This window comes from Neolamprologus brichardi, chromosome 17, assembly GCF_056152115.1.
Source record: "Neolamprologus brichardi isolate AB-2024 chromosome 17, ASM5615211v1, whole genome shotgun sequence".
Taxonomy (NCBI): Eukaryota; Metazoa; Chordata; class Actinopteri; order Cichliformes; family Cichlidae; genus Neolamprologus; species Neolamprologus brichardi.
In genome coordinates this window covers 3330508-3618865 of record NC_142120.1, presented here as the reverse complement: position 1 = coordinate 3618865, position 288358 = coordinate 3330508, and the positions used below count along the sequence as shown (strand labels likewise).

The window sequence follows — 288358 nt, the reverse complement described above, 5'->3', positions numbered from 1 at the left end:
CCGGCTCTTTTAATCTAACCATGAATACATTCATTCTCTGCTAAATGCAGAAATCCATGCCTTTATATCAACAAATCTATTTTATATTCCCACGCTTCCTCAGTCCAAAGCCCCAGGTCATGTTGACTGAGATGAAAATTTGTTTGCAGCAAGTGTAACAGTGCCCTGATGAACTCTGCTGAAATGTGTTCTGAAGACGATATTAATACTTGTGAGATGGAGAGAAAGCCCCTCCACTCCATCAGTTATTTAGATTTAGGCCTCCCCTGCTGTTTCTCTCTGCATGGCTAACCCAGGCGTCAGCAAAAAGGCACATTTTATCAGTAGCAGGGCTTTGCCAGGAAATCATTCACCTGTATAATTACAAATCGACAAAAGACAATTTGTACAGTATCTGATTGCAGGTAAAAGACGCGTATGAATCAATATGCCTTATCCATATTTTCTTGTTGAATTAAGGTCTTAGGAGTGTTCTTTGTCCTCACGCCTCGCTCAGACACCCATATGCTCCTATCTCTTCACTCGCACCTTTTTTCCACTCTGTGTTTGGGTAGATTGTTTGTCCCGTTTCCAGTTTATTCAGCTTGTTCCTCTGATTCCAACTCTGTTCATCACCCTGTATTTCATTCCTTCAACCCAGCCAATCAGAATGTTAGTCACAGATTTTGAGATTGTGGTTTCGCTACCTGTGCTGGTGAATCAATAATGGGGAGTTTTCTTTTCTTTTCCTATTGTACAAATTGCGGTACTGTCAGGGTCAATTACATAAACGTACTTGGGGTAAGGAGCTTTCAGCCCTGAGCTGCCATGTTGGTGATTCGAGAAAATCCATGTTCACTGAACATAAAAACATAATTTTATCATCAACCAAGTTCAACAAAGTAGTGATCACATGGGCGACCGAGGTAGCCATCGGTCTAAATATGGATGTCACTCTCAGGCAGATGTTGTAGAGCTCCTGAAAGTATAGGAAAGAAAAAATAATTGAAATATTTGAATGTTAAGACATCCTCCTTGTTGATCTTATCGTCTTTATTGATGAAGAACACTGTTTTGCTATTTTATCTTCTCTTACAGGATAGCTTGTTTACAGTAACGGTCTCAATAGCTGCACCATACATTTGCATGTAGGAGATTTAGCCAACATGACATCAACTTTTAGTTTGAAGCCTTGAGTTTATTATGATGATCATCAATATTGTGCTTATTGGAGCCAAAAGAGAACATATTTGGACAGAAGAGGGAAAGTTTGCATAAGTCAGAAACAGAAGCTTGGTAACATCTGTAAGTAACATCTGTACTGTGATCATCCACAAACTCCTCCTACAGGAAATATCGGGCACACAGGTACGTTTTGGGACTCTTGAAGGTTTTTATCTATAGCTGCTGCTTTGATTTCATCATGTTGCTTCTACATGCCTAGCTACCACCTAGCAACAGGCTAAAATTACACCTATTTAATATACAGTATAAACAACAAATATCAACCACCCTCTTTTACCCAACAGCATGAACATACCAGCCAGTACTGTAGCAGGTACTAGTGATGATAAAAAACTATTTGTTCATTATACAATTAATAGTATTATTAATCAACACCATGTCATATTTTATCTGATAATTGCATTAATAATGTGCAGACACAGGCTAGATCAGTGACACTAATTAGCTGAGGATTAACAGTCTTAACAAAAGCGAAACGGGTAACATCAAACTTACCATTGTACAGTTTTTGCTGTAAACACACCTGGCTTTAAATATTTAAATTAAACGTCATTCTGGGAGAACCAACTTGCTTTTGAAGCAGACCTTAAAGTCATCACTTGAACTATTTTTGTCACTTCTGTGTTGACTTGATTTTTCAAATTGTATCAACAATAAAAGTCACGCAATAGAGGGTTAAAGGTCATTAAGATAAGATAAGACTTTATTGATCCCACAACGGGGAAATTTTTGCGTCACCTCAGCTCAGGTACAGATATCAGAAGGAAATACAAAAATACAATAAGTACAATCAATGGGAAAAAAGTAAGATAATACACTATATACAATGGTAGCATACACAGTATGTGATTATGGATATAGTTGGAAATATGGAAGACATAAACTATATAGCTTGATATAGCTATTGTACCACTACTATTCCTATTTATAGACATGAACACACTAAATATACATATGTATACATATACAGACATATATACCAGCACATGTCCATTATGCATGAAGTTAAATTAAAAGCCTAATTTTGTAATAATTTCTTTTTAGTAGATTATTTGGTCTAAAATAGACAACACCTATTAGATGTCTTATTTTAAATCAAACCTGTGTGACTTGATCGAAACATGGCCGGCATTTTGATGCAGGTCTCAAAATGCTGTTTTGAGTGACCTTGTGTGTGTGTGTGTGTGTGTGTGTGTGTGTGTTTAATTCCACCGGGTATAAGAGAATATTGCTCCTACTCAGCTTTGGCACTCTCGCACAAAGTGAGATTACGTGTTTATGTTGTACTTGGCGTAGAGGCATTTTCTTGTTCTGGGAGAACATAATGGCTTTTTAAAACAACAAACGTGATGCAAATTTCTCTGCAAAGACACCAAAATTGCAGTTTGATCTTTTATTAGAGAAGAAAACCGTGTCTTCTGAGCCTGCAGCTACACCCCATTTATAATAATAACTTCTCATTACTGTATGCAAGACTTCTTAAAACACAGAAAGAGAACTAGGATACTTTAAGTAAACAGATTAGAAGGAATAAACCAATATCGCCTATGTAGAGTATATTTCCCCCCAAGGTGTTTAAAGCATATAAAATTAGATTTTAAACTTTGCTTGAAAATATCTGCTTTGTGTGGGTGTCAGGTGATTGATACTGTAATATACACAGCAAATATAGCGAGTGCTTCTGTTTAACAGCATTACTCGTGCATATGACGAGATGACTGTTTCTACTGGACGTCGGATGTTTTGTGGTCGGTCAGCTGTGCTCTCACTTCTGCGTATACCTAGTGTCCAGAACGGAAAAGTCAAAGTGTGCTTACTTATTTTTGTACATGAGAGTGCCATTACACAACACTGACATGAAAACACAAACCCAGCTCAAAGCATTACAGACAAATCATTTTTATTTTTTGGTTTACTGTGAAGAATCTGCTTTTTCTGCTGAAGACTTTCTCATGTTGAATGAGAATATGAAAAGCAGGAAAAGCAGGAAATCAGCGTTCACACAGAAGTGGCACAAATACTGAAGAAACTTAGAGAAAGCTAGCACTAACGAGTTTCCTTTAAAACTCCCCTCTTGGCTGATTAGTTTTGCTTTATTTATCTGATCTGATTTTCTAATCCGTGGACTGTAGTCAAGTGTTGCAGCCAGATATTATCCTCAACACAAAAGTGTGCAAACACTCTGGATAATTAATTTCGTTCTTATGTTCTCACTTGTTCGAGTTCGCACTTTTATGAAGTCAAACGCCGTTGAGCTAATTTACTGACAAACTGCAGCTGCTGCTAATCACTCATTTATCCCGAAGAAGCAGAGCAACTAAAGCAACAGCAGCAGTTTTTTTCTTACTGCTGTCTTATGCAAGCCGACTGCAAGTTCAATAACGTGGGCATATACGCTCCAAATTTATGTATTTACATGCACATGTTGAGCAGAAATTGACCCTAATCTCAGTGAAGACTAGTATCGTAACTCATTTAAATTCTTCCTCTCATCTGATTATGAATCTTATCTAACCAAAGCTGATTATCATGGCTACACAGTAAAAATACAGCACAACACATACTGTATGAAGCTGCAGACAAAAAATACTGTCAAGGAGAACCACTTACAGTTTAGTCTGCCATCAATCTGTCTCTTGACCTTGGCCAAATGCGCAACCTCCAGGGCTGTAAAACAAAGCCGCTGTGGAAGTGCAGTAAACTGTAGTTCCTCTAATGGTTTCTTGAGGCTTGCTTCAGGGGAGAATCAGTCACCGTAGACTCCTCTGTTAATACACCCAACTTTATAAAAATAAACATGTTTACAACGTGGTACAAAAATGGTTTTAGTCTCTACAGCTAATTTTCTTGATCATGACAACTCTACAGAATTTTTGTCTCAATCATGCTTCGATTTAAGCAGGATCAAGGGTGTGGCCTGTTAGACTGATAACTGAGCGCTGACACAGGTGCCTTTAGCCACTACTGAGCAGCAAGGCGTCAGCCTGTAATTGGATTCATTGAATCTATGTCACGTTGACATTTTTAAAAGGGTTTTGAGTAATTATGATTAACTGTTCTGATAGAGCTTCCATGGTGACAGTGCTGTTTTTTCAGCAAGTGAAATTGTTCTGGAAAATGTCCCGTAGAAAAGAGTGTTTTCATGGGAAAGTACACCCCGTGATTCAATAGCTTGTAACAGCAACAACAACTTGAAGTAACCGTTTTCTGTACGGCTTTATAATGTTGCTATGATTCTGAGGTTGGAAGGTGTTTTTTTTTTTTTTCCACAGCTCTCTGAAGATCCTGCCAGAGCATTTGAGTCACATCGAAGTCTAGACTTTGACTGGGTCATCGAAACACATCGATTCTTTTCTTTTTCAGCCATTCTGTTGTAGATTTGCTGCTGTGTTTGGGATCATTGTCCTGTTCTATGAGCCAGACTTTCTGTCAGACAGATGGCCTAACATTTGACTCTAAAATACTTCGGTGTACAGAGGAGTTTATGGTTGACTCAATAAATGGAAGGTGCCCAGGTCCTGTGGCTGCAAAACAAGCCCAAATCATCCGCCGTGATGCAGCTTAAGTGTGAGATCTGTAATGACTCATCTGCTTGCTTTCCTGGGTGTTCGGCTGCTTTTCTCTTTGTCTACCACTTTCCCACACTGTCAATCTCAATACTAACATCATTACTCTAGTCCAATCATCTTGTCGCCCACCTTCTTTGAGCCAGACACCTCAGCCAGAGCTCCATTCAAGCCTCAGTCGTCATCGTCACCACCTTCAGCCTCCAGACTCCGGGGGGTCCTGTACTAAATCCTATCACCACTGGGATTGTGTTCTGCCGTGATGGGTCATCAGCAGAGATGGGCAGTAACGCGTTACTGTAATCCGATTACTCATTACTTGAAAAAAAGTAAAGTAAGGGATTACTATTGCAAAAACTGTAATAAGATTACCGTTACTTTCCCGTAGGAACGCTGCGTTACTGCGTTACTAAAACCGTGATTTTTTTTTTGCGAGAATGTCTCATGACAGTGACGTAAGCGAGTGCGACGTTCGTGACAACAGCTGTGTGCAGATCAACAATGGATCATATATCGAGTGCAGAGAGAGTATGAGCGTGCAGCGTTTAAAGCGTGGAAGTACTGACCTTACTTTGAGTTTGATTCCATAAAAAGTGACAAAAACATTAGTGTCCGTTGTGCGTGGGAAGAAAACTTCTTTTTACAGCGAAAAAAACCCCTAAACTTCCAAGCAAACACTGAGTAGCTACGACGTAATGGGAAACTCACAGAGAAACTCGCGGATTCTTCCACTGACCGCTGCGGCACACCTGCACCAGGGTAAACCTCCGCCTACCCCACTCCTGCTTTACAGGTGAAAATAGAGCAACAGGACCGCTAGTCTTTGATTTTATTTATTTTCTGCTGTGTTTTACTTGCATCTATTTGAAAGACTGAGTGTAAACACACACAAAAATAATATATATTTTATGTGCTGGAATGTGCAGAAAATAGGTTTAAATGTTAAACAAATTTCTTCCAGTCAGAGAATGTTGCATATAATTAAATTTTTGCTTGATGCATAAAGTTAAAAGAAAACTAATAAAACAAGTTTTAAAAAAAGAGACTTTTCCATTTGATTACATTTTGTATGATGGATTATGTAGAAAAAGTAGAATTGGGCTGAAAGATCTATCGCTTTATCACCTATTCAGGTTGTAAATCGTGTTTTTAAAAAGTAACTAAGTAACTAAGTAATTACTTTTGAAAATAAGTAATCAGTAAAGTAATGGGATTACTTTTTTGGTTAAGTAATCAGTAATTAGTTACTGATTACTTTTTTCAGTAACTTGATCAACACTGTTCATCAGAGTCTAATCGCCAAATATGTTAATTTCTCAATAAATATGTTCAGTTTTTCCAAGTAAACTCCTTATTAAACTAACAGTTGGTATGAGGGTTTTGTGCGGAACTGCTGTTTGGTTCTCACCAATCATGATGCTGGGCTTTACAGCCAAACATCACCACTTCTGCCTCATCTGTCCAAAGGACATTTGTTCCAGAAGTCTTGGAAAAATGCAACTGAAGCCTGCAAAGTTTCTGATGCAACTTTGCAAGCTTAAGCTCTGGTGCAATGTTTATCTTCTACTGGCAACCCTTCCAAACAAGCCGTACTTATTCAGTCATTTTCTAATTGTGCTGTCACCAACTTTAATATTTAACATCCTAAATGAGGCCTGTAGAGACTGAGATGTAGCTCTTGGGGTTTTTTGCAGAGTCTCTCAGAACCTGACAACCTAAACTTAGGTGGACATGCTGTGACATCAGCTTCTGGGAAGATTGGCAGCTTTCTTGAATGAGTTCTACTCATGAATGACCTTTCTCAATGTCGAATTATGGACTTCATATTGTTTAGAAATGGCCGTATAACCCTTCCTAGATTGACGCACAGCGTAAGTTGCGTCTCCTCGATCACGGTGTTAACCTATAAGTGAAAGCTTTTTCATGTGACTGTATGTACTTGTCTGTGGACATGTAAAGGGGAATAAAGAGGGTACAAAACAACACTAATTCTTCTTTATCAGATGGAGATCAGTTAGGAGAGGACAGGAATAATTTTAATTTTAATTTTTTTTTATGTTTATTTATAAGATTTTAAGTTCGACGTTACATAAAATCACACCAGACAAAGGACATAAGATTCAAAAACAATAACATTCAAGCACAGAAAAAAAAGAAAACCAGAAACAAAAAACAAACAAACAGGAAAGAAAAGAAAAAATACACCGGTACAAATCAAAAGCTGAAAAGAAATACCAGTGTCCAAAGAAGATGATCTTCTGCGTGAGGTTAGACAGGACAACAGAGAGTTCACCAAGTCCAGAAGGTGTGAGGAACAAGTCCAGGAAGGAATCAGGGTCCGGCAGAAGTGCAGTTTCACACAAACACAAAGTGCAGTCAAATGGATTAAAGTTTATGTTGAATCCCCGTTAATATGATTGAGAAAAGGGCCCCAGATTTCGACAAACTTAAAATGAGTGTCAGCCAGATGATAACTAACATCTTCAATATACAAACATGCAATCGTCTCACTAGCCAAACCCTAAACAATGGAGGAGATGGTGCTTTCCAAGCTCTAAGAATAAGTCTTTTAGCTACAATCATGCCAAACATTAAGGCTTTCTGAAGAGGACGTCTGAGTGCCAGTGAGGTTAGGGAGCAGCCTAGCACTGCAAGTACACCATACGGCTTTAATTTTAGGTCATAAATCCTGTTATATATATTAAATATCTCTGCCCAGGAACTCCTGAGTGTAGGCAAGACCAGAAAAGGTGACCAAGGGTTCCTTCCATTGCTTTGCTTCTGTCACACAAAGACGAAATAGACGGAAAAATGCTGCCTAGCTTTGTTTTAGAGAAATGCAAACGACGAAGGACCTGAACTGTAGAAGTTGTAGTCTGGCATTAACAGAGCATACTTTAATCTTCTTCAACCCATTGGCCAACAAAGCATCCGATATGTCTACTTCCAAGTCCTTAACCCAAGCATCCTTGATGTGGTTTGTTAATTTGAATAATTAAGTTAAATAAAACCTTGGGGATTTACATTAAGAAAAATAAAATATCATAGAAAGTTCACACCTTTGCTAAAACCCTTTCAAAGTCTTTCAAATAGGCTCTGCCTACAGCAGCGGCCCCCAACCCCCGGGCCACGAACTGGTACTGGTCTGTGAGTCGTCTGGTACCGGGCTGCGAGAGTTGAGGCTCGGGTGTGAAAATTATGGTTTTCAGGGTTTTTAAAATCATTTTATTTTAAATCGTTTTTATCATTAACTTGGTTTCCCTGGGTCTTTTCCTGTGTTTTCTGAATAAATCTTCTTTTTTCTTTTTTTTTTTGTGCCGGTACTGGTTTTACTTTGTTGTATTTATCCACGACACCTTGAAGGCAGGTCGGTGAAAATATTGTCGGACATAAACCCGTCTGTGGCGCAAAAAGAAGGCTGGGGACCGCTGGCCTACAGCACTGGAATAAACTGTCCAATTTGTCTTTGTTTTGTTTGTTCTTTTGTTTTTTGGGGGGTGGGGCTTGTAAAGCTTGTATAGAGCAGGAGACAGGCAAGCAGCAAATGTCTCACGGACGGTTCGTATCTCGGCATCTGCATGAACTTTTCAGCATATGGACTGCTTGATTGACCTGCTGAGGTAAACCGGCACTCCAACATAGATAAACAGTTAATTTAGTAAACGAGAGACCAGAGCTGTCAGTGGTTCTCTACAATCAGCTGCAGTTACTGAGAGCATGTTGTGACTTTGTGTTAGAACTTAGATTGTAAGCTATTTATTTGTCCATAACTATTGTTGCAATTCATTACTGCCTTCTTACTGCTCTTGCAGTAAACAGTAAACTGTATTGCTTATTGCACTGAAGAAGTTTACTGTTATTTTGTATTGTGTTACCCAACCTGAAACAAAATACTGTTTCTCACCAGCCTCTAAAGTCTTGAGTCTTAAATACAAACAGGGATCTTGACTGGGCTCGTTTTTCCTCCCCTGAACTTGTATTTACTCACATTAGACGGTAGGATATAACAGCGATGGAAAAAACAATGTTTAATAAAGTGAATACTTAAGCTTAATGACTCTGAAATGAGCTTTGTGGTCAGTGGCATGTTCCTGCCTCAATTGTTCAGCTGTTGCTGGGTTTGGACAGAGCCAGGCTTTTCTTTATGCTGACAGCCTCCTGACTGCAGCTCCATACTTACACATATTTTAAAGTTATTACACCATCTTCTAGGGTAACAAGCGTGACCATAGTGATTGTGTATTGGATTCTTCTTGCTGTCAAAACACTTGTGACTTACACTGTACTCTTCCTAAATGCAACTCTACTCATATTATGGGCTTTATGCCATCTTAATGTGATTGTGGTATCAGTTATTAGTTCTTTAAAGAGTTACTGTAAAGAATCCAGCTAAATGTGTGATTTGGTTTGGATCATGTGTGCCTGATGTTCTCTGTTGTCTTGCAAGTTTTATTTGTTTATTTTAACTGTGGACTAAACAGAGTTCACCAAACGATGAAGGTGAGCTGTATAGTCTTAGTTTTAGAAATTCAATAACAATGTCATATTTCAGGAAACCCACTGAACAGTTTGCTGTGACAGAACATACTGTACAGTAATTGCAATGCAAACGGTTACCAGCTGTGAGTAAGAAAATATGCTTGCTCTTTAAATAAATGTGAAACGTACGTAACTACAGGATCACTGCAGTTTGAGCCTCCTCCATGCACAGTCAGAGACACTATTCATCTTTTTTTGCTCCCCCTCATATTAGTGGTTATGCTACAAAGATGCAATTTACACCGTGTGTAGGTTAATGTGTATAGTTTCACAAATATACAAGTATATCTATAAGCATGGTTTCTATGTACTGCCTGCACACCTGGCATGAGTCGACCACCCACCAGGGCTGACGAGCGCATTTTTTGTTAATAAACAAAAGCTGAAACTGTTAAGTTAGCTAATGTATTTGTAGCATACAGTTATAGTGTCCATTCGTGTCCAGTTGTTATAGATTATAACAGGCTACATTGTTTTTCTCTGATGTAGGCAGGACCACAGTAAGAGACTCACTAGCAGAGGTGGGAAGTAACAAAATACAAATACTTTGTTACTGCAATTAAATAGAATTTTTAGATATCTGTATTTTACTTATTTTTTCTGACAGCTTTTTACCTTTACTGCCTATATTTTAACCAAATATCTCAACTTTTGCTCCTTTCATTTTCAAGTAGGCTTGTTACTTTATGTTTAACACATTTGGTGGGAGTTATTTAACATCAAACCTCAGTAAAGGGAACAATAGCAAAGATGATCCTATTTGTGTATCCATCACTAATGCACATGACAAGATGACATTGGGGGAAGAGAAAAATAAAAAATATGCTTCATTTTATAGCGGTACACTCAGGGGTTAAAGTGGTTGCGCTGCTTCAGCCTCTAGCTACCGCTGCAGAAGACAAGCACGCATAGAGCAAGTCATTTTTACTTGAATGGTAAGTAATTTCAAATTTGGCTTTGAGTCAGCTCAACAAACAGACTTTCTGTACAGAAACAGTTGACCTGTTGCTTGTCTGCTTTAGCTAGCAGACCTTTAGCTAGTGTCTGCTAGCTAAAGGTCTGCTAGCTAAAGCAGACCTTTAGCTAGTGTCTGCTAGCTAAAGGTCCAGCTGTTGGATTTCCAGGAGTCTACAGGTGGGAAATCAGGCATAATAGCTTGTGTGCTGGCATCACTTGTGTAAGTTCACAAAGAGCATAAGTCAGCTGATCACAGCCTGCACACAAAATCTGCTTGTGCTCATAATAGAAATTTTGTAACTTGTGATCCTTTTGACGTTGCGCCACTACAACCGATCTTAGATGTGGTTGCAAAGTCAGACATATACAATTAGTCAACATAAAAAATGTTGTTGTTGTTTTAGAATTCCCTTTATTTTTTCTGGTCTTCTATATAACAGATATGCAAGCTATATGAATTCACTAGAATTAAAAATGGAATTAGAAGTTTAAGCTTGTGTCCCTTGTACTTTCTCTCTTTTACTTGAGTCAAGAAGTCGAAACAGTACTTTATCTTTTACCAGAGTATTTAATAACCAACTATTTTTTATTTTGAAGTGTCTGTAGTTCTACTTTTTTTTTTCTTTCTTTTGACATGTTTACTCTCCAGTCTATGGCCAACACAGCTGCCGTTCGGCATCTTTGCCTCACAACTGGCGCTGTAGCAGTTTGATACCAGTAGATTAATGGAAGCAGTGAGGGTTAGCAACTGTTCTGGAAAAAAAACTCTGCATGAGAGAAATGGAGATTAAAGGAAAAAGCGATATACAGATATTGGGCAACTATGTACCAGAACAGCATCAGTTAAGCCCTGGTATTGATCCTCCATATCTCTCAAACTATACTGGATGGATGAACACCATTCTTCCAAAAAGTGTTCATTCCTTTAGTGGTTTGATGATTACAGAATAACACTGTGTAGCAGTGCTTCCACACAGGATATGGCATCCACTGTGTTGTGCTCAGAAACATTACTTTTAGTGGTTTGTGCTGAGCAGTGGAAGTCATTGCTTGACACAGTGCACAGCTTGGGAGCTCCTGAGGACACTTTAGTCAAAGCTCAACAATATGATGAATGTACAGCCAGTCGACTGGAAGCAGCCAGGTGGCAACAGGTACACAAGGCAAAATTAAGCAAAAGTTGATATAACGTGTCTGAAAGGATGACATTATTCATTTGTCTGAAAACCACAGGTGCAAAATCCTGTATTGGACACAGGTTTCCAATCAAACTGACATGTCAGGTGTGTTTTTATTTTATTTTTTTACATGTAGTTAAGGTCTACCTGTTTTCCTCCTTCGGAAACTGGAAAATGGGTGTTGGAGACATTGATATCCCACTGGAAAACCTATTTTTGCTCCATCCTCAGTGGTACTGCTGAATGGTGCAGTGAAGCCAACAGTTGTTTTGCTTGTGAAAGCACCATAATGTGTCAAATCTCCAATAGGTATCATTTCCTCACATACGAATCCTTCACTGATCACTTTTCAACCATGCACGATGACCTTGTAATCCTTAAAGAGACATTTTCTATCACAGGACAAATGTGATCAGTCCAAGCGCCTGTGTATTGGTTTGCAGTAACCCTTCCCTTAAAGAGGACTAAAACCAATGCAGCAAAATGCAAAGCAGAGCCAAGAGCTCCCCTGACTACAAGGGTCAAGGAATTCTGTTTTTCTCTTTATTTGTTGTCTGCATGTTGATTAAACTTGATTTTTAATTCGAGGTGGGGTTCTCCAATCGAAGGAGCTGCAGCTCGGCGTGTTCTCCTGTCACCACTCTGCATCTCGATCTGCAGGAATGAATGTGACTCAGGATGACAGGTAGCCAAATGCCTTTTCACCTGCAGCTCGGCTTAGACAAATGGGAACAGGGCACGGCAATTACGGCAAAGTTGACCTTCAGGTTGTGCTCTTTGATAGAGCTGTCGCACACTTTATGCTTGGCCTCTTTTTATCATAGTCACACTGTTTCCACCTTTATAACTAATGACTCTTTTAGCAGAATATTTGGCTTTTTTTGTGGTAGATTTAGAGTTTTTTGTGCTATTTCACGACCCTCATGATTTTTCTGTTGCGTACATCTGTTATGGGGGGACAGACTCTTTATCCCTCTCTGCTTACAGGGAATATTAGTGGGAAATTTTCTAGACAGTGGAGGGAAAATACAGCTAATAAATTCTGCATGTAATGATTAAATTTAAATACAGAGGTCAAGAGCCCTCATTATTTGCACTAAAATATTCAGATACTGTTAATATTTCATTGAACCAAAAATGCAGCTGTGAATTCATTTCAAAAGAAAAATGTTTGCGCAGACTAAAGTGCTTCTGGGGCCAAAGAGTGTAAGTGTGAAGCTAAATTTTTCATTTGTCCGTGCAGAGCTTTGTTGCACCATAGGTTGCTCCCAAATCCCAAGTATTCGTTTGACTCGCTGAATCATTGGGAAAATGAGTAATTGGTACAAACGATAACCTCTATGATTAGGACCAGAGATGGGCAGTAACGCGTAATCTGATTACTTTCAAGTAACGAGTAAAGTAAGGGATTACTATTGCAAAAACGGTAATTAGATTACCGTTACTTTCCTGTAGGAACGCTGCGTTACTAAAACCGTGATTTTTTTGCGAGAATGTCTCATGACAGTGACGTAAGCGAGTGCGACGTTCGTGACAACAGCTGTGTGCAGATCAACAATGGATCATATGTCGAGTGCAGAGAGAGTATGAGCGTGCAGCGTTTAAAGCGTGGAAGTACTGACCTTACTTTGAGTTTGATTCCATAAAAAGTGACAAAAACATTAGTGTCCGTTGTTCGTGGGAAGAAAACTTCTTTTTACAGCGAAAAAAACCCTAAACTTCCAAACAAGCACCGAGTAGCTACGACATAATGGGAAACTCACAGAGAAACTCGCGGATTCTTCCACTGACCGCGGCACACCTGCACCAGGGTAAACCTCCGCCTACCCCACTCCTGCTTTACAGGTGAAAATAGAGCAACAGGACCGCTAGTCTTTGACTTTATTTATTTTCTGCTGTGTTTTACTTGCATCTATTTGAAAGACTGAGTGTAAACACACAAAAAAAATATTTTATTTTATGTGCTGGAATGTGCAGAAAATAGGTTTAAATGTTAAACTAATTTCTTCCAGTCAGAGAATGTTGCATATAATTAAATTTTTGCTTGATGCATAAAGTTAAAAGATTAAAACTAATAAAACAAGTTTTAAAAAGAGACTTTTCCATTTGATTACATTTTGTATGATGGATTATGTAGAAAAAGTAGAATTGGGCTGAAAGATCTATCGCTTTATCACCTATTCAGGTTGTAAATCGTGTTTTTAAAAAGTAACTAAGTAACTAAGTAATTACTTTTGAAAATAAGTAATCAGTAATTAGTTACTGATTACTTTTTTCAAGTAACTTGACCAACACCGATTAGGACACATTACCATTACTCAACCAGAAGAGGAAAGTCCGAGCTTATCTCCTTCTGCACCTCTGAACTGCTTTCAATGTGATGCTATTTATAGAAAATTTTTGAAAGTCTTCCTCTTCAGTTCTGACTGAACAATTTTTAACAGATTTCACACCGGCCACAGTTTCCAAGTCTTAAGCAGTGCATCAAATCAGAAGACCGCTAATATGCTTAAAGTTATTTTTCCAACAATCACAGGGTTGTTTATCTTTAATTTGTCACCAGGTTTAGACTAAATGTTTTATGGTCTCTGTGTCTCTAGAAGAGCATTCAGAAAAAGCATCCTCTACACCCTATAGTGTCAGCACACAGTTCAAGTGTTTATATAGCACCAAATCACAACAACAGTCACCTCAAGGCACTTTATTTTGTAAGGTAAAGACCCTACAATAATACAGAGAAAACCCCAACAGTTAAATAACCCCCTATGAACAAACACTTAGTGACAGTGGGAAGGAAAAACTCCCTTTTGACAGGAAGACCCATGCTCGGGGAGATGCGGTCATCTTTCCAATGTCTTAGGCTGGTTGACTGAAGTTGGATGCTGGAAATAAAGTGGATCTAGGATCTAAATGACGCTGATGAGGCTGGACCACAGGTTACCCACAGGAGGAGAAACAGTTGTTTCCAAATACATAATTAAACACATATATTTGCTTACAACTGCAAAATAGTGTCTTGTAAATCATATATTAAATTTTGATGTGCCACTTATACAAGCGACATTTCAAATAGAGAAATTAAAAATTTTACTCATGAATAAAACATGAGATTTATTCAGAGATGCGTTTTCATTTTGCTGGACCGCTCAGCACCTTGCATTGTGGGCGTTGCCAACATTGAAGTCCAGACTGTTTTGCTGTGTCTCTGTCCACTTTCTACCACAGACCAGATGATGTGACTGGCTTACAGTCAGTCTCTAATGGACTAATATATCAGTCTGAAGCTGTTAATTACAATATAATTACCTCTCAATACAGCAAATCACTCTTGCTCATCAGTCACACAGGAGGCAGATGAAGTCCACGTGCCTCTCGCAGCACAGCAGATTGGCTTTCCTATCAGCACACCGGGGAGATTCTAGAAATAAAATCCAATTCTGCTTCGCTTCTGTTCGCCTCTTGCATACATTGGTAAGACAAGTCACGCATGAGTAGCAGTGGGGCAAGTCTCTTCTCCAGCCTGATTAGTTCTGCTCCAGAAATGTGGAGAGTGACGAGCTAATCGCTAGGCATGGCGGTGGCGAACGGGAGGCCTCTGAGGGGCTCGGTGGGAGCGGGAGGGGGATGCAGATCGATGATCAGCGGGCCCGGCAACAGCAGGCGATGCACGGCTTCATCTGGTACAAAAACAACATGAAAGCATGCGCTGTGAGAAGGATGAGCAACTATTTTGGACGTCCCAGCCCTGCGTATAGAGATTGAAAATGTGACGTCATTCAAGGGTAAAACCGCAAAGAATTCTGGGAACTCGTGGCAAGAGGTACTAGCGCACGCAGGCTTTCAATTGAAATCAGTTACACAGCGATAAAAAGAAACACAAAAAACTGTCAAGAAGCGGTTGTATTATTAACTGCAATAGCCGGTCGCATGACAGCCACGGGAAGCCGACGGGTAAAGAGATCATTTTTTTATCGGATTACATCGTTGAAGAGAAATTATTCGAGCCATGTTTCTGAAGTAACAAAGAGGCGACAGATGGCCTGGATTACAGCCATTCAAAGACCAAATATAACGTCCCAGAACATCCAGCTCACAGGTTAGTCTGCTCCAAACATTTCCACAAAGGTCAGTGTTTTGTAGTAGTTAATACGTCATTTTTTATAACATAATTGGTGATATAGGTTACAAGCAAGTCTGGCGCTGAACAGAAATTGTCGCGCTATGCTCCTTTGTTTATTGTGCATATATATTGTGCAATAGTGAATTGTCCTGACACAATATTGTGTTTCGCTTCATTTATTACCATGGTACATTGACAAAAACATATACTTTTATTCACAGGATAAAACAGTTTTTTTGTATCACTAATTGCCCAGTACGATTACAGCATACAGTATTATTGTCACTGCTACATTTCTTTAATGCGAACCAGAAATTATTTCCACTACTAATTAATTACCGTTGAGCTCAAAGGTCCTATTAATAAACGGTTAACGAATGTGTATTTATGAAGACGATTTGTGAGACTGGTAAACTTATGATACGTACGATGGTCTTTCGTTCTACACGGTGCATTTCATGGTCCTGTACCCATCCGTCGGTAAAGTGTACCTGGGCTTGTTGCTGTGACCTGAAGTTACTAAACTTCATGAGTGTATGCACTCACTCCAAGAAGCGTATAATTATAAATATGAGCGTGGTGAAAGTTGGGCAGCACGCTAACATATTTTGTCCACTCTGTGTGCTCGTAAGGGTATAAACCTTTCACCCCTTTGATTTTTTCCTCGTATCTTTTCTTTGACTTTTCATCAAGTCTGTCTTTGTACGGTCCGGCATTGTTCTCCTTCGTTTTGTACATAACTTTTTTGGGGGGCAAAGAAAAAGCAAGAAGGTATTGGAACCAGAGAATGAACGTTTTGCGGTGCTGCAAATGCTTGCATTTGATGCGGTACTTGGATTGTTTTGCCACGAGTTACCGGCATGCAACGCGCGAAAGTCACGTGGTCTGTCAATCTCTATATTCAGCGTCATAATCATGATGAACTTTTCTATTCATTAACACAAAGAAAGGTCAAAACTGCACCTCCAGCCGGTGCCCAATTTTTTTCCGCCCCATAGTCCCCACATACTGAGAAAATGTTCCAAAGATGGAAGCATGTGGAAAATAGCAACATCTGTGTTAAGTCAACCGTGCCCCCTGGGGTGCTCTGCCACCAGGAAACACTTTCACACCTCAAGCATTTGCATTTTACACCTTAATGGTTTGGCTGCACTTGAACTTGAACTTCAAGCTGTGAAACTCATTTGCTTACTGGGTCATTTGCGTCCTGTATTTCTTCCTGCCGGTGATTAAGGGTGGGAGGAGGTTTAAATTCTACTATTATTTCCTATTATGTTTTCCATAATGAATAAAATATGGTTCGCAGTCCTGAGCACACATTAAGGGTTCGATGAGGATTGTGACTTTGCCATTTCTGTCAAATTATATTTTAACAAAAAGCTTCACTGTTGACATCTGAATGCACATTTTCATTTGGAAATGGTTCCAGTCATGATTCCTGCTTCTGTCTCGACTCCATCCCTGCCTGCAGGCTCATTCTCACGTCTCCCTGTGCTGCTGCTGTCTGTGGAACTTTCTGGTTCTTGCGGTTCCCCTCCTGACAGCAGATGCCTTTACACCTTTTCTCCAAACACCCACACCAATCACATGCTCACCTGTTCCTCATTCTCTCTGCTCAGTAATTTGATTACTTACTTCCACCTGCTCCCAGTCAGTTTAACACGAACCTTATCCCATTACCCGTTAACATAATCGTGTTTGTGGCCTGTCTACCAGCTGTGCTTATTTGAACCTGTTGACTGGACTGTCTGTAATCGCTTGGTCACAGTAGAGGAAAAATAGGACGGCGACCTCCTTAAAGCTAGGGAAAAAAATTGTGGTTGCCAAGGTTGCATTGAAGTTCTTTCTTTTTTCCTTTTTTTTAAAAAATACTTTGAGCCAGTTGCAGTTGCAGCAACCTGTCTTTTCAAACCCAAAGTGATTGAAAGCACCTGGTGGGTGAAACTGTCTCCAAACAGCACCAATGCTGGTATTGGATCAATACTAGCACAATAGCATCCATACTTTGTTTCTATCCGCCTAGTTCAGTATTTATCCCACTGGAATTGTTTTAAATAAGTCATTTTTTATGGTAGTAAAAAATATACATCAAAGACTCACTATTAAAAATTATATGAATTATTAATGTTAATCCTATTAAACATATTAAAATTGCACATATTAATAGCCTATAACACATTTAAACAACAGAAGCTTACCAAAAGTCTACTTTCAAAATGAATGAAATTAAATTATTTATTATTGAGGAAATTACAGTAATTAACTGTCATTAAAATGCGTTGTGAACTGACAATGATTCAACATGACACACTGCTCTCCCCCACAGTAACATAGAAAGTGGTGAGTTAGGCTGCATTTTTAGCCACATGCTAAACAAGAATCGTTTCAGAAACTCAAAGATGTCATCTTACAAAACAAGTCTCTTATATGAATCCAACATTATTTATTATAACGATGCATATCTTAGTCATGCATCAGAAGAATGAATGTCCAAGAACATTAAAAGTCCCCCAATTCACATTTAGCAGCAGTGAGTGTGAAACAAAGTAGCCAAGAGACGACGCCATGCCTAGCCATAGGACATACATGCTCTTGGAATTCTTTCCTTGAAATTGAATGTCCTCTGTAGGAGGAAAGTAGATTAATGTGATCCTGGAAGACTCTTAAAAAACTGAACTTCTGTCAGGCCACTTCTGAAGCATGTTACAGTGCAATATGTTACACCGCTGAAATGATGGGCCAACTCATCTCCCGTGCAACATATTTATTTTTACAGAAAACTGTAAAAACAGAAAAATATGACAATCAGTTCTCTTTGGCGCGCAGGCCGTACGCTGCCTCTTCACCACTGACACTACTTCTTCTAGTGTAGCTGACATTACTTTATACAAGTAACTTATACAGTTTCATATTCACATGCACCACTCTTATAAACTGCTTAAATCACAAAAATACATTTTACTATACGCATGAATAACATAGTGAACTCTCATTAGTTTTATCTTGTTTTTACTACTGTTTTAATCTATTTATGAACCTGTCTTCTTAACTGTATTTATCAAACTGATCTCTTTCAAATAAATGTTTTTCTTAACATATTTTTACAGCATTCACTCTTCATGAACTAAACATAAAGCAATTCACATTTTATCTTATTGTGCAAAACATATATATTTTGTGGCTTTAACCCAAAAATACCTGCACCGAGCTCAGAGTTTCGGTACAGTCTAACACTTGGATCGGCACAGGCTAACAACTGGACCAACTTGGAAATTAGCTCTTTAGCTTAACATTCGCCACACACAAGACATTTATCATTAATCGCCACTGCTGTCTGTCACGTTTAGAACCTGTTTTACATTCTCAACCACCCAGCTTACCTGTAAAAACAGAAAAATATGACAATCAGTTCTCTTTGGCGCGTAGGCCGTACGTTGCCTCTTCATCACTGACACTACTTCTTCTAGTGTAGCGTCAGCTACCGATGGGTACAGGACCGAGCGCCCTCTGCTGGCGGAACTTGTATAACAGTAAAACTAACATTGCAGTGGCCTTACTAAAAGAAAGTGTCTCTGAGCATAAAATAAAATGGGGGGCTACTATTTTCATGTCTCTGTCTTTAACATAGTGCCACAAATATGTATACATAACACTCAGTTAAGGATTTGTGATTGTACAGAGAGGGAGCAGAAGATGGCCACAGTGTGTCAAAACCTATTAGATTTGCGCTTTCCCTTAATGTAGGAGACGGCGTTTACTGGAGCCACAAATCAGTTAAACGTAAGGCTCGTTTTTCCGCAGTTTTCTTCAACTGGATGTTGCAACTATAGGAGACGCCTCCTGCTGGCCATTAGAGAAAATGCAGCTTATGGGCGAGACTGCTTCACTGCCAAAACATGTACTTAGTTTTGAACCCCTAAAATGGTCCTGGTGTGGCTCCTTAACTGAAAAGAAATATGGTTAAAGACACAGTGGCAATGGCTCTGACACCTTAAAGGTATTCTAAGTTATATATTGAGTAATAAAACAACTTAAATATTTTTTGAGACACCATAGGTCAGCTAGTTCTGTTTTACATCCTTGGAGATTCTTAGATTTACAAGCGTGTGGTTGCAGTGTGGCTATAAATATTGCAGCCATGCCCTTAACCTTCGGGGTTTTTTAAATATGCACGGTGCACCTTCACCTCAAAGTGGGCAAAAATGTCACCTGATAACAGGTACAGATACTGTCTTGAAATAACTCCATTCTGCTTCATTATCTACCTATTTTTTTCTATTTAATTTGTTCCAGTGGAAACCTTTGAAATCAAAGTGGGATTTACCTTCCTCGCCCTCATAATTAGTTGTGTTTTGTAGCAGGAAATACTGAGACATGTTAATAAGCTGCTTCGCTTTCTTGCTAGGGTTAGTTTAACTTAGCATAAAGACTTGCAGTAATTATCCTGAAGCACCTTTAGAGCTCACTAAAAAAAACACATCATATCCTGTTTGTTTAATCTATGCAAAAACCAAAACCGCCAAAGAGCAGGTGTGCGTGTCTGCGTGTGTGTCTGCGTGTGTGCATGTGCGTGTTTGATGGGCGGGGGGTTGTAACAACTGTTTACTCCTCTCAGACACATAATTCCTGATATAAAGCAGAGACATGCTGCATGTAAGGTGTTAGTTTGTCCTTCGCTGCCCGTCCTGCTTCAGATAAATGTACACGCTCACACTGATTTCTACACTAAACACTTTCTCGTCTCTTGTCAGGACAGATTTAGACAATGTTCCACAACCAAACTCATTTCTTTCTAATCGTCTTTCCTCACCTCTCCTTGTGTTACCTGTCCCCGTCCACCTCCTTCCCTTTTCTCTCTCTCTCTCTCTCTCTCCCCCTCTCGGCTGAGTGACTCGCTGAGATGGACATAATGAGACAGGTCCATGCAGGGAGGGAGATGGAGGCAGTGCCATGAAGGAGTGCAGCCGTAAACAAGGTGAAAAATAATCAGGTGACGGTGGACTGCAGCTCTCGAGGGCCCACTGCAGCCACGGGCACGGCAGCCATGCAACAATACATCACTTTCGCCTTAGAAATGACTTTTTTTTATATATATGCACCTTCAGTCAACTCTTGTTAGCTGCAGCACAGTTCAGCTTACGTTATTTTTTTGTTTATTTGCTTTCATGCCCGTCTTGATTTAGCACCGACTCGCCTTGTTACTTGTTTACTCTCAGCCAATTTCATTATTCTTATAAATCTTTTCTTACATTTCAGTCTGTGACCTTTGTGAGTGTGAATTTGAGGTTTGTTCTAGCATGTCATGGTTTTCTTTTCAGACTTTTTTGGTCCTGCTGGAAAAGGAATTTGAATTAAATAGGCTGTTTACATGGATTAAATTGTGCAAACTAAAAGTGTTTGAACATTCAAGGTGGATTATTTTTTTTCACTCACATTTGCATGGAAAAATAGTGAGTTAATCAAAACATGCCCAAAGCTTGCCTAGATTATAAGCCTTTATATTTAATCCTGCCACACAAAGTGATTTGCAAGCAAAGCCATTTACAATAAAACGGGGATGACGCATAATTCATTAGGATACAATTCAAATAATTCTTAGGTCAAAATAAACTGTTTGTGGTGACCATCCTTGATTATTATGACATACTAGAAAAGAACAGAAAGCCCTGAAACTCCTTTGGCACTCTTTCTTCCCAAACACACACATACACACACCCAGAGACACTAAAGTATTGATGGTAAACTTCAAACTGATAACAGATGCTGGTCCTCATGCTTGGCAAGCTTGCAGAGACTGTATATAAAGGATGAACAAAACCACTTTGATGTTTGAGGTCAAACTTTCAGGCTAAATGACAGTAACTCTTGAACCACTGGCGCAATTGAAAAATTTCAACAGTTCCTGAAAGGATCAACTCTGTGCTTTTTCAGTGATATTAGGATCATTACGGTAATCCAAGGCAGGGTGCCACATCAAAATCTCAGTGAATAACGGAGCAAACAGCAACCCCAAAACAAACAAACAAATAAAACCTCACACTAAAATGTCTGTTTTCTGCAGAGCTCCATCACATTCACTCGCTCGCGCTCTTTTCCCTCAGCCAACCTGGCGGAGATTACCATAATGACCCTAATAAAACTGAAAAGCGGAGTCGCTGCTTTCAGGAACCATTGAGATTTTTTTCAATTGAGCAAATTGTTCAGGAGTTACAAATGTTTAAAAAAAAGTCATTGCAAAACACCTGTCTGACCTCAGCGACGGGTTAGACTTTAGATGTTTAATTACAATATATGGACAAAAGGTTAGTGTGTATTATCAGCAAACGTGGTTAGCAAGTTGAATCCGTAAATTCTACATGTGTAACATGGATAAGCTGAAATGGAAATGATTATAGTGTTACTTACCACTAATGTACAAGTAATTTTACTCACTAAAACTGAAGCACAATCTTCTTGGATAGTCTGTACTAGTAATAATAGGGCCACTATTGCCAATACTAAAGATTCAGTCATTGTTCATAATGGAGGTTTGAGGTATATTTCTCATATATTTCACAAAAAGACAATTCTTTCACAGAATTCAGCGAGCTACATGCTAAACTTGGAGGATAGAAACAAAGTATCGATCTTCTCGCAATACTGTTGTTTCAATACCAATACCAGCGTTTTTAACGATACTATCCATATTTGGATCGATCTGCCCACCTCTAGTCTGTACCTCACAGCAGGCCATGTTTTGATCCAGAAAAAGAAACATCACCACTGTCACAATGAAGAAGTTCAGTAGAGATGTGCCTACAAGATAGCAATTAACTACAGCTCAAAAAACAAAATCTAAATAGATTTCTAATTATCACTGGGAAAAATAAACTACAGAGAGCACATCAGTGTTTTGTACCAGGCTATAAACATGCTTTTTACTAGGGATGGGTACCGGTATCCGGTGCCATGATGGCACCGGTTCTGACATAAACGGTAGTAACCAGACCGAAAAGCAGCGCACATTTCAGTGCTTTATTTTGGTGCTTTTTTTTTTCCTGAGCTGTGATACACTTTAGATTCTAGCCAATCATTTTACGTTTCCGAGGATAGTGGGCGGGTCCAGGTACGTACGTTCTTTTAGAGCAGAGCTACAGAGTAAAAATGCCCAAGGCGAAGCGGTCAAAGTCTGGCTGTACTTCACAGCAAAATATGCAAACTCAGCAGCTGCAACAAGTGCTTTAAGCTGATACTGTGATACTGTCAAAGGAGGTAACACCTCAAATCTGATGAAACACCTGGCGACGCAGAGCGTTTTTTTTAAAAGCCGAGAAATGCGCCGTATTTGATAGCTTGCTGCGAGACCTCACACCGAGCACATCTACTGCGGGTGTGGTGCCTGTTATCGACCCGGAGTTAGCAACATCCCCCAAAAACCCGAAGAGGAGAGTCCTGGCCCCTAGCCCTGCCAGTGTAGCAGAAATGATGAGGATGATGATGCAGCAGCAGCCGTTCTTCTCTGCGTGAGTAGCTTAATGTTGTTCGTGTGTAATTTACGTTGAGTAGGCTAACCACGTTATTACATTAATGCATGTAAGGTGAACTAGCAAACATCACCATTGCTACATGCGGCTGTCTTCTTGTTTGATGGCAGATACTCCCTTCACCCTGGCCAAAAAGGCTAAAATGACCAAAGAAAAAGTGGAAAACAGTTAAACATGAGAGGTTTTTGGACAAAGTTTGTGTTTTTTCCATTGTTTAAGCACTGCTTCCAGCCAAGAGTGATACCATATGTGCCCCATAGCTGCAGAAAAGGCTAACATTGTTATCTTTTTACTAAAAAAACCGCTAAACATGAGGTTTTTGGACCAATTTTGTGTTCTCCATTCTTTAAGCACCGGTTCGAGCACCGTTTAAGCACCGGCACCGTTTCAAAAGTACTGGTTTGGCACCGGCATCGGATAAAACCTAAACGATACCCATCCCTACTTTTTACTGCTGTTTAGTTGGGCAGTTTAACATGAGAGCCTAAGGAATGGTTCACTTTTGGAATCAGCCTCAAGTGGTGACTCTAGGAACTGCAGATTTTGGCACTTCCACATTAGCTTCAAACGCATGAGTTTGCTGCTTGGACTCTTATATAGACGAAACAGAATGTGCTCATCTAGTTCAAATGTCCAACCTACGGCCTAAGCACTAAACCTTCTCACACGTCAGTTACATTATCGGTGTGTATAGCAGCAATACTTGTGTGTGTGCTCGTAACTGCTCAAAATGAAATGAAAAAGAGTGTGTGTGACATATTATGTGAAAACCTTTTTAAGCCACTACAGATTCGGGACTTTATAATATTCACTTCATAATTTGACCTTGGGACCATAAGCCCTCTAGAACTTTGTGGGAAAGCCAAGTCCTCAGTCCCAGAGCTTTCAGTCTTCTCATGCTGCAAAGCTGTGGTGGTCTACCTGTGTTGTCTTCATGCAGAGGATTTTAACCTGCCCTAATGGCCCCAAAGGACAAATAAGTCTTTTCAAAGACAAAATCCACCGAAATGTTAAACTCAATAAATGTCTCCCAAAGGCAGTGTTTCCAGCTGCACTGTGGCACGCTGTGGAGGTGGGGAATGGTGTAAAAACAGGCAGAAACCTCTGGAGCATTTGTACTTATATACATTACCACGGTTTTAACTCGAGTTAGCTGTGGATAAAAGGGGGGGAAAGAGTCAGATTTTCATCAAAAACTAATGGGAATAAAGCTTAAATGCAAACTTAGGAGGAACCAAATGTCTTTAATGAAAGCAGGCATATGTTGTAGAAACGCCTTGTAGAGGTTGGACCCATGCAGTCTGAGCTAAGACAGGCTTTAGAGTTGGACTGCATCACTTTATTGCCTTATTGTCGTCATCATCATGTTGCAATCAATGTTACAGCCTTTTTCCTAAATGGACTGAATTATTTTTTCTTCTCCATATTCTACACACTACACCGCACAAAAAAGTGAAAAAAGGTTTTCTTGAAAAACTGAATTCTTGTGAATACTTAACAGTATTGTGAGTACTTCAGGAGTCCTCCTTATAAACAAACAAACAATGTGACTTTCTTTTGCAGTCGTAGGTGAAGATAAACTGCTCAATTTGTAGTTTGATCGCACTTTATCCATAATATATGTTTAAGGAAACCATTAGAGCATTTTGCAGCATGCAATTTCTTTAATACTTTTCAGTACTCTAATAGTTCTGCTAGCAGCCATCAGATCAGCATACCTTTGAATGTTTCCATAACTGATCAACAATAAATTGAAACGATGTAGCTGCATTCATCTCAGCTGAATGGCATCATCTGTCTCTGAAGTTCAATATTTTATTCATCCTAAACACATTTTTTAGTTTTCTGAGATAGCCACTGTGTGTTGAATAGCAATAACGCTTTATATGTGTAGAGGGTGACATCGCAACCTCAAGTTTTGAGGATCGTTTTGTGCCACAATAAAGATGTACCTTCGGGGCTGAAAGACGAAGCCAGGAGAGAAGTGCTGCAGTTAATTGAATGGCCACTTGAGCAGGTTTCTGCCAGGAAAGTTGTTGACCCTGGTGGGATGGGGCAAATTAATGTTGCACTCAATTATGGTAGCACTGTCAGTCCACTAGAACACTAATTGTGGGGCACAGATGGAACAGCACAGCTGTGTTGGCCTGAATTAATGATTTAGCCTAGCCTAATCTGTTGTTATTGGACATAACTGATGAATATTAGCTGAACAAGTAAAACAGTATTATGTTATGTTTACCTGTATTTCCTTTTGGTGCAGATATTTAACTATTTTAAAAACTGTAAAGTAGCTAAGAGCAATGATAGGCTAAGAGCATTAGCTAATATAGGGCTGTGGATGGTTATTTCTATAATGATGTTAGCTTGGTGTTTTATATCATGCTCCAAGTCTATGAATGAATCGTGCTAAATTAGTAGCACCACTAAGCTGCTAAGTTAGCTACAACCACGATGGTAAAATCACAACTTATAAATGGAAGTCTTAAAAGGTGATAACCATCTTCAGTTGCAATTCAGCTATTTGAGCAATATCAGTATTACCTGAAATGAATGATCCTAACTATTTCTATTAGTGCTGTCAGCGTTAATCTCGTTAAAATGACGTTAACTCCATAACTGCATTAACGCGGCAAATCTTCTTTAATAGTTAGCGTGGATCGCCCCGGCATGGGGCTGCACAGCATCAACGCATTAACGCGGTTAGCTCATTAACGTGTTAGCGTTACTTTTGAAGCGTTAATGCAGTTATGGCATTAATGTCATTTTAACGAGATTAACAGCACCAATTTCTATTGGTCCAAGAGCTGTTTTGTAGACATTTGACCATGTGATATTAACTTGACCCTCGCTATATAGTGACTTATTTAGCGCTTTTCTACTCATCTGAGCACTCAAAGCACTTTACACAACTTGTGCATTCACCCATTCACACCAGCACATCTTTCTAAGTGCTTTTTATAGCTAACATTCACACACATTCATACTCCGATGGATGCATCGGGTTGGTATTCTTGCCCAAGGATATTTGGCATGCACCAAGGGGAAGCCAGGAATCGAACCACCAACCTTCCGATCAGTAGATGACCTGCTCTACCACCTGAGCTACAGCCACCCCGGTCAAGTGAATAAGGCTGCAGGCACTAATCCACAATCACTTGCCAACCAATGGCCTTCATGAATAAATGTGTATTCCCCAACTGGTTGGCAAGTGGTTTCTGGTTGATGGCAGTTGCTGAAAAATCAATCGCTAAAGCCCCATTCACGCAGGCCTAGAGTGACCTAAATGGTGTCCATCTTTGGCACTTTTCACAGTTTCACAACTGCTTGGAGAGTAGCTAGCAAGTTGGTGTGTTTTATGGAAATTATGGGTGACTGCAGCAATCTGCTAATGACCAAAATTGCAAAAGGTGCAACTTTTACTTCAAAGCAAAATGGTATCCATCTCTGGTCTGTGTCAGACCTTCTCAAGTTTGACCTCTGGTTAGCTACTAAGCGTTTGTAGTCAGGTCAGTATTTTCCATGCAGGCAACTGTGGTAATCTGCTGGTGACAAAAGTAGTCAATGGGTCAGAGAAAGACCTTTTCCCCTGGCCGCCAGCATATCACATCCAATATGCACTGCGGCATTACATCACGTGAGAAACCAGAAGTCTTTTTGGGACCACAAGCCTGGTGGCTGTTCAACAGGATGCAGGTTAAAGGCTTTTTTTAGGAATTATGATGAACTTTGAAATTGTCGATATAGAGATGCTATAAAAACGTGTTCCACTGGGGTTAGTCTGCCATTATGCAGCTTTGCAAGTTTAGTGCTGCTGATTGATGACTAGGTTTGGTGACTCCCTTCCTAATTCTGAATCTTTTATGATTAACTTCAAAGTAACAAGGTAAAGGACTCAATTCAAACAATTCTCCGCACGACTGGAATTAACAGCGTGAAGGTTTTTGGAGGTGGAAGAAAATGAAATGGAAATTGCTGCTGCAATGCAGTGACTCAGCAAGTGTCAGGGAATGTCAGCTGCATTTGAGATGCAACAGTGTGAGAAATTTCAGCAAAGAAATGTTTGATGCAGCCTCTCCCTCATAGCAAATGTCAGGTGTAGGTGACTCTTAAAGCTCTGATACCGATTTCGATTTATTTTTACATTTTACAGCATTTTCAGCAGTGTTACAAGATCTACAGTAAGCGTCGGGTCTCAGTTTCCTTCCCATCAGAGGAAATTGAGAAATGTGGTCGGCTTTGATCTTTACCACGCTGCTGTACAACACTCCCGTGTAAACAATAAAGGTAAGCCCAACCAATCGCATCGTTTGGCATGTCCCACTGCTACACTGCTGTTTTTCCCCAACTTGAGCTATAATCAAGGCTTGCAGAGGCGAAATCGATTCAGTCACCCAGTTCTGCTGTAAAACCATTTATTAAAACATCAAATACTCCGCCCTGGTGGATGTGTGCCCGGTGATTACCTTTGCAAATCAATTAAGCTACTGAGTAATTGATTGGATGCGAGTCCGTGGTTCCTGGATCCGTGTGTTTTTGGAGCAAGTGAAGGTCAGCACGTTCGTACCAGCTTTGCTTCAGAGTCGCCTCTTTCTGTCGAATGAGGCTGAGTTAACATGAACAGAGGGATCAATAGAGAAGGGGTTCGGTTTATGTTTCGGGATCTCTCCAGGGGGTAAAGAAATAGATTGTGTGGTTGTGTTCAGCGGTCACACTTTAACTTAAATGGAACATTTCTGCACAGAAACAAAAGAAAAAAAATCTTTTTGTTTCAAAGAGTATAATTTACACAAAGATTGATGAACTGGTTTTAAAAAAAACTATATTAAAGAAAGAAACTAAGCTTTAAAATCACAATTTTGCAATGTAATATGTGACAGACATCAATGTTTCAGGTGGTAGGGTTGTAGTTCTGACTATTACAGACACAAATTCTGCCTTTTAAGCTTTGGTAACTCACAAAGGATTTATCTTACAAATACTGATGGGATTTTGCGGTTAATAACTCTGGAAAGCCGGGAAATAAAAGAAAATAGACAATTAATGAGCCTCCTGGCATGTGAATTGGTAAATGAAAGATTTGTTTTATTTTTTGCAATAGTTAAATTTCTTGCAGTGTCACAATGTGACAGTCACTAAAACTAAAGTTAGATAAACATCACGGAGCCCTCAGTTTCGTCTGAGACGGGTAGCAAGCAGAGTGCCGGCTGGACATGTGAACTGGGATTAACATCAGCAGCAGTATTCTTTGAGGCTGTTGCCACGGCTCTAGAAAAGGCAAGTTTTCCCAGAAGGCAATTATTCATTAGATTAGTGTGGAAACAAGGTTCTGGTGGTTGTGTACTGATGAATTACAGTGGCCAGTAATTTGCACGGTAATTAAAGATTTGAGCTCCTCGCTGTGCTGGAAGCATAAATCACATTTGCAAAGATGTCTGTGAAGCACTCCACCTCATTACAGCCAAACTCTTTGTGTTTGAACTCGAACCTTTATCACGGAGACTTTTCCATAACCCAACATGGTTTACAACATGTTTTGTCTTCACGTCAGAAGGGTTAAAGTCAAAATCTCCCTGAATATGGTTCCATACACTGAACATTGACTGAATAAAAATACAGTTAACTTCAGGAATGGCTAACTAGAACTAGCCCTAAGTTGGTAGTTTCTGATAAGTCAGAACAAGCTCCTGGGCAGTCAGATACATTCTTTTATTTGTGTAGCTTCCTGCTAATGATAATATGCTGAAGGTTGCTGTCTGTACAAAGGAGGAAATAATGGGGAAAAAAGTTAACACTAAATGTGTTTTCATTTAGGGCTGGGTATTTTTACTGATTTCTAGAATCGATTCGATTGGAATCGGGGAAATTTTGCCTCAGACAGTCAGAAATATTATAATTCTGATCACTTATCTGTACAGATCTATATTTTTATATCTATAAAAAGAAACCTGACACTTGTGAGTAGGGATGGGTATCGTTTAGGTTAGTACCGGTGCCAAAACCGGTACTTTTGAAACTGTGCCGGTGCTTAAAGAATGGAGAACACAAACTTTGTCCAAAAACCTCTCATGTTTAACTGTTTTCCATTTTTTCTTTGGTCATTTTAGCCTTTTTGTCCAGGGTGAAGGGAGTATCTGCCATCAAACAAGAAGACAGCTGCATGTAGCTATGATGATGTTTGCTAGTTCACCTTACATGCATTAATGTAATAACGTGGTTAGCCTACTCAACTTAAATTACACACGAACAACATTAAGCTACTCACGCAGAGAAGAACGGCTGCTGCTGCATCATCATCCTCATCATTTCTGCTACACTGGCAGGGCTAGGGGCCAGGACTCTCCTCTTCGGGTTTTTGGGGGATGTTGCTAACTCCGGGTCGATAACAGGCAACCCACGCGCTGTAGATGTGCTCGGTGTGAGGTCTCGCAGCAAGCTATCAAATACGGCGCATTTTTTGGCTTTTAAAAAAAACGCTATGCGTCGCCAGGTGTTTCATCAGATTTGAGGTGTTGCCTCCTTTGACAGTATCACAGTATCAGCTTAAAGCACTTGTTGCAGCTGCTGAGTTTGCATATTTTGTATGCCATGATGGCACCGGATACCGGTACCCATCCCTACTTGTGAGACTTTATCAAAGGTGTGAGCATCACAGCAGATGCCTTTGTGTCAAAGTAGCTGAGGATAAAACACAGAAAAACATGAAGGCGGTTTTCCTGGTCTGGGTTTTTATAGCAGATGACCTTAAAAATATTGTGCAGTCAAAAACGAAGTGAAGCAGAGCAAAGTTACAGAGGTTTGATTAGAGACACAGCTAAGCAAAGAGGGTGCTGCACCACAAACCTCCTTGTGGTTGTTTTGAGTGCTGCAGGTGCCCAAAGTTTGCATCGAAGACACTGATTTTTCTGCAAACACTCACCATTTACTCTCCAAAAAACAAATTGTCCTGATATTAATGAGAATTCTTACTTTTTATGGAGGACTTTTTGGATTGTTTGAAGGATGATGTATTTAAACATGAAGAAGTACAGACAGGATCCTGGATGGCACAAAAAAAGTCTAATGAAATGACACCTGGGGTTTAAAATGTGGTCCAAGCAATACCTAAAGCAACTTTTTTTGCTTAATGAACTCCATCCTCTAAGATAAAAGTGGACTTTTTTTATCTTCCCCAGACAAAGTTAATTTCCACAGTTTCTGTCAAACAACATTTTCACTGCTTGCCATTGTTTAATTAAGAGGAGGTGTGTGCTACATAGGAACACGCACACTTTGGCTGGATTAAGGAACTCCTCCGCTGGGACTTCATTCGGTTTGAGAGACTTGCGTAGGTGGAAGACAGGAGATACGCTTGCCAGAGAAACATACAGCACTCCACCAACACACTGAACGCCCCAAGGGAGGAAAGGCAAAGAATTCCTCCTGGATTTTCCCTTTCAGTCTCTCTTGCTCTTTAACTTCCTTCCGCCCTCTCTCCCTCCCTCTTTCTCATTTGGTTGTGGTAATTCATTCTGGTCTATCAGAACCATTCAAAGCTCCAGCACAGAAATGAAGGCTATAATTGGTTTTTGTGAGGTCAGACAGTCCTCATTGAACCTTCTCGACTTTCTGTCCCTGCACGTATGATAAAGAAGAAAAAGCTCCTAAAGACATGAAGATCATGATGCATGCGAAAGGGCAGAGATGTACTCGCGTGTCCAGAACATTCTGAAATTTAAAGCTTTTGATTTGCTTTCATCCTTTGATGTCTCTTTAACAGTTGCAATTTATGTGGCATCCTTTGGAGTGCACACTAGAGGAGACAGCAGTGTGACACGAGAACATGCCTAAATACAACTGGAGGATAGAGAAAGGAGAAGAGAGGATGCATGATGTATGATTTCCAGAGGTGTTTTTACCCCTGACGTATTGAAGACGTGTGGCACAAGGTTGGTTTAAACAAAGTGGGTGGGAGAAGTAATGTACAGATAACTTAACATGATCAAATCATTGAATGCGGACGCAAATGTATAAGTTGCCACAATGTTACGCCCATATGGTCATCTGAGATCATAAGATTCAGCAGGAGGCTGTAACAACATATAGACAATGCGCACATTATATTTAACACACTCGTGCTTTTAAACTAAAGGCAAACACTCCTCTCACCTTGGGTCTCTTCCTTCCCTCCTCCACTCACTTCTCCTATGGCAGGTACTAAAACACGAGCAGTGAAATTTATGATTAGCATGACATAACAATTTGAGAAATGAGAATTGGTGAGAGGCTGTACAATGCTTTGAAAAACTCTTGAGCTTCTATTTTGCTTCCAGGAAGTCGGACTTTCTTGTAATTTTTAAAGTGCCCTTGAGCAATAGTTCCCCAGGCTTTCTGAAGGTCTTTCAAATGCTTTTTTTGGGGGGATTGGCTGCTTTTTCAGCGGAACTTCAGTTTTTTAAGGCACTTAAACACTGAGCTATGAATCAATCAAGAAAATAAAAAGGAAACTAAATTTAGGGAGGTTGCGTCTACACATCAATCAAAATTTATTTATATAGCCCATTTTAAAGACCAAAGTACACCAAAGTGCTTTCCAGTAAAATCATGATACAGATAAAAAATCACAATATAAAATATAAATTACAGATATAAATAAAATATAAAATAATTACATAATCTAAATGCAAAGCCAGATGTAAATTACCCTAATTAGCTTTGAATGCCAGGTTAAAAAAATACGTTTTTAGACGTGATTTAAAAGATTGAATAGAATCTGATGCGCGAATATGAAGAGGAAGAATATTCCATAACCTGAGTGCGGCAACGGCAAAAGCACGGCCTCCTCTGGTCTTCAGCCGAGACCAGGCTGCACTAAGAGCAGTTGGCCCGATGATCTTAGTGCTCTCTGAGGGCTATACAGACAGAGGAGATCAGCTAGGTAGTCAGGTGCCATATTGTTTAGGATTTTATAAGTAAACAATAAAATGTTAAAATCAATTCGATATTTAATAGGAAGCCAATGTAAGTTGGCCAGAACAGGGGTGATAGAATCATACTTTCTAGTGACGGTCAAGAGACGTGCTGCGGCATTTTGGACCAACTGCAATCGCTGAAAAAGAGAAGATTGGAGGCCCGAGTAGAGAGAATTACAATAATCCAGTCTTGAAGTGATGAAAGTATGAATGAGTTTCTCCAGATCTTTGTGTGGTATATAAGGTTTAGCCTTAGAAATTAGGCGTAGTTGATGAAAGCTGGTTTTTACCACAGTAGAAACCTGTTTATCCAGTTTGAAGGAACTATCCATGAAAACTCCAAGATTCCTAGCAGCATCAGTGAGGTGATTAGCAACAGGTGTGCCAGTCAGTTGTCCCAGAGGCCTATTTCTATCAAAAACGATAATTTCTGTCTTCTTTTCATTTAAAGTAAGAAAGTTACGTGATAACCAGTCTTTGACATCCCTCAGACAATCAAACAGAGGATGTAGTGAAGATGAAACATCCCCAGTCAAGTGGAGGTAGATTTGAATGTCATCAGCATAGCAGTGAAAAGAGACATTATGTTTTTCAAAAATGGAGCCCAAGGGCAGCATGTACAGAGAAAACGACACAGGACCCAGCACCGAGCCCTGGGGCACACCACAGCGAAAAAGGGCAGAAGAAGAGGAATATTTTCCCGTCATGACAGAGAACGACCTCTCAGAGAAATATGATTTAAACCATGAGAGAACATTTCCTTTAAGGCCTACTACTTGTTCCAACCTTGCCAAAAGGATATCATGGTCAACCGTGTCAAAGGCTGAAGTCAAAGCCAATAGAACTAAGACCGCAGAGCGCCCAGAGTCAGCGATTAGTAGGTGGAAGACTGGAATTTATCACTTATACCATTTCTCTCTAAGTGGGTGCTGAAGCACTATTTTCTCTAAAATTTTTTGACATGAAAGGGAGTTTAGAAATCAGCCTGTAACTTGCTAGAGTGTTACGATCAAGGCTGCTTTTCTTGGTAACAGGTTGCACGGCTGCATGTTTAAAGACCTCAGCCAGATAACAGTGATGAGTTCATTAAAAATAAGATACAGGACCCGATTGTATTCAATGCATCCTTAATGATACGAGAAGGAATAATGTCGTGCAGAGAATTTGAGCTTCTCAGGTTATTAATTATTTCCTTTAAAGTCGAGAATGACACAGGTTCAAACTGTTGAACATTCGGAAACTGGGGCTTGATTTACTACCAGAGAATGTGGGGCCCTTAACACTGAGATTTTATCTATAAAATAATTTAGAAATTTTTCGCAGAGGGCCGGGGAGGCTCCCATCGAAACATCAGAGCAGCGATTAACCACTGAGTTAAAGATTTTGAACAGAACTCGAGGATTGTGACTATTAGTTGCAATAATGTTTGACAAAAAAGAAGTTTTTGCCATTTTGCCAGCCTTCTGAAATTTAGACCGGCTCATATGCAGGATGTCAAGGGACACCTGAAGTTGATCTTTTTTCCATCTCCTCTCAGCTCGACGACATTCACGTCTAAAAATTCAAATTCAAATTTTATTTGTCACATACACAGTCATACACAGTACGATATGCAGTGAAATGCTTACACAACTGCTCGTGACCTAAAGAAAAAAGAAAAGGCTATGAATAAGATAGGAAATAAATATGAAAATTAAAAAGGGTAAATTTAACAAGGAAGGAATAAAATAAGTTAAAGTTAAAAATGAAATAACTGTACAACAAAATACACAGTATAGAAATATATAAGAATGTATGAAAAATATAAATATATATATATACACAATAACAGCAGCTGTACAAGTATTAACTGGAAATGAAGAATATAATGTCCAGTGTTGTGCAATCCACATTATTTAGTGTCTTGTGCAGTGCAAATATGCTTAAAGTGATTTAAGTGATGAGGTGAAAACAATGTCCAGAGTGTCCAGTGTGTGTGTAAGAACTATATGTGTGGGTCAGTGCTGTGTGGTGGTGTGATTGAGAGACCGTATCGCCTGCAGGAAGAAGCTCCTCCTCAGTCTCTCTGTGTTGGTCTTCAGGGAGCAGAATCGCTTTCCTGACCTCAGCAGAGAGAACAGTCCGTTGTTGGGATGGCTGAGGTCCTTCACCATCTTCCTGGCCTTGGTCCAGCACCGCCTGCTGTAGATTGAGTGCAGGTCTGGGAGCTCGGAGCGGATGGTGCGCTCAGTTGAACGCACAACCCTCTGTAGAGCTCGTCTGTCCTGCATGGTGCTGTTCCCGAACCAGGTTAAGATGTTTCCCGTCAGGATGCTCTCTATGGTGCACGAGTAAAAGTTCCTGAGCATCTTGGAGGGCAGAGCGAGGGTGGATTCATTTAGCCCGAGGTGGCGAGAAGTTTTCGGCGTTTAGTCTTTACTGGAGCCACAGTGTCCAAAATAGAAGAACATGTAGAAATAAAAGAGTTGACTGCGCCATCAACCGAGAGAGGTGCATTACTGATGTCATCGTAACAGACAGAGTTAGCAAAGGCCGCAGAGAAAAGGGCAACAGCCTCAGAATTAATCAGACACGATAGGCCCAGTGGACCCTCAGAGTTCAGTTCCATATTGCATAACTGAACATCAAACATAACTGGGAAATGGTCCGAAATCCCAGCATCATTAATGTCCATGATGCAAATATCCAGTCCATACGACAATACCAAGTCCAGCATATGCCCTTTAGTGTGGGTTGATTTTCTCACCCACTCAGTGATATTAAGAGTCAATAAGGGCAAGAAAGTTCTTAGCCAATAGGTCCGCCTCACAGCATACATGAATGTTAAAATCACCACAAATAAGAACACGATCATAATTTAAAAAGAGCTTCGGAGGTCGATACACCACCGCACAGAGAGTCCGGGGGAACCGGACAGCTCCAGTAGTTTGATGATTCAAGGGTCGAAGATTTAAAATAGTTTGTCGATCATAGGCAATTAGAGCAGTAACATCCGGGAAGCATATAGAAAATAGTAAGGCGAAGAGTAAACAACACTCAGGAAGACGGATCCACATAACAGACAACTTGGCCAATTTTTAAATTACATCTTTAGCCACTTTGTTTCTAGCAGCCTGTCTGAAAAATACACAATTTGTTTCCATTTCTTTAAAACAAAAACATGGCATATCATAAAAAAAGGCGGGGCATGTGTCGGACAAATGAAGCGTCAGGCCGAAAAATAATCTGCGGCAGATGAACAGAATCTGAAATTCATGTCTGCACAAACACTTGAGCAATTTAAATCATTACTAAAGACACATTTCTATGCCCTGGCTTTTAACACACCCAAGCATTTTGGTCTTATTTGAATTACTTTAGTTATTGTTTTAATTCTTTTACTGTCCTATTATTGTTTTTTATTGTTATTATTGTATTACATTGTTGCTTTTTAATACCATTTTTATATTGTTAAGCACTTTGTGCAGCATCGGCTGTTTGAAATGTGCTATATAAATAAATTTGACCTTGACCGTAAGAAATGGGAAAGAATCCAGCAAACACCTGACATAGATCTGACCCTTCAGTTGCTCCCTGTACTGATTATGTGTCAACTTTAATGTTATTGACTTTCAAGCCTGTTAGAATTGTCCAAACTCTTTTTGACTTGAAACACATTTGTTTACATGCGTTTCAATAAATTATTGCACCTACTACCTATTTTCTTAACAACGATAAAGAAATGAGGGATGCTGGCACAGTACTGCACATAAAAGAAGGTCATAGCCAGCTGACATCATCAAATTATTTTTCAAGATTATTCTTTTTTCAAGCTTTCTGAATGTTGTCTTGTTGCTTTTAGAGCAACATATGTAAAGAGGCTGGAGCACCGAGTTATCGGCTAATGCTGTTGATCTGCATCCATAGATTTTAAGGGTGCTTGTCACATGGTCAGATCCTGTCTGATTAGTGCCACATTAAGTAACACACTACTAAAATCCTAGACTCCGTTCACCGAAACCGGAAGACAGTTTTGTTGTGTGTCAGATAATTCCATAAAAATGCTCCAACAAAATCGCAAACACAGCAAAGGATTCACTTCAAATCAGTGAAGGTGAACGGCAGCAGACAGCTGCCAGCTACAGTCTGTCAAAGCAGCCACATTCCTAACTTTCATAAAGTTTAATAGAGGGAGTTCAGCCCATGTATAGTTGTTGTGAAGGGGTAAATTAGCTATTAGCTAAAAATCAAAGCCATTTTACCTTTCGGTTCCACTTTTCACCCCTACAGTTTGCTGCCCTAATGCAAAGAGGAGATCTGGTATGCTCACCAGCTCCTGGTTCGATTGATGAAAGTGGACAATTAATCTAGAATGCAGAAATAAGATGAGTGATAAGTATAATGTTAAAACCTTAACTCGAAGGGAATTTCCCTTTAATCATAAATGCTTGCTTCATACTATACACCACACAATTAATCCACTGGTTTAAATCACAGCTTGTGGCTTAAATTTAAATTAAATACACCTTCCTCCTTCTCTGAAAATAAAAGAAAAAACTTATTATGTATTTTAATTTGACTCGACTTAATCTGGTTAGCCACAGTGCCAAAATAGCTGGTTAAAAGCTGCAAAAAGAACCCTCTTTAAAGGCTACTTTAAAGTACTTGACCGCTGTTGTGTAATTCTGTGTGTCAGTGCTAAAGTTTGCCTCTACATTTACCCACAATAAAGACTGTGTTAGAGCCTCTGTGACTGCAAAATGCCAGTAGCTCCAAACGCCATCTGTGACTTTTGTCAGATGGTTCCTGTTGCCTGGTGCACACACAGATCACAAACACACACACAGACACACACACAGCACCTCTGCACCAACACTTCCAGACAAGATCCGGCTGTCACCCCCAGCCAACAGCAGGAGCCCGTTCCTGCCTCAGTCCAAACTGCTAAGGCGAGGAAGGCCGAGCATGCCTCCTGGTTTTAACTGAGAGCGCAGCGGAGATGAGAGAGGCTCTCGATGTACCCTGGCATCTGCTTTCTAACTAAGCATCGTGAAAATTTTAATAAAGCAGTTCATTGTTTTTCATTCTGTTGGAAAGACATCTTCATACCCCCGGCAGTAGTCATTAGGACTGGTGATTAGAGAGGCAGGGTCCACCCTGGACAGGTCGCCAGTTTACTGCAGGGCTAACAGATGAAGACGGAGAATCATTCATGCTGTAATATCCACACCTGTGGTCGGTTTAGAATCACCAATTAAACTAGCATGAATGTTTTTGGACTGTGGGAAGAAGCTGGAGAGAACCCACACTGGCACAAGGAGAATGCACAAGCTCCACACAGAAAGCCTCCATCTGACTGGCCAGCGTGTTTGAGCCCAGAACCTTCTGTCTTTGAGGCAACAATGCTAACCACTGCACCGCCACAAAAAATGTACGAATCCCAAAAACTGAAGACAGACTAAGCAAAGAAATATACAGAGTTGGATATTCATGTAGAGGGGAACAGCACGTCACCACAGAGGTGTGACAGAGATCCATGACTGCACTTATCTGTATGCTGTTTATTACTCTTTATCCTGCAAGCCTCATCTCCACTTGTCTGAGGTCCAGCTTTAGCATTCCAAGAGTTGTTTTTAACCAGCATATGTCCTTTCTTAGACTGCTTTCTTGCATTTGCGTAATATCTCTAAAATTAGAAACATCCCGTCTCAGAGACATTGAAAAACTAGTTCATACATTTTTTACTTTTAGGCTTAACTATTGTGATTTATTATTATGAGGTTGTCCTAAAAACTCCCTAAAAAAACCTTCAGTTGATCAAAAATGCTGCAGCAGAAGCGAGAGCATAATTCTGTACACTGGTTTCTCTTCAATGGCTCCCCGTTACATCCAGAACTCATTTCAAATCATGCTCCTCACATATAAGGTCTTGTACAATCAGGTCCTATCTTAGCCTAAAGTCCTCAGAGTACCATATCACCCCAGCTGAGCACTCCAACAAACATAGATGTTTACATCAGCGCTGTAACTTGCACTATTTTATCAACCGATTCACACTATAACCAGGGTTTGCCTCTTATCTGTATTTAATTTTATTTAATTTAATTTAATAACGGTATGGTACTCTGTTTTTGGTAACCGTTGTCCTTGATGTAAATATGTAAAAATTGTGTATGTTTCTGTTCTGTGTCTTGTGTACTGTTTGTTTGTATATTTCCCCTTGTGCGACAATTAAAGGATTATTCTATTCTACTCTCAGACTGCAGAATGGGAGGCAGAGCCTTCAGCTTTCAGCTCCCTTCTTCTGTGGAACCAGCGCCCAGTTTGGATATGGGGGATTAGGCTTAAAACTTTCCTTTTTGATAAAGCACATAGTTAGGACTGGATTAGGTGACCCTCAACCCTCTTAGTTGTGCAGCAATAGGACTTTATTGTAGGGTCTTCCCATGATGCACTGAGTGTTTCTTCTTCAATTACCTCTTTTCATTCTCTATCTGCATTTAGTTAATATTAACCCCTGGCTCTCTGCCCTGTCTTCCTCCCCTCAACCCAACCACACGGCTGCTCGTCCCTCATCCTGGTTCTGCCATTGATTACTTCCTGTTAAAAGGGAGTTTTTCCTTCCCTCTGTCGCCAAGTGCTTTGTTGGGGTTTTCTCTGTATTATTGTAGAATCTTTACAATATAAAACACCTTGAGGTGACTTGTTGTGACTTGGTGCTATATAAATATTCTACATAAATTGTGTGCATCATTGCCAAAGGGCAGCAAGTGTAGGAGGTACATGTATTGCATGGATTCTTCAACTGATGGAAAGCATTCATTGTAGCATTCCAGCCGGACTTTATTCAGACGATGCACTCAATGATCATTACGGATGGACCATGGGGGGGTATTCCAACCCATTTATTCACAAGTTACCATAGACACATTGTAAGAGCTGTAATCATAACATAAAACAAAATAAACATTCACTTGATAGATTGATTCACGTTTCCGTTATGCTAATTAATTCACAGAAAAGGCACAGGAGGTGCTAGCATCAGCCTGTTAAATCACTCATAAACTTATTAACAATCAAGTAATACATTTACAAATTGTCCGAAATGTAAACAACAAGTACAACAAACAAACATACCTGTTCGCCTTCCAGCTAGATGCTAATTTAAAGATGGATGGAAAACGGTAACTTTCTCATTAACCGTTTCTATGGCAAGCAGTAGCAGTACGATCTTCCTTCCCGGAAGTTGCCCGTTCCGAATTTCAAAATAATAGTCTAATCTATATTATAAGGTATAATTCGTTCAGGGATTTAACTGTTTTAAAAATATCAATAAGATAAATAATCTGGGTCATTTACATTCATTTGCCTCATACAAAATATTTTCTGTCATCACTACAGGCTGATAGCACCAACTGACTAAGTCATCATGCTCACAGACAAACACAGCCAACATTTTTGCTTTAATCATGTCCTACATGCTCAGAAAACATAAAGATGTTTCAACCGTCCTTGCCTGTCAGATTAGCTCAGAGATGACAGACACAACTTGTTAAAGTGACCTTATTACCACCGGCAATGCATCCCGAATTACTACTAAACCATCATCCATCTATAGTATGTCAAGGTCACCTTTCAGTGATGTAGATGACTTGTATCAGGACCAACATTTTAAGCTAAAAAAGCAGCACTTGGCTCAGGAAGTGAGCACAGCTTGCCAGAATAAATGCAGCTGAGTATCGGAGAATAAGTCTATTGGGAAATTGGTGTCATTTTCACAGGCTAGGTAGAACATATGCTGGAGCGCTTGACTTTTGGCAAAAAATGCTAAATCATAATAAGGCACTTTCAGAGGCTGAGTTTGGCTTTCAGTCTTCAGCCGAATCGCTGCTGTGTGTATTGGTATTTGAGAGGGCGACGGGATGTCCTGTCATTTGGCTGATGCTCACAGGTGCTTACAACACAACACTCCCAGCCTTCATTGGGAGGCTGCTCTCAGCACTCAGCGGAAATGAACAGTCATTAATGTATCATCCTAGCAGCCCGGTGTCCACTTGAGTGCCGTTGCTCGCCGGGGTTTCTGTTTGTAAAACAAACAGACTGTCTGCTGGAGGAAGTGCTGGAGAGCTGTACCTCTAATAAATCCCAGGGCTTCACAGGCTCATGAATTGTGAACAAGGGGTTAGTAAGAGGGGGTCAGGATTTACTGTCATTTCACGTCATTGCACGTGCTGGCTTGAACAGCAGAGAACATATTCATTAGCAACCCCTTTATCCTACTCAAACACAGCTAATGAGGTGCCGCCGTGTTACACAGTACAGTTAATAGTAAATATGTTCTTTCTGGAGTGTGTCTTGATTCTGTCATCAGTGCAACTCTTCAAATTAATTGACTTATTCATGAAAAATATACTGTCGTTTCCTGTGAATACATTACTTGTGAAGTCTTAGATTGGAAAAAATCGAACAGATTTGATTAAAGGCCAAACAAGCCGAATCATATCAAATGTATTCTTAATTATACTAATGGGAAAGATCTTCCAGTGGAACATCAGCGTAATTCACTAACAAATAAATAAACTACCGCTTTCTAACCAGTTGTCGCACAGTTTTCCAAATCAAACACTGTATATGAAAAATGGACAAAATTCCTGTGGTATCATCCAGTTTACGGGGTGGGAGTTAAGTCAGTTAGTGTTGTTAAAACATCTGAATGCACAGGAAGTCCAATATTTGTTCAATAAATCCTTTAAAAATACTCTCACACCTGGGCGAGTGGAGGTCCAGGTCAGTGAACCAGCGATTACACCCACCTAATCTTGTAATCCTATACACCGGTCCCTCACTATAATATGGTTCACCTTTCGCGGCTTCACTGTTTCGCAGATTTCTTTTGTGCAATTTTGCATGTGTTTGTTTTTTTTTTTTTAACAGCACATTGTGTTCTGCATCCTGATTGGCTGTAGACCATTGTCAATCAATCTCCTCCGTGCCGTGTCTCCTGTACAGAATGAGTTCAGCTTGTCAACTTTACATAAATCTTCCATCGCTAGCAGCGTGACTGTGAAGTGCTGCACTGTACGTTTGTAAGTTTTCTCCCCAACAAACACAACAATGTTGATGAAAAGTTTCGCACCGTCAAACGCAGCTGCGGTAGCTCCCAGAAGGCAGAGGGAGATGCTAACCATCGCACAAAAAGTTGGACTTCTGGACATGCTAAAGCAGCGGTCCCCAACCCCCGGGCCTCGGACCGGTACCGGTCCGTGAGTCGTTTGGTACCGGGCCGCGAGAGTTGAGGCTCAGGTGTGAAATGTATAGTTTTCAGGGTTTTTATCGGTTTTCAGCATTATTTTGTTATCGTTTTGATCGTTTACACGGTTTTCCTGGGTCTTTTCACGTGTGTTATGAATAAATCTTCTTTTTTCGGTACCGGTACTCGTTTTATTTTGTTGTATTTATCCGCGACACCTTAAAGGCCGGTCCGTGAAAATATTGTCGGGCATAAACCGGTCCGTGGCGCAAAAAAGGTTGGAGACCGCTGTGCTAAAGGAAGGTAGAAGTAACCATATTTTATGGGTTATACAATGCGTTAAGCGAAATAAAACAGTCCGATAAGTCAAACTTTACTTAAATCATTGTTCTTGCTTCCTCTACTTCCATACCATTAATTAATGAATGCTGAATTCTCTGGCAGCTGCTCTATTCCTGAGGGGTTTTACAGCCTTAAAACATCAATAATAATTGTAAAAAATAAAGCTGGCTACTTTGCAGATTTCACCTATCGCGGGTTTTTTTTAGAACGTAACGCGATAAACGAGGGACCACTATATCGTTAATCAATACTATAGTTTTAGCTGAGCTATATAGACATTCAATCTCTATACAGTTCTCATAATTGGTTAAATTAGCTACAGACAATCAAACTGTTTTGTACCCGAGTGTTTTACATGTTAAGATGGGAGCATATGGGGACCAGCTGCTTTCAGACAGCCCCATGTAGCCAGTTAAGCTACTGCGGTGCAGTTTTTGGCACTTAGGTATTGTTTTGAAGGCTACCTCTTACTGCAAACACAACATTATGAACAAAAGCAAAATGTGCATTCATAGATAACAATTGGTGTTGGTCACATACAATAGCTGTGTGACATAAATCAAAATGTCGTTTAGACAGACGAGACCAAAGTGAAGATGTTTGGTCATGTTGCACAGCACCATGAGGATCTGGACATCTTGAAGGCATCAACCATTGGTCCACAGTGTAGCTACCAAATATTTAAAAGTCAAATGTGAGGCCAACTGTCTGACAGCTAAAGCTTGGCTGAGACTATCTGCAACAGGAAAATGATTGCAATCAAAGCAGCAAATCTATAACAGAATGGCTGAAAAAGAAAGTAAAAGTAAAGATGTTGCATTTGTCCAACCGAATTCCAGACCTTAACCCTGAAATGTTGTGTACCTAAACTTCAAAGAGCTAAAACAATGCTGTAAAGAAGAGTGGGCACAGTTATGCAGGTCTTTTTGTTTTTTTTGCTTTTACAGGCCTGGGAGCTGTTTGAAATGCCCTTTAAATAGGTCGGCGGGATGACAAGTAAGATTCTGTTCCTACAGAGGATACTGAACCTCGGCCTTTCAACCACGGTAGCAACTTTTGCAGTTGGTGTAGCAGCAGCATCCTCTCCCCCTCCCCTCGGCAGAAACCAGCCCTGCGTCCAAATAGAGTTGTAGAAATAAGAGAATCCCGGGCTTAAAGAACAAAAGAAGAGGCCAAGTTTGAGTGAGACAGAAAGTCTGCGAGATTAGAGCCGTCAATCCCAGCATCTTTAGCTCCTAGCGGGGCCTCCTTGTGGGATCAACCACAAAGTTGTAATAGAGGCGAAGGAACTTTTCAAGTCCACCGCCGCACTCCGCCACACTCGCTGCTCTACCCGCATCCCTCCCGTCTCTCAGCATCACCAGAACTGGGGGGGCTGAGAGAGGTTTAGGCAGGGTGAGTGGGTGGGTAAGGTGGGGCGCTGACGAACTTTCCCTGAACTCTCGCAAGCTTTGTCTCCTACTTTCATCTCAGGTCACTGTCAGTAGAGGATTTATCTCGTTAAAAGCCGCACAGAGATGAAACAAGGACCACTGACGCCGAACACAAAGGGCCAGGCGCCCGGTGCTGCTTTTCTTCTTCTTCTGATACCTCAGAGTGAAGTTTTTCTTTGTGCTAAATATGGGTCTTTTAGTCTCGAGATAAGGTAGTCCCACCGTCTCTGCCTGATTAATTAACCTGCGACGGAAATTTTCCACAAAGCGTGACAATTGTACAGAATAAAATGGATCTTGCACAGAGGGAACGGGGCCCTGGAAATTACTAATTCCACATTTTATTCTTTGTAATTAAATAAGCAAAATAATAAAAGCCTCCTGAAGGAGTAGGGGAAAAAGGAACCGTTCTATGACTCCAGCTCCTGGTAGATAGAGCAGCGAAGTAAACGGCCGATCTTCGAATACGAAGATATACCTAGACGACATGTTTGGATCAGTCAGATAAAGATGCTGTCAGGAAACAAAGACGCTGACACAACTCACAAAAAGACACGTTTGCGATGCTCTGATGTGCCACCAGAAATATGACAGTCATTGAAATGGCTCGCTTTGACAAAAAGCCTGTGTTTTCTCACTCACATGTTATTTGGTTATTGTCAGTCTCCCCTGCAACTATTGTTGTCGCAGGCCCAGTTTAATGATAGTGAATCTATCCCGGGATGGCAGATTACAAAATCGTAGCAGCAAAGGCAACACAATGGCAAAGCAAATCACCGTGAGAGGCTGCGCTTTATGCAGCAGCTGTCCGCCTTTCCGCGCTGCACACAGGTAAGTTTGATGACACCGATGGCTCGCTCGAATCATCAGCGCCATCCATTTATCTGCTTTGTTGTAGTCGATGTAATGCTCAGCAGCATCTAATTTGCTCTCGCTTTTTACCAGTTTTCAGCCAATTTTAGCTCCACAATAGGTTCTGAAATTTGTGTCAGTGGCAGACAATGAAGAGACAGCTTTGAGGAAAAATGATTTCTGCAGACATTATGAGGCACCAGATGCCTTGGTGTTCATTATATCTGTGTCTCTTTAATTTGGTTGCTAAACCTCACTGGAGTACAATGCGGTGCCGCTGCTCATTCCTCTGAAAGAAAAGATTTGACAGCTTTTTTTCTTTCTTTTGGCACTGGAGTTTGTGCTGATATAAAACATTCAGGGGCAAAATTAACATTAAAGATGCCTTGGTTGCAGAAAAAATAAAGAAAAAGTTAGTGAACCTTTTTCAATTTCTAGAATTGCTGCATTGATAAATCATAATGTGCGTTCTGATATTGATCTTTTAATCTGGTGTTTTCCTGGTGTTTTGTTTTCATAGACTTTATATAAAACATGGAAGAATTGCTTTTAAACCTGCTTTTCTAATGGTCACCGTGGGGAGAGTTGTGAGGTGGCAAAAAAAAAAGGGTTCAGTTGTATAGAAGTCTTTAAAAACAACAACCTTATGCTTACTTGATCAGTGGCCTCAGTGAACAGTTTCCCGATGAGTTTATGATTTCAGTTGCTACTTTAAAGTCTTGTTATCTGGGCTAATGCTAACTGAACGCTCAGACAACGTCATTGGCCAGTTACAGTATTGATCGTGGACCAACATTATACTGGTGATTAGGGATGGGTACCGGTATCATGGCACCGGTTCTGACATAAACGGTAGTAACCAGACCGAAAAGCAGCGCACATTTCGGTGCTTTTTTTTCCTGAGCTGTGATACACTTTAGATTCTAGCCAATCATTTTACGTTTCCGAGGATAGTAGGCGGGTCCAGGTACGTATGTTCTTTTAGAGCAGAGCTACAGATTAAAAATGCCCAAGGCGAAGCGGTCAAAGTCTGGCTGTACTTCACAGCAAAAGATGCAAACTCAGCAGCCTGCAACAAGTGTTTTAAGCTGATACTGTGATACTGTCAAAGGAGGTAACACCTCAAATACGATGAAACACCTGGCAACGCATAGCGGGTTTTTTTAAAGCCGAGAAATGCGCCATATTTGATAGCTTGCTGCGAGACCTCACACCGAGCACATCTACTGCGGGTGGGTTGCCTGTTATCGGACCGGAGTTAGCAACATCTCCCAAAAACCTGAAGAGGAGAGTCCTGGCCCCTAGCCCTGCCAGTGTAGCAGAAATGATGAGGATGATGATGCAGCAGCAGCCGTTCTTCTCTGTGTGAGTAGCTTCATGTTGTTCGTGTGTAATTTACGTTGAGTAGGCTAACCACGTTATTACATTAATGCATGTAAGGTGAACTAGCAAACATCATCATAGCTACATGCGGCTGTCTTCTTGTTTGATGGCAGATACTCCCTTCACCCTGGACAAAAAGGCTAAAATGACCAAAGAAAAAGTGGAAAACAGTTAAACATGAGAGGTTTTTGGACAAAGTTTGTGTTTTTTCCATTGATTAAGCACTGCTTCCAGCCAAGAGTGATACCATATATGCCCCATAGCTGCAGAAAAGGCTAACATTGTTATCTTTTTACAAAAAAACAACTGAACATGAGAGGTTTTTGGACCAATTTTGTGTTCTCCATTCTTTAAGCACCGGTTTGAGCACCGTTTAAGCACCGGCACCGTTTTAAAAGTACCGGTTTGGCACCGGTATCGGATAAAACCTAAACGATACCCATCCCTACTGGTGATGCAGGAAGATACAGATACACTTGTTTGGCAAAGTTTTACAATAAAGTGACCAATGTGTCATCATTAATATTACCAACTTGTAACTGAAACTTTGTAAACACTGGTATGTGAAAATGTGGTTTAATCTGTGACTTAGTCACAAATGCAGCAGAACAAAATAAACAGAAGACTCACTATCCGGTGTTTCAGTCTGATGTCATTAGTTGTTTCCAGGTCCAAACTCCTCTTTAGTTCACAAAGAGCCGGCGGCGCCACTGACAGTTAAAAACTGTCTAAATTCTTTAATCTTTAATAAAATGATCAGTGTGGCTGCTCTACCAGGTGTTAGAATTAGTTTAACATCATGAGAAACAGGATTCGTGAAGTTTAACGGAGTTCGAAGTTAGCAGGGAGTTAGCTCGCTAGTTTCCATCTAAAGATCATATGTTCTGAGAGATTTCTGAAAAATTCAAACAAACAGCTCTGCTATCACTTCCAACATAAATGAAGACAGAAAACTAAACAGCAGTGATGTTTGTTGGGTTACTGAAACTGGACTAGCTGGTATATAATGATGTGCTATGTAATCGCTAGCGACACAGCTATGTTAGCATAACATTAGCACAGTGAAGCTGGAGGATGAACACCAACTTAAACTGAAAAATTCAAATGTACAGCTCTGCTATCACTTCCAACATAAATAAAGACTAAATAGAATAATAAAACTAAACAGCAGTGATGTTTGTTGGGTTACTGAAACTGGACTAGCTGGTATACGATTGTCATGTGTCAGCTATGTGCAGGTAGGATAGGAGGAATGATGGACCCAAAAGTGCGGACTCAAAACAGATTTATTACTAAATGACAAAAACAGAAAACTGGCTAAACTGGGAATACAGGAACTAAACTGGCAGGCAGGTGGATGGACACCGCATGGGATGAGGGTACATCACAGACAGGAAAACACAGGGCTTACATACACAGAGGGAGCAATCAGGGAATGAGAGTCAGAAGGGAAATCAGGGCTAACAAGACGGGGGAAGCAAAACCTGATACAATAACCTGAGACACGGACTTTCAAAGTAAAACAGGAAGCATAACACAGAGACGCGGACTTGACAAGGAGATACAGCGACTATGGAACACAGACAGAAACCAGAAAGCAGAACACTAACAAAGAAACCAAAATGCTAGAAATGATCAATAATATCAACATCAAAGTTCAATAATGCAAAACTGAAAACTCCAGGTCAACGACCCAGGCACCCTGACAATAATGGTGTGCTACATGCTGGCTAGCTACACAGCTATGGTTAGCATAATGTAAGCACATTAGCACAGTGAAGCTGGAGGATGAACGCTAACTTTTATCGACCCAGGCACCCTGACAATAATGGTGTGCTACATGCTGGCTAGCTACACAGCTATGGTTAGCATAATGTAAACACTTTAGCACAGTAAAGCTGGAGGATGAACGCTAACTTTTCTCCACTCGATAAAAGTTAGCATGAAGATTCCCGATGGTTAGAGACAAATGCAATCGCATGGCAGGAAAAAAAGGCTGTAAAAGGACAAACTTAAGTCAGGAGAACAACTTCGATAATCCATCCACGATACAAGGTTAGTATCATTAGGTTAATATGGTTTGGGTTACTCGCTATGAAAAATTCTTGATTCCAACTTCATGTACCCATTGAAATCTTCATTAGCCTCAGAGTACACTCACCTGTCTCCTTTTGCCTTTAGAACTTAATTCTTCATCATCATCACAGTTGCTGCACATTTGTTGGTTACACACCCATGAGCCACATCTACTGCTCTATTGGACTGAGATTTGGTGACTGTGGAGGCCACCTAAGGACAGTGAACGCATCGTCATGTTCAGGAAACCAGATGACTTGAGCTTTGGGACACTGTGGTCATGAAGCGATGAACATGATCGGTGATAATGTCATCATTCGATCTTCTTTTTTAAAAATTCAATTTTAGGGGTAAAATGAATCCCCCTTGTTTTAAAACTTACCTCTCTTCTTTGTGTTTTACCATGCCAGTCTCTCACAGTAGGTTTGTAGCTGGAAGAATCATATGAACAATAGTTACTTAACTATAAAATAAGCATTTTTTAATGGTTCCAAATTGGAAACTGATGGTGCTCTAAGTTACATAATTCACAGCAAACTGTCATAATTGCTATGATCATGGAGTAGAGAAGTGCAACACAGCATGGACTCAGCAGTCACCTCAGCTGACACTGTTGCTCTTCAGGTGTGATCATTTTTAGTTTCATCTTAAGTGCTGTAGGCAGTTTGCCTTAATCAGAGCTATGCAATGTGATTGCTCTACCACACCGCTCACGTTATCCCTTCCTGTTCTATAAAGGACAGCACCAAACGATATGCCTCGTGTTTAACCTTTATCCTTTCCTGCCCACCCCCAAGGCCTTAAAGATCTGTGGTGGCCTTGCTGAGCAGGGTGGGTGATATATTTCCTTTCACACAAAGGCCCAGGAAGAAAAGTGCTACATGCATAACTGGGATGAATCCCTGCCGTTTCCTTTGTCTCATCCATGTGTAATCCAACCCCGCGCTTGAAGGGATACTTCAGAGCTCGAGGGGAATGCGGCAAACGGGCGCGATCCATCATCATGCTAATTAGAGACATCTCGGTTTTTATTGGCGTGAGAAGGACCGGATAACGTCAGCTCTGGTCAGCATGCGTGCTCGGGGATCTATTTCTCATCAAATTTCCAATAACTAAATATAGCGATTACACCCATGAGGACAATTTTAACAGTATTAATGGGTGTAGCGGCGATGCATCACTGTAGCACCTCTAATAACAGAATGTCCTCAGGGCAGTTCAGCATTCATGCAGCAGTTACCAATGGCCACAATGAAAAGCGATCTTTATGCAGCTGTTTATGGCAGTCGGCAGGTATGGGCCAGTTAAAACATCCGTCAAATTTATTCAAAACATTTTACTTTTCAATAAAATCCATCCCAGCTAGACGTCGTTGCAGTATGATATGTGATAGCGCGGATAATCAGTATAGTGCTGATTTTGCTTTTTCTCTGTCCTGTCTTCGGTTTCTGTTATGTCACATTAATATTATCATATATAGACTGAAATTCACCTGTCAAAGCAACAAAAAGTAGTACTTCGAAGTAGTACTATTTCTTTTCTCTTTTTTCTATGTACTGTAAATACTGCTATAGTGGTGAACGTCACACTGGTGCTTGTATCAGGCAGCTGATGAACTGACGATCTGCAGCAGTGCCCAGTATAAATCATCCTGAAGAAGTCAAAAGTTTAAAGTCATGTCAATTAGTTTTTATAAAAAATTAAATGGCCTAGTTCATGCTCAAGTTAATTATAATTTATGAGACATAATTAAAACACGTAAAGTGAATGAACTAGATGTACTTGAAGAATTCATTTTAGCAAAGCTGTAACTTTATTCAGTCATTTATGGCTGAATTAAGCCATAAATGACATGAATAACACTAAATACATTAATCCTGAGCCCATAAACTTACAACTTTAATGCACACACACAGTCTGGTATGTCACCTGTCGTACGATAACTCATTTATTTCAGATCAGACATAAACTGTGCTGGGTGCACATGAGTTCATTCATAGTTCCAAAGCATTTTCCTATTTTTCTGCCTGTTTTCGGAAAATATGAACAGCAGGTATCATTTTCAGATGTTTTATTTATTAGTGATTAAAGCTGCACTAATCAATATTTTTGTGTGGGTTTAATTAATATGTGTAACATGAAAAGATTTTTCTCGTGGAGGTGAGTAGAATGACTGAGAATTATTGACGAAACCTGCAGTGATTCTTTTAGTTTGTTTATGCTTGTGGTTCTCACCAGTCTTGTGTGGAGTTGGTACAGTGGCTTGCAAAAGTATTCCACATTTTGTCACATTACAGCCACAAACATGAATCAATTTTATTGGAATTCCACGTGAAAGACCAACACAAAGTGGTGTACACGTGAGAAGTGGAACAATAATCATACATGATTCCAAACAGTTTTTACAAATAAATAACTGCAAAGTGGGGTGTGCGTAATTATTCAGCCCCCTGAGTCAATACTTTGTAGAACCACCTTTTGCTGCAATTACAGCTGCCATGGGCAAGAATTTCAGTCTGTAGATGTGCAAAGCTGGTAGAGACAGACCCTAAAAGACTGGCATCTGTAATTGCAGCAAAAGCTGGTTCTACAAAGTATTGACTCAGGGGGCTGAATAATTACGCACACCCCACTTTGCAGTTATTTATTTGTAAAAACTGTTTGGAATCATGTATGATTTTCGTTCCACTTCTCACGTGTACACCACTTTGTGTTGGTCTTTCACGTGGAATTCCAATAAAATTGATTCATGTTTGTGGCTGTAATGTGACAAAATGTGGAAAAGTTCAAGGGGGCCGAATACTTTTGCAGCCACTGTATGTTTTCACTGGTAGCTTGACTGAAATAGAATTTACCAGTTGATTCTCAACTTTAAGTGTGGCATTTAGGAGTTGTTGAATGGGATATAACCACCTGGAATTGGCGGGGAACACAAACTGGAATTATCCTTTTTTACATAAGCACATAGGACTGAATCAAGTGACCCTAAATCCCCCCATAGTTACGCTGCAGTAGGTCTAGGCTACTGCAGGATGCACTGAGTGTTTCTTCTTGTTTTTCACTCTTTATGTTTATAAACCACTCTGCATTTAATTATTAGTTATTATTAATCTATGGCTCTCTTCTACAACTCTCATTGGGTTGCACCAGATAGTCGCTCCTCCCTGAGCCTGGTTCTGCTGGAGGTTTCTTCCTGTTAACCCTTTAAAACTGGTGGGAGCAGACACGCTCTGTTTTGCGTAACTATTTTTAAATCCCGGTAGCTCTGCAACCACGTAAGCTAGCGCAATAATTTTTTTTTGCATATGAAACCGGAGAAGTTGTACTTACATCTTATGCCATCAGCTTGTCCTCGGTCACAGTTTCCTTCCACATATAGCTTTGCAAAAACTGCATAAAAAGCACTTGCAGCAACAAAAACATAATATTCCAGAAACACGCTTTGCCAATCCGATCAGCTGTTCATAACACTTCCTACGTTGGAATAGAAGTCAGCGCGAACTTTTGCATGTCCGCCATTACCTGACCGAAACCGGAAGTGACGTCATTTTCGCGGAAATGTAGTTTTTTTTACCATATAGCCTCATGAGCCTATACTGGTGTTTTTAAAAGTTATCTTTGACTTTATGACTTTCTGTGTGGTTTCTGGGATGCTTAGGACTCATATTGCACTGCTGGAAATAGTTTATTTTGATGCATATGCTGCTTTTTTGCAAATATAAAAATAAAACTAAATAAAACTATGAAGACACTAAAATTAAATTTCCTGTGGTGGGAAACTATTTTGTGCAACTTTTTTGTATTTACAGTTTTGAGGGATAAGCCTCTTAAATTTCTCTAACTAGAAATATATGTTAAAAAAACAAAAACGATTTTCAATTTTTTTGTAGTTTATTGCACTTTTTTACAATTTATATAATTACTATGCACTTAATGCAGACATATTATTAAAATCTGGGCTATAATGGTTGTATTGATGTATAGCAACTTGAAATGCTCCCAAAAATGGCTCCACAGCATGTAAACATATAATATAAGCTCTGGCGGACTTGGTTCTATGGTAGGTCTTAAAGGGTTAAAAAGGAGTTTTTCCTTCCCAGTGTCGCCAAAAGATTTGCTCATACAGGGTCATCTGAATTTTGGGGTTTTGTTTTCTCTGTATTATTGTGGGGTCTTTACCTTTCAATATAAAGTGCTTTGAGGCAACTGTTGTTGTCATTTAGCCCTAAATAAATAAAACTGAACTGAATATATGACTGCTAAATAAAGCTGTTGTTGCAAAGAAGAGTCCTGATCTATAGCGTCGTATGTGTGATTTTGATATGATGAATATATGAGAGAAATGATAAGAATAGAAAGACTGAGATAAGATTCTGTTTGCTGGCATTCTGGTCACAGCTTGAGTAACTGTAGGTTAATCAGCTGAGACAAAGCGAAGTTAGTGGTGTTCCCAGGCTGCACATAAAACTATTTCTACAGAGCAGAGAGAAGGCTAGTGCGAATCAACACTTCTAACAGCTTTAGTTTTTTATTAAACCCGCAGAAACATATCAATAATTCCACTACAGCGAGCATCTCCGCCATTTGATTGTTTGATGAACGCATCAGAGCATTCTCTATCGCCTGAGCGCGAGGCTCAGCTCTAAAAAGCAACACTCATTATTTGTATATATGCACAGAGAAGTCTCGCAGACTGCTACATTGCAGTGGGAAAACAAATTACATGATCGGATGGAAAAAAAATTCCCCATATGCAACGATATCTTGGCAAGCCTCCACTTTCCAACGTATCCCCTCTCGCCTGGAGCGTTTTGAAAGATTCCCCATCAGGGGATTCATATTCACATCTGTAATTCTGTCTCGAACATACAGTTCTGACAAGTCCTTTTGTTGTTGTAAAACGATTAAATAAAATTAAAGTACAAAGCTGGCGATAGCATCGGCGGTTTACAGTGTGTATGCGTAATGAAATTTCTTCTCCCAGAGAATCGATGAGGCCCATTCCCCTGGTGGACTGTGTAATTACAAAACCCTCATTAGATTATGAAACTATACAGCATATGGTGAGAGGAGGAGATCCCTTTGATGTGCTCTTGTAATGACTGCAGCAAGAAAAAAAAATAGAAGAAGGAGAGAGAATTGCCTGCCTTTTGCTTCATGCGAATCTCTTGAAAGAAATCAAAGCTTTGAAAGTGAGGTTTTCTGTTTCGTGCAGTCCCAGCTCGCCCCACCCCACTCACGCTCCTCTGAACTGACTCAGATGCCAACCACTGGGAGCCAAGGATTGACCCAGGAAATTTCAAACTGCTTTGACGTGCCGAGGCCGCTGGTGTCACGGCCTTTTGATTCACAGAGGCCGTTTGTCATTTTGCCAAAAAAAGAAGAAGCGTGAATGCCTTTGGTGATGAAGAATGAAGCTTGATGTTTGAAGGAAGCACTCGGTTGCTCGTAGAACATGAGAAAGTCGCTGTGGGCGGCACTTGTCTTCTGTTCTTGGCGCTACACATTTCACAGACTCTGTTTGGAAAGGGATAGCAGGCTGGGAAACAGTCATTGAGTGTAACTGTGTTTGACAGCCAGAGACAACAGCAAGCAAGCACAGAACATGTTGAAAAATGAAAATCGAGGTCCATTTAGGAACCTGGAAAAAACGAGCTCCATCTCTTTTTTCCATCTCCCCCCCGGAGCTTTATGGACATGTCAGTAACGTAAAAAAACAAAAACCTTTCCAGTAATCTAGAGCAGTGTGTCCTGACCTGCTGGGCTGTGGCTAGTGGGTCCCTTTATGACAAAGGGATGAAGTTTTTTAATAAGTGTGCTTCCCAGAGCAGTGCAAGCTAATTTCTCACTGGGGTCCTCGACTAACAGACAGCAGAATTCGGCGTGATACTCAAAAAATAGTTGGTGTCTTAAAACATTTTTATCATTTAGGGGAGGACTTTGACAGTTTAGGTGCAGAATCTTTCTAAACATATTGTTTGCCCGTCATTGGGGGATACGCAGGCTACGCTTCCTCTGCAAACAATCCTATGTAATCATCCATCACAGCGAGACGGTAACACAACCAACTTTATTCTCTCGAGGTTCGTCGCTGTTGTTACTGTCGCATCTTTCCTCTTAAAATGACTCAAAGTAACGTACGTGAAAGTGCAAATGCCCTTTCTTTTCCATAAACTGGCACTTACAAAGAGAATTTTGCAAACAGACTATGTATGCAAGAACATGTCGAGCATCATAACATAAAATTTTTAACAAGGCAAGACAGAAATTAATTTTTTAAATGTATTTTTTAAATGCATACATGCATAAAACAGTCGATTTCAAAGATTTTTGTTAATACACACTTAACTTAATTGTGTATTTAATACACAATTGAAAAACTAGCTTACAAATAATAACATTAAACCCTGCTTTTATTTTTGTTTTCTATTTTTGGGGAGGTGAAGGTGTTTTGCAGTTTTCTAAATGCCTGCGTGGATAACGGACGTGGTGCTGTTTACAGAAAGGCAGAGACGATAGTTTTAATTTATTTTAAATCTTTAGATTTCACTGGGCAAGCACTGCTGTCCTTGCTTGCTCTGATTGAATGAACACCACTGGTGCAATAGCGCACCCTTTTTGAGGGTCTGATATTGGGTTAGGATAGCAACTCAATATCAGACCCTCAATATTAGATTTCTAATTGAACTAAACTTAGAGTTCATGGTCTCTGTTACTTTTTCTCCTTTGCTTCCTTTTCCTCTGTTCTTGATTCCAGTGACTAGACCACCAAATTATACACTTTTCTTTCTGTCTGAAATTTCTCTTCATTACTGGCGTCTTAATTGCCATCCTTAATGTTATCATCATTATTATTATTATTATAGAAGAAGATGGAAAAAGAATAACTAAATAAACTTTGTTACTACCCAGGGTTTATTTTTTGGGGCGGGGCTTAATGTGGATACTTTTAAGCACTGATGTTAGGGGTGCGGTTGCTTTGACAGGTCTTTTACATACAGTTTATGTTATTTACTTGAGATGAGTATATTATATATGAATAACAAACACACTAATTGCAACTCACACAATATTTTTACTAGGGATGGGTATCGTTTAGGTTTTATCCAATACCGGTGCCAAACCGGTACTTTTGAAACGGTGCCGGTGCTTAAACGGTGCTCAAACCGGTGCTTAAAGAATGGAGAACACAAAATTGGTCCAAAAACCTCTCATGTTCAGCTGTTTTTTTGTAAAAAGATAACAATGTTAGCCTTTTCTGCAGCTATAGGGCATATATGGTATCACTCTTGGCTGGAAGCAGTGCTTAAACAATGGAAAAAACACAAACTTTGTCCAAAAACCTCTCATGTTTAACTGTTTTCCACTTTTTCTTTGGTCATTTTAGCCTTTTTGGCCAGGGTGAAGGGAGTATCTGCCATCAAACAAGAAGACAGCCGCATGTAGCTATGATGGTGTTTGCTAGTTCACCTTACATGCATTAATGTAATAACGTGGTTAGCTCAACGTAAATTACACACGAACAACATTAAGCTACTCACGCAGAGAAGAACGGCTGCTGCTGCATCATCATCCTCATCATTTCTGCTACACTGGCAGGGCTAGGGGCCAGGACTCTCCTCTTCAGGTTTTTGGGGGATGTTGCTAACTCCGGTCCGATAACAGGCACCACACCCGCAGTAGATGTGCTCGGTGTGAGGTCTCGCAGCAAGCTATCAAATACGTCGCATTTCTCGGCTTTTAAAAAAAACGCTATGTGTCGCCAGGTGTTTCATCAGATTTGAGGTGTTACCTCCTTTGACAGTATCACAGTATCACCTTAAAGCACTTGTTGCAGCTGCTGAGTTTGCATCTTTTGCTGTGAAGTACAGCCAGACTTTGACCGCTTCGCCTTGGGCATTTTTAATCTGTAGCTCTGCTCTAAAAGAACGTACGTACCTGGGCCCGCCTACTATCCTCGGAAACGTAAAATGATTGGCTAGACTCTAAAGTGTATCACAGCTCAGGAAAAAAAAAAGCACCGAAATGTGCGCTGCTTTTCGGTCTGGTTACTACCGTTTATGACAGAACCGGTGCCATGATACCGGTACCTATCCCTAATCACCAGTATAATGTTGGTCCACGATCAACACTGTAACTGGCCAATGACGTTGTCTGAGCGTTCGGTTAGCGGTTCGGTTGTAAGACCAAAACAATGAACCGAAAGATGCAAAAACTGATTGTAAAGCTGAAAGAAACTGAATAACTGTTCAAAGTGTTTAGTCGATTTAACTGTAGTGACAACCTTTCCATTGCAGTTAAATATCGGTGGTAGTTTAAATTAGAACCAACTCAGGCGTCTACAGCAGGGGAAACAACCTGATGGCTCTTGTGTCTCTTGTCTCACTAGAAAATCGCTGCTAAAACACAGTGTGTCGCTGTGATGAAACATCTATACGTGATTTTAGAACATTTTCAAGAGGAGCAAGTTGCACCAATTCACCCTCAGAGGACAAACACACAAATAGAGTCATTATTCACAAGATTGTTTCATTTTACAAAGCAGAAAGATTATACTCAGAATGAGTCAACATGATGATAACAGATGGCATTCTCGTTGTGGAAGGCAAGGTGAGATTAAAAAGAAAGACGGAGTAAGCAGGAGTAATACTGTGGCAGAGCTGCGCATTTCAAAACAACCGACCACTCTTCCTGCTGATTTACATCAAAAAACGACTCCTCTGTCTACACTCTGTGATTTTCTCAAAAAAGGAGTCATGGCAGGCCTTTTTCAGATGTGCTGAAAACTAACTTTGGCTATTGATTTGATAACTTCAACACCCCCTCTGAGGCGATGCGTTTTTAAAGGACCATCGACACTACATGGAAGCTTAAACGACAGCAGAGCGACTGATTAAGCTCCACTTGAACTGCATTCTCCACAGACCTGTCTATTTACAGATATTTTAGGATGTGACAGAAAGTCTTATCTAAGAAGCTTTTACAATCAATGCAATGCAGCTAGATCCACAGTTTGTTATACAAAGAGACACTTTTCATAGTTTTGGCCCTGTAAACTACCACAGTGGGTTTTAAATCAATCAGTATGTAATGGAAGTGCAGACTTCCAGCTTTGATAATTACATTATTGCAGCGTTTTTGTGCATTAAACATTTTTAAGAGGCTCAAAAGTAACTGGACAACTGAATGACTAGCAGTTGCAAAGACATGAGGCCTGTTCCCTTTTAATTTAATGACAAATAAAGCAGGAATAATAAAGTTTATTCAAAGCATTGAATTTGCATTTTATAGCTTTTCACTGTAATTTTAAATATGACATCCATGCAAGTGAGATGTCATAACGCTGGAAAGAGGGATAGTAACAATCTGGTTCTATCATTAAAAGAAGGAACTAATGACTGAATTACTTCCACGGTTAAGAAAAAGATCTCAACTTCTAACCAAGTCATGAACTCTCCCAGAGAGGGAGGATGGTGGAGGCAGTGTTATTGCATAAGAAGAACAGGATCACTAGTGTTTATTGTTGATGTGACTGCTGACAGAAGTAGCAGGATAAATTCTCCAGTGTGCAGGGTTATACTTTCTGCTCAGACTCAGAAATTAGATGTTCTGTCTCAGTCTCAGCAAATGCAAAGAGACCCACAAACAAGCAGCAACACGAGGTGGCTGTAGTAAAGACCTGGCAGAGCATCTCGATTTTGGAAATGCAGCATTTGGTCATGTCTAATGGGGTCTGATTGAAAAGTATTTAAAACAGTCCTTACACTGAAACTCGTGGTAGTCTCTTGAGCCTCTGAAAATGGTGCACTTTGTATAAAAACGACAGTTATTCCTGAACAGTAAATGTAACAATTTTTGTTGTTGTTGTTGATCATGTGTTTGAAAATCCCCTGCACATCCTGTGCAAATCAATTCTGTCGACACTCCCAGAGCAGCTGAATCAGCAAAAACAGCCGCAACACAATTTGAATATAATAAACGTTATAAAAGCAGAAGTGTTGTCCTGGATTAGATTTACATTAAAAAGTGTAAAAAGTGCTTTGAGTTTAAGGCTAAAATAAACTGCAAAAATCCAGCGAGCTAGTTCAGGCAAGCAACGTGAGCTGTGCTTCGTCATGAACACTAACATGCATCATCACCTCCCAGCTTTGGTGTTCGAGTTGAGCTGCAGAATCTCCAATCACGTGTTAATTCCACTGCTTCTTTTTGTTCAACCCCACCGACACCCCAACATCCAGCTGTGCTCAGAGTCGGTTTTTTGTTGGGGGCAAGGGACGGGAGACCAGACAGGAGGAGCTCCAGAGTTGTTGCTACTACAGGAAAATGCTGCCACCGCAAACAGGGAAGACGATGCAGAGAAGTGTAGAAAGAGACCTTTCTACACTTCTCTAAATGTATCTGTTATGCCAGGAGATTTTATTATTATTATTATTTGCAAAAAATAAATTATAAATGACCTGGAATTGTCAGCAAGAAGAGTTTGGCGTTATCCTTAAATCCTTATTATTATTTTAATATTGATTATTATTATTATTATATTTCACTTTCACACAAGTGTTGTGAGACTTCATGTTATCTTTCATATCAAAACAATTATAAAAAAACAACTTACAGAACATATTTAGTTTTGTCCGATTTCCCTGTGGCTCCTCTGTTTCCCTCCGATTGCTGGTGTTAGATTAAAGAAACATTAATACAATGACAGGAGGCTAACAGTCTGGCTGTATGGCTACTCTTAAATATATCTAATTTTACAAATTACAAGTAAAATGTGTTGCGTAAATTACTTGCAGCCTCATCAGGAGGTTGTGGACTGTTCTGGGCATATACATTTGCACTTTAAAATGACCACTAGCACTGCAGCTGTATTTTAAAAGTGTGGTTTGGGAAGCAGATCAGGTTGTTTCCTACTGTACTCCTCCAGTCTGCATGTTAAAGCATCCTTGGGCAGGATACCAAACCTCAACTTCTTCTCAATGCATGTATCTGTGTGTGAGTGCATGAATGTTAGACAAGTTTCTTATGCTTGCACAGAGTGCTTGATTGGCTTGAATGAGGCTTGTAATGAAAAGTGCTTTGAGTGCTCAGTTAGAGCAGAAAAGTGCTATAGAACTACCAGTCCACTTACTCGAGGCAAAGTGGAGCACTAAGCTAAATGTTGTTGCAAGCATGGCAGTCATAACACTAACGTAAGTTTCACATGTGCCCTGCAGTACCGAACTTTTTTAGGCAGAGCTGCGTGTGAAAACGCAAATATCCAACACATGGTGTTAAACTGACAGCTTCCTCTTACAGTCTGTGTTATGTCCGATTGTGCAAATGTTAGAATAGCATAGACAGTTATCTGTTAGGTAGGCTTCATCTGTCTGTGCTGCCTCCTGTGCACTCTATCCAGGAAGCTCCCTCAGCTAAAGCAAAGTACTTCTAGTAGTATGTGTGTGAATCTGAATACCTCATGCTGTGTGCTACATGTAAGAAAGGACATCTGTGAATGGTCTACTTCCACTGACATCATCATGAGTGCAAACGCCATTTTACCATTTTAATTTAGAAGCGTCTGCAGGAATTTCCACACAAAAATTCTGCACTTCAGCAAAGATAGTGAGTGTCTGCACCAAAAACCACTTTTCCACAGCAAACAGTTGTTAAAACATTTCATCTCCATGGTAACATCATGTTGACCTTAGAAGAAAAATGTTTAAAGGTACATGAAAATTTTTTTTTTTTATATAGGTTGTTTAACAGAAATGAGAATTTTGTAATCATAAATATACACTGATCACCGTGTAATCTGGTCTTCCAACAAACTGATGCATTCTCATAAATTTAAAAACATAGAAGTAGCTGCCAGGTCATGGAGGCTGCCATGTTGAATATAGTAGCCAGGATGAGCATTTATGTACATGTTAAGAAACCAGTCACACGCAGTACATAAATAATTAACTGATAAAGTGTATGTAGTGTACCTTATATGTTAGTTTTAATTCAGAGGTCACAAAAAGTTATTTCAAACTATATATGACCATTCAACATTTATTTTCTTATATATATATATATATATATATATATATATATATATATATATACATATAATTAGGGGTGCAACAATACTCGTATCGATATTGAACCGTTCGGTACAGTGCTTTTGGTTCGGTACACATATGTATCGAACAATACAACATTTTTAATTTATTTTATCAACTTTTCTTCTGACGATGCTGTCTGTGTTGAGCGCTCAGTGGATCTGCGTTCGACAGTGCAGCCTAGGCGGAGTAGTCGAACGCAGATTCACTGAGCGCAGCGCAAGCTAGCGAGACAGAAGCTAAGCTCGTTGCAACATGGCAAATTGAACCTCCTCCACCCTCATTCAGATCTGGTGTTTGGAACTATTTTGGTCTTCATGTGAAGTATGACCCTGAAGGTAAGCGCGTCATGGACAAAAGTAAAACAGTATGTTGGATGTGCCACGCAATGCTCAATTACATTGGTGGGAACTACTGCGTTAGCGCAGTTAGCTCGTTAACGTGTTGACCGTCCAGCCCCACGCACGGGGCGATCCGCGGTAGCTCGTTAACGGAGATTTGCCGTGTTGTGGCGTTAACGTCATTTCAGATTAACGCTGACAGCACTAGTGGGAACACAACGAATATGACTGGACATTTACTCCGACATCATCCTAGTGCAAAGACAAGTGGAAGCAGACAAAAACAACAAGCACGCATGCTACAAACTTTACCCGAGTCATTTAGACAGCCGTTAGCACATGATTCTCCTTATGGAGACCTGATATGTTTAATATGCGGCTGAGAATATAGCCCAGAAGAAGCGTATAGTATAGCTTTTATTTTGGAAAGAGCCATTTCTCTGTAATAAACTCTCTTTTCCAAAGATGAGTGATTCCTCGATCAGATAGATTTATTTTTTTTATTACTTTGTAGTTTCAGCAACATTAAATTTAAAAACTGTACTTTTGAGTTAAAATATATATTTATAATTTTAATAAATGACAAATTAAAAAGGCATGAACATTTTTTTTTTTTTTGAAAAAATATCGAACCGTGAGACCAAAGTATCGAACCGTGAATTTTGTGTATCGTTGCATATATATATATATATATATATCTTTTTTTTTTTTCTCATGTTTTTCTCTTCCATCACTGCTTTTTCTCTCTCTTTCCTAATTTCCACCTCATCCTCTTCCTCATCTCATCTCCTGAGCTAAAGTTGTAACCCTCCCATTTCGGCTAAACAACAACAACAGCTGGTTATAAGCTAACATTATGCCAGCTAATGTTATGCCTCCGATAAACAGTTTGATTACATTCTAATATCATATTAGTTTATTAACTAAGAGTCCAACCTCGTTAAATCCACTTCAAAGAAAGTTGCCGGCTAACAGCAAACAACACCAGCAAAGTTCAGGTTATCACCAACAATTCACCTCAGTGTCATCTGACAGACGTTTGCTTTACGGACTCCTCTAGATAGGCCATCAGGAGGCCATCAGTCCAATAGACGTGGACACATCCTGACAGGTGAAGTAAACAGCAGACTCACAGTCTAGGCTGTCATGAACCCAAGTTGTTTCGTCCTACAGCGGCCACTGTAGCTCGGACTGTGCATTTGAATAGGTAGAATAGAGTTGACTGCAATCTGCAATTACTGACCTCTACTGGTGACATTTAACACACTTTACCTTTAACATTTTGTGGGATCCACGAATGTTTGTATGAAATTCTGTGCAGGTTTATTCAGAAGAGATAGGGACACAGTTTCAGAAAACATCATAAAATCTCCAAAGTCCAGAAATGGGACTGCCATGTTTAAGGAGCTGCCATAACACCAGATGCCCCTCATGATCCAACCCCAGAGACCTGATAGGTGAATGTGTAAGCCACTACACTGTGGAGCCTTTCAGTCACTGTCACATACAGATGGTTCAAAGACACGTGGCTTTAGTTACACAACCATAGTTTATTACTGATGTCATCACTTACACAGACAACGGAAGTGTCAGCGATACCTACTAAAAGGTGATCAGAAAATCATACTTGAGTAACTAGTTGAAAACAGCTTCAGGACCGCTGCTGCTGTCAGATGCTGTTTAATTTACACGACGCTCTTGTCAAAAATTCAAACTCCCGAGCCATATTCCAAAAAAGATTAATACTAATAATAATAATGATAATAATAAACAATATTTTTTTTAAACTGATAAAAGTGGCTTGAAATGACAGGATGATTTTCAGAGGACCTTCAGACCACACATGGTTTCCTCTTGCTGTTTGGTAACAGCTGGTAGGTTTGACCAGTTGGTGCCATTTTTTTTAAAAGTGCTGGTTTCATGTAACATTGTTTTAGCGTTTGGGTTGAATTCCTCTTGATTGTGGCTGTGTATCTCTATGAAAACCACCCCATTTAAATATATTTAACCCATATTAAACTTTTCAAACTACACTCTGTTAGAGCAGAAAGCCACGATGCATTTTGTGTTCGATATTTGCAATGCTTATACGACATACTGACCTGCTGTTCACCCTGGACAACATGTGATGCAAAAAAAACCTGTGAACGAGGTATTACTCTATAAATAACATATAGGCAAAGTTCACCGTTGTATTCTACTACAAGCAGTACAATGTCAGATTAAATCCTGTTGTCCGGTAAGGCTAGTCATACGGAGTCCTTTGAAAAGGAGCGCTGAATGTTCAGTACTTTTAATGGGATCTGCTCCTCTTTTTGATGTCCATAGAGTTCAGGAAGAAGCATTCAAAGTTTTCCAAAGTTTAACTGCACTCCAGAAGAAAGGATGTCTCTATTTACAGAAAGGTCCTTTGCATTACTCTCTTCTCCTTTGATGATCCCGCGGGCCAGAACTGTTGGTTCAACCTAAATCAGAAGAGAAACCTAATGAAACAAAGTCAGAGCCAGGACAGCTGCAGAATCATCAAAACATCACCTATGAAAGAGTTACAGAACATAACATTTTTTATATATATATATAGACATACAGTATATAACTGTCTGAGGTCACAAGAGGAAAAAAAACTGGAACTGCACAGAACTGAAAAGCATAACCACCAGTTATAAAACTAAACTTTATCAACTGAACGCTCCCGCCTACGCTGATTGACATGTCAAAGATGTTGGCAAAGCAACAACAGAATCAGATGCATTATTCAAATCTCGAAGCCCTGATTTTTCCATTCTTGCTGCTTACTTTTGATGTTTGACACTGTGAGGAAACAGATTTCATCTTCACAAGAAAAATGTTTAAAATGGTCTGAAAGCCCCGCAAGAACATCGCTGTGTAGGTTGATTCTGTTCATCTGGAGAAATGCTACGTCCAGATGCATCAAGACATTGCTGTGTAGCTACGACATAACCTGTTATACGACTTAAAGTGAACAAAGACACTTCTGCCATTATGCACCCCTCCTCTAATTGCTTTCTTGAGGTGTAACTTGATATCACCTGGACTAGAACCCTGGCACATTCAGCACCATCCAAGTAACAGCCTCCAGGGTGGAAGTGCCAAAAAGTGTAGTACCTACATTGGCCACTTGAGGCAGGCTCTAAAAATAAATAAATACATTTTTATTTATATAGCACCTTTCAAGACAGAATCACAAAGTGCTGCACATAAGATTACAAGTCATAAAAAGATTTAAAAAGAGAAAATAAAACAGGCATAAAATGAACCAAAAGCAGTTTTAAAAAGGTGAGTTTTGAGTTGTTTGTTAAAAGCAGCGACTGAGTCCACAGTTCTTAATGCTTGGGGGAGAGAGTTCCACAGTCTCGAGGCCACAGTGGCAAAAGCTCTGTCACCTTCAGTCCTCCTCTTAGTATTTTTTATAGCAAGTAAGCCCTGATCAGATGACCTCAAAGACCTGCTGGGGACATCGGGCTGTAGCAGATCAAAGATGTAGGCTGGTGCCAGTCCGTGCACAGCTCTGTAGGTCAAGACCAGGATCTTAAAATCAACACTAAATTTAACAGGAAGCCAGTGTAACTGAGATAATAACGGTGTCACGTGTGAGTACTTGGAGGATTTTGTCAAAAGCCTAGCCGCAGCGTTTTGCACAACCTGCAGACGATCCAGAGAACCTTTGCTTAGACACATAAACAGCGAATTACTATACATGCATTTATTTCGTCACGCTTGGATTATTGCAATCTCGAGTTCAGAGCGAGATAAAACCGGGCTTACCACATTTCTTAAATGATAAAAACAAGACCGAACCAGAGATTTCACATGCCCAATCATCGTGATTGCTGAACTTGCTAAATGGACACAAGCAAAACATTTTTTCAAACCTGACAGAAGCTGCTTTTTAACATAGCAACAAAACAGAGAGAAAGCAGGAAGCTTAACAAGCAAGCACAATGCAAACTGCATCTAGACCCATCACGTCTGGCAATCTGATGGACGAGTCTGGGTTTGGTGGTTGCCAGTAGAATGACCGTTGTGTGACTGCATTGTGCCAAGTGTAAAGTTTGGTGGAGGGAGATTATGGTGGGGGGTTGTTTTTCAGGAGTTGGGCTCGGCCCTTTAGTTCCAGTGAAACAAACTCCTAATGCTTCGGGAACAGTTTGGGGATGGCCCCTTCCTGTTCCAACATGACTGTGCACCAGTGCACAAAACAATGTCTCCATAAACACATGGATAATCCAGAGGTCTGTACAATTAAGGTTGCAACAAGAGACATAAAAGGTGAAAAAAGAATTAAACCAACAGTAAATATTGTTTATCAGCATGATGTTATGTCCTTTTGAAATGGCCATCGAAAGGCAAATGTGGATGGACATGTGCTCGAGTGAACTGGGTGGATACCAGTGGCTGAAGCACCTAGTAACTCTTACCACCAAACCCTCAGAAAGAAATCATGGCTGGTTTTCAAAGTAAGAATGGTAACAGTAGCTTTCCGCTGCTTCAGAGAGTGGGATTGTTTCTTCTAGACTGGAAAGTTGTTGATGCTAATGTTTGCCATGTGCTAACTGTCTAGCTGGGTTTCTGCAAGAAAACTTGTGAGACTCAGTGACTGAGATCAGCAAGGTGGGGCGAAACATTGCAGCTGAATAATATGGCGACATCCCGTTGCTATAGCTCTAATTGTGTGTCACAGACAGAATAGGTGCAAAGGATTAGGTAGCCGCTCTCCACTTCTGTAAAAACACAGTGAGACAGAAAAGAGTGGGGAGTTTATCTTCCACCTCCAGCTAGAGAACACAGTCACATTTAATTGCATTCACCTATAGCGATGGATGATTCAGCTTAAGGTAATTAATTAGTGGGTATAAGTGGACAGATATCAGCTAAACAGGTAAAATGCTTTAAGTATTTACATTTTCTTTTTGTCCTGTTTCCTTTATTAACTTCTTTGTTAGTGTTTTTTAGCTGTTTTATGTGTAATTAGTTTAAAAATAGGCCAATAAGATGCTTAACAGTAGCGTTATATTAAAAATTAGAAATTATTTTTAAAATATTACCACTGCTTAGGCTGAGCAGTAGTCAAACAATAATAATGCAATCATGTGATAGCTATCTACTATCAAACTGTTACCTGGGGAGTGTCGGACCATCTATAAATGAATTCTATTAAGTCTATCTAGTGCTTAGGTCACCGGTTTGGAGCTTATTCCACATGATATAGCGCAGGAGGAGGGTCAAAACGACCCCAAACTCTCACATCCACATCTAAAGCCAATTCACAGCCAACAATTAGCCCAACAAGTATTTCCATGGACTTTTTTTTAAGGCTTTTGGATGGATGGATGAGAGTGTAGTGTTCTATAAAAATACTCGCTGCAGTTGTTAGTAGCAGTTGGCGTCCACTTCTGATTAACACCAGTGGTTCAAAACTCTGTGCAGCAACTCCTGCTGATGTGAAACACATCTCGAGCTCTTTCAGATTAGTCTTCTTCCTGTTCCTAAAAACTAACAGCCTTTTATATCTGCATAAACTGTTATCACAGTGCTGTACATACAGTGCAACACGAGGAAATAAGATGCTGGTGGGTTGTTTCCGAGTTCTCCGCTGTGACATACTGCAAAGACCTCCGTTCTCCTTGAGATTAAATTGCCTGTCATGAAGCTCGGCAGCTGACTGGCAGCTCCTCTGCTCCTCTAAAAGTACATTCTGGAAAAGACTCGAGGAGCCTAGCATAACAACCTTCATAACGACGTCCCCTATCAATTCCAACCGCCTGTCAGGCGCCACGTAGGTTTGACGAACTGAAGGAAGCCATTGGCGGACTTGTAAGGCCCCCATTATTGATGCTGAACTTCTGACAGGAAACAGACAGCTCTGACAGCCTGGTTAGATTAATTCACAAATGGTCTGTTTGATGCAGAATTGGGCAGAGCAGCATGGCGATGCATAGTTTTATTTTAATCATCCACAATTATGCAGGAAAGGAAAACAATCCAAGAACCATCAGGCCACCACTTGACAAGAAAACCAGCGTAATCACATCAAGCAGAGAGTGAAGAGTTTCCATAAGTTCAGGTGGTTGCACCACTTTGCTGGTCGCTGAACAAGCTCGAGATAAATTCTTCCCTCTTTTTTTTATAGAGCCATTTATATTCAGGGCTGTCATTGTGATTAATGTGGTACTAATTTGAGAATAATTTCAGGCTGAAATGACAAAGAGCAAAGTCATTTCTTGTCAGAAGAGAAACTGTCTTCAGAGATGGATCTACGCTGCGTTTCAACTCAGGAGGTGGATCATTACCAGGATTCGAGTGTCTCAAACACCGCCGAAAATACTAAGAGGAAAAACCAAGTCTTCCCTGAGTATTGTGTTCATTTAATTGGTGGCTGGCAAGTGCTAATTTAACTGGCAAAAGCTTTATTTCTATTCAGCTCATGAAGAAAGGCTGGCTCAAAGTCTTAACACAGCAGGTACAGGGCTCATGTTTGTGTCATTTAGCTGTGTAATTGGAACTGCAGTGTCCTTTTCTGCAATATGTTTTGTGTTCTAACTACCATGACCGGGCTTTTCGCAGGATGGCCGTTTTAAAGATGAACAGGGAGAGATTTTAATGTGTGAATCAGCCTGTAAAATCAGCAGAAACTGAAAGTGGTGGCACCACAGAGCCACCTTTCTCCAGATTAAGTTTCACGCTCTGGACTATTGGGCAATTTCTGCCACAAATCAAACTCGTAGTCACTGTTCTTCTGGGAAATTTATAGGCGTGGTGCTACTCTGCGCTTATTTAAATAGTAGAAGCCTAGCAGGTTAGTATCAAGGATGTAGCAGGGTGGGAGGAGAAGAAAACTTTCAGTATTCGCTTTTCAAGGCGTTAATGACATTAAAACCTGGATTGCAACTGTCATGAAATCAATATCCTTAGTATCCTTATTTTCCTATTATATTGTTTTATGTACTTTAACCCTTTAAAGCCGGTTGGAGCAGCACGCTCTGTTTTGCGTAACTATTTTTAAATCCCGGTAGCTCTGCAACCACGTAAGCTGGCGCAATAATATTTTTTGCATATGAAACCGGAGGAGTTGTACTTACATCTTATGCCATCAGCTTGTCCTCGGTCACAGTTTCCTTCCACATATAGCTTTGCAAAAACTGCATAAAAAGCTCTTGCAGCAACAAAAACATAATATTCCAGAAACACGCTTTGCCGATCCGATCAGCTGTTCATAACACTTCCTACGTCCATCAGCGCGAACTATTGCATGTCCGCCATGACCTGACCGAAACCGGAAGTGACGTCATTTTCGCGGAAATGTATTTTTTTTTTTACCATCAGGGCCTCATGAGCCTATACTGGTGATTTTAAAAGTTATCTTTGACTTTATGACTTTCTGTGTGGTTTCTGGGATGCTTAGGACTCATATTGCACTGCTGGAAATAGTTTATTTTGATGCATATGCTGCTTTTTTGCAAATTTGCATTATAGTATTTATTTTCGTTTTTCCTGCAGTGTATAAAAATTGGTGTATTTCAAAAATAAAACTATGAAGACACTTAAAGTAAATTTCCTGTGGTGGGAAACTATTTTGTGCAACTTTTTTGTATTTACAGTTTTGAGGGATAAGCCTCTTAAATTTCTCTAACTAGAAATATATGTTAAAAAAACAAAAACGATTTTCAATTTTTTTGTAGTTTATTGCACTTTTTTGCAATTTATGTAATTACTATGCACTTAATGCAGACATATTATTAAAATCTGGGCTATAATGGTTGTATTGATGTATAGCAACTTGAAATGCTCCCAAAAATGGCTCCACAGCATGTAAAAATATAATATAAGCTCTGGCGGACTTGGTTCTATGGTAGGTCTTAAAGGGTTAATAAAGGCTTGTAGAGCAGGGCCACTTTTAACTCACAAACTAAGTGCTCAGCCAGACTGAAAAACAGGAAGTTTTAGTGCACAGCCATATTAATAGATAAGACACTGAAATGAGGAATATAAGCAATGTTGGAGACTGTGTGACGTGTAAAGTACCAAAATAAAACCTATATGAGGCACAGTTTATGATTCTAATGTTAGAGCTCTTGCAACTGGCGTCTGAGCTGTACAGAGGCCTCTCTCTTCCAGAAGATGAATGAATAAAAGAAATATCAATATTTTAACGCACTATGAGTCGGTTTTCTCTGTTTTGTCATGGGGACAAAAGAATCAGGGTTTAATACAACACAGGTAAGGAAAAAACAGGCTTTTATGGGCTCCGTTTGTATCCAGCTCTGTGCAGCTGACGTCTTTAAAAATCTTGTTGTCCTCTTAAAAATTTACATTTAAATTTTGAAGCAGCAATATTTAAAAAACAAAAGGGTTAGGATGGCTTGCATTTTCAGCCACAGCTGAAAAAAAGTCACATAGTTAAATAGCGTTAAAGCACAAAAATGATGAGCTGTTTTCAAAACAGTGTTTGCAGCTAACCAAAGATCAGTGAGTGAAAACAAGTATTGATCTGCAGCTCAGCTCTCACAGTTACATTGTTTGCTTTGTAGTTATTGGTCCCGCTAGTTATTATTATCATTCCTTACAAAATGATGTAGCTCAGGGTTTTCTGATTTCAAGGACTCGAGGGTGACGTTCATGACTGTCATAGCAATTTTTCACGCTCTGAAATGTAATGGCTCTGAAATCTAAGCAGGCTGTGCCTCGAAGTTTCACTTAAAAAACATCACTTTATCTCATCTGAAGCTGCAGTGGCAGCATAGCAATGGAAATATCAGCATATCAGTTAGTTTTAGACATTCCTGTTTATTACGTTTGCTAAATTCAAACAAAACAAGCTATTGATCCAGTACTGAAGACACGATTCACTGTGTTTTACTCTTTAACATCAGATCCACAGGCAAAAACAAACAGGCTCAAGCACTCTGACAATATTATAGTACATGCCTGGTATATGAGGATATTTAGAAATCCCCAAATCATTTGAAATACCATCAAAACTACAGACCCTCTGCTTTCTATTAAGGTCATGTGATGTATTGTAGTGCAGCTTTTTAGCACCAGCGGCTGAGACAGAAAGATAGTGACTGTGAGAGACCGAGGGCAATGCTGAGGGATCCGTTTAAAGAAATGTCTGTGCCTCTCTCTGTATGGGAGCATTAGTTATTTCCTGATGATAAAGGTGAGCTAGCTGATATATTCCCACTTTTAATTTCTTCCAATTAAAAGAGCAGATTAGTGCCGTGAGATTCTCCCAGAAGAATGCAAGGCAAAGGGCGCTTTTATTATAGCAGAAAAAGCTCTTTCCAGTACAAATGACTATGTCGAGTCATGAAAAAGAAAGTTTTCACATGACTGTGTGCAGTCCTCCCTATCATTTAGCAGCTTGTAGAATCACCTTTAGCAGTGATAGCTTGAAGTAACTGTTTCCTGTATGGTTTCAGCAGCCTCTCACATCATTCTTTACAGTGTTGCTTCATTTCATTGAGGTTTGCATCCATTCATTTATGTACAGCTCTCTGAAGGTACCACCACAGCATTTCAGTCAGTTTTAGCCAAGCTTTACTCACATTTTGCTCTAAAATATTTCGGTATACAGAGCAGAACGTGGCCCATTAAATCACAGCAAGCTGTCCAAGAAAACGAGCACAAATCATAACCTCGGCACCACCGTGCTCGATAGTTCATATGAGGTGTTTGTGCTGATATGCAGTGTTTGGTTTACACCAGATGTGCCGCTGTGCATTATGGGCAAACAGTGTTGGGAAGGTTACTTTTAAAATGTATTCCATTACAGAATACAGAATACATGCCCCAAAATGTATTCTGTAACGTATTCCGTTACGTTACTCAATGAGAGTAACGTATTCTGAATACTTTGGATTACTTAATATATTATCATGCTGTTTACAACTACATGAATGTACTATTGCTGTGATTTATTACTGTTACTGAAGGTCCGCGGCTCCGAACCGTAGTAAAGGGACCTCTGGCTAATACGGTGGGTTCTGTGTCGGCTCGTAGCTGAAAACTAGCTTTACTTTGTTGTCTGGGTCAACTTTGCTAGCAGAGACAGAGAGAGGCGTTGAAAGGCTGCTCCAACGGAGCTTATTGTTTTTGGAGGAAAACACGAACACGGTGTACAGTCGAGTCTTAATAGCTTACTTACAACTGGGCTCGTCAGGCACTCTTCTTGGCTGCAGTGGTTATTATTATATTTACATGCTTCCAGCTCCCGTTTTTGCTCGATGACAGCTCGTACTTTTCCTTTTTCTCCCTCCCTCGCTCACAGACACATAACGGGTATGGCAGTCCATTCTCCCTGCAGCACGGACTACACTGCCCATGATGCTACATTCTGCATTCTGCCTATTAGCTTAGCACAACAACAACAGGCGCTCTCTCACCCAGGAAACACGCAGAGTGAGAGCGTCGCCCTGTAACCATGGCAACCGCAACGCTGCCGCCTGGAACAACAGAACGTAGCTGTCAAACAAAACCCAAACAGTCCTGACCCGCCACAATATGAAACAGGGAAGTACCGCCGTGTAATCCATTTATTTCAACAAAGTAACTGTATTCTAAATACCACCTTTTTAAACGGTAACTGTAACGGAATACAGTTAGTCATATTTTGTATTTTAAATACGTAACGGCGGTACATGTATTCCGTTACTCCCCAACACTGTGGGCAAACAGCTGCACTTTGGTCTCGTCTGTTCAAAGGACGTTGATGCAGAGGTCTTGTGGTTTGTTCAAACCTAAGCTGTGCTGCCATGCTTTCTCCTGGCAACACTTCCAAACAAGCCATGCTTATTAAGTCTTTTCCTAATTGTACTGTCATTAAATAAACTCAGAGTCTGAGATGTTGCTGTTTCTCTAAACACTGCACAGTCTGACCTTGGTGTGAATTTGCTGGTGTGTCCACTCCTTGGAAGATTGCATTCACATCCATGTTAACAGACCAACAAGGTACCAAATATGGTTCTGTTATAGAGGTCCTCACACTTGCAGATGATCAATTAATCAAGTGCATTTAATTAACTTGTACTCTTAATTCCTTTATGGAAGCATTAAAGGTGGACTTTCCCCCCAACTTTATCAAATCCTTCAGGTAACATGGCGCTATTCTCCATACGCACATCCACTGAACAACAGAGCACAGAGATGGTGTCCTACTTCTACCCTGAGCTGAAAGTAATGTAGTCTATACCTTAAGTAGAGAAGTGAATTACCATTAACTCGATCCATAAATGAGTGATCATAAGCAGACGGATGATAGATGAACAAATAAAGGAGTCTAAAAGTACTGTACAATAACATTTGCCTGAGCATATCCTAGGAGCAATCCAGAAGGTGTTTATTTCTCTTTCTGTTACTTTCTCCTCCATCTTTCTACAATAACTTACAATCAGTGTCATTTGGTAGATTACACGACAAAAGTCCTACAACGACGTCAAGAACAAAACACAAATCTCCCTGAGTAATGAGACGCTGTAGACTTTTTCATCTGTTCAAATTGAATCGTGAATCGAGTATGTGGAGGCTGAGCAGAGGTTTAAAAATATAAAACCATAACAGAACTATAAACAGTGTGATAAAAAAGCGGCACAAGCCCACATTAGAGTTCCCTGCGGTATAACGCATCGCAGACGGCGCAGGTTACTGCTGTCACCTTTGAGCATGTCTGTGTTTATCTGTATAAAAGATACAGTTTAAACTGTTACCTCTTGCTGCCATTCGGGGCTCTAAATGTGCAAAAGTCATCGTTGCGTCTCAGCATATTTACATGTCAGACACTGTTTTTCTTGCTGAGACGTGATCCAAACCGACTCTATTCCCCACTGGGTTCCGAGCTTTGTGGTAGCCCGTCGCTGCGTGGTTTATATTTTGAACTCTCGAGGTGCTTCTGGGGTGCATTCGATGCATTTATGATACAACCGTACAGGTCAGAATAGCTGAGTTCCTAGTTTATGTTGTGCTGTTTTTCCCGAAAAGCTAAGCAGAGGTGAAGAAGAAAGCGTGACCCCCCGCTGCTTTAAGCAGCCTGCAGAAAGATCTGAAACTTAAGAAACTTGTTTCTCTGACTGAGTTCAAAGGTGTGCAAGATAAATCCGCTGGGAAATGCTCATGCTTTGAACAGGTTGTTGTTGTGTGTTTGGATCATAAACCTCTTTACACTCTCTAGTGTGGTTACCTTACTGGGAGATGTACTTAATAATATCATTCGACTATAACGTAAAAATGAGCCATCTTTGAAATTTCTCTATGTTCAAAATGAAAGTGAGGATTCTAATGAATTGAGACAAGTAAATGTTTGAAACATCAAATCTAATAAGGAGAAGAATAAGAGATTTATCACCTGGACTCCGCTGTGAAGCGTCTGACGTTACCAAAGCTGGTCTCTGTCAGCAGAAATCTGTCAAACAACAAAAGAAAATACAGTCACCACGTGATAATTACCTCAATCTGTTCCCAGATATCACTCTTATCTCAGAAGCCTGGACCACTAAAAGCAAAGAATGATTACAAAGATGTGTGTATATATATAAAATAATCCCATTTTGAGGTCTCGACAAATCCCTTAATCAATAACCCCAGGCTCCAGGCTCCCGGCTCCCGGCAGGTGTGGTGCAGGCAGTTTAAATAATTAAGTACATGGAGAGAGGCAGAACTGAAGTCTACGGGTCATCATAACACAGTGAAGGATACGGGCATCACGTTACAACGTTAAAAGCAGGTAATTGGAGTGAGTAATTGGCCAGTTTGGGTGCTTGAAGTGGCCTGAAAGTGCTAAGGAGACATGGCAGCCCATTGATTACAGGCCCCAGGGGGTCCAAGCAGCGACTGCAAACATCAGTTTTTAGGTAAAGGCAGAAGAGACGACGGTAATAGAAGCCGCAGCCTGTTGACCTTGTGGAGCTGAAGTGGGTTAGGTCAGATTCAACAGGTTTGTGTGTGGCACCAGTGAAGACTTGTGGGTTAACCTTACCTTAGTGGTTTTGATCTTGTTTCCTGTAGCGCAGCTCCAACCTTTCAGATCAGGAAGAACTTTGCATTCCTCCCCATCAAGGCACGGATGCATCTGACACCACCACTTCTGTTCCACTATTGACGCTAACAGAAAGACATAAAGGTCAAAGAACAAATAGGTGGAAATATCTTTGTTCACAGTGTTATGCTTAGGAAATACTGATAAAGGCCTAGACTGCCATGCTTATTTCTTTTTTTCACTTTTGAATGATAAAGTTGGTTTAGCTGCTAATCCAGAGCTAATTTCACATTTCACTGACATTGTGTCCCTGCAGATTTGCTAACTTAGCATACTGTTTTAAAAAAGAGTAGTTAATATATTTATAGATGGATATAATCAACAATCCCACTAAAAGTCAAACACAAACAGGTAACTTAGGCTACGTTCACGCTGCAGGTCTTGATGCTCAATTCCAATTTTTTTGATCAAATCCGATATTTTTTGTCTGCTCGTTCACACTACAAATAAAATGTGACAGCAAACGCGCTCTAGTGTGAACGCTCAAAGCGGCCCGCATGCGCAAAAGAAGACGTCACACACAACGCGCTCTGTTTAGACCCAGAGCAACAGTATTGTTTGACAGATGGCCCTTAATATAAAGACTTCGGACTTCACGTTTCCCAATTTTTGCTTTAAGTTATTTTGTTATTTACATAATAATGTAAATAACCTAATAATGATCCTTATTGCTGTTTTAGAGGAGCGCTGCTTCAAAGGATAGTTGCAGATTTCTGTCAGAATCTGCAGATTATACAGAACAAATAAAATGTTCACGTTTCTCCAACGTTGTCTTCCCAACAGTCTCACTGACATCTACGCTGGATGGCCAGGAAGCGATCGTGATATCTTCTCCGGCGCTGATAATTAGCGTCTGTCTTGTGTCAGTGATGTAAAAGACGGATTTAATGCGACATGACCATCAAACAGCAGTCGCTTTCTAAAACATCGGATATGTATCGGATTCAGTACCACATACGAAAGTGACCCAGATCAGATTTGAAAATATCGGATTTGTGCCGTTCACATTGTCATAGCATGATTGGATATGGGTCGCATAGGGTCAAAAAAATCGGATTTGATGCGCTTTCGCCTGCAGTGTGAACGTAGCCAAATAACCAGGAACAAGATGGCTGTAATGGATTATGAGTGTAAACTCTTCTCTTAATTTATTTTGCATTTATAAAGATTTGCCACTGCACACACTCTTCAGATGTTCATGGTTGGTTATCTTTCTGTTGACAAAGACCTCAGTCACACACAGACCTGTTGGGCCATTTGTCAACCACTAGCTCCCAGTGGTTGTTAGATGTCGATTAGTCAGACAGTTGGTTTAACATGTCAAAATAAGGTAAAGAAAATATGCTCGTAATAAATCCACGCCAGACTCGCCACATTTCCATAATTTTCAGCGTACTTTATTCTTATTTCACACACTCGGCTGCAGCTCTCCTGCTGCCAGCTGCACACATCACCCACAACAACCACACACTCAGGACTCAGTGCTATTTCTGCAGGGCGGTGTGATGAGCTGCATCGGCTTCTCCTGCAGCCGTGTCACAAACACGTCTGCCACAATGTACTCAAAAGTAGGTGATTTTTTGTTGAATATTGCAAACTAATAAAGAAGAAAACCATGTTTACCATCACACATTTAGAATTCATAAATGTTTTGGTTTTATCTTAAAAGTAATTTGCATTTTATTTTGCAATTTCATTTTTACACCATTTTTGTTTTTCCACACAACGTTATGAGCCTGAGATGAAGGTTCCCATCGGATATAAATCAAATCATCATACCTGTCTCTCAGCAAGCCGACAGCTGTCTTAAATGATGTAAGATTTGCTTTTTGACTGGCAACACTCACCTCTATTTCAGGTATTCAAACAATCTTGTGACAAATCTGATCCATGTGTAAGGGAACTACGGGAACTACGAACAGATGTGACTTCAGTCACATAAATGGAAATCGCTGAGTTGCATTGAGAACACCGACTCATCTGCCTCTGCAACGGTGAGCATTAAACCGCTAATGCTGCGATCTACAAGACATTATTTAAATTTGGCTTATTACAGAGGTCATTATCCACGTTCCACAACCCCCTCCACTGCTGTTAGTGTACTTCCTAATGAAGAGAATGGGTATTATAATCCACATATACCGCTGGAGCCTCACTCCATTAAATTGCAGAGAATGGAGAAGTTATGACATGAGGGAATCAATTTGAATTACGCAGCTGGGGTTATGGCAGCGGGGTGGTGTAAAAAGTGCATCAGGTCAACTGCAAGCAGATGGTGGTTGTGTAACAGCAGCTATTAAAAAGCCACAAAGGTTTCTCATGAAATGAAATGGGAGTATTGATGAACAAACATACCAAAAGTCTATGGGATACATCTCACTTAACAGGTAATGATGCCGTGAAGGCACGAGGGCAGCTCAGAGTGAAAACATCTGGGAAAAAGAATTAAAGTTATGCTTTATTTTTCCTTGATTGTTTTAGTGTAGCCATAAAAATGCTTTTGAACCAATGCCCTGACCTTGGGTTTATACTCATAAATGATCAGACTGGAGATACGCAGATCTGACTTCAAATCATTTATTTTCACAAAAATCGAGTGCGCCTTATAATCCGGTGCGTCTTTTGTATGAATTCTGGATGTGATTACTGATCTCGAACTGCTTTTATGATGTACACGGCGCTCAAAATCTGTCAAAAAATGTTTTAGTATGACTTTGGTAAGATACGAAGCTGCGCCGCTTGATGGATTGTCGGAGCATTACGGCCTCGCGGAGTAATCTGGGTCCAAAACTGGCACCACAGTGAACACCAGCAAGCACTGCAGACTAGAGCAGGGCAATATGACCAAAAATATTTATCACGATATACATTTGAAAATTTGCGATAACGATATAACTGATGATATAATTGACTCTAGACAAAATACTTTACAACTCCACAACTTTAGTGCAAAAAACCCATCAATGTATTTTCACTTAAACAAGCAGCTGTTTTTTTTATGTGCATTAAAGTTATATAAAATGTAACAGTGCAAATTCTTTGCTGACAGTTTAACCAAAAGGCATTTCCAGTGGAAACTGGCCGACATATCCTCAGCATAACCATGTATAATATCCACAGAACTTAAAAAGAGGTTATACACACAATACGGTAACGATATGTTGAAGCACAGTACGTATCACTCCGCGAGGTGATACGTACAGTGGGGCAAAAAAGTATTTAGTCAGCCACCGATTGTGCAAGTTCCAGATTCCCCAATGATGACAGAGGTCAGTAATTTGCACCAGAGGTACACTTCAACTGTGAGAGACAGAATGTGAAAAAAAAATCCATGAATTCACATGGTAGGATTTTTAAAGAATTTATTCGTAAATCAGGGTGGAAAATAAGTATTTGGTCACCTCAAACAAGGAAAATCCCTGGCTCTCACAGACCTGTAACGTCTTCTGTAAGAAGCTTTTCTGTCCCCCACTCGTTACCTGTATGAATGGCACCTGTTTGACCTCATCATCTGTATAAAAGACACCTGTCCACAGCCTCAACCAGTCAGACTCCAAACTCCGCCATGGCCAAGACCAAAGAGCTTTCGAAGGACACCAGGAAAAGAATTGTAGACCTGCACCAGACTGGGAAGAGTGAATCTACAATAGGCAAGCAGCTTGGTGTGAAAAAATCAACTGTGGGAGCAATCATCAGAAAATGGAAGACATACAAGACCACTGATAATCTCCCTCGATCTGAGGCTCCACGCAAGATCTCATCCCGTGGGGTCAAAATGATCATGAGAACGGTGAGCAAAGATCCCAGAACCACACGGGGGGACCTGGTGAATGACCTGCAGAGAGCTGGGACCAAAGTAACAAAGGTCACCATCAGTAACACACTACAACGGCAGGGAATCGAATCCCGCAGTGCCAGACGTGTTCCGCTGCTGAAGCCAGTGCATGTCCAGGCCCGTCTGAAGTTTGCCAGAGAGCACATGGATGATACAGCAGAGGATTGGGAGAATGTCATGTGGTCAGATGAAACCAAAGTAGAACTTTTTGGTATAAACTCAACTCGTCGTGTTTGGAGGAAGAAGAATACTGAGTTGCATCCCAAGAACACCATACCTACTGTGAAGCATGGGGGTGGAAACATCATGCTATGGGGCTGTTTTTCTGCCAAGGGGACAGGACGACTGATCCGTGTTAAGGACAGAATGAATGGGGCCAAGTATCGTGAGATTTTGAGCCAAAACCTCCTTCCATCAGTGAGAACTTTGAAGATGAAACGAGGCTGGGTCTTCCAACATGACAATGATCCAAAACACACCGCCCGGGCAACAAAGGAGTGGCTCCGTAAGAAGCATTTGAAAGTCCTGGAGTGGCCTAGCCAGTCTCCAGACCTCAACCCCATAGAAAATCTGTGGCGGGAGTTGAAAGTCCGTGTTGCTCGGCGACAGCCCCAAAACATCACTGCTCTTGAGAAGATCTGCATGGAGGAATGGGCCAAAATACCAGCTACTGTGTGTGCAAACCTGGTAAAGACCTATAGTAAACGTTTGACCTCTGTTATTGCCAACAAAGGTTATGTTACAAAGTATTGAGTTGTATTTTTGTTATTGACCAAATACTTATTTTCCACCCTGATTTACGAATAAATTCTTTACAAATCCTACCATGTGAATTCATGGATTTTTTTTTCACATTCTGTCTCTCACAGTTGAAGTGTACCTCTGGTGCAAATTACTGACCTCTGTCATCATTTTAAGTGGGGGAACTTGCACAATCGGTTGCTGACTAAATACTTTTTTGCCCCACTGTACATCCATCAAGCGGTGCGGCTTCGTAGCTTAGCAAAGTCGTACTGAAACATCTGACAGATTTTCGAGCGCCGTGTACATAAAATCCTCTCGAGGTCAGTAAACACAACCAGAGTTCATACATAAGGCACACGGGATTATAAGGAGCTCTGTCGACTTTCAGAAAAATCAAAGGATTGATTTTAAGTGCGCCGTATTTTCCAAACAACACGGTAATAACGACGGCCCGCTAGCATGCGCTACCAAAAATAGTGCTTTGTTGTGTATCTGACGGACGAAAGCTAAACCAGTTCCACCACTGAAGTTGCAGCATTTTTATAAACCAGTTCTGGTTCATCCGTTTCATTCAACGATCCACTTTCGCTCTTCTCATTCTGCGTCGCTGCCATGTGCGTATGTAAACATAGGCAGTGCGTATGCGCGTTTTACCCATATTCTATCGCGATATTTCATTTTCCTATCGTTGCCCAAAGATACACAGGTATCACAGTGAACGGTATGATATAGCCCAGCCCTACTGCAGACAGTGCAAAGCCTTGATAATCGCCCATTATCAGATTATCAAGGCAAAGATGTAAAAGCCTGTTTTGTTAAGTGGCTATACAACAGTATGGTAGTACAAAATCCATTCAGTAAAGTTTTCGGGCATCTTCTGTAGCTGCCTCTCTAAAATTACACCTTCAGATCTCTTCAAGTTTTCTCAGATGTCTGCAGGTTCATTTATCTTCATATAAAGTGGAGATTGTCTCACACTGAGTGCAGCTAAAGGTAATCCCTGGTTGTGGAAGAAAGAATAATTAAAAGGTTAAGTGCTGATCATTCTTCTCTGAGATCACCCGTGGAGCTTTAAACTGAGACCAGTGGCTCACAGCTCTAATTTGCAGAAAATGTCAATACTAAAATGTCAAGGAATAGGTCAAACACGACTGGGTCCGGAGTTTAGCCAGAAATCCGTGCTTTTCAAACCAAAGAGAAGCAGCCACTTCAGCTGACACATTAGCATGCTAAGAGACCTTCTGGGTCATCGACTTTACAGTCTGCATTGGACAGCGTCACATTCATTTATCAGTCACTTTAAAAACCCTTCAGGAGAGTCTCTGCAAAGCCCCGGGGCTTCATCGGGACACCTCAAACTGTGAGAATATTTCAACGAGTTTTAATTAAACGTTCATTGTGTATTCCACAGGATGCATCAAGCACAGAAGCGGTTACAAAGTGCTTTGAGGTTTTTGAGCTTTAGTTGAATAAAATGAGTCATAACTATGCCATCTTAGGCGTTGGGAAGCTGATATAACTGTGTGTCTGTTTTCTTCATCTTATATATGGACTACAAAAACAGAACAATGTCTAAAATGTATAGAAAAAGGGGATATGTGTTGGTTTATTTGTCTATGCTGTGACTGATAAGAAATTGTACTCTTTTAGCATATTCCTTCAGCTATTAGACTTGGTACTGTATGTACTGGCATTTATCACTGACCTCAGCAAGTCTCTCTCAAAATCTGTGGGATGGAGTATCAGCAAAAAAAAGGTGAACACTGCCAATGAAATATTCGGTTACTGGAACATACCATCTACGCACGATGGGGCAGCTCTGGTGGTGCCTGCCACTTGTCCGGGAAAGCAGGAGCACTTCACAGTTTGCGACCGCTCCTCAATTTTGTTCTTGTTGCAGCAGCGGTGCAACGCCACCACCTCGCAGGTGCCAGTTCGAACATGGTGGGCTGCTGGGGGAAATGATAGAAAAAGTCAGTGCTCATTGAATGATTCACTGTAGTTTGAACACTCATTTGAAGCTGCACTACTGGCCTTGGATTGAATCCCAAGATAATATCTCTTTGGTCTTTCATCTGTGGGAACGATTAGCCTGAAAGCAAAAAGGCCACGAATTTCCTTAAAAGAGCTCATTTATCACAGGCTTCTCTCGTTATATGAACAGTAGCATTCTATGAATTTGTATGATTCACAAGTGACAGCTTTAACAAGAAGCAAAGGCCAACATATGCTATATAATTTGCATATCATATAGTGACACCAGATTCAGCTTTCTGTTTTGTGAAGTAACCCTAATGTGTTAGGCTCCAGTTAAACAGTTACATTTCAAATGGACTTGTTACATTTCATATGACTTGTTACATTTCATATGACTTGTTACATTTCAAATGACTTGTTACATTTCATATGACTTGTTACACCAAATTTCAGTGTTGTCATAAATATACATCTACAGAGTTTTGACCACCACCAGTATCATGGAGCAATATTGTATCATATTATAAATACAGCTGTACATTCATTCATTAACAGTATTTCATGATTTAACCTAAACGTAAAATATATATATATATAAATGTGTACTATCACATATATAGGATTTAAGATCTTAGACGACTAAAATTGTTATTGTTCTCCTGACTGCTGTGTTTTTCAGATTGGCTAATCAGCAGGCTATTAGCTCTAGGTTAGCTGAGCTGTATGTAGATTTGGCTGTTGCTTCTTCTATTCACTCAACCAGTTTGTAGGAAAAAGTATTTTTATGAGGTGGCATCTTTCTTTGGTGTCAGTTTTTCAACAGCTCTGAGTAAATCACTGGCAGCCCCGGTGTCTGGTTTAGTAGACAAGGGGATTGTTAACTTGCTAGCATTTATCAAATATCCTAGCTTGGCAGGGGCTGACGTGGTGGCTATACTAGACGTGTTTCCCTATTGTCAGGGTAGACTATAGTACCGCCTGTTTCTGCACCTGTTGTACAGGTACTAACTGAGAACAGGCCGATGACACGCCCCCACTTTGACTCACTTTCTGCAGTCTTCACTTGGTTATGGCTAATGCTGGGTTGATGTTGTCTAGCATGCTTCCAGCTGAAGAGGGAGGAGTGTGATAGGGATTTCCAGTTTAAGAAAGAGTTGGAGTTGCAGAGGTGAAGTTGAAATTTGCGTGGCTCCTGCTGCTCTGCAGTCTAAGCTGGCATTTGATATTACTCTCAATTTTTTGTGACACTAAAATGGATACTTAGCACTTTAAATCCGATGAACAAATAGGTACAGGTACTGCCCTGGCTGCAGGATGTGTGGGCCATGATGCTGCAATGTAAATTAGTATACAAGACTCGAGAAATTTGTTCAGCCCTATCAGCTGAGGATACTTTTAACAATAAAAACTTAAAAAGTGCCATCCTGTTAGTCGGTGAACTAAGTCCAAGAAGCAGGCAGCGCTTTCTGGGCCTAAGGAGGACATCAAAGCCAGGCCTGTCTTGATTTTGCAAGGTAGAGGGGTATTGTTTTTGATCAGTGGGTTGTAAGGCTGCTGGCTTTAATGCAAAAGGTGTCGTGACTACAACAATCTGCCATACTTGCTTCTGAGTTCACCGGGACCCACAAAGCTTCTAAGTATGATCAGCCCACAGAATAGTGTGCCAGTTGCACAGGTGTGAAGTAGTCAGACTCGAACGTCAAGGAAGGTGGAAGGTGCAGACTATGCAGACATTTCAGGTTTCCAATGCGAGCAATTTATTTACAGTGAACTTAATTTAATGTAACTTAACAAAACTTTCTCCCCAGATAAACTCTATTAACAAAACTCAACATAACATGGCTCTGGTAACACAGCTCACCTCTCCTCTCTCCTGCATCTGGTAGAGACTGGCTTTAAATAGGGCCATCAATTTCCCTCCAATTGCCCAGCCAGTACCACTAACTCAACTGAGGGATCTGAAACTCTACACAGATTATCCAAAAACACAAAACCTCTACACACTTCTAACATGCACATTTACACAACTAAATGGCAGTCTTAGCGAAAGGAAAAACATTCAACAAATCCCTTTAAACCTTAACACAAACAAAAGGAAGCATCTCTATGGACAAAGAAACCCCTCCACTTGGTTTGACCTGCTGATGTCATATGTGACATCATCAGGACTTTAAAATGAGGAAGTGCCAGGCGGGCGTTTCCCCACACCTGACCCTTATGACGACTGAAAAGACAAACAAAGTAAGTATGAACAAATGACTTAATCTGTAACATAATAAAATATAAAGAAACATGTAACTGAGTATTTAGCTTAATTTGCAGAATGTTTGATTTGCCGGCAACAGAACGCTTACACAAACAAACCCGGGATAGTGAGTGAAGCAATGTTACTTAACAAATAGCAAATACATAGAAACAGAATAATGTGTACAATGTGCAAAAAAAGGTAAACACATATGGGACAAATGGAGAGCATTGCAACTGCTCCTCCACTTTGTCACAACAGGTAAGAAGAGTAAATGTATCCACGTCCAACCCTAAGACACAGAGAAAGGATTTCTTTTGGTTTAAGGCTGAATGTGAACAATATCAATGAAAACCGTCAGTTTCAGCTCAATTTCTTTTTTACACAACTTGTACATAAATCATAAAATTATCAAGGCTGCACTTTTATACGGAGCATGAGGCATATGTCGTGTAATACATACAAATGACTAGGGATGCAACGATACCAATTTTTTCAAACCGATACGATACCGATACTTGGATCCGAGTACTTGCCGATACAGAGTACAAAAAACGATACTTCTACCACACACACAAATACAATTAATTGGAAGACAGGTTTTATTATATTCCTTGTCGATAAAAAATAAAATCTTAATAAAAATGACCAAAAAAAAAAAAAAATTTCAAGTGAAAAATAAGCACTTCTGTTAAATTATTGCAGAGTCTCCACATTGTAATTTTACAAAATATCACTGAACTATTGGCACTGTCTCGAGCTTTCAGAATAATAAATAAACATTTCTGTTTGGAATAAAATAAATACAAATTAGGTTTGAGAATAAAATAAACTTTTAAATTATTGCAGAGTGTCCATATTGTACACAAACAAACAAAATTATTATTATTAAATAAATAATAAATAAAATAATAATTGGCTCACTAGTGGCCAATCTAAAAAACTACAACAGAAATGACAAGCCACCCTCTGATTAATGAAATAAGTTGGTATCGGTTAACTTTTACGAGTATGAGTACACACACATTTTACGGTATCGGTATCGGTGCATCCCTACAAATGACTAATAATAATGGTGTATATCTGAGAAGTTTTCCATGTGGGAAAGTCACTCAATATGTTATGATTATGAAACACTAAAAAAAAAATAGCCTTTGTTTTTGTCTGATTGCTGAAACTGTAATCCAGCTCTTTACAGAGGATAATATGGTGACCAGTCAGCCTCTGACATCATTTGCACAATAAATATAATGGTAAATATGTCTATGTAAAAATAGAAAATGGCACTGTGTATATGAAGAATTACTCAAGTATGCTGCTGCTCTAGATTTATCCCAGCGAGCAGCATTCTGTCGAAACAAAAAGCAAACAAACAAACAAACGAACAAACAAAATCAGATCTGTGAAGGCGAAAGTGCAGCGCTGCAGTATGTGCAGCCAATTTCCAGATCACGCTCTATTGTCTGAATTATTTAGAGCCTGAGCTGCTCCATCCTCTTTTAATTGCATGTGACATTTTCACGAGGTGTCCTTCTGCTGAGATACACACTGCTGCCGCTGCGGTAAACAGTAAGTCTGAAACGACTGCATGAAACTGGTCCTAACAGTCTGTGCTCGAGCAACTCAACTAAGCCTGGTTAATTTCATTTTCACTTCGGCGTCTTACGTCTGTGGACAGCAACAGTTTGGCTGCTGTAACGAGCAGCTCTAAAGGTGATAGAATCAGCTGCTTTTCTGAGACCGAATGATATTAAATCTGACAACACGCAACACAAAAGCAGCTGTTATCTTATTTTGAGTTCAGAAAATATGACTTTTACTGAGGCTCTGATATTTGCTGCTCCGTGTTCTTGGTTATCTAATCTCTACGAAGTGATAGGATCAAATATTTCACACATATTATACATGTTATCATCGGGCAAAAACACCCACAATACTTAAAATACAAAAAGCAAAGAAACAACAACACAGGAAGAGTAAGGGGACGTCCTGTTTTTGATTATGCGTGTCTGCTCTATCCTCACCATCCTTTCTCAAATCACCAATGATGCAGGTAGCCATCCAAAAGTAGCGGGATGCTTACTGCCAAATAAGAAAAAAAAAGATATGAAAGACAAACACACAGTAAGCTGAGCTGCTTTAGGTCTTTGTGCTGCCAGCGGCTTCATACTGAGAAGCAATGGTGTTTCCGACTGGATTTAGAGTTCTTTTTGGATGCCTGCTCAGCGCACGCTGCCAGCAGATACAGAGAAAAGCATTTCACTCAGGAATCATTCAGTCCTCCTCACACAGAGTCCATCTCTTAGCCTGCTGTGCTGCGCTTTGACAGAGAGGATCCCTCTGGCTCCGGATACACCACAGCTGCTGCTGCCGCGGTTATGTTTTTAGATTTGTCCTTCAAAATTTTATAGCACCAGCATGATGCCATGAAATTTAAATAACAGGATGCAGGGACTCCCTGATGGCTAAGCATGTCATGTAACTGCATCGTCCCCAGTCTGACTCTGGCTGGGGACTTTTGTTGCTTGTTGTAGCCTTTTCTCTTGTCCTGTATGTCCTGTCTGCATCTCAACTGTGGTTCTATCCAAAAATGGCAAAAATGAAAACAGCCATGCATGAAAAACTAGACAAGCCTTTTTGAGAAGGACGCTGGAAACTATAAATATTTATGAGTGAGTACTTATAACTACTTATAGAGTAGGTAGTACTTCTTCTGTGAAGACATTAGTGGTGTGTGATACTGCATATTTTGGTATCAGCTGAATACCAAGTATATACTGTGATACTGATGCAGACTCTTAGCCTCTAAAGGCAGCGTGTGCAGGGGAGAGTAGCACATTTTTCATTTCCAAACAACAACAATAATTTAACATAATTCATTTGGCTACATCCTGAACTTGGGGAACAGAAACAAAGTATTGATCCTGTCACACTAGTATCAATATGATACCAATACCAGCTTTGATATCAATACCTCGATCAATCTGCCCGCCTCTAGCAGACACAATGTTGGAACTGAGATAAGTGAGAGACCCAAGAGAGTGTTGGTGTTCCAATTACGGCATAAAGAGAAATAAAGTTAGATTATACTAACAGCAGGAATATTTCCAGGGATTTTTTAAGTTACGGCGAGCAAGACCAAGAATGAGTAGGCATTGGACCAAACCACACCAAAATGTCTACTTTAATGCTTATAGACACAAAACATACTCTTTCTTTGTGTTCATAGTCACAATTTGTCCAGTTTGTTTGGTCCAGACCCAGTGGGAATTACAACATTGCAAACATAAAAACAGCTATAAACTAAGAAAATCCCTGCATTTCAACCAAATCCCTGATTTTTTGTTTACATAATTAAGTCATTTTTAATGCCTAAATCTAAGCAGTTGATACATTTTGAATAAACAACATATTTTTAAAAAATGACAGTTAAAAATCTGTGATGTGTTTTAGTTGAATTGAGATGATTCTCCAGCAACTGCACCTCCAATCGCCAAATGCCTTTTTAATTTGTCTTTTATTAAAATTATAAATATATATTTTAAGTACAGTTTTTAAATTTAATGTTGCTGAAACAACAAAGTAATAAAAATAAATAAATTTATCTGATGGAGAAATCACTCATCTTTGGAAAAGAGAGTTTATTACAGAGAAATGTCTCTTTCCAAAATAAAAGCTATACTATACGCTTCTTCTGGGCTATATTCTCAGCAGCATATTAAACATATCAGGTCCCCATAAGGAGAATCATGTGCTAACGGCTGTCTAAATGACTCGGGTAAAGTTTGTAGCATGCGTGCTTGTTGTTTTTGTCTGCTTCCACTTGTCTTTGCACTAGGATGATGTCGGAGTAAATGTGCAGTCATATTCGTTGTGTTCCCACTAGTGCTGTCAGCGTTAATCTCGTTAAAATGACGTTAACGCCACAACACGGCAAATCTCCATTAACGAGCTACCGCGGATCGCCCCGTGCGTGGGGCTGGACGGCCAACACGTTAACGAGCTAACTGCGCTAACACACTAGTTCCCACCAATGTAATTGAGCATTGCGTGGCACATCCAACATACTGTTTTACTTTAGTCCATGACGCGCTTACCTTCAGGGTCATACGTCACATGAAGACCAAAATAGTTCCAAAGGCCAGATCTGAATGAGGGTGGGGGAGGTTCAATTTGCCATGTTGCAAGGAGAGCTTAACTTCTGTCTAGCTAGCTTGCGCTGCGCTCAGTGAATCTGCGTTCAACTACTCCGCCTAGGCTGCACTGTCGAGCGCAGATCCACTGAGCGCTCAACACAGACAGCATCGTCAAAAGAAAAGTTGATAAAATAAATTTAAAATTTTGTATTGTTGATACATATGCAACCGAACCGAAAGCACTGTATCGAACGGTTCAATATCGATAAGAGTATTGTTGCACCCCTAATATTTAGCCACATTTATAGTTACATATTAGAAGAACTAAATTTTTTTAACAATTGGAATGCAGTGATTTTCTAAATGGAAAAATATCAACTGAACAAGTACAGATAAAAATTAAAAACAGTATTATTATTATTATTATAAGAACCTATGCAAATGTTCTTACATGAATTTTTCTGATGTGAAAATTGTTAATTGTATGATACATTCACTTAACAGGAGTATCCCACAGGCACATAGTACCTGCTAATATGTGCTAATTAACATAAAAATAAGATGCAATATTACTCAAAAATGGAACAAAGGCTAACTGGAGGGGCTAATGTGGCTGCAAACCACACAGCAAACCAGACTTTTTTGTCAGATAATTGTATTGAAAAAAATTCCCCAAAAGGCACAAACACAACAAACACTGCATGAGGTGGTTGAGATGACACCTAGCAGATGGCTGAGAGCCCATTTGACGTGCCTGTCAATGCAACCACGGCTATAGCAAACTATAATGCACGTCCCAGCAAAATGAAGCAGGTAATTAAAAGAAAATCAACCCAGGTACATTTGTTATAACAAGAACAGGCTATAAAAGACAGATTCTCCGGTAAATTTGTACACTGAAAAAAACCCCCAGAAAGGTTCAAATAAATTGAACGGCTCTATAAACCAAAACCTAAAGCTATTACACCAGGGAGCTTAATAAAATAATAACTACAGATGGGCAGGATGGTTATGATCCACAGTCATTCTGATGACCTCTGAGGCAGCGGACGGAGGAATGTGAACATGATCTTGATTTAAACTGAATTCAAATAGCAGCAGCGTTTCTGTTTCTCTCTGCGACTAAGATGGATGTGTGATCGACAGCTAACAGCTCAACATGCAGGCCACAGAAACATCTCTTTATGGTAAAATATCCATGACTACGCTGGGTTTCATCCCCACACAGTGCAGCCCCTCCACATTTCCTCTTCTCTCTTAGATTAACGTCCCTGTCTGCACAAAAACTCCCGAAGCCAGGTAGTGTGACACTGTAGTCTGGGGAACGTGAGTGTCTCCATGAAAAACATCAAACCACACTCACTGTGTTCCCTCTGGGTCTTAATCAGCTCGCTAAGCTCGTCCATCTTATTGTCCAAGGACCTCACATTCCTCATGATAATCGCTGGAACAGCTCCAGCACTGAGAGCCGGTTGTTTCCTCCGTAGCACCTTTGGGATTACAGGCCTCGCTCTGGGCAAGTAGAACTGTCAATGTGATCGTAACAGGCAAAAAAAAACAACTGCAAATGATGAAACTACTTGCCAAACAAAACATAACAATTACACCTTTGCATAAAATATAACGAGGAAGAAGAATCTGTTTTATCAGTGATAAAAAACACAAATATCTACATATCATACAATTTTGTAATATTATGGATGCCACAGAGCATTTTTCAAACTTTCTACCACCGTTACTGTTAACAAAGATGTGTAATGTTGCCCCAGTGGACTGTTTAGTACCAGTCCATTTCACTACATTTGTGTTTGAGGATAATCTAATGCAGAGCAAATCCAGTTACAAACAAACGCCTTCTGGCATTTTACATTACCTTGCAGGAAACCAAGACGATTATGTGCAGTAAAGATGAGAAGCACAACTGTTATTTTGGTTTACAAGATTTGGTTTATTTTAGTATTTTAAAGCAAATATATATATATATCAGCCAAAGGGAATTTTGGGTAACAAATCCCCCCCAACTATATTAGTGAGAGAAAGCCAGAAATATGAACCCTGCTGGAAATTTCCAGAAGCAGAGTGAGCAGTCTGCTGCTTTGCAAAGCTAGTGAATCGTGTCTGTGGGGGTAAACACAACCCCCTGGTACAAAAACTCTAAAGCTAAAAAGAAAAAAATATATATGAATAATAAGCAGTGTTGGGAAGGTTACTTTTAAAATGTATTCCATTACAGATTACAGAATACATGCCCCAAAATGTATTCTGTAACGTATTCCGTTACGTTACTCAATGAGAGTAACGTGTTCTGAATACTTTGGATTACTTAACATATTATCATGCTGTTTACAACTACATGAATGTACTATTGCTGTGATTTATTACTGTTACTGAAGGTCCGCGGCTCCGAACCGTAGTAAAGGGACCTCTGGCTAATACAGTGGGTTCTGTGTCGGCTCGTAGCTGAAAACTAGCTTTACTTTGTTGTCTCGGTCAACTTTGCTAGCGAGAGACAGAGAGAGGCGTTGAAAGGCTGCTCCAACAGAACTTATTGTTTTTGGAGGAAAACACGAACACGGTGTACAGTCGAGTCTTAATAGCTTACTTACAACTGGGCTCGTCAGGCTCTCTTCTTGGCTGCAGTGGTTATTATTATATTTACATGCTTCCAGCTCCCGTTTTTGCTTGATGACAGCTCGTACTTTTCCTTTTTCTCCCTCCCTCGCTCACAGACACATAACGTGTATGGCAGTCCATTCTCCCTGCAGCACGGACTACACTGCCCATGATGCTACATTCTTTAGAGCTATACCTGTAGCATTCTGCCTGTTAGCTTAGCACAACAACAACAAAAAGGCCTCTCTCACCCAGGAAACACGCAAAGCGAGAGCGTCGCCCTGTAACCATGGCAACCGCAACGCTGCCGCCTGGAACAACAGAACGTAGCTGTCAAACAAAACCCAAACAGTCCTGACCCGCCACAATATGAAACAGGGAAGTACCGCCGTGTAATCCATTTATTTCAACAAAGTAACTGTATTCTAAATACCACCTTTTTAAACGGTAACTGTAACGGAATACAGTTACTCATATTTTGTATTTTAAATACGTAACGGCGGCACATATTCCGTTACTCCCCAACACTGATAATAGGGAACAATGTAAGTAAAAACGTTCATCAAGAATTTATAACAAAAATATATACACAATGTAAAGAAATGCATTTGACTGTATATTGTTTTATAGTAAACTTGAATGCATTTCCTCAGTGAAATTTGCAATGTTGTAGAACAAAATTTCTGCACTTCCTTCGATGAATCCACAGACTGGAAATGATGCAGAGAGTCTGCTGATATCCATTTGAGCCAACACTTCACCGTTTTTACCTTCGGTACAATATGCTCAGCATGCCGCTGCAAAAACTGACTCGCATGACACATTATTTCTCACATCTAGCGTGTTTAAGCCCAGAGGCTGATAGTTGCTCTCTTATGATTCTCTCACAACTCTGAGCTCTGAAACCCAGTGAGAACTAGATGTGCTCTCTGCCCTGATGCTCCCACCATAGCATGTATACGCCAGTAAGACTGATCAATAATTGCGCAGCTGACAGTGAATACGAGGCTCTAAATGCACCATAAAATTGTACGTGATAGTCAAAATCGACACATTTAAATTTCCTAAACTGTATCCTTTAGTAGATTTTTCATCTTAAGATGAAATACAGTTAGGCTGTCCTCTGAATGGCTCATAATAATGTTCTATTCATATACATCCTTCCTCTTGGCATTAATTTCTATTCTCTGATGATTGTTCAAAGGATGTAGATCAGTACCAGTGACTAACATGTTTCTTATTAGGTGCCATCTAAATGACATGAATTTAAACACATCCCTTATCCAAAAGCTCTAATTTAATTCTCCAGTGAATTATTTAAAAAAAAAAAAGATCAAATGTTTGAAATGAACTAAGACATTTTATTTGGTGTATTTCTTTCTCCTCCAGTCTTTCACCTCTACCTTATCTCTGTCCTTTAAACTCTATGTCATTTCTTTTTCAAAGCACCCTTCTCTTACTGATCACAGTGCAGTCACGAGTGGGAATGTAACCCATGACTCGTCTTTTCTGATTCGTGGCCCTTAGTCTTTATAATGCGTAACATGAAACATGTTCATAGGGCTGAGCTCTGAAAATCACTGCTTTGAAGCCTTACTCCGAGATCCTCTATTTGTGTGCAGTCCTTTGAGCATTGATTTATCCACATGACATCATGCAATGTTCTCGTGGTCAACCAAAGAAAGAAGCCAATTCGCATGTGGAGTGATATTCTTGCTGCTGACTGACCCTTTCACTATAAAACACATCGCCTTGTTAGTGATGTGAGCATCAACAGCACCGTTCCAGCTTTATATGCATTTAGGCTCATAGACGCAGTCAAGATGACCAGCTGAAGTTCAAGTTTAGGCATCAAAGGTTTAGGGGAAAACAGATGGGTCTGGGTTAGAACAGCGGTCCCCAACCCCTGGACCACAGACCGGTACCGGTCCACGAGTCGTTTGGTGCCGGGCCACTAGAGTTGAGGCTCGGGTGTGAAATTTATGGTTTTCAGGATTTTTATCGTTTTTATCGTTAACTCTGTTTCCCTGGGTCTTTCCCCGTGTGTTATGAATTGTTCTTTTTTGGTACCGGTACTGGTTTTATTTTGTTGTATTTATCCGCAGCATCTTAAAGTCCGGTCCGTGAAAATATTGTCGGACATAAAGCGGTCCAAGCTTAAAGAAGGTTGGGGACTGCTGGGTTAGAACGCACCATTTTGCACCATAAAACACACGCTGAAGGGAAAACTTTACCTACAATAAACTTTTCCAATATTTTCCTTGTTTGCTACGGTTATACATCCTCCGTCTCACTGCATCTATTTCAAACCATAAGACACGCCTGTCGAAGTCTATCGAGCTGCTCTATATGCTGAATAATTACGCTGACGGGAATTCCCACACTCACACTGATTTTACATCTAGACAAGAAGGAAAATACAAAAACAATCTGTCACTGTGACTGTAGCAGCTAACAGTCACTGCTTGTGGCGGAGCAGTCGGGTCTTTCCATCACGAGATCATCTCCTACTCCATCTCCCAACTTTTGATGCTGCCCAAGCAGTCGCTCCTTTAAGACGATCCTTTGAACCAAAGCTGTTTCCGTGTGGAGGGATGGGCATTTTTCCCTCTCTGTGCACCACTGAAATTACTTTGCTTAAGAAGCTTTTATACATTGGTCTCTGGAGACGGAGAAACCGCAAATGCATCCCTGCTCTGTATCATTCATGAAGCTGTTGTGAATGATAATGCAATCATTGCTTTGCTCTATATGCTGCATTGTGCGCAACCAGAAACACCGCCTCACGTAGAGAGAAAACACCTTCACCGAGTGCGATTCCCCCTTTGCAAACCTTCATAATGAGAAGAGGAAGTGTCGTTCTATTTATTGCTTTATTCGTAGCTGTTTTGAGCAGCGACACATGACAGGTTTTTTCACATGAGGCACAATCTTGCAACCATGTTCGCAAATCTGATTCAGGACACTGAACTCGATGCAAATGAGAATATGGTTTGTTTGTTATGTTTAATATGAGGGTCCAATAGTCTCCGAGTGTTAGTTACTGCTCTCTCAAGGGTGCAAGGAATGTTTTCCTTTCTTGGCGGGATGCTTGTTATCCAACATATAAATCTTTTTTATTACAAAGAGCAGAAAGTGCAAGGTGCAGAGCAAGCAACAATCTTTGATGCATATAACACAGAATGGAAGCCAGACATGGAGGTCATACCTCAGTGTAACATTTACAGTAGTACATACAGAAGGCACCTCACATGCTATACTGCAAACTAAACCAGCTCCGTGCTACCTGAGTGCTGCTGACGTCTAAAAATACTGAGTATAAACCTTCAGAAATATTTCACTCCTCTCAGGTTCAAGTTCTACTTACCAACCTGTGTGCTTTGATTCTTGCTAAGTGGTTTCCCATTGTGGACACTGAAATTCAAGGCCAGCGCAATTTGAAGGTCAGAATTTAAGCTCCCTACAACCCACTTGGGTGACCACAAGCACTGTGTGCCGAGATGGCAATGCAATATAAAAATCAGGTAGAGATGTCTTCCTACTGCTTTTCTGGTAAAAACTCTTCAAGTCCTACAGTTGTTTTTCACAAAACTGATTAATTAGGTTTTAAGCTTTATTGAAGAGCAGCTCTTACAAAGCCTTAGTACATCAAGGTTATAGTCTGTGAATGCTTAGAGGCACGTGGTGTGTGGAATGTTTTTCTTGAGGTTTTGCAAAATTTTATAATTTTAGTCTTTGTTTCAAACATTACACGTTTATCATATCATCTATTACTGTTAGTATCTACATATCAACATAACAACACACAACATCTTCTATTTATGCAAACATCTTGTATCAAGGAGACATGTCCAGCCTTTGTAACAGGTAAAAAAACAATGGCTTACATGTACAGCATGATATGTTGGCGATTGTGGCTCAAGACTTGGGAGTTCGCCTTGTAATCGGAAGGTTGCCGGGTCGAGCCCTGGTCGTTGTGTCCTTGGGCAAGACACTTCACCCGTTGCCTACTGGTGGTGGTCAGAGGGCCCGGTGGCGCCAGTGTTCAGCAGCCTCGGCTCTGTCAGTGCGCCCCAGGGTGGCTGTGGCTACAATGTAGCTGCCATCACCAGTGTGTGAATGGGTGGATGACTGAATGTGTAAAGCGCTTTGGGGTCCTTAGGGACTAGTAAAGCGCTATACAAATACAGGCCATTTACAGGCCATATGTTTAGCCCTGACTGTGGTCTAGCAAGGCACATAACAGAAAAGCCGTTATTTAGTTTTACCCAAGTAGTAGAAAGATTTGTGTCTATTTTCAGTTCCATTGTCAAGCTAGCTAGCTAACAAGCTTTTTTTTAGGCAACAACATTACATGTGCTTGGCTTTACTTTGTGTCCATGTGTAATCTTCACTTTAGAAGAATTAAAATAAATGTGTTCACATTGGCCAGATTATCTTTGAGTGCTTAGCATCACACTTTCTGGTGTTCCTAGCAGTCTTTTTTTCAGTTCCTCGTTGCTCTTTTCCTGCATGACATTTTTGTCTACCTGCATAGTTCACTTTGCTTGACTGCCCAGTTTCAGTATCCTACATTTGAAAGCTCATCTCTGTGATTGTTACAAACGCTGACCTGTTGGAATTCATGCAGCACATAACTCGCATAGCATATGCACAGTGTAGTGCACAGAAGTGTACTAACAATCAATTAATCACCTTTATTTATAAAGCAAAACAACCACAGCTGACACAAAGTGCTGTACATTGGAACCAAAAAATAAAATTACATAAGATATAAATAAAAGCCAAATAAAAGAAAGAAAATATAAAAATAACAGAAGAATTATATTTCAAATACTGGTGGCTGTTTGGGGTCAGTCCTTTAGTCGCCTCGCCAACCGTTGCTATAACAAATAGTTCCATGTTTGTTCCATGAACTGGTTAACTTGGATCGTCTGAGGCTGGAAGTTAGCATAACCTAGCTAGCCCGGTTCAGCTCTGAGACCAGAGCTATGGGGGCGTCCATATTCATAGGCTGCATCCTCCTGAGGACCAGACCTTCACACTCTACGTGGGCCGGAAGTGAGCAGCTGTGAAATGGGATGGTCTAGCCTTCAGTTTTGCATCAACAGCTGTCTCGGTAGAGTTTCATAAACTTGGCCATCTGCCCCTTTCTATCGAAAATATACCAGGACACTGGAGTAAATTCTGTTTAATCAGTTTTCTATTTGACATTTATTCAGCTGTGTGAAAACTATAACTTTAATCTCAGCAAAACCGATTTACTCAGGAACAAATAAAACCGAAAACATCGGAGCACTTTTGCAAAAATGTGATGTCTTGATAAATCGAGCAGATATTTGAAGTTTACACAGCGACATTCTCACCTGAAAATATCTTAAAAGTTTATTTTGTTACCCAGAAAGAGTAAAAACTGGAGTTTGGCTGGGGCGCGCTATGAATTCTGGGATATGGTGGGCCACGAAGGACCCATCCTTCAAATTCGGGGAAAAGGAGGACGCATGTGTCGGCTGCATTCGGAGGAGTCTTTGAATTTGGACACACCCTATTTGTCTTTCAACTACATCCACTTCCTAGGGTCACAGTGTTGATAAGGTGCAGGAAATAGGTCAAGTTTATTTATATAACACATTTCCAAACAGTCCATGCTGCACAAAGTGCTTAACAATTTTTAAACGATGCAGTAAAATATAGAAAAATTATAATAAATAAATAAAATAACTAAAGGAAAACAACTAAAAAAACAACTAAAGCTGTTAAAACCAAAATGTTTGGGTCAAAGTGTGACCATAAAAATGTGATCAAGTGTTTGTGCAGATCTAATATTTAAGGGTGGACTATTCCTCTGCGACCTGTCGCCACAAGACTTCAGTTTGGTCTGTGGAATGGATAACTTTAGTTTTGAACTGGACCTCATGGTTTTCTCTGGAGCATAAATAAATAGGAGCTCAGACGGGTATGAAGGGGCTCGGCCGTTAAGTGCATTAAAAACAAGGAGTAAGTGTTTAAATTGGATCCTGTAAGGAAGCCAGTGTAGAGATGCTAAAACTGGGGTAATATGCTCTTATTGTTTAGAGCCAGTTAGCAGACGAGCAGCAGTTAGCCGACGAGCAGCAGTTAGCCGACGAGCGGCAGTTAGCAGACGAGCGGCAGTTAGCAGACGAGCGGCAGTTAGCCGACGAGCAGCAGTTAGCACACGAGCAGCAGTTAGCACACGAGCAGCAGTTAGCCGACGAGCAGCAGTTAGCAGACGAGCAGCAGTTAGCAGACGAGCAGCAGTTAGCAGACGAGCAGCAGTTAGCAGACGAGCAGCAGTTAGCAGACGAGCAGCAGTTAGCAGACGAGCAGCAGTTAGCACACGAGCAGCAGTTAGCACACGAGCAGCAGTTAGCACACGAGCAGCAGCATTTTGGACCAGCTGCAGACGATAAAGAGAGGCCTGGTTCAGACCAAAGTACAAAGAATTTCAGTAGTCCAGTCTGCAAGTAATAAAAAGATGGACAACACGTTCAAAGACATTAGCTGGAAGCTATGGCTTTACCTTAGCTAGCTGTCTTAAATGAAAAAAGCTGGATTGGTCTACTGCTGTCACCTGCTCACATAGTTTGAAGGAACCATCGAGGTGTTTTGTCTTACAATAGGAAGATAATGGGCCCAGAGCACTGTCAATGGGATTATAAAAATACCTCTGGACCAAACCAGGAAGCCATCTCCATACTTTAAAGCTATCAAACCACTGGCTTAGCTTCCTATATACCATGCAGACAGGAAAGTTTTAACAGCTCCCTTCAGACTTATACAAAGCACCTCCTTTATTTAACGTAAGATGCATCACTGCAAGATCTGTGGTTATTTTGATGCATACACATATTTAGAATATTTACTATCAGAAGACAAACAAATAGCAACACATTTAGAGTCAATGTACAGTCGATTATTGTAGATGCTGTTTAAAATAAATCAGATGTCCCGATGACTTTAGATCCAAGCCCTCCTGTCTGACTCCTATCTCTGCTCAATAAAGGACAAGCACAAAGGTGAACGGAGTGACCAAGTTTGTGTTGTAAACATCCACTGTTGTAAAGGACAGACTCCTCTGTAGCAAGCTGGCTTGACAGGAGAGTGCAAAGGCAAACCTTCTTTTTAAGAAATCAGAGCAGAAAATAAACCAAATTTGCATAACTGTCAGAGAGCAGCACGTTTGATGGCGCAGCCATGATCCTGTCTTTGCTGACACAAACTGGTTATCTAAAGAAGCAAAACCTCATGTCTGTGCATTATTAAAATAGTTTTTCATCTTGTTGAAATGAAATAAAAAGTGAGCTTAGGTCCCTCCTTCTTCCAGAAGCCAGAACATGTCCAATAGAGACATGTTCTGGCATCATTTTATCTCTTAAATGATAACAGGTTTACAGCGATACAAATAACACTCAGGGGAAATTAGTGGGCGGCGGTGGCTATCCGGGTGAAATGGAGCACGTGCGAGATTATTCTGATCTACTTCCTGCTGAAATGATGAGCGCCTTGAATGGGGGATGGCTGCCAATCAAAGCCACTCACATCAAAGCGCTGCACTCCCAGTGTAATTGGTGGACAAAGAGGTGAGAGGTCTGTGCAATTTCTGTCATGCTCACGAATGGACATCCTGTCTGGCTGCAGAACTGCCTGCATACCACCAATTACCTGAGGCTGTGCATCGTCAGTGGGACTCCCAGCGATGAAACATGTGGGTTGGTCTTTGCTTGTAATGTTGCTGAGTTGCCATAATTGATCTCTGTGGGTTTACTGGTGACGACTAAACAACACTTTTAATTAGGCAATGGGAGACGAGTTTGACTCATGCCGCCAAAGTAGCCGTTTCAATCCAATTACTCCACCGTTTACCACTGTGAAATTTTATTTGTGATGCAGAATGGTGACAAATTCCTTTCGTAACATCTTGCGTGAGAAGTGGCAGCCTATGTGGCAGCTCTCCTCAGTGCATTTGTTCTGTATGCCGCTTTGCATTTGTCACTCTGTTTTGGGAGAATCGCACAAGCCTCCGCGGGTCTCAGTAGCTCCCAGAGAGCTGAGTGAATGGATGGAACGGCACCAACCAAACTTATAGAGAGAGGAGAGTTGTTTATGTCTTGGCATGGGGAGACGCATTATGTTGAGCCTCTTTAGGCCACTTGATTAATCAGACAGAGCACATGACGTGACTGAGACACCTAATAAAAACATGTCTCTGCATCAGATCTGTCATTTGTTGAACCTGCTCCAGAAGGACATGAAATGAGTGACTTTGTTATTCTGCTAGTTTCTTATATTAATATGTCAGTTAAAAGAGAAGAAGCCCAGAACTGGAAGACCTGTACAGTGTTCTGTGCTGCAGATCAGCCCTGATGACGTTTTCATTACGTGGGGGAGGAGCTTGACCAGTGTTGGTCAAGTTACTTGAAAAAAGTAATTAGTTACTGATTACTTTTCCAAAAGAGTAATCCTGTTACTTTACTGATTGCTTATTTTCAAAAGTAATTAGTTACTTTCAGTGTTGGGGAGTAACGGAATACATGTACCGCCGTTACGTATTTAAAATACAAAATATGAGTAACTGTATTCCGTTACAGTTACCGTTTAAAAAGGTGGTATTTAGAATACAGTTACTTTGTTGAAATAAATGGATTACACAGCAGTACTTCCCCGTTTCATATTGTGGCGGGTCAGGACTGTTTGGGTTTTGTTTGACAGCTACGTTCTGTTGTTCCAGGCGGCAGCGTTACGGTTGCCATGGTTACAGGGTGACGCTCTCTCTCTGCGTGTTTCCTGGGTGAGAGAGCGCCTGTTGCTGTTGTGCTAAGCTAATAGGCAGAATGCTACAGGTATAGCTCTAAAGAATGTAGCATCATAGGCAGTGTAGTCCGTGCTGCAGGGAGAATGGACTGCCATACACGTTATGTGTCTGTGAGCGAGGGAGGGAGAAAAAGGAAAAGTACGAGCTGTCATCGAGCAAAAACGGGAGCTGGAAGCATGTAAATATAATAATAACCACTGCAGCCAAGAAGAGAGCCTGACGAGCCCAGTTGTAAGTAAGCTATTAAGACTCGACTGTACACCGTGTTCGTGTTTTCCTCCAAAATCAATAAGTTCCGTTGGAGCAGCCTTTCAACGCCTCTCTCTGTCTCTGCTAGCAAAGTTGACCCAGACAACAAAGTAAAGCTAGTTTTCGGCTACGAGCCCGACACAGAACCCACCGTATTAGCCAGAGGTCCCTTTACTACGGTTCGGAGCCGCGGACCTTCAGTAACAGTAATAAATCACAGCAATAGTACATTCATGTAGTTGTAAACAGCATGATAATATATTAAGTAATCCAAAGTATTCAGAATACGTTACTCTCATTGAGTAACGTAACGGAATACGTTACAGAATACATTTTGGGGCATGTATTCTGTATTCTGTAATGGAATACATTTTAAAAGTAACCTTCCCAACACTGGTTACTTTGTTACTATTTTTTCTGCATAATCGATCATAAAACTGAATCAAATGGAAAAAGTCTGTTTTTAAAACTTGTTTCATTATTTTTTATCTTTTAACTTTATGCATCAAGCAAAAATTAAATCATATGCAACAGTCTTTGACTTAAAGAAATTGTTGAACACCTATTTTCTGCATATTCTAGCATATTAAAAAAAAAAAATTTTGTTCACCCTCTTTTAAACAGATGCAAGTAAAACTCAGCAGAAAATAAAATAAATCAAAGATTCAGCAGCACTGAGTCCTGTCGCTCTTAAATCTATTGTCACCTGTTTAGCAGGAGTGGGGCGGGTGGAGGTTTGTCCACAGCGGTCATGTCAGTGGGGGGATCCGGGGGTTTCTCTGTGAATGTCACATTCCCGTGGCAGCGTGCTCGCTGCTCGCTCAGATTTGAAGTTTAATTTTTCACTTTAGAAAGAAGTTTTCCTCCCACACAGAGTGCACAGCGGACGCTAATGTTTTTGTCACTTTTACAGAATCAAACTCAAAGTAATGTGAGTATTTCCAAGCTTTAAACGCTGCACGGTCGTACTCTCTCCCACACTCCATATTATCCACGTAACACGTCTGTTACCACAGACGTCGCACGTGCTTACGTCACAGTCATGAGACACTCTCACAAACAAAATCACAGTTTAGTAACGCAGCCTGCTTACGGGAAAGTATCAGTAACCTAATTACCTTGAATAAGTAATCCCTTACTTTACGCGTTACTTGACAAAAGTAATCGGATTACAGTAACACGTTACTTGTATTAGAGCTGTAAGCTGTAAGAACAAAAAACTTTGTGCCTTGGACCTCCAAGAAGATCAAAAGGTTGCATTTTACCTGAATGTAAACGGTCACGTCTTAGATTGTTTCTCCAGTCGAATGCTGCTGTTTTGTCTGAGCTACCGCTGTCTCACTGATGCACACATTTTGTTCTTTGTCCAGGTTATAGCAATAGTGAGATGGGTCACTCATAGCTCGCTGGTATATAAGCACTTGCAGTGAGTCCCTTGGCATTTTTGGTATAAACCCGCTGCCATTTTCCCACTGTCGTATAGCAGCATGTTTAACCCAAACATGCTGTGGCAATCTGTTTCTAAACCCAACCAAGTAGATTCAGAGCTTGAACCTGAGTAGCAAATCCAGTGGGCGTAAGCAAAACTGATCACTGAGCAAAAACGCAAAGTTACCAACTGGGACACAAACCAGACTCCTTGCTGATGATCTTTTGACTGTTAATCAACATGTTTCCTGACACGGCCTTTCCCCTGTTATCTCTTCATACACCTCCATTTTTACAACCAGAGGATAAAAGCATCGACGTAAAAGACCTACAGAACATCAGTGTTTGAGAGCCGAGGTAGAGAATCCAATGGCCCTGTTACTTCAGGACATACAGCACTGATGAAAGCAATTTAAAGCACAGTGTTGCCACTATTCAAGACCAGTGTTGGTCAAGTTACTTGAAAAAAGTAATCAGTAACTAATTACTGATTACTTCCCCAAAAAAGTAATCCCGTTACTTTACTGATTACTTATGTTCAAAAGTAATTAATTACTTAGTTACTTAGTTACTTTTTAAAAACACGATTTACAACCTGAATAGGTGATAAAGCGATAGATCTTTCAGCCCAATTCTACTTTTTCTGCATAATCATCATACAAAATGTAATCAAATGGAAAAGTCTCTTTTTTTTAAACTTGTTTTATTAGTTTTAATATTTTAACTTTATGCATCAAGCAAAAACTTTATTATATTTAACATTCTCTGACTGGAAGAAATTTGTTTAACATTTAAACCTATTTTCTGCACATTCCAGCACATAAAATAAAATATTTTTTGTGTTTACACTCAGTCTTTCAAATAGATGCAAGTAAAACACAGCAGAAAATAAATAAAGTCACAGACTAGCGGTCCTGTTGCTCTATTTTCACCTGTAAAGCAGGAGTGGGGTAGGCGGAGGTTTACCCTGGTGCAGGTGTGCAGCGGTCAGTGGAAGAATCCGCGAGTTTCTCTGTGAGTTTCCCATTACGTCGTAGCTACTCGGTGCTTGTTTGGAAGTTTAGGGGTTTTTTCGCTGTAAAAAGAAGTTTTCTTCCCACGCACAACGGACACTAATGTTTTTGTCACTTTTTATGGAATCAAACTCAAAGTAAGGTCAGTACTTCCACGCTTTAAACGCTGCACGCTCATACTCTCTCTGCACTCGATATATGATCCATTGTTGATCTGCACACAGCTGTTGTCACGAACGTCGCACTTGCTTACGTCACTGTCATGAGACATTCTCGCAAAAAAATCACGGTTTTAGTAACGCAGTAACGCAGCGTTCCTACGGGAAAGTAACGGTAATCTAATTACCGTTTTTGCAATAGTAATCCCTTACTTTACTCGTTACTTGAAAAAAAGTAATCGGATCTTTGTTCAAGACTTACTGTCAAAAAACCCCCAAACGTAACAATTTACTTAGATGTTATTAAGATGTATAACAGCATCAGTTACTAATGGTCAGTCCAGTTATTCATGCTGCTGCTGCAGCGGACACTCCTGGTCTGACTTGCACCAAAGTAATGGCAGCATTGCTACATGGTGGAGCAGAGCAGATTTATATTGAAAATAAACACCACACCAGAGCTCTTGCTTGCGCTCTCTCTCCCTGGTCCTGTTGGTTGTGCTGCCACATACATCATAATTATGTAACATCGCAAAAACCACTGAGCTAAACATGGAAGCTACTCAAATTCAGTTTATTAGTTAGCTTTTTTGTTTTTTAATATATATATATTACAATTGCTTGCTCCCACTCCAGTCCAAAATGCGTCTTTCTTCATGAGCAGAATCTACTACTTCTGCCACTGGCGTTCATATACAGAAGGAAGGTCTCGCTGTCTAATTGGCCTAAAAATTTATACAGTTCATAGAAAGTTAACGCCTCCAGGTCACAAACACAAACTGAGAATGATTTCAGTGAAGTGACAGAAATCTCATGTCCAACATATTTCCATATTTATAGAGTTTAGCTTTTTGAGTGAGGGACAATGATAAGAAAGCAATGTTACACAGTCGGTGTTATTCTGAACAGATTATTCTGCATTCATCTCAAATTGTTGGTGAAAATACTTTTTGCTTGCTTGCTGGGTCGCAGTGTGGCACTACATCATACAGTCAACGAGCAGCCTTAGTCTTTAATACTATGAAGGAAAGAAACAGTAAAAATATGTGATTTTTATGAATATATTCTTTAAAAAAGAATATATGACTGACTGGGTCATAATTGTTTTCAGTGTCAAAGTCCAGACCAGTGATACCCAGAAGCAGTTCAGCACTACAGCCCACCACTGAAAACTTAAGAAGCAAAGTAAAAGCTGCTTTTGTTTCCTCACCTGTTGCTGCTTCTGCTGGTCCAGACATCTCCCAGACGCTCATGACAAGCACCATTAGAAGTAGAGCTCCTTTGCTTCCGATCTGCGGGTATGGCTCACTCATCCTTGATAAAGAGGCGAGAGGAGAGGAGTGTTACCACAAATAACTCATTTATGCTAGCTGCAGCTTGAAGCAATTTGAGGTGAAACCAGAAACACTATTTATAGATATACAGAGATAAAGGTTACATCTAAATGATTCAGAGAAAGCTTGGGAGAAGGTGCTGCAACCAAACAAACCAAAATCCAGCTCTTTTAAAATCATGAGCATGACCCAGCAGCACTATCCCCACGGTGAAACAAAGAGGTGGCAACATTATGCTGTGGTAACGATCCCACTGCAATGAGGGGAAGATCGACCAGACCTCAGTCCTGCAGAAAATCTGTGGAGGGAGCTGAAGCTGCCAAGTTTCAGCCTAGAAATCAAAAGGATTTAGAGAGTTTCTGTAAAGAGGAGTGATTCAAAGAGATGTGAGCAAACCAAATAAAGGAAGCACCTACCCACCAACTACTAGGTCATGTTTTACGCAGGGTTCAAAGACATACAAATCAATGTATGACTTTCTGGAGTTTTGATTGATATTCTGCTGGAACCTCCATCAAAATTAGAGGCCCTACATTTCTTTGTAAGTGAGCAGATTAATAAATTCAGCAGGAAATTGAATAATTATTTCCCTCAAGGATGAAAGATGGCTAGATAGACATCATTAACCCACATTAAGTCCCCGGTTTATTTACATTTACCAAACAAAAGCATCTATTATCATCTGTGTCAGCCTCTCCTCCTTTTTTTCCATCCCTTCGCTCGCCTGAATGCATGTTTGCTCGTATAAAGCAGGGATAGAGGCTCTTATCCTCCTCCTTGCTTCTCAAAACAAACTACAGCTGTGAATGCAGCCCCAGATCACTATCTCCAAATTCTCTTTCTTCCCCTGCGGCTCCCCTCGCGCTCAAGCGAACACGAGGTGAAGGCTCTCTGCTGCCCCAACAGGCTTCAGCAAGCCTCTGTAGGCTCTACAGCAGAGCGGAGAGCGGGCAGGTCGCAGCGGCTACTCCATCCCCCCGCAGTGCCTTTCTCTCTGCACTCCCTCTCCCTAATGAAGTGTGGTGGAGCCAAGGCCACACTGCATAAACCGTCTGGCACAGTGTGTTATCGCCGACAGACAATGATCGAATTTCAAACGGGGATGCGGGAGTGGTTCGGTAATTACTGGAAGGGGCATAGTATCGTATGGCGGGAGGGTACAAAGTTACAAGCTGCGTTTATACCTTATTTACCACCTCCCGCCTCTTATCTGGCTGCCGCATTGACATATAGATTGGCTAAACCTCATTGGGGATCTCAGATTATTTGTGTAATTAAGTTTATTTTTGCAAAGCAAACATGACCTTTTAGCAAGGTTTTGTTAGAGCGCTCGGTGTCACACAGGAATTAGTATCGAGTTGTGTTGCTCCAGCAATAAACAACAGGCAGACCTCACATGTTTAACGTGCCCTTTAAAGATATAAATAGCTGCCTGTCATCTGGACGTGTAGGCGATGGCGGTGTATGGAAGGGGAAGTCTTAAATAATCTCTGAAGATTTATTTATTTATTAATTTTGACATGGCTTCATTTAATGAAATTTGACTTAAAGGTCACGAATAATTTCTACATCACATTTTCCCTGCTTTAAAAAAAAGCTAAATATTTTTGGGAAATACTAATTGCTACCCAACACCATCACAGTGACAGCGAGACTACAGGAGGTCACCGAGAGCGAAGAAGTTATTTGAAGTGCCGCGGCTTGATTATGTCATTTCTTTCAGGTTTTTATAGGGATTAAACAAGATGCATCGAGTTAATTTGTGAATTTTAGATGGTAAGTACCATCCAACTCTTGACAAAGGAAAGAGGCAAGAAAGAGCAAAGATGGGGGAATAATTCCAGTAATCTTAAAATAACCCAGATAACTCAATCTGAAAGACTCAAAGCAACGAGTGCACACATAGCTGAGATGTGACAGAGCAAAAAGACAAGCAGTTGCATGCAGTGGACGCAATAAAGCGTGGGTCTTTGACTTTTGATTCCCAAGTCCTCAAACTAACGATCAAAGTGGTCACTCGTTCCTACAATCTGATACAACCGACGTTAGTGAGATACAAGCACGAGTACTCAGAAAAAATGATATGTGGCATTTAATGAGATGGTAGAAGTGTAGAAAGGCTAATCGCTCAGCTACAGGGCTCATTCATATTCTTCAAAGGGATTCTGATCATGAACCGTAATGTTGTAACCACTAAAAGTAGACTAACTACAAGCTGTGACGCTGTGAGACGATGGTATGAGCTCCTGTAGAAACCAGAAGTCTGTGTGATGTCAACCTTACTTTAACAAACACGTGTTTCACTCACAGTGTCACAGAAAAGAATGACTCTACCCACAGTCTGAACATAAGGCAGCAAAGCGTCTGATTGAAAGAAAGAAAGTGGACTTTATTGATCCCTGTGGAGAAATTCCTCTCTGCATTTAAGCCATTCACTCAGTGAAGCAGTGGGCAGCCAATGGGTGCCCGGGGAGCAGTGTGTAGGGACGGTACCTTACTCAGGGGTACCTCAGGGTAGCTGTTCAAGGGAATCTAACCCCCGACCTTCCGATCATGGGGCCACCACTCTACCTACTGAGCTATCCCTGCCCTGATTGGTGGAAGTAGCTGTCGCCATGGAAATGTCAGATTTCTTAGTCAGTGCTAAACTTTAGAAACCGCTTGAGCAGGCACAAACGGTACACACAGACTACCATTATACATTATTATTAGGGGTGCAACAATATTCGTATCGATATTGAACCGTTCGATACAGTGCTTTCGGTTCGGTACGCATATGTATCAACAATACAAAATTTTTAATTTATTTTATTAACTTTTCTTCTGACGATGCTGTCTGTGTTGAGCGCTCAGTGGATCTGCGCTCGACAGTGCAGCCTAGGCGGAGTAGTCGAACGCAGATTCACTGAGCGCAGCGCAAGCTAGGAGACAGAAGCTAAGCTAGTTGCAACATGGCAAATTGAACCTCCCCCACCCTCATTCAGATCTGGCGTTTGGAACTATTTTGGTCTTCATGTGACGTATGACCCTGAAGGTAAGCCGTCATGGACTAAAGTAAAACAGTATGTTGGATGTGCCACGCAATGCTCAATTGGTGGGAACTAGTGCGTTAGCGCAGTTAGCTCGTTAACGTGTTGGCCGTCCAGCCCCACGCACGAGGCGATCCGCGGTAGCTCGTTAACGGAGATTTGCCGTGTTGTGGCGTTAACGTCATTTCAACTAGATTAACACTGACAGCACTAGTGGGAACACAACGAATATGACTGCACATTTACTCCGACATCATCCTTGTGCAAAGACAAGTGGAAGCAGACAAAAACAACAAGCACGCATGCTACAAACTTTAGCCGAGTCATTTAGACAGCCGTTAGCACATGATTCTCCTTATGGGGACCTGATATGTTTAATATGCTGCTGAGAATATAGCCCAGAAGAAGCGTATAGTATAGCTTTTATTTTGGAAAGAGACATTTCTCTGTAATAAACTCTCTTTTCCAAAGAGGAGTGATTTCTCGATCAGATAGATTAATTTATTTATTACTTTGTTGTTTCAGCAACATTAAATGTAAAAGCTGTACTTTTGAGTTAAAATATATATTTATAATTTTAATAAATGACAAATTAAAAAGGCATGAACATTTTTTTGTATCGAAAAAATATCAAACCGTGACACCAAAGTATCGAACCAAACCGTGAAGTTTGTGTATGTTGCACCCCTAATTATCATATATGTATAATCTAATGTATACATTTCCAATATACTGTTGTTAACAACATACATGTTAAGATAAGCTAATTCCAAAACGTTCCAAAGGTCACTTGCTGTAGATTCTGGAATTTTCAGCAGGTTATTATTATGAGTAGTTCCTCTAATTTTAGGAGTAATTATGTATGCATTGTTGTACCTCTGACTTTATTTTCTGATCCAAATCCAGGCTTTGAATCAGTATTTGGCTCATAAACCACCTTGTAGCTAATCCCTATATTCTTTATTTAAGAATATAGGGATTTTCTGAAATGTCAATAGAGAAAATGAATGAGAAAGTCATTTCAGAAGCACAGGCCTTAATAAAATGGCTTGTGCCCTATAGGCAGGGCTGCACATAAGTGGTCCGCAGGTGCGCATTCGCTGTCAAAATAAAAGACGTGCACCAGATAAGAAGTTGCAACGCGTGTTTGCGAACATAAGATTATCTGGAGGAGGACAGACATTTGTTTAGAACTCTTAAAGACGCTGAAGAAGCTCCTTTAAGCAATTACTTTGGTGTTCCTCCACCTCCAAAGAAATGTCAGAAGGAGTCCGAACCACAAAAGAAGCGCGTATTCTCGGAAAAGTGGTTGCAGGAGGTGAGCTGGCTTCAAACAAATGATGAACGCACAGAGATGTGGTGCAGAATGTGCCGTGAAAATCCCACTCTAGCTGACAAAAACAGCGCCTTTTATATGTACGCAAACGTGCATTGCAACTTCTTATCTGGTCTTTTATTTATACAGCGAATGCGCACCTGCGGACCACTTATGTGCACCCCTGCCTATAGGGTAGCTGTAACAGATGACAACAGAAAAGGTAAAGAAACGTAAAATTTGTGCAAATATTTTGTGCACTAAAAATATTTTGTGTGTATATACATTACATAAAATGTTTGCATCCAAAAATTTGGCATTTCATGTCATTTCTTTCTCAGCACTTTCAGTGTGTAGGGGCCTTTAGAAGCACATCATGCTGTGGATTCCAACACATCCACTAGAAACTTCTAGCTTATCCAGGTGCAGAGCTTCCTTCCCATCTTACATAACTATAGGTCCAAATAGCAGCTTGTGCAAACAACCCCTGGTATCATTTTATGAGGAGAGTGGTTTATCTGTGTGATAAAGTGTGTTTTTTTGGATTGTCATTTCCCATCTTGCCTTGCTTCAATTAGATCTCCTTTGTTTCCCAGGACACTTGCTGTGCATGCCAGAAATATCAGAGGTCATTAAGCCACTTATCCACAAGAGGAGGGATAATGCAGCGCAAACACTAAATGGACCCAAGGTAATCCTTTATTTTCATAATATATTTTTTTTCCATCCCTATTAAAGCCACGATTGCCAGTATCATGGCATTTAACAGTGTTTTCAGTGTAGCTACAGAGCGATTGTGAGGAAGGAAATTCACTGAAATGTTGAGCGTGATATTCAGGTAATGTACCAGTGTCTGCATTTTCTCAAATGGACCTCGATTGTACGCCCAGACACTTATACTGGAACAGTGTGTGCTTACGTTCGCCTCCCAGAGACAGATTTATGGTCACCGGTTAGCCGGAGAATTGGAGGCTGGGTTGAAATGGTGGCCAGTTGGTGTCGGTGTGCAATTCATAGTAATAAGTGTGTGGGTGGAAAAAAGGGTCATTGGTGCCGCAGAGCAGGGCAGCGGTACAGCATCATTTGTTGGATGCTGTCGAAAGGTGCAATTCCATAAATGACATCTCATCGCACCTGAATGTTCTCCGCTGTCACTGGTGCTCGGCAGAGCGAGTCCCTGGAGATTTGTTACGCTTTGAAGCCAGTTTACGTCTTGACCTTGGCTTGAAGGTCTTTTGCATTTCTGCAACAATATCCTTATATTTAATATAAATAGACATTGTGATCCTGGCTGCATTATTGAAAGACACCTTTGGTACTCAAGCGATACTTAATCTTTATCAAGAGAAGAATCCAACAAGAGCCAAGATGACAGTTTTCCTGCCCTTCTTGGAAAGAACCATTCACAAGCTGATCTGGTGAAGACGGATGAGACGACTGTGTCTTTGCAATAAGTCGTGGACTCTGGTGGAGACATATCAACTGCATCTATGTGTAATTATTGTTAAGTACTCGGGTGAAATGAATTAGTGGCACTGTCATGGTTGACTCTATATTATTCAGCATTCACTTCAACGTTATTTCTCTTTATCCAATCAGAGAGGCAGAAACAAATGCCCGTGGCAGGTCAGCTCACCCTCTGGGTGTGCACGTTTAAGGGAGCAGTATTATATTTGGTAGATAATAATTTTATTTTCTTTGGGATTCTTTTTACAAAATACTTTCGGAGTTATTGCACTAAAACATGGAGATTGATGAAACCTTATTTATATACTTGCATAGTTTTAAATACGTACATTTTTATTTCATACATGTGGAGCATTCATTGCACTGTTTAGCAAAATTTGTTTAAATGTTTAGAAATAAATACTGATTTAAAAAAGTTATTCAGGATTATCAGAAGTGTATTCAAATTGTCTATTAAAAGTTAGAGCCGGTTACTGTTATGTACAAAACAAAAGTCGTAGTAAAATCCATCGACTAAACTCAAAAAGATTCTCTCTGTTCTTGTCAGTCTGAAAACCTTTTGCCATTTTAAATAACTCGATATGGAACTGTTATCACTTTGATCAACCTTAGAGGAACGGTCAGAGGTCAAATGTGACATGATACTTTAAATCTTTATACAGTACAGTCATATAGTACTTTTAAAGTTAGAAGGATTTCTGATCAATAACATTATGTTGACCTTGAAGGCTTTGATGAAATTGAGCCAAACCAAAGATGTTTGTCCTGCAGCAAGATTGCACGTTTCATTACTCTACTCAACCTTTCAAAATTGTAACATTGATTGATTGATTAAGCCTTTAATTGCAATGTTACACGCACATGTTACCTGCAGGGAAATGGGGCCCCTTCCATCCATACATATATCGCACAAACATGACATTGGGAAGACAAGTCAGAGAGAGGTCGGATGGTAAGAAAAACATTGTTTATGTAATAAAGATAATTCACATTTAGGTTGATCTTAGTTTATTTCAAGGTTAGACAAACACCTACACAAACAATAATAAATAATCATGTAAATCCTAAACATTTATGTTTATGTTAAACATAAAAGGTAAAATGACACACAAACCTGGTAAATTATCACCCATGTTGCCCTGACAACATGCTCTACAAAACATTTTTAACGCAACCTTTTGTTGGTTTTTACGGCTCACGATACCTGTTTGACTTGAGCCTTACTGCTGTCACAATACTCGCTGTTTTCAGTGACAGGATCTGTTTGGGTGAAGCTGTTTTTTACACATGCAGCTCTGAACTTTTCCAGACATTAGCCGACGGGCCTGAATGTCAGAATGTAAATTGCCGGCTCATAAAAAGGTCTTTAACCTGTCAGCTCTCTAGCTTAATTTCTGTGTGATGGTCGGATAAATCCGTGTGAAAACAATGCTGGTCAGTGGATCTGGAGTATTTCTTGTAGTGAGAGCATGACGAGGGCAAACTACCTCCTGTTGTGTGCTTCATGTCAGGAATACATTTGGACAAACAATCTCAGCAGTTAGCTTGAGAACTTCCTGTAGTGCTAAAGTGCCGCAGGCCAAACCAAAGACACTTTACCACATAATCGACTGTGTTGCCTGATGCCAACCGGAGTGTAATGTGTAATTCGGTAAACATTAGTCAACACAATAACACATGGCTTCATATGTTATATACATATGTACAGTACAGTATTTCAGTGTTATACAAATGAAATGTATTTAAATAAAATTTATTATTTTGTGTAATTTAGCTAATTGCCTCAGCTTGCTAAATGTAATGTCATGTTTTAACTATATGCCATAAAAGTGTAGGTTTAGTGCGTAATTCTTAACACTTTTTCTAAAATCTCATTAAATTTGTGAGGCAGATACACAAACGAGACAACACGTGAATAAAACTTCGTTAGAGGCACACGTCTTTAAGCTAAGCCAGACCAAATAGACGGCTCTGTACGCTATTGACTATGTGCACGTTAGCATATGCTACTTCCGGTGCGGAAACTCCTGTGGGGAGCTTTGTTTCCGGTGTCCTATTCGCGCCCTGTTTATGGTCCAAAACAAGTTAAGCAAATGAATAAATCAAGCGGCGATTTACATTTCTATAGATGTCTCGGGCATTTACCCAATATATCTGTAAATGATGTTCATCGACTTGTCGATATTTTTTCCCGCGCCTCAGAGCAAAAGAGAAAAGGGATTCAAATGTTATATTTCTCAGCTGTCCCTCGTTTATCATGGGTGTTATGTTCTAAAAATAACCAGTGATAGGTGAAATCAAGTAGCCAATTTTATTTTTTGACGGTGCAAAACGTTTGGTGGACATCGTGGACATACAGCACTGCACTTCAGAGTCACACTGCCAGCGATTGATGCAGCGATGCTGTACTGTACAGGAGAGACGTCACGGAGGAGATCGTCTGCAGCGATCAGGACACAGGACACAATGTGACGTAAAATAAGCATGCAAACTTGCACTAAAAAATCTGCGAAACAGCGAGGTGAAAGGTGAACCGCGTTATAGCGAGGGACCGCTGTAATTTTGAAGGTAAGTCACAACATACCCTTCGTAAATACTAATGTATAGAAACCCTTACCAGCAATCATTAATTTTTTGTGTGGCTTTTTTCACGGTTTGTTAACATGCTGTGTAGGTGTGTACTTGACTAGCTGATCTGACATAACGGGGGAAACATCTGGTTTGACTATTGTTCACCTGCAGTTTGAATGCTGAACATTTGCCTGTTTAAATCATGAGACCAGTCACTATACAGAGATGTGCTTCTGAATGTGGACGATGTGTCTTCTGCTGCAGTGATGCAGTTCTGCTTGTGTTGAGTGATGCAAACAACTGATCGATCTGAACTCTTTAAACGTCAAAATTGATCATTCGATTTTTTTATGACACAACAGTGATGAGTGTTCCCACCTTCTGCTCTTTGTAACTTAACGCAATCTTTCCGTTTTCGAGTTTTGGACATGATTTTGGAGGATATCTTCGCAGTAGCGATTGGCAGCAAAGTAAAGCTACCGGAAATGTACAACCCCACATCCGGTCTCAAACCAGGAAGTTAGTATTTTCTCGTGCACAGGGTCAATTCCGCTTAAATGTTTTATTTTTTTAAAAGACACGCCCACAACCGGTCGTGGCAGATGGCCCCGCCCCGCCGCTGTTTTTTCCTTCCCACTGTCGCCAAAGTGCTGCTCATAGGGTTCATATGATTGTTGGGTTTTTCTCTGTATGTATTATTGTAGCGTCTGCCTACGATACAAAGCACCTTGAGGCGACTGTTGTCGTACAAATGAAATTGAATTGAATTAATTACTTGATTTCAGCATGATCAGCTCTTGCTTCATAGTTTCATCCTGTAATATTACCTGGAATTTCATTAGACTGAGCCAATAAAGAACAATAAAGCTCATTATCTTAGCAATGACTGCCCTCCAGTTTTATTCCTTTATTTATACATGTTCAACTACTGCAGCTTTCAGTGCTCCTTGGGAATTTATACCGCAGCTTATAATAAAGATTCAGATAGGCATTTTGAGAGAAAACAAACTCAGACTGTATCTATAGTGGTTGGAAAGTTTCATTAGCATGTAAGCCTCACAATATTTTTTGTATAATGTATGAGCCTTTTGCCACAGAACACAGAACAAGCCTGCAGAGAAATGTATAATATATGCAGAAGTGAAGTTAGCAGGGTAAAAAATGATAAAAACAAAAACAAAACAAATACTAATAAATGGAAACATAAGTGTAATGTATAACTACCCATTGAGCACAGTATATTGTGCACTATGCTTGAGGACACTCAAGGCCTCAAGCACAATATACTGTGGATAATGCAAATGATGTCTTTTATTGAAGAATAATGCATGTTCTTTTGAGCAGTGCCACCTCGCTGGCTGTCTTGGATTTGCGTGGTTGCATTTATCCAAACATTTAGCCCCTCCACTCCCTTCACAACACTGAAAGCAGCAGAGCCACAAGTCAGCTTTAAAGAAAGGCTTTACTTGAGCCTCGGCCTTGGTCACAAACACTTGATTCTTACACTAACAGCAAAGTCCCCGCCTGCAGTCACGCCGTCAACATTATCTCTGTTGTCTTGTGCGGTCCCTGAACTGCACACGTCGCCATCCCGAAAATAATAAAATACGTCAATCCAGATTTGACTATATCCTTTTCAAATATCGGCGTTAATGCATTTCTTTTACAGTTGGAGTTCTGCTGCTTTAATTAACATTCTTGGGAGGTTCCTGTTTTCACCTGAGCTTTTTTTAACAGCTTGAAAGGAAAATAAATGAATTGAAAAGTTTTTGACAAGCCGAGTTCAGCGCTGCCCAGGGTCTACTTCCAGTTTATTGCTGTCAGTGGTGAAATAATAACATTTGGTGTACTGTTGCCTGGAGACACAGTGAACAACCCCAAAACTTGACACTTTGCCCAATCATTTATTGTCCCTGCTGTGACAGTGAAGCTAAACAATACATCAAAAGGTTCAGGTTATGATCCCTTCTGCTCCTGGCAGCCATACTGGGACTCTTTCCTTTTACCATTAGCATCTTTGCTAAAATATTTAGAGCTTACCAATGTGTCCCTCCAATTCCACCTTATGTAATTTAGACTATACACCCATCCACATATTTGGCATAGCAGAACGGGAACAAATGCATGGATCTCTTTCTTTGTTTTTATCATGCGAGTTTCACTAAATTCAGAATTGACATTTTAAGTAAGAAAGTTTCACAAATATCAAAGGAAATGTGCATTTTGACTCCTGTGGTACTGATGATAATCTGGGACAAAAGCATAGAGGAAGCTTTGGCAACGGCTCAGGAGGTTGCTGGTTCAATAGCTGCCTCTGCTAGTCTGCATGTGCACATGCATAGGCATAGAAAAAGGTTCTTGCACAAGTATGTGGGAAAGAGTAAGAAAGCACTTTGAGTGTATAAATTGTGTACTGCAACCATATCATTTACTGATGCCAAACTTCACTGTGCTTTAGTGTAGCAGAGCAGTAGTATTGTCAGAGTAGTAGTATCCCAGTAACCTGGGATGACAAAACATTGAAATACCTGAAACTGTTCTGGTCACACATGTTATTGTGGTCTTCAGTTTCCTCAAGTGTAGTCTACTTAGAGTGTTAATATAGTCTGGCTTTAGTAAATGGACTGCGTTATACAGCATGGTCAAAGGAGCTTGGAAAGAAAAGCGTCTGGACTTCTTTAAGTGGCTTGAAGATGTTTCACCTCTCATCCAAGAAGCTTCTTCAATTCTAGGGTCAAATGGTGGAGAGTCCCAGATTCTCCACCATTTGAGCCAAGGTGTGAATTCATACCTTGGCTCATGTGATTAGGTAAAGGATCATTAGGGGGTCCATTGTCCCTCTCGGGGGCGGACACTCCCACAGGGCTTAAATCTGGGACTCTCCACCATTTGACCCTAGAAGCTTCTCGGATGAGAGGTGAAACATCTTCAAGCAGCTTAAAGAAGTCCAGACGCTTTTCTTTCCAAGCTTAGACTGCGATGACCTGGATGACTGAGAACCTTCAGATGTTATACAGCATGTCTCATTCACCTACAAATTCATATAAACGCTCCAAACACTCATATAAACACTAAACAGTAGATCCGTGTGTTACTGTTGCTGTTGTTGGTTCTTTAGCTGTGCGCCTCCAATATCATGACCTCCCTGTTTGTTGTGTTGGTGCCTTAAATCTTTAACTAATATTACAGCTGCTGTGTGTTATACAGACCAGTCTGTGGATCACTCATGATTAATGTATCTGGTCATACGTGTTATTGTGGTCTTTGGGGCGATCGTGGCTCAAAAGTTGGGAGTTCGTCTTGTAACCGGAAGGTTGCCAGTTCGAGCCCCGGCTCGGACAGTCTCGGTCGTTGTGTCCTTGGGCGAGACACTTCACCCGTTGCCTACTGGTGATGGCCAGAGGGGCCGATGGCGCGATATGGCAGCCTCGCTTCTGTCAGTTTGCCCCAGGGCAGCTGTGGCTACAACTGTAGCTGCCTCCACCAGTGTGTGAATGTGAGAGTGAATGAATAGTGGAATTGTAAAGCGCTTTGAGAGTCTCGAAAAGCGCTATATAAATGCAATCCATTACTATTATTATTATCTTATTAGTCTGGCTTAGCACTAATTAGCCAGTTTGTGCTCCTATCCATTGCACCCATACAATTTATGTTTGTAACCAGTGCTAACCTGTGTTGGCAGCAACCAAAATTCCAATATGAAGGTTCAGACTGCAGACTGCAAAATTACTGAATGATGTTGTAATGACTAGGGATGGGTACCGGTATCCGGTGCCTTGATGGTCTGTCATAAACGGTAGTAACCAGACCGAAAAGCAGCGCACATTTCGGTGCTTTTTTTTTCCTGAGCTGTGATACACTTTAGATTCTAGCCAATCATTTTACGTTTCCGAGGATAGTAGGCGGGCCCAGGTACGTACGTTCTTTTAGAGCAGAGCTACAGATTAAAAATGCCCAAGGCGAAGCGGTCAAAAGTCTGGCTGTACTTCACAGCAAAAGATGCAAACTCAGCAGCTGCAACAAGTGCTTTAAGCTGATACTGTGATACTGTCAAAGGAGGTAACACCTCAAATCCGATGAAACACCTGGCGACGCATAGCGTTTTTTTTAAAGCCGGGAAATGCGCCGTATTTGATAGCTTGCTGCGAGACCTCACACCGTGCACATCTACAGCGGGTGTGGTGCCTGTTATCGGACCCGGAGTTAGCAACATCCCCCAAAAACCCGAAGAGGAGAGTCCTGGCCCCTAGCCCTGGCCAAAAAGGCTAAAATGACCAAAGAAAAAGTGGAAAACAGTTAAACATGAGAGGTTTTTGGACAAAGTTTGTGTTTTTTCCATTGTTTAATAACTGCTTCCAGCCAAAAATGATACCATATATGCCCTATAGCTGCAGAAAAGGCTAACATTGTTATCTTTTTACAAAAAAACAGCTGAACATGAGAGGTTTTTGGACCAATTTTGTGTTCTCCATTCTTTAAGCACCGGTTTGAGCACCGTTTCAAAAGTACCGGTTTGGCACCGGTATCGGATAAAACCTAAACGATACCCATCCCTAGTCATGACTGAGATGACGTTATTTACACTTTCTTGGACACTTGAACAGCAAATCTACACAGGTTGCTCAAAATCCTTTACTGTGCAGACAAATACCAAAACAAATGGAAGCAACCAATGCACCAAAGATAGCTTTTCTAGCTTCAGCTCTCAATAAGTATTTCAGTGAGGAACTATGATGGTTACTTTAAAAGTATGATTTACATTCTCTCTTGCATGGTCTGCCTTGTTCACAGATACACCACAAAACACGTAATAAGCAGATTTACTCTTCCTAACATAATTAACCAACTGGTATTTTCACACTGATTTTTCCATAACTGGGATACACTTGGCTGGTGGCACATTTCTGATGTCTACAAATCCGGTGTTTGTATGCACAGACAGGGGAGAGCTTAAATGCTTCTTCAACAAGAACAGTTTCAATATATTCAACATCCCTAGTATTTCTAACTTCACTGTGGGACGGAAAGCTGCTATAATCGCATGTAGTCACGGTTAAGAATAGTGTTAAAATAGGAAAACAAAACTCACTATGAAGCATATCTGATTTGGCAGAACAGCACTTTAGTGAAACGAGGACTGCTGGTAGATTCTGACCTATTTTCCCATTGTTGTCCCATTTGTGTCATTTATTTTTCTGCCTTGATGGGCTTGTGCAAAGCTACAATATTTTCCATTAGCAAGTGAAGGACTCGATCGACCTTGGCCTATTAATAGCAAATGTTATTTGCAAAGGAAGTAGGGGGAAAAAGCGTTGAATTAATTCTTCACCTGTTCTCTGCAGTCTTCGGGAGATTGTACTTGAAGTGCTAAACAATTCTACAGCATGTTAACCATGTGAGAGCAGTTTTTAAAGCTCCACAAAAAGGTAAAAGCAAGGACACACAAAGGATGAAAGACTGTTTAACTTTTTGACAAATAGCCTAACCAAATAACACAAAGTTAGTGTTGTTTAGGTATATATCATATATTAAAAAAAAAGTCTCATCAGACTCTGTATAACTATATCTGTGAAGGTTCTCAGTCATCAAGTGCATAAATGCACGGCTCAACACCTCCACGGGACAAGACTCAGCAGTCCATCTGCATCTAGAGGACAAAGGTCACTCTTTCGAGGACGCCAGTGTTCACATTTTGGACAGAGAGGACAGATGGTTTGAAAGAGGAGTGAAAGAAGCATCTGTGTCCACTGTGAACGACCATGTCCTGTCTGCAGTGATGGGAATAACGGCGTTACAAGTAACGGCGTTACTTTTTTCAGTAACGAGTAATATAATTACTATTCCTATCGGTACAACGCCGTTACAGTTACTAACAATAAAATGTGGTTCGTTACTATTTTTCAACAAACAGACGGTTGAAGCTGTCTTCAGCTTACTGCACCTTATATCAGTTGCCCGGAAGCAGCTGTAAGTAATCCGGGCGCTACAGCTTTAAGCAGCTGCGCGCTCCCGCGGACGGTGATCACGATCACTTTTTGGCACAACACCTGGAGCTAAGGGGGCAAAACAATCGCATGAGTGCTGCTGTTTGACTGAGGAAGAATAAAGTAGTCGTGGTAAGACAATCACATGACCACTTAAAGACAAAGCAACAAGGTGATATATACCAGTTTTTAAATTGTGTTGATAGGCCACGTAAAACCAGAGTCATGATAAACAATATATACGTGTGTTTTTCCTCAGTAGTTTCGTCACGTTTACTGTCTAAGGACAGCGCAGCGAGCACTCTCTGCTTATGAGCAAAAGGGAAAAAAAACTGGAAGTTTTAGGAGTGACAGAGGAAGAAAAAGAGAGAGAGCGAGTTTTGAGATGTGAGAGATTTGTGACGTTTAGCGTGTTTGGAGTGTGTAGTTAATGTGTTGTCTTGTGTAGTTAGTGTGTAGTGTTGTGGATGGTTTTGTGTTGTGTGTCAGAACAATGAGGCGACTGCTGTCTCCAGGTAGAAACAGGAGTGATACACCTGCTGCTGTCAGACCTGCAGGTATCAGGCTGTGATGTTCTCCTTTATAGTGGACAGAAATTATTTTTTTATAGTGGCACAAATAATTTGTGTGGCATCTTATTGAAGAACAGCTGATTGCTCTGTAAATAGTTTGAAATGGTTATTTTAAAAAAGGTAAACAGATGCAAATAACTTTGTTTGCAAAACTTGTGCATTTGATTTTAAAATTGACAATTTATATTTGCATTTAAAGTTATGAAATAACTTTAAATTCCTACAAACATAATTAAACATGTTTGTGGTTGTTATAGTAAAAATATAACTTTTTCTACTCGGATTCTATGTTTTTTGTCTGATTTTAGATCAATTGTGTTAATACAGTAAGTCAAAATGAAAACATGACTGTAAATTCAGACACGTGAGGTTGTGCTGAAAAGAATGATACCAAACAAGGCAAAGGAAATCGTTTTTAAAGGGATAAGGTGAAGGGAAAATCAAAAGTAGTTAAAAATGGCCGATTATACCCTGGACCCCAGAGGGTTAAACGTTTTTAAAGTAACGCAATAGTTACTTTTCAAGTAATTAATTACTTTTAGAATATTGTAACTCAGTTACTAACTCAGTTACTTTTATGAAGAAGTAACTAGTAACTATAATTAATTACTTTTTTAAAGTAACTTGCCCAACACTGCCTGTCTGCCATCTATAATCCAGTTTTGAGATCCCAGACTCCTTAACGCCCACTCACATCCTGGGCCTTCTGACCTCAGGAAATCACATGCTAGGGTGGGGCTAGGTTTCACAATGAGCTCACCTGAAACCCTGGCTGATTGTGTCCTACACCTATTTTCACACCTTGGCTCGTGTGATTAGGTAGAGGATCAATAGGGGGTCACCGGCCCTCGAGGCCTGGAGTTGGCCAAGCCTGCCTTAAGTAGTCCCAGAGTTGAAGAATAATAATAATATGTTGAATATTCTATGAGACAGTTACCCTGAAGCACAGAGTTGTTTAAACAAGACACTGTGAACAGCAAGAGTTTGATGTATAATACCCAAAGTGTAAACTAAAAAACTAAATCAAATTAGCTGTTACCTGTTTTGTTTTTGCTAGCTTTGTTTATTTGTTTTCTTCAAAAATGGCTCTACTCCTCTGCTTTATGACTTCCAGTCGCCACTAAATATCCGAGCCACTGTTGAAGAGCAGTCCCGACCGGCACCGGGAGGATTTTCATATTCCACCTGTGTTAGAGACCGTACCACTGTTCCTCCGCCGCGATCCACCCGCCATCCCTCCAGGAAGAAATGCCACAGTATAGACTTTTAAAAAAGATGGAAACTAAGTGAAACCTACCAAACAAAAATAAGTCTCTTTCACTCTACTGAAATCTGTCAATCCATCAAGCATCAGGAGGCATTGGGCGATCTATTAACTGAGACTTAGGCTACGTTCACACTGCAGGCGAAAGCGCATCAAATCTGACTTTTTTGACCCTATGCGACTCATATCCGATCATGGTCTGACAGTGTGAACGGCACAAATCCGATATTTTCAAATCCGATCTGGGTCACTTTCGTATGTGGTACTGAATCCGATACATATCTGATGTTTTAGAAAGCGACTGCTGTTTGAACGGTCATGTCGCATTAAATCCATCTTTTACGTCACCGACACAAGACAGACGCCAATTATCAGCGCCGGAGAAGACATCGCGATCGCTTCCTGGACATCCAGCGTAGATGTCAGTGAAACTGTTGGGAAGACAACGTTGGAGAAACGTTAACATTTTATTTGTACTGTATAATCTGCAGATTCCAACAGAAATCTGCAACTATCCTTTGAAGCACCGCTCCTCTAAAACAGCAATAAGGATAATTACTAGGCCATATGTAAAGAACAAAGTAACTTTATAACTTAAAGCTAAATTGGGAAACGTAAAGTCTGAAACAAGTCTTTATATTAAGGGCCATCAGTCAAACAATACTGTTTGCTCTGGGTCTAAACAGAGCGCGTTGTGTGTGACGTCTTCTTTTCTGCATGCGGGCCGCTTTGAGGCTTCACACTAGAGCGCGTTTGCTGTCGCATTTTATTTGTAGTGTGAATGAGCAGACAAAAAAATCGGAATTGAGCATTAAGACCTGCAGTGTGAACGTAGCCAAAGATGTCTATGTGATTTGAAGCACTGCTTGTACCCTTTGATACCTACTGAAAATCTTAAATGTTGCTCTTCTTAAAAATTGCAACCACATAAGTAGCACTGACACTAATGAAACTTCAAATACTTTCAATTAAAACCAAACTGAAATTTGCAAACTCACTTTGGAAACTTGAAACTAAAGAAACTGTAGATACAAATTCTAAATGAAATAAATATGAAAAATGCCTTTCTACCTGTGCACCAAAGCTGACCACTACAATAAATCACATTGTTATCAAATCTGTGTTGTGGTTAAACAGAAATATTCTCCAATGGTTTAAAAACATCATATAAGATTGTGCTTTTGGTTTACTTTGACTTCTACGCCCTAAACCTTAATACTGTAACAGCACCTGCACATTAAAAGCGATAATGTGTTTTCAAATATTCGTTTCCACCATGAGAAATGTAAAATCTTCCACTATCAACGTCAGCAGCGTGAAGGTCAAACATCTAATGAAGCAACACATTCATGTGCAAAGGCAGACATGAATGTTTCATTTTCGGGACTTTTTTCCAACACTTTAAGGATCATGAAGATGGTGTATTTTTACATAAATATCTTGCTTTTAAGCAGCTTTAATATTCAAAAAATGTTAGCATTACTTTCGTGGCAATAATCATTTTAAAAGTGAAAGATTCAATTTTTAGTTTTGCTCAGTTGTAAGCTGCACGAGGCAAGTGTGTAATCCACAGTATCAGAGAGATTGCAGGGCGGGCAGAGGGAATGTTACTAAACCATAAAAAGCTGGACTTCCCCTCGCTGTTTCTGCAGCTGGATTCGATACAGGGATTACCCCCCCTCGCTTACTCATCCCATTCCGTTCCCCTCCATCTCTATCTCGCTCTTTACTTGGACCGTGACAGAGACTGTCACCTCGGATGGCTGCAGGGAGCCGATTGCTCCGTCGCAGAACAAACATCGCTCATTCGCCAAAACACAGATGTTCCCTTCTGACAGTTGAGGAGGGTAGCTCTCAACCCTGTCAAGCCAAACAAGGGAGTTTGCCCATTCTTTGTCACGCACTCTGAGAAGCATCTGTCTCAAATCCTGCTCAGTTCACTTCATAAACAAGACGAGACAGCTGTCACAAGCCGTGTTGGAAGTTGATATATGAACTTAGGACTATAAATGGAGCCTTGCTTTAGCACATTGTCCTGATGACTTGCTAATCAAATCGTTATCCACCAGCCTCCAGCGGAGAAAAGCCACTGCGCTGTGTGATTCACAATCCGAGTTCTGTCACGAGAGACTGTAAGTGGTTCGGTTTACTCCTCGGGCCTTCGTGTGCGCTTCTGATTATTTCTGGATGGCTGTTTTTATCAAATCCACGAGCTAATCCATATCAGAATCCAAGGAATGACAGCTCTGCGAAATATCCACATGTGATGGAGATAAATATATCTTTGCTGTTCAGATGAGTCTTTGTCACCAAGATTTCTTAATCAGCTCAATTCACCAATCAAGCTTTGTTCTTGTTGTTCTTGGTTTTTTCCCTTTGCTGCCTTAAATGACTGTCTAGTAGTTCTTTGATCTAATGGTTTGACTTGATTCACAAATTATGATTATGCAAGATCTACTTTGGATTTTAATAAATACAAATGAGCCAGTTCCATCTGCTTCCAATCAGAGCTTTCTGCTGCTCAGCCTGATGACAAAATGTAATCTGTGAGTCCCGTTTAAGTGGGAAACATGATTTCAAATTTCACCAAAGCAGTGTGAATATTGGCATTGTTACCCGACACTGGTGCTGAGTGCCCTTTTAGAGAGTTAACCACCAGAACGACCTTCCGTAACGACGCATCGAGATGCTATCTGAGAGGCCGCGCTCATCAAAACCGCAACTGCCAAATGGTCTCAACCTTAGTTTTCCTTTGATCAAAGTGTCTATGCATCACCATCTCTTGATCCCGTGTGTTATTTCAGTCCATCCCTCCCTCAAATGTTGCCTTGCAGCAGCAGCAGCAGCAGCAGGTAGAAGCATTTACACAGATCATAGTGCACCTCAACCAGTCTCCTCTTTTCTCTTTTTATAGTTAAGATCTCATAAAACAACCGTCTAATATTTGTTCTCTTAAATATTTTAGTAAAAACGGCAAAAATGTGTTTACAGCACATTCAAAAATATATATCTGGTGTTGAAAAGCAGTAGTGGAACGTGGCCGAGTACTTAAGAAATTGTACGCAAATTTCAGAGTCATTGTTTCGACATTTAATCAGTTTTTTTTTTTTTTATTTGACATTTTTGATTAAATTGTACTGCAGTCTAGATGCTTATTGCTTTTTAAATTTACAATGTGAATGCAAACTTTGGTGGGTTCAAATTAATTTAGAGAAAGTCATTAAATATAGACAGAAGTACCGTAGTAAATAAACTTGTGCAATTACTGCAAAAGTATTACGAAGCTCAACACTGAAGGTCCTGAGGTAAAACATATGATCCATAATGCTATGCAAAATATAATCTATCCATATTGTAGTCTGTTTAATCCCAAACTGAAACAACAACGACGTGGAGGTTTGCTGTTTCTATGAAAATGTTTAAGAATGCACCAGAGTGGTGATGGCAGAAAAAATCTCTCTTTTTAAAGAATTTTCTTACACTTCAATGGAGAAAATTAACGGAAACTTTACTTTTAGAAGCAGAGAACTTTAAAAAGGGGGGTGGTTTCGGTTATACTTACTGTTTGTTAAAAATCTATCTAAAAACCATTTTAGCATTTCAATTGTTTAAGGATGCTTTCCCCTGGTAAAGGACATATTGTGCTTATTTCCTCTCTCTCACTATTTTTGCCTTACATGTTGCAACAGCTAGCTGGGTTAACTGGGTTAGCATATCTGTTAGACAGGAGAACTCGCTAGCTATTGTCTGCTAGCAGCTTCAAAGGGTTATAATGACCATATTTGTCTCTACATTTATATTAATGAAAAAAGTGACTAAATTGTGCATTTTGTATTTCTGTTTTCGTTTTTTCCTTTTTCTGTTGTGTTTTGTGTGCTTTTGCAGCTTTTTTCTTATTGTTTGTGTTTCCTTAAGTTGCAGTCCGTTTGGCCTCTCAGGGCCACCGTAATTTTGTCAGTTTATGAGGTTCTACGTAAAACCATTAATGAATGTAGGCGAGCTGCTTCCCCCACTGTCTGGTCAGCTAGCTAAGCTAGCTAAGCAATTGCTAGCTTAGCTAGCAATTAGCTAGGCAAAATTATAAATATATCGCTTGGCAAGAATGCTGTGTAGTAGTAATCATTCTTTGTGTTGTTAGCAAGACAGCAGAAAAACAATACAGCCAATTGAATTTAATCAAATCAAACCTCCTGACACATTAGAAACTGCAATAGCATGTCTAATATAAATAAATAAATTTGGCCAAAGGCCAAATTAGCTAGCTTAGCTTTGATAAGCTAAGCTAGCTAATTGTTTATTTCCTAAAGTAACTAAAGACCAATATAAGCCTTAAAAATATTACTTTTACACTTTTGTACAAGTGAAAAGTTTAGTCAACCATTTCTGAGGTTTTCAGAAGGTTAAACTAAACTATCTGTGAAACTGAAGAAATTTAGAGGGCAGTAGTGGTAGTTTTTTTTCTGATTTAGTATTAAATGAAATAAAAATGCCACATGATGTGTAGATGTTTTCCATGTTAAATATGTTTTCCATGTTAAATATGAAAGGTAAACTTCAAAAATGTGAGCGTGGAATTTGCTAAAGTGGAGGATTTTATAGGTCGAGGAGGGACATGTGGGAAATGAAGTCAAGCTGCCAAAAGGACATCCAGGTCCACAGAAGGTCAAATAACGAAGCAACCCTTTTGTCAGCTCTTTAAAAGAGTTTATTAATATCACATTGTGGTGCCATTGTGTCCTTGCAGCTACAGATTGCTCCCTGTAACTGGAAGGACACGGGTTTGATCCTTGTGACAGCTGGGTGTCCTTTTGCAAGATGCCAAATCCCTCTGTCAGTGTGGATGAGCGTGTCAGCTCAATGACTGCAGAACAACATGGAGGATAATAAATAAATGATGGGTGAAAAATTATATTTATCCCCGACTGCCAGTCAGGTGTGTGGGAGTCAGCAGGAAGCTCTCGGTCTGATTTAATTTCAGTTTTGTGGGCCATAATTTCATGCTATTGCAGTTTCTAATGTGTCAGGATGTTTGATTTGATTAAATTCAATTGGCTGTATTGTTTTTCTGCTGTCTTGCTAACAACACAAAGAATGATTACTACTACACAGCATTCTTGCCAAGCGATATTGTTCCTATAGGGATAAAAAAGCGGGGATAACAGGACATGGCAACATGGGTTTGAACCTTTACGCTGTCCCTCGACTCTGCTGTCAGTTATACGATAAGCCAGAGCAGAACCACGGGCTTTGATTTAACATGTATCAGAATATTACATTTCTTTTGCCCCAGGTTGATAACAGAAACAGAGTTGTCTTTTTAGTTATTTTTAAGGTATGCGTTATTAAACGGCTGACAGCAAAAAGGTGGATGGCACGAAAAATCTTAGAACTAAAATTAGACTATTTAGATCCATCACATTTTATGAATTTATGTGGTTGTTTACACATTCCCAATTCTTTCAGCCAACTTCTCACTGATGCAGACATTTGGAAAACTGTCATAATTTGCCTACAGTTGGCTTATAATGTGTCATATGAGGACGTATTTCAGTGTTTTGTCTATGTTGCTATTGTGCGTACACAGAATGATGATTAAAACATGAAAATGAAAGAGATTTTAATGCACTTGTGTAACAGTGCTGTTAACGTTATTTATCCCATAATAAAATATCTTTGGGTTGTCCAATTATGTCTTATTTTTGTGTCTTTCTTTTTAATCAATAAGCTCTTTTCCAAAAATAGATAAAAACCTGCTGGGATTGTTTTTTTGTTTCGCAGCAGCTTTACGTTGTCTTTCCATATGCATAAGCACCCGAAACACAATCATATTACAGCTAAATCATGACTGCGCCGTGGAGGGACCGATCGCCACTTCAACGGCATAACCGCTATTCATTTCGAATTCACAGCGGGGCCGACTTCTCGCACAGGAGAATAGGAATACATTATACTTTGAGGTAGACCACCATTTATCATCATTATTAACCGAACAGCCAGTGAGCCATGCACCTGTGCGGATAGTTTCTCTCCCTCTGTTGCTCCTTAACCTTCATCCGTGACACGTTAAAGCAGCTACAGGAGCTTTTGCCAAGTTTGGAATAATAATAATAAGGTTTCCAGTTAAGAGTCAAAAATTGCTATAATTGGCTTTAAATCCTTGCTTTTGCGGCAGGATTTATGCTGAGATTCAACATGGAGAGAAATGGAAATTATATAAACACTTAGCAACAGAGGCGCAGAGAGCAGAGTGCCAGTCAAAATACTGTGATATTCACGCACACAGCTGTCAAGGCTGCAGCCGCCTCGTTCTTTGTGAAGCTAAATAGGCTAATAAAGTGAGCAGATATGATCAAGCAGAGAGTTTGTCTGAATTTAGACGAGAACAGCATAACTGTGAAGATTATAGCAGCCGATGGGCCGATATGTGAAGTTTTGTAGCTATGTTTAAGAGAAGGAAAAAAACAGAGGCTTTTTTTAAACGCCCCCCCTTCCCGACTCTCACTTGTAACTATAAATGCTTCTTTGGTGACAGGCTCAGCGCGCTCTGCCTCGGTGTACTTCCTTCAGCGTGTGTGATCGGAAACCCAAAAATTCCCACCTCGGATTAGTTGCAGCCAATAAGCGTGGGGGAAACATGAATAGAGCTGGCTCTCGCACGCTTTGATGAGAAGAAAAGGTGAGGAGTGAGGTGTCGGAGCACAGGGGAAATCTATTTTTAGGTGTCTAATAAAACTTCTCAGTGCCGCACCGACAACAGCGAAGAAGTTGACAGGCGATTATGATACTCTTTAATTGGCTCCCAAGCTCCAGTATATCTGTTAGCCAATTATTATCACTCAAGACCGTATTTGATCCCAGCTACCCTGGCCTTATGTCAAAGAGCGGAAGAAATATAGGCTGAATTTGCTTCATGACAAAGCGGCACAGGTTCCACCTTCACTTAAATAAAGGGGGGGAAATGACCTCATCAAAAGACGAACAAATGGGGTTCATCTCGCCCAATACTGTCCTTGTCAACATGTGTGCAGAAGTCTTGGAGTGTGTACCAGCCCGTTAACAGTTCCATCTCTATATGATAGCTTTCCATACCAATTGGGAAAATGCCACCAGACATGTCATCCAGATATTTTCAGCTGCAGCAGAGAGGGTGCCAATGTTTCACTGATCTAAAACGTAAGCTGTGAAGAACAACAGTATCTCTCTATAGCAGCACTTTGCACCTCCGCTCAACAGTTTTGCAGGGAGAACTCCACCGCAGAGGAAACACACGGGCCAATTTTATACATCTGCAGACCCAGAATAATACCAGCATGAACTACAGTAACAAGGCAGGTAAAGTTCTGATTAGGTACTAGTTAGAAATCTCTTGCTGGCACAAGCTGATTGCAACAACTTCTCTCAAAAGCACAAAGTAGGATATCACACGGGCCTGAGATTTTATGTCGAGGCGGGTATCCTGATCGCCACGCTTATTAGACTGGACCTGCTACAACACAGCGTTTATATTTCAGCACAAGTGAGTATGTCTTTGGTCCTGTTTTAGGAGTTGTGATTCTATAAGTTAATAATTTCTCATTTTCAGTGTGATTAATACATTCATCATGATAGTATTGCCAGTCCAGAAGATGGATCACTTCCCTTTGGCGTGAGGGGCTGGGGCAGCTGCAACACACACATACACATGTATACACCTTTAAGTTACTCTGTGTAGGCAATGCTTGTGTTTTATTGTGAATATAAGATCATTGAACGCCGCATGAATAGTTATAAATAGATATTTATACACCTTTATTGAGGTAAAAGTGTATAAATATTAACTATTATCTATTATAAGTGTGGAAGGATGACAGTAATGATAATAACTTCTAATATACTAGAATAAACTTCCAGTAGCCAAAGTGACATCTTCACATTGTGTTTTGTCCAACAAACAGCTTTTCATTGTTTAAAAGAATGAAAACTGTTGTTTTTTGCTGTGTTTCTGTAGCAAAAAGAAAATCACCATATCATTGTATCGATAGAGCGTGGACTGGAGGAATATTTGGTATTTGTGCTTCAAAAGGGAAACTCATCGATCATGAAAATAGTTGCTGTCAAGTTCTTGTCATTTTACTGATAGAATGACGACCATGCAAACACATCCTCTAAAGAAAAAAATAACTGTGAAACCGGAAATTTTTAAAAGCATGGCAGTCAGAATACAGTTACTGATACAGCTGAAATAGAAAGAGGAAGATCAAACTAGTTCCAGAATGAGCGTACTGAATAAAATGCAACTCTTTAAGCACAAGTGATGCATTAGAGAAAGTGAAGGTTCAACAACAAATGTCTTTTCAAGTGTGAGTGATAAATAATGTCAGAGTTCACTGAAATATAAGGGTACAAACTGAAAGAAGTCAGTCGATGTTGTTGTCATTTTAGCTCTTGGTATTTGCTGTGTTCACTGGCAGCAGAGCTTTGTTTCCTTGGATATTCTTTCTGCTTGTTTATCACCAGTCCATTCATACTGTTGTGTATTTTCTGCTCTCTCAGACTTAAATAGGCATCCCTCCATCGATCAGTCCATTCAATAGATCTATCCTCTTCTATGTTCTTGATCTCTCATCCAGTTCAATGTCACGGGGTTAGAGCCTACCCACAAGTTTTATGTTTCTTCTCTGGGTTTTTTTTGTTAATACACAGTGTAACAATAACTAAAATTTGAGACTATCAAAGTTAATAAATACAATTAGCATTTATCAATACGATCTAACATGAAAGAGAACAGAGACCATGAAAATCCCACTGAAAGTACTTTTTTCAGTAGGTGTTTGTGCATTAGAAGGAAAGCTAACGATGGCAAACATAAGCCAGAAGAAAGCCAGTTGTGTTTAAGGCAGTTTGTGTTGCCAAAGAAGAATTCAGGCAGCATCAGAGTAAAGCTACAGTCAACATCAGACGGCATTCGATTCACGGAGGAACTGTTTGACAGAGTCGTCAAATCTGGGCTGTTTTTCTTCAGGCTAATGCTAATTAATGCTAACATTCACGTTAACATTCCATGCTAGCTTGAACAAAATGCCACATATAGCTTACATAGCAATAGTCTCCGGTAACTTTAGCATTTCAACTATTGCCAGTACCTTTTTTATGTACGTTACGTTCTTTTCTTCTTCTTCTTTGGTGCAATCTTATAAATACAGTGTACCCCTTTTGCCTCTCCCCTTTTCTACAATTCCCCTGTGGGAGAGGTGGGTGTCATTTCTTTCCAACACTTTAAAACACACACATAATGCATATTTAGCCACCTGGATGTTTCTGATTGCAATTTTAGTTCAATCATTGTCATTATTAAGCCTGTTTTTGTTAGATGTTATAAGTGTGTAGTATGTGTGTATCATAAATGTGTTTTAGGCGCCATAAATGCTAGCATGAATATATACTCCTTGCTAGCTTGGAAGTTGTGGTGGGTTGAGCTAACCCTCTTCCCCACTGTTTGTATTTGGTCTTAGGAGCTGGAGTGGGCAAATTATTTACTTGGAGGTCTTTCTTTCTTTTACCTTTTTTATCAGACACAACGCAGAATCACACCGGTTACACTAGCATGAACAAGTGCCACATATAGCTTACATAGCAATAGTCTCCGGTAACTTTAGCATTTCAACTATTGCCAGTACCTTTTTTATGTACGTTACTACTGAAAAAATGATATCTCAGTGGAAATGCTAATTGGCTACGTTGGCCAGTTTTATAATACATGATACTAGCAAACTCTGGGTCTGTCATGCTCTGGTCAGGTGTACAGTACATATGCTGGTCTCCCACTTCAAGATGTACAACATAACTCACAGTCCTGAGTGCACTTAACAGCCAATTATTAATAACCATAATGTCTATAGAAGTTAACCTATCATTGCATTAATGTAAAACTGCACTTCACTGTCGGTACACTGTTGCATAGCATGGTTAGAGCTGATGAATGGTCAGAGGTGAAGCAGAGTAAGTGTATTTTGAGATTTAGCAGTAGTCGTGTTTAATCTCGGAGTGAGAGAAAGGTGTATGAATATCTAACTATAATTCTGTGTGTGTGTGTGTGTGTGTGTGTGTGTGTGTGAGGAGAAAGGAGCAAGGCAGGAAGAAAGCCAGCTTATCATAACTGATCCCCAGCCCTCTTGCGCAGGTTGTATTTACATTCCGAGGCTCTTTGCAGTACAACACCGACGACGGTCACGGCGCGCCTCGAATGACAAGCTCCACTGACACGAGTCATTAATCAACAGCTCCTTGCACCATCTTATCTCCTGCTCTTTCGTGTCAGCCTCTCGTGTGCCAGAGCGCAAGCACAGCGCCAAGCGCCAGAGGCGGCCCCGCGCCATCTCTGATTAGGGCCTCTCCTTTCTCAGAACGCCAGCGGGGGCTGCTGGGACAGAATGGCCGGGCCAAGAGTAAAAGGGAGAGGTAAAGAAGAAATCTATTTAATTACACAAAGCATTGTGTAGAGCCCAAAAGGTTTAACTTTAAATTGCATCAGGTTTTTTTTTTCGTTTTCTTTTCTTTTTTTTGTTCCACTCCGCTGTTTTGCATCACAGAACAACGAGGCTCAAGTTATTTTAGCTGTGGACTCATGAGGCTTATAATCCAGGCTAAGTGACAGGCTAATTTGTGGTATTAGATTGCTTTCATCGGGTCGTTTGGGCCTGCTTTGAACGTTAGCAGTATGAAAGGGCTGCTGTGCCTCAGCGGTCATATTGACTTGTATGTTGTGTGACTGCTTGGGCAGGGGGTGGAAGAAGAGGTGTGTGTGTGTGTGTGTGCGTTTGTGGGGTCGGTTCAGTGGGGGGGAGTCACAGCAGTTCTCAAAGGCCATATTTCCACAGTCGTGCTCCATCTTCATAATGCAGATAGAGAGAAATAGAGCCAAAGGTAAGAAACCGGAGCTATGCAGGGAAACTTCCAACCAGCTGAGATCATTCAGGTGTTCAGTGTTTAGTCTGAATATAACGAGTGTTGGGGGTTAAACTGAACTGAAGGTCCGTGGAATGAGAAAATAGGTTTTCTGCAGGAGTGCAAATCCATCAAAAGGGAACAAGAGGTGACTCTAGTGGTGTTACATGGCTCAGTTGTGAGACAAAACATCCAGCTCAATAGAAAGAAATCAAAGAACGAGCCTGTGTGTGTTGATGCCACAACATCTACCCTTAAACACAGACGCAGGGCTGTTTTCTTAAACAATAAGATGGGACCCTCGCTAAGTCAACTTAATGCTGATGACCATTCATAGTGTCAGAGGCCAGAAGAAGTAATTAAAAGCAATAGAAAAATAGAGGATTAGTTGGAATTAATCCGCAACTTTTCCCATTTTCCTGCAGAAAACGCGGAAATTGAAGGATATGGAAGTCTAGCAGAGCATAGCAGAACTAATGGCTTGGCAGCTCTGCCCCCCCCTGAAATGAGAAGGGACTAATGGATCCGTGGCCCTAGCTAAGATGGCTGAGCCAGATTGAATGTGGATTTAAGTGATTAAGAACATGGTGGCGCCCTGCTCCCCTTTTGTCAGAGAAAATGTAATATATGAGGATGTTTGCCTAAAATATGAAATTCTTCTATAAGGAATTTCGGGTATAGTATATAGAAGAGACGTGACTCCAGAGGGCGTGGCTTGCAGGACAGCGGGGCAGATCTTTTTTGTTTTGTTTTTTCACGTTTTGATTGATCGAGTGTTTTCCCGACACCACGCCAGTTTGAAGGCTTGCAACATCGCACAATGTTGTTTCATCTTATTAGCAGACTTTTTATTTCAAGTTTTATTTCATTTATTTCAGTAAAGGAGATAAAAAGTGAGTTTTTTCTCAGATTTTTTTTCTGTAAAAAAGTGATTCCTGATTAATGATGCTAATTAAGTCAATGCTGCGTCTCACACTTGTGAGTGAAGGTGTAATCGTAATACTGCATAAAATGTGACATGTAAGGAGAGGAGTTTAAGCCATAACAGTAATGGCTCTTATTATTACTTTTAATATTATTGGATCATCATTTAACATTATGTTATGTCTCACATGGAGATATGATAGCAGATAATGTAATACTGTAATGTTATGTTATCTGAGGATTGATTGCCTGACCAGACTTTATTGCGTTTTCAAGCCACGTAAAGGCACAATTTATTACACTGAAAGTTATTACATAATCTATCAACAAATAATGGGACACCAGAGGGCTGTGTGTGTGTGTGTGTGTGTGTGTGTGTGTGTGTGTGTGTGTGTGTTTGTCAATCAGATTTATTGGAGAAACCAAGACTCAAGTGTATACATTACAAAGTTGCAAAGCTCACAGGAAATGATGACCTTGTCCAAAATTTTGTTTCAAACTGCCAGGTAATGATTTGAGAAATATTTCATTTTTTTACTCAAATATATTAATATGTACATTTTTTTTTATCACTAATCCTAAAACAAAAAATGGGCCCAGAATAACTTCGTGACCCTTAAATGTTTTCTCAAAGCCATTTTTGCATAGACTTCTATAAGACGAGAAGTCTTTACGCCACGAGTACCAGACCGCTGGTGGACTTTCTGAAAAATGGCAGTTCGTCTTGTAACCGGAAGGTTGCCGGTTCGATTCCCCGGCTCAGACAGTCTCGGTTGTTGTGTCCTTGGGAAAGACACTTCACCTACCGCCTACTGGTGTTGGCCAGAGGGGCCGATGGTGCGATATGGCAGCCTCGCTTCTGTCAGTCTGCCCCAGGGCAGCTGTGGCTACAACTGTAGCTGCCTCCACCAGTGTGTGAATGTGAGAGTGAATGAATAGTGGAATTGTAAAGCGCTTTGAGGGTCTCGAAAAGCGCTATATAAATGCAATTTATTATTATTATTATTATTATTATTATTATTATTATTATTATTATTACTTCTGGATTTACTATTTAGAGGTTGATTTTCTCATAGTGTCCATGGTACCACAGCAAAGAAGAGGCTGCACACGGAGTACACGACAATGTGGCTGTTGGTCGAAAGTGGAGCTGCAGGTGTGTAGGTGACCTTCAAAATATATTTACTACAAAATCACGTCAGTCACTGACAAAACCAAAAAGTGAAGAAAAAGTAAAGATGACGTTTTACACCACAGTAACTCCTGATGTTCTCAGTCAGATGCATCAACACATTACAGGCAAAGCTGGGTCCTACCCTCTTTCCCTGATAACTGCTGAAAACCTGCAATTAACACCACAGATGGGCAGACTGATCCAAATATTGATAGTATCAATACCAACGCTGGTATCAATATCAGATCGACACTAATGCAACTGAATCGACACTTTGTTTCTATCCTCAAAGTCCAGTTTGTATCCCACTGTCTGTTCATACGTCCACAATGCTGCAGCAACAGGTCGCCAGACGCAGGGCTAACACAAACAGACAGCTAACCATTCAATTTAGCATCACCAGGTAACCTAACCCCACTGTATCCACTGAACTGTGTTAAATACATATTTGTATCTTTTTTTTCCTTTAAATGAAAGAATATCGTCACGTCAATTCTTTATAGCAGGGGTGTTAAACGTATGGCCCGTGGGCCAAAACCAGCCTGCTTTTGAGTTCAATCTGGCCTTCTGGGTGTATTTTGAAAGTAAAAAAAGGCAGGAATTCGAAATTCGTAATTAAATGCAATTCCTAAATAGTCCGCATGGGTGTTAGTGTGTTAGTCAAAGTGGAGGTGCGCACTCTTTTAATTAGAGTAAAAGAAGCAGCAACTCGGCCACTCAGTCTGAACAGCAGATGGTAGCAATGCACCTTGTGCTAATCATGGTGTAGGTAGGCATGGTTCCTTTTGCTCTACTCACCTTGACACCCTCATTAGCCAAAATGTTTTTGTCAAAAAAGAGAAAAGTGGATACAGAGTGTAGGGTTTTCCAAGAGAAATTGGCCGCTTCCTATTTATTCACAGAGATAAATGGGAAACCTGTGTGGTGTGTAATCAAGTGTCTGTGCTCAAGAAATAGAAGATTCGGCTTTGAGACTCATCATGGTGGAAAATACAGCATCTTGTGAGGACGACTGAGGAGAGGGAAGATAAATGGATTGCTGGGGGTCTGAGGAAACAGCATTTAATTTTCACCTGGAGCCGGGAGGTCAGTGAAGCAGCAGTAAAAGCCACCTACGTAATTGCTAACGAAATAGCATTAACGGTCAGTTTGTTAAAAGACACGTGATGAAAGCTGCAGAACTCGTGTGTCCTGAGAAAAGACGAGCATTTGCCAACATTAGTCTGATGAGAAATGCTTTGGCAGAGAGGACATCGGAACTATCGGCTGATTTAAACAAGTCATTTCTTGCATTTAATGTTGCAGCTGATGAGAGCGCTGACATTACACACGTTGCTCAACTGGCTACATTTATTCGTGGAGTTGATGGGACATTGAGCGGCACTGACGAGTTCCTTGAGTTGGTGTTTATGACCAGAGATGGGCAGCGTTACTGTAATCCCATTACTTTTTTCAAGTAACGAGTAAAGTAAGGGATTACTATTGCAAAAACGGTAATTAGATTACCGTTACTTTCCCGTAGGAACGCTGCGTTACTGCGTTACTAAAACCGTGATTTTTTGCGAGAATGTCTCATGACAGTGACGTAAGCGAGTGCGACGTTCGTGAAAACAGCTGTGTGCAGATCAACAATGGATCATATATCGAGTGCAGAGAGAGTATGAGCGTGCAGCGTTTAAAGCGTGGAAGTACTGACCTTACTTTGAGTTTGATTCCATAAAAAGTGACAAAAACATTAGTGTCCGTTGTGCGTGGGAAGAAAACTTCTTTTTACAGCGAAAAAAACCCTAAAACTTCCAAACAAACACCAAGTAGCTACGACGTAATGGGAAACTCACAGAGAAACTGCCGTATCCTTCCACTGACCGCTGCGGCACACCTGCACCAGGGTAAACCTCCGCCTACCCCACTCCTGCTTTACAGGTGAAAATAGAGCAACAGGACCGCTAGTCTTTGACTTTATTTATTTTCTGCTGTGTTTTACTTGCATCTATTTGAGAGACTGAGTGTAAACACACAAAAAAACCTATTTTATGTGCTGGAATGTGCAGAAAATAGGTTTAGGTATTAAACAAATTTCTTCCAGTCAGAGAATGGTGCATATAATTTACTTTTTGCTTGATGCATAAAGTTAAAAGATTAAAACTAATAAAACAAGTTAAAAAAAGAGACTTTTCCATTTGATTACATTTTGTATGATGATTATGCAGAAAAAGTAGAAATGGGCTGAAAGATCTATCACTTTATCACCTATTCAGGTTGTAAATCGTGTTTTTAAAAAGTAACTAAGTAATTAATTACTTTTGAAAATAAGTAATCAGTAAAGTAGCGGGATTACTTTTTTGGGGAAGTAATCAGTAATTAGTTACTGATTACTTTTTTCAAGTGACTTGACCAACACTGCTTATGACTGACACCAAAACAGCTGAGGACATTATGGTTGGCGCGCTGGACAGAGTCAGGGTGGACTGGTCCCGCGCCTTTAGCCTGGCTACAGATGGTGCGCCATCAACGATCAGAAGAAAAGCAGGAGCTGTGACAAAGTTCAGAGAGAAAGTACAAGCCGCTAATGGAGGAGACGGTTTCCGGACATTTCACTGTATTCTTCACCAGGAGGAGGAATTGCGTTACAAGTCGTTAAAAATGGATCACATCATGGAGGTGGTTGTCCGAACTGTTAATATCATCCGAGCCAGAGGACTGAGTCATCGTCAGTTTGACTGCCTTCTCAGTGACAATTGCTTTACTATTACCCTGCCATACCACACTGAAGTAAGACGGTTAAGCAGAGGTGCTGTGCTGAGGCGTATCTTTGATCTACGTGAGGAAATCGGACAATTCATGGAGAAAAAAGAAAATCCATTGATGGAAGGATGAAGGATCTTGCATTTCTGGTGGATATTACACAGCACTTGAATATTCTGATTAAAATGATGCAAGGCCAAAAGAAAATCTGTCACACAGTTTTGTGACAGCATACGTGATTTCAAATTAGGCTGACTTTATGGGAGAACGCTGTCTAGTGGTTACCCTGCACATTTCCCTTACCTAACAGAGGTATGTGCAACAGCTATTAATGCAAACAGTATAAAGAGCAGATTGCAGGATTGCTGTGTGAGTCTGAGAAAAAGTTTCAGCTCTTTGGTGAATTTTTCGCTCACCCTTCACACTCAAAGCTTCTGATGTGCCTGTCGACATCCAACTAGAGATAATTGATTTGCAATGTGATGCAGATTTGAAGGACAAGTTTGTCTCAGTAGGTTTGGACGCATTTTGTCAATATCTCTTATCAGGGTACAACGAATTAACAGCCCAGGCTACAAAAATTTTGTGCATGTTTGGGACGACCTGCCCTTGTGAACAAGTTTTCTCAGTAATGAACATCAGTAAAACAACATTGCACTCAAGGCTCACACATAGGAACTGAGATGACATTCTGACACTGGCTGCTAGTCACGACATGACACCTGATACTGATGCACGTGTGCAGACCAAAAGATGCCAAGTTTCAGGAGCAAAAATAAAGTAGTCCAGAACTCCTAACTCCTTTAAAATGTTGCTTCAGATTACACTTAAAGAAAACAGTTCTGTGAAAATGAATTCTTGCTGCAGAAGCAGGTAAGTCAACAGCTTCACTGCAGAACAGTTTTGTTTGGTGGTCCTGTTGTTCTTGCAATGCCATAAATGTTAAAGTGCAGTACTATATTTTTCACTTCCAAATGCCTTTGACATAAAGTTTTGTTTGTATCTGTGCAAACACTTGGCTTAAGAAATCTGGGGTTGTTATATATTTTGATATGTTTTGTAAAAGTATATTTGATAAAATATGACGATTTTCTAATGTACTTCTACTTCTTTTCATGAAAACAAAGGGAAAAAACATGGCTTTATTATTATTTATAGGTAATTATGTTATGATTGTACTGCTCTGGCACACTTGACATCTAATTAAGCTTCATGTGGCCCCTGAACTAAAATGAGTTTGACATTTTTATGGGCTATTACACATTTAAGCAACAGAGGCTGAGCCAAAGTCCTTTAAAGACAAGTTCATTTATGTTCCAGGTCAGTAAAAAAACAAAAAACAAAACACAGTATGAATATAAACAAAACCGTTTTAACTAAAATGAGTTAACTAATTATTGTGGGTAGTTAAAATCACAGCACTGTTGTGTTGGTCTTCATTCAATGTAAAATGATTCAGCTCATAAATCCTGACACACTGTTCTCCCCTACATAAGCTCCCTTTATATGTCAAAAGTATCAGTCTTGGTATTGGAAATACTGCGCTTAATTTCATTGGTATCGGATCAACACCATAATGTGCTGTACAGTGTTGGTCAAGTTACTTGAAAAAAGTAATCAGTAACTAATTACTGATTACTTCCCCAAAAAAGTAATCCCGTTACCCTCGGATTACTTATTTCCAAAAGTAATTAATTACTTAGTTACGTAGTTACTTTTTAAAAACACGATTTACAACCTGAATAGGTGATAAAGCGATAGATCTTTCAGCCCAATTCTACTTTTTTCTGCATAATCCATCATACAAAATGTAATCAAATGGAAAAGTCTCTTTTTTTAACTTGTTTTATTAGTTTTAATCTTTTAATTTTATGCATGAAGTAAAAATTTAATATATGCAACATTCTCTGACTGGAAGAAATTAGTTTAACATTTAAACCTATTTTCTGCACATTCCAGCACATAAAATAAAATATTTTGTGTGTTTACACTCACTCTTTCAAATAGATGCAAGTAAAACACAGCAGAAAATAAATAAAGTCAAAGACTAGCGGTCCTGTTGCTCTATTTTCACCTGTAAAGCAGGAGTGTGGTAGGCGGAGGTTTACCCTGGTGCAGGTGTGCCGCAGCGGTCAGTGGAAGAATCCGCGAGTTTCTCTGTGAGTTTCCCATTACGTCGTAGCTACTCGGTGCTTATTTATTTTTCTTTCGCTGTAAAAAGAAGTTTTCTTCCCACGCACAACGGACACTAATGTTTTTGTCACTTTTTATGGAATCAAACTCAAAGGTCAGTACTTCCACGCTTTAAACGCTGCACGCTCATACTCTCTCCTACACTCGATATATGATCCATTGTTGATCTGCACACAGCTGTTGTCACGAACGTCGCACTCGCTTACGTCACTGTCATGAGACATTCTCGCAAAAAAATCACGGTTTTAGTAACGCAGTAACGCAGCGTTCCTACGTGAAAGTAACGGTAATCTAATTACCGTTTTTGCGATAGTATTCCCTTACTTTACTCGTTACTTGAAAAAAGTAATCAGATTACAGTAACGCCCATCTCTGGTGCTGTATTGCACTGCACTAATTAACACCACATTTAATCATCTACACAAAATTCAGTGAATAAAATAGATTAAATAGATTTTTATGAGCTTATCATTTATAATTACATAAAGATTGTTTAACTAGTGGTAAACATTTTTGGATACAACTTTTTACGACTGATGGGGCAACTTCTTTTATTTTCCCAGTGTGTTTCCTGACGATGAATTTTCCACAAAAACGAAAGGCGTTTGGTGATTATGTTACATGGGCAATTTTGCATCTGGAAAATTCTGTGTGCCAACCCTTTTCCTGTCTTGTTAAGGTGACAGTTTGCCAAAGTTTTGAGGAAGACTCAGATGATCATTAAATCTACAAATGTTTAGAAATGTCTTCAAACCTTCCCAACTTGTGTAAATCCACAATTGTCTTCATTAGATCTTCGCTGAGTTGTTTGGACTCTCCCATTATTCTGGTCAGTACAATGAGTGCTGTCCAAGAAATCTATTTTAGGCTTGCAAACAGACCAGTTGTAGTCAGTCATGATCACTAACAAGAAGTTAGTAGTGCTGTCAGCGTTAATCTCGTTAAAACGACGTTAACGCCATAACTGCATTAACGCGGCAATTCTCCATTAGTGAGTTTGCGCGGATCGCCGAATGTGTGGGGCTGCATGGCATCAATGCATAAGCGCGGTTTGCTCGTTAAAGCGTCAGCGCCGTGCAGCCCCACACATGGGATGATCTGCACAAACTCGCTAACGGAGATCTGCAGCGTTAATGCGGTTACGGCGTTAACGTCATTTTAACGAGATTAACGCTGACAGCACTAGAAGTTTTAGTCAAAAGATATTGTAGAACCTTCAGCACCACTTACTAAAAGATTTAAGTAGTTATGTTTGTGCCTGTAGGCGTACCTTTCATCCTGTGTGGATTAAAGAAAATCCTAATTGAATTCAAACAATTCTTGTGTTTTTAGAGTAATTAAATCGTGTCATTCCACCCTGAAAAAAGTTCAAAGAAACTACCCTGAGATTCGTGTGTCTGACGAGCGTAACATCAGAAAGTCCAAAGCAGCATATAAATATGGCCAAGAATTAATTTTCAAACTGGGTTTCTTTTTTCTATGATTAAGAAAATGACTTTTCTATTGAACGCCAACCCAAGCATTTCAGTTCTGTGCATTTAACAGTGCATCCCACGAAGGAACAAATAGTTGAATAGTCATTTAAGCTCAAACTTATTTGCTTAAAAGCTCTGATCGCCATTTAATTTTCTGCATGTGGATCTATCACTATTCAGCCAACGGCAGCTTTTCTAATTCAAAGAAAGTCAACCTGTTCACAAGTATTTCACAAATTTCACAGTGAGTAGAACCGGTCATGACCAAGTCCAAATCTGATGTTCATCTACAACCACGAGTAAAAATTATTCCCCTCAAAATGGACAATTCTCTGCGGTCTTACCATAGCAACCCCCTTCTCATTATAGGAGCACGGACGATATAGCAGAGGGGAGGGACTTCGTATATGCCATTTGAAAGCACCACTCTGAACAGCTACGGCTGACTTCGACAGGTGCTTGCAGATAATTGGGCACCGTGCCGACTACAACCGCAGTGCTGCTGTCTTCTAGAGCTCATTACTATCACTCAGAAGTTCCCCTTTTAAAAAAAACATACCCATATGACTCTACCCATTTGGTAAACCGGCAAATGAAATGTCTGCAGATGCTGGCATTAAAGGGCCTGTCACTCTGCGAGTTGTTGACGTGCTGTTTGGATGGGTAAATGATTGCACTCAGTGTGGTGTAAGCCTGAAGAACATAAAGTTTGACACAGAGGTTCAAATCTATGCAAATGCACTCATATAGCAAGGCATGTCCTATTAGGAAAAGATCAACTGTATATAAACTGACGATTACAGGTTTAAAGCAGGACTTTTGCCCTGACATTAAGACGCAGTATCTGCTGACATGTTTGTTTATCTTTTGGAAATGTTTTCTGTATTTTTTCCTTCCTTAGACCAAAGAGACAGAGATTGGAAAGAAATGAGAGAAACTATTCTGCTAAGAAAGTGAAATGTTGTTATCCTTCTGTCTAACTGACCAATGAAAACGCCACCCACTGAGCCATTTAGATGCATATAGTTGTCAGTAAATCCCTGCTACAGGCTGTGTTGGTGTTGTTGGGTTGCCATTGAGACGTTATAAACCAGAGTCAGTTCAAAAAGGCTTGTTAAACAGTTTTTTTATATGTCACTTGGTTGTTGGAGGGTTTTTCTTCCATCAGTCTGAATGCTACAAGCTACAAATGCTCCGCCTTGCATGGAGGTTTGAGCTCAGTCTTTGGACTTCTAAGTTAAGTTTAAAAACAAACTTCCATGCTCAATCCCCTCGGATCAATGATTTTACCCTTGTTTTAAAGACCTTACTGGATTATAAAAGGATGTTTTAGTGTCCAGTCACTGTAGCCAAAGGGAATGGGAAGCGGCTGTGGTAGTGGCACAGTGTTTCCCAGACTTTTGTTAGAAGAGATAAGCTTTATCAGTGTTATTGCAGCTCTTACTGCTGCCTGTAGCAGTCAGTCAGACGGGTAATTACTCGGTGCCCTTATAACATCGGCATTGTGTCCTGTTATTGAGTCGTGCTTTTTTGATAACTGGTTTGATTTCTTCAAACAGACACTAAGCCTGGAATCAGAGAGCAGTTCTGCATATTTGCAAGCAGACCTGAAAGACCAAGAACATCCAGGTGATCCGTGAAAAGATTACAGATTGCAATCTGATTGGTCATTCCTTTATTTTTGTATTTGGTAAATGGACTGGTACTCATATTGTGCTTTTCTACTCTGAGCACAGAGTAGCAAAGTGCTACAAGCCTTATTCACCCAGTCTCACACATTCATAAAAGCCCTTTTTTCTATATGTAAGCACTTTGATGGAGGCCACTTGGGGTTTAGTGTCTTGCCCGAGGATACTTCAGCATACACACTCGAGTAGCCAACCTTCCGACCCACCGACCTTCTGATTGGTAGATAACTCGCTCTGCTTCCCGAGCCACAACTGCTCCTTAATGGTAATGAATGTTGATCTCAGTTGATAAAAGAAAACCAAGTTAAATGCATTCTAGCGGTGATTTTGTGGATCTGGACAACTAACGAGAGCTTACTGCATCAGCAGCTACTGTGGGCATCTGGCTCAGATAAAGAGGCAGTCAGGTTCAGATCTCTCTGAAAAACTGAGAGGCAATGCATGCACACGTGGAACCAACTTATGAATCACAAAGTAGTCCCGCCCTAAGCCAACCGTGCTTTATCGTCAATTTTGATTGGAACATTTCATTGGGACTGAATCATACTTGTTATTAGTCTCTGTCTCTCTTCCACAGTATGTCTTTATCCTGTCCTCCTCTCTGTAAATAACCTTTAAATTTGGTAAATATTTTTACGTTTGTTTGAAAGGTACTTCGGTTTTATTTTGAAATCTATGCTTTTATTGTGAAACAGGAAACTGGCGCAAAACCGTTAAAGGGCTGTTAGTAACGTTTCTTTTAGGATATGGTAAATAGTGTGCCTTAAAGTGAAAAATATGTACGTTTCCTTTGCCAATTAGTACCTGGCTGACAGTGGCACAAGGTCTGTTAATGTTTCCTTTAACGGAATAAGTTACATGCAATCAAAATATCGTTTAATAGAGTTTATGTTGTTGACCTTGACCTTGACCTTTATGTGTAGTTGTAAGTTAGTGAGGTGATATAATGAATTGAGTGATGTAAATTTGATGTATATGCTATATGTGAGCAGGAGAAATTTGTTTCCTTTGACCCCAACCAGTCGCAGCAGATGGCCCCGCCCCTCCCTGAGCCTGGTTCTGTCCGAAGTTTCTTCCTGTTAAAAGTTAGTTTTTCGTTTCCACTGTCGCCAAAGTGCTTGCTCATAGGGGGTCATATGATTGTTGGGTTTTCTCTGTATCTACTATTGTAGGGTCTACCTTACAATATAAAGCGCCTTGAGGCGACTGTTGTTGTGATTTGGCGCTGTATAAATAAAACTGAATTGAATAGAAACCATCAGTTCCTAACTCCATCATGCTGTATTAAATATGTCACAGACTAATGAAGCTGAAGAGTCTTTTCCCTAATGAGTTTTGTGTAACCACACTCACTGTTGCAGGCTGCGCTGGCCTCACTGGACATGAAAGGAAGAATGCAGATTAAAGGCCCTTCTGCTCTGCTTACCTATCAAATATATTTTATATAAAGGATGTTTGTGAGATACATCACTTTACATCATGACAGCAGTCCCAGACAGCTTTAAAACATCGTGTTTTGTGTGGCTGTAAATATATTTTAGATATAGATTGAGAAATATAGACAAATAAATAGTTAGATCTGTACTTTATCATTAAACTCAATACGTCAGCACGTTTCTAATAAACTGCTGGAAAAGATGATGAAAACATACAGATAAATGTGTATAATATAGTTGCTGGACAGCAGTAACCTGTTGACCTACACAAAGAGGTTAGTGTGCAGGAAAAACATTTAATGTGTTGCTTGGCAACAGTCCAATCTGAGTTCAGTTGCTGAACTATTTGTGTTGGCAAAGGCAAACGAGTGATTAACTAAGCAAACAAATAATAGTCTGTTGTGGCTCTTCTGAAACTGTGGACGTGTGCCTCAAACCAAACCACAGCCATTCACCATAACAGCATCCTCTTATGTGTGATATTCACTAAATATGTTTCTTGTAGTAAATGGAGAGCTCATTAGGTATCAATATATATTTTCAAAAACCTTTTCTGCAATCACATCCTCTTAGTAGCTTTAAAAGTGCAAACAGTTGCAAACAGTATCACTTACATGCCAGAAAAATAAACTGTTTAGTTTTTTGAGGGTGGGGTTGCAAACTGGCTTAAATTCAAGCCAGGATGAAAATAATAAAAACAAAACAAAAAGCATCTGGAGTTTGCAATAGTTTGATGATGTCTTTTTGGTTTCCAGTGTGTTCTTATTATAGAAACTAATACCTTCATGTGTATAGCAGTGTGTATCCTTCCGTCTTATGCTGAGCAGATGCTTCTCAGTATGTATCAGATCTTACACATTTGAATAAAGCCTGGTGAGGAAAACCAACACCTCGGGAAGCAACTGCAAATTGCTGGAGTGTGCTTTCATGAAGTGGGGGCTCAGGGAAAATGTTCATTTTATTAAAGCTTTTAGTCTTTTCTTCCTTTCTCATTTTAGTCATCTAAACCTGGTATGCTCGTGTAGTCAAACATCATGATTGTTTAACTGACACTCAGTGTAGGTGCTACATTATACACATGGATAGATTGTCTGTGATAAACAGAGTACATCTGATGATGCAAGACGATAACTGACCCTGAATTGGATAAATGTAAGAACATGGATGGATCTTCCCATTTTCTTATACTTTCTAACACCTGATTTTGTCAAACATTTACACCACGGTTTTGTCATTTATGTCAAGCAGCTATTTGGCAGTGGCATCTGGTGGTTATTGGTATTTACAAAGAAATCATCTAATGTATCTATAGAGCCTCTGCAGTCTTCTCTGTTACATATTATCCTAATAAGCCGGCTCTATTTCCATAAATGACTCTCAGCTGTCTGAGTAAAATGGACTTCTCATTCCAAGTGTTTCCTCACTCCGGGTTTTGTAATTAGCTGTCAGCACCTGGAGCTTAACAATGTAATTGGTTCCTATGCTGCATTGGATTAATTAACGATGTCTGTTTGTGAAGTTGATGTGCGCGGTGTCCTTCAGAGTGACTGAAACATTCAGTACATCGCAACGTTTGAGCCACGAGGAGCACAACCAGGACTCCACCGATTAGAACATCAGGCTAAGAAGAGACAACTGAAGCTTTTACCTGTCCAGCCTTCTCTAAGACTCAGATACAGGACTCCTTTTCATTTGTTTCTGAGAAATGTGACCATAGATGACATATATTGTGCCAAGTGAATTATTAGAAAGTGATAATGAATATTAAAAACCCTTTGGAAACTGTTGATACTGTTAGGAAATGTCCCAGCAAAATCAGGGGTTCCTGGAAGATACCTGCTATGATGTGTGGTTAGGTGACAGTGGCAATGACAAAAAGACAGGACGGTAAGCTGGAGGTAGAAGAACTGAAGATGCTGAGATTTGTGTGTGTGAATGGGTGGATGACTGGATGTGTAAAGCGCTTTGGGGTCCTCAGGGACTAGTAAAGCGCTATACAAATACGCACGATCTGATATCCTCGTGTTGGTGTTGTTCCCAGATCATCATACTATAGGTTGTTCCAGGATCAACATTGCAAGTGACCAATCAGAATGTTGTGATGTCATACTTTTGCGACTTTGGGAAAAACCGGCGTAAAACAAAAAACTGTACTTAAGCTGCGAGAAACCGCCTTTGTCCGCCGATCAACGGACCCTAACCCTGACCCTGACCCTAACCCTTTAATAAACGCTAAGCAGAATTGATATTGTCCTTGCAACATTGGAATTTCATAAATGCACGAATGGGTTGGTGCGCAAAAGAATAACGTCACAATAATGTGATTGGTCACTTGCAATGTTGAACCTGGAACAACATTTTCATGATGATCTGGGAACAACACCAACACGACGATATCAGATCATCCATACAAATACAGGCCATTTACCATTTCCAAATTTCCACATTTTGTTACGAACTGCTAGACTGGGATGAACAAAAGCCGAAATGAGGATGAGAGACAAAGGCCGAGATGGTAGGCTAAGATGATTTGGATATGTGCAGAGGAGGAATAGTGGATAGAGATAGTAATGCGAACCAGAAATTATTTCCACTACTAATTAATTACCGTTGAGCTCAAGGTCCTATTAATAAACGGTTAACGAATGTGTATTTATGACGACGATTTGTGAGACTGGTAAACTTATGATACGTACAATGGTCTTTCGTTCTACACGGTGCATTTCAAGCTCCTGTACCCATCCGTCGGTAAACTGTACCTGGGCTTGTTGCAGTGACCTGAAGTTACTAAACTTCATGAGTGTATGCGCTCACTCCAAGAACCGTATGATTATAAATATGAGCGTGGTGAAAGTTGGTGCAGCACGCTAACGTCTTTTGTCCACTCTGTGTGCTCGTACGGGTCTAAAACTTTCACTCCTTTGATTTTTTCCTCGTATCTTTTCTTTGACTTTTCATCAAGTCTGTCTTTCTACGGACTGGCATTGTTCTCCTTCGTTTTGTACATAACTTTTTTGGGGGGCAAAGAAAAAGCAAGAATTTATTGGAACCGGAGAAAGAACGTTTTGCGGTGCTGCAAATGCTTGCATTTGATGCGGTACTTGGATTGTTTTGCCACGAGTTCCCGGCATGCAATGCGCGAAAGTCACGTGGTCTTTCAACCTCTATTGGAGAAATGATGTTGAAGATGGAGTTTCCAGGCAGGAGGAAAAGAGGAAGGCTTCAGAGAGCGTTTACAGATGCAGAGGGTTGGTGTGACAGAGGATGCTAGGGTGAGATTGAGGGAGATGATCTACTATGACAACCCCTAAAAGGAGACAGCGAATAAAGAAGAAGAAGACACTGTATTGTCTCCAGTGTCTCCAATGAAGAAGACTTCTTTCTCCATTATCCTTTCACGTGATTCACAAGAAATGGATATATAACAAAGGTTCTTCTTCTCTTTCCAGAACATTTCCCTCCAGATCCATCCTGAAGTAGATGTTTGAGATAGAGAGAATAGTAGAAAAGCACCATATAAAAAAACTAAACACACTGAACATTGTAGCTGTGGCTGCAAAAAAATTGAATTTGTGTTGTTAAAGAAAAAGTTTCAAAGATAATAAAACAAAAGAACAATGAGCTGAAAAACTTGAAGAGTTCAACAGCACTTTGTTCAGTTATTTTCACTTTTATATCTAAACTGTTGTTAATGCAAAATATATTTCACCAAATGTGATTTTAAGTGACTTTGTGGGTTAAATGAGGTTCCTGTCTAAACCGAATAACCAGTATAACACCTTGACCTTAGGCCAGTGCAGATCTGCTCTCGAGTCTCAAAGCCGACTCTGTTGCTTGTTTTTCGCTGTTTATTTCACTTCAGTAAACTATTAATAAGCCACCTGCTCGTCCTGCATTATATTTGGTTCTATCCATAGCCCAAAACAAATTGCTAATAAAATAATTTGGACATAAATCTGCCCAACAACTATAACAAACTGGCAGCATCCCATGTGGCCCCTGGAACATCTGGCTTCTACATCAACAAATCAACAGATCCCCGAGACAGAGCTCAGTGGCCTCTGCAGTCTGGAGACTTGTCGTTACTCATCTTTGGCATGTTACTGTACTTCCAAGCCAGTGCAGCTCCATCCCTCTTTTTTCTCCTCTCTCTCCCACAAGTGTATAGTGACATTCAGTCGGAGTGGATGGGGAAGTGCAGAGGCAAGGACGTGAGTTTATTCATCAGCTCCTCTACTGCTGTTTATGCTCCATCAGAAATTCAGGGTTTTTCTCTTTCAGAATGAAAGAAAAGGCAGCTGATGTAAGACCACAGGATCCCATTTAGATAGAGGAGACATTCAATGTGACATTTAATTTAACGCTACAGGCCTTCAGAGGTGCACATTTGGCCTGGTGCAGACTAGGTATAATTTGTCACTGATTTCTCTGAAGCAGGATTGGAAAAAGTAAAGAAACATATTCCCCTCGTGAAGTAGGAGCGCAAAAGAAACCACACGCAAGTGAAAAAAAAGTCTTTTTTTTTTCAGCATTAGCGTAGCAAACCCAGACGATATAAAAGATGCATGTAGCTAGAAAGTACGGAGCCCCGCAGGGGACATGGGAGAAAAAAAAATTAAGACGGACTTTTGCGAGATGTCGCAAAACAAACTCGAGATCTCGCAAAAGTTTTAGCCGCATTCTTCGGAGGCCACCAGCTCGAAGCCGACTGGGAGGTCGAGGCACGATGTGTCGGGAAAGCGGTGTTCCTCCCGGCTGTAGTAGGTCTCGACCTCCTGTTAGCTTCGAGATGGTGGGTGTCAGATGTCCAAAAACGTCGGAACACTTTTGCAAATATGTGATGTCTTGTAAACCGAGCAGGTATCTGACGTTTACACAACTACATTCACGCCTCTCCGTAAGAAAGTGACGTCATGTGAAAGTGCCTTAAAACTACATTCTTTTTAATGGCCAGCAGGGGGCGACTCTTGTGGCCACAAGATTTCCAGATCTACAGAATTCTGTAAAAAAAAATCCTCTGCTCCCTTTCTCTGTGACCTCAGTAAACACGTTGCAGAGATTTGGGTTCAAACATTTCAAGTCTTAATGATTAAGAAATAAAGTTTATAGTCGTTATTACTGTTTTCTAGACAGAAAGGAAGAATATCCAGGATATGCCTATTGGTTAACATAAACACCTCAGTTTCACAGTCAGATCCACACCTCTCTCAAACAATTTAGTGACAACAAAATGTGTTTCAGTGTTTCATGATAGGACTTCACTAGTGCTACAGTCACACCAGTGAAAACAGGGACTGGAGACCGCAGCACAAAGTCGTTACGACGGTGTAAAATGAACTTGCAGTCTCATTGCATGTGAAATGGTTTCTTCAAACATGGAGACCAGGTCTGCCACAACTCCCAGGCTGTATCCCAATTCAGGGTCTGCAGCCTTAAAGTACGCAGCCTCAACGATCCTCAAGGGCCGCGTACTTAAAGACCGGTAAGGCCGGAAGTGCGAGGCTTGTGAAATGGGACGGTCTAGCCTCCGTCGCCTGCCCAGGTTGCCTAGCAACCATGATACTAACAGCTGGAAACGTTTCATACAGCTTTGTTTGACAGAAATGAAGGAGAAAATCTTTTGTTCATTTGTTTGTTTGTTTCTACATGAGCTTTGATCATTCTCTGTAAGATTAAGGTCAGCTATTGAACGGCGTATATTTTAAAGTAAAGGCTTTAAAACCAAGTTAGTACAAACGTCACTAATGTCTCATAACTTTGCCGACATGTGGCCAACAGTAATGTTTCAATGTTCTTCGTTATTAAACATTTGCACATAAATAAGTGACATAATATTCAGTACTTACTTAAAGTTTACTCTTCAGGCGCCCCTCATCCACCGTTTTTTTCGGCAAAATTATCCACACCCACCGCCGCGCTATGCATTCTGGGATATGTTGGGCCACGAAGTCTACACCGCCACGTCCTTAAAATTCAGGGAAATGAAGGACGCATTTGAGGGCCGCATTTTGAGCAGCCTTCGAATTGGGACAGCCTTCGTCGCGTCGCTGTGACGTAATCGGCCTTAAAATGCGGCCTTTAAGGCTGCAGACCCTGAATTGGGATACAGCCACAGTCATCTTCAAAGCAATTTTGTTGCGTCAACATGGTAATGACTCTGCAATAATCTGCAATAAGAGGGAGTCAGTCTCCTATCAGTCCTATAAGTTTGTGTCAAGTTGGCCATTCCTCGCAATCTGTTTGTGATTAACTGCGATCATCTGGCAAACATCGCAAATCGGTCTTCATGCGCAGAAATTCAGATCAACGACTTAGATGCAAAGTTCAGTCAGAACCTCTTGTGAAACTGAAATTAAGATACTGCACCACAAATGGTGACATACTACAGGACAGCAGTTTAACTGCAAAATGACATAGGTGCTTGGCAACCTTGCATTCATATAGAAGTATATCTATAATACAACCAGTTGGCAACCAGTTAAGTCAAGTCCCCTACCGCAAAGAGACTCAGTGAGATTGACTCCAATTTATTGCAGTATGTTGGCAATTATCTGCAAGCTTTCATCAATCAGTCCAACTGTTCAGTTGTTTACAGATGGGTTGCCTCCCACCAGGCGACCTGTGCAATCGCCGTGTGATCAAAAGTGATCGCCGCAATTCGGCAACGAATGTAAAAAATGTTCAGAGCAATCGCAGGAAACCACCAGTGTTTCCTATTGCAAGGAGGTTGCCACATGGGCAGTAACAGACAATTATAAAATATTTGCAATTAAATATATTTATGTACTGAACACACGGGGATAAAAATAAAGAAAAAAGTCAAGAAAAAGCAGCTGATTTATTGGACGATTGGTCGGTTGGCTGTTTTATTTTATGAGGACTGACATGACTTGAGTTATTGAGCCTCGGAGCTGCTGGTAGACAGATTTTACTGCCACTGGAGTGTAGCTTCATATTTAGCATTAGGACAAAGGAAGTTCAATATTTGGAACAGCCATATATATACACAAAAAAATTACATTTGTCAAAGTGTGACTTTAATGTGTAGCAAATCAACTGACGCGTATGATAAATGTGTAAGGAAATGTACCAATTAGACACTCAGTGTAATTGATGACACATTGCTTCCTCTTGCTAGCTCTCTAACTTCTTCCTAGGCTTGTTTCACTTAATGATCCAGTTAATGTTTGGAAACAAGAATGATTTCTTTTAACCTCCAATAATAATGAACGAGAATGTCATTGGAAGTCAATTCAAAAAACATAATGGTAGACAGTAGTAGTACCATAATGTCACTGGAGGATAATGGACAATAATAACAACATGAGTAACTGTTAATCAGATGGACTGAATCTGTTTTTTAATTTAAACCAACAGACACGTGAGCCCATTTTCCATCTGATAGCTCTGACAGGCGCACTGTGCACCCTAGCAGACGCCTGTATCTTCATTTTCCATACGCCTGCTCACAACAGCTTTACTTGCACATCAGTGTCAGCAGCATTTCAGCTCCATCCAGCAGGTCTGTGAGACGTGTGAACGCAGTGCTCGTCCCCACTCTGGGTCTGATGTTTCCCAGTCTTACATCTCAGAAGCCCTGAAGTTACTGTGTGTTATAATATTATATAACATCTCTAATTTAGAGCAGGTACCCACCTCAGTGGAGACTTTCTCACATACTGAACAGTTATTAATGAGGTGATCAGCAATCTTTATATATATATTAGATAGATAGATAGATATGATATATGATATAGATATTATATATGTATATGATATATATATATATAGAGATATATATATATAGGGATATATATATAGGGATATATAGATATATAGAGAGAGAGATATAGAGATAGATATAGAGAGATATAGATATATATATATATATATATATATATATCTATATATATATATATATATATCTAATAGATATATATATATATATATATCTAATAGATATATATATATATATATATATATATATATATATATATATATATATATATATATATATATATATATATATATATATATATATATATATATATATATATATATATATATATATATATATATATATATCATAGATATATATATATATATCATAGATATATCATATCTATCTATCTATCTATAGATAGATAGATAGATAGATAGCAACAGAAATCCAGAAGTGTTGAATGTATCACCAAATAGATGCATTCTTACAGATCCAGAAGGCAGGGCCAATCATTAGTGTTAATTTGAAATCACCACTTAATGCATGTAAATTCAATATTCTCCCCTATTTTAGCTCTGTTTTGGTCTCCACCAACCTCCGACGGAATTATCTACTTTTCTTTTAACTGTGCTCACTGGAGATTTGATTTATGGAGTGTTTGGTGCAGAGAGCAACCCCATGTTGCTATTGGAAACAATGTTGCAAACTTATGTCCAAAACAATTTGCTGAATGACACAAAAACACTAGGAGGACTTTTTGGGGTGCATTGGGCTGAACTGTTGACTAACGCAGCTTTAATTAGACAGCCTCCATGTCTCATCCCACCTTGATACATGGAGGCTTTTGCCTCTGAAAAGTGTCTGCAGAACTAAAACCAACATTTTCTTCTTGCTGCCTCATTTCTCCAGCTCTCTCTCTTTCCCTGCCTCTCTGCTCCCATCTCCTCCTCTCTCCCCTCATATCTCCAGCTGTCGCCTGGTATAATGTAAATGAGCCTCTCAGCACAGAGCCTATGATGGTGTCAGCCCTCTCCTTAGTCTCTGGTCTCATTAGAAGCCTAGTGCAGCTGACATTTACCCGGCTACTGTGTTGACTAGCTCTTCATGCGGGGCACATGGGTCAAAACAATACACAAGGAACTTTAACAATCTCAGTGCTTTTGGAAAGGAAGGTTCCTGGAACCTGTGACATGATTGAATGTTGACAAAAAGTACACAAATGCCAATAAACAAGGCTTACAAGGCATCTAGATTAATGCAGATTCTACAATGACAGCAAATATATTCAGATTTCGGTTTTATTATACTACAAATGCACAAAAAGCTGAACTTGTAAAGGTTGTTTTCTACAATGACCTCACGGTCGATCCAGTGATAAAGTCATTACACGGTCTTAATTTTAGATTTGCTTTGATTTCAGTGAACGCCGTACTTCTCCTGAGCCCTACAGTGAGGTGCAGAAACAGCTCTGTGAGGTTGAAATTAATAGGATGGCCATAGCTATTTCCTGACTCTTCATCCTCTTGGGACCCTGCAGCTCTGTTTTTCTGCGGTCTTCTCATCCTGTTACTAATGCCTGACTCTGTGTAACCCTTATCTCCATGCTCGCTACAAGGCCTGATAGGACTCTGTGTGTAAGCAATTAAAACGGCTTATTTGCCAGATAAGTGGGGGACAGCGGTCCGATATGAAAGCCACAGGCTGCCAATATCACGTCTTTAGGTTACAACCCCCAGGTTAAATAGCCCGAGGGCACGGAGTGAACCAAATGAGGCGTAGAGCTCTGTGTGTGTGTGTGTGTGTGTGTGTGTGCAGAGGGCATGAAATTCTGCCTCAGGGAACACACAAAAAAGGTGAAAAATAAAGTTTTTCAAAACTGAGTGCACCCATAAGCCAACAGCACCTTTAGCAACAATAACTTGAATTAATCCTTTTCTATATTCTGTATTTTAGTGTCATTATTTTGGAGGAGCTGTTGTTCACAGAGTCGCTTCAGTTCGCTGACGTTTGCAGGCATTCATTTATGCACAGCTCTCTTAAGGTCACAGTCAGGTTGAAGCCATGTTTAGTCTTTTGCTAATCGTACTGTCAAGAAGCAACATTAACATGCTAACTAATGTCTGTAGACTCTGAGATGTAGTTCTTGGAATTTTTACAATTTCTTTGAGTATTGCAAGGTGTGATGTTGAGCTGAATTTGCTGGGACAGTCCACTCCTATGAAGACTGGTAAGCGGCGTGGAATGAAACACTAGTAATCCAGGGTTTGAACTCGTTCTTGGCATCAGTAGTCAGCTTGTCATTTCAATCAGGCAACTTGCATGTTAAATGACATTTTTAAAGCAGTTTAATTTTAGTTTGGTTGACTCTGAGATCATCCCTCCCTTTGAAATGTTACAAACAAAATTGGAGAGAGATCCTACAGGTGGATGCCAGGGTGGTGTAGGCTTTGGCAGGCAGGAATGCATGAGAAGTAATGGGAAATTTTGCAGCTTAAATGCACCACCAAATTGCGAGGGTGTGTTTGGTACAGGGTGTAAGGGAAGGAAGTTGCTAGCCTGAACTAGCTCGCAGGCACTGCTCAATTTAAGTTTTTCATTTTATACTGCAAAAGAAAAAAGAATATGTTACATTTTTTCATTTGCTTAACTGTTTTGCTAATCGTATCATTTCATGTATATTTGAGTTTGTCATTTTTTAATAGTTAACTTTGTATTTGCACCCACAAATTGTCACTTATTAAAGAGTGACTCATTACATCTCTTTGTTGTAGGTCTGCATTATAATACAATGTTCCATTGCATAATTAGCCTTACCAATGCTTTTCCTGTAATGGTACACATTAGCATTTGCATATACAGATATCTGACAAACCAAATTATACTGTTATCGTTGCTCTTAACTGACTGCTTCATCAAAATCTGACAGTTAAAAACTGCTCGCAACAAGATAAATTGCGGTCTTTTACAGTATTTTTGACAGCACTTCTGTGATGTAACATGTTATCTGTCATTTAAGTTAACCTTCCAGTCTCTGAATTCTTTGTACAGATTGGCATGTCTGTTAGCAAATTGGTTATGTTTCTCTGTTGATATGTGGAGCCTTTAAACATCTTTTACAGATGGTTTCTGAGTGCTTTCTCGTCACTGTGTGAGAATTGCTGTGTGCTTTTTTTTTTTTTTTAAATCCACAACTCGATAAAACCTAAATATACTCACTTTAAGGATTCAAACCTGATTTAACTTTATGAAACAAAGTCTGGTCTCTGGTCATGTTAGATGTCTTCAGCTATAAATGTCACAGATGAGCTGGCAGCTGTGAAGTTCAACCTTTCCTGTCTGTTCTATTTATTATTGTGTCTGCATACTAAAATGTATCTATACCTTCAAAACATGACACACTGGAACAACAACTGCCGCCGTCACAGTGTTGTAATATTCATACAATGTTTTGCCATTTAACACGGTTACACTGATATCCAAAAACTTTGAAAAATAGATCAGTTGACATTTTCTTGAATTTTTGTCTGGTTGCTTTATTTTTAGAAGGAATAATTATTCATATTATTTTTTTAAAAACAGATATATGAAAATAATCTGCTGCTGTTGTTCAGTAGTTCTTAACAGTGTAATAACTTGTAATTGCAGAGAAAGAATAAGATGTTTTTGTTCATGAGTGATGATCCAGAGTCTTTTTTCCTATCTGTGAAGCCTGGACATGTTCACCATCGACTGTAGAGTTAGCACAAAGACTGAAAACTGAGATTTGTAAAAATGTGTGAAACTTGAGTTAAATCTAATGTAGCCACATTTTAATGTGTAATGATAACATAACATAACTAAAGTTAAAATCTTATTATAATATAAACATTGGGCAATTACGCTAAAAGCTACAGCTAAATATTTAGCTAGCCTAGCTTAGTAGTTAGTGCAACTCTGCTAAGCTAGGCTAGCTAAATATTTAGCTAGCCTAGCTTAGCAGAGTTGCACTAACTACTATCTGTACAGCCTTTAGCGAGGGACGTTAACTTAAGCCAAACACTTAAATCTATTATATATGTACATGTATTGTTTAACAATGTATTTACTAGGTGACCTTGCAACTCTGCTAAGCTAGGCTAGCTAAATATTTAGCTAGCCTAGCTTAGCGGAGTTGCACTAACTACTATCTGTACAGCCTTAGCGAGGGACGTTAACTTAAGCCAAACACTTAAATCTATTATATATGTACATGTATTGTTTAACATGTATTTACTAGGTGACCTTGTTAGTTTCATTCAAAAAGAAATTCAAGGGCTTGAAATCTTATATTTGGTACAGTTTGGCAAAGCCTTAAAAAGCCAAACCATTATATAAATTAACTGGTTGAATAGATCATCAGACAATCCTCACAGACAATCACAGAGCAGCCTGCTGTTGGAACACATTCAGGTAAATATAAGAAATCAGTAACTGAGGTAGAGTTTAAATACAGCAGGCTCACAGCAAACAAACTTTTTGAAGTATACCCATCACATCAGGTTTATTTAATTTTTAGAATAAAGTTTCAAATCCATCTACAAGCTGTAACAAATACCAGCAGCTCAATGTTTCTCAAGCCGGCGGTCTCTTGTGGATTGCCATATCGGCTTCAAAAACAGGCGTGAGATATAAGAACATGGATAGATTGGATAGAAAAAGCGAAAGCAGCAGATTTCACTCTGTAGACGACGCAGCAGATTGACGCAGGAGGAGAAGACTTCGACCTTGGTCTCGACCTGAACAAACTGTAATGAGTTCTGAACTTTCTGCCTCAGCTCAGTATTGTTGTGGTTTTCAGAGTGCTGAGAGCTGGCAAACAGGATATTGAGTCCCAGATGGGCTTTGGCTCACATCATGAAAGTACTGGAGGCCCACAGCTCTGCACACGCCATCAGCCATCGAAATGAAACTGAGGGAAGGGGATGAGTGGAGGAGATGTGAGAAGAAGGGCAAGGCAAGAAGTTTTTCTGCTGTCCAAAATATGAGTTGGTGTGTTTGTTTGGAGGCTTTTTCGGAGGCTGGAGTTATCCTGCGTGACGGGCGCGTGTTTAGAAGCCACTGGGCCACACAGAAAGCAACACTAAGACGCTGCTGAAGAGATAAAACAGCCACATGGGGGGATCCTGGACACAGACCAGTGGATACCCGTTTTTCCCTCAACATCTTTTTCGGTCACTCTCACCCTTCTTGTGTCTCTCCGTCTTTTTTTCCTTCCTCTGCATGAAATAGGATCACATTTAACTGGAGGAGGACTCTTTCATGTGGAGGAGGAGGACAGCGTGCAACGGAGAAAACATGGCTCTTCCAGCAAAGGGACACTCAGGGATGGATTGAGAGGGAAAGAAATATTCAGAGCGCATGATGCAGAGGAAGTACAGGAAAAACTACATTTCAGCAGCTGTAACAGATCTGTTACTTTCCATCATATTCCCAATTTTGGAATGTTTTTGTAGGACATTGAAAGTATTTTTGAACCCTGGACTTGTGGTTAATTTCTTCCTACACTTCAGGGAATTCCAGACATACCAGAGAATATCACATTTTGCAATTTATAGATCCAGGACCAACATTCAAAGTGAGAGCAGACGGTGTATATAACCTTGCCAAGCAAAGGTTGTAAAGATTGTCTTAAAAGTGTAGAAATCGACAGTAAAGTTATCAGTCAGTTAAATAATCTGTTACATGTCTTCATTTAGTGTCACCACAATCAGGTTCCTGTGCACATATCCACAGAAAAAGCATGAACATGAATAAAATACTTTTAAGGTTTGGAATACTGTCAGAACTACTGTGACAGCGTCAAACCAAGGACGCAAAAAATAAATAAATAACTGCTGTAAGATCGTTTACATGTACCCACAGCATTTATGAGGGACGAGGAAAGTAACGAGTACCGGCTCAGGGAGGATGGACTGAAAATTAATGACCATTTGAGAGCTGAAAGTTCTGTAAATTTAAGGAAAATGTGGAAATGACATGATCACAAAAACATGTTTTTTTTTGTCCAAGTATCTTTGAGTGGAAGGAAATAACTGGGACTGGGATGAGGTAATCCATTACTTAGACATGATATGGAATAGAGTTGCTGGTAGGTTTTAAATTCCTAACAAGATTAGAAAATTAGTAGTATTTATAGCATTGCTGATTCTCCTGGTCTTGATTTGCATGTTTTACCTTATTGGTAAAACTACCAAAAATTAAAAATACCTCTGTCATTGTTGTTAACCTTTCCATTAAACATAAAACGCATTCGTTTGAATAAATATTTGTGAGGTCAAATCATAAGAAATCTATCGCTTAAATAAAAAGATTTTTTTCACAATAAAGTACGAATAAAAGAGGAATACAGGACTGCTTAATGGCAGAGTGAGAGGGTGATAGCGTTCCCTTATATCATACAACACTTTGAAAAAGAGCACAGTGCTTTACAACTTATTAGATCAGTGTAAGCACCTCGCCACAGCTGCCCCAAATTTACAGTATTTTTTTAACCAGGTATTGAATTTCACTGATTACAGAAATGCCCATACACATCAGTAAAAAGACGGGTGTATGAACGTGAAGTTCCCATGACATTTTTGCCCATCCTCACTCGGCTACTTTAAGTATAATAACTGAGTTTGCTTATTTATAACTGTAATTATACTTTTTTGTATTGGTTCTATTTGTTTTGATCACGGTTTAATTTTTTTTTTTATGTAATAGGTAATTTCTAAAATAATTTTTATGCATCTGTAATGGTGAATCCACCAGTATACACAAGTCTTTAATAGTTGTGATATTTTTAATTGTAAATATATCATTATTATTATTGTTATTATTATCCATGACTTTTTACATTAACATTGAAGTCCAGTTTGCTCCAATATGAGTATAAAACATGAAATGATTTTGCTATTTAAATAAATAACAGTATCAATTTTAGTTTTAAACATGTTTTTGACAGATTTCTAAAATATTTGTGTTTTCTTGCTTTTACGACAGGTGGTCGAATAAGGAATGTATTTATCACTGACCTTCAAGTCACCATTTATAACCTCCAGTTGTATATTTATATGTGCCTCTGTGATTTTAATTGTAAGAAAGTCTCCTATCATAAATTTTATCCATCTTTTCTTACAACTTTCCATAGTTTTTAACAGAAATTGCTCCACCGGTGTGTAATTTCCCCACTGCTTATCACTACATTGTAATGCTTTGCAGTGAATCACAGCTACCAGACCCAAAATCATTTTTTATGTTCCTGTAATGGTTGTAAGGTTTACAGCTGCAGAAGCCTTTAGGCGGATACTTGAAGCCCAGATGGGGAAAACAGTTGGCAGCAGGTTAATGTTATTACATGAAAAAGAAAAAAATGATTAATTCCTTTAGGACATTTCAAAATATATGTCATAGATATAAAAAGCAATACAGGTGTGATGAACACAAATAGAGCCATTTTTAAAATGCATAGTAATTACTCAGTTAATGTGCTCACAGCAGTAGAGTCAGGATGGACAGCACTGTAATAAAATGGGACAGTACATTGCCCGTTGTTGTTACAGAAGAGTATAGGCATTTCTTTAAGTGGTTAAATTCAATCACTGCCTTCATTACAATAAATGTTGTTAATTTATCATTTTCTACTTTATGATTTCCCACAAGAAGCTGAACTTTTTTGCCTCATTTTCACTGTAAAACATGGCAGCACGAGAGTGAGCTTTTAAACAGTTTAAACCAGTTTTTTTGGAGTGCACATGTGTGGATTTTCCTCTTACAGTCAGGCATCCGGGTCAGGCTGCCTATCAATCAGCCCCGTGATTGACAGGCAGCCTGTTCAGGGTGGATTCAGCTGGGATCGGCTCCTGGTAATGAATCACTTTTCTTATACGCTACTACCTGATCAAGATGGATCTTCGTCACCATACGCTGAGCCAGCTTCCTACTCTATAACACAGTGAACATCCAATGAATGCTTATGTTCAGAAACACAAAGAGAAAAACCACTGACAAATCTGTGTAATTAACATTTACGCTGAAGGCTTTGAACCAGCTCTGAATATTCAAACTCGTGAAAGAAAATGTGGGAAATAAAGGCGGAAGAAGCAAAGTGAGAAAAGAATCTAATCAGAAGGAGAAGACCGAGGTCAGAGCAGGAAATATATCGGAACCTTTCGCTGCTTTCATATCATTTCTGCAGAGCTCCTGTTTATTCAGCGGCTGGTGAATTTGTTTTAGTTCAGATGAAACAGAGAGAGAGGCGAGAGAGCTGCACATCAAATAGAATGAGAAAGGGAGTGAGGAGGGGGGGGAGAAAAAGCCTCTCGCTCCCTACTTACATCAAACAACCGCACAGCGGGTGCCAATCAGCTGCCGATATTTTACACAAATTTCAATCATTTCTGTTGAGGAGAGAGCAAAGTCGCGTATCAAGGAGCCGCAGCAGAGCACCTGACCTCCTCTGAGGTCTTTCATTTGAGAGATGAGGTGGATTAAAAATAAATAAATCCCAGAGCAGTTTGCATACAGACATTCAAAAGAGTCTCTGTACAAGAGAAAGTCTCATCTCAAAGATTTTATTTTATAGAACTAGTCGTTGGAAAGAGTCTAACAGGGTGGTCAATAGCGTGCCTCACGGGCATGGGGTCAGAAAAATGATTTTAATGAATGAATCAGCCTCCTTGAATCACTCTGCTGCTCAGGGTTTTCTTGGATTTTATTACTTTGGTATGACTTCAAATCAGGACACCTTCCATCATGGTGCGCTTGATTTGTGCAGTTCCTGTTTACTCTCTAACTAAAACCCCCAAAGAAAAAGAAGTTTCCAGGCTAATTCAGAGACAGCCCCCACCTCCCGCTGATGCTTGTGTGTTGCCCGTCACAGCTGTTCGGCGGCAGTGCCGGGTCGGCCTGGTTGGCGAGGAGCAGCGGACCATGAAGCCTCAGTGTCACTGCTTCGGATCAATGGCCAGGCAGAGCCAGGACGAGGTCGTGTGACCTGCCCCTAAAAGGTGACATTGGCCGAGCGGCCGGTGCTGGCCAGGCAGCCGGCACCAGTTCGCCCAGCTGGACCGAGGGAGGGGGCCCAGTTTGACCTGAGCCAGGCGAGCTTAGAGCCATTAAAGCTCATCGTTCGCGCCGGAGGAGCTGCTGCTAATGCTTCCAGCTAATTGCGGACTGCTGGGGCTGCCAGTTCTTTTTCTGAGGGGAAGAAGAGTTTGGCTGCTAAAAAGAAAAAAAAAAAAAGTCGCTATTAGTTGCCAGATGATGTCATAGTGTGGTTTGCTCCAGCCCTGTGCTGAGACACAGCAGTGGTGGAAGAGGGCTGACCCTTTATTCAGTACACTCACATAAAAATATTCCAAGCAAATGCTCCGAGTGAAAGGAAACGAGACAGAAGATTTATTCTACGTGTTCCACTTACACTGAACTACTTCATATACTGTTTGCTCAGATCAGTGGTTCCCAACTTAGGTGCAGCGCTCCTCCAGATAGGGAGGGAAAAGTCTCTCAGTTTTTCTCCAAGGAGCCACATCAGAAAAGATCTCAAAAGGTCATCGTGTTTATGTTAAATTGGAATATGAAAAGTAGCCGCAGCTATATTTGAAAACATAGTTTCATGTGTGAGCATGTAGTTACTTGGATTTGTGTACTTTTATGTGGATCTGTAGCTTATTTTTTAATCTATTAATCCTATCCAGCAGGGATTGTGACGAGTGGCTGGTATTAGATATGGAAACATGAAGCTGCTGACAGTAACTGGAGCTTTGGCGTTGTTTCATGTAGCGTTTTTAAAGCTAAACGTTGTAATTGGATAAAGGTCGAGAGAGGTGGAGTGGCAAGTTACCCGGACACGTGATGTCAAAATAAAGGTCGAGGGGATGGGGAGGGTAAGATGAGGAAGACAGCAACTGAAAGAGGGCTTCACACTAATTTAAAGGTGGTTTAGATCATCATGAGGAGCTATTTAACCTTCAGAAGTGAGTTGGATTGTGGGACATGATTTTGGAAATACAGTCACAAAAACAGGTGAAATTCTGCTGTTTAAGCAAGCTGATAATTATTTTTTAAAAACGTGCTCCTAAAAGTTGTTTTTACATCAGGCCAGTGTGTGCTTAGACTCCATCTCATCAGGTTTTATTCCTCTGCTTCCTGTTTCACTTTGGAAATGAAAACCTCACGTCTTGTGGCAGCAGCAGCCCATGTGAACCTCCAGCTACTGTGTCACACCATTTCATCATCGCAGGATTTATTTGCTTCTGGTGAAACCACGTTAGCCTCAGAACAGGAGGTCAAGCTGATAAAATGAGTCCGCTCACATCTGTAGTCTTATATACACACGAAGTTTCTCACTTGCACTAAAATCAGAGCACACAAGCATGACCCCAGGTCCAGGATCATCTGCTCCAGACCCCAGTGCAGACTACCGTTTATTGACTGAGTGAAGCTAGACTGTCACCTCTGCCTGCTCTTCACTATCCAGGACTCCCAGTGAGGCGGCATTGATTTGAGGTGGTGAAATTAACTGAATTGTTTGCAGAGTTTAGCGGCAGTGACTGACAACGAGAAAACTGCACCTCCTAAAGCCCGACTCTTCTACTTTCTTTTTCAGGAGTTACTGCAATTAGAACAAAAATAGATCCAAATTTATTTTCTGGTTATTAGGGGGGGCAATGCAAATATGACTATTTTTAATGGGGAGAGGCTCGATTGGACAAATGCGACACTTGAGTGGTTTTTACGCGCTGACCGGCGAGTCTTCCCGCCACCCACCCAGGGCCGTGAATGACCGCTTGCATGGCTCTTACCTGTAGTTGTCCCACTCCCTTCCCGCACTTTAACGCCCTATTAAACCATCGGTGAGGCTGCTGGTGTTACAATCCAGTGACGTCCCTGTGCTCTGGAGACATTTGCGTCCTGGGGAAAAAAACAAACCAAAAAAAAAAACAAAAAAATGGGAGTGGTGGCTTTTCTTGCCCCTCCGGATGAACTCGAACAGGCTTATTGCTTTCGATTATTCGTCTTTTTAAAAGAGCGGTGACGGCACCTCATCCACCACAGAGGTGAGTCTCCTGAATCCAAACCCTTTGTTTTAATCCCGATAGTCCACAAACCCGACGAAAGCCTGCACAGCTGTCTTATTAGGTTCAAACGGGTCCTGTTGTGCGCAATAGACGGGTGATAATCACCCGTGATATCAGCTCGCACTCTTCAGATGGAGTGAGGTGGATCCCATTAGTCACTTCAGCCCACAGTCTTTGCTCAGCCGCGTCTCCTCGCAGTCTGACAGCTCCGCTCCGTGCGCACTAACTTTTATGGAGACTCCAGAGCGCACGGCGCGCATCCGCTACCTCTGCTGGTAGCGTTACAGTAATCGGATTACCGCTATTGACGTAAACGTCACAAAAGAATGGGTGATAATTTAAAATGGTATTTTTAAAGCTGAAAACAATAACACAAATGTGTGTTAACGCGTGTTTTGTAATGCATAAAGGCGAGGCTCAAAGCTGCTGCAATCATATGTTAGGAGACAGAAAGCGAGAAGAGTGTGAGAGTGTGATCCAAAAGTAGTGCAAGGACTGAAGCAGGAACTATAAATGATGACTAATCAGTGATTGGTTGCTTTCGTTACTACACACAGCGCCGGGTCATCAATAACGCCAATGAAAAGCTAGAGATTCTCAGGCACGTGCCACCTGTCCGTCCCCTATTTAACCTTGTGCACTTAAAAACACAGAAAACAGCCTTTAGGCGTTTGTTCCACTCACTGAAGTGTTGATCTGCTGCAGACATCCATCCACATGCCGAGGCTTCCGCCGGCAAAAGTTGTCCACTACTGCCATCATGTGGATATGTGATGCACTGCACCCCGAGAGAAATCACATAGAGCACATCTCTGATCAAAAAGTTGTTTATTCCATGGTGAAAACATCCCGGTCACACACTTTCACACTCACACACACACACAAATTTCTTTCTTTCATTCTTTTTTTTCTTTTTGTTTTTTAGAAACAGCAAAATTCCTTTGTATAATGCATGTGAGGAGACAAAAACGATCAAACAGTGACATAAGCACAAAGTGATTGGCTTTTGCAGCTCGGAAAGAGAAGGAAACACTTAAAAGAGAGACCTTTCAGTTCGTCCGTCCGAAAGATCCAAAAACACCCGATGCTGTTTTTTTTTTTCTTTTTTTCCCCAGGTTAATATCATCCTAAGGCCATGTTAGGAAAGACTGCATTTCATGCCTCTCCCTGTAGGAACGACACCACTGAACACCTGTGCACTCTTTAATTTCAATGTGGATTTTTCGAGCTGCTTCTGAAAGGCATCAGCGGCTGTAGTAGTAGTAATAGTAGAAGTAGTAGTAGTAGTAGTAAGCAGTTTATGGACTCGCTTTCCCAGAGTTCCTCAGCATTCCTCCTTGATGTAGATTTGTTCGTCTGTGTCCGACTCCAGGTGCTCCAGCCTGTCCGTCTGTCCGTTCATTATCTCGTCAGGGGTTTTCATGAATCTGTGGCACAGACGAGTTCAGCAAATTATTCAAAATCCTGTTTTAATTTGTTTTATTAGACTCAAAAAGTAAATAACGGTTCGGAGCAGCGAGACAAGTTTCAAAAGAAGATGATGTACCTGAACAGAAGCCTTTGGCCAGGCTCTTTCCTGATAATGTTCAGTTTGTAGTAGTGTCTCAGTGCTCGCGACATCTTCTCGTACGTCATGTTGGTCCTGTTCTGTAAGAGTTAAAACAGCAGAGTGTCATGAGTGACGCTGTCAGTGTGACAGTGAGAGGACTTGTCCTTCATTTAAGAGCAACGTTTTTTTTGGCCACTTGGTGTCAGTAAAAGTCCACAAAAGCTGAAAAGACAGCAAGATCCTGTTTGCTGTATAGTGTGCTTCAAATTTTCAAAGTTAATGTTTCAGCAAATAATTATTGATTTACACAACCAGCAGGCAGGAGGAGGAAGGAGCTACACAACCAAACAAGAGGCCAAAAAAAACAACAACATACACCTGAGGGGCGCTGGAATCCCCATCATCCAGGAAATCAAGCCATCAAAAGGTCTTTTTTGAATGCACAAAACTTTTGACACTTCACGTAGTTGTGGTTTCAGTGTCAGAGCTCAATATGTTTTTGGAACATTTTCAGTCACAGGGTTTGTCGTTGTGCGATGGCACCTGCTCTTTGGAGCTAACATTTAGTCACGTGTTGCTAACCGGTCTTCCAGTAGCTAAAAGTTTGTCCTGCACTGCAGAGCTGGGGCGCGCTACAGCAGGATCACATCTGCTGAAGCACAAATTCATCTTAATTCCATCCATCCATCTTCATCCGCTTTATCCGTTCCCAGGCCAGCCGAGAGATATAATCTCTCCAGCGTGTCCTGGGTCTGCCCCGGGGCCTCCTCCCGGTGGGACATGCCCAGAACACCTCACCCAGGAGGCATCCTTGTCAGATGCCCGAACCACCTCAGCTGGCTCCTTTCGATGTGAAGCAGCAGCGGCTCTACTCTGAGCCCCTCCCGGATGGCCGAACTTCTCACCCTATCTCTAAGGGAGAGGCCAGCCACCCTTCGGAGGAAGCTCATCTTAATTGTTGGCCAAAATTAACAAAACAAAAGTATTGTTTTATCACAAATACTGGTGTTATTCTTCTAATGTTGTGTTTCACTCAGCACATAAAAGCACGAGCTGCACGACTCTAGCGCTGCATCTGCATCACTTACTGTGGTGAAGAGAGAGCTGAGCGTGAAAGGGAAGTTGTTGAGTTACAGGTTGAGCTACATTCCTGGAAGAAGATCACAGAGGAGATGATCTTTCTCGGACTAGATCCTCTACTCCTCCCCTTCGAAGGGAGCCAGCTGAGGTGGTTCATGAACACTTCCAGGTGTTTAACCCTTTAAGACCTACCATAGAACCAAGTCCACCAGAGCTTATATTATATGTTTACATGCTGTGGAGCCATTTTTGGGAGCATTTCAAGTTGCTATACATCAATACAACCATTACAGCCCAGATTTTAATGATATGTCTGCATTAAGTGCATAGTAATTACATAAATTGCAAAAAAGTGCAATAAACTACAAAATAATTTAAAATCGTTTTTGTTTTTTTAACATATATTTCTAGTTAGAGAAATTTAAGAGGCTTATCCCTCAAAACTGTAAATACAAAAAAGTTGCACAAAATAGTTTCCCACCACAGGAAATTTATTTTGAGTGTCTTCATAGTTTTATTTTTGAAATACACCAATTTTTATATACTGCAGGAAAAACGAAAATAAATATTATAATGCAAATTTGCAAAAAAGCAGCCTAACACAGAAAGTCATAAAGTCAAAGATAACAAAAACACCAGTATAGGCTCATGAGGCCCTGATGGTAAAAAAAAAACAAAACTAAATTTCTGCAAAATGACGTCACTTCCGGTTCCGGGCAGGTCATGGCGGACACATGATAGTTCGCGCTGATGGACGTAGGAAGTGTTACAAACAGCTGATCGGATCAGCAAAGCGTGTTTCTGGAATATTATGTTTTTGTTGCTGCAAGTGCTTTTTATGCACTTTTTGCAAAGCTATATGTGGAAGGAAACTGTGACCGAGGACAAGCTGATGGCATAAGATGTAAGTACAACTCCTCCGGTTTCATATGCAAAAACAATTATTGCTAGCTTACGTGGTTGCAGAGCTACCGGGATTTAAAAATAGTTACGCAAAACAGAGCGTGCCCGCTCCGACCGGTTTTAAAGGGTTAAGACATGTCCTACTAGGAGGACACCATAGATGAGATCCAGGACACCGTGGAGAGATTGGCTCTGACATCACCGATTTATTTCATCACAAAGCCTGGCTAACGCACAGGTAGTGTCCTTACAGCTAAGACAGATGAAACACTAAATCCATCAGTGCGTCTGTGTTTACACTGAGCTGCTGAACTTTACATCTCATCTCTTTAATCATCCTATCAGCATTTCTACCAGAGTGATGAAAAGAAGCATCTGCTGTGCCAGGAAACATTTGTTAGGACTATAAAACTGAAACAAGTCGACAAAATTGTTGGAAAAAACCCCAAAAAACAAAAGTTCACTATTCAGTGATTAAGGTGCTTAATTAATGAAGTCTCTGTCCTGATGTTTTATAAGAAAAAACGAGTTAGTGCAGCTTTATGGTTGCAGGAATGACGATAAAGTCCCTTCTGTTGTGCTGCTCTTTTATATGCACTGCACATAACCACTGAACACCGTGTGTGTATGTACCTTGTGATTCCCCCAGAGCCTGGCCAGGCCGTTGGGGTCCATGATGCGGAAGACTTTGCTTTCCGGATCCTCCCAGCGGATGTAGTTCTCGTACCTGCTGTCTGAAAGGAGCTGGTAGACGTAGTCCCACAGCAGCCTGCAGTCTGCCAGAACCCAACAGGGAAAAGATTGAGTGAGCTGCTATCAGCAAAAAGTTCTCATGCAGATGCCGCCTCACGCGGCTTTGATCCTCGGCTCCGTCGCCGCTAAATCTTACCTGCTATCCGCCCAATGGGCATCTGCTGCTCCTCTGGAGGAGACACGGGCATGATGACGTGGTTCCTGTAGAGCGCCTCCTCCTGCTGCTGCTGTAGTAACTGCTGCTGTTGTTGCTGCTGATGCTGCTGTTGGTGCTGCTGGGCTAGCTGATGATGGTGTCCGTGGACTTTCCCCTCGCGGCCGTTCTCCAGCGTCACCTGAGACAGGGGTCCCCCGCGGTTGTGCCTGAAGTCCATGCCAGCAGCCCCGCCACTCCTGTTCGGACTGAGGAGCAAAGGGTTCATGATGGCGCTGGGCATGAGTTGGATGACGCGAGGAGGGCCTGCCTCCTGGCCCCCGGGGCTGCCTGGACAGGGGGCTTCTCTGGGTGTAGCGCAGCGCCCGTTGGGTGCAGCCGGGGACACCGACAACGGGTACATTTCCTCCGGCAGGTGGTGATTGCTGTCGGGCAGCTGGGAGAAGGTTTGCAGGGAGTCCTCATTGGCGGGGCGAGGGTGGTTCGGCTCGGTGGGAGATCGTCGCGGGGCCGGGTGGTGCGGCGAGCGGGAGCGGTGCCGCAGTTCGATGGTTGGTGGATGCTGGGGGATGGGTTCTGTACCACGTGGTCCCCGTCGTACCGTTTCTGAGAGCACAGTTTACAGAGTGTAATAAATGTGTAAACACAGAACAGTCTCCTATAACACCTTGATGCATCTCAATCATCCAGGAAAGTAAATCTCCAAAAGTTGATTCTGTTCATCTGGACGTAGCGTTTTCTGGGAGAAACGTTTCGTCATCATCTTCAGTCTCAGCTGACTGCAGATTTCAATCTTATAAACAGTACATTTGCATAATGACTGAAACCAGCCCACTGAAGGAACAATGGGATGTGAGGTCAGTTCCTTAATCATAATTATGCAAATTCTCAAGACCATTGATCAACAACCACTGATCAAAACCCACTGATCAATGGCCATGAGTACCATTCACAGAGAGTTGGGGAATGGCTGCAATCACAGCATTGTAAGATGGTGACAGATGGACCCTTACGCCCTCTCTTCGATTCAGAGATGGTCTTTCCCTTTTCATGTAAATGGCCTACTTGACTCCACGCTCCCATTCCCACGCAGCCATTCCCCAACTCTCTGTGAATGGTACTCATGGCCATTGATCAGTGGTCTTTGTTCAGTGGTTGTTGATCAATGGTCTTGAGAATTTGCATAATTATGATTAAGGAACTGACCCCACAGCCCATTGTTCCTTCAGTGGGCTGGTTTCAGTCATTATGCAAATGTACTGTTTATAAGATTGAAACCTGCAGTCAGCTGAGACTGAAGACGTCACTTGGATGATGACGAAACGTTTCTCCCACAAAACGCTACGTCCAGATGAACAGAATCAACTTTTGGAGAGTCTCCTATAACATAAAGCTGGAAATTCATCAGCATACGGCAGGAAATTCTATTTTGGATATTCTACATGTTGCTCGATTAATTTACACAAAGAAGAATAATCAAGAATCTGAATCTCAGCACCAAATCTTTCATTTCCCTGGAGCCAGCAGGTTTATATAACTCCCAGTGTTTACCTTACAGGTGTGCCAGCACCAAACTAAACTGCTCTTTATTTGAGGCCAGCAGTCACCGAGCAGAGACACATGTCCATGTGACACTTGGACTTAATCTGGTCTCAAAGACGACAGCCTCCCTCTCAGAGTCTCAACTCACTATCAATATTAAAATCTTTCATAACTTGTACTGATATTAAAATGTGAATGTTCTGATGCTACTGTTCGTGCCCAGCTTGGTTTTCACCGGAAACTAACAGCAGTATGAAGAGAACGTTTAGATTGCAAAGCGCGAAATTCTTTTCATATTTTTATAGTCATGTAACTTGTTTCCTGCTGCTGTGATTTATCACCACAGCGAGCCAGCTTCAAGGTGCTGATCACGAGCGTCACACAAGTCAGAAAACAAAAAACACTAGGTGTCACTAATATTCTACTTTTTGGATGAGCACGCCTAGTGTTTTTATTTTTGAGGCATTTTTGAGGCACAACTCATACTCCTGTTCTTCTTTGAATTCTGCTCTGATTTTCAAATATCTCCGGTGGAACCTGAGACAAGGAAGGCAGCTGCAGAAAGCAGCCAGTAATCCAGTCTGCTGTAGCGTTCGGTGCGCTGTATTGTTTAAATAAAGCTGCATTTCCTTGTAGAGCAGGTTTTACTGTCAACATTTGAAGTTACGGCTCCATCTCATTGTTGGTGTGTCACATTTCCTCAGATCAGAGCCAGAAAACAGTCTCAGGTATCCACTCGAACATGATTATTACTTCCTTGTTTTCAACAAAGCAGGGTGTCGAGTAAAAGCGCCGCTGCGTCGTAGAGGACAAAGGCAGACGTAATCTGTAGCATAATACTTCTAAGATATTTTCATTCAGATCCAGTCTTGTTTTGTTTCACAGCGTCGCCTTTTTAAGGAAAAAACGTTTTGCAATAAGTGTCTTATTGGTCTAATGACGTGGGTTTATGTAGCTGATACACAGAAATATGATTTATTTCTTAAAAAGCATATCATGGAGCCAAAGATGCATTACTTATAATAATGTCAGCGCTGTTTCCAACAAACTGTTACTATTTTAAGATAATATGCACTTTATTTGTTCCCAGATTTGGGAAATTTCTTAGAAAGTCAAACAATGGCACAACAATCTTTGTTTGACTCTCATAAGCAGCTTCATTCGAAGTTACTTGGTTTAAGAGTTCATCTGCTCCATCCAGCCCACACAGAGTGATTACTCAGTGTTCATCGAAGATGTGAAAAGTACAACTGTTAGTTCAGTTTATGTTTGATTCGTTATCACAGCAAAACAAATGAGTTACAATCACAGTTTCATTGTAACTATTCGTTCTTATTGTGGCAGCTAAGTGTAAAGACAATTTTACATTAACATATATTATTCCAACCTTTATCAGGATAAACATCATTTAAAAATCTCAGCTTGTAGTTATGTTAAGTTAAATTGGGCTCGCATTAACTACAGCGGTAATGTAGCTGCTGTGGGTCTCGTGCTGGAAGCACCGACGCAACGTTTTTGTGTTTTTACCCAAACGTGAAACAAAGTGTCTGACAGGGGACAGAAATTTTTGGGAACAGTTTAATCGTTAGTTGTCATATTTATTGTATGGTGTAGTTGTCAATAGTATCTGCACTATTTTAAGCTTTAAAGAGCAAAAGAATGACTATATTTATGTTTCTCTCTGGGTATTAGACATAGGGCTGCTCGATTATGGCAAAAATGATAATCACGATTATTTTCACTGAAATTGAGATCTCGATTATTTGACGATATTTATTTAACAATAACAATGTGTTGAATAATGACTTTAAAGATTGTCAAAAATAATATAAAATAGTGCAAATACTGATAACAGTGCAAATGTTTGCAATATAAGAAATAAATGAAAAATGTAAACATCTATGTTTAGTGAACTTTGCAGTGTTGCTCTGTGGTGCAGCTACGACACTGTAGCAAAGTTTACACACTGTGTCTACTTGATCCACGTCTGACTCTGAACCCATAATGTTTCCACACCACTCAAGTTTTTTTTTACCTCTCTTTAACCAACAGCAGTCACTCTCCTCTCCAAATAACTTCTGCTTAGCTTTCCGAGCTTCCCTCGGGTCCTCTTAATCAGCGGTCCCCAACCCCCGGGCCTCGGACCGGTACCGGTCCGTGAGTCGTTTGGTACCGGGAGGCTCAGGTGTGAAATGTATAGTTTTCAGGGTTTTTATCGGTTTTCAGCGTTATTTTGTTATCGTTTTTATCGTTTACTCGGTTTTCCTGGGTCTTTTCACGTGTGTTATGAATAAATTTTCTTTTTTTCGGTACTGGTACTAGTTTTATTTTGTTGCATTTATCCGCGACACCTTAAAGGCCGGTCCGTGAAAATATTGTCGGGCATAAACCGGTCCGTGGCGCAAAAAAAGGTTGGAGACCGCTGCTCTTAGTTGCTGTGACACGTGTTCGAAATGCAGAGAGGTGCGCTCGATTTGCCACACGGAGCAGCGCGAGAGTAAAGCACGAGGGAGGGGCTAATAATCGGCTCAGTCATTTTTAATGATCGTTGAAAGCCCAGATCATAATCGTGATTAAAATTCGATTAATTGAGCAGCCCTAAATAGACATGCATGTTAGATTGACTGTGATTCTAAACTTTTCACATGTGTGAATGTGAGCATGAATATTCTCTCTGCGTTAGACCTGCTACAGACCGGCAAGAGCGCACTCCAGCGCTCAGAAAAGCAGGATAGTCCAGCCGCACCACAACTCTGAATAGAATAAGAGTTTATACTTCTACTCGTGACACTGACAATGACTGTAAAAGTGCTCAGAAATCATTTATTTATATAAAACATGTGCATAAACTGTACATACATGAATTGTTTTAAGTTAATTGGATACTGTATACCCATTTCTGCAGCTAGTTATTTATGCATTCCATTATATTTTCTAATTTTTCATATCACATGACCGTTTGGACACAAGCATCACCATCTATCACGACATCTGACATCTTTATACAATAAAACTCTGAAAATGCAGCAACCAGCTCCGTATTGGAATTATGTTATTTAAGCGCACTCTAAATAAATAAAGAATAATTTTGCTTATTATTAGCAAAAAAAAAAGGTGATGCAGACAAGCTGCTGTAATGAGAATGCATTATTGTTTTGGTTTTTTTAACTTTTCAAATGCATGTGATGTATGCATGAACAGGGGGCGGGGGAGTGTTTACTGGACTGACCTTCGAGCTTCAGGTGCTGCACAGCGCTTTCAGGCAGCGAATGGAAGGAGTTCCCAGGGAAGTAACCAGACGGATAAAACACATGAGACTTCCTCTGCTTCAGGATATGTTGCAGCAGCTCGTACAGGACATCCCCTGCAGAGATGCAAAGGTCAGAGGTTACCATGCGTCTCCTGGTAGCCGTTTTACGCCTGCATAATAGGTGAAATTAGCATTGGCATCACAGACTCAAGTTCCACTTCTTCTTCTCCTCTCTGCTTTCCAGGCAGTGTGGAACTTGAGCAATAATGGAATAAATTTAGAGAGGTGCTTCTACGATACAGCAGCCTAGCACTTTGTTTGTTCCTAGAAAAACGTTTTCCTCGATATTCAACACCTTACCCCGATGACCCAGAGGGTATAGAATTGTAAGTTCCCTATCGGGTGACCCTACACAGTCAGTTTCCTCTTACATTTTTGCTTCCACAGAGCAGATAAAACATTGCAATGCAGTTATTAGCTTAGTCAAAAGTGAAGTTTCACAAGAGAAACTCTCTGGGAGCAGTTTGGATTTGTTAAACGAGAAAATGCGCTCGACAAATCCAAATACCTACAGTGCATAAAGCGTCAGGACATCTAGGAGATAACGACAACTACCGTATGTGTTGACAAAAGTAAATGAGCCATGAGTCTATATGACCCCGGTGTCCTCCTTTAAGTGGTTATATTGCAGTGGCGACACCAGGCGCAAAGCTCGAGCAGGAAGTTCACTGAATGATTTACAGCTGTTTTTCGTGCCCGAACACCGACGGCAACAGCTCCGCTCCCAAAATATTTACACTGTTAACAAATGAGCACAGGTACAGTGGATGTGATTCTAGCAGAGGACTGCCCTCACACACACTTTGTGAACGAGGAAATGATTCTCATAAAGGAAGTGATGGCGAACACGCACACACACCCCTTTCAGTTCTCACTTTCTGGTTCTGTGGCACCGACTGACACCGTGGGGAAAATTCCTGCTTCCTGGTGTTTGCTTTGATTCTGTATTTAATATGCTGCTTTAAAACCACAGCTCTGAAAACTACAAACTGTACACGATGAATGACAAATACCAGCAAACTAAAGAAACTGTGTTAGGGGCAAGTGATGACAGTTTCCAACTGGTACCATTACAACTGGTGATTGCACATATTTCTACAGAGATGTGCAGGAAATCGCCTATTTGTGGTGTAAACTGCATAAAAGGCAGTTCATGAAACCATTAAAATAACAAAATCATCCCAAAAAGCCAACTAGAAATTGCCCAACTGTCTTTGCCATCTTACATTGGAATCCTGGAGCGCTAACTTTACTGTTTCAGGTTTCCCAATCGGTGTTTTCAAGTCCAAACATGTCACTGCAATGGTAACAGGTTATGACATTCCAGGGAAAAAACTCAGGCTATTATTTTAATGTTCTATTCTTAGAGCGTCTACAAAAGAGAAATACGCAGCGAGCAGGGCCTGATGGGAACAGCACCCTTATAGTCACGCAAAGGAGGAAATGGATACTTCACTAGCCAAAAAATGTGTTCTGTTCCCTAAACTGACGTTTACAGTGAGAGCACGACTGAACAACCACTTGTACAGAAATATGATCAGTCTTATCGCTCTGTGTGTGTGTAGCTCCTGAAACCATCCAACACCACGACCACAGCGTCGCATAAGAAAAGGAAGAAAAAAATGCAAAACCTGTAATGATGATGAATCTTATTTTCCACGTATTTCCCAGACCTCGATTTCTCGACAGGATGTGAACATTTTGCATAGAGCTGAAACATCCTGATACGAGCCCGACAGCAGCTGTCAGCTGGTTCTCATCCCTCTATAACAGAGCCACTGACAACATTCAGTATCCTTTAAAAGGAAAAGGAGGATGTATATATTCTGAACAGAGCGACTGTTACTTAAACCAGCTTATTTAGACGTGACTCAGCTGATCAATGCTATAATTTATACAGAGTGGACCAAACCCACTGATATACAGATCCCCAAAAAACCCAAGGGAAAGAAAAAATGCAGAAATTAAAATTAATAAATGAATCTTTTATATTTGTCCACATAAATGACCTAATTAAATATTTATTAATGTAACGAATGAATTACTTTAATATTATCCACAATATCTTTTGCATTTCAAGCCTGCTCATCATCCTGACCCAAATCACACATCCCGTCCTTCATCCTTGAGCGATTGAGTAAAATTTCCAACTCTGTCAGGGGAAAACACTTACTGTTGTTTTATTTTTATGCGCCTGGCCGCTGGCGTTGCCGGGGTGACAGTTGAGGTTGCCTTGTACTTCCTGATCAACCGTCTCCTACTTCCTCCCCCTCCAGCAGCTTTGCTGTAACAGCTGCCTCCCTCCACTGTCACCTCGCCCTGCTACCATTCATCCCCTGCTCCAGCTGACTTTATTCCTCCGCCAACACGAGAGCGTTGTTTGTCTGTGTGTTTGTCGCCGGGATTACGCAAAAACTAGCAGGCTGAATTTCGTGAAACTTGGAGGAGATGTGGAGCAACAATAGGGCATCGACCTTGGCAGAGGACGTGCTCTCAAAGCGTCCTCTTAGGTGATTTTCTTAAAAGGATGTAATGATCTACGCAGTAGCATCACTTTTCATATATAATTATCCTTAATGCCGGTTTGACTGGCAAACCAGGGTCAGTCGAGCCAAACGCTGCAAAACTACACTTCAGCATGTTCATCGACTACTTGTTTGTAGTCATTTTTCCTATTTTGTGTCTAACAAAAGCATAGTCTCATGTTTTTCTGCACACAGTCCAGCGTTTCCATCGTCTAAGATCGCTCTTTCTTCTCAATCCCTGTTTCCAGAGTGAGTCCTGCTCTAGTTGGAGCACACAAATCTAATGGAATCTATCTAAGTGACTCATTTGTTAAACATTTCACTGATGTTTCCAGTTTTCCGAGCTTAGACTGCACCTCAAAACGGAAAAAAAAATAGAAAGAGAGGTACCAGAGGGAGGGGATCGGTAGCGGAAGTCCTCCTTGGTAAGCAGCAGCAGGGCTTTGCCATTCATCTGGAAAGAACCGCTGGTGATCGGGCGCAGGGCAAACTCCTTCTCAGCCCATCGTAGCCACTGGGCCACGTCGTCCCTGCTCCAAAAGACTGGCTGCAGACCTGGAAAGAAAAAGAAAGGCTTAGGTAAAGAAGAAATAAAATGGAGGTGAAGAAAACAAAGATGAGTTCAGTGAAGAAGCAGCATAAGGATGTGGGTGGTGATGGTGCTGGTGGTGGTGAGGGTGAGGGTGGGGGGGAGAAAGTAGGAAAGGCAGGAAGGAAAGGAGGGGGGAAGGGGAGACAGGGTTAGGGAGGAAAGGAGGAGGGGAAGGAGGGGGATAGGAAGGAAGGAGGCAGAGGCACTAAAAAGGATATTGAGGAAGTGGAGATAAAAGCCAAAAGGAGGGAGCGATTACGGGAACGGCAGCAGAGATAAAGAAAAAAAGATGAAGGAGGAGACCATCAGAAAGGGAGAGGAGGTTAGAATAAAAGATTAGAAGATGATAGGTTAAGGGGGAGAATACAGAATGACTCAGGGATGGGAAAAAGGTAGGAAGGGAAGAGCAGAAAGACTGTCAGACTTATTTTATTTGATCTGTTCTGATCTGTCCTGCTCTTTGCTCTCTGAACTCCACACAGGCACATCAGAGGACACAGTTTATTAGTTTGTGTATAAAAGGACAAGGGCACATGGAGGGAAAAGAGCAGGCGAAACAGGAACGGCAGTATCTGTTTTTCTTCCTCCTCGCTTGCAAATGTTTCTTTCACTGCTGGGGGAAGAGGAGTAAAACATCTGCATCTTTACCGATGAAGAAAGATGAGAGAAGACTGCTAAAATGTAAAATATCTGACCGAAAGCTCGGCCTCACTTGAAAGCCGTACAGAGTTATTTGATTTTTAACATCATAACTGCTGCAGAGGTAGCGCTAACTTTACTGGAGCTAAACATCTGCTGAGAGCTTTTCTTGTGGTTGAAACTTAGTCTTTAGATTGTTAAACAAAGAATCCTGGTGAAAATATAAGTGAGACTATAAAGAAAGGATGAATATTTCTGTAGTTTGTGATGTTGTAGGACTTACTTCGCTTACCTAGAATGCAATACAGATGTATGCTTCCAGCTACAAGCAGAAACTACCATTGCTAAATTCAAAGCTAAGGATGATACATTAACTAAAAGCATAGCGATCTTCAAAAAGCTCAAGAAGAGACTGAATTAAAAAGCAAACAGCCTCTTGCTTAAATGTTTTCATTAAGTCTGAATTTTACTGTAAGAAATAAATTTATGGAAATTTGCTTTTTTTTAACCACCTAAGTAAGGATAATACGCTGGCTAGCGAAATGATAAAACAAATATATACTGAAATTGAACCATTTCATTTTATAGGTTACTTAATGCTTTTACAAATGTTTGTCAGTACTGCTAACTTCCACCGCTAAGCCTCATAAATTCTCTCGCTGCCTATTCCTTGTTTGCTTCAAGGGCATTTGGACCCAGAAATGGCTCATGACATCACACTTAAGAAGCGGATAAGTTTAACAGAGTATATGGCTAACTTAAACGACTACCAACCACTGCAGCTGAAGCATGAGTCAGTGTTGGGAAGGTTACTTTTAAAATGTATTCCATTACAGATTACAGAATACATGCCCCAAAATGTATTCTGTAACGTATTCCGTTATGTTACTCAATGAGAGTAACGTATTCTGAATACTTTGGATTACTTAATATATTATCATGCTGTTTACAACTTTATTACTGTTACTGAAGGTCCGCTGCTCCGAACCGTAGTAAAGGGACCTCTGGCTAATACGGTGGGTTCTGTGTCGGCTCGTAGCTGAAAACTAGCTTTACTTTGTTGTCTGGGTCAACTTTGCTAGCAGAGACAGAGAGAGGCGTTGAAAGGCTGCTCCAACAGAACTTATTGTTTTTGGAGGAAAACACGAACACGGTGTACAGTCGAGTCTTAATAGCTTACTTACAACTGGGCTCGTCAGGCTCTCTTCTTGGCTGCAGTGGTTATTATTATATTTACATGCTTCCAGCTCCCGTTTCTGCTCGATGACAGCTCGTACTTTTCCTTTTTCTCCCTCCCTTGCTCACAGACACATAACGGGTATGGCAGTCCATTCTCCCTGCAGCACGGACTACACTGCCCATGATGCTACATTCTTTAGAGCTATACCTGTAGCATTCTGCCTGTTAGCTTAGCACAACAACAACAACGGGCGCTCTCTCACCCAGGAAACACAGAGAGAGAGAGAGAGAGAGAGAGCGCGTCTCCCTGTAACCATGGCAACCGTGACGCTGCTGCCTGGAACAACAGAACGTAGCTGTCAAACAAACCCAAACAGTCCTGACCCGCCACAATATGAAACAGGGAAGTACCGCCGTGTAATCCATTTATTTCAACAAAGTAACTGTATTCTAAATACCACCTTTTTAAACGGTAACTGTAACGGAATACAGTTACTCATATTTTGTATTTTAAATACGTAACGGCGGTACATGTATTCCGTTACTCCCCAACACTGAGCATGAGAAACTATTTTAGAAGCTGTTCCTCTAACAGTCTTAGGAAAATCCAGACTCGAGACATTAGAAATATTTCTAGAAAATACACCGATTGACCAAATATAATCTACATAGGCAAACAACACATAGGTTTTGTAGCTTATGCCAATATGCTTTGCTGTGCTACTGAGATTCGATCAAGTGTTATCACAGTAAATTAACACCAGTTTCTGAGTACTGAGGCTGATTTAGCCTCTGTGATTATTTTTAAGACACATAACAGGACGCACACAAACTGACCCATATTTATTTCAGCGGACACAGATCCTGCCACCTCATATCATTTTCTACTGTTGGTGTAACCCAATGAGTTACTGTATGACTCAGGCTCGCCTCTTCTCTTTCACAAGGATAGAAACGCACAAACACAGACTTTCAACACTGTCCGATCAGAACGTCCACGACACCCACACACAGCAGAACTACTCATTTCTTACATCACACTTATCACCCAGCCTCAAACACTTCCTCTGGGACTTGGACAGCTGTTATCTTGGGCCGCCAATGTCATTGTCACACAAGTAATAGGAACCTAGTGCTCACTTTCAGCCAGCCACCCCCACCCCACTTTAGCTCCCCCCCTCCTGTCAAACAAAGGAAGTTTTCACAGAGAGCAATCAATATAAAATGAAACCTTGTCTAGATTGTCAGCTTCCTATTTCTTCCCTTCTAGACCTCTGTATTCAGATAGTGGCACGACCACCACGATAAGGCCCGGGAAGCCCTAGGTTATCTGAAGCACTGCACACAGCCTGTCAAGCTCTGACCCTCAGCTTGTCAACGGGCATCCCACGAAAGTGTCAGGGAATGGGATACAGGTGTTTCACAAACACAGGAGCTTACTTACTTGGTCTCTGCGTTTTTCATAGGAGCCGCATGTTGGCCCACAGCAGAAATCTTAGCGAGGCTACATTTCCTATTGCCTGAAGTATGTGTGACAATGAATATGTCACATTTTCACCCTCTGAAGCTGATGTAAAATGCTATCATATCTTCCCACTGTAATTTACTGTTAGTAATGGATAACATAGCAGAGATGGAGCTAGAATCCACTAAAATACTATGTCATGGACTTCGTATCAATAATGAAGCAGACTGCCATCCGCATTGCATACACCAGCTGTAAGTTTGTCCCTCGTGGCTGGCTTGTGAGAGCAGTGAAGCCGAGGCGGGCAGCAGTGCAGCCAAGGTCACGAGGTCATGGCTGTGGTATGCTCTCTCCAGGGCCGCAGAGAGGTGCTGCTCTGCCAAAACCCCTCAGAGATCCGGTCTGCCGGCCTCAGCCATCTGCACAGAGCCCAAAGGAGGAAGCAGCAAAGGGAGCAGAAGGGAGGAGAAGACGGAAGAAGGGGGCCCAAATACACGCATCCCACAACGCACTTTGCCAGGAAGCAATCCAGCGTGGGCTCTGTTTCAGCACAGGAAACTTCCTGCGGTAAGGTTAGAGAGCAATGCCGGGAGGCTTATTAACAGACAGCAGCAACATGGAGAAAAAAAAAGGGAGAGTGGAAACAGAAAGGAAAGAGCAGAGAGAACAGCAGTGGATTGTGTGTGAAAAGGTGACCAGGAAAAAAAACATAAGGCAGACTGGATAAAACTACAAAAACAAGAGGACTAAACAAAGACGTAAGAGAAGAAGGCCGAGCAAACAGGAAACAGATACGATGCAGTTAATGAGAAGGAGCTCCCAGAGTAGGACATCATAGTCAGTCCTACAGTCATATGCATGCTCTACGTTGCTCTGTACTGATTTCTGAGGATGTACGGTCATGGTCAGACTAAAAAGGTCCTTACAACAAGTCTGTGACAAGCTTTAAACTGTGTGCATTTTACAGCAGGATGGAGCACCATCAATCAGCAAGTAGCTCAGAGATGATTCAGCTAACATTTGGATACACGGCCAGGAAGCTCCCCGAGATCCAAACTGGACTAACGATCTATAACCAATCCCTAAAGAGCAAAGGATGAGCAGAAGCCTACAAACTGATCATCTTAGAACACAAAAAAAGTAGCGATCAACTTGGATTTGGCTCAAAAACAAAAATCCAGAATGCCACACAGAGTTTGAGAAGCTATGAAGGAGTCTCCACACCATATATACTGGATACATAGGTTTATCTGCCAATAAAGGTCTTTGACACCAATCAACCTATATCATAAAAATGTATAAGAAATAATACAAACTAAAGCAGCAAAGTGTATGAAACACCAAATATGTGCCACTGTGAAGGTAACCAAAATGAAGTAAATCAAACAAGCTACAGCCAGTCCATGTCAAATAGCATTCCCTCTCTGCAACATACATCTAAAGCTGCAACGTTAAAAATATGTTAAAAAAGCAAAAACGATTTTCAATTTTTTGTAGTTTATTGCACTTTTTTGCAATTTATGTAATTACTATGCACTTAATGCAGACATATTATTAAAATCTGGGCTATAATGGTTGTATTGATGTATAGCAACTTGAAATGCTCCCAAAAATGGCTCCACAGCATGTAAACATATAATATAAGCTTTGGCGGACTTGGTTCTATGGTAGGTCTTAAAGGGTTAATAAGTGCTATATAAATAAATTTTGATTTGATTAGATGTCAAGTACTACTGGTTCCACAATTACATATTATTTCTGAGGTCATCACTTCCTATTTAGATGCCCATTAAGTTTTATGGGGGATATTATCCATAAAATCATGACTCTTTGACAGTAAGTCATAGAATCAGGATTTCATTCAACACAAGTTATTTGATTCTGATGGATTACACAAACGGGGCCAGGTAACTAATGAAAGCTGTTGTCAATTCACAGTAAGACTTATGTATATCAAAGAGAAGGCAAGAAGTATCATAACGGTATTAAACAGAGCAGTACAGGCCGAGCCAAAATGACTTTATAAGAAAATTGGGACGTGAATGAAAGGTGGTACTACCAAATTAATGGATTTTATATGAGCCAAACAATTCATTAATAGAGTCTTACTGGAGATGTTTTTAACTGTACCAGTTTCTGGTTTAGTTTTCCACAGCTTCTCCGAGCTGCAGATCATTCACAGTCATCATTGTCTCTCGTGTTTCTGTCTTCTATGCTTATTGAATTGACAAAAGAACACTTTGATGTTTTTTCAACACGGATAATTTCTGATTCACATTCAAGTTTCATTTTCAGGATCTTGTTCTGCATCTCATATCCGTGTGATGTAGACAGGAACTGATTCTAAACAGGACAGGAAACGCTAAGACACAAACATCCTTCGCTTACTTAGAGGTGGAAAGAAAAATGGATGGCATGGACTGAAAGTGGAAGGAGAACACAGAGAGAGCTCCTTTGAACCTGAAATTCTGTTCCTTCGATACTTTCACGCGCTATCTGGAGACGATAAATGTGTCCTTTTTGGTTGTTTTGCGGGAAGAAAATCAATTCCAGCCCCCCTCGTCGCTGGCCTGCCTTTGCCGACTGCATCTCAGGTTAACAGTCTTCATGAGAGCGTATGCTTGCGTTTACACTGAGTAAAACCCTCAAGTACGACAGCAGCAGGATCTCAAACCCTCGACTAAACCGTGGGCTCCTAATCCTCTCTGATGACACATAATTTTCACTCAGTGGTTTCTCAGGCCCCCGCTAATGTTCACTACGCACACATACACACACGGAGCTCACAAGTTGCCAAGGCAACTCACGAGCGCTTGGGATGAATGAAGGGAAGAGGAGGATGAGATCACTGGTATCTTGTTTCGTTGTTGCGGTACAGAAGCCCTCAGCTTCCCCTCTCAGCCAGACGAGTTAATGAGGTCCGTCCTGCTGCGAAGCTAAAAGGTCCCGTCCAGAATCACAGATCAGCTGCGTGCGTCTCACCATCGCTCACACTTCTGCCTCTCCTGCTTATGGATTTCTCACCTGGCTAAAAACTTTGACAACCGTCTCTTTTTTTCTTCTTGACTAGCTAAAAAGAAAAAGCTTCAGACTGTTAGCCCTGTCCCACAGCTGTGCCACTTAAGCTGTCTTTTAAAGGATTATCATTTTGTCATTAATGGCTGTTGTTTTGTTAGCAAGCTTTCTCAAGCACCATGACTTCAACATAACTACTATTTACTTATAATGTAAAACCTCTGAATAGTAGCGTACCACTATTAACTTTGGAATTCACGTTCTGCGACTGACTGTAAGTACAACCATGCTGTTGCCCGGAGTTAAGGGTGTTCTACTTAAAATTTGAAAATTTAACTTTGTCAAACTTAATACTACAGCTTTATAGTACTGGCCCAAAGCCTACTGAGGAGAAGTGTGTTAGAGCACCAGATCAGCAATAGCTAGCTTTACTTTGTTTCAATCTATCACTGCAACAGAAATTAATGAGCTTATTGCAATTCTTTTTGTAACATTGTAAAATATTACAATGTTACAACTAGAGCTAGCATTACAATGTTACATTGTAAAATATTACAATGTTACAACTAGAGCTGGGCGATAGAACGATAACGATATGTATTGCGAAATAACTTTTTCTCGATAGAAAAAAAGAAACTATTGCGATAGGCCTCACCGCTCTTGTCCTCTTAAAAAAAGAAAAAAAGAACAGCCAATCTAAATTAAGTAGCGCAGAGCCGAACCAATCACAGCCGCAGCGTCACGTCACGTGACTTGTTACGTACAGCACAAGTGCCAAGCTGCACATGTGTATTTGTTTGGGAGGCAGCCAGCCGCCGTGCCGCCGGGTAATGAAGGAAATGAGTGCGCCAACTAGAGAAAAATCAACCGAGAGCGCGACCGAAGAGAAAACAGATGATGGTTCCAATGCCGGAGAGATTGTCGAACGGAAGAGCCACAGAAGTTCCGTAGTGTGAAGGTATTTCGGCTATTTCAAGTCTGACAAAAAACAGAGTAAATTGTGCCGAAAGCAAGTCTGGAGACACAATAACGCGGTGCATGCTCAATCTCTGACTGGAAGCGCTAATTCGTCATCCGGCTTTTGTCAGACTAAAGTAACTGTTAAAACTGTTTGAAAAGCTCAGCTATACAACAAGGAGAGATTGAGAATTTCCTTTTAGTTCTCAGTTTATTTGATATTGACAAAAGTTAGTCAATTTTGTTTGTTCTTCTGTAAAACAAACTAAGATTTATTTTTAGAATTAATATTTTGTTTCTAAGTGGAATTGACAATTTAGTCTGTTTTGTTTGTTCTGTTTTGAAACGTAAACGCTTTAGCGGCTGCCTTTTGTGTAGTTTGCAATATTTGCCTTTATTTATCTGAAACAGTCTCATGTTCCTTAAGTACATCTACCCTGTTGAACTTATTATGGGAAATAAATATTTAAATCAAAACAAGCTGCTGATTATTTCACATTTTACTTGTGAGCAACGGCACATTTAAATCTTACAAATATAGTTATTTGGCTTATATCGTGATATATATCGTTATCGCCTGAAATGAAAAAAACATGAAAAAATCTCATATCGCCCAGCTCTAGTTACAACTTACGCCAAATAGGACACAAATTGCAATGCCATTCACACACAAACATGCTGTAGTTAAATTCATGGTATGGCTGCATAGAACAGAACAACAACACATTTAGGAAAATCCATCGCATAAGTTTAGCATTTTCAAGCACTTTCTGTTATTATAGTTGGACAATTAAATTCAATTTGAAACATTATTGTGTTACATTTTGTGTTCCCCGTTTCTAGTTTGGTTGCTAGATACAAGTCTCTGTATGAGAATGACAGAATCAGTTTCACTTAAAAAATCCATTAGAGGAAAAATAAAAGAGAAAAGAAACTGTTGCTATTTATTGATCCAAGGATTTCTAAAAAGTTTTATGCATTCATTCCAAACAATTAACAAACAGCTGCTGACTGAATGTGTTTAGTCATGTTCGAGCATCATCACATTTTGGAGGGACCTGTTTCCTTTCTCTTCATTTGTAAAACTGGAACCAAATTGCTTACATGCTATATTTTGAGTCATAGTAGGATCTGAAAGTCAGGTCAGATATTATTTTCTGTCAGAAACTCCAGACTTTCAACAGTCTAGATATATACAAAAATACACAACTGATACACACACTTCTCAGACTGAGCATTTCAGCTTGGCCTGACCTGGATGACCTATAACTAAATAAACAACAAAAGAACAAACAACCACATCAGTAAGGCTGGGACTTTGCTCTTAAACTCAGAGCTCCTTAGTCACTCAGTTCTTCAGTAAATGTTTGTCTTTTCTCTCAAAGCAGAAGTAGGCGGATATTGGTTTTGCTATCTCAATGGAGGAAAGGTTTTCTTTCTCCAGACAGTGGAGGAGGAGGAAGGAGGAAGGAGGAGGCGGGTTAGTTGTGACCTCCTGACACCCTGACTCAGGGACATGTGGATAGAAGTGACACGTTTTCTCAGTTACTCCTCTCTCACACACACTGCATCACCCCCTCACTTTCTGCACCGTACATCAATTCCCTGTCAGGTGGGTGCGGCAGGGAAAAATCCACCTCCAAACGAACACACACACACACTTTTACTTTTCAGCCAGGAGAACCAACCCCCACCACCTCTCATATTCATCCTCTGCTTCCTCCTCCGGCATGCACAAGCCTGTCCCCGTCCAGCAAAACTGGACTTCATCCAGTCAAAACAAACATAAAACAGATCATCAATCACACTTAAACTTTTTATGGCCAGGAAGTAGCACGGCCTGTTTTTGATAGTTTGTTGTTAAGCACAGGAGCAAGCCGGCTCTTGTAGGCTAGTTCCTGAATTCAGCGTCAACTGCCACTCTTCCTTTTGTTCAGACGCCAATTTTTTCCCTCCCCTCTCCCTTCTTTTCTTTTCTTTTTTTTTGTGAAAACGCAGGAGCTTCAAAGACGTTTGTTAACTAAATCAAAAGGCTCGTGCTTGTCTGAAACACATACACACCCTGTAAGCACACTACTCCTGTTCTTCTTTGCATGTGGAGAATTGAAGGGCAGGATTTATCCGTGTCATCATATCTAATGCAAAGTGCATACCTTCTTCTTTTAAAATGAGACGGTGTCTATTTGCGAAACCTCAGAGTCGTTTGCATCAAGTCTGTCGCTCCTGAAAGCAGTTTCAGTAATGACAGAGAGTTAAAGCTCAAACGACACGGGGACAGTCACAGATTACATTTTGTGTCACCGTTAATGTCGACTGATTTAATCTGGAGCAATTTGTCTTTTTCCACACTGCAAAGCTTAATGAGTTTTAGTGACAGTTGAAATCTGTCGAATCATTAGGGTTTATTGCTGTTTCCATCCTCCGCTGTGTAGTACTGGTAAAACACAAAAAGCAGGAAACCTGTGCCAACACTACACAAAGGTGGGGGAAAGCGTTTATTGTCCTCGAGCAAGGTGCATATATGTCCACGCGGGTGTTCCCTGGTAGGTGTGTGCATGCTTTTCTTCTTTGTGACAAACATAACAGACCAACGGCTGCCTTTCCAAGTAGGCTCTCATTCCACTGATGAACTCACTGCATAGTCTTAGAGACTCACCAACGGTAGTCTTTGCTACCTAGGTGAGTTTCTAGGAGCCTGGTTATGTTTATAGGGGCCAACTCACTACATGAGGGGCCATTATAAGACTCAATACTGTCGCCGTGGAGTCTGCTCAACCCCAGGGACAAGGTCCTCTCTGAAGTGTTAAGAGCTAGAAGCTCACCTCTTAGCCTTTTTGCTGAGACATGAAATGTCAACTCCAAAAAAAGTCGCCTTTTTTTCCAATGTATTAAGACTACCGTGATAACTGAGAACCTATACAGACATATGCCCTCTCTGAACAAGCATGTGAATCAGGGATCGCAAACCTGCATCTCTTTTGCACAACTTTGCTGCATCTCCACTGGATCCCTGCGGCTTCGACCAAACAGCAACGAGATGACGGAGTTGTTTTCAATAAAAGTTGCAAGAAGTCTTTGCAGACCCATCATGTGTAGGTGTATAATCACGCCTCAAAAACACATTTTGAGCCAAGAAAACCCTGGAATTGTTCCAGGAATTGTTTGGTGGTAATTTTTAAATCGACAGTTTCCATCATGTTCCAAAATTGAATAATTCCAAAGTTTAAGTACAAAATTCTTATAAACACCTTGCCCCAGTCTAGTCACATGTGGTAAAAGATTTTAACTATTTTCACCTATTAGTAATACTTAGATGCTAATTTATACTTAATAGCTTGTGTTGCCTTTATAATACAAGAGTCGAATACATTTTTGGGTCAAAAATGACTCCAAAATTGTTCTTCTGACAGTAAGAAACCTGCTCCTTGAACTTAATGGTATCAAAAACCAGCATTGCTCAGCTGTTAGGGAAGAGCTGACGGGATGAAATGCCACTAAGTTGCAGTATAATAAAATTGGGATCCAGGTGAATAAAGGAAATAAGCTAAACTAGTCTGTATTAAAAAATATCAACTCTGCAAAGTTTCCTTTTAAAAATCATAAGTCATCAAGGTCAATAGGTCATGGCCATGCTCAACATTTCAAAAGAGCCCAATCGCGTCCCGTTTGGCAGGAAGTATCTCCACAGCGTTAATAAACGCACATGGAAGGAATTTCATTAACTAGACATTTATCCAGAGGAAATGCATTCGAGTCACGTGGGCTATTTGCAGCTGAGATTAACACACAATCGGTGTGTAAAACGTGTGTGTTCGCGATGTTTCGAGTAAAGAAAGCCCACCACCACCATCGTCTTGTTAGAAACGCCATGTGGAGTGTGTCGCGGACAGGAAGAGCAGGGGGCTGCGCTCAGCTCACTCGCTGGCATGTGAAAACAGTTTCCCTTTCAGAAAAGAAAAGAGAGGAGTTAAAACACGCACACAGACACACACACACACACCATCAACAACAACATTTATTCAGGAAGCGCCGTCTGCCCACTCAGGAAATTCCTGAGGACAAGAGCTGCTTCCAGGGGCAGGAAATTTCCCCTCAGAAAGACCAAACACACATGCACGCACACGCAGACACACACACACACACACACTTTGTGACACCAATTTCCCCACAGCAGTAAAATGGGTAATATACCACAAAGTGAGAGAGACCAAAGGAAGCTTGTGGGGGATTGCAGTCATGCATGGTAACACACACAAACACATACACTTAGTCATACACACGCGTCCCCCCTCACACACACACACACACACAGACACACACAGTATACACCTACACTACCTCTGGCAAGCTTTGCACAAAGACACAAGATTCACTCACACTCATCCACCCACTCTTACAAGCACGCATAGTGCAAACCCAGCTGTGAGCACACACGTACACACACACACACACACACACACACACACACACCAAGGAAACCAGCCAGTCTTGTTTCCATGGACATAGAGGGTTTTTTTAATCATCGGGGAAGATATTTCTACTGTCGCAGCCAGAGTTCTTTTGTATTTAGTGTTTGTTGTAAAAAATAAAATAAATAAAAATAATCGGCGTGTGTCGCAGACCTTTAAATAATTCACTGTTATCTCAGTGACTAGACCCTCATTTGCGTCATTCTCAGAGTATGTAGGCGCCATGTTGGCCGATACTGCCTGGGTTGGGATTGAATTAAAAATCAAACAAATTTAGTTCATCGGTTAGCATCTGCATGGATTCATTGTGTGCGTGTGTGTGTGTGTGTGTGTGTGTGTGTGTGTGTGTGTGTGTGTGTGTGTGTGTGTGTGTGTGTGTGTGTGTGTGTGTGTGTGTGTGTGTGTTCTTTTACAACTTGTCTTGCCTTTCACACAAACTAAAGAAAACAAAAGGACATGGATGGTTGACGGCACTCCTCCGCTAGCTTTTTAAAGCTGCACATTTGTCTACTGACAGACTAATACTGCTGCATTATTCCTTTAATGGCTTGTTTTAAAGCCAAAAAAGAATCGAGTCAATTTATGTCTTCTCAAAGCAAAGTCCAAGCATTTAATTGACACATGCTCCAACAAAGCATGTCTCTTTCAACCATTTACTGAAAAACTGTAGCAGGGTCTCAACCAATGCAAACGTGTTTCCGTGCAGTACTGAGCGTTGTTCAGTGATGTTATGCACTGGTCAAATGCTGATTGGAGGACAATTTGGAATAGGCATAGGGAGCAACGGCAAAGATCACCAGGAATGGAAGAAATATGAAAAATACATCAAAGACCAGGAAGTACAACTCAAAAAGCATAGAACTTGGCTGATTGGATACATTTTGTTTCAAACTTTGTGTTCGTATGTTATAACTTTACTGTTCTCTGCAGCAGGCTGACGGACCAACAACAGCACAAACATGAATAGCCCACAGACCAGTTGTGTTACATATTTCTGACACTGCCCACTTCTTCTTGTCCAAAGGTCCCAATGGACTACCCATGTGCAACCACTGCTGAGCCATAAGTTCGTCAGTCAGCCTATACAAGGGGTGGGCAACTCCAGGCCTCGAGTGCTGGTGTCCTGCAGGTTTTAGATGTGTCCTTGATCAAACACAGCTGATTCAAATGGCTAAATGACCTCCTCAACATGTCTTGAAGTTCTCCAGGGGTCTGGTAATGAACTAATCATTTGATTCAGGTGTGTTGACCCAGGGTGAGATCTGAAACCTGCAGGACACCGGCACTCGAGGCCTAGCGTTGCCTACCCCTGGCCTATACCCACACTTGTTACAAGCTTTTACTTCTGGACTTTACATTGCATAATTATTCACGCTTTAGCTGGGCTTTTGATAAACAAATTCACCCAGTTTTTTCCATAAAAGCAAAGACTAGAGATAAGATTTGAGATGTACACAGTATAACTTTTTTCCTTATAACTAATGCCACTATATAGGATATGCGATATGGGTAAAAGTATTGGGTCACACCTCATAATCTTTAAAATCCAGATGTTTTAGTCCCTTGTCCACAGGTGTACAAAATCAAGCACCTAGCCAATCAATCTGCCTTTACTAATATTAGTGAAAGGGTGCGTCATGAATTTCAGCATGGCATTGTAATAGGATACCCCGCTGTAACAAGTCAGTTCATGAAACTTCTCCCCTCCTAGATATTCCAGGAGCAGGTAAAAGTGGTACTGCAGCGTTATAGTGGATTTAGCAACCACAGCAATAAGGTACCAGGCCAAAGTTATACACCTGGGTCACTGGGTACTGAGTGCATAAAAGTTGTCAAAGCTTTGCTGACTAAATAACTACAGAGCTCCAAACTTCCTCTGAAATGAACATCAGCACAAACGATGTGCACTGGGAGCTTCATGGCTTGGGTTTCAAAATCTAAGCAGCTCCTGTAAGCGTAATGTGTTGTTGTATGTAAAGTCTTCAAAAATAAAATAAAAAACTCACAAACACCACAAAAGGAATATTGTAACAGTTTTATGGTTTGAGAATCACAATTCTCATGTCTGTGTGGCATTTTCAAAGCTAAAGGTAGAAGATTATCTTAGCATAGCATAAAAATTCGAAATATGGGGGAAACAGCTAGCTTAATTTTGTCCGTGGCAACAAAGGCACCTACCAGCTCAGTCACACCCTTGTTTGCAAAAACACAGGTTGGAGTTTTATTGGCAGCTAGGTGGGTATAATAACTTCCAGAAATCATGTTGCCAACAAGTGGTTACCAGGCAACCTTTGCATAATTCAGGAAGCTACAAAGACAAACAAGATGGAGCGTGTTGATTAGCGAGGTTTAGAGTTGCTGATAAATAGATTTTGTTAACTTTGAGATCTAAACAAACTATTTTTCCTCTGTTTAGAGCGTTAAGTTAATTAGGTAAAGTTGTGTATTGAAAAGATGGACATGAGGTCTGATTTTCCCATAATTATCAGCAAGAAAACCAATGAAAAGCTTGGTCAAAGACTGTGTGTGTATCACTAAGGCTCTATGTTGTCTCAATGGCAGTTATTCTAAAGGTCACTTGAGACTGGCTTCAAATACGAGTCAGTGTTTGTACAGCACCAATTGAAATACACAAAATTAAGAGAGTAAATGATTCAACAATAATAATGTCTATGGCTTAATATAAAGAATTTAGGGTTTTTTTGTCTCCATGAGTAATCTTCTTTCACTTCTTTTAAATGAAATATATGATATCACACAGCTTGCTGTGCAATACCATCAGCCGGTCCAAAAACTTTGTGTTTTAGTTTTAATGAGTGAATTTATTTATTGGAGTGACTTTAGGAGGCATTAATTAGCCTATGACTTGCTAATTAAGCTTACTAGCATTAGACAATAGCAGTACTGCAGGCTTTTATCTATATATGGTCACTCAAGGGTGCAAAAAAGACTATTTAAGTTTCAAAGTAGTGGTTCAAATAACAAGGAATGACATCATGATAGCCACATCTATCTATTATATACACGCTATGATTAGGTCAAACCTACCAACTGAAAGAAGCTTCAAAGTGTTTTGACTTTAAATATTTTCAAATATTTTATTTTCATAGTATTTATTTTCTACATTTAAATTCTGCTTATTCACATATTTTATCACATCAAACCTGTTAGCATTTCAAAGCTAAACCTGACTGCTTTATATGATGTCACAAAACATGTCATTAAACATGTTGTGCAGACTTTAAAATCCAAAGATGAGTGCATCTTCAGTAAATATTAATTGCTTTTTTTTTTAAATCCCTTTATTTAGTTTGTTTTACTCCAGATGTGTGTTGTGTCTTTACATACATTTCTTTTTATATTATGCCAGCATGTAGTTACAAATTGACGTTTTTTGGCCCAAAAATGTCTTCATAATGGATAAAATTCATTCACTGACATAGACAATGTTTTAACATTGCATTTGGTAACAATTTAAACACACTGTGTACTGCAGTGATGTCTGACAGAAAGGGTTAAAAATTGAGCCTAGTAGCATTCTTTAGTGTGAGGAGCAGGCTGCAACTCTCCCCGATCTAATCCACTTCCTCCCCAGGAAATGGAGAAGGCGGATTTCTGCCCACACTGCAATTTCCTCCCTCATTCTTTTTCTTTCTGTCTTTTTTTCCCCTCTCCTCCTCCGCTCTCTCCTCCTCCTCCTCCTCCTTCTCGCTCTTCCTTCCCTCTTCACCCCTCCTCCCCCCACCGTCAGAATAAATCTCCCTCTGAGTGCGGGGGTTAATGGATGACTTGTTTTCCAGCACGTGTGTTTATATAGCAAGGAAGAGAAAGGACGAGCAGAGGTGTTTTAGACCTTGTGAGCCGTGACAAAGACGTGTGGCTGGCTGTCTGAAAGAGGAGAGTGGATCCCCTTTAGCAGCAGACATAAACTAAACACTGCAGAAGAAAAAATGAAAGACGACCTGCAGATGTCTGAGTCTGCGTGAGCAACTGTGCTTGACATCTGATTAAAACAGAGTTCGACTTCCACGTGTCTGCGGATGTGAAGTGACCCATCAGTTTACTCGACAGGAAACCCAATGCGGACCTGTTGAGCGTTCTTCCTTTTTCTGCAACAATACAAAAGAGGAAGTGGGCTGAGGGAATTTCCTGTGCATCTCATCCAGCTTCAGCCTGACACCCAACCTAACGCCCCGCCAAGAGTCTTGAACTTCACACCGGCTAGAGAAAAACTGGTTAAATATTGACATGTGCACCAATGAAGCAATTCAGGGTTGGTCTTTGAACTGTTAGCCTATCTCTTGGCAGAGCTCCAACCCCGCCCCCTCTATGATTGGGTAAGCAATGAATGAGCAGATGCAACCAAACTCAAGTCCAGTAAAGCTGTGAATGTCACCCAGTTGCTTCACCAAGTTGTTCCCAAATATATTTCATCAGACTTTTTCCTTTGCAAGTTCAACTAAAGCCGGCTAGTCACTGTCACCTTGCCCTTCACTTCACAGCTCTGGAAAGACTAGGCTGTGTCAATGCTGACTGTGTAAGGTAGATGGAAGCTCTTCAACGGGTTTCAACTGATACGAACAGAGAGAAGGAAAGGCACCCAAATGATTTTTTAAAAATTAATGCTTCCACAAAAAAGCCGCCTGACTCATATCTTACAAATATGTTCACATTGAGTCTACTTTACATTTAAAGTATCACAATAAATGAAAGTCTCACAATCAGAAAAAAAACTGAAGAGAAAAACTTTTTTTCAAATAACACAATCCTGCTTTTCCTGTTTTGAATTGTGACTGAGTCATCCACGATACTGCACGACATGTCCATGTCAAAATGTTCTGATATCTGTTCTCTATTTGTGTCAAAATAACCTTCCCTCACCATTCAGTGATACAGAGATAAATGCTGATAAAGGGTGTCCAGAGACCACGCAAGCCATCTGCAGTGGCTGTCAGCATGTTAGTACTGTGGCTCAAACCGGACCCACCGTCACCTCAGAAACACACCTTTAGAGTTTCAGGACTGTATCTTGCATACTCGCAGTCTGGAAGCTTAATTGCTACAACCGAATGATGTAGTCCAAGTTATTCTTTTCAGATTAGTTCCCAGTCTGCTCTGGAGGACACGTGTTTAACAGTGACCCCGGGCTACAGCCAGTGTTTCAGGGCTTACTGTTTAACTCATATTCAGACTAAGACTTACAATTTTGTGACAAGAAACTGTTTATAGTCTACGAATATTAAAAAAATGAATAAAAAGATAAATGATTCTGGTAAATGGACTGGTTCTTATATAGCGCTTTTCTACTCATCTGAGCACTCAAAGTGCTGTACACAACTTGTGCATTCACCCATTCAGACCCATTCGCACAAGCACATCTTTCTAAGTGCTTTATAGCTAACATTCACTCACATTCATACTCCGATGGATGCATCGGAGAGCAATTTGGGGTTAGTATCTTGCCCAAGGATATTTGGCATGCAGACTAGGGGAAGTCAGGAATCGAACCACCAACCTTCCAATCAGTAGATGACCTGCTCTACCACCTGAGCTACAGCCACCGTGATCAGATTAAAGAAACTGTTTTTTTTAGATTAGCATTTCTGCCTTCCTCTTTTGTGGCCAAAGCACACTCTGATACGGCTGATCGATACTGCTGGATGCAAACAGAAGTAGAAACAGAATGTTCTGGTACCAAAAACCTTTATGCTGCCTATTTTGATTAGCAATAATCAAAATTATAAGAAATGTAAGTTTGCCAACATTACACACAACAAGCTGCAGGGTATAGAAGAGCAGATACGGTTGTGCCAACATAACCACAGAGCTAGCAAAGTTAAGTTACAGAAGTTTTCTTTCAACAACCTCATTTTAAGTTATTGAATGACACCTTTTGCACACGTGCTCATACACTGCGGGAGAACTAGCATCGGCCAAATCAATAATGATAACATCATTATTAATAACTGAACATTGTGTATCTTGTACAACTCAGAGATCGGCTAAGTATTGGCATAAATGCAACAAAGCTAACTTGAACGTGAAAGACTAGCTGGCTAACTGCCCCCTGTAATATAATGTTAGCTAGTGTTAGTTATCTTACTTGGTAACACAGGAAAACTTCCTGATATCCAGCATACCATCTATAAAGCTAGCTAACCAAAGGTTTGTAATCCCTTTATAGAGACGTCTTATTTGTCTAATCTCATTTTAAAGGAGTAGATTGGCCACCTGTGAGCGAGCACAGTTTAAGATAATTAAATAACTAAATGTTTTCATATTAGTAAACACTTTATCCTTAAGCCACTTGGTGACCAAGGATTTATTTGGTAGGGGTGCAACAATACTCGTATCGATATTGAACCGTTCGATACAGTGCTTTCGGTTCGGTACGCATATGTATGAACAATACAAAATTTTAAATTTATTTTACCAACTTTTCTTCTGACGATGCTGTCTGTGTTGAGCGCTCAGTGGATCTGCGCTCGACAGTGCAGCCTAGGCGGAGTAGTCGAACGCAGATCCACTGAGCGCAGGGCAAGCTAGCGAGACAGAAGCTAAGCTCTCCTTGCAACATGGCAAATTGAACCTCCCCCACCCTCATTCAGATCTGGCCTTTGGAATTATTTTGGTCTTCATGTGACGTCATGGACAAAAGTAAAACAGTATGTCGGATGTGCCACGCAATGCTCAATTACAATGGTGGGAACTAGTGCGTTAGCGCAGTTAGCTCGTTAACGTGTTGGCTGTCCAGCCCCACGCACGGGGCGATCCGTGATAGCTTGTTAACGGAGATTTACCGTGTTGTGGCGTTAACGTCATTTCAACGAGATTAACGCTGACAGCACTAGTGGGAACACAACGAATATGACTGCACATTTACTCCAACATCATCCTAGTGCAAAGACAAGTGGAAGCAGACAAAAACAACAAGCACGCATGCTAAAAACGTTACCCGAGTCATTTAGACCAGCGGTCCCCAACCCCCGGGCCTCGGACCGGTACCGGTCCGTGAGTCGTTTGGTACCGGGCCGCGAGAGTTGAGGCTCAGGGGTTTTATCGGTTTTCAGCGTTATTTTGTTATCGTTTTTATCGTTTACTCGGTTTTCCTGGGTCTTTTCACGTGTGTTATGAATAAATTTTCTTTTTTTCGGTACCGGTACTAGTTTTATTTTGTTGTATTTATCCGCGAAACCTTAAAGGCCGGTCCGTGAAAATATTGTCGGGCATAAACCGGTCCGTGGCGCAAAAAAGGTTGGAGACCGCTGATTTAGACAGCCGTTAGCACATGATTCTCCTTATGGGGACCTGATATGTTTAATATGCTGCTGAGAATATAGCCCAGAAGAAGCGTATAGTAAAGCTTTTATTTTGGAAAGAGACATTTCTCTGTAATAAACTCTCTTTTCCAAAGATGAGTGATTTCTGGATCAGATAGATTTTTTTTTTTTATCCCTTTGTTGTTTCAGCAACATTAAATTTAAAAACTGTACATTTGAGTTAAAATATATATTTATAATTTTAATAAATGACAACTTAAAAAGGCATGAACAGTTTTTTTGTATCGAAAAAATATCGTTGCACCCCTATTATTTGGATGTTGCGTTTAAAGATGTTTAAGAACTCCTCTAATTCAATGACCAGGGAACATGTAAAGTAAGGATCTTGTGTATTGAACAGACTTAATTTAAACACGGTTCCTTGTATTGCATGTTCTCTGGTCCATATTGTCTGTAGCTGTTATTGCAGTGCAGAAGGTCAGTCAGCTGTGCTCCAGTGGAAGCATGTGTGATTAAAAGCCTGACCCCAGATCTGCTTCAACGCCTCCCAGCTAAGAGACACAGCATGACCAGCTCAGCACTCATGCCGTGATAATAGCGAGTGTGCTGCCCTGACTGGATGTGATGAGTTTTAACTATTTTTATTTATTCATGTCCTCACTTTGATAGTCCATTACTTCTGCTTGCTGACCTAAACTCTCCGATGCCATCACCTCCAGAAGTTAAAACTGTGTCAGCAGGAGAGAGAGAGAGAAAAAAGCTCACCTTGACAGGGGATTTTTGAACAAATTATGAGGACAACTTCAGCTCTGGTTTCCCAGATCATCACTTAGGACCAAGCGGAAACATTTCCAGAGCAAGATACCAAAAACACTGACAAAAATCAATCTGTCCTGTTCAAATGACCGGCTGATCGATGCATGTGGGAGTGACTGGTCATCCTTTTGTGTGTGTGTGTGTGTGTGTTTGTGTGTGTAAGCAAGAGAGTGTGACTCACGCAGGTGCGCAGGCAGCCTGGCAGGCTCGTCCTCCATTCGGCTGGCTGGCCTCGCGGCGGGAGCATGGACGGGGGAGGAAGTAGAGTTTGGCAGCGGGTTCGCGGAAGGACTGAAAGAGCTCCTCTCCTGCTATGAATAGACACAGAGACACAAAGCATGGCTCACAAAGCTCTGCGATGCACCGGCCCTGAACCCAAACAGCACCACGCCGACTCGCCTCACCTCGCCGTGCACCCACACTAACGGCTAGCCTCGGCACACAGAGGAGACTGTGCGCCTGATAAACTGATGCTCAGGCCAGTTGAGCTGTGAAGTCACTTTCTGGACATCCAAATACCCAGAATGCCATGCATGCTTTAGGACATGTGCTGCACTGGACTGAGTTAAGGTCATAAACTAAGCAATGCACTGACGGACAAGATGTTGACCACAGACTCTCCTGCTCTTGGTTGTCAACGACCACAGTGCATTTACATCAGAAATCATGTTTTCTGTTTAAAGACAAACTGACTAATCTATGTGGTTTTTCATGGATTAAAGATTCGGAAACAGTTAAAAATGGCACATATTTGAACAATGACAGCTTTTTGGATTTTAAAAGCATCATCCTGAAATTGTCCAGTATAAACAGCATTTCTGGTTTTCATTTTCACTCGATGAGTCAAAATGTGAGCATTACTTTCATTGCTGGACTAATCTAGAAAAGAATGAATCACATCAACACGGTAGAGCAATAAAGTTGTTATGTTGAAATGCATGACTTTAACATCATGCATTTGGAGTTTTCGCTGTTTGCAAGGAAACAATCCTTTTCAGTGATTTCTGGGAATTTAGACACTCCACACATAAATATCTTTAGATAGGACATAATTAACACAATTGTTAGTCAGCGTCCTTGTACGGACGTGCGAGCGAATTCTGTGTATTTGCTTTGTTTTCTTTCAGATGGTTCACTGCGGTTTGCAAAAGCTTTAAAATGACATAATAACAAAATGATGTCTTATTTCCTTTCAACACAAAAATCCTTTTCATGGTTAGTCTTTCATAGGTGAGACTTTCAAAGATCTGAATAACATGAACTATCTCCTAAGAATTTCTCAGTCAATAGTCAGGCAACAATGGGAGTTTTTCACTGGTTTCTGCTGCTTGAATGTAAAGATTTTGTGCATTTTTATGAGAAATCTGCTTTTATTGTATTAATACCACTGTGCAACATTAAATGGTTAAAGCAGCTGTATTCTCCACTCAGCTCTGCTACTGTTTATGGCGTGCGTCGAACGCAGGCTAAAGGTATGAGGTTTTCCAGTTAACTGTAATTTTCTGTTGACTGGTTCCCTTTCCTGCAAAGCATGATTCCACCTAGGTTTCTTGAGGAAATGAAGCTCAGGGGTTTTTTTAGTTTGTTTTTGTTTTTGTTTTTCTTGCAGTTTCACCTTCCAGCTTGTTGTCACCACCCAGCTACTTCGAGACCTGCACAACAACTACATGTACCAGGAATTTCCTGTGGAACCCCAGCAATAATCTTCCAGTCTTCTATTTCCTCGTGTCAGAGGCAGAAGGCCTTGCTCTTGACATTCAGCTGTCTAAAAATTCAGCTGCCTGCGTCTTCACACAGCTTCGCCTGGGTCTATGAAAACGCGACCTCTGGGACCAACGGGAAGTGATTTGCGACAGAGCCGAAGGTGAGGGGGAGTCGTCCTCGCTCGCTCTGATGGTAAAAGTTCTCAGAGGGAAGTTCTGATCATTCCTCGGCAATCGTGCTCTGACATCAGACTCAGTAATGAGCAGACATCCCTCACGAACAAAACATTGTTTTTCGTTTTCAGTTACTGGACAGTGCGCATTGCTTTGAGCTATTTCAGTCTGACCTTGGCACCTCAAATAATATTTCTATTATTACATGTCCCAGTTACAGTGATAGACTTGGATTTTTGACTAATGTCCAAAAATAAAAGCACAAAGCCAGTTTTAGCGTGACAAAAACAATAATCGGATCAAAAAATTGTTGCAGGTTAATCGGCTATTTTTAGCATTCAGTCTCTGCTGATCAATATTGTCTCCTTGTCCTCATGCTGCAACCGTGTATCATCTTCATTAATGATTAATCGATGGATCACACAGATCACAACATGCTCTTGGAAAGCACAAAGTGGGTTTAAGTTGTTTACACCTGGTATGACCACCGGCTACAAAAGCCAAAATATTAGAGACGCACTGATATATCAGCTGATACTGGCTGCATTCGCCAAAACTGATGGCAGTCAATGATATTTACTTTTATTATCAGTTTTACATTGGCTAAATGTCTGACGACAGCGTAATAAAGTCTTTATAGTTCACTTATTTCTTTTGAATCAATACTAATTATTTGGTGATTTAAAGATTTTTAAAAATGCAGCGTGCCCTCTAGAGGTCACACTACAAAATGTCAACACTCACAACACGTTTTAAGGGTGTTTCTCATCTTTAAGCTGTATACAAGCTGTAGGTATTCAAAGTGCAGAATGAATATAAGCTCAACTTTTAGGCGACCAATAAAAGTAACTATCAGTGAGAACACAGAATACCACCGAGTGACTTATAGCCTGGTAGTGAATGCGTTAAACGCTTACCTAGAAAACTGGAGCCTGGAATGTCCACAAGTAACCAAGCGCCAGCTTTAAAGCTATGCGCAATAAGCAAATCACTTCCAGTGCGGACACAGCTTCAATTTTTCTTTTAAATCAGCTGCTTTTAATGCAAATTCCAATAGACCAGCAAATAGCTAACTTAGCCCAGTATAGGCCAACAGATAAATCGGTTGGTATCTAATTTTTTCAGACAATAATTTTATTCCTTTAATTTTATATCCCATTAAACACAAAACACACAAACAAAAAATTGGCCTAGCATCAGTATCGGTTTGTTGTTTGCAGTTAGCTAGCTGTATGTTTGTCGATAAAATAACTGTTCCAAATTTGTGTGAAGGCCTTTAAAACATGTAAGTCGCTTTTTATAAATATTTCTCTTCTCCCTGGGAGACCCCAGGGAATAAAAAACACTTTTTCAATAAATATATAAAATATCGGTATTGGTATCTGCCTAAAATGTCACAACTGGTGCACTTTATTAAATGCCTGCATTTGCCTGCAAACAGTTGCTATCAGAAAAAATAATAATTTGCATTGAATCATGTTGCATAATGATGCATGCACCTCTAATGCACCCTTTGCCTTTTTTTATTTATCTGTTTTTGATTAATTCCTCGTCGTTAAAAAAGGCAGGAAAAATCAACCATTCCCCCTCCACCGTACACTGTCTTTAGATGAATAGTTCAGTTCAGCTCAGGAACAAGCGTTTGCTTATCCATTAAATTCTGCTTCAGTTGCAGTCCTAACACCAACCTTCAGCTCATATAGTTAAAGGGGGGAAAGCTTTTTTTTTACTGATGCTACAGATACATGCAGGTTGCAACTCGTTCGCCCCCCGATCTCTGCTTACTTTTTTGGGGGGGTCGTCGGTAATTCACACAGTCACGACTTCTTCCAATCATGAGCAGAGTGGAGGCGAACTCTGAGCGTGGAGCCGCGAGCAACAGATGACTAGCAAAACAAACTGAATGGCGCTGTCTGCAGGAGGTGATACAACCCTGGCGGCTCTATCACACGCAGCGGAGACTCAAACCAAACAGTTGAAATTGTCTCCTGAAGACAAACGAGGGAGTGCGTTAAAAGGGGAGGGTGAGCGGACGGTGTTACCTTGTTCGCAGCGGAGGAGGATTCAGACATTATCTCCAGTCAACTTCTCTCCACTTTTCCGTCGCGCGCTGTTCTTTATCTTCTTTCCTTTCTTATAGAAACCCGCACAGCTGCAGCGCGAGCGGCAGCCCGACTGCTCGGCTTGTGTTTGTGGGAGAAGTTGTTTTTTTCATGTAGCCCGCTTCTTTTCCTTTTTTTTTCTTCCTCTTCCTTCCTTTATTTGCTGGCCGGGTCCATAGCGTGGTCGTCGGTGTGAAAACTTCTTTTGTCTGCGTGTGTTTTCCCTTCACATGTCGGCAGCGCGCTGGTTAATAATCCCTTCCTGGAAGAGCGAGACCGAAGAGAGAGAGAGAGCTCGACGGACACCTCTCTCTCTCTCTCGCTTTCTCTCTCACTCTCTCTCTCTCTCATTGATCTGGATGTGTGTAAAACGGCGAAATGACGTGAATTCCCAGCATTGAGCCTTGCCCCCTTTTAAAGGGAAACCCAAAGCAGGAAATCGCAGGCAGGTCGCGTAGCTACACACACAACTGCAGGCGAAGAGGCTAAAAAGACAGACTTGTTTTTTAATTTGCCTTTTCTTTTAAATCAAAGCAAATGCGGTTACACAATATGCTAAAGCCTCACGCTTTAATTAGGCAGACGCAAAAATGCGAGTGAGCGTAGAAGGAATACATGGATTTAATATGAGATGAATTAGTTCACATTTACTGTAAAATCACTTCTGCTTAACTCATACTTTTTAAATCCCTTGTACGAAAGGTGTGACTGCAGTAATACTATAAGAAACAAACATAAGACTAAAAATAATTTTAAAGTATTTCTTGTCAAGTGATTCAAAGAACTAGGCCACACCTCGCTGGGCTGTTTTGGGGTTTTTTATGTTTGTTTTTTTAGCTTTATGAGAAAAAGCATATAGACTGTATGTCGTAAATGGACACAGCTACCTCAGAGCTCTGTGTTTGGAAAAAGAGATGAAAAACAGCATTCTGCCTCTTTTATGTTTGCATAAAATCATCCCTGCATTTAGTGAGTCACAAATACACAACATTGGTAGCACAGATCAAAAGATTTACGGTTTCGCTACCATTTAAGCTCGGTGCTAACTCAGGTTAACTCGAGATTGCTGGTGCTACTCTGACTTTAGGGGGGCATTCCATATTGAACTCAGAATTTCTAATGTTTTCAGGACTACATCATAATATGTTATGTGGACTTGCATTCTTTCCAATGGCCAGCAGGGGGCTACTCCTCTGAACAGATATTTAGTAGGGGTGCAACAATATTCTTATCTATATTGAACTGTTCGATACAGTGCTTTCGGTTCAGTACGCATATGTATCGAACAATACAAAAGTTTTAATTTATTTTATCAACTTTCCTTTTGACGATGCTGTCTGTGTTGAGCGCTCAGTGGATCTGCGCTCGACAGTGCAGCCTAGGCGGAGTAGTCGAACGCAGATTCACTGAGTGCAGGGCAAGCTAGCGAGACAGAAGCTAAGCTCTCCTTGCAACATGGCAAATTGAACCTCCTCCAGCCTCATTCAGATCTGGCGTTTGGAACTATTTTGGTCTTCATGTGACGTATGACCCTGAAGGTAAGCGAGTCATGGACTAAAGTAAAACAGTATGTCGGATGTGCCACAATGCTCAATTGGTGGGAACTAGTGCGTTAGCGCAGTTAGCTCGTTAACGTGTTAACGCTGTCCAGCCCCACGCACAGGGCGATCCGCGTTAGCTCATTAGCGGAGATTTGCTGTGTTGTGGCGTTAACATCATTTCAGATTAACGCTGACAGCACTAGTGGGAACACAACGAATATGACTGCACATTTACTCCGACATCATCCTAGTGCAAAGACAAGTGGAAGCAGACAAAAACAACAAGCACCCATGCTACAAACTTTAGCCGAGTCATTTAGACAGCTGTTAGCACATGATTCTCCTTATGGGGACCTGATATGTTTAATATGCTGCTGAGAATATAGCCCAGAAGAAGCGTATAGTATAGCTTTTATTTTGGAAAGAGACATTTCTCTGTAATAAACTCTCTTTTCCAAAGAGGAGTGATTTCTTGATCAGATAGATTTCTTTATTTTTATTACTTTGTTGTTTCAGCAACATTAAATTTAAAAACTGTACTTTTAAGTTAAATATATATTTATAATTTTAATAAATGACAAATTAAAAAGGCATGAACATTTTTTTGTATCGAAAAAATATCGAACCGTGACACCAAAGTATCGAACCGAACCGTGAATTTTGTGTATCGTTGCACCCCTAATATTTAGAGATTTAAAAATCTAATATGGGTTATGACAATGCAGTTTGAAAACAATCTTGTTTTAGGCTACGTCCACACGTACCCGGGTATTTTTGAAAACGCAGATTTTTCTATGCGTTTGCACCTTTTGTCCACACATAAACTGCGTTTTCGGTCAGTGAAAACGGAGATTTTTAAAAATGCCGGCCAGGGTGGATATTTTTGAAAACTCAGATTTTGCATTTACGTATAGATGGGAAAAATGGAGAAAACGCAGCATCAAAGGTGTGCACATTTTTTGACGTCACACTGTGCGCCACGTTATTGTTTCGGTGAAATGAATTTCTACAATACTGTTACTGTTAATTGTACTTTCTGCAGTGTTTAAATGCTTACATATACACGTCCGGCTTGAGTGAGCATTCAACTGAATAATTCTGTTTTTCAAATGGGACGCACCAACAGAGATCCCCTGCACCGTGACGTCAGTAAACACATTTTTCTGATGACTTTATGACATTCATTCTGTAAACTATAGTCATTGTTAGAGATTCATAGATTTACATTGAAAGGAAGCACAAGTCTAAATCAGTCAGTCTAAATCTCTTGCCATTTTCTACACATCTTCCTATTGGTGTAACCGGTTTGTGAGTGTTTTCTAGAAATTCTTGGCTGTTGCTCAGTGAAATCTGATGGCGACAAAGAAGTCAAAAAGTGAGTATTGAACCAAACACCTCCATGTGATCGTGAGGCGATTGACTTGGCACCCATTCGCCAACTAGCTGAGTGGTAGTAAAACTTGAAAAATGCAACACAAACTGGAAACAGAGGATGTGTGCGTTCAAAATGTGCAACTTTTACTTAGATGGCAAATGGTCTCCATTTCTGGTTTGTCTTGCACTTTTCACAGTTTCACTACCAACGAAAGATTTGACTAGAGCCAGACTGATCGAGGATTTTTAAGACCAATACTGATATTTAGCGCTTTAAAAATCTGATATATCACTCACTGTTTTTTCTTTGACACAGACACACATATAGTTTCCTAACATTCGTTATGTCTTGTTGTTTATGAGTTTTTACAAATATAGAGTGACAGTGAAAAATAATCTTGTTTTTTTTATTTATTATTATTTATTTTAATATCGGCCAATTAACATCCACGATTGATGTAGCATCCCCTACCAATATATCAGTAGGGGAGGCTACATATGTTCTACTGGCAAGTGTTTGCTTATAAGTTGGTGTCTTCCATTCAAACTGTGGGTTCCAACATTTTCCTAGCAAACAAAACAAGACCAAAAAGGGTTTTTGCCTGCTGGTCGGGGAATACACTTCCATTCAAAATGGAAGGCAAGAGTGGTTACCGATCACATTGTTATTAGTCATCTGTAAGCACTAATAGCCAGTGTTGGGGAGTAACGGAATACACGTATTTAAAATACAAAATATGAGTAACTGTATTCCGTTACAGTTACTGTTTAAAAAGGTGGTATTTAGAATACAGTTACTTTGTTGAAATAAATGGATTACACGGCGGTACTTCCCTGTTTCATATTGTGGCGGGTCAGGACTGTTTGGGTTTTGTTTGACGGTAGTTCCAGGCGGCAGCGTTGTGGTTGCCATGGTTACAGGGCGACGCTCTCTCTCTGCGTGTTTCCTGGGTGAGAGAGGCCTTTTTGTTGTTGTTGTGCTAAGCTAATAGGCAGAATGCTACCGGTATAGCTCTAAAGAATGTAGCATCATGGGCAGTGTAGTCCGTGCTGCAGGGAGAATGGACTGCCATACACGTTATGTGTCTGTGAGCGAGGGAGGGAGAAAAAGGAAAAGTACGAGCTGTCATCGAGCAAAAACGGGAGCTGGAAGCATGTAAATATAATAATAACCACTGCAGCCAAGAAGAGAGCCTGACGAGCCCAGTTGTAAGTAAACTATTAAGACTCGACTGTACACCGTGTTCGTGTTTTCCTCTGAAACAATAAGTTCCGTTGGAGCAGCCTTTCAACGCCTCTCTCTGTCTCTCGTTAGCAAAGTTGACCCAGACAACAAAGTAAAGCTAGTTTTCGGCTACGAGCCGACACAGAACCCACCGTATTAGCCAGAGGTCCCTTTACTACGGTTCGGAGCCGCGGACCTTCAGTAACAGTAATAAATCACAGCAATAGTACATTCACGTAGTTGTAAACAGCATGATAATATATTAAGTAATCCAAAGTATTCAGAATATGTTACTCTCATTGAGTAACGTAACGCAATACGTTACAGAATACATTTTAGGGCATGTATTCTGTATTCTGTAATGGAATACATTTTAAAAGTAACCTTCCCAACACTGCTAATAGCTTGTTTTTCTGCCCCCAGATAATCAAAATTCAGTTGATATTGAAGAAGGAAACCGATCGATTATATAGGATATAGTTACTGTAAAATTGGTTATTTGAACCAGGTAATGTCCTCCAAAATAATTTGATTTAAACATCTTAATCAAGTAAGGTGCTATGCATCTTAGACTGCTGACCAAATGACTATATTGTAGGCTACTTAACCTGGTCATCGTGATCCTCTTGGTCAGATTTGTCTGTATGCCTTTATGATACTAAAGAAAATGATGCTTTTTCAGAGTAACAAGCATAATAGTTTCTGGTGGCAGCAGATGGTGGAAGAAGTGACAGGCAATAAAAAAAGAGGGGGGGGGGGGGGGGGGGGCGAGGGAATGGAAAAATCACTTCCAACATGTTTATACTCCTCGGAGTAAGGGAGGGGGACAGGAAGCAATGAAGCTGGTGGGGAATGTGCTGCACGTTAACAAGAAAATGCAGATGAGTGATGCCAGGGAACTTTAAATGTTCCTCCTGCTGCTGGAGGCTAAGACCTGGTGAACTGGTTTCCAGTGCTAATGAAACATATCCGTCATAATGTACTGGAAGTTCATCTAAATGAGAAAATCAATTTAAAAGTCGACAGTAAGTTTTTACATGAATTTCCGGTTAAAATACAGCACATATTGATTATAATAGGCAATAAGCCCAATCCTTCTTTTTGCATGTTTGACATGGAAACAAACTGCAGGCAGGAGCCGTTCTGCTGCATGTTTCAAGCTGGTGGGACTAACAGATGGCAATAATGGGATTACAATAATCGGATTTTTAAAAGTGGCATATGTAATCTTAAACACCTACTGTAAAAACACAGTAATCTGATTACAGACTCTTTGAAGAGAAGAATGCAGAAAGCATTTAGATAAAATTAATGAGACTTGATTTTGTTATAGCGTTACTGGAAATGTCTTCAGTCTGTTCAGCTGTGAAGCGGAATAAAGCCTTCTTTCTTTCCCTGTTCAGTCGAGGTGTGGGATGCATTAGGAGATCATACAGCGCAGGGACGCCCCCAAGTGGACATCAGCAGCATTACAGCATCAGTCCAAGATAAAAATAGTTCAGTTTCGCTTTCCAATCATAAGAAATGATACCACATATCACATGCAAGGAGAACATAAGTTTTCTCCTTGCATGAAGCCAGCGGCTGTAGTCAGGCCGTGTTTTGATCTCCCAGGTGGACGTTAACGCAGGCAGAGCTCGGACACGATGGAGACAGAAATACTGAGAATGATCTGCGCCAATCAAGGAGCAGTCAACACGGAGGATTTAGTGTATAATCTGTTTTCCGGCGATCCCACGAAGGTGTCGGAGATCATATCTAACCGAGAGAAATTTGCTCGGTGTTGTCCAAACGGACAGCCGAAGGTGGTGGCCAGGACCCGCCTGAGACTTTGCAGAGCCAAAGACTGCCCGGGGACGTGCAGGGGTCTGCACCTGTGCAAAAACTTCCTCTTCGGATTCTGTGAGTTCAGTCAGCTCAGGTAAATATGCTGGACTCAAAGTAAATTATAGTTTACTGCATTGGAGTATTATTATTTCTGCACACTGTATCTGTATACAGAAAGCTGCATCTGACAGCTCAGGTGGAGGCAGGATTTCAAACTCTTTTATCGTGTAAACCTGATATCTGCATCGGTTGCTACTGACAACAAACACGGTTTTGACACAATGGACTGAACCATGTTGTAATTGGGAGGAAAACTATGCAATGGATATTTCCACACACCTGCCACATATATTTTAATAACTCAAATAACAGGAATAGAAATGAAGACACAAACAGATAAACAAGAGGAGCCTACAGAGAATTTATAGAGCTGTTCTTGAAAAAACAACCAAAATCCTTTAGACATATTTTCTCTGATGTTTTTTTTATGTGCAGCTACAACATCAGCTTAGCTTAGCAGTTAGAAAAAAGAGTGGAAGTGAAAGGAAAATGGCTTTACAGTGTGTTGGGTTGAATTTTTGTCTCAATTTTAAATGTTAAAGGGATTCTAGTTCTACCCAGCTATATATAAAAAGCTGGTATTGGACTAATCCCTGTCCCAAAACCTAAGTTTGACATTTATGTAATATTACTACCATGATTTATTAGGCTGTCATTTGATAAAACCCTTTGGTTTTAAGCACTAACAGCCTCAAAAACAGCTGACTTTGTTCCAGACAGATAAGCTTTCATAATCATCCCACAGTGAGAGACATCGGCGCATTTAAATGTATTCCACTGTTTTTATTTCTGGTTTGGGTTTTTTCTTCTTAACTGAGCAAATGGATGCTAGCACTCACAGCCACGAATCAGCTGTATGGATTCTGTTATAACAGGAGGGGCTGCAGCTTCTCCCATGAGCTGACCTCTGAGCATAACCAAAGACGTCTGAGGCAGCATGAGCTGGAGAGCCTGAGCCGAGAGGAGCTGTGCACCCTGCTGCTGCAGAGTGACCACACACTCCTTCCTGCTGTGAGTCTTACTACCGAGCACTCAATCAATACTGGATCTGCTGATCAAGCAGCCTTTCTTTAGACACGTTTTCTTGTCATGCTGATATCCAGCTCAACCTTCCCACCAACTTCACAAAATACAACAATATTAAAAAGCTTGAAGAGTTTTTCTGTTGCAAACAACTTAATAAGAAAATGATCCCACATTGACCGATGACCTCAGTAAAAATATTCCCAATACGTTAAGGATCTTGGGCACCAGTTTCACATTTTATTTATTTATTTAGCATTTTGCTAACTTTAATTTATCGTGCATTTATTGCTGCGATAAAGCAAAGTATGATTTTGGGTTATACCTACTTACATGTGGGTGCTACATGTCCTCAGTTGCTCAGTCAGATCCGCCTCTCGCTTGCTAGTTAACATAAATAATGGATATAACATTGGCCATAACCATCTTTTATATACAGGCTATGATTGTAACCACCTTTTCTTTTCTTCTCTCCATCAGATATGCTACGACTACAACAACGGTGATGGAGAGTTCGGCAGGTGTCGGGATGGTGATGGTTGCAGGAGGCTCCACATCTGTGAGACCTACATCAGCCGTGAATGCAGCTGCTGGAAGAACAACGATTTTAATGCTCCACAGCCATTCAGAGCTTTGAAAGCTAGAGGCGTTCCTGACACACTCTTTCAGTCCTTGAAGGCTGCTTATGCAAATAAACAAGCTTTGAAGCTGGCTGGAACCCACAGGGAAGATAGAGTCCACAGAGGAAACTGCTCCAGTGGTGAAGTCTCTGCTAATGACAACAACACTGATGAAAGCAGTCTTTTTGGTAAGAGCAAAAAGCGGCCACGCCGTTGGGATAGAGGGAAAGACGGTAACCTGGTCAACCGAGAAAACGCCCGTTTCTCAAGTGACATTCATGCAGCTGACGATGAAGCTGCAAAAGCCAACAAAGGGCACAACAAGAGACAGAGGACCATTAGAGGTAAATCTGGAAACACTTCTGTGGGGAGATGAACTAAAACTGCTGTCTGAATGAAGCCTGTGAAATATCTCCTGTTTCTTTCAGATAAAACAGAGATCTGCATGTACTTCATTAAAGGTCACTGCAAACATGATGGTGAGAAAGTCACGGTTAGTAAGTGTTTGAGGCTTTAATGTAGTTCTTTCTTGACTTTGATCAGCTGTCTTTCTTCTTAGATCGATGTTTTAAAGCTCATGATAAGATGCCGTACCGATGGCAGGTCCAAGAGGGACACCAGTGGACTGATTTGCCCGACAATGAGACAATTGAGAGAGACTACTGTGACCCCAGTAACTCTTACAGGTACTCACACGATTAAATTTAGTGGGATTGAACTTCTTCAGAGATTTATTTTACACAGTCTGTTACGGTTTGGAGGAGGACCCAAGCGCAGGACTCCGGGCTCAGATGCACACAAGAAAAATTTATTTACAATTCACCAGGTACAGCTGCGTGAGGGAAAAGGGGCTCCAGGGAAGTCCTGGGGAAAAGCACGCGTTCTTCAGATCATCCACACACAACACGTTCTCACTCCAGGGAGCTCTGTAGACAGGGAGACGGGGTTAAATGCAACGCACAAAGGAAACACACTTAACTCGACTTGCAGTAGCTTGGCTTCACTAACGCGTGATAGACAACGATCCGGCGAGGAACAGCAGTCACCTCCTGGCTTAAATGCTGATCATCTTCATGAGACCCAGGTGTCTCATCTCCCGAGGGCGTGAACCCACGGCGAGAGAGAAGAGGAGAGAGAGTGCAGCTGATCCGCCTGGCCGTGACACAATCATCCCAATGTTTTTAGATATTAGGCTTTTCCATATTTTCTTTCATATATACACTGATAAAATAACAGATGCTCATTTTAAACTTTGACAAAGTTTAAAAAAATAATAATTTGAAACTTTAACATAATTATAAAACAAAGAGAAAATATGAAGTGAGACAAGATTTTCTGTTGCTACAGGAGAATCCTTTCATTGAGTGTTTCAATGCACAAAGATTTTGGTAGAACTAATGTTAATACTTTCTTGATTGTTTTTTTGCAGTAGCACCAGCCCGGCCGTGCACTTTGACACGATGACGTTTGGACAGAACAAAGTGCGTCGACTCTCGACAGAAAACTCGGTGATTGAGCCGACCTTCATCCACACCACAGAGTGGCTTTGGTACTGGCAGGATGAGTTTGGGAGTTGGAACATGTTTGCATCTGCTGTGAGTAACTACAGAGTGTTTGCAGAAATTTTGGCAGATTGCTAAAAATTAACCCACAAGGACCCAGAACATTTTTAATTGACGTCAATTATGAGTGATGTCAATCATACCAAATGGACCACCTTTAACACACTTCTGAAGCTTTTTAAATAATAGCTCCTCCCACTGTCAGAAAACTGTTTCTGGTTGTTAGTGATGATGTATGAACCCTGCTTTTGGGTCCAAACTTCTACTGTGTTCATTACATGTTTTAATGCTTCTCATCTTGTTCTGTTTAATCTGAACAAGCCCTTAAAAATAGTCAGTGATCACTGTCGACCTCTCTGCATTTTTATTAGCACTGTTCATATGCAGCATGTTTTAAAACTCAGTTTTTAAAACCTTAACTACAGCCCATTGCCCCACGGTTTGCAAGACACCAAATATTGGAACAGGTCAGAAAAGAATCACTTTGAGGCTAAGAAAGATTAAAATGGGTAGATGAAGCTGAGGATCAGGAATTTTTCATAGCAAACAATCCAAACCATGCAGCAGTACATTAATGACTAATATTGTAGATAGATTATCTTAGAGGTTCAAGTTCAAGTTCAAATTTTATTCGACACATGCAGTGGCAGGTTGCCCTGCAGTGGAATGAACCCGCCCACCGACCTTACACACACAACACAGACATCACATGGGGATGCAAGTCAGAGAACGGTTGCATTACAGAAAAAACACTGAAATGGACACTACAATGGGAAAGTACAAGAGGAAAAACAGAGACCTCTACTCATGCTGGGCTATAGGAGGACAGCATGAGAACAGGAAACAAAAAAACTCCTCTGCACAGAAAGCACATAAATGTCCACAGTACAACATTATAGAGCACGCGACCAGCAACAAGGTTGGGTAGGGGATAAGGAGTAATTCCAGGCAACACAGCAGCCATCCTGCGCTGACTCTCCAGCGCGGGCCCAGACCCGCCTCGTGTTCCCAGGAGGCAACAAGCATCGAAGGCACTAACTCCTGACTGAAGTTTCGTCCATTTACAGGATCTTTTTCCTGCCATGCAGTTGCATTTGTCTCTGGCTGTCGGGAATCTCATGTTAACCTTTCTTGACAGGAAAAAAAGTTTGCTTCACTGTGCTAATGTGTTTATATTATGCTAACCATAGCTCTGTAGCTACCCACTAGGTAGCACAGCATTATATGCAAGCAGTGTTGGGCAAGTTACTTTGAAAAAGTAATTAATTATAGTTACTAGTTACTTCTTCAAAAAAGTAACTGAGTAAGTAACTGATTGACAAGATTCTAAAAGTAATGTCTGAAAAGTAACTATTGCGTTACTTTAAAAAAAAGTGTTTAACCCTCTGAGGTCCAGGTTATAATTGGCCATTTTGAACTACTTCTGATGTTTCTTCTACATTTAACCTTTCAAAACTATTTATGTTGAGTCTGTGCTTCCACAGGCTCCGCTAGTTTAGAGACTTATTCCTCATGAAGAACGAAAACAAGACCGGTCTTTTACTCGCTAGCAAGGGAGAGCTTGGTCAGAACCAGGCTATGGAGCTAAGCTGTGTGTGTGTGTGTGTTTTTTGTGTACCTTTCTCATTTTGTAGTCCAGACTCCTTCTCAATTTTCCCACTTAAAGCAGTTTCCTTTTTTCCCAGGATTGCTAACCCAGCCTTCCTCTGTGTGCTCACCTGCACCTCTCACTCCGTTCTCCTCTCCCACTTCTCTTCAGCTTTGTCCTGTGTTTTCCCACTGTCTCATCTTGCCATTTCACTCCAAACATGGCAAATGTCACTCAGACAGTCTCCTCAAAAGTCATCTTCAAACACAGTGAAGTTGCAGCTTGCTGGAAACGCATCTCCATCCATCCATGATGATGGGTTTTCTCCATGCTGATGCCGTTTGCACACACTGCTGCTGGACCTCTCTGCTCAGGACTCTGTTGTTGTAAAAATTATAACAATTCACTTTAACTATTTCCTTTGCCTTGTTTGGTATCATCCTTTTCAGCACAACCTCACGTGTCTGAATTTACAGTTATGTTTTCAATTTGACATACTGTATTAACACAATTGATCTAAAATCAGGCAAAAAACATAAAATCCGAGTAGAAAAAGTTATATTTTGTACTGTAACAACCAAAAACATGTTTATCGAATCATATTTCATAACTTTAAAAACAAATATAAATTGTGAATTTTAAAATCATATGCACAAGTTTTGCAAACAAAGTTATTTGCAGCCGTTTACCTTTTACCCTTTTTAAAATAACCATCTCAAACTATTTACAGAACGATCAGCTGTTCTCCATTCAATAAGATGCCACACAAATTATTTGTGCCACTCCAAATATTTCTGTCCACTATAAAGGAGAACATCACAGCTGCGCTGTCCTTAGACAGAAAACGTGACGAAACTATTCAGGAAAAATGGCGCATTTATATAGTTTGTCATGACTCTGGTTTTACGTGGCCTATCAACACAATTTAAAAACTGGTATATATCACCTTGTTGGTAATATGTCTGCATTTATAAATTAGATGGAAGCTATCTGCAAACCTTAGCCAATCTCTCTGTGAGTGATTAGAGTCAGTCCAAGTCTGACTGCAACTGGTTTCAGTAAGTTTGCCTCCCGTCAGACAACCTTGCACTCAAACGTGGTCACAAGTGTGCAACAACCTCAAGCTCTGGGCAAAAATGTATTCACTACAAGTTGTAGTTGGTCACAGAATATAAATAAATAAATCAATAAATCACCAGGCAGCCACCAGTGTTGGTCAAGTTACTTGAAATAAAAGTTCCCCAAAAAGTAATCCCGTTACTTTACTGATTACTTATTTTCAAAAGTAATTAATTACTTAGTTACTTAGTTATTTTTTAAAAACATGATTTACAACCTGAATAGGTGATAAAGTGATAGATCTTTCAGCCCAATTCTACTTTTTCTGCATAATCCATCATACAAAATGTAATCAAATGGAAAAGTCTCTTTTTAAAACTTGTTTTATTAGTTTTAATCTTTTAACTTTATGCATCAAGCAGAAATTAAATTATATGCAACATTCTCTGACTGGAAGAAATTAGTTTAACATTTAAACCTATTTTCTGCACATTCCAGCACATAAAATAAAATATTTTTTGTGTTTACACTCAGTCTCTCAAATAGATGCAAGTAAAACACAGCAGAAAATAAATAAAGTCAAAGACTAGCGGTCCTGTTGCTCTATTTTCACCTGTAAAGCAGGAGTGAGGTAGGCGGAGGTTTACCCTGGTGCAGGTGTGCCGCGGTGGTGAGTTAAAGAATCTGCGAGTTTCTCTGTGAGTTTCCCATTATGTCGTAGCTACTCGGTGCTTGCTCGAAAGTTTAGGGTTTTTTCGCTGTAAAAAGAAGTTTTCTTCCCACGCACAATGGACACTAATGTTTTTGTCACTTTTTATGGAATCAAACTCAAAGTAAGGTCAGTACTTCCACGCTTTAAACGCTGCACGCTCATACTCTCTCCCGCACTTGATATATGATCCATTGTTGATCTGCACACAGCTGTTGTCACGAACGTCGCACTCGCTTACGTCACTGTCATGAGACATTCTCGCAAAAAAATCGCGGTTTTAGTAACGCAGTAACGCAGCGTTCCTACGGGAAAGTAACGGTAATCTAATTACCGTTTTTGCAATAGTAATCCCTTACTTTACTCATTACTTTAAAAAAGTAATCGGATTACAGTAACGGATTACAGTAACGGATTACAGTAACGGATTACAGTAACGCGTTACAAGTAACGCGTTACTGCCCATATCTTGCAGCCACCAATTTTTACTCCAGTCTTATTTTTACTTGCGTGATAAGCCACAGGCTAATCCAGTTAGCGCTGTCAAGCTAAGTGTGTCCAGTGTTGGATGATCGTCAGTTGAATGTAAACATTATCTCAGCACGAGGGTCCATGAAACCAGCTCTCTTGTTCATAGTATTTCCAGAATATTTTAATTTAATTCATGAAGTATTCATATATGTTACAGTATTACCACGCAAAATATTACGATACTATGGTGTATCAATTTTTCCCTCATCCCTATGGTTGGCAGTTGTCCTTTTCATATGAACTGTTCATTGTTCATATGCCGATGCAGGTTTCCTTCAAGGTTAAAAACACGTTTACTGTTCTCACTTTGCAGATTGGTGGACACGAAGCAGCAGACATCAACAGTGCAAAGCTGGAGGAGAAGTTTCTGGCCAATGATAAAGACGTGGTGGAGTTCACTGCTGGTTCACAGTCATATTCACTCAGTTTCCAAGGTAAACAAATAGGGAACCATGCATACTTCTGCATGTTAAAATATAAAATCGGCTTTATAGTTGTTGTGCAAGTTTACTTTTTTGCCCCTCAGACATGATGCAGACAAACAAGCACTACGGCACCAAAAGGCTTGTTTGTAGACGGCCACGTTTTGTCTCTGCTGCAGATGCCCTAAAAAAGAAAGTCAGGTACGTCATCCCAAAATCAGCTCCACCAGACTTCCTTACTTTTTTCTAAATTCATTAGATACTTGAACTTTCTTGTCATCTTTATTCCAGTTGGAGATGGGATTTGGTTTTTACACCAAGATCTCTAGAGACCAGCATATTGTCTTGAATCTAACGTAATTTCTATTCAATACTGATAGGTAACCATGCCAAAGTACTGATATTGCCTTGGTCTTTAGAGTCAAACAAAGCTCACTAACCAAAAGCAAACAAATAAAAACAATGTTGCTGTTGTAGCGTACAGCTTCATAAAGCTTGACAAGAGCTGATGCTGGATCCAGGAAAGTTGTAAACTTAATTTTAAACAAAAATAAAATCGGCTTCTATAAAAATGACATCATTAAAGTAAATTTGAACTCTTTCTCTCTGCAGAAGGTCTTCAGTTCAAACCTCCACTTCAATACCAAAAACCTGGGACAACACACAGATCCCTCAAACAGGATGCTCGGTATTGTAAAAACCATAAAATATAACTATTCTGTTGTAAGTCACACTCTTAAATTTAGATGTTTTCAAAATTAATTGTATTCTAATAATATTAATAACAGAAGTAAGCAAGTAAATTTACTGACAAATAGACATGAGGACAAAATGGTGTTGGCGTTGAAGATGCGAAGCTTTTCATTGGACGGGATGAATTCATTTATTAGAAGGACAGCTCGTAAAAATGAGTTAGAAGCAGAAAAAGACAGTTTATTAGGAGGTTTTCTGCTTCTTCATGTTCGTTCACTTGAATGTTTTATTCCTGTTTTTTATGGGGTCTTTTTATCTTGTGACAAATTCTTAAATCATTTGAAAAGGAATGAAGTGCAGCCGTCTGGCTAATCTGACGTGAGAACAGAGTTTCTGTTGTAAGTGGTGTAGGAGGAGAAAAAAAACAGCCGATATGTGCTGAGCAGTAGCTCCAGTTTTTACAAAACGTTAGGTAGCAATTTATTCAAAGTAAACAAGCTAAAACTGTCACGGCGAGTGAGATGAGCCGTGTGGAAAATAAAGGAGGATCCAAACGCAGGCACTTGTACAGGTGTGAGGGTGGTTTATTAAACACAAAAAAAGGAAATGGGCGAACGGAGCAAAGACTAAACTAAACTGGGAACAAACTGACTACAGAACACGAACCTGGACACGAATGAGAGCGGGCGGAAACAGATGACGGTTGACTGCAGGGAAACACACAGATGACGGTTGACTGCAGGGAAACACACAGATGAAGCAGGGTGGATACACAGACGGACCAGCGACTACAAACACAAAAGACACGACTAAAATACACTCAGAGAAACACAGGGAGATTACACACAGGTGGGGGACACAGCTGGGAGTCATTAACGAGACGACAGGTAAAACTGAACACAATGACATGAGACGCAGACCTTCACAGTAAAACAGGAACAAGAAACCATCACACTAAGAGGCAGACTCGACATTGAGAGACAGACAGAAAATGACACATGGAACTTAGACCAATACAAAGCAGACACAACCAAAGAACAAATCCTAAACACAAATAAACAGAAACATGAAACACTAATAATAAACATCATAATCATTAACACAACAAGAAAACAATCCCTGATGCAAAATGAAACCAAAACATAATAAACTCAAAATACTGGGTCCAACGGTCCCAGAACCGTGACAAAAACATACAATTTAGCATTGCTAGGCATTTATTTCTTTTTTGTAAACAAAAGTACTTTAGTATTTTTGAATAGGCTGAAAAAGTATGTTACATTAGGCAGCCTAATTATTCTTTAATTATTATTAAGAAACACATTAGCTGATTGCTGTTAAGCATTGGGATGGCAATTTGTCCCTATTCAATTCAATTCAATTTAATTTCGATTTATTTTATTTATATGGCACAAAAAACTCACCTTAAGGCATTTTATATATTAAGTTAAAACCTTCCAATAACACAGAGAAAACCTCAACAATCAGACAACCCCCTAAGAGCAGTGTTGGGGAGTAATGGAATACATGTACCACCGTTACGTATTTAAAATAAAAAATATGAGTAACTGTATTACCGTTTATAAAGGTGGTATTCAGAATACAGTTAATTTGCTAAAATAAATGGATTACACAGCCGTCTTTTCCTGTTTCATATGTTAGGCTGTCCCCTCTCTATTTTTGGTAATTCCACGCTGGTGGAAACCCAAACAAAACATTAAGAGGCTCTAATGCCTGTGTCTCAATCTCGCGTCTCATAATGACGTGAAGAAATATTTTTTTCAATGATTTAACATGAAGGCAACAGGCAGACTGCCAAACCTGCCATACCCATTATGTGTCTGTGAGCGAGGGAGGGAGAAAAAGGAAAAGTACGAGCTGTCATCGAGCAAAAACGGGAGCTGGAAGCATGTAAATATAATAATAACCACTGCAGCCAAGAAGAGAGCCTGACGAGCCCAGTTGTAAGTAAGCTATTAAGACTCGACTGTACACCGTGTTCGTGTTTTCCTCTGTCTCTCGCTAGCAAAGTTGACCCAGACAACAAAGTAAAGCTAGTTTTCGTCTACGAGCCCGACACAGAACCCGACGTATTAGCCAGAGGTCCCTTTACTACGGTTCGGAGCCGCTGACCTGTTTTATATACGTGTGGAATAGTTTTCTATACGAGATCGCTGCAAAACATGCAGCCTGACCTAATGTCCACCTACTGTTACTCATTTATATTAAGATTTAAACATCTAGTTGGTGTTGGTATGGCGAGTAACCTTCAGTAATAAATCACACAGCAATAGTACATTCATGTAGTTGTAAACAGCATGATAATATATTAAGTAATCCAAAGTATTCCGTTACGTTACTCTCATCGAGTAACCTAACGGAATACGTTACAAAATACAATTTGGTGCATGTAATCTGTAATCTGTAGTGGAATACATTTTAAAAGTAACCTTCCCAACACTGCCTATGAGCGAGCACTTGGCAACAGTGGGAAGGGAAAAAACTCAGTTTTAACAGCAGGCTCAGGGAGGGGAGGGGCTATCTGCCACAAGCTATTGAGAGGAAAAGCAGAGAGCAGAGCACTTGTTGTTTTCATTGTCATTGTGAATAAAAATATTTAATGTGCCTGTTTTTGTTTTCTCATACAGCGAATCTCACTCCAGCCCAGCTCAGAAGAATTTAAGGAGGCTGAAGCTCTTTTCTATAAAACCATGAAAGACTGTGACATCACCAACATTGAGAGGATTCAGAACAAAGCTCTATGGGAAAACTTTCAGATGTACGTATTTCATTTAATGTGCACCCATCTTTCACTGTGAGTATAAAGTTACTGTACCACTGCTGCCAGCTAAAGTGAGGTTATGATTGTGTAACTGATATGACTGAGCTTTTTATTAAAGTGTATATAGTATTACCAGCTGTCAGTTTGCAGGCATTCATTTATGCACCGCTCTGTTAAAGCCCTGCATTTCATTCAGGATTCATTCAGAGATGGCCTCACATTTGACCAGTGATGAGAATAACGATGTTCTAAGTAACAGCGTTACTGTTTTCAGTAACGAGTAATATAACTAATTACTACTACCTCTCGTTACAACGCAGTTACTAAAATGCGGTGCGGTCGCGTTACTATTTTTCAACAAACTGACGGTTGAAGCTGTGTTCAGGTTACCGCATCTTATATCAGTTGCACGGAAGTAGCTGTAAGTAATCTGGACGCTACAGCTTTAAGCAGCTGTGCGCGCTCCTGCGGACGGTAATCACTTTCTGCCCGCCGATCACTTTTTGGCAAAACACCTGGAGCTAAGGGGGCAAAACAATCGCATGAGTGCTGCTGTTTGACTGAGGAAGAATAAAGTAGTCGTGGTAAGCCAATCACACGACCACTTCAAGACAAAGCAACAAGGTGATATATACCAGTTTTTAAATTGTGTTGCTAGGCCACGTAAAACCAGAGTCATGATAAACTATATATACATGGCATTCCATTTCCTGAATAGTTTCGTCACGTTTACTGTCTAAGGACAGCGCAGCGAGACCTCTGCTAATGACCTTATGTCAGACCTGCAGGTATCAGGTGTGATGTTCTCCTTTATAGTGGACAGAAATAATCTGTGTGGCATCTTATTGAATGAAGAACAGCTGATTGTTCTGTAAATAGTTTGAATTGGTTATTTAAAAAAGGGTAAAAGGTAAACGGCTGCAAATAACTTTGTTGTTTGCAAAACTTGTGCGTATGATTTTAAAATTTACAATTTATACTTGCATTTAAAGTTATGAAATATGATTCATTAAACATGTTTTTGGTTGTTACAGTAAAAAATATAACTTTTTCTACTCAGAGTTAATGTTTTTTATCTGATTTTAGATCAATTGTGTTAGTACAGTTTGTCAAAATGAAAACATAACTGTAAATTCTGTTGTGCTGAAAAGGATGATACCAAACAAGGCAAAGGAAATAGTTTTTAAAGGTGAAATGTAGAGGGAGAATTGAAAGTAGTCAGAAACAGCCAATAATGCTCTAAAATTAAACATTTTTTAATGTAACGTAATAGTTACTTTTTCTAGTGATTAATAACTTTTAGAATCTTGTAACTCAGTTACTTTTTTGAAGAAGTAATTAGTAACTATAATTAATTACTTTTTCAAAGTAACTTGCCCAACACTGCATTAGACTGTAGAATACTTTGGTATACAGAGTTCATGGTTGACTCAGTGACTCCAAGGTGCTCAGGTCCTGTTGTTGTGTAAAAAACCAAACAAACCCAAATCGTCGCGCCTCCACCACGGAGCTTGAAAGCTGGTATGAGGTGTTTGTGCAGAGACTCTGATGTGCACTGTGGCCAGACATCTCTGCTTTCTGAAGGACATTATTCCAGAAATCTTGTGGTTTGTTCAGATTTTGCAAACCTGAGCTGAACATTTAAGCTATATTTTCAAAACCAGAAGCTGCATCTGTTGTTTATACAGCATTTAGCTGCATTTAGCATTCAATGCTATCCTGCTTTCCGCTTGTGGCTACAGAGACTGCTGCTGCAGATGTATATAGTATATATACTGTAGATGTGTAGATGTCTATAGTACATTTATTCACTTTATATTCCCACACTTACTGTACATGTACCAGTTAGAGTTAGTTTTATCCTGTCTCCTATTTCAAGGCAGAAAAATCAAATGAAGAGCAAAAAAAGAGATGGAAAGGTGATGGAGAAAAAGCTTTTTCATGGCACTGACTCCAATTATGTAGACACCATCTGTCACCACAACTTTGACTGGAGAATCTGTGGAACTCATGGAACGGCTTATGGCAAAGGTGAGTTAAAACGGTTATTGAATATTCAAATTATGTTTTCAGAAAAAATACATTTAAAATCAGAAATTCCAAACATTCTCATTTCAATCTTGCAGTCTTTTTTGTGACACCCTTGGGTGCTGGGAAGTGATACTTTAAAAAAAAAAATAAACCAAAGGCTTTGTTTGTTTCTGTTTATCACTGAAGAAAATAATCCTTAGCTCTTTGTCTTTTCCCACAAATAAAGTTTTGATAATTGTATCTTTTGGTGTCTAAACACAGGTAGTTACTTTGCCCGTGATGCCAGTTACTCCCACAACTACACCGGAGACACTGATGTGAGAGACATGTTCATCTCACGGGTGCTGGTGGGAGACTTCACCAAAGGGTCCTCTGATTATCGCCGACCTCCTTCCAAGGATGGAGGGGGCATAAACTTCTATGACAGCTGTGTGAATGATGTAATGGACCCCTCCATATATGTGGTGTTTGAGATGCATCAGATCTACCCCGAGTATCTGATCCAGTACAAGACCACAAACCTACATAATGTGCACATTGGCAATGCAGCAACTACAGCAGCATTTAATCAAACTACTAATAATTCTTGTGTCATTGCTTAACAAAAGTGGTGCAAAAAGGGGGTATGCAGTGTCTTGAAATGGAAATTTTATTTTGAAGGAGCTTAATAGAGTTTGTGCTGAATAATTTAATCATATGCAAACACATACCTGAAAGCAAACAAGCACAAAAAAATCTTTAAAAAATAAGCAGTAGATATTAATGACAGATATGTTCACAATAGAAAAGAACTTTTACTTACTTGTGAGCTGGTCTGTACTTAATGTAGATTAACAGTTTATGATTAATTAGCTTCTCAGTCAGATGATATTAAAGCATTTTAGGTTAAATTCAAATGATGGGGAAACCTTGATGAAAATGCTGAATGATGAATGGTTTATATTTTACATTTTCCTGTTGCACTTTATCATTTCTATTTCTGTTTTTGTTGTTTTAATGCTGAAGTTTTTCCACCTTGACCAAATGTAAAATGATTTTCATTTCCTGTCACTTTGTATTTATGAGCATATTGAAGATGAAGAAAAAGGTTGGCACCATCCCATTTGCTGAGGTGTTGTTTATAGAAAATAGACCAACCTTTATACAGAATAATTAAAAAACAGCAGGAGTGAGTTAACCTTATCAGAAGAAAAACCTGAGTGCTTTCCTCATGATTATCTTCGTAGGTTTTATATGTCTGCCACATTTAGTGCTAATTATACAAACAAATCATAAAATGTCAATTAATGATAAAGGACGCTGTCCTTGCATATTAGACCATTAGAGTCAGAAGTTCTCGTAATGACTTGTCCGAGACACATGCTGGATTATGTGTTGGTGCCTGATGGTAGCAACAAGAAGCAGGGACCAACTTTTGAGAACACGAATAGAAACAAACAGCAGCTCTGTGTTTGGAAAAACCTAAAAAAAAAAAAAGAGAAAAATATTAAAAGAGAAGCTCAAAGACGATGCTGTGGTGGCTCTTAATCTCTTGACTTAACTTTAAGATCGTCCCATTGTGCACTACAGAGCGCACACCGCTGCTCTTGGAGTCACGAAAACATAAAGGTTGTGTTGAAACTTGATAACTGATATAGCATTACACTTCTTTCAACTCAGACAAAGTCCATTGCACTACTTTCAAGCACTTTACAACCTGTCCTCTAATTTGGTCATTTCTTCTGGATGCATTTCTCTCGCTTGTGTATATTTATTTTGTCGTATGTACTCCTTTTGTCTGTTTTTTATTCTTGCCGTCCTACTGTTTCTATTTTTATTTCATGCACAGTTGATGTGGAGAACCCACAATTTGTTTTGTACATGCACAAGAAAATAAAAGGCTATTCTATTCTAAAAAGGAGGCATGCCTAACTGGCATCATTTAGTTATCAACTATGATGGTAACTTCAAATGAATTCAGCTATGTTGCAACTGCAAGCAACAAAGTTGCAAAACACATAACAGTCCTGGGAACTGTTGGCTAACACATGGAGGTCTGTGCCACTTTTTAAGAATCATCAATGACCCACTGCCAAAGTACGGAGCCCCGCAGGGGACATGGGAGAAAAAAAAATTAAGACGGACTTTTGCGAGATCTCACAAAACTAACTCGGGATCTCGCAAAAGTTGAATTCCAACAATGGCGGCAGCTACTTAGTTGTAATATTACTCTTTCTGGGTCACAAAATAAACTTTTAAGATATTTTGAGGCGTGAATGTAGTTGTGTAAACGTCAGATACCTGCTCGGTTTACAAGACATCACATAATTGCAAAAGTGCTCCGACGTTTTCGGAGATCTGACACCCACCACCTCGAAGCTAACGGGAGGTCGAGACCTACTACAGCCGGGAGGAACACCGCTTTCCCGGCACATCGTGCCTCGACCTCCCGGTCGACTTTGAGCTGGCGGCCTCCGAAGAATGCGGCTAAAACTTTTGCGAGATCTTGCAAAAGTCTTGCGAGATCCCGAGTTTGTTTTGCGAGATCTCGCAAAAGTTTTGTGAGATCCCGAGTTTGTTTTGCGAGATCTCGCAAAAGTCTTGCGAGATCCCGAGTTTGTTTTGCGAGATCTCGCAAAAGTCTTGCGAGATCCCGAGTTAGTTTTTGCGAGATCTCGCAAAAGTCCGTCTTAATTTTTTTTTCTCCCATGTCCCCTGCGGGGCTCCGTACCAAAGTGATCAGGCTGGATGATGTTTGCTGCAATGGCTCCAGACTCTAAGTCGTGTGCTCAGTGTGAGAAAGTGGTGACAGCAGCAGCAGATTTGTCAAATGCTAGAAAGGCGATAATGCATAATGTATATTGAATCATGCTGAGTATGCACAGGTGGCGATGCCTGATTATTAATGTCACCAATGTTGGGTCCTTACTTAAATAATGTCTTTCACATTACCCCTTACTTTTCTTAAAATAATGCAGTACCTTACTTAATTACTTTACTGGAGAAAGTAATTGGTTAGCCATTTCACGCTCCTGCACTGTCTGTCACGATCCTGGGTCTTTTGAGCGAGCGTTTTGAGTTTTCGTTTATTTTGATGTTTATGGTTATGTTCATTAGGTTATCTAAGTTCATTTGCTTATTAGTTTCCCCTTGTGTTTTCAACCCCTGTTAAGTCTCCCTTGCCCTTCATATGTTTCATGTCTGTGTGTCTTATGTTGTCAAATTCATGTTCTCATGTCTGCGTCTCATTATGTTTCCTGTTTTATTTTGAAGAGGTCCTGTATTCCTGTGCTCTGTGTTTAGTTTTACTCTCCCCTTGTGACATTATTATGTTCATGTGTTTCAGCTGTTTTCCCCATGTGTTCCAACTTCCCTCATTAGCCTCCTGTGTGTATTTAGTTTTTTGAGTTTTCAGTCGTTCCTTGTCTGCTCGTCTGCTTGTCATGTCTTCAGGTATCCATGTCAGTTCACCATGTTTAAGGTTTTTTTCATGTTTTAGTTTTAGTTCACCCAGTTTAGTAGTGATGGGCAGATGAAGCTTCATGAAGCACTGAAGCTTTTCATCCAATTGGTTCACCCCAGCGCAAAGCTTCTTGAAGCTTCATTTGCTCTAGTAGGACACCTACTGGACGTAAAAATATTAGTTGGCATGAATTTGAAGAGTGTGGCCTTTTGCACACAGCCTGTAAATGTCAGCAACAAAAGGAGTGTGTAAAACATGTATATTGTAGTGATGGCAGTATACTGTGTATATTTATACTGGCAGTATGGAAAATAATTATTTGGAAATGCTTAAAATGGAGATGATCATTTACTGTGAGGTGAGGTGTGGTTGGGGTGTGGACAGTGGTTGTGCTTTTGTAACGTTGAGGTATGGACAGCTACACACTGAGGCTTTGAACGTTGCCATTTGGACCTTTGTCATTGAAATTGTTTTATTTTGAACTGGAAACCTGATTTAAAAGGGTGCATCCAGGTAAGATTTTAAGGTGACTACTGTAGTTGTGCCACAAGGTTGTTAGTGAGAACAAACATTGGTACCAAAGGGAAATTTTTATTTGAAATATTTTTATTTTTTGTTTGTTACAAATTTTCTTTCTTTTTTAAAAAAAGAGAAAACGTATACAACGCCACCCCTATATGGGGCAGTAGTACAAGCCGCACTGTTCCAAGTGAAAAGTGGTGTCACAAACCAGTGGCAGCTTGCCCCCCTACACCATCCAAAGGCTGCATATGATGAAAGAGGGTTCGTCGGAGGGCTGGCCCTACAGGAGGCCTCAGAAGAAGAGGACTCCATAAGGGAGGAAGTCCAAAATGAAATCCAAGAAAAATGGAAATTAGAAAACGATCCTGGCAACTGGGAGGAAACACCAACAACTCTACGCCATTTAACCTGCACCAACAGCACCTGTGGGAGGTTCTAAGGAAGGAATACCCAACTGATCGTAATACGGAAACCACGGGCAACATAAAAATGAAAGACAACGAAAGGATGCTGGAGTACTTAAAAAGGGCCACCACCATGTGGGAGAAACATACAGGTGGACCATGTGGGAGAAACATACAGGTGGACAATGTGTGAGTCCGGTACTGCAATCCAGGCACTCTGGCGGATGCAGTTTGTGAAGAGCCTAGGTAGGTTGCCCTACAGAATGCAGGTGGAGAAATTGGAGCACTACCATCGTCGGTATGTGGTAAAGAGGAAAACAGGAGAGGAAAGAAGTTAAAGCTCTATTGAAAAGACTACTGCAGCACCAAGTGGCAAAGAGTGATTATTAGTGTTACCTGGGCCAAACAAAACGGCAGCAGAAGACAGATAAGGGTGCTACACAGCAGATGATTACCGGAGGCTAACCCTCAAATCCCCATCTCAAACAGGAGATAGTGAAGGCCATACAGAACATGTAGAAGGCCTTGACTGAAGTTCTTTGTGCAAAAATGAAATAAGATGGTCTCAGACACGTTTGGAAGGACACGAGAGACCTAAAAAGAAAGAACAAAAAATACAGTCATGAACATGGAGCCTCCTATGCCTGTGGACAGATGAGACAGTGGTCGATGCAATGCCCAAATCGGGCACAACCAGGGCCTCAGGAGCCTTATCCCTCTTTCCCAAAACTATTCACAGGAGGAGGAGGAGGAGGGCCCAACCAGATATAGTATGGATGAGCTCAAAGGCAAAGGTTCCCCAATCAGATGCCTTTGCAGGCCTGGGATCTGGAACAGTATTGACTAAAGGAGGACGAGAAGGACCCAACTACAGAGCTACAGAGCTCCGGGTATAACTCAGGCTTAGATGAGAGTACTTTACACTCTCATGTCACACTTGTAGTTGGAAGCAACTATGAGGCTAGAACACTGGGCTCAATGGTCAAGAACGCGCTGAGTTTGACCTGGGACCAAACGCACGAAACGCTTGGAAGGCAGTGGAAGTAGACATGTGGTATGTTGCGTTTTCCTCAGAGGAGTAAAACAAACCCAAAGAGGATTTACCCATGGAAGAAAGAGGACAGATCATACCGATGCACAAAGACTCTGGTAGCCCCAATCCTGGGTTTCAGCACCACTGATGCACGACAGACCCGACCACATGTTTGCACTTTTCAGTACACTTCTTTATTGTGGCTGTCAACTTACACACGCAGCTGCAGCTTTGCAGCGGATGCACATATTTCAAGATTTTTCAAGAGCTTGGCTTCTCAAGTCCCTGATTTGGGAGTTGAAAACAGAGTGAGAGGTTTCAGGTACTTGCTGGTGGCAGTGGACTGCTTCACAAGCTAGGTGGAAGCAATCCCATGCAAAAATGAATGAGCACGGACTGTAGTGAAATGGCGGAAAAATGAGTCAATGCCCAGGTATGGTGTCCCGAGGAGCATATGCTCTGACAATGGTTCACATTTGTCCAATAAAGAACTGGCAGAGGTAGAAAAGGCTCTAGGTATAACACACCGATTTGTTTACCACCCTGCCTCACAAGGGGTGGTGAAAGGGCAAATCAGACTTTGAAAAGAAAAATTATGACAGTAGACTGAGATGGGTGGACACTCTCCCCATTTTTCTTATGTCAATGAGAACCTCTCCGGGTGCGCATACACACCTGATGCCACATGAGTCGCCGAGAGGCAGGCCAATGCCTGGTTCAACCCTGAGAGGGACCTCTCTGGATGTTTGGCAGGTGAACTGTGATGAATATATGACAGCGTAGACTAAGTGAGTTTTTAAGTTTTGTTTAAGCAGGTGCAGCTGGATGAGCCTGAGAAAACTACAACTGAGACTCCAGCAATAAAGGCTGGTGACTAGTTGTGGGTGAAAGTTCACAATAGAAAGTGGCTTGAACCCTGGTGGACTGGACCCTATGAGGTGATTAAATGCACATCCAGTCTAGTGCTGTCCAGATAAAAGGTAAAGCTGGAGCTAATTAGCACCACATGACACATTGTGTACCTGCACAATCACCTTTGTAAACTCTGGCTCAGGGTTAAGCCTAATCTGCTAGAAACCAGTGAAGGCGCCAAACAAATAGAGTGATCTGACTCAAAAATTGACCATTGCGTGTCCTTGTTAGTATAAATGGCATGTTTCCTAGCTACTATAGAGTGCTGCGGCTGTTGTTGTATTCTGTGTGGTAGAAGCTTATTGAATAGACTGATAATAACCGCTTTGTCCAAGGAGAAAGGCCTACCACCCTATCAGTTGCTGTTGTTTGGACAACAGGAGGAGTTAGAGAATGATGAGGAGGTGCAGAACAGTAAAAGCAGGGAGCGAAGGCTCTGAGGGCAATAGCTGGTGTGGGGTTGAAGGTTTGAAGCTTAATAATCTTTGCAGAGTTGTTGTAATTCAGTCACATATAGTTGTATACATAAGGATGGGTTTAGGGAGGTGCACCTACTTCAGTCGTCTCAGGAAGTGCAGTCACTGCTGGGCCCTTTTTGTCACTGATTTGGTGTTGCTGGTCCAGGACAGGTCAAGTCCTCTGTGATGTGAATTTGGTGCTCTTCACTCTCTCTACTGTGACACCAGCAATGCTGAGCAGGAGATGGACAGCCTCGGTCTTCTTAAAGTCAACAATCAACTCTTTTGTTTTGTCAACATTAAGAGATCATGGCATTGCACCAAAGTGCCAGCCACTGCACCTTCTCTCTGTATGCATCATCGTCCCTGACAGCTAGTTATCAAGGCAGCCAGCCTGTGTCTCTGTAACCAGTTGGAGAGCTCCTTACATCGCACGGCATGACGAACTTGCATTGCTTTTTGGAAATGTTAAATGGAATAGCTAATCTGACATTTAATCTGATAGCTAATCCAAGGGCTAATCCCTTAATTAATCCCAAAGCGAATACTTTTGCTAATATGATTTAAACCATTAAGGATAGAAAAGGTCAAAATCTTTTTCTTTTCTTTTTTTTATCCATTTCCCTTTAATTCTGTTTACTCATTTCCCTTTTTGAAATTGTACTTTAAAAAGATTTAGATTTTCTTTTCCTTTGGAATTCTAAAATGTGTTTTTTATTGAGAGTTATTTTTTAGAAATTGATTTGAATATTTATTAATGTAATAATCATTTATTTTACAATATTGACTCACACTTTATTTATGTCTAAATAAATAAAAGAATTACAAAGTTAATTTGACTCTTCTGGTCCCCCATATAACCCTCGCTGCAAACAGCCTGAATTTAGAATTTAGCAGCTAAAAATCCAAATGTTCACCTCAAAGGTTTGATGGAAAGTCTGGCATAAAAATTTTTTTCAATAAATTCTAAATGTTTCTGTTGCGAATTTTCTGTATTATATAGATCCTGTCTCTTCATGGCATGTTTCATTACTGGAAATGTTTCAGCTGTGAAGTAGAAGAAAGTCGAGGCGTGGGATGTGTGGAGGTCATACAGGGCGGCGACGACTCAGAGTGGAAAACAGCAGCATTACAGCATCAGTCCAGGTTAAAGGTTGTTGAGTTTCGCTTTCGTCAGTTTAATGTCACAGGTGGAAGGAAACGCAGGCAGAGCTCGGACACGATGGAGACAGAAATACTGAGAATGATCTGCGCTGGCCAAGGAGCAGTCAACACGGAGGATTTAGTGTATAATCTGTTTTCCGGAGATCCCACGAAGTTGTCGGAGATAATTTGTAACAGAGAGAAATTTCTTTCGTGTTGTCCAAACGGACAGCCGAAGGTGGTGGCCAGGACCCGCCTGAGACTTTGCAGAGTGAAAGACTGTCTGGGGATATGCAGGAGTCTGCACCTGTGCAAAAACATCCTCTTCAGCGGATTCTGTCAGTTCACTCAGCTCAGGTAAATATACCGGACTTAAAAGTAAGTAACAGAGCTTATTTACGGATTGTTATTTATGTCATGTAGTTATATCACATATGGTTGTAAAATCAACAGGTTTAAAGTCCAGGACACTGATGGTGCCTTTAGGTATTGTTAGGAAAATCCGACAATTTACAGCAGTTTGACACATTTATTCAAAAAGCTAACCTAAAGTAGTAGGAAAAGTTGCTCTCTGGTCGTCTTTTAGACTGAAGCTTAGCTTTGAAATGAGTAAAAAGAGTGACAGTGAAAAGAACATCATCCAAAGAACAGAAAGATTTTCCAACATCAGCAAAGTTTATAATGAAAAATAAAAACTAAAGCGGCTGCTACGTCTACCAAGCCACATAGAAAACAATCTAGTACTGGGCTAATCCTGTTTCCCAAGCCTGTTTCCCTAAGCTTCAAACTTAGTTTTCACATTGATGTCGTACTGTTTCTAAGAGTTATCACGGTGGCTATTTGCCTTGAACCTAACCGCTGACTTTGTACCATACAGATAAGCCTTATTAATCATTACACAAAGACAGCTGTGTCATATGACGCTGTTTTTTGTTTTTTATTCTTAACTGAGCAAATAAATGCTAGCACACCCAGTCATGACTCAGCTGTATGAATTCTGTTATAACAGGAGGGGCTGCTGCTTCTCACATGAGCTGACGTCTGAGCATAACCAAAGACTTCTGAGGCAGCATGAGCTGGAGAGCCTGAGCCGAGAGGAGCTGTGCACCCTGCTGCTGCAGAGTGACCACACAGTTCTTCCTGATGTAAGTCTAAGAACACACATCATGAACCAGACAAGTTAGTTTGCATTAAAATGAACTGTCACCTTTTCTGATATTTAACCATTTAGAGCAAAGTCTAAGGAGCTTGGAAAGAGAAGGCGTCTGGACTTCTTTAAGTTGCTTGAAGATGTTTCACCTCTCATCTGAAAAGCTTCTTCAGTTCTAGGGTCAAATGTGGAGAGTCACAGATTTAAACCCTGTGGGAGTATCACCCCCCAAGAGGGACAAAGGACCCCCTAATAATCCTCTACCTAATCACACGAGCCAAAGTCTGAAAACAGGTGTAGGTCAAAATCATGTGCATCATGTGATTTGGAAATCACATGATGCACATGAAGAAATATCACTTCCTTCTCTATCTTTAAGTCCTCTTTAAGTGATTGTAAACATGAGTACAGTTTCGAGATCAGCCTTTTATGTACTTTACCTTTATAGGTGTCGACAAACATGTCAATGACGCCCGCCTCCTCAGAATCCTCCCTTGCAACTTTAATATTTTTATTAATTATAATTATCTGTAAAAGTCTGTTTTATTTAACCTGTAAGTTTCACTGAGTTGTAGGAAGCTGTACATGACTGTTGAGATTTTACAGTATGCTGTAAATTCTCTAAACACCCCATCCAAATGTGCTGGTGTGAAACCAGTATCATATCCTACCCAGTATTCACACTTCCGCAAAATTTCGACAGAAACCCTGGTAGAAGCCCACCATGCCGAGAAAATGGCGGAGCTCACGCCTAGTACGAGGGGCAGGGACTTTTGCCAAAATAGGGCGCACTTGTCCTTGACCCACCTGTTTCCCTTGATACGTCACAGTGGCTTTGCAAAATCACACTTGGCGAGATTGAGGGTGAGGGATGCCCTTTCCAAGCGATGGAACACATCAGTGAGCGTTTATGCTCTGACCAGGTGTCTGAATAGACGCCAATATCATCTAAATACACTTCACAGTTGAGAACGCTTCCCAGCGTGATATTCATGAGCCGTTGGAATGTGGCGGGGGCGTTGCGCAACCCGAAAGGCATGACAGTGTACTGAAGAAAGTGGTCAGGAGTAACAAAAGCAGAGATGTTGGCCGCACGTGATGTTAGAGGAACTTGCCAATAACCGTTCGACAAGTCCAGCTTAGTAACAAACTTCGCAGAACCGACCATATTGATCATCTTCCATTCTGGGAAGAGGATCGGAGTCAGGTTTGGTCATGCTGTTCACCTTCTGAAAACTCATACTAAACCGCGGGGTTTTATCTGCTTTAGGCACTAGGAGACACGGGGGAACTCCACGCACTAGAGCTAGGAACAGCAAGATGATTTTCCAACGGATGAGAAACTTCTGTCTGGAAAATGGCACGTTTAGTGGGATTCACCCGGTAGGCATGCTGTTTGATTGGAGGGTGGTCCCCCACATTGATATCATGCTCCAGCACAGTGGTACGGGAAGGAGTGTTTTCAATCAACCGACACAGGTCACTTTGAACAGCATCATTTAAATGTGACCTTAGATCACTTAGGATTTCAGAGTTTCTAAGTCGTGCGCAGCACAACTGAAAACCAAATCATCACTTACCGGGTCATACCAGATTTTGGAAACTGGCACCCCCACAGTCGCAACTGTTGATACATGACTAGCAAAGTAAGGCTTCATCGTATTGATATGACACACACAACACTGTTTCCTTCACTCTGGGGTGTCTATGACATAATCCTTGTCACTCAATTTCGCCTGCGCTGTATACGGACCACTGAAGGAGTAGAAGTATTACTTCTTACTACTTACTACTAGGTCACTGCACAATTAGGGGCGATTGTGGCTCAAGAGTTGGGCGTTCGTTTTGTAATCGGAAGGTTCCGACAGTCTCGGTCGTTGTGTCCTTGGGCAAGACACTTCACCCGTTGCCTACTGGTGGTGGTCAGAGGGCCCGGTGGCGCCAGTGTCCGGCAACCTCGCCTCTGTCAGTGCGCCCCAGGGTGGCTGTGGCTACAATGTAGCTGCCATCACCAGTGTGCGAATGGGTGGATGATTGTGTATAGTGTAAAGCGCTTTGGGGTCCTTAGGACCAAGTAAAGCGCTATACAAATACAGACCATTTACCATTTATTAAAACTTTGTCACCAACCTCAAATTTCCTTTGCACAGCTTTCTTATCAAACTTCCTTTTCATCTTTCCCTGCGCTGCGACAAGAGTGTGCGATTGCGTATGCTTTATGCAAACACTTTCTAAAAGAACTCGCATAATCCAACACATTTTCCTTAGGAGCATCTATGTCAGGCAGAAAATTCTCCTTGAGTAGTTGCAACGGGCCACACACTGTGTGACCGAACACCAGCTCAGCAGGGCTAAATCCTAGCGACTCCTGCACGCTTACCCTCACCACTAAAAGAAGCAGCGCCAACCCCTCATCCCATTCCTTTCCAGACTCGAGGCAAAATTTCCGCATCATAGATTTCAATGTCTGGTGAAAACGCTCGAGTGCACCTCGCGACTCCGGATGATATGCACTAGACTTGTGATGTTTAATACCAAGTGATCACAGAAATTGAGCAAAAATCTGAGACGTGAAGTTAGAGCCTTGGTCCGTTTGGACAGATTTCAGCAACCCAAAAGTAGAAAAGAAGTTCACCAACGCCTTAACAATGGCTTCAAAGTCAGAAGATACTGGTGTCCCGATTTTGTTTTAGGAAGTGGACAAACACAGTCAACGTGTATGTGCTCAAAAGGTTCCCCTAAAACTGGAATAGGGTGTAATGGAACGGGTGGAATGGTATGTAGATACTTGAAAGTGTGTCTGAGTATATATGTAACCGGTGTGATTCTGCGTTGTGTCTGATAAAAAAGGAAAAAGAAAGAAAGACCTCCAAGTAAATAATTTGCCCACTCCAGCTCCTACGACCAAATACAAACAGTGGGGAAGAGGGTTAGCTCAACCCACCACAACTTCCAAGCTAGCAAGGAGTATATATTCATGCTAGCATTTATGGCGCCTAAAACACATTTATGATACACACATTGTTACAGTTTTGTGTCAGTGTTGACCCAGCATTTTGAGTTTCTTACATTTTGGTTTATTTTTGCATTATGGATTGTTTTCTGATGTTCTGGTGCTTTGTTTATTATTATTATTATCATTATAGATCTGTTTCTGTTATTCTTGGTGAGGAATCAGTTCTTAGGTTTTGGGTTCTCATGTGTATTGCAGTTTCTGTTCAGTGTCTAGTCTGTCTCTCAGTGTCGTGTCTGCATCTTTGTTTAGTGGTTTCTTGTTTCCTGTTTTATTGTGAAAGTCTTTGTCTTATGTTAGTGTGTGCAGCTTAGCTCCCCCCTGTCTCGTTAGCCCTGATCTTTCCCAGCTGTGTCTCCCTCCTGTTACCCATTCCCTGATTACCACCCTGTGTATATTAGTGTTGTCCTCAACCCAGTGTCGCGTCGTACCATCAGATTATCCCTGTGTGTTTTTTGGTCTCAGCGTTCAGTCTTCACTTCATGTTTTGTTTTCATGCCAGCAATAAAGCTGAGGTTTTGAGTTGCATTCCGTTTTCCGAGTCCTACATTTGGATCCTCATCTCCGCCTGCCCGCACACAGAGCCCTGACACACATACTACACACTTATACCATCTAACAAAAACAGGCTTAATAATGACAATAATTGAACTAAAATTGCAATCAGAAACATCCAGGTGGCTAAATATCCATTATATGTGTGTTTTAAAGTGTTGGAAAGAAATGACACCCACCTCTCCCACAGGGGAATTGTAGAAAAGGGGAGAGGCAAAAGGGGTACAGTGTATTTATAGGGTTGCACCAAAGAAGAAGAAAAGAATGAGAAGGGGCTCTAACTGATAATGAACATAACTACAGGCTTGGAGGCCCTAAAAGTCAAGTATAAAAGGAGCAATTTGGGGGTTTAGAACACATTTTGGGTAATTATAACAATGTGATTTATGACCCTGTTACATGTACATAGATGTGGGTGTGGGTGTATATATAAACAAGCAAGATGCACTGTATATGGAAAAACTGTAAAGTGGAAAAATTACATTTTAGTAACTTCACATAGCCTTGGGTGAATCCCCTCCCCCCTTCTATTTTTTAAAATTTAGTTGTTTGTTTTTCTTTTCTCCTTTTTTCCCTTGTTGTGTCTGTGTAAATGTTAATAATCCTGTTAAATACAAATAAAGTTGGAAAAAATACAAATAAAGAAGTTGGACATCATGATGGCTATATTCATCTTTTATATACAGTCTACTATTGTAACTCCCCTTTTTCCCCCTTTCTCCATCAGATATGCTACGACTACAACAACGGTGATGGAGAGTTCGGCAGGTGTCAGGATGGTGATGGTTGCAGGAGGCTCCACATCTGTGAGACCTACATCAGCCGTGAATGCAGCTGCTGGAAGAACCACGATTTTAATGCTCCACAGCCATTCAGAGCTTTGAAAGCTAGAGGCGTACCTGACACACTCTTTCAGTCCTTGAAGGCTGCTTATGCAAATAAACAGGCTTTGAAGCTGGCTGGAGTCAGTGACCATGGTCAACGAAGTCAGAGAGGCAGAGGGAGAGGTGGCCATCAGCTCAGCAGAGGCTTTAGAGGAAACAGAGGAAACCACAGCAGCCGCCCAGATCTGCATCGAGCCCGTTCACTTAGTAACATTGCTGCAAATATTGACGCCTTTGACCTGTGCTCCAGCGATAGACTGAATGAAAGCGACGATGACAACTCTCCCACCAGTGACATCACTGTCGCCGCTACCAGGAACAGGGGCAACCATCAGCGTTTTCAAAATGCTCGTTCCTTAAGTGACATTCATGCTGCTGTCAGTGATGAAGCTGCTAGAGGCGGAGAATGGCAGAACAATAGACAGAGGCCTGTCAGAGGTAAACAACGGCTGAAAACACTTCTGTGGGGAGATGAACTAAAACTGCTGTCTGAATGAAGCCTGTGAAATATCTCCTGTTTCTTTCAGATAAAACAGAGATCTGCATGTACTTCATTAAAGGTCACTGCAAACATGATGGTGAGGAAGTCACGGTTAGTAAGTGTTTGAGGCTTTAATGTAGTTCTTTCTTGACTTTGATCAGCTGTCTTTCTTCTTAGATCGATGTTTTAAAGCTCATGACAAGATGCCGTACCGATGGCAGGTCCAAGATGGAGTCCAGTGGACTGATTTGCCCGATAATGAGACAATTGAGAGAGACTACTGTGACCCCAGGAGCTCATACAGGTACTTACATTTATTCTTCAACTCAGACATCTCAGGGTTTTTTTAAGATCTAGTGGAATTATTAAGCGTTTCCACTTTTTTCAAATATGCGTTGATAAAATAACAGATGCTCCTTTTAAACTAAAATCAAGCTCAGTGTATGTGATAGTAATTTTTATGAGGGTAAAAAGTTTTGATGTTGGCTCTGTATGATGTCAGTGCAAGATAATGTTCTTAAAACGGTCATTTCAGGCACGCAGCGATTGTTTCACGTACCACATTATTCCACAGTCACCAAAATTATTATAATGAAATTTAGTTTAAATCACCACAAAATACTGAGCAAAGAATCATAAAAATCATCAAAGTTTTTGCATAACTGACCATCTTCATGGTAATACTTTGATTGTCAAAGGAGCTTGCAAAGAAAAGCGTCTGGACTTCTTGAAGTTGCTTGAAGACGTTTCACCTCTCATCCGAGAAGCTTCTTCAGTTCTAAGGTCAAATGGTGGAGAGTCCCAGATTTAAACCTAGTGGGAGTTTCCCCCCACAGAGGAACAAAAGGACCCGCTGATGATCCTCTAATCGCCTGAGCCAAGGTGTGAAACTGGGTGTGGGTTAAGGCGTCTGGGGAGTTTTGAGATCCCTCCCCAGACGCCTTAACGTCCACTCACATCCTGGGCCATCTGACCTCAGGAATTCGCATGATAAGGTGGGGCCAGGTTTCACAATGAGCTCACCCGAAACTCTGGCTGATTGGGACCCACACCCAGTTTCACACCTTGGCTCAGGCGATTAGAGGATCATCAGGGGGTCCTTTTGTCCCTCTGTGGGGGATACTCCCACTAGGTTTAAATCTGGGACTCTCCACCATTTGACCTTAGAACAGAAGAAGCTTCTCGGATGAGAGGTGAAACGTCTTCAAGTAACTTCAAGAAGTCCAGACGCTTTTCTTTGCAAGCTCCTTTCACTACGATGACCTGGATGACTGAGAACCTTCACAGACATAATACTTTGATTGTTTTTTTGCAGTAGTACCAGCCCACCCGTGCACTTCGACACGATGACCTGTGGACGGAACAAAGTGCGTCGACTCACGACAGAAAACTCAGTGATCGAGCCGACCTTCATCCACACCACCGAGTGGCTTTGGTACTGGCAGGATGAGTTTGGGAGTTGGAACATGTTTGCATCCGCTGTGAGTAACTACAGAGTGTCTGCAGAAATTTTGGCAGATTGCTAAGACATTAAGGCACGACTTTAACAGTCCACCGTGTATCCACATTCAAAAAAATGTAACTAATTGTGAGTCTGATTTAATAGTTTTATTGAAAAACACAAACAAACTATATGTAATGTGAAAAATCCCTCATAGTTTGAGCCTGCAGTGCTTTGTTTCCCCTACAGGAGAACTCTACTGTGCATTTCAGTGCTTTTCAGTTTGTGTTTCATGTTGTTGTTCTATCCTCCAACAATATCATCCTAATCTGTCATCAGCAGTGATTCACTCAGGGAGAAATTTTAAATGAAAAAAAAAAAAACTTTCCCAGCCAGGAATCATATTCGGTTGCTAGATAGCAAAAGTTGCAGAGTAGCTTCCAAAAACTAGCTTGTAGTTCATGGATTGTCACTTCTCTGGTGTGGAAGGAGCCTGAGCTAGTTCCTAGGTTTCAATGTTATTTCAATGTGCAAAAAAAAAAACATACCAAAACCCATTTTTGCACCAGCCCGTAAACATATTCAGTTCTGCTGTAAATTTGGGTCAGCTTCTTAAGGCTGTTTTTTGGTACTTAAGTGCTTGATGCAGTCAGGTCTCCTTAAAGACAAAGTGGCTCTAAAAGAATTATAATGATGCTGATTTATGATTCGCTCAGGTATTATAATCAACTGTTCTTTATTAATATCTCAGTGCAGGTTTGAGGTCAAAAACTCGCTCAGTTTTCTTGCTTTGCAGACTAGCGGACATAAAGCAGCAGACATCAACAGCACAAAGCTGGAGGAGAAGTTCCTGGCCAATGACAAAGACGTGTTGGAGTTCACTGCTGGTTCACACTCATATTCACTCAGTTTCCAGGGTAAACAAAGAATGTGGAAACTGTCTCTGTTTGCTGACTTCAGAAATGTTAACATGTACAATTGGCTTTATAATTATTGTGTAAGTTTAAATTTTTTTACCCGTCAGACATGATGCAGACAAACAAGCACTATGGCACCAAAAGGCTTGTGTGCAGACGACCACGGTTTGTCTCTGCTGCAGATGTCCTAACAAAGAGAGTCAGGTACGTCATCCCAAAAACAGAACGTTTTCAAACCCCTTTACCTTTTTTTTTCTCAATCATGAGATCTTTGAACGCTGCTGCAGCTTCATTCTGACAGATACTCCACTCGAATTCCAGTTAGAGATGGGATTTGATTTAGAGATATTGGCTTAAACCCAACACATTTCTGTTCAGTACTGATGGGTAACCATGCCAACATTCTCTTGTTTTCTCTTGGTCATAGAAGTCTAAAAGAAACAAATCTAAATAAATATATACAGTGGGGCAAAAAAGTATTTAGTCAGCCACCGATTGTGCAAGTTCCCCCACTTAAAATGATGACAGAGGTCAGTAATTTGCACCAGAGGTACACTTCAACTGTGAGAGACAGAATGTGAAAAAAAAATCCATGAATTCACATGGTAGGATTTGTAAAGAATTTATTCGTAAATCAGGGTGGAAAATAAGTATTTGGTCAATAACAAAAATACAACTCAATACTTTGTAACATAACCTTTGTTGGCAATAACAGAGGTCAAACGTTTACTATAGGTCTTTACCAGGTTTGCACACACAGTAGCTGGTATTTTGGCCCATTCCTCCATGCAGATCTTCTCAAGAGCAGTGATGTTTTGGGGCTGTCGCCGAGCAACACGGACTTTCAACTCCCGCCACAGATTTTCTATGGGGTTGAGGTCTGGAGACTGGCTAGGCCACTCCAGGACTTTCAAATGCTTCTTACGGAGCCACTCCTTTGTTGCCCGGGCGGTGTGTTTTGGATCATTGTCATGTTGGAAGACCCAGCCTCGTTTCATCTTCAAAGTTCTCACTGATGGAAGGAGGTTTTGGCTCAAAATCTCACGATACTTGGCCCCATTCATTCTGTCCTTAACACGGATCAGTCGTCCTGTCCCCTTGGCAGAAAAACAGCCCCATAGCATGATGTTTCCACCCCCATGCTTCACAGTAGGTATGGTGTTCTTGGGATGCAACTCAGTATTCTTCTTCCTCCAAACACGACGAGTTGAGTTTATACCAAAAAGTTCTACTTTGGTTTCATCTGACCACATGACATTCTCCCAATCCTCTGCTGTATCATCCATGTGCTCTCTGGCAAACTTCAGACGGGCCTGGACATGCACTGGCTTCAGCAGCGGAACACGTCTGGCACTGCGGGATTTGATTCCCTGCCGTTGTAGTGTGTTACTGATGGTGACCTTTGTTACTTTGGTCCCAGCTCTCTGCAGGTCATTCACCAGGTCCCCCCGTGTGGTTCTGGGATCTTTGCTCACCGTTCTCATGATCATTTTGACCCCACGGGATGAGATCTTGCGTGGAGCCCCAGATCGAGGGAGATTATCAGTGGTCTTGTATGTCTTCCATTTTCTGATGATTGCTCCCACAGTTGATTTTTTCACACCAAGCTGCTTGCCTATTGTAGATTCACTCTTCCCAGTCTGGTGCAGGTCTACAATTCTTTTCCTGGTGTCCTTCGAAAGCTCTTTGGTCTTGGCCATGGCGGAGTTTGGAGTCTGACTGGTTGAGGCTGTGGACAGGTGTCTTTTATACAGATGATGAGGTCAAACAGGTGCCATTCATACAGGTAACGAGTGGGGGACAGAAAAGCTTCTTACAGAAGACGTTACAGGTCTGTGAGAGCCAGGGATTTTCCTTGTTTGAGGTGACCAAATACTTATTTTCCACCCTGATTTACGAATAAATTCTTTACAAATCCTACCATGTGAATTCATGGATTTTTTTTTCACATTCTGTCTCTCACAGTTGAAGTGTACCTCTGGTGCAAATTACTGACCTCTGTCATCATTTTAAGTGGGGGAACTTGCACAATCGGTGGCTGACTAAATACTTTTTTGCCCCACTGTATATTTGTGATGTAGAGTACAGCTACATAAAACTTGACAACAGCTGATGACACAAAATGTTAGTCCCTATGAAACATTTGCCTGACTCAAATTTCTGAATTCAGGAAGTTCTGCACATAATTTTAAATAATAAAATAAAATTGGCTTCATCTTTGTGTTTATAGAAATATTGGCAAAATTTGTTAAAAAACTCAAAAACTGGTGTTGATACATTTTAGAAACTCCTTTTTCAGCAGCACAGCCTTGAGTCTGACCACATCTCTACAGGCTCCACACTCGTGAATTTGTCTTTTTCCTGGTCTTGCTGGCAGATCCTATGAAGCTTTGTCAAATTGCAAGGAAGACAACTGTCATTTTCACGGCACCCCTTAGTCATGAGTGATAAAATTTGCTATAGAGACAAAAACCATTATTTTGTACCAGGCTGTAAACATTATCCACAAAAGTGGGTCAACGTTTTAAGCTAACTTCAAGTGGCCATTTAAGGAATTGCAGTTGTTTTGGGGGATTTCAATGCTGATTTAATTTTTGACACAGCCAAATATCTCTTTCAAGAAAACGAAACGTGAGTCTAAATGAATTCTGATGTTGATTATTTACTCATGGAGATGTAAATAAGTAGCTAGCCATATCAGTAACTGGTCATATTAGCTTTTTAGTCAACAAAGATTTCACAAAACATGATGTCTACAGGTTTCTTAGAGACACTGTTGAGCTTGTGGTCTCTTCCCTCAACAAGGAGCTACTTAGTTACTTAACTTAATAAGACTCAAAGACTGTAGGAACAACCCTGATTGTTCTTAAATTCTTCTGTTTCACATTTATTAGCTGTGTTCATTTGGCTCGCTTGTATGGGATCAAATCCTTATTTCACTCAATGACATGCAGATCAAAGAACTCGGTAATGGGGGGTTTTGTTTCAGAATTTTTGGTTGATCTCTCCATTAAAATGAAACGACCATCAAAATGAGAGACTTTATATTTTAATTTCTTTGTAAAGTGAGCAAACCTACAAATTCAGCAGGGTATCAAACAGTTATTTCCCCATCTGTGTGGAGCCTCAGCATGAGTCACAATTCTTTAGTTTGTTTTTGTTTTTTTTGTTTCGTTGGTTTGTTTTTCAAGGAATTTGCAAGAAATTAAAAATATGATGTTTTTCATTGTCGCTTATAACGGAAAAATATTTTATTCATTTAAAATCAAAACTTAAAAAGTTTGAATAAAGAAAAGAAGTCTGCTAACCGCAGTGATCACTAATTACATTTATCTGATGTGTGTTTTCAACCTTTAAAAACAATAATTAAAGTCATTCTAACCCTTTCTCTCTGCAGAAGGCCTTTGGTTCAAACTTCCACTCCAATACCAGAAACCTGGGACAAGACACAGATCCCTCAAACAGGATACTCGGTATTGTAAAAAAAAAAAATAATAAAAAAAAAATATATATATATATATATATATATATATAAAAGATATATAAAATAAGATATTTATATATCTTAAATGCAGATGGTGTCTAAATGTATTTTATTTTGATAGTATTTTTAACCTCCTAAGACCCGAACTCTTCCACAGCAGCATTTTTAATTTCTCTTTGATATTTGGGCTGATTGGGAGCTGATGAATGTAAAAACAAAGAATTACCAGATTTTTTTTTTTTTTACCTGATTTTTGTTTCTAAGAAAAACTAGAGCCACATATGAGGATATTCGTTTAAAATTTCGATAGAACATTGGCAGTATAATGTCCTCGTAAGTGGATATCAGGCCCCTGTACACCAAAATTGAATATTTTGGTGTACAGGGGCCAAAATGTGATGTCCACATTTGTGGACGCCAGGTCCTAGGAGGTTAAAAAGAAGTAAACAAGTAAATTCACTGAGAAAAAGAAACAAAGAAAAGATCAGGATGGTAGAGCTGAAGATGAAGATTTTCACTAGAAGTGACCAGGATGGGCCAGGATAGGAAATGAGTTTTTTAGAAGGACAGTTCATGTTGGATCCTTCAGCAGTTCATAGAGAGCAACCAAAGAGTTTTAGTCATAACTGAAAATAAATTCAAATATTTCACACTATCTGCTAAAAAAAACTGCTTTACAGGTTTTCATATCACCTTAAAAGATTTGTGTGTTAGCGCTGTGATCATGTTATTTGTCTCCACTAAAATTCTGCTTTTCCTTTATAATTGTGACTGAAATGTTTAATGTTCCTGTTTTTTCTCATAGCGAATCTCACTCCAGCCCAGCTCGGAAGAATTTAGAGATGTTGTAGCTCTTTTCTCTGAAACCATGAAAGGCTGTGATATCATCAACATTGAGAGGATTCAGAACAAAGCTCTTTGGGAAGCTTTTCAGCTGTACGTATTTCATTTAATGTTCATCCAGTAATTAAAGGTGTTTGGCTTGTGTTGTAAAAATGCTTCTTGGAATAAATCTCAATCTGGGAAGCCTGTTCATTTTCCCTTAATTGGTGGAAAATGCAGCTGCAGGTTGAGCAGCAGAGTTGAGTATGTGGGCTGACTTCATATCCTTCAACCAGCATTTGTCGCATGTCCCTTCTGTTCTGTCCTCTCCACTCCCAAATTCTGGAAGTAGTCTTTGGGGGTGAGCGCTGACATCTTGGAGGATAGAGCGGAGCTCCACACCATCACACTGCCAAACACAAACGTTAATCTTCCATGTTTGATAAGAATGTTTTTTAAAAAAAACTTTTAGGGTCGAGTTGCTTAAGTTCATCGAGTTTGGTGGACATTTGTTTATGCACAGCTCTCTTAAGGTCCCACTACAACATTTCATTCATGAATGAGTCTGGGCCATTCATTGGGCATCATATTGATTTGTTTCTTTTTCAGCCATTCTGTTGTATATTTGCGGTTGTGCTTGGGATCATTGTCCTGATGCATGACCAAAGGTTTTGCTGTCGGACAGATGGCGTTCCATGAACAAATTGTAGTTCATGGTTGACTTCATGACTGCAAGGTAGATTTTCAGAACCAGAAGCTTTATCTAAGATCAACATGTGTATTTTCTGACTTTTTTCTGCTTTGTCCAGTGCAAGTAGCATTTTAGAATACCGCCCCAAAAAGTTAAATGGACTCATTCTTATATAGTGCTTTTCTACTCTCCCGGAGTACTCAAAGCACTGTATGCAACATGCCTAATTCACACATTTATACATTCACTTCTAAACTCAAGTGCAAACTAACAACATTCACACACCGATGGAAAACCAGATTCTGTTCATCTGGACGTTTTCAGTGGGAGAAACGTTTCGTCACTCATCCAAGTGACGTCTTCAGTCTCAGCTGACTGCAGGTTTCCAACCTTATAAATAGTACATTTACACAATGACTGAAACCAGCACCAATGAATGAACAATGGGCTGTGTGGTCAGCTCCTTGATCATTAATATGCAAAGTGTCATGATCATTGCTTTCATGCTCTGGGGGATCTGTAGATGCCTGGGGCCTGGATCTCCTCCATGCCTGCTTCATGTCCTGGGGGGCAGGGCTATGGCTCCCCAAACCTATTGTTGGACACTTACATGAACAAACCTTATGAATACAAGCGTGCTCACACACACAGGTGTACAAACAGGTACAGACACACACGCTATCTTGGTTGGCTGCTGCCTGTAAACATATCGTGCATTACTAGTCGTGTATGCTGCTCAGTAACATTTTATATGTATTATTTACTGTTACTTATGCTTATGTTGGTTGTTACCGTAGTTTCCTACTGTTTTCTTTGGGGGGGGGGGGGGGGGGGGGGTGTTTCTACAGCAGGTCATTGTGCAGATTTTCAGTGTCTTTTCGCTTTCTATCCCTCTGTTCCCAACTTCTCTTTTCTTCGTTTCTCTTTCTTTCTTTCTCTTCCTTCCTTTCTTGCTTGCTTTCTTTCTTGCTTTCTTTCTTCCTTCCTTTCTTTCTTTCTTGCTTCCTTCCTTCCTTCCTTTCTTGCTTCCTTCCTTTCTTGCTTGCTTTCTTTCTTTCTTGCTTGCTTGCTTTCTTGCTTCCTTCCTTTCTTGCTTGCTTTCTTTCTTTCTTGCTTGCTTCCTTCCTTGCTTTCTTTCTTCCTTCCTTCCTTTCTTGCTTTCTTGCTTCCTTCCTTTCTTGCTTTCTTTCTTTCTTGCTTTCTTTCTTCCTTCCCTCCTTCCTTCCTTCCTTTCTGTCTTTCTTTCTTCCTTCCTTCCCTCCCTCCTTTCTTTCTTCCTTCCTTCCCTCCCTCCTTTCTTTCTTTCTTGTTTCCTTCCTTTCTTTCTTCCTTCCTTCCTTTCTTTCTTTCTTGCTTCCTTCCTTCCTTCCTTTCTTTCTTTCTTTCTTTCTTTCTTCCTTCCCTCCCTCCTTTCTTGCTTTCTTGCTTCCTTCCTTCCTTCCTTTCTTGCTTTCTTGCTTCCTTCCTTTCTTTCTTTCTTTCTTTCTTCCTTCCTTCCCTCCCTTCTTTCTTGCTTCCTTCCTTCCCTCCCTTCTTTCTTGCTTCCTTCCTTCCTTTCTTTCTTCCTTCCTTCCTTCCTTTCTTTCTTCCTTCCTTTCTTGCTTTCTTGCTTCCTTCCTTCCCTCCTTCCTTTCTTGCTTTCTTGCTTCCTTCCTTTCTTTCTTCCTTCCTTCCTTTCTTTCTTTCTTGCTTCCTTCCTTCCTTCCTTCCTTCCTTCCTTTCTTTCTTTCTTTCTTTCTTTCTTCCTTCCCTCCCTCCTTTCTTGCTTTCTTGCTTCCTTCCTTCCTTTCTTCCTTCCTTCCTTTCTTGCTTTCTTGCTTCCTTCCTTTCTTTCTTTCTTTCTTTCTTCCTTCCTTCCCTCCCTTCTTTCTTGCTTCCTTCCTTCCCTCCCTTCTTTCTTGCTTCCTTCCTTCCTTTCTTTCTTGCTTCCTTCCTTCCTTTCTTTCTTCCTTCCTTTCTTGCTTTCTTGCTTCCTTCCTTCCCTCCTTCCTTTCTTGCTTTCTTGCTTCCTTCCTTTCTTTCTTTCTTTCTTTCTTTCTTCCTTCCTTCCCTCCCTTCTTTCTTGCTTCCTTCCTTCCTTTCTTTCTTGCTTCCTTCCTTCCTTTCTTTCTTCCTTCCTTTCTTGCTTTCTTGCTTCCTTCCTTGCTTTCTTGCTTCCTTCCTTGCTTTCTTGCTTCCTTCCTTCCTTTCTTGCTTCCTTCCTTGCTTTCTTGCTTCCTTCCTTCCTTTCTTTCTTTCTTTCTTGCTTCCTTCCTTCCTTTCTTGCTTTCTTGCTTCCTTTCTTTCTTTCTTCCTTTCTTTCTTTCTTTCTTTCTTCCTTTCTTTCTTTCTTTCTTTCTTCCTTCCTTTCTTGCTTCCTTCCTTCCTTTCTTGCTTTCTTGCTTCCTTTCTTTCTTTCTTGCTTCCTTCCTTTCTTTCTTGCTTCCTTCCTTCCTTTCCTGCTTTCTTGCTTCCTTTCTTTCTTTCTTTCTTCCTTCCTTCCTTCCTTTCTTTCTCTCTTTCTTCCTTCCTTCCTTTCTTGCTTCCTTTCTTGCTTTCTTCCTTCCTTCCTTTCTTGCTTCCTTTCTTGCTTCCTTCCTTCCTTCCTTCCTTGCTTTCTTTCTCTCTTCTTTCTTTCTTTCTCTCTTCTTTCTTTCTTTCTTCCTTCCTTTCTTGCTTCCTTCCTTCCTTTCTTGCTTCCTTTCTTGCTTTCTTCCTTCCTTCCTTTCTTTCTTGCTTCCTTTCTTGCTTTCTTGCTTCCTTTCTTGCTTTCTTTCTTTCTTCCTTCCTTCCTTTCTTTCTCTCTTTCTTCCTTCCTTCCTTTCTTGCTTCCTTTCTTGCTTTCTTCCTTCCTTCCTTTCTTGCTTCCTTTCTTGCTTTCTTCCTTCCTTCCTTCCTTGCTTGCTTTCTTCCTTCCTTCCTTCCTTCCTTCCTTCCTTCCTTCCTTCCTTTCTTTCTCTCTTCTTTCTTTCTTTCTCTTTCTTTCTTTCTTGCTTTCTTGCTTCCTTCCTTCCTTTCTTGCTTCCTTTCTTGCTTTCTTCCTTCCTTCCTTTCTTGCTTCCTTTCTTGCTTTCTTCCTTCCTTCCTTGCTTGCTTGCTTTCTTTCTTCCTTCCTTCCTTCCTTCCTTTCTTTCTTGCTTGCTTGCTTGCTTGCTTTCTTGCTTCCTTCCTTTCTTTCTTTCTTCCTTCCTTTCTTGCTTGCTTGCTTGCTTGCTTTCTTGCCTTCTTTCTTTCTTGCTTGCTTGCTTCCTTCCTTCCTTTCTTGCTTTCTTGCTTCCTTCCTTGCTTTCTTGCTTGCTTTCTTGCTTTCTTTCTTTCTTCCTTCCCTCCTTCCTTCCTTTCTTTCTTCCTTCCTTTCTTTCTCGCTTCCTTCCTTCCTTTCTTTCTTCCTTCCTTCCTTCCTTTCTTGCTTTCTTGCTTCCTTCCTTCCTTTCTTGCTTCCTTCCTTCCTTCCTTCCTTCCTTCCTTCCTTCCTTCCCCCGGGTTCTGGTTGCCTCACATCTACATAGATTGAGTGACTTTACGTTCACACACTTACTGTACATGTACCCCTTTGAGTTCATTTTTTCTGTCTCCTACTTGAAGGCAGAAGAATCAGATGAAGACCAAAAACAAAGGAGGAAATGTGAGGGAGGAAAAGCTTTTTCATGGCACTGACTCCAAATTTGTTGACACCATCTGTCACCACAACTTTGACTGGAGAATCTGCGGAACTCACGGAACAGCTTATGGCAAAGGTGATTGGAAGAAATGTTGAATAGTATCCATTTAAAACATTTTCATTTCAGTCTTGGGTTCCTGCTGTCTTTCCCCACAAATGCATTTTTTTCACAGTCGTCTTTTTTGGTGTCTAAACACAGGTAGTTACTTTGCCCGTGATGCCAGTTACTCCCACAACTACACCGGTGACACTGATGTGAGATACATGTTCATCTCACGGGTGCTGGTGGGAGACTTCACCAAAGGGTCCTCTGATTATCGCCGACCTCCCTCCAAGGATGGAGGGGGCATCAACTTCTATGACAGCTGTGTGAATGATGTAATGAACCCCTCCATATTTGTGGTGTTTGAGAAGCAGCAGATTTACCCCGAGTACCTGATCCAGTACAAGACCACAGACATGTTTATTGATGGCACAGTACAAAAGCGAGTATCAGGGTCGAGACTAGCACAGCAATCTGTGGCGGCACCAAGACACGTGGCAGTAGGGAAACCACTGGTATTACCCGCAGCATCAGCAGTAGTACACAAACTAAATACCATCTTAAGTCAGACCACTGCACGGCACCTTCCCAGCACAGCTTCTTCCATGGACTCAACCAGTGGAACAGTCAACAAACCCACACCATCAACTCCATTTTCCACACCATCTCCAAGGGAATTTAGACTTTTCTGAAAATGTTAATTACAAGGCATATGTAGCTGAGTTAGTAAAAAAGTTTTCCAGAAGTGGTACCTGAAAATGTGAGTTATGATGATGTGAACTGTGCTCCAAAATAAGAGTTGGTAGCACCAGCTTCCCAGTTCGATTCTATTAAAGTATTTTAATATGAATGATGAAGAAACCTTGACAGATATGCTGAACATGTAGATTAGAGGTGGTGCAGGTTTCTAAAGAAAGCTTCAGAAATGTTAAATGATTCATACTTTCTCTTTCTCGTTTGTTTTTTCTCTTTGTTGTTTTGATGCTCAAATCTTTCCACCTAAATCACATGTACTGTAAAATTATTTAAGATGAATGTCTCAAAATTGACGGCATTTCCACTCATTATGTTTAAATTGCACTTTGAAATAACTTTTATACAGAATAACACAGAAATGGCAGCACAACGCTAATATCACATAAGCACGCTGAGCTAGAAGAAACACCTGATTGCTTTTCTCGTAATTATCTCAGGTAGTTAGTGGTTATCATATTAGCGCGTCCTACTGTATTAACACACTGTCAGATTAGGCCATTACAGCCACAAATTCTCCCAATACCTTGGCTGAGACACATGACGGCCTGTGTGTTGATAACTTTGCTGTTTAGACAACCTTTGTGATGTCAACAGGAAGCTGGGACCAACTTCTTGGAGCACAGATAGAAACAAAGGGCTGCGGTGTGTGTGACACTCACTTCTCTGTGTTTGGAAAAACATGTAAAAAAAAAAAGAGAGAAAGAAAGAAAACAATAAACGATGAGCACAAAGACGATACTGTGGTCGTTGTTCATCTTTCACACTTCGCCCTGTTGTGCACTGATGAGCGCACGCTGCTGCTGTTGGAGTCAAACACATGGAAGTTTCCTTAAAACTCGACATGAGGGCAAAATATTAGCCTGTCAGTTTGTGATAAGCAGTGTTGGTCAAGTTACTTGAAAAACGTAATCAGTAACTGATTACTTCCCCAAAAAGTAATCCCGTTGCTTTACTGATTACTTATTTTCAAAAGTAATTAATTACTTAGTTATTAGTTACTTTTTAAAAACACGATTTACAACCTGAATAGGTGATAAAGTGATAGATCTTTCAGCCCAATTCTACTTTTTCTACATAATCCATCATACAAAATGTAATCAAATGGAAAAGTCTCTTTTTAAAACTTGTTTTATTAGTTTTAATCTTTTAACTTTATGCATCAAGTAAAAATTAAATTATATGCAACATTCTCTGACTGGAAGAAATTTGTTTAACATTTAAACCTATTTTCTGCACATTCCAGCACATAAAATAAAATATTTTGTGTGTTTACACTCAGTCTTTCAAATAGATGCAAGTAAAACACAGCAGAAAATAAATAAAGTCAAAGACTAGCGGTCCTGTTGCTCTATTTTCACCTGTAAAGCAGGAGTGGGGTAGGTGGAGGGTTACCCTGGTGCAGGTGTGCAGCGGTCAGTGGAAGAATCCGCGAGTTTCTCTGTGAGTTTCCCATTACGTCGTAGCTACTCGGTGCTTGTTTGGAAGTTTAGGGGTTTTTTTGCTGTAAAAAGAAGTTTTCTTCCCACGCACAACGGACACTAATGTTTTTGTCACTTTTTATGGAATCAAACTCAAAGTAAGGTCAGTACTTCCACGCTTTAAACGCTGCACGCTCATACTCTCTCTGCACTCGATATATGATCCATTGTTGATCTGCACACAGCTGTTGTCACGAACGTCACACTCGCTTACGTCACTGTCATGAGACATTCTCGCAAAAAAAATCATGGTTTTAGTAACGCAGTAACGCAGCGTTCCTACGGGAAAGTAACGGTAATCTAATTACCGTTTTTGCAACAATAATCCCTTACTTTACTCGTTACTTGAAAAAAGTAATCAGATTACACGTTACTGCCCATCTCTGGTTATAAGCTATAATAATAATCTACAGGTGACATGGGATGGGCAGTAACGCGTTACAAGTAACTATTGTAATCTGATTACTTTTTTCCCATTATTGAGTAAAGTACAATATTACTATTGCAAAAAAAAAGAAATTAGATTACTGCTACTTTCCTGTAAGCGCTACTGCGTTACTGAACCGTGATTTTATTTGTGAGAGTGTCAAACGAGCGCGCGGCGTCTGTGGCAGCAGCAGACGTGTGTAGATCAACGGATACTATGGAGGTCGGGAGAGAGTGCGACCATGCAGCGTTGGAAGTACTCACATTACTTTGAGTTTGATTCTGTCAAAACATTAGCGTCAATCTTTCCTGGGCTTTGACATAAAAAGAATATAGCTGGCTCATACTCAACCCTACCACTGTAGCGCTAAGAGAAGTTGACGCCAGCTTAGTTTAATAGTAATGTGAACACAGCAGCCTCTCAGAGAAATGGCCAGTGTGTTTTGCAGCTTCTGGTGTGGCCAACAATCACTCGTGTCTGCTTGTTCTTTGTGCCAGTGTTTCTAGTTCACAGTCTGAGTATAAGTGGAGGTAAAAAAGTTCATAAAAAGAAAAATTTACTGTTAGATGGTGATGCTTTGGGTATTGAATTCTGTATATTACCTTCCTCTTTAGCTCTCCATTTGAAACTCCTTGCGGAGTAGGCTTAAGATAAGATAAAATAAGATACACCTTTATTAGTCCCACATGTGGGACTAATAAAGGTGTATAAAAATGTTCATGTGGTATTGCACATAATATTGCATATAAGGGAGAGTGGGCGAGGGCTATCATGGTGTGTTGGATGTTTGTGTGGTCATCTGCAGAGACCATGTGGTAGAGTCTGACAGCAGTTGGGAGGAAAGACCTGTGAAATCTCTAATCTCTAGTTTTGTTATAAGCAGTGTTATCCGTGTACTTTCGCTCCTCTTTCGCTAGCGATTTGTTCGGCCCAGAAACATGCGCCTCAACCAAAAATCCTGGCCACGCCCCTCTTGTGACATCAGTCTCCAAAAGCCCTATTAGGCTAATCGTTGTGTCACTTCTGGTATTTCAGACAATCCCTTTCCGTCAAGGATTTTTAATTTGTTGCGGTTTTTTAATTTGTTGTGGTTTTTTAATTTGTTGTGGTTTTTTAATTTGTCGTGGTTTTTTAATTTGTCGCGGTTTTTTAATTTGTTGCGGTTTTTTAATTTGTTGTGGTTTTTTAATTTGTTGTGGTTTTTTAATTTGTTGCGGTTTTTTAATTTGTTGTGGTTTTTTAATTTGTTGCCATTTTTTAATTTGTTGCGGATTTTTAATTTGTTGCCATTTTTTAATTTGTTGCGGATTTTTAATTTGTTGCCGTTTTTTAATTTGTTGCGCTTTGCACTTCCCAGCCACCGTAGGTTTAAGATAAGATAAGATAAGATAAGATAAGATAAGATACACCTTTATTAGTCCCAGATGTGGGACTAATAAAGGTGTATAAAAATGTTCATGTGGTATTGCACATAATATTGCATATAAGGGAGAGTGGGCGAGGGCTATCATGGTGTGTTGGATGTTTGTGTGGTCATCTGCAGAGACCATGTGGTAGAGTCTGACAGCAGTTGGGAGGAAAGACCTGTGAAATCTCTCCATTCCACATCCTGGGTGCTGCAGCCTCCTACTGAAGGAGCTGCTCTGCTGTCAGAGCCTCCTGCATGGGGTGGGAGATGTTGTCCAACAGGAATGACAGCTTAGCCACCATTCTCCTGTCACTCACCACCTCCACTGGGTCCAGATTAAACATGATTGGTCAGTAGTACTTGGACTACCTGCTATATTTTTATAATGATTAGATAAGATATGAGTAAAACATATGATTACACACTGTTTAAAAATACAGTTAATCCAGTTCCTTCACAATGGCCCATCCATACGAGCTGTCATAAGAGTTTGCTCTATAGCCCAGCACAGTCTCTGCAGTTGTATACAGGAGATGGGCTGTTGCGCAACGACACATCCACAGAGCCATAGACGCATTGTGACGCCATGTGTTTTCATTACTGGACATGTTTCAGCTGTGAAGCAAAAGTAAGCCTTTCTTTTCATTTTCAGTCGAGGTCTATGAAGGTCATACAGCGCGGTGACGCCCCCAAGTGGAAATCAGCAGCATTACAGCATCAGTCCAAGATAAAAATAGTTCAGTTTCGCTTTCCAATCGTCAGAAATGATACCGACGTTTTCCTCCTCCCGTGAAACCAGCGGCCGCTGTCGTCAAGCTGCGGTTTGGTCTCCCAGGTGGAAGTTAACGCAGGCAGAGCTCGGACACGATGGAGACGGAAATACTGAGAATGATCTGCGCCAATCAAGGAGCAGTCAACACGGAGGATTTAGTGTATAATCTGTTTTCCGGCGATCCCACGAAGGTGTCGGAGATCATATCTAACCGAGAGAAATTTGTTTCGTGTTGTCCAAACGGACAGCCGAAGGTGGTGGCCAGGACCCGCCTGAGACTTTGCAGAGTGAAAGACTGCCCGGGGACGTGCAGGGGTCTGCACCTGTGCAAAAACTTCCTCTTCAGCGGATTCTGTCAGTTCACTCAGCTCAGGTAAATATACTGGACTTAAAGTAAATAAACAGCTTATTGTCTGAGTCTTCGAAGTTAAACGGATGCTGGCTCTACTCAGCTGTACATCAAACCTATTATTGCTAAAACATTTTCCCAAAACGCTGAACTTGACTTTCATATAATTCTGTCCACTTGTTATCGCGCCGTGTTTTGACTTGCAAACGGACTTTCTACCAGAAAGATGACCCATGACGTACATGACAGCTTTTTTGTTGTTGTCATTATTGTTTTGAGTTTTTTTCTTTTCTTTTACTGAGTACTTACGTCATGACTCAGCTGTGTGGATTCTGTTACAACAGGAGGGGCTGCAGCTTCTCCCATGAGCTGACCTCTGAGCATAACCAAAGACTTCTGAGGCAGCATGAGCTGGAGAGCCTGAGCCGAGAGGAGCTGTGCACCCTGCTGCTGCAGAGCGACCACACAGTTCTTCCTGATGTAAGTCTAACAACACACATCATGAACCAGACGAGTCAGTCTAGTTTGCATTCCTACGTCACAATGCCACACCCGCTGTTTCCACTAACGTTACTTTTGTTTTTTAAATGAATTGAAAGTGTTTTTCTTTAATGTTTTTTTTTTTTTTGGAAAAATATAGCTATTGAGTGCAACTGTGTGTGTAAATGTAAGCGTGTAAAAACTGCAGATAGTCAGATTAACAGTATTTTGTCTCTATCCGCCATTGTAGAGATTCATCTAATGTAAACAATAACGTGGCGCACAGCGTGACGTGACAAAAGGCACATACGTTTGACGTTGCGTGATGAATTTCGTTTTCTTGTAAAACGAAGTTTGGGAACCACTGTGTTAAATGAAAGTTCTTTAAATGCCTGCATTTTGTTTAATGGCCAGCAGGGGGAGATTCAAATGGTTGCATCTCCCCTTGAATTTACCTGTTTTTTAGAAGTTTATGACAAAATGACCTAAACTGATTCAAATCAAGCTTATGCTCTCAGTCTTTCCTGTATTACTTATTTATACAGCTTATATGTACAGTGCTTTTTTAAAGTCAAAACAAACAACAACAAATCAAACAGGAATGTCAGACATCGTTTATATATAATGTATGATTATAATCCAGGTTTGATTTACAGTCTGTGATTATAACCTTCACTTTTCATCTTTTCCTCTTTCCTGCAGATATGCCACGACTACAACAACGGTGTTGGACTGTTTGGCAGGTGTCAGGATGGTGATGGTTGCAAGAGGCTCCACATCTGTGAGACCTACATCAGCCGTGAATGCAGCTGCTGGAAGAACCACGATTTTAATGCTCCACAGCCATTCAGAGCTTTGCAAGCTAGAGGCGTACCTGACACACTCTTTCAGTCCTTGAAGGCTGCTTATGCAAATAAACAGGCTTTGAGGCTGGCTCGAGTCAGTGACCATGGTCAACGAAGTCAGAGAGGCAGAGGGAGAGGTGGCCATCAGCTCAGCAGAGGTTGGAGAGATACTTGGGGCAACAGTGGCTTTAGGGGAAACAGAGGAAGCCACGGCAGCCGCTCGGTGCAGGATCAGGCCTGTTCACTTAGTGACATTGCTGCAAACATCGACGCCTTTGACCTGTACTCCAGCGATGGACTGAATGAAAGCGACGATGAAAACTCTCCCACTAGTGACATCTCTGCCGCCACTAGCGACAACGATGCGAGCAGCGAAAATGATGGAAGCCAAAACCGGACATGGCGTCCAAAAAGAGCTGCTGTGCCTTTTAGAGGGAGAGGCGGCAACAGGGGCAACCATCGGCTTTTTCAAAATACTCGTTCCTTAAGTGACATTCGTGCTGCTGTCAGTGATGTAGCTGCTCGAGGCGGAGAATGGCAGACCAATAGACAGAGGCCTGTCAGAGGTAAACAACGGCTGAAAACACTTCTGTGGGGAGATGAACTAAAACTGCTGTCTGAATGAAGCCTGTGAAATATCTCCTGTTTCTTTCAGATAAAACAGAGATCTGCATGTACTTCATTAAAGGTCACTGCAAACATGATGGTGAGAAAGTCACGGTTAGTAAGTGTTTGAGGCGTTAATGTAGTTCTTTCTTGACTTTGATCAGCTGTCTTTCTTCTTAGATCGATGTTTTAAAGCTCATGACAAGATGCCGTACCGATGGCAGGTCCAAGAGGGACACCAGTGGACTGATTTGCCCGATAATGAGACAATTGAGAGAGACTACTGTGACCCCAGTAACTCTTACAGGTACTTACATTTATTCTTCAACTCAGACATCTCAATTTTAGATAAAAGGTTTGTGCGTTTCCAGATTTTTTGAAGGTAAAATGCTTAAGAAAGCTTTGGTTTTAGGAAGCGCTGGCTCTCTGTGATGTTAGTATGTAACTGGATTGCAAGTTAATCTGATTGTTGTGTCATCAGCGTTATTGTGTTTAGATTTGTCACACAGCTATGACAGACTTGCTCCACACGTGCAATGATGGGATTTACTGAGTGTCCTTGAAGGTGTAATAATCTAGAGCAGGGGTGGGCAATCTCAGGCCTCGAGGGCCGGTGTCCCTGCAGGTTTTAGATGTGTCTTCGAACCAACACAGCTGATTTAAATGGCTAAATTAGCTCCTCAACATGTCCTGAAGTTCTCCAGAGGCCTGGTAACGAACTAATCATGTGATTCAGGTGTGATGACCCAAGGTGAGCTCTAAAACCTGCAGGATACCGGCCCTCGTGGACTGAGATTGCCCACCCCTGGTCTAGAGGCTGTTAACACCTGTGACAGAGAGTCTGTAGGAGAGCATGCTTGTGGTTGGCTGAGAGTGTATGTATGGGGGTGGGAGTTATGGAGCGTGCGTGTGTGTGTGTGGGGGGGAAAGTAGCACAAGTTCAAGAGGAGACAGAGGGATTGTTTTTATTCTTCAGGGAGCGCTCTCTTTGTTTTGGCGTTGTCTACAGCCCACAGCAGACTGTGTTACTGTTCCTAATGAACAGCTGGTACATGGAATACCGACTGTCTCTGCCTCCTGTTGGAGGGACGCTACAATACGGCGGTTTCAGGCGCAACGCTTTGGATAAATATTAAAATAAAATATTTGATTCTTTGCTGAATTTGTAAGTTTGCTCACTTAAAATGAAATGAACAGAATTTTATGGCAGGGCAAGTTTATTTGTATAGCACAATTCAACAGCAAGGTGATTCAAAGTGCTTTACATAGACATTAGAAACAAAAACAAATAAAAAGCATGATTTAAAATTGATTAAAACAAGCAAACAAACAAACAAAACAGTATATAAAATCAAAACAGATAAAATCAGTAGTTAAAATGTAAGTTTTGAAATTTAAGCTTAAAAGTGTGGATTTGGTGCTTTATTTAAATGCAGCTGAGAACAGGTGAGTCTTCAACCTGGATTTAAATAAACTGAGTGTTTCAGCTGATCTGAGGCTTTCTGGGAGTTTGTTCCAGATATAAGGAGCATAAAAGCTGAATGCAGCTTCTCCATGTCTGGTTCTGACTCTGGGAACTGATAAAAGACCGGATCCAGATGACCTGAGGGATCTGGAAGGTTCATGGTCAAGGTTCAGGTTATGGTAGTTTTATGTTAGTTACTTATTTTAATGGAAGCAGATAGAATATCAACATATCACAGAAAAGTTCTTTGACCTGCATGTCGCTGAGTGAAATAAGGATTTGATCTCTGACATGGCCGACAGAACTCTGTCTCCCTCAGTGTTACGGGACGCTGTGTGGAGTGTGGTGGTTGTGGTTTGGTGACCAGGTTTTTATGTTCAGTGTTAAGCACATTGAGTTGACATGAATTTCCAACAAATTACCATTACTCCTGATCTCAACTGCGTACAAAGAAGAATAGATAGAAATCTTGCTGCAACCTTAAGGTCCACCTGCTCAAGTGAACGTCTTCATGATTGCGAGAAGGCTTGGGAGAAAGTGTCGTGGTCAGTCAGTCGATCTCTTTGGCCACCATGTTTGGCAGAAAAGAAATGCTGAGTATGAGCTAAAGAACACTTTTACCACAGTCAAGCGCGGAGGTGGAAACATGTTTTCAGCTGTTTTCTGCTAAGCGTTCAGAATGAGGTTCTAATGGGCAGTAGGTTTGAGAATCAGGATCCAGTTCTTGTAGAGAACCAGTTCCCTGTTGTCCAAATCAGCTGATTTCAGTTTGTGTGTTGGAGGAGGAAAATAGTGGCTCAGTCTATAGCCTGGATATGGACTGTCCTTTCATTCTTATTGCACAAAAAAACTTACAAGAGTGTGATGGTAAAGTGGAAACTGCATCTAGGACAGAAACAGCTGCACTGTGGTGGTAACACAACTTTGGCTCTTTGCACAGAGAGCATGCTAATACTAAGCTAGCCAAGAACCCAAAGTAACGTTAAAGCCGCAGCCCATCAGCCAGAGCCTGAACTTCAACAAGTAACGAACTGATGAGCAGTCAGGCTGCAGACTCTCTTTCTACCTGTTCATGTTTCTAAAGTAGAATCACCATGGCGATCGCTCTTTGTGCTGGTTTTCATCTTTGCTCTGTGTCGGCAGCTTTTTGTTTACACCTAAATACTATGACAAGGATCATATGTGTGTCTTTGTGTCGTCATGATTTGTGTTGGTGTGCTGGACTTCAGCCTAAGGTTTGTACTATTATACTATTAACTGGTTATTATGACAGCGTGTTTTAGTATTTTAGGTAATGTTAAGAGTAATGTAACAAGTAGTTACAGTATGTACTGCATTATTTTTTTAAAAAAAAGGGTTTTGTGTAATTTGTGTAATACATTTTTACATTTTTCAGTAATGACCAGTGTTGGTCAAGTTACTTGAAAAAAGTAATCAGTAACTAATTACTGATTACTTCCCCAAAAAAAGTAATCCCGTTACTTTACTGATTACTTATTTTTAAAAGTAATTAATTACTTAGTTACTTTTTAAAAACACGATTTACAACCTGAATAGGTGATAAAGCGATAGATCTTTCAGCCCAATTCTACTTTTTCTACATAATCCATCATACAAAATGTAATCAAATGGAAAAGTCTCTTTTTAAAACTTGTTTTATTAGTTTTAATCTTTTAACTTTATGCATCAAGCAAACATTTAATTAAATGCAACATTCTCTGACTGGAAGAAATCTGTTTAATATTTAAACCTATTTTCTGCACATTCCAGCACATAAAATAAAATATTTTGTGTGTTTACACTCAGTCTTTCAAATAGATGCAAGTAAAACACAGCAGAAAATAAATAAAGTCAAAGACTAGCGGTCCTGTTGCTCTATTTTCACCTGTAAAGCAGGAGTGGGGTAGGCGGAGGGTTACCCTGGTGCAGGTGTGCAGCGGTCAGTGGAAGAATCCGCGAGTTTCTCTGTGAGTTTCCCATTACGTCGTAGCTACTCGGTGCTTGTTTGGAAGTTTAGGGGTTTTTTGCTGTAGAAAGAAGTTTTCTTCCCACGCACAACGGACACTAATGTTTTTGTCACTTTTTATGGAATCAAACTCAAAGTAAGGTCAGTACTTCCACGCTTTAAACGCTGCACGCTCATACTCTCTCTGCACTTGATATATGATCCATTGTTGATCTGCACACAGCTGTTGTCACGAACGTCGCACTTGCTTACGTCACTGTCATGAGACATTCTCGCAAAAAAAATCACAGTTTTAGTAACGCAGTAACGCAGCGTTCCTACGGGAAAGTAACGGTAATCTAATTACCGTTTTTGCGATAGTAATCCCTTACTTTACTCGTTACTTGGAAAAAGTAATCGGATCTCTGGTAATGACCACAAAACACAAGAAGGATGGGAAATCCCTCCAACATGCACAAACATTTGACCACACAGCATGTAATTAACTTCCATGAATGTAATGTCTTTGCTATGCTGCTTAGAGATGGTGGCGACTCAAAGCAGAGCCAATGAAAGCCATGAAGAATTGATAAGTGATATCAATCATTTAATCGGAATCGCTAAATTCTTATCAATTCCCATCCTAAATGGACAGGGCCGTGCACCGTACAATCTTGAAGAGAACTTCCCTCCCGCAGCGTGACCACTGAGTGGACAGATTTTCCAGCATGGCAGTGACCCAAAACATACCAAGTCAACAAAGAAGTGGCTAAAGAAGAGCAAAGGTCATGGAGTGGCCTAGATGGTCTCCAGACGTGTCCTGTAGAAAATCTGTGGAGGGAGCTGAAGCTTTGAGTTGTTCAGTGGAACCCAAGAACCTGAAGGGTTTAAAGAGTTTCTGTAAAAAGGGAGTGGTCTAAGATCCCTCGGTGATGTGTGCAAACCTGATGACAGTGTTGCCAACTTAGCGACTTTGTCGCTATATTTAGTGAGTTTTCAGACCCCTTAGCGACTTTCTTTTCTAAAAAAGCGACAAGCGACAAATCTGGCGACTTTTTCTGGTGTTATTGGAGACATATTTATGACAACTTTTTGACGTGAAAGCGCGTATGGCTCTTACTCTCAACAAGCAGCAGCGCTTTGGCACGGTGCACCTCACCCGTGCCAAAGCGCTCACAGGTGGAGGATAGTCCTCCCCCAGCTGCTATCAGGGAAGGAGATGTTCACACCTATACGTCTAAAGTGCAAATGAATCGCGCATGAGCAAAACCACTGCTCCTGCACCGACTGTAACGCAGTCAGTTCTTTTACTGTTATGCTGTTTTGTGGATCACAAGGTTTAAAACTACTAATAAACACACACACATACACAAAGTAACTCCACCAGAGTGCCAATTCGGGTCACTTTTGCCGGTCCAAGCCCAGACAAAGGAGCAGGGTTGGAATTGTGACATTAAAAAAACAATAATTGCTAAAAGAAATTTAATTTGTAGTTCTAAATAAACTCTAAATGCATTTAGGACGTTTTTTTTACTCACTTTATGTCTCTTCCACGATGTTATTTCTCTCTCCATCAACATAGGTTACAATTACATTAGCATGACATATTATGCAAATTAGGCGATGACATCATTTAGTGACTTCTAGCAATTTTTGGGACAGCCAATAGCGATTTTCCTTACTGAGGAATTGGCAACACTGCCTGATGACCAACTACAAGAAATGTCTTAATGCTGTGTTTGCAGGACGGGTTTCTCCACCGAATACTAAGTTATGTTTAGCTTGGAGATCAAAAATCTGTTTCACTCAGTGCAGAACTTGTATTCGATTGTTTATTCCACAACTCAGTCATCTTAAGTGATTCTTAAATGCCAACTTTTTCAAACGACACACACCCAGTACACAGCTAGCAGTGGATTCAAATCATTTTGTTTTAATTGTGTGTCTGCAGTAGCACCAGCCCAGCCGTGCACTTTGACACGATGACCTGCGGACTGAAGAAGGTACGTCGGCTCTCGACAGAAAACTCGGTGACTGAGCCGACCTTCATCCACACCACCGAGTGGCTTTGGTACTGGCAGGACGAGTTTGGGAGGTGGAACATGTTTGCATCCGCTGTGAGTAACGACGTTATTGTTATCGTATTTTACATTTTTATGTTGTTAAGAAAAAGACAATATTAGGACATAACTTTAACAGACCGCTGTACAAACATACAAAATATGTAACTGACTGTTTACTAAAAAGGTTGTTTGCACTCTTTGATAAACAGTGAAGACAGTCTTCTTTGTGTCACCCATTCGTTTGTCGATTGCATTTCAAAGCTTCATTTTCACCGTTGTTGTGTTTTTGTTTTACTTTTTAAAACTGAACACGACCATATTTGGAGAACAGAGATCTATAACATATTTTTGTATTTCTAAGAACATCATTTGCATCTTGTACAGACAATGAGACAATTTCAGAGCTAAGGTCAGACACAGAAGTTCCTCTTTCTAACATCTTTTCCCAAATATGGCGATGATTTCAGGCCCTGGAGGTCCCCGTGGACTTGACCCATCTTCTGTCACCTGTTACTAAGTAAACTCAAATGTCACAGGTTGCAACAAGAAGCTGAATACATTCAGGCCTTCACTCAAGCCTGTTTCTAGATTATTTGTACTATATGTGTTATAAGCGTGTAGCGGCCTTCTATGTTCTAAGTCTTTTACACAATAGGTTGTGAAGTCATAGCGCTTCACAAAGCTTGAAACCTTCAATAAACTGAGACTGAACATCAACTCTGAATGAGCACAATCATGCAATGTGTATGAAATACTTCTGGCTGTACCTGTAATAAAAGGTTAATGTAAAGTCAGCAGGTTTTAATAAACATCTTAATGCAGGATCAATACTATAGATTATATCATTAATGATGCAGAATAAATTGTAGCCATAAAATAATTTATTTAATTCAACACTACATTAATTTTGTCAAGACTCCAAATGCATGCTAGTTTTGTGGACATGTAAATAAAAAACTCTGACACATTTAACATATCAGCAAGAGTTTGTTGCTAAATCCAAAAGCTCATACTGTCACATTTATTACGTAAGAACATTTGCTGTTTTTCATTCTCTGCTGAAGGGAGCGAGTAAGTGATGGGTTCTGTTTGTTCATCTGTTTGTTAGCAGCCCAGTGTCCACAATTTCAACTTTCAATTTTTGTGTGATGGTAGAGCGGTACAACACACTTTATTTTGTCCATACGATGCACAACATCACAATGACAACTAGGGCTGCACGATTTTGCATAAAATGAGAATCACGATTCTCTCACGATTTTCTTTTCCAGTATAAATATTTATTGCACTTATTAACTGCACATCAACTTCGTAACAGTTAAGACTGAACATAAAAACAATAAATAAACATAAAAACAACAAATGTCTCACATTTTGTCGTTGCAGCAAAATGTTGTACTGCTTGTAATTCCGTCTCCACCGTTGCTCGACGCTGCGTGTATAGAGCAGGTAGTGCAACAATAGAAAAATAGTTGCGGGACGGCACTGTGTAGCGTTTGTCTAGGGTGTTGATCATTTTCCTAAATCCCTCGTTTTGCACAGTGTTGATGGAGCCATATCTTTGGTCAGGTGATAAGTGATAGCCTCCGTAATTTCTTTGTGCCTGCGAGAGTTCGACGGGTAAAGGGAAGCGCTGTGTAAGGTTCCCGTTATTGATGTTTGGGTGGTTGACCGGGACGGATTTTCTCCTGTCACTTTCTCGTCATCCCTGACGTGCTCTCCGTTGTTTTTCCCTGCTAATTTTAGCATCACACGGCATAGCTTCTGTATCACGTGGTATAAGGCTCCGCCCTTGTCATTTGTTGAGCAGGAAGAGTGAGCGCTTGTTTTCATGCAGATTACGTCCCGGATCAAAATGCGGTACAATCGTCGTCTTTTTTTCTTTTCTTTTCTTTTTTTTAATCGTTGTCATTTGGAAATGAGATCGCACATAAGTATGAATCGAGATCGCGATTTTCTAACGATTAATCGTGCAGCCCTAATGACAAGAAAACAGACTGACATCATCTTGTAGTATAAACATCATTACTCACCTAAGTTTTAGTATAGCTCTGGCCCGTTGGAGGGAGGTACACTCTCTGACACTGTGTTTGTTATAGTAGATTGTTTTATGGAAGCCGTGTTAAAGTAAATAATTTTCCACTACCATTTAATTTTGACGTTGCAGCCATTCAGAGCTTACACTCTCTGATCTTTTTAACAAACCAAAGGTTAAAGTCTTTGCCATGAGTAACTCCACTTCTTAGGAGGAGTGTAATGGTGAAGTAGTTCCTGACTGATATGTTTGTGAAACCGTGAACAAACATGGAAACATAGCTGCAGCAGGTCAGAGTTTTATATCCGGCGTGCTGCAGCATGAAGAGCAGGTGGAGCTGATCTGTGCCACTGTACATCTGTCTCAGTCACATTATCAATGGCACCTACTGCTGCAGTTAATACTACATGTAAACTGCAATAAATGATGCACACAAAGGAGAAAGAAGTGAAGCTGGCAGAGATTTACTCTTAAAATAAATTAAGATCATGATGTTTCTCAGCAGTTTGAGTTACACTGGCTGTGGCCCAGCGTGCTTTTTAATTTTTTTTATTTTGGCCTTCTTTATATCCTGATTTATTTGTTTCATGGTTAATGTTTTACTTGCTCTATTCTCTTATTTACAGCTCATCTCCTAATCTTTAATCTTTTACCTACCAAACGTATTCCTCTCATTTCAAGCAAAAGAATTCAAGCATTGAATTTTTGAGGATAAAACTGAAATAAGCACCTTCATCAACTCTATTCTGAATTAAAAAATTTTAATACTAAAACAAGCAGTCACTTACCTTTGATTTATAGGAAAGAGGAAGAATTACATGCTACCAACCAAATGAATGCACTATAGCTTGGCTTTTCTTCCATTTTCATATAAAATGTCTGCAACCTAAGATCAAATTTTAAAACTCTTAAGGCTCCAGGTGTGGTCGTTAACACATGCAAAAGATCCCTAGTTTGATACCAAAACACAAATCTAGTGTCAGGGGTTCAAAAGTCCAAAGCCATGCCAGATGGGCGCCACATAAATGAGCTCGGTGAGGAAGGACGTCCAGCATGACGACTCTGCTAAATCAAATGTTACCGTTTTCATAATTGTGGCGATGCTAACTTGGGAATTTCTTCCTTGAGATAATATTACAAGCTCTTTAGACAATATTCTTTTGCTTCCCAACAATTTATTGTTCATATTTCAATTCCTGTTTGTTATGCGTTTAAAGACCTGCTCGCCTTTCTTACTTTGCAGATTGGTGGACATGAAGCAGCAGACATCAACAGCACAAAGCTGGAGAAGTTGTTCCTGGCTAATAATAAAGACGTGTTGAAGTTTTCTGCTGGTTCACACTCGTATTCGCTCAGTTTCGAGGGTAAACAAAGAATATGGAAACTGTATCTGATCGCTGATTTCTGTGTTTTAAAAGTGGCGTCGTAATCATTGCACAAGTTTAAACTTTTATTTGTTTCTTTTTGTTACCCGTCAGACATGATGCAGACAAACAACCTTAATGGCACGAAGACGCTTGTGTGCAGACGGCCACGGTTTGTCTCTGCTGTAGACGTCCGAACAAAGAAAGTCAGGTACGTCATCCCGAAAGCAGCAGAAGCTTTTCAGACCCGTTTTTAAAAATTAGCCTGATGTCAGAATTATCAGCTTATTCTCTGCTGTGTTCTTACATCTGAGGAATTCATTCATGTTCTTGTTCAGTTTACTCTTCTCATTGAGACAATCAAAGCTCTAGATATGGTTTTATATACTTTCCTTTTCCTGTATCTAGACCTTACCACAGTATTACCTTGGAGATCTACAAAGACTTTATTTGGAACAATCTCAGGCCAAAAATCACTAGTTGATGAGATCTTTGAGCACTCAAGTGGCACTGCTTTAAAAATAGGACTGTTGAGCATCGCTCTCTCGCAACTGGTCTCAGTTCCCAGACATTTGTGGGCTGTTGTTAGAAACGAGAGGGGATGCTACACACGAACGTTTTTGTTATGATGGTACAGTTTTCCAGTTTAAACATTCCACATGTTCTCTGTGCTGTGAAACAAATCATTGCAATCCAAAAATTGCAGTAGACATAAATCTGAATTGTTAAGTTTTTGTTGGTAGTTTTTTGATGAATTTGCAATAATAATAATCTACGGAGCATCGCAGGGGACATGTGAGGAAAAAAAAATTAAGACGGACTTTTGCGAGATCTCGCAAAACTAACTCGGGATCTCGCAAAAGTTTTCGCCGCATTCTTCGGAGGCCGCCAGCCTGAAGCCGACCGGGAGGTCGAGGCACGATGTGCCAGGAAAGCGGTGTTCCTGCCGGCTGTAGTAGGTCTCGACCTCCCGTTAGCTTCGAGCTAGTGGGTGTCAGATCTCCGAAAACGTCGGAGCACTTTTGCAAATATGTGATGTCTTGTAAACCGAGCAGGTATCTGACGTTTACACAACTACATTCACGCCTCAAAATATCTTAAAAGTGTATTTTGTGACCCAGAAAGAGTAATATTACAACTAAGTAGCTGCTGCCATTGTTGGAATTCAACTTTTGCGAGATCCCGAGTTTGTTTTGCAAGATCTCGCAAAACTTTTGAGTGATCTCGCAAAAGCCCGTCTTAATTTTTTTTTCTCCCATGTCCCCTGTGGGGCTCCGTAATAATCATCATCTTAATAATTTTTTTAAAAATCCAGTAAAAAATCGTACTATTACGGCTTTTAATGGGGAAAATGTCGATTTTAATTTTAATTAATTTCAGTACTGACACAACTATAAATGTGTTTTGGGGTTTTAAAGCATTCCTTATCATTTCTGTTTGCAGAAGGCCTGTGGTTCAAAATGCTGGCCCAGTACCGGACAACTGGGACAAGACACAGATCCCTGAAACAGGATATTCGGTACTGTGAAAACCAACAAATATAAAAAATATAATTTTCCTCTGTTGGTTTAGCTCACAGTCACGTTTAGGTCATTTCTAAATGTAAACATCTTTGAGTAATTGTAATCTATTATTTCTTATTGTTTGCAGTGTAATTTTTAACAAAATGGGATGATTAGTACCAGATAGCTGAGGTCGTTTTTCACATGTTTGCAGATTTTAGGAGTCAACTTTCTTTAGTACAGCTGCTGAAAACTCAATGCCTCAGTTTATTCTGATATAAGACTTTGTATTTTTAATTTTCAAAAAAGGTTACGTATTTGTACAATGAGGTGTTTGGTAATAAAAAAAAAACCCAATATGGTTTCAATTGAAAAAAACATTGGCAACAATGTTTTCAAAGGAAAAGACAGTCAATGATTTCAGTATTGATAGATATCTGCTGTTTCTTTTTTCATTTCATTGTTTTTTTTTTACATTAGCACAGCCTGATTATCTCTTTCTTCAGCCAGCAAAGATGCTATGTTAGCTAAATGGATTCAGCGAAAAAGCCAAATATTTCCTTCAGCACTTGGTGGAGACCAAAGCAGAGCTAAAAAGTGTTGTTTAGAAGCCAAAGTACAAAAAAAAGTTAATAATTCTTTCTGTTTCTGTGTTTGATGGTGTTTTAAAAATTGTGATTACAGCTTGTTTTTGTTCAATGTTATTGTGACTGAACATTTTCTATGATTCTCTGTTTTCTTACAGCAAATCTCGCTCCAGAGCAGCTCAAGAGAATTTAAGGAGGTTGAAGCTCTTTTCTGTAAAACCATGAGAGGCTTTGATATTGTCAACATTGAGAGAATTCAGAACCAAAGTCTTTGGGAGGCCTTTCAGTTGTACGTACTGACATCCAATTAATATGCATGATTGCAGGTAGCCACCCCTGTCTGATAAAGTGACATCATCATTTACAAAACTCATGTTGTATTAAAGTAGACTTTAAACTATTAATGGAGAAAAAATTAACCCAATAGGAAAATATTTAAAGAAGTCATAAACGAACAGAGAAGATCTTCGTTCTTGCATTTAAATTAACTGACCACTTTTTCAGTTTTTTGCCCCCGGCTGGAGATTATAAAAATATAGAGATTTAAGCTGCCCGCAGCGGTGTTACTTTTCAGAATCACAGGCTGGGTCCATCTTTTATTCAATGTCTACTATTAGCATGCAGACTTTCTGACTTTTTCTCTACTTTTTCTTTATATCCTTGCCTGGATCTAGACCAGGGGTGGGCAATTATAGGCCTCGAGGGCCGGTGTCCTGCAGGTTTTAGATCTCACCTTGGGTCAACGCACCTGAATCACATGATTAGTTCGTTACCAGGCCTCTGGAGAACTTCAGGACATGTTGAGGAGCTAATTTAGCCATTTAAATCAGCTGTGTTGGTTCAAAAAACCTAAAACCTGCAGGGACACCGGCCCTCGAGGCCTGGAGTTGCCCATCCCTGATCTAGACCCTTACCCCAGTGTTACCTTGGAGATCTACAAAGACTTCCCAAAATTTCATGGCTTGTTTTCTTCCAGATATAATGGTGACCTATGGGGACATTATATGTAGTAAAATATACTGTGGAGGAGAACACAACCATGAGAACAAAGGGCAACTCAGACCACAAAGACACAGACTAAGACGTGAACTTGACACAGTGACGGGAACATGGAGACGTGACTGACTGGGGAGACAGGACAGGGTCATAAAAGATGATGACTAAAGATTACATAACCTAATGACGAGCACAGAAGCAATGGGAAACAATAATATATTGAAAGGAGTGAATACAGAGCTAGAACGTAAACTGCGGCTCAACATCCAAAAGAACAAATCATGAGCTCACAGAAAACTCAAAACATAAAAAGGCTCAAAGACACAAGACCATGATTCACACTCTTACAGCTTGGCTTAATTTGTTTCCTGTCTCCTTTTTCAAGGCAGAAGAATCAGATGAGGACCAAAAACCGAGGCAGAGATGTGCCTGAACTGAGGCTTTTTCATGGCATCGACTCCAAATCTGTAAACACCATCTGCCACAACAACTTCGACTGCAGAACTCATGGGATGGCTTATGGCAAAGGTGAGTGGAAGAAATGTTCGTGCTGAAATAGTTATTGGTTATTCAAAAGCAAAGACTCTCATCTTTGTGACACCGTGAGTCCTGTGAAGTTATTCTTATGGAAAACATTGATTTTTCACCTTGTAATCACCTCTGCATGTTTACCAGAAATACATTTTTTCACAATAGTACCTTTTGGTGTCTAAACACAGGTAGTTACTTTGCCCGCGATGCCAAATACTCCCACGACTCCACCGGTGACGCTGATGTCCGAGCCATGTTCATCTCACGGGTGCTGGTGGGAGACTTCACCAAAGGGTCCTTCGATTATTGCCAACCTCCTTCAAAAGACGGAGGGGGCATAAACTTCTATGACAGCTGTGTAGACGATGTAATGGACCCCGCCATATTTGTGGTGTTTGAGAAGCACCAGATCTACCCCGAGTACCTGATCCAGTACAATTAGACAGACGTGTACTGGTGAAAGAAACCAGCTACCCGATTAGCTTACCAACCCAGCACAGTTTCTTTCATGTGCTGATGGTGGGACAAATGCAGGGTTTTAATAGTTTTGCAATTTTCATTAGTTTTTATTTTTATTTAGTTTTGACTTCAGATTTTCAATTTTATATCAGTTTTAATTAGTTTTTACCAATTGTTTGCTAGTTTAGTCCTTAGTTTCAGTTTAGTTTTGATTAGTTTCAGTTATAGTTTTAGTTGTGTTTGCAATAATTAAGTGTAACAAAATCCCAGTTTCATCATATCAGTCATTCTGCTCATCCTTGGGTATGTTGCTATTCCAGCTACCATACTGCACCCTGCACAGGTCGCTGTCTGTCGCAGGGCTAACACGCAGAGACAGACAACTCACATTCCCACCTATGGGTTCTTTAAATAAATAAATAAATAAAGGCAGATGAACAACCATTGATACCAGGCAACTATAAAACGTATATCTTGGCCCCAATGAGACTATTAACTCTCGCAGCACCGGGTGTTCGTAATTGTGGTTCAAGTGAATTGATAAACTTTTTGAAGGTAATTGACTCACACAGTTGTGTAGATATCCCCGTCCTGTTGTCTCGGGATGCATCACGCTGCCTTGCCTGGGGTTAGCTTCTGTTTTCTGGGGATGAGGGTTGAGTGTGCTCCCTTACCTTCTCAAGCTAAGCTAGGTTAGCCTTCTTGTGTGAGCTTTTCAAGTGCACTTTAAGGTTTGTGGGATTTTTTTCCCTTTAGAAATGTCCCTCATAATTTGTCTGTTTCCACTACAAGACACTTGCTTTATCCAAAACACAGTCATATTCAAAGTAATCCCAAATTGGACTCTGGCGCTTTCTTCCGACTTTTCCTGACATGATTCTGCGCGTGGACGGAGCAGCAACACAGACGACTCGACTAACGTACTGCCACCTGCTGGCATAATGAGACACAGCAAGAAAAAAATCTGGAAACTAAACTTCATTTTCACCCTTGACTCTTGTATGACACGCACACATCAATGAAAACTAAACACATTTTTGCTATAAATTCAGTTAATTTTAGTTGGTTTTGTGAAAACTCCTTATAGTTTTAGTTATTTTTCCTTTTTTTTTTTTTTTTTATTTCCGTTAACGAAAATGTTTTTTCACTTCTAGTTTTCGTTATTTCGTTAGTTTTCGTTAACGATAATAACCTTGGACAAATGTAAGCACTTTGAGTACTCAGAGTAGAAAAGAGATATGAGAACCACGTTTACCATTAAGCATTTAGCAATGTTGGTAAAAATGTGTGAATTGTCCTGGGAAATACTTGGTAAAACTATTTTAGGTTTATTCAAATGATGAAATGAATAAGCAAGTTTCTTTTGTTTGTTTCGATGCTCAAACGTTTTCAACTCGACCAAATGCAAAGGGATTTTTAAAAGAAGACAAATTTCCACAAATCACAAACATTTCCAGTCAGTTTGTCTTCATGTGCAAAAGATGCACATAAAAACAGGCGGGCACAATCCCATTTGCTGAGGTGTTTTTTATAGAAATTACACCAACTTTTATACAAAATGTAATAATGACATTTTGTATCGCTAATGATCTTAGCATATATCTGTATGTATCTCCTTAATGGTGGGCCAATCAATAACATTGCAGTTATTAACATCTATTTTAAGCCGTTTTCATATTCATCGCCCTGACAATGCGATGATGTCTCCATTTGTTGTTGTTGTGACATTCAACATACGTGAAGGAATTTAGTTATACTCAACATAAATACAGAATGAAGAATTTGACAAAGCATACAGGCTTAGCAAAAACCGCCCATAGGACAGGTTTATGCGAGTAATATAGATATGCTGCAGCGTGCTAACCATATCGGAAGAAAAGCCTGAGTGCTTTCCTCATGATTATCTCGGGAAGTTTTATACGTCATCCACATTTAGTGGTTATCATGCGAAAGCGTCGTACCTAAAACATATCAAATAATAAAAAAGGGATAACGTTGGAGGCGTTTAGAGCCTCAGATTCTCGTAAGGATTTGTCCAAGACACGACGGACATGTTGGTGCCTGATGATAGCTTTGCTGTTTTAGATGACCTTTGCAATGTCAGCAGCGAGCAGGGACCAACGTCTGGGAACACGGATAGAAACAAACAGCAGCAGTGTGCGATGCGATACTGTGCTCGGAAAAGCTTGAGAAGAAGGAAAGCGAAAAACATGGACCTTCTAGTCCAGCGGTCCCCAACCTTTTTTGCGCCACGGACCGGTTTAATGTCAGACAATATTTTCACGGACCGGTGTTCTGGGAATCCATCCTACCTGACAAACCATCCTACCTGTTTTTTGTACACATGCGCACAACACGAAATTAAGTGGCAAACCGTCCTACCTTTGTGAATATGAGCGAGAAGCATACTCGGATGGGCAAAGTTAAGTGGCAAACCATCATGCCTACTTAAATTTGTGCTGGAATTAGGAAGTATAATGGTTTGTCAGAACACCGCTTTTAAGGTGTCGCGGATAAATACAAGAGAATAAAATGATACGACCAAGACAAATATAATAACAAACGTGAATGCACTGTGTAATTGTGTAACTTTATTGGCAGCAGCATCCTGAAATGCGCCAACAACACTGAGAGTAACATCCTCCTCTCTGCCCCTTAATGCTCTCTGGTTGCTATGGTAACGCGTAAATATTTATTTCAAAATAAGACACACAAGACTCAGGGAAACAGAGTTAACAATAAAAACCATAAATTTCACAACCGAGCCTCAACTCTCGCGGCCCCGTACCAAGCGACTCATGTACCAGTCCATGGCCCGGGGGTTGGGGACCGCTGCTCTAGTGCAGCACAAAGGTGATGCTGTGGTGGTTGTTAAACGTTCACTTCGCCCTGTTGTGCACAGTCTTTCTAGTTCATAGTCTGACTGTAAATGCAGAAAACAGTTGATAAAAAAATACATTTCTCTTTGAAGATGGTTAAGTTGTTACATTGTGTATATTTCCTTTCTCTTTAGCTCTTTTGCAGTCATAGCCCGCTTGTTAGTAGTACTTGGATTAGCTGTTATATATTTATAATGATTAGAAACAGATATAACAAAATACAAATACACCATGCTGCTAGTTTTGATTCTTGTTATTGTTCTTGACACTGTATGAGAGGGTACTTACAGCCCATTCAGGTTGCACAGTTAGTCCAGTTCCTGGACCGCTCTGTCTCCTAAGACAAGAAGGCGGGCTGTGCGTGAGGAAACCCTGAAAGGGCCATAGAAGGGCATCAACCCAGCAGCAGGATCGCTATCTGTTGCTTTATGCAAAAAGTAATGGAAAGATCACTGCCAAAGCCTTACAGAGTGGCAAATTTATGTGCACGTTCCCGATGAAACTGTTAGGAACAGACTCCATGAGCATAGCTTGAGGTCCTGATGCCTTAAACAGCAGTCATGAGAGCTGCTGACTAACACGTGGAGGTCTGCGTTACCTTCCAAAGGCTTACCCTCTCCCAAAAAAGTCATACAGGATGTTTCAGGCTTCATAAAGTTTGCCGATGGCGCCTCCAGATTCTTTACATCTGCTCACTGTAAACCTGTTCTACTATTAACGCTATTATTCTTCTGAAATGTTCTATCAAAACAGATTTTTGTGTGTGTGCATGTTGGCAATCATTCAAATAAATAATTATTTAAGAGTTATCGAGACTGTTCATGGGTGTGGTTCTTGATTATGGCCCACTGTGGTCTGATCTGCACTTCCTTTTGGAGTCACAGTCGCAGGATAAAAAACTGCAAAACAAAAAAACCCTCTTTATTATATTTGTTAAAGAGCAAAAAGACGAAGGCGAACAAGCTTCAGCAATAAGCTGTGTGTTTACAAACCTTCTTTTTGCCCTCAAAAACCCTGAAAAAGAACAAATAAAGATTATGATAATATTTACAATAACAACATTCATATTTTCCCTCTGCTCAGGCGTTCCAACACCTTCAGTTAATGAGGAATACGTACTTCTAACTTAGATCTTATGAAATGAATCGTCATCATAATCATCAGTTTGAAAATTCAGGACACATTTTAATGATCCATAAATTGCTGTGATTTTTACTTTCCAACAATAATGAGTTAACACAACAAAACACAACAAAACACAGCTAACTGATGTTCTTGCATTTTAAAAAGTGAACTTGTTGGATTGTAAAGGCGCCTGTCTCTAAAGTATTTTGGGTCAACTTCTGCTTTTTAAATGTGCTATGGGCTATAAATAAAATAGACGTGACAGTCAACACATAGTGCATGTATGAGGCATATTTTTTCATTTCCAAAAATAAATAAATTACACAGTTCAGTCGGTTACATATTGAACTTGGAGAAGATAAAACAAGATATCGTATCAATCCGTTACCAGTATTAGTGTTGGTATGATACTCTTGATATTCACATTGTTCAGTCGTTCAGCTGTGCTACTGGGGAATTGCCTCAGTTTTTCACTGTGTTCTGTGTAGCAGCTATGCAAACAAGAAGAGCAAAGATATTTTTGGACTTGTAATTGTTGTTAGTGCACAGCTGTGCAGCACAAGTATTTAGGTTCACCCTCCCCACCCCAGGCAGACATGCATAAGCTATTTAAGCTGCAAACACAGCCTGGCAGCTGATGGACAGTTAAGACCCGGAAATTCACCCCAAAGGTTTAAAGGAGAGCAAAGCTAAAACAGGAAGTAATAGCTATGACTTCCTTTAGTCAGACTTTGAGCTTTCTGCTAATCAGCTCAACTGTGTTCATGTTACACTGTGTGCCGAGTACAAATGCATTCCCTATATTCTTTCATGGACGCCCCCAAGTGGAAATCAGCAGCATTACAGCATCAGTCCAAGATAAAAATAGTTCAGTTTCGCTTTCCAATCGTCAGAAATGATACCGACGTTTTCCTCCTCCCATGAAACCAGCGGCCGCTGTCGTCAAGCTGCGGTTTGGTCTCCCAGGTGGAAGTTAACGCAGGCAGAGCTCGGACACGATGGAGACGGAAATACTGAGAATGATCTGCGCCGGCCAAGGAGCAGTCAACACGGAGGATTTAGTGTATAATCTGTTTTCCGGAGATCCCACGAAGTTGTCGGAGATCATTTGTAACCAAGAGAAATTTGTTTCGTGTTGTCCAAACGGACAGCCGAAGGTGGTGGCCAGGACCCGCCTGAGACTTTGCAGAGTGAAAGACTGCCCGGGGACGTGCAGGGCTCTGCACCTGTGCAAAAACTTCCTCTTCAGCGGATTCTGTCAGTTCACTCAGCTCAGGTAAATATACCGGACTTAAAGTAAGAAAGGTGAGTCATGGCCCGAGTGAAACAGCCGCCGTCTCTGTTCATCCGGGCCTTTTCTAGTAATGCTGAAAGTGGCTGCAAAATATTCCTGGGTTAAAGGCCCTGACTAGTGTCTCTGTTTACAGTCCGTGAATATGACACTGACGGTGCGTTCAGGTGTTGTTGGGAAAATTCGACATTTTAAGCAGTTTGACGCAGATTTGTTAGAAATGCTAACCTGAACAAATATCATCACGTGACTCGACAGGCTAATAGGAAAAGTTCCTCTCTGTGCTTCCTTGTACCGAAAAACGTTATTTTTATTGTCGTATTTGTGTACAACCAAGTTACGGACCATTAAAGAGGCTAAAATGTCAAATAATTCATAGTGCTTTTGTTATTAGTAGTGTTTATTATTGTCGTCATATTAACTGGTTTTGAAGCCAGCTACAATGACAAATCCTCGGGTTTGGAAAAATATAAGAACACATGTTGACGGCAGTCAAAATTTATTTTTTATTGGTATCGGGCTGAATTTGGAAACAGACGCACACACGTTTGGCAGCACTTATCATGTTTGTGTGTGGCCCTAATCCTTCTCATGTCACAGTCATGACTCAGCTGTGTGGATTCTGTTACAACAGGAGGGGCTGCTGCTTCTCCCATGAGCTGACGTCTGAGCATAACCAAAGACTTCTGAGGCAGCATGAGCTGGAGAGCCTGAGCCGAGAGGAGCTGTGCACCCTGCTGCTGCAGAGTGACCACACACTCCTTCCTGCTGTGAGTCTTAACCCAACACACGATAACGCACCCTGACAAAATACTTTAGGTTGAACTCATCATCATTGTCATAACATCTTTTCACATCTGATTTGTTCTGGATCATGTTCATTTAAATTGTAACAGCTTGTTGATGCTGTAGCAATAACAAACAGCACAGCTGACACCCACACAGTGTAATATAATATGTAATTCTTCACAAATTGGCAGTCAGTGAGGTGTTCTTAAAACTTAGAGGTAAAGTTGTTTGACAGATGTGTATTGTTCTCCAATTTTAAAACATGTTTTCTGTCACGTTGGTGGCAAATCAGCTTTTTCATACATGTAAAAAAGTATATTAAAAGTTTTAAAACACATGCAATGTCATTGGTAAACAGTGTTGGGAAGGTTACTTTTAAAATGTATTCCATTACAGATTACAGAATACATGCCCTAAAATGTATTCTGTAACGTATTCCGTTACGTTACTCAACGAGAGTAACGTATTCTGAATACTTTGGATTACTTAATATATTATCATGCTGTTTACAACTACATGAATGTACTATTGCTGTGATTTATTACTGTTACTGAAGGTCCGCGGCTCCGAACCGTAGTAAAGGGACCTCTGGCTAATACGGTGGGTTCTGTGTCGGCTCGTAGCCGAAAACTAGCTTTACTTTGTTGTCTGGGTCAACTTTGCTAGCAGAGACAGAGAGAGGCGTTGAAAGGCTGCTCCAACAGAACTTATTGTTTTTGGAGGAAAACACGAACACGGTGTACAGTCGAGTCTTAATAGCTTACTTACAACTGGGCTCGTCAGGCTCTCTTCTTGGCTGCAGTGGTTATTATTATATTTACATGCTTCCAGCTCCCGTTTTTGCTCGATGACAGCTCGTACTTTTCCTTTTTCTCCCTCCCTCGCTCACAGACACATAACGGGTATGGCAGTCCATTCTCCCTGCAGCACGGACTACACTGCCTATGATGCTACATTCTTTAGAGCTATACCTGTAGCATTCTGCCGCAACACGCAGAGAGAGAGCGTCTCCCTGTAACCATGGCAACCGTAACGCTGCCGCCTGGAACAACAGAACGTAGCTGTCAAACAAAACCCAAACAGTCCTGACCCGCCACAATATGAAACAGAGAAGTACCGCCGTGTAATCCATTTATTTCAACAAAGTAACTGTATTCTAAATACCACCTTTTTAAACGGTAACTGTAACGGAATACAGTTACTCATATTTTGTATTTTAAATACGTAACGGCGGTACATGTATTCCGTTACTCCCCAACACTGTTGGTAAATAATCATTTCCTTTCGTTTGTTTGTTTGTTTGCAGTACCATCCACAGTTTTGAAGATATCTTTTTCAGATTTTGTGTGATGATAACAGCTGATTTAATTTAGATGAAAATTGGGTCGCATCTAAAAAATCAGTCAAAACTTTATATTACCCACAATTTTTTATGGATCGTCTTTAAACTTGACAAAGATATTCTAGACCTAAGAAAACGTTTTGAAGAATTTATTGTGGCATTTAGAGTAAAACAAATTGTAGCAGCCTTTGGCATCAAGAACGACAGAAGAGTCTCTAACGGGTGCAGCCATTTATTTTCTCACCACACACGGCTCATTCTCTGGACATTGAGCGCCGTGAAAACTATAAAATAAGAAAAAATTGATAACCGTACAGTCCTTTTGAACTATAACAATGAGCTTAAGTTAATTCAGGTAAGTTCAAACAGGTAATTCTGAGATATACAGTCACAGATTAAATAAAACAAAAGGGGTTACTTCAAACAGCATCAAGGGGTTACACAGTTCGGTTAAATAAAATATAACAACAGATCACCTCTCATCACATACCTCAGTCCGCTTGCCAAGGGTGCAAAACTCCGGAAAACACACTTCGGCCCGTTTCTCATGGGGTGCTGCTAGCTTGCATGACACACATGTCTAAGCTAAAAAAAATAGCACATGGACGTAAGTAACGTAAGTACAGAACAAAAAGGTTTTCAGATAGCTCACAATACAAACGCAGCAACATACCTTACATTAGAAACACACTTATCATACTTATCAAAGCATTATCGTAACTTACATGGACTTTGTACAACTTATTCCTGCCGCGACAGACCGCTCCATACACGTTACGGGGCGTGCCTCTGAGCACATCTGTCCTTAGTGCGACTGCGCATATAGTTCCAACAACCCCCGCGAGGATGACTTATGGTACAGATCAGCGGTTCATTACACAAATTTAAACTGGTTAAAAAAAGTAGGATGTTGCAATGTTTATATCCATCGTTTCCATACAGTCAGTGATTGTATTCCATCTTTTACTTACAGTCCATGTATATAACCACGCTTTCCTTTCATTTTTTTCTGTCTCCATCAGATATGCTACGACTACAACAACGGTGATGGAGAGTTCGGCAGGTGTCAGGATGGTGATGGTTGCAAGAGGCTCCACATCTGCCAGAAGTACATCAGCCGTGAATGCAGCTGCTCGAGGAATCACAATTTTACTGCTCCACAGCCCATAAAAAATGTCCAAGAAAGAGGCGTACCTGGTGCCCTTCTGCCATCCTTGAAGGCTGTGTATGCAAATAAAGAGGCTTTGAGGCTGGCTGAGAATGGTCAACAACAGCGGAGAGGCAGAGGGAGAGGTGGTAGGGGTGCGACGGGCAGCAGGGGCAAAAGGGGAAACAGAGGAAACCAGAGCAGCCGACCAGGGCAGGATCGAGCCTCCTCACTTACTGAGATGCTTGCTGGCACTCACATCTTCGACCTGTACACCAGCAATGGACTGAATGAAAGCGACGATGAAAACTCTTCCACCGGTGACGTCTTCGCCGCCACCAGCGACAACGATGCGAGCAGTGAAAATGGTGAGACTCGAAGACGCCGTCATGGAAGAAATCTAGCAGCTGTCAGAGGGAGAGGCGGCAACAGGGGCACCAATAAGCAACCACTACCAAAAACCCGTTCATCAGGCAACATTAACGCTGCTGTCAGTGATGAAGCTGCTAAAGGTGGAGAATGGCAGAACAATAGACAGAGGCCTGTCAGAGGTAAACAACGGCTGAAAACACTTCTGTGGGGAGATGAACTAAAACTGCTGTCTGAATGAAGCCTGTGAAATATCTCCTGTTTCTTACAGATAAAACAGAGATCTGCATGTACTTCATTAAAGGTCACTGCAAACATGATGGTGAGAAAGTCACGGTTAGTAAGTGTTTGAGGCGTTAATGTAGTTCTTTCTTGACTTTGATCAGCTGTCTTTCTTCTTAGATCGATGTTTTAAAGCTCATGACAAGATGCCGTACCGATGGCAGGTCCAAGAGGGACACCAGTGGACTGATTTGCCCGATAATGAGAAAATTGAGAGAGACTACTGTGACCCCAGTAACTCATACAGGTACTTACAAGTTCTCACTGGACTCTCTGCAGTCCTGCAAAACACAACATGATAATCTGATAATCAAATACACTTGACTTTGTGATCATCACAGACTGTATAAAAGCAGAACTTTTGGCAGTTTACTGGTTTGGAGCATTCAGTTAGGTGTAGGGATGGGAATCGAGAACAGTTCCCAGTAGTGGCATTCCTTGGAATTGTTAGTCTGCTTGCCTATTGACTCTAATATTGGTTCCACCTGCACTTGAATCAGCTGATTTCAGCTCATGTGTCTGAGGATGAAAGTAGTGGAGCGGTCCACAGCATGAACTCGGACATTATTATTTTTATTCCGCAAAAGAAGAAGAGTGTGATGGTAAAGTGGAAACAGCATCCAGGATGGAAACAACTGCATTATCCTGCTAACACAACTTCAGCTCTTTGCAAGCACCAACACTGGCAAGATAACAATGTTAGCCCTTCTGCAGCTATAGGGCATATATGGTATCACTCTTGGCTGGAAGCAGCTTAAACAATGGAAAAAACACAAACATTGTCCAAAAACCTCTCATGTTTAGCTGTTTCCGACTTTTTCTTTGGTCATTTTAGCCTTTTTGGCCAGGGTGAAGGGAGTATCTGCCATCAAACAAGAAGACAGCCGCATGTAGCTATGATGATGTTTGCTAGTTCACCTTACATGCATTAATGTAATAACGTGGTTAGCCTACTCAACGTAAATTACACACGAGCAACATTAAGCTACTCATGCAGAGAAGAACGGCTGCTGCTGCATCATCATCCTCATCATTTCTGCTACACTGGCAGGGCTAGGGGCCAGGACTCATGTGAGTGAAGTTGGCCCCCCCACCTTCTTTAAATCCAACAAAAGTGGTATCAAACGTTTGTGCTGGTTTGTGCTGCAAAAATTGTCGTTTGTGCTGCTTCTGTTTTAAAGATATTAATGAAAAGGTAAAGGTCAAAAGGTCAACCAGCCCCCCCACATTACCCAAATCAAAGAAAATTGATGTTAAACGTTTGTGCTGCAAAAAGTTTTGTTTGGATGAGTGATGAAACGTTTCTACCACTGAAAATGTCCAGATAAACAGAATCAACCTTTTGGGATTTACTTACCTGGATGATTAAGCACGCATCAAGACATTATTTTATTAATATCTTTAAAATGTTAGTAGCACAAACAAAAAAATTTGCAGCACAAACCAGCACAAACGTGTGATACCACTTTTGTTGGATTTGAAGAAGGTGGGGGGGCCAACTTCACTCACATCCAGGACTCTACTCTTCGGGTTCATGTTGCTAACTCCGGGTCCGATAACAGGCACCACACCCGCAGTAGATGTGCTCGGTGTGAGGTCTCGCAGCAAGCTATCAAATACGGCGCATTTCTCGCCTTTAAAAAAACGCTATGCGTTGCCAGGTGTTTCATCAGATTTGAGGTGTTACCTCCTTTGACAGTATCACAGTATCAGCTTAAAGCACTTGTTGCAGCTGCTGAGTTTGCATCTTTTGCTGTGAAGTACAGCCAGACTTTGACCGCTTCGCCTTGGGCATTTTTAATCTGTAGCTCTGCTTTAAAAGAACGTACGCACCTGGACCCGCCTACTATCCTCGGAAACGTAAAATAATTGGCTAGAATCTAAAGTGTATGACATCTCAGGAAAAATAGCACAGAAATGTGCGCTGCTTTTCGGTCTGGTTTTCGTTTATGTCAGAACCGGTGCCATTACTGGTATCCTTCCCTACTGAGGAGCAGTCAAGCTGCCAGTTCAGTTTCTGCCTGTATATGTTTCCAAAGAAGAATCACCGTGGTGATCACTTTAACGTCTCTTTGTGCTGGTTTTCATCTTTGCTTTGTGTTCATACATAAATACTATGACAAAGATCATATGTGTGTCCTCTTTAGAACAGGGATTTGTGTTGGTGTGTGGGCCTGTAGAATAAGGTTTACATTGGTAACGGGTAATTCACTAGCTGGGCCCAGGTCCTCATTTATATTTGACAGCATTTTCGTAGATAAAGGTGAATGGCTTTGACGTGAATTGAGCTGCAGTTTGAGGAAGGCCTCGAAAGGGACTGACGGCGGCTCCGGGACCTATATGGATGAGAACTGGAAGGAGTGTGTTTGGAGGTGTGCTCCCCCTCCTGAAGTTCTGATACTTTATCTCCAATTATGAGACAAATTCATCCTAAAGTGAGACCCAATACAAACACAAGGACCTGGTTGTGGAAAGGAGACGATTTAGGTGATGATTCCACAGCCACAGGACACAAATCTTTATTTCTGTTACTGTTTCCTTAATATCAACTTCTTTCAAACTCCACACACGTGTTAAAATGTTAACATTATGCCTTCTGTTTTGGGTGTCTGCAGTAGCACCAGTCCAGCCGTGCACTTTGACACGATGACCTGTGGATCGGACAAAGTGCGTCGACTCTCGACAGAAAACTCCGTGATTGAGCCGACTTTCATCCACACCACCGAGTGGCTTTGGTACTGGCAGGATGAGTTTGGGAAGTGGAACATTTATTCCGCAGATGTGAGTAGCATCAGAATCCACTGTTCATCCACAGTGTTTTCAAAAGGTTGTTAGCACGTGAGTCAGTACTTTTGTTGTAAACATGATAAAAAAAAACAACAAAGTCCCTCGAACTTTGACCCTACAGGGTGTTTTCCCCCCTCCAGGTGATCTCCACAAAGCATTTCAGTGCTTTTCAGCTTGTGTTTGTTTTAGCTTTAGCTTTAGCTCTCATCAGGAGTGATTCTATGAGACTGACGCAGCATTTTCAATGATAACAAATTCTTAAAAACCAAGTCTATAATACTCAGAACCATATTTAGGTCCTAGACTGCAAAAATAATGGAGCACTGAGCATGTAGGACCTTTATATAAAAGGTGCACACAAGCACCTTAGTGTCAGCCACTGGGGTTTTTGACTATGTAAATGTGTAACTGTTTGCTAACACGTTCAATATATCAGCTTTGAAGTCACCTAAAACTTCTCTGTTGTCACTCTCTCTGCCTCAATAGATTTATTACATCAGAGGCTGTCATTAAAGCGTAAACTATCTGATTTTCTATTCTAATCAAAGGTTAAAGTCTTTGCTCTGGGTAATGCCATGTCATGGGAGTGGTGTAGTTGTGAAACACTTCCTAACAGATTGTGAACAAGTGAACAAACATGGAAAAAATAGCTGCAGCAGGCCAGAGTTTTACTGAAGACATCCACACTGACAGCGTGCCTCAGCGAGAAAAGCTAGCGGAGCTGATCTGAGCTACAAATGGTCACTGAACCTCTATTTCACTGACCATTTTGGAGGTCACTGCATTGCTTCTGCTGCAATCACAACTATATTTTTCATATTTTTTTTATCCTCTCTGTATTCTGTTGTTTAAGCTGCTGGACTTACAGCTCATGATTAAAGTTTTCATCTTATCTATTATGGCTGTAAATCGAGGCTGCCACAGTCTGTGCATACAGCGCTGGTATCTCTGAGGAGAAATTAGCAGCTGAAGTAAACGGCTACATGTACCGGCTGTGCTCAGCTGAACGTGTGAACTGAGCATGCTCATACTGGACTGTTGAGTTTAAAAAATAAATGAGTAAAGTTTGGAGTTAAAGTCTGTTAGGGTAACTCTACTGGAAAGAACGTCAAACTTTCAAACGGCCTCAATGGTTTTCAGCCAAGCTAATTTGACAGTCGCTATCTTGGGATATTTATTAAATATTATAAATGAATTTCTCTTACCAATTGTTCATTGCTCTTATGCCGATGCAGGTTTGATTTCAGGTTAAAAACACAGTCACCTTTCTTGCTTTGCAGACTAGTGGACATAAAGCAGCAGACATCAACAGCACAAAGCTGGAGGAGAAGTTCCTGGCCAATGACAAAGACGTGGTGGAGTTCACTGCTGGCTCCCAGTCGTATTCACTCAGTTTCGAGGGTAAACAAAGAATATAGAAACTCTGTGTTGACTGATTTCTGCATGTTAAAATGTAAACCTGAGTTTCTCATTATTATTTAACTTTAAACTTCCCCCTCAGACATGATACAGACAAATAAACGCTACGGCACCAAAAGGTGTGTGTGCAGACGGCCGCTGTTTGTCTCTGCTGCAGACGTCCTAACAAAGAAAGTCAGGTACGTCATCAAAAAACAGCCCCGCAAGAAAGTTTTAAGACACCTTCACTTTGGTTTACATGAGTCTGATAGACTCGTTAACTCCTTGATTGTTACCAACAGTGTTGGTCAAGTTACTTGAAAAAAGTAATCAGTAACTAATTACTGATTACTTCCCCAAAAAAGTAATCCCGTTACTTTACTGATTACTTATTTTCAAAAGTAATTAATTACTTAGTTACTTAGTTACTTTTTAAAAACACGATTTACAACCTGAATAGGTGATAAAGTGATAGATCTTTCAGCCCAATTCTACTTTTTCTGCATAATCATCATACAAAATGTAATCAAATGGAAAAGTCTCTTTTTAAAACTTGTTTTATTAGTTTTAATCTTTTAACTTTATGCATCAAGCAAACATTTAATTAAATGCAACATTCTCTGACTGGAAGAAATTAGTTTAACATTTAAACCTATTTTCTGCACATTCCAGCTCATAAAATAAAATATTTTTTGTGTTTACACTCAGTCTTTCAAATAGATGCAAGTAAAACACAGCAGAAAATAAATAAAGTCAAAGACTAGCGGTCCTGTTGCTCTATTTTCACCTGTAAAGCAGGAGTGGGGTAGGCGGAGGGTTACCCTGGTGCAGGTGTGCCGCGGTCAGTGGAAGAATCCGCGAGTTTCTCTGTGAGTTTCCCATTACGTCGTAGCTACTCGGTGCTTGTTTGGAAGTTTAGGGGTTTTTTCGCTGTAAAAAGAAGTTTTCTTCCCACGCACAACGGACACTAATGTTTTTGTCACTTTTTATGGAATCAAACTCAAAGTAAGGTCAGTACTTCCACGCTTTAAACGCTGCACACTCATACTCTCTCTGCACTCGATATATGATCCATTGTTGATCTGCACACAGCTGTTGTCACGAACGTCGCACTCGCTTACGTCACTGTCATGAGACATTCTCGCAAAAAAATCACGGTTTTAGTAACGCAGTAACGCAGCGTTCCTACGGGAAAGTAACGGTAATCTAATTACTGTTTTTGCAATAGTAATCCCATACTTCACACCTGGCAACTAGGGTTGGGTATCGAAAACCGGTTCTTGTTGAGAACCGGTTTTCGATACCCAACCCTAGTTGCCAGGGCCTTAAGAGTAGAGTGAAGCTAATTCACCATGTTTGTCCATTCAGTAACAAGAATGTCAAAAAACAGGCAAGGACTAGACATTAAAAATGCTCCAGTCAGAGCTTGCTAAACGTAAGGTTTTTTTAAATTTCCCAAACCGATTTTGTAGAAGCTCCTTCAGTAGTAGTGCAGCTGTGAGTCTGTTTGTTTGGTTTGTTCTGGTCTTCATGGCAGGTCCTGTCAGACTTGGTTGTTTCAGGTCTGTCGATGCACATTATACTGTATTGGAGTTTAACTCTGGACCACTGAAGGACAGGCTTTCTGTAACCAGCAGCCACGCCTATGATGCAGCTCATTGCTGTGCAGAAACGTGAACCTTTATTTTGATCTAACTCAGCATTTGTTTGCCCGTCTCTGCTGCCTGAAGCAGCACAGAGCCTGATGCTGCCAACACCGTGACATCACGTCATGTTGTGAGAGCTGTGTGCCGAGGGAGCTATCTGATGCTCTTTACTCAAAGCGGCTACCATAAAGACATAATTGATAAAACAGTGACACAGAGATATGATTCTAGACCCGTTCCCTGATCTAGACCTGGTGAGGCCTGTCGCCCTGGATGTTAAGAAAGAGTTCCTAAGATTTCACAGTTGGTTTGTTTGTTTGTTTGTTTGTTTCTAATATTAGTATGAACTGTGGGGGTTATTACATGCTCAGGTGTGTGTCTTTCTTAACTGTATCCAGATCATCTCAGCAGTGATTTAGCAATTATAAAAAATTGAAAAACAAACAAAAACACCCCGAAAAATGACAAACATGAGCTCTTGCCATTATGGCATGTGATGGGAAAAATGTTTTGTTGATTTAAAATGAAATCTTAAACATGTAAAAAGTGAAGGTGTCTGTATATCGAAGAAACTTTTAATGGCATTTGTGTTACTTGTGTTTTTAGATGTATTACACCCAAACCTTGTGTATTTAAAGTCATCCTAACCCTCTGTCTCTGCAGACGGCCCGTGGTTAAAGCATCTGCTCCAATACCAGACAACTGGGACAAGACGCAGATCCCCGAAACAGGATATTCGGTATTGTGAAACCATAAAATATTACTTTTATGTCTAAGTTTAGACATTTTTAAATATATATATATATATATATATATATACATATTTTAACATATTCCAAACATAGTAATGTAGATGTACAACTCAATGTTTGCAGTGTAATTTTCTAGCAAAAGGTGAAAGCAATCAGTTTTTTTTAAATAGAACACTATATTAAACAATTTATGACAAAAAAAGAGATAGAAAAAGGATTAAATAAGACAACCGAACGACATAAAATAAAAACAGACAAGCCTTTATCTTAAAAACGTATTTTTAAGATCATATCTGATCTGTCATCCATCAGATAGAAACTTGATTCTGGCCTCACAGTATTTTTCAGTGTGGGTTCTTACCAGAGATGGCACGATACCACTTTTTTATGTCCGATACCGATATCATAAATTTGGATATCTGCCGATACTGATATGGATCCAATATAGTGTTTTTTAATCAATAAAACTGTTTTATTTTAATATCTTGCTGCATTTTGTATAAGTTCATACTCAAGTTTAAATAAACAAAAAACACTAAAGCTATTCTGTTATACCTGTATGCAAAAAATACACTGCACCCAAAATATTTCATAGTTCAGCAACACTGATCAATCTAATAAACTTAAACCTGCTCCATCCTCCCTATTCTGCTATTTTAAAGAGTACTTAGCAGAAATATTAAGCAACCTAATTAATAAGGTTGCAAACTCCCAGCAAAAAAAAAAAAAAGGGAACCACCCCCCCACCCTCCACCTCATGATGCTTAATCGACGTAATCAACTTTAATTTGATGCAGTGTGGAAAAAAAATGCACAGAAATCAATTATTTTTCAAAAATAATTAAATAGATTCAACATCTTTCTTTAATAGAACTGCAGACTGCACAGATGGTATCTTCCCAAAGGAAAAAGTAGTATAGCTTACTAGGGTCTATTAGACTTAACAGTTACTATATACAGTAATGGACTTCTATACATCAGATTAAAACTTTGGGTGTAAGATTCAGATAATTATTTATTAAAAGCTAGACATTTTAAGTGAGAATAAGAAAGAAAAGTATGTCTTTGTGCCCCCTTTTCCCTGTTAATGCCCTATCGGCCCCCCTGGCTACACTTTGCTAGATCCGCCCCTGCACAGCAGCCGTCAGCTGCGTAGAAAAAGATCCTGGTGTAGAAAGTAATATTAAATAAATTCTAACAACAGCTTATCGGTGCAGTTCCTGAATGCTGAGCTCTCTATGTATTCTGAAACTGGTCACCCTCTAATGTATTTACCACCGTGTCATATATCAGTAAACATTATCCTTCCTTCTCATTTACGTTCTCATTGGCTGTCTCAAAGATTTGGAGAGTTTAACTTGGGACCCGGCTGCATTCACCGGGTCTTGTATTGTTGATTTAAGACAAAAACCATTTACTTTATTCAGTCACTGGTTCCCACATTGTTTCCTGTGCAGATGACACTTCAAGAATTTCTACAGTAAGCAAAAGATTTTCCCAAATATTTTTTTCTAAGAACATATTTGGGAAAAAAAGTAAAAAAAAAGACAAAAAAAGCTAAGCTTAGAAATATATTTCCTCTCGTTGAATTCAGAGTTTCCATTTCTGTGTTTCTCCGTGCAGTCCGACTCTGCCATCAAGTTGTTGTTTTTAGGACTAAAATGCCTTTTTTAACACTGTTGCTGGCCTTGTTTAAAAATAACATTATAGAATTTATATTTGTACTAAATATGAATTCTTTACTTTGTCTAACTAAATGGTGAAGGAAAAATGCTCGTGTCGAAAGATTGCAATATTTTTTTGTTTTCTTACAGCGAATCGCCGTCCAGCGCACGTCAGATGAATTTAAGACGGTGGAAACTCATTTCTGCAAAACCGTGAAAGGCTTTGATATTGTCAAAATTGAGAGGATTCAGAACAAAGCTCTTTGGGAAGTCTTTCAATGGTACGTATTGTCTTCTGCGGTCCACAGACTTCAGTAAACTCTGACTTCTTTTATCCATTTTTGCCCCCTGCTGGTGATTTGAAAGAATACAGATTTAAGCTTCCTGCACTGGTGTCACTCCTCAGAGCCAGAGGCTGTGTTAATGCTTGTGTACACAGTCCAGGGTCAGCGTGCACACTGTCACGACATACAGACAAACCAGACTGACGTAAGATATTCGTATGTTTTCTATTTCAAGGCAAAAGAATCAGATGAAGACCAAAAACAAAGGAGGAAATGTGACTGAGAAAAAGCTTTTTCATGGCACTCACTCCAAATTTGTTGGCACCATCTGCCACCACAACTTTGACTGGAGAATCTGCGGACTTAATGGAACTGCTTTTGGCAAAGGTGATTGAAGAACTGTTCAAGCTGAAACAGTTATTGATAAAAAACCATGTTTTCATAAACCAAACTCAACAAACACATTTTTGTCATCTGTGGTTGTGAGGAACGATGCTTGTGTTTTCCCAATAATCACAACGGTCTCTTTTGATGTCTAAACACAGGTAGTTACTTTGCCCGTGATGCCAGATACTCCCACAACTACACCGGAGACACTGACGTCAGAGACATGTTCGTCTCACGGGTGCTGGTGGGAGACTACACCAAAGGGTCCTCTGACTATCGCCGACCTCCTTCGAAGGACGGAGGGGACATAAACTTCTATGACAGCTGTGTTGACGATGTAATGGACCCCTCCATATATGTGGTGTTTGAGAAGCACCAGATCTACCCCGAGTACCTGATAAAGTACAAGACCACAGTGATGTACAGTGGTGGTGCATCAGCACCAGCACCAAAGCCAGTGGCAGCACCAAAGCCAGCTACCGTATCGGCTTACCAACCTAGCACGATCTCCTCTGGATATAAAGCCAGTGCTTCTTTTTACTCACCTAACACAACCTCTTCGCCCCACCAATCCAGCTCTGCGTCTTCTGCGTACGCATCTAGCTTTGTGTCCTCTGGGTACCTATCTAGCTCGGCATCTTTTGGGTACGCATCTAGCTCGGCGTCTTCTGGATACCCATCTAGCTCGGCATCTTCTGGATACCCATCTAGCTCGGCGTCTTCTGGGTACCCATCTAGCTCGGCGTCTTCTGGGTACCCACCTAGCTCGGCGTCTTCTGGGTACCCATACAGTACCTCGTACTCAAACAGCAGAACAGTTAACCAGCCCACACACGTCCCTCCATCTCCCTCACCACCCCCAAAGAAAACATCCGATTCTTGTGTCATTGCTTAACATCAGTGGTGTAAAGGGGGGTTGGTGGTGTTTTGCAATAATAATAATAGCATAAAAACAGACAGCAATGGCGGATCTTGAGCACTAAAAGTGTTTATTGGAGCAACTGAGAAGAAAACAAATGAAGCCACAGATATTAATGAATCCAGAAGATTAGAATATGTGATTTATTAGCTGCTGTTTACCAGTTTAGCATTGACTCACTTCTCAGTCAGCTGCTATTAAAGCATTTTAGGCTTCACGTGACTTTGAATGATGAGACTTTGGTTTGCTGAATAGGTGAGCAAGAGGCAGTGCAGAAGAAAGCTTCAGAAATGTTACATGTTCCCGTTACACTTCATAATTTCTTTTTGTTGTTGTTTTGATGCTTGAATTTTTCCGCCTCAAACGTAAAATGATTTTCTACAAATTGCCAGCATTTCCACACACTTTGTTTTTATGTGCAGATTGAAGATGCACGTAAACACGTGACATGTTGGCGCAATCACGATTGTTGAGGTGTTGTTTAAAGAAACGACACTAACTTTTTTACAGAAAATAAAAATAAACGGCAGCAGCGTGCGAGCCGTATCAGAAGAAACACCTGAGTGCTTTCCTCGTGATTATCTCAGGAAGTTTTATACGAACGCGTCGTACTGTATCAAGTAATGATGAAAAACACTGCGTCAGATTAGGCCATTGGTGTCACGAATTCTCGTAACAACTTAGTCTAGACGCATGACGGACTGCGCGTTGGTGCCTGATGATAGCTTTGCTGCTTTAGACGACCTTTGTGATGTCAGCAGGAAGTTGGGCCCAACTTCTGGGAACACGGAAACAACCAGCGGCGGCGTGTGATACTCCCTGCTCCGTGTTTGGAAAAACCTGAAAGAAAAGTTTAATGATGTTTACAACTTTTCAACTACAAGTGACAAACTCAGGAGTACAAAGCTACCTTGAGTCAATTTAAATGTTGCTCTAGTGACTGGATGCCAGTATATCTCAGTGCTCACAGAGCAGGTGATCCATGTAACATGAGGCTGTTGCAGAGGGCCGGGCTCAAATCTGACCCCACACCATTTGCACGCCTTCTCCCTCCTTTACTGTCCTATCATAAACAAACGCCCCCCATAAATGTTGTTCACTTACTGGACGTCTTTCAGTGAACATTAAAAAAATATAACTGGTTGAGAATCAACCCCAGCCATCGCAACCTCACTGTTTCCGAGTGATGGCCGGTGTTTGGGGCGATATCCAAGCGTGGTCTGCTCGTTCCATTTGTCTATAAGGTCTTTTTTCAAAAAATAAATCTTCCCGTGAGAAGATTAACGATTGTTTGGATATTGCATTTTGGCGATATCTCTGTAGGGTCAAAGCCTGCTTAACCGTGATTGGTTAATGCTCCTTGGGATTTCTCTTTAATCTTTCAAGTGATTTGAAAATAATTTGATTAAAATGAAAAAAAAAATGTGACTTAATCTTTTACCAACCACTAGAAAGTAAAAAAAACAGGCTATATTGATTATTTTATTGATAAAATGTAAATGAAAGGCTTGTAATTATTGATCATTTCACCTGCTCAACCTGAATAATCACTGTTTTCACAATTATTAAAGTAAAGCATGTTGCAGCACATTAGAGTGTGTGTGTTTGTTTGTTTGTGTGTTTGTTGCTGTCAGAGCTGCAGTTCGTTCTGTCTTTTTTTTCTGCGTGTCTCATAGCTGACATAAAAAATGCCACCAGCAGTCATTTTGGGGCTCTTAGTGAAATGAGGCAGGGCATGAAAAATGATCAATATGGCTGCCGGTGCTTCGTCCGACACAAAACATTAGGCCTGTAAAGTAACCCCGCTGTAGCACCCCCTCCTATCAGCGTACATGCACTAGCAACTGCCTTCTGTTATGTTTCCTATAAACTGCAGAGTGAATATGGGCGTGTTTGGATGTTTCCACTGTAGCAACGAATGGTGGAAACAGACTTTTTGCACAAAGCTGTTAAATCCAGGTCTTCTGTGATCTTAATGAGAGAAAAAGAAAAAAGTAATCGGCCTCGGTTAAAGATCGAAAAAAGTGTCACACTGATTCTGATCAGGCCTCACTCCTGGGAATTGTTTTAGCCATAGACTGTATATAAAAGAATACATTCTTAGCTTTGTGGAAGTGGAATTCACAACGAGGCAGATGTGACTTTGAAATGCAGAGATAAATATGCTCACTTGCTAATGAGCCGTCGGGCAGACGATTGTCGACAGAAACCCCCAAAAAAGCATCAGGAAAGGGGTTACGGAGCTGAGAAAGCAAGGCTTTTAAGTGCAGTTTCCTCTTTAAACTTCAGCAGAATGATTTTTTTCAAGTTTAAGTGTCGCCCTCTGGTGGCCATTAACCCTTTAAGACCTGCCATAGAACCAAGTCCGCCAGAGCTTATATTATATTTTTACATGCTGTGGAGCCATTTTTGGGAGCATTTCAAGTTGCTATACATCAATACAACCATTATAGCCCAGATTTTAATAATATGTCTGCATTAAGTGCATAGTAATTACATAAATTGCAAAAAAGTGCAATAAACTACAAAAAAAATTAAAATCGTTTTTGTTTTTTTAACATATATTTCTAGTTAGAGAAATTTAAGAGGCTTATCCCTCAAAACTGTAAATACAAAAAAGTTGCACAAAATAGTTTCCCACCACAGGAAATTTATTTTGAGTGTCTTCATAGTTTTATTTTTGAAATACACCAATTTTTATATACTTCAGGAAAAACGAAAATAAATATTATAGTGCAAATTTGCAAAAAAATGCAGCATATGCATCAAAATAAACTATTTCCAGCAGTGCAATATGAGTCCTAAGCATCCCAGAAACCACACAGAAAGTCATAAAGTCAAACATAACTTTTAAAAACACCAGTATAGGCTCATAAGGCCCTGATGGTAAAAAAAACTACATTTCCGCGAAAATTACGTCACTTCCGGTTTCGGGCAGGTCATGGAGGACATGCGATAGTTCGTGCTGATGGACTAGGAAGTGTTATGAACAGCTGATCGGATCGGCAAAGCATGTTTCTGGAATATTGTGTTTTTGTTGCTGCAAGCGCTTTTTATGCATGTTTTGCAAAGCTATATGTGGAAGGAAACTGTGACCGAGGACAAACTGATGGCATAAGATGTAAGTACAACTCCTCCGGTTTCATATGCAAAAAAAATTACTGCGCTAGCTTACGTGGTTGCAGAGCTACCGGGATTTAAAAGTAGTTAACCGCTCTGACCGGTTTTAAAGGGTTAAGAAGACTAATTCTATTACATGTCATATTACAGCAGTGTCAAACCTTCAGGCAGTATCCATCTCACATCTGACACATCCACATCATGGTGACATTTAAAACTTTCCTCTCTGTGCTTCCAAGTTGCAAAGCATTATGCTGTCCATCTTACATATACAGTCTATGCTTTATCTTCATATTTTAGATTTTCTGCCCACTTCTTTTTTCCTTTAGCCCGCCCCTTTTAGCATAAGTACCTGTTGAGTAGGCGGGGTTAAAATAGGGAGGCAGGTACACAAACAAACTGATAAAGCCACCAAGGCGTTATCAAACCAAATGCATTGTGTTTCCATATATATTTATTTTTAATGTATGTGGTCCTGTTTCATTTCCAAATAAATCTACATTATTTCAGCCTGTTTGCATTAATGATATCAAGTCCCCCATCAACCACCAAGAAAAAGACAAAGAGCTCAGCCTCCACATTAGATTACAAAGACCCAATTCCCAGGGCGAAAATAAATTTGGCTGCCACTTCTGCTGCATCCATTTATCCACCACCCGTGCTTCATTATGCCTCTGCTGCCCATTAAGATAGAGCTGTCCTATGGGAAATGCAGCTGTGCCCTGCAGGATGCAGAAAGCCCACCCAGCGACAGTAAATATCCACTGACATTAACCAGCTTGAGTGGGACCCCTTCCTGTCTGACGTGTGCTTCGTGGCGGCTGCAGTCCTGGCCCTGGCTGTCATTTCCTGGACCTCCAGAGTCAGCTGCCAGGACCTTCCAGGCTTCGGCGTATCAGACAATCTGGTTGTTCCTGCAATGCACTGGCTTATGAATTAAATATGACTCCTTTCTGCTTTGTTTTGCACGCGGCCCTCCCGGCGTGTGAGATGTTTATGTTTCTGCTGAGTCACAGTGGTTTAGCTCCAGCTGATGGAAGAATGCTATGGCAAAAACCGCAGGGGGGGGGCTATGAAAGCGAGTCAGATCTTTATTTCTGGCTGATGGCAGAAGTTTTTGTGGAGTATCTGAAATAGCTGCTTAAACTTAAATTGAAGGTGCAGGCAGCAGATCCATGCATGTGCAGCCTCAGTAGATGAATAAGGCACCTGTGGATCAGCTGACTGGTAATGGTGTCGATATACAGATATATTTAAAGTTACATAGTATATTTCTATGTTGTTAAAGATGCTTTATGTAGCAAGACTTCAGACATCTTTGTGGTGCAACAGTGTAATGTAAGAAAGTAATCTAAGGGGTTCAAACGTCGTCCAGGGAATTTATGTTTGAGATTTTAGAAAGCATCTTTTTATGGATAATTTTAAAAGAACTCTTTGATTTATTAACAAATATCTAAAAAATAATGACAATTCCCCCTCAGCTCAGCTCTGCTTGGTGGTCAGTGCTAATTAGGAAATGATTATCATGCTCTCATGCAAAATTAATATAGCTAGCCATCAGTAGTGAATGGAAGGTAATACTGGCATTAAGGTCAAAGCACTTAGATCCCTCAAAGCTTTTCTGGCTTCATTTAGGTGCGATAATTAATTAAAATAAAAAAAACAACAACAACAAAAAAACAACGTATCTACTTATCCCACAAGACCCCTGATGATGTACCTGATGATGTCATTCTGCCCTTTAGGGTGAAGCACAAGAAGCAACTGATCAGTGGGAAATGTGGTCTTCCGCTTTAGACATCTCATCTTAAGTCTACAATTCAAGTCTAAATTTTAGATATTTTACATTTTAGAGACATAAATAAGGATCTTTTAACAAATGTGTTCCCATGTGATGATGTAATCTTGTTTTCTAATTCAAACGTGCTTTTACCATTAAAGACCCCCCTTTTTCTTCTTTTTTTTTAACCTGTGTCTATATTTATAGCATCCACCTTATGCATTTCATGCATGTGTTATTTTCAGACATATGGGGGTTATGTCACCCCCCCTCCTCCTCATCAGTAATGATCTAGTCCGGTATTTACTTGGGCGTGACTTAGCCAATTAACCAATACCTACCTATTATATGTCAGCTGACCTATCTATGAAGTTTTGACTGGTTAATTTGAAATTTTTTTCTGTTTCCTGTCTTGTATTTAAGCAATTTTTTTTACAATGTTTTACTATGACCCTGATGAAGGCCACAAGCCAAAATGTGGTCTTCCTAAAATTCTGCATAATTCTCAGATGGTGGCAATACTCAGGTCTGCAGTTATTTTTTCACTTTCTGTGATATTGTCATTTCCTAAAGAAAACCAATAAAGATGCTGGAGAGAAGATGTGCATTACTATTTTAGTGCTCGGCGGATTTAAACAACACATCTATAACTGTTTCCTCTACAAATGGTGAAAGAGAAACAACTTGAAAAGTGCTTGGAAGTCGTGCTGAGGACTTGGTCTGAGAATAGAGTCCATATGTGAGTGGCCTGAGGGTTGAGGGTTACTCAGACCATGACTCAGATTGGTGGGCAGGCAGGGGTGTGGTTAACGGTCCGAATGACCCGGGGAAAGAAGCTGTTAGTGAGTCTGGAGGTGTGGGACCTGACTGACCCGAGACGCTACCAGTGGGCAGTGAGTCAAACGGGTGGTGGGTGGGGTCACCTGTGATGACCCTTGTTCTCCTCAGACAGGAGGATCTGGCGATGGCCACCAGGGGTCACAGAGGGCAGGCAGTTATTTTTTGGGCAGTGTTAATTACCCTCTGCGCAGCCTTCCTGTTCTCATTGTGGCCCCTGCGTACCAAACATCCAGGCAGTAGGAGAGTCTCCACTGTGGAGTGGTACAAGGCCAGCAGCAGCTTCCTGGCCTCCTGCATCAAAGATTGAAGTGGTATGTGGTGATCGAGGCATAGATTTCTTTTCTTAGAAAAAGAGGTACGCTGAGCGAGAGCCACATTTTACATTGTAGCTCTAAAAAATAATCTGCTTTGCTTTTCATTTGGAGCGTAAAGGCCTTTACATACCTGAGGTGTAAAATGCAAATATTTCAAACGTTTAAAATATTTTTGGGCCTCACCTATTCATAATGCAGCCGTTCATACTGACCGCATAATTTCACCTGACAAATTTGGTGCAAAAAGTAGTCGTGATACAGCTTTACAGCTACACCTTCCTTGGATCAAACCATGAAATTTGTCTCTATGCATGCCTTCTTGTGAGAATTGGATGAACCTAGAATTTCTGTTTCTTCCATTTCTCTGAACATGAGGCTCATGATCGCTGTCAACTTCCTGTTTTTTATCATAGTGCATTTTTGGAGGATGAATTTTTCAAAAAAAGGCAACATGTTTGGCGTGTATATAGGTTACACAGTAAGTTTGGATCCGTGAATTCCAGAAATTTGTTGCAATTTTTCAAAATGCATTCAGTGTGTAAAATATTTACTAAAGATGTCTTTGCAGATAGAAGTCACCCCCTCCTGGCTATTAGAGAGAATGCAGGTTCAAGGCATTTCTTTAAAAAAAAATGTTATAGCCATCTTTTATATACAGTCTATCCTTGTTAGTTAATTTATTGCAGTAAATGCATATCATTTTAAGGCCTTTTCGCAGTTTCCACGAAAAGAAATAAAACTTAAAGAAATTGAGTCTGAGGATTGAAAACAATGAACGCAGTGCTTCTCAGGTGTATTTTCCCCTTTCCTGTTTAAGCCATCTTTTATACCAATCAGCATTCAGTCTTTGCATAGTTCGGTAGGTGTTCCTCTACAGCAGGGGTGGGCAACTCCAGGCCTCGAGCGCCGGTGTCCTGCAGGTTTTAGATCTCACCCTGGGTCAACACACCTGAATCAAATGATTAGTTCATCACCAGGCCTCTGGAGAACCTCAAGACATGTTGAGGAGGTCATTTAGCCCTTTAAATCAGCTGTGTTGGATCAAGGACACATCTAAAATCAGGTGAATGACATCACAGCAGCTACATCCATGATTTATATCCAGTCTGTGGTTCCACTATATGCACATTTTACTCATTTGCACATCTGCTGGAGGTCTCTTAACCCCAAAATGTGATTGTAACTATTAAACAACTCACTTGGTCATTTTCCACAATCCACAGTTTCATTATACATCTAATCTGAACCCCCAAGCCCCCCCCAACAAGAACAACCCAAAGCAGCAAAAACTGCACTAACTGTGCCACTGCTGTGAGACAGAGACTTCAATCTTCTGATGCTGTGCCGTCATGTCAGTTTGTATTTGTGTTCAGCTGCTGTACAGATGTGTCCTGCTGTGAGCTGATGACAGCATTTGCACTGCACTTTGGGGATGCAGCCTCCTTCTCTCTTCTTGTCTGCAACAGCTGTTTCGCTGATGGAAAACTGAGCCAGGGCAGCGATGGATTTATGGCCAAGAGCAGGCTGGATCATAAACTGTCACTGATACTACTAAAGGATAAAAAAAAAAAAAAGTCAAACAGGCTTAAAATCGAAACAAAGCAGCATAAAATATACATACAAAAGCTGATTCATGTGTACATCTGTAAACAACCATCAACAGCTCGTGCTGAGCGCTTTACTGCAGTGCAACATAAAAAAGTGGCGTTAATTGGATCCCATTGCAACGTTTGTGACTGCGTTTGCATCCGGAGGGCTGGGAGATGGACCACTGCTTTTAATTAGAGTGTAATTAGCTCCAAAACAATCCTGGGATTTGTACATTCATTCACACTCTTACCCCTGAATTCATTAAAAGTTTTCTTAATCCAGCTTTGTGCCCGTGATGCTGCTGGCGTGCTCGTCGAAGAGAGCGCAGAGTCATTATGAGGCAAGCATGCTGCATAACAAACTGATGAAACCTACTCTTATTGCATCAGCGTTTTCTGTTTTGACCCCAGTGAAACAAACTGGGCATCGTGTCTGCAGACAGTCGGCTATTAAAAATCATCAGTGACGTTATTACTGTCCGTTACATCAGTAAAAGCCAGGGGGTCCGCTTTTAATCCCTCTTTTTGCTGTCATCAAATATTTACTACTGCTGATATCAGCATCACCAATATCTTCCCACTGGTTCCTTCATTTATATTTTGTTGTGATGATGGTAAGTGGTGGTATGTTGGGAGGCTACCTATCATCGAAGCATTAGTAGATGTTTTATTGGTCACCTGTAGACCAGAGGTGTCCAACTCCGGTGTCCTGCAGGTTTTAGATCTCACCCTGGGTCAACACACCTGAATCAAATGATTAGTTCATTACCAGCCTCTGGAGAACCTCAAGACATGTTGGCTGTATCCCAATTCAGGGTCTGAAGCCTCAATGAAGACCGCTAAGGCCGGAAGTGCGAGGCTTGTGAAATGGGACGGTCTAGCCTCTGTTGCGCTGCCCAGGTTGCCTAGCAACCATGATACTAACAGCTGGAAACGTTTCATACAGCTTTGTTTGACAGAAATCCAATCCAATTTTATTTATAAAGCACTTTAAAATACCCAGCACAGGAACAAAGTGCTGTACAGAAAATAAGTTAAAACAATAGAATAACAGAAAACAGCAAAATAAATAAATAAAACACATAAAACATAAAATTAAAACAGCCCTATATTAAAACAAAAACAAGATAAAACAGCATCAAATCACCTAAAAACAACTAAAATAAAAAAATAAAAATAAAAATAAAAATAAATGAAGGAGAAAATCTTTTGTTCATTTGTTTGTTTGTTTCTACATGAGCTTTGATCATTCTCTGTAAGATTAAGCTCAGCTATTGAACGGCGTATATTTTAAAGTAAAGGCTTTAAAACCAAGTTAGTACAAACGTCACTAATGTCACATGACTTTGCCGACATGTGGCCAACAGTAATGTTTTAATGTTCTTCGTTATTAAACATTTGCACATAAATAAGTGACATAATATTCAGTACTTACTTAAAGTTTACTCTTCGGCGCCCCTCATCCGCCGTTTTTTTCGGCAAAATTATCCACACCCACCGCCGCGCTATGCATTCTGGGATATGTTGGGCCACGAAGTCTACACCGCCACGTCCTTAAAATTCAGGGAAATTAAGGACGCATTTGAGGGCCGCATTTCGAGCAGCCTTCGAATTGGGACAGCCTTCGTCGCGCTGCTGTGACGTAATCGGCCTTAAAATGCGGCCTTTAAGGCTGCAGACCCTGAATTGGGATACGGCCGTTGAGGAGGTAATGTAGCCATTTAAATCAGCTGTGTTGGATCAAGGACACATCTTAAACGTGCAGGACACCGGCCCTCGAGGCCTGGAGTTGGACACCTGTGCTGTGGACTTTGGTTGTGCTTTGCTTAATTCTTTGTGTGCAGATTCAGTGAGGTGCTGGCATCATTCCTCAGAGATTTTAGTCCATGTTTACATGACAGCATCTCACAGCTGCAGCAGATTTGTCAGCTCGGCATCTGTAATTTGAATCTACTGTTCCACCAAATCTCAGTGGTGCTCAATTGGATTTATATCTGGTGACTGTGGAGGCAATCTTACTGTCATAAGTGCCTCTCTTGGATTAATACCACCGCAGTAGTCTGAACCTTTTAGTGCTGACTTTCATGTCTATTATATTTATAGCATAAGTCCTTTAAAGACGGGCGCATTTAGATTGCAGGTCTCAGAAAAACCCAGTTTCAAAATTATTGTGGAAAGTAAAAAAGATGTAAAAGTGATTTAGTGTTCATTCAAATGTGTTCAGAATTTATGATTCATACACACTGCTCTCCCCTAGATAAGATGCCTTTTATAGGGTAAAATTATCAATACTGGTATCGGTATCACAAATACTGAATTT

The 288358-nt window shown here is 40.6% G+C and overlaps 6 protein-coding genes across 8 annotated transcripts; 4 read left to right on the top strand and 2 right to left on the bottom strand.

Moving 5' to 3' along the window:
- Positions 1-61358: 61358 nt before the first annotated feature.
- On the bottom strand, positions 61359-159211 carry LOC148097848 (chemokine-like protein TAFA-2). 2 transcript variants are annotated; one of them, XM_087830524.1, is made up of 6 exons: positions 158702-159211; positions 101290-101393; positions 79224-79379; positions 72789-72913; positions 72159-72215; positions 61359-62262 (listed from the first exon to the last, which is right to left on the bottom strand). In XM_087830524.1, the coding sequence occupies exons 2-5, from the start codon at positions 101390-101392 to the stop codon at positions 72186-72188; spliced, it is 414 nt and encodes a 137-aa protein (XP_087686650.1). In that variant the 5' UTR covers position 101393; positions 158702-159211; the 3' UTR covers positions 61359-62262; positions 72159-72185. The 2 variants fall into 2 exon arrangements, with proteins under 2 accessions (XP_087686650.1, XP_087686651.1); XM_087830525.1 differs by having other exon boundaries at positions 79224-79376.
- Positions 159212-159788: 577 nt separating this feature from the next.
- On the bottom strand, positions 159789-195524 carry etv6 (ETS variant transcription factor 6). Of its 2 annotated transcripts, none has more exons than XM_087830522.1 (8): positions 195125-195524; positions 191387-191516; positions 171184-171348; positions 168188-168322; positions 163399-164022; positions 163143-163285; positions 160524-160624; positions 159789-160404 (listed from the first exon to the last, which is right to left on the bottom strand). In XM_087830522.1, exons 1-8 carry the CDS (start codon positions 195152-195154, stop codon positions 160302-160304), a joined length of 1431 nt encoding a protein of 476 aa, XP_087686648.1. In that variant the 5' UTR covers positions 195155-195524; the 3' UTR covers positions 159789-160301. The 2 variants fall into 2 exon arrangements, with proteins under 2 accessions (XP_087686648.1, XP_087686649.1); XM_087830523.1 differs by having other exon boundaries at positions 191387-191513.
- A 4690-nt stretch (positions 195525-200214) lies between these two features.
- On the top strand, positions 200215-214967 carry LOC102795493 (protein mono-ADP-ribosyltransferase PARP12-like). Its single transcript, XM_087830835.1, has 13 exons — positions 200215-200820; positions 200939-201245; positions 202087-202222; positions 202715-203198; positions 203283-203333; positions 203414-203540; positions 204284-204449; positions 208617-208737; positions 208830-208926; positions 209338-209413; positions 212067-212197; positions 214080-214231; positions 214493-214967. Exons 2-13 carry the CDS (start codon positions 200971-200973, stop codon positions 214831-214833), a joined length of 2157 nt encoding a protein of 718 aa, XP_087686961.1. The 5' UTR covers positions 200215-200820; positions 200939-200970; the 3' UTR covers positions 214834-214967.
- A 7207-nt stretch (positions 214968-222174) lies between these two features.
- Positions 222175-240752, top strand: LOC118454834 (protein mono-ADP-ribosyltransferase PARP12-like). Its single transcript, XM_087830833.1, has 12 exons — positions 222175-222502; positions 223155-223290; positions 227591-228185; positions 228275-228325; positions 228406-228532; positions 229544-229709; positions 230466-230586; positions 230694-230790; positions 233984-234059; positions 234876-235006; positions 239148-239299; positions 239423-240752. The coding sequence occupies exons 1-12, from the start codon at positions 222225-222227 to the stop codon at positions 239956-239958; spliced, it is 2466 nt and encodes an 821-aa protein (XP_087686959.1). The 5' UTR covers positions 222175-222224; the 3' UTR covers positions 239959-240752.
- A 3355-nt stretch (positions 240753-244107) lies between these two features.
- On the top strand, positions 244108-261914 carry LOC102795792 (protein mono-ADP-ribosyltransferase PARP12-like). Its single transcript, XM_087830832.1, has 13 exons — positions 244108-244480; positions 244801-244936; positions 245639-246347; positions 246437-246487; positions 246568-246694; positions 251749-251914; positions 255139-255259; positions 255374-255470; positions 256703-256778; positions 257507-257637; positions 258730-258872; positions 259064-259410; positions 260543-261914. Exons 1-12 carry the CDS (start codon positions 244203-244205, stop codon positions 259315-259317), a joined length of 2289 nt encoding a protein of 762 aa, XP_087686958.1. The 5' UTR covers positions 244108-244202; the 3' UTR covers positions 259318-259410; positions 260543-261914.
- Positions 261915-264213: 2299 nt separating this feature from the next.
- On the top strand, positions 264214-279985 carry LOC102796091 (protein mono-ADP-ribosyltransferase PARP12-like). Its single transcript, XM_087830831.1, has 12 exons — positions 264214-264614; positions 265264-265399; positions 267783-268458; positions 268548-268598; positions 268679-268805; positions 271174-271339; positions 272626-272746; positions 272847-272943; positions 275053-275128; positions 276956-277086; positions 277325-277476; positions 277635-279985. Exons 1-12 carry the CDS (start codon positions 264337-264339, stop codon positions 278369-278371), a joined length of 2748 nt encoding a protein of 915 aa, XP_087686957.1. The 5' UTR covers positions 264214-264336; the 3' UTR covers positions 278372-279985.
- The last annotated feature ends 8373 nt before the right edge of the window (positions 279986-288358 follow it).

Excerpts from the sequence above, each read along its gene's own strand:
- LOC148097848 (XM_087830524.1), bottom strand. The coding sequence starts at position 101,392 with ATGAGTGAGCCATACCCGCAGATCGGAAGCAAAGGAGCTCTACTTCTA. Across the intron at positions 79,380-101,289 it reads ACCAGCAGAAGCAGCAACAG|CAGCCCACCATGTTCGAACT; the intron begins GTGAGGAAACAA and ends CATTTCCCCCAG. Across the intron at positions 72,914-79,223 it reads TGCCCCATCGTGCGTAGATG|CGTCAATAGTGGAACAGAAG; the intron begins GTATGTTCCAGT and ends TCTTTCTGTTAG.
- etv6 (XM_087830522.1), bottom strand. The coding sequence starts at position 195,154 with ATGTCTGAATCCTCCTCCGCTGCGAACAAG. Across the intron at positions 168,323-171,183 it reads CTACCGATCCCCTCCCTCTG|GGGATGTCCTGTACGAGCTG; the intron begins GTACCTCTCTTT and ends GCATCTCTGCAG. Across the intron at positions 164,023-168,187 it reads GCAGCACCTGAAGCTCGAAG|AAACGGTACGACGGGGACCA; the intron begins GTCAGTCCAGTA and ends CTGTGCTCTCAG.
- LOC102795493 (XM_087830835.1), top strand. The coding sequence starts at position 200,971 with ATGGAGACAGAAATACTGAGAATGATCTGCGCCAATCAAGGAGCAGTC. Across the intron at positions 201,246-202,086 it reads TGTGAGTTCAGTCAGCTCAG|GAGGGGCTGCAGCTTCTCCC; the intron begins GTAAATATGCTG and ends CTGTTATAACAG. Across the intron at positions 202,223-202,714 it reads ACCACACACTCCTTCCTGCT|ATATGCTACGACTACAACAA; the intron begins GTGAGTCTTACT and ends TCTCTCCATCAG.
- LOC118454834 (XM_087830833.1), top strand. The coding sequence starts at position 222,225 with ATGGAGACAGAAATACTGAGAATGATCTGCGCTGGCCAAGGAGCAGTC. Across the intron at positions 223,291-227,590 it reads ACCACACAGTTCTTCCTGAT|ATATGCTACGACTACAACAA; the intron begins GTAAGTCTAAGA and ends TTTCTCCATCAG. Across the intron at positions 235,007-239,147 it reads CTTTGGGAAGCTTTTCAGCT|GCAGAAGAATCAGATGAAGA; the intron begins GTACGTATTTCA and ends TCCTACTTGAAG.
- LOC102795792 (XM_087830832.1), top strand. The coding sequence starts at position 244,203 with ATGGAGACGGAAATACTGAGAATGATCTGCGCCAATCAAGGAGCAGTC. Across the intron at positions 244,937-245,638 it reads ACCACACAGTTCTTCCTGAT|ATATGCCACGACTACAACAA; the intron begins GTAAGTCTAACA and ends TCTTTCCTGCAG. Across the intron at positions 255,471-256,702 it reads GTCCGAACAAAGAAAGTCAG|AAGGCCTGTGGTTCAAAATG; the intron begins GTACGTCATCCC and ends TTCTGTTTGCAG.
- LOC102796091 (XM_087830831.1), top strand. The coding sequence starts at position 264,337 with ATGGAGACGGAAATACTGAGAATGATCTGCGCCGGCCAAGGAGCAGTC. Across the intron at positions 265,400-267,782 it reads ACCACACACTCCTTCCTGCT|ATATGCTACGACTACAACAA; the intron begins GTGAGTCTTAAC and ends TGTCTCCATCAG. Across the intron at positions 277,477-277,634 it reads TGGAACTGCTTTTGGCAAAG|GTAGTTACTTTGCCCGTGAT; the intron begins GTGATTGAAGAA and ends GTCTAAACACAG.